Source organism: Dipodomys spectabilis, unplaced genomic scaffold (assembly GCF_019054845.1).
Source record: "Dipodomys spectabilis isolate Male_0828 unplaced genomic scaffold, ASM1905484v1 ptg000102l, whole genome shotgun sequence".
Taxonomy (NCBI): Eukaryota; Metazoa; Chordata; class Mammalia; order Rodentia; family Heteromyidae; genus Dipodomys; species Dipodomys spectabilis.
Window position 1 is genome coordinate 3359005 of NW_024870779.1, and position 258496 is coordinate 3617500.

The window sequence follows — 258496 nt, forward strand, 5'->3', positions numbered from 1 at the left end:
GGGGGCGGGAGGGTCGACCCAGCCTGCGGTTCGGTGAAGGAGATGGGCGGCCCCGCCCTCTCGCCCGCCCCGCGGCTCCGAATTCGGAAGGATTCCTGGATGAAAGCAAACCGCGGGGACCGGGGAAGCCGCGCGCGCGCGCCCGCCCCGCCCAGCCCGCGCCGAGCCCGCCGCGGCCCTTGGCACGGACCCCGGCCGCGGCCGGCGCCCCTCTCCCCTTCCCTCCTCCGTCCCCGCCCCCGACGGGGCCGCCGCGCGAGGACGGCGCTCGCCACCTCACGCCGCAGGAATGCTCGAAGTATGCACACGTTCCCCACAGCAGAGCTGCTCACCGCCGGGGCGCATACATCACCCCGTGGCACCCGTCCACCTTCCCAGGCGTTTCGTAACCCAGTAAACTGAGCGCCGGGAACGGCCCTCCGTTAAGTAGCCCGTGGCGCGGAGTCTCATCCCACTCGGCGAAGGCAGCCGCCCCGGACGCGTCTGGCCGCGCTCCGGTGCTCCTGGCGCGGCGCTCCTCCTCCCGCGGCGGCTCGGCCTCCGCCCGCGATCCTCCGCCTCCCGGGCCTCCGCCGCCTCCTGGCTCCTAGTCGCCGTCGGCGCCCGCGCCCGCCTGGAGCAACCCCCATCCTCGCCCCCGGAGCGCACGGGGTCCCGCCGATCTTGCTCGAGCGATCGCGGGCTCCGGACGGACCTCCATCGCCTGTCGTCTCAGGTCAGTCCTCAGGGTCCCCGACTCCCCCTCAAAGACGAGGAGAGACACTTAGCTTCTAAGCACCTCCACGGGGCAGGTCCTGGGAGGGGACACGTGTGAGGTCTGCGGGGATGTGCGCGCGCGTGTGCGTGATCGCGCCGGGCTCGTGGGGATCCGCGGGCGAAGGACCGGTGGCTCTTCTTCAACAGTGGATGCCCGGGGCTGGGGGCGCGCGGGCCCGTGATGGCCACCGCGCATGGAGGACTTGCATCCACAGATGCTGCATGGGGAGAAGAGAACGAGCGATGCTCCCCGCACGGTGCTCGGTCCCCCAGCCGCGCGGGGCGAGCTGGGACGCAGGGGGAGGGTGCCAGGACCCCGCAGGGCAAGCGGGGCGCGGGCGGCTCCGCATCCCGCCTTCGCGGCGGCGTCTGGAGACAGGGACTGGGGTCTTTCGGTGTGTGCGCGCGTGTGCCTATGGACGTGTGCATGAGTGCACGCGCGTGTGCGCGCGCGTGGGTCGGGTCCCGCTCCCCCTTGCCCCGGGCGCGTCTGGGTGGGGCTGGCCGGCTCTTTCTGGAGAAAGCCCCATCCCCAACCTGAGGGGCTGGACCCGGCTTTCAGAGCCTTGCCTGTGACTCCTGTAATCCCGGGGACACAGCGGGCGGGGAGCGCGCCCGGGCTGAGGTCAAGGTCGTGGTGCGCGGAGCAATTCGGCGGAGCGTAGATCTGCAGGGATCCCGCGCCTGTGTGCGCGCGCGCGCGCGGCCCGGACCGCAGCTCGGCGGCTAGGCGCCCGGGCTCCCCCGCGCCCCCCGCGCGCCGGTGGCGGCCGCCTGGTCATTCATGAGGCCGAGCGGAGGGAAATCCGCGCTGCCACGTAGGGCGGCCGCCCCCGGCCGCGGGCCGCGAAGGCTCAATGGAGCGTTGCTAAGCATTCGGATAAATGTTTTGGCTCCAAAGGACTTCTTTTCTTAAACATATACGGGTGGAATGCCCGGCCGGCGGGTCACCCCGACGCCAGGACGCGCGCGGTGCCGGCCCGGCCGCCGCCGACAGGGGGCGCCCGAGACCGGAGTGAACGCGTCGGTGCTGTAGGCTTCTGCGGAGCGTTTGTTCTTTAATTTGCTCGCCGCATTTTGGGGGGTGTCAGCTCTTAAGTCTTCGTGAGCACAACGGCCAAGTGAGTTGGAAATTATTATAGCAAAGTTAAGGCCAGAACAATGGCCTAGTCTCACCTCTTGCCTTTTTACTCATGGAGGAGAAATGTCAAACAGTTGTTAATTAGGAAGAAAAAAAATTGATTAAAAAAAAAAAAGAACAGCTCTTGGATTCCCAGAGGAGTGCCAAAAATTTTAATCTTGGCTTCATAAAAATAGGAGCTCGGGGCAATTTGGCAAGCCTGTTCATCAGACATTTAAAATATAATTTATACTCCGTGTGTGTGTGTGTGTGTGTGTGTGTGTGTGTGTGTGTGTGTAGCTTTCCTAATGCATTGTGCCAATAATTGGACAAAGATTGTTGGAGATTGTCAGGTTCTTTTCTCCGGGGGGAGGGGGGACTCAACCTTTGGCTTGGTTTTTGGATTTCCAAGACCTTGTCCTTTTCTCCACTCCATTTTTCACGAGGCCTAGACTGTTGCCTTAGAATAATCTTTGTTATCATGGAATCCACTCTCTCTTTAGCTTTTGCCATTGGCAGCTTTCCAGATCATTTCCCTGCTGGTAGCGTTTGTCTCCAGATTGGACCCTAGAATTCTTTAGGCAGTTCCAGTCTGCTCATTCAACACCTACTGTGTGTTGGCAAACTAGAAGAGATTAATAATAATAAAGTCTTTAAGGAATGAATTTTGTAGTTACAGAATCAGTAGCAATTGAAATAGAACACACTCTTCTTGAAAGCCTATGAAGGTAGTCTGGCAGAAGAAACCAAAAGTTAAATGCAGAGATTACTTGTTATGCTTGCTTTTTTTTTTTTTTTGTTTATTAAACAGTTTTGGAAAACAGTCAAGAAGTGGTCTGTCTTTCCTGCTTTGTCTCTTTTTAACGGGTGCTTTCTCCTGTGGGGTAAAAGATGGATCAGATGTGAGATGACATTGCAAGCATTCACCGGGCCTTACATATTTCCATATAATCCAGTTCAGACCTTAAAGAGCTTGCTATTTGTAGGCAGACCTTAATGAGGGAAAAGAAAGGGAGTAAAGGAGGTTTATTATACTTTTCCAAATTACCCCGAGACCACTGAAGTTCAGTTCCTTGAAGAGTTTAGCAGCTAGGAAAAGCCAAATGACATCTCCAGCTGGAAGAGACATTGAGTTGAGTCAGGAATACAATGACCTCGGAATTGGCCATCACCCGGTCTGGATGAAGTCATGTGTTTTTTTTTGGGGGGGGGGTGAAGAACCGAAGGCCTTCCCCGGATGCAGGACCAGCCCCCCATCCCCCACCCCCGAAAAACAGGACCCTCTTTAAACTTGAGCTCCCTCCTCGTGGCTGGATTAAACTTGGGTAGATGACCTTGCTGTTAGGCTTCCACAATGGCCCCATTGTGGGCTGGGCCCCGGGGTCCTGAAGGCTGCTCTGGCTGAGGCCCCGGGCCGCGGCCAGTTCCACATCTAAGCCGGTCCCCGGTTTGTCCGGACCCAGGGGGCTCTGACTCCGTCCCTGCCCGCGCCCCGCAGGTCCTTGGATGAGGCTGTGAGCTCCGAGGCCCGCCGAGCATGGGGACCACGCTGCCCGCCGCGCTAGCTGCCCTGGGCGCTGCCCTGCTCCTGTCTTCCATCCAGGCAGAAGGTAAAGATTTGCTCTTGCTCCCTTCTCCAGGGGTTCGGCGTAATTCCAGCCAGGACAACCCCCTCCTCCCTTCCCCCTGTCCTGCGTCTGTGGCTTGCTGTGTGTGCTCTGATCTCTTGCTCTTCCTCGGGGAGAACCGCTCCCTCCTCCAGCTCTCAGGTCCAGCTCCTTTGTGTTCTGCTTAATCCGTTCCCTGTGTGTGGTTTCCCTGGCCTTTTTGTCTATGCGGTGTGCTGTCCACACTGCCACCCTCCTGCCCGGCCCCCCGCGCCGGCCTCCGGGAGAGGCGATCGCCACCCCAGCGCCAGTGCCACCGGCCCGCCCCGAGGAGTGGACGCGGGGACACGGCTGCGCCTGCCGCCTGGGACCACTGGGGACCACCGGGGACCACGTGGAATAAAAGACTCCAACAGCGCGAGCTCCGCCTCCGTCTGCTTTGTGGGGAGCCCTGGGGCTGGGCCAAGGAGCCGGGGGCCAGCAGAGGGCAGCCCCGGGGCAATCAAAATACACCAAGAGGTGTGTGTGTGTGTGTGTGTGTGTGTGTGTGTGTGTGCACGTGTGTGCACATGTGCATGTGTGTTGCCACTGGGCCTTAAACTCAGGGCCAGGGCACCCTCCTAATTTCTTTTTCCACACAAGGGGCTCTCTACCACTTGAGCCACAGCTCCACTTCTGGCTTTTTGGTGGTTCATGGGAGATAAGAGTCTCCTAGATTTCCCTGCCCCTGATGGCTTTGCAATTGAGATCTTCAAATCTCAACCTAGGAAGCAGCTTAGAATTTCAAGCATTTGTCACAGAGGCCCAGCTGAAAACATACATAAAAAACAAACAAACAACCTTTAACCCAACTTTTGGTTGAATCTTGTGTGAGCGTTTGATGTTTTAATTTCCCCATTTTAAATGGAATCATCCATTTTAATATATTGATTAATTTCATGGAGAGGTTGGCAATTATCATTGGAGAATGATACAGTAGTCTGATTCTACAAGATCAATGAGGTCATTCTATAAAAGACATTATCTATCTATCTATCTATCTATCTATCTATCTATCTATCTATCTATCTATCTATCTATCATATCTGCCTGCCTATATGTATGTATGTATGTATGTATCTGTCTGTCTCATCTGTGTATCTATGTATCTCTATCTATCATATCTGTCTCTTATCTCCATCTGTCCTATATCTATCTATCTATCGATCTATCTGTTTTTCACTTTTTTTTGTTTTTTTTTGGGGGGGGGTCCGGTCGTAGGGCCTGGGCGCTGTCCCTCAGCAATTCAGCTCAGGGCTAGCACTCTACCACTTGAGCCACAACGCCACTTCCGGCTTTTTTCTTTTTTCTTATGTGGTGCTGAGGAATCGAACCCAGGGCCTCATGCATGCAAGGCAAGCGCTCTACCACTGAGCCACCTTCCCAGCCCCTATTTGTTTTTCATTTAAAAGTGAAGTTAAATGAGAACTTCCTCAGGTGATTTACCAGTGCAAGGGTAGGTTGTGCTTTTTTGAGGGACATGAGAAGGTAGAGGTATCTCATGATAATGCAGTTTTTTTGTTTGTTTGTTTTGGTCCTTATAGCCCGGCTTGAACTCAGGGCCTTTAGCTTCCTGTGTGGCTTTTTTGCTCAAGGCTGTCCCTCTACAGTTTAAATCACTTCTATTGTGTCTGGGGTGGCACTGAACCATGATCCCCAGATCTTAGCCTTCTAAGTAGCCAGGGTTACAGGTCCCAGCAACACTGAAAATTTCAAATACTTTGGAGCTACAGGTATAGAAAGTTAAGATTGGGAAAATCAGTCTCCAAAATGTGTGGTATGTTTAGAAAAGTGTTATTAATTTTCTGCGAATGTCGAGGCTTTTCTGAGTGGTGTGGGTGAAGTGTTATTGAGACAAGAAAGCGTTTCAGTGTCGTTGTTAGGAAGGAATTTTATTTGAGGAACTTCTGGAAGGGCTACTAGAGATATTTTTAGCTAATTCATTGAAGTGGTTCATTTATTGCTCATTAAGAAAATAGTTACTTGATTTGAGAATTCTTAGGAAAAGAATTAGGTTGGAAATGATTGAAGTGGAAAAAATTGTGGATTGGATAATGGCTACTTAGCTACTTTGCTATCTACATTATTTATTAAATTTGTAATAATTTACATATGGATAGTTCTTTCTTTGACTTTCTCAATCTGTTTCTTCTCTTGTCTTTCATTTCCTTAGGTCAGGATGTTTTAATAGGCTTCATTTTTTTTTGGGTGGGGGTAGGGCTTTATTTTCTAGTTTGGCCACCAAGCAGAAATATGAGCCACATATATAACTTGGATTTTCTTTTTTCCTTTTTCTGGTGCCAGTACTGAAGCTCAGACTCAGGTCCTTGAGCTTTCTTTTCTCTCTCTTTCTTTCTTTCTCTCTCTTTCTCCCTCCCTCCCTCCTTTCCTTCCTTCCTTCCTCCTTCTTCGCCAGTCCTGGAGCTTGAACTCAGGGCCTGGGCACTGTCTCTGAGCTTCTTTTGCTCAAGGCTAGCACTCTATCACTTGAGCCACAGTGCCACTTCTGGCTTTTTCTGTTTATGTGGTACTGAGGAATCAAACCTAGGGATTCATGCATACTAGGCAAGCACTCTACCACTAAGCCACACTCTGAGCCCATCCTTGAGCATTCCTTTGGCATTTTCCTCTCAAGGCTGGTGTTCTGCCACTTGTACCACTCCTCTACTTCCTGCTTTTTGCTGGTTAATTGGAGATAAGAGTCTCAAGGACTTTCTGCCCAGACTGGCTTCAAATCTGAATCCTCCTGTGGAGCTAGGATTTATAGATATGAGCCAGCAGGGCCCGGCAGAAATTTTCTTATTGTCACACTAAATAAGCAAAAAGGAAGAGAGGAAAATAAAATTTGTAATATATTTTATTTAACTAAATATTATTTCAATATGAAAGGAATCTAAAAATGATTAGTGGAGATATTTTGCATTTTTTTTGTGCTAGCATTTTTGAAACGGGGTGTGGATTTTATACTTGCAACACATTTTATTTTGGACTAGCTACAGTTCAAGTGTCCACATGTGTCTGGCTGCTTTCTTGCTGAACAGCACAGCTCTGGTGTTAACTACCAGTTAAGTGGCCAGGAACTTGGGAAGGATGAAGAAAATTTGTGGCCAAAACCTTTCTGGGGACAATGGACTGGTAAGAATTTTCCTGAAATCTTTCTGGTGGGGACACTTGAAAATTGAAACTTGGGTCTCTGTTTGGTACTATGCCAGTTAGACCTTAGTCCTCAAGTACAAATAATTACTTTTTCTTTTCCATGAGTCATACGTCACTCTTAAATTCATACCATCTCACTACTTCCTATTTGTTATTATATTTTATATACTGACAACTCAATACTTTTTGTTTTGGTATTCATTGAAAGGTTTTGGCATTCCCTCTTTTCTTTAAAAAGATAGTGATAGCTTTTTGTTCTATCTTTAAAAAAAATGATTATTATAAAGGTGATGTACAGAGGGGCTACAGTTTCATAAGTCAGGTAATAATAAGTATAGTTCTTTTTGGACAATGTCACCCTTGTGTTCTGTCATTTTTTCTTCTGTCTACTTACATGAAAAATTATATTTTTCATAGTATTGTACCTTGTGTTATGGAGATAAAGTTGAATTCTTTTGTCTTTGTTTTTCTAGCCATAAAATACACTTTACCAAGCTTTTAACCTAGCTAATACTCTTTATGGCCTGCATTATATATATTCTTTTGAGTTCATATATCACGTTAACTATTTCTGAGAAAACTTGATACTTCGCATTGAAATTCTCTGAGAATTGGACATCTTTCTAATTAATCTAGAATTTGAGGGATATAGATTTTTTTAAAAGACACTTTTAATTTTATCTTATCTTCCTTCCTTCCTTCCTTCCTTCCTTCCTTCCTTCCTTCCTTCCTTCCTTCCTTCCTTCCTTTCTTCCTTTCTTCCTTCCTTCCTTCCTTCCTTCCTTCCTTCCTTCCTTCCTCTCTTCCTTCCTCCCCCTCTCTCTTTCTTTCTTTCCTTCTTTCTTTGTTGATCCTGGAGCTCAAACTCTGGGCCTGGGCACTGTCTCTCAGCTCTTCAGCTCAAGACTAGCACCCTACCACTTGAGCCACAGCGCTATTTCCCATTTTCTGGTGGTTAATTGGAGATAAGAATCTCAAAGCCCAGGCTGGCTTAGAACTGAGTTCCTCAAATCTCAACCTCCTGAGTAGATAGGATTACAGGCAAAAGCCACCAGACACCCAGCTTATCTTTCTTAAAATGTCCTAAATCCTGCCAATTCCTGTAATGAAACATCTTATCAGAACAAAATATTCATAGCACAGTGTTTTTTTTTTTCCTTAAATTTCATTTTATTGTAAAGATGCTGTACCGAGGGGTTACAGTTACATGAGTAAGGTAATGAGTACATTTCTTGACAAGAAATGTAAGCGTAGTGTTTTGCTAACAAAATACATTATTCATAATATAAAACTACTGGCTACACATACTTAAATTTTTATCTCTTCACTATTAACATTCGAGTTGTATGATGATAGATTAGTTTGTTCTTCCTAATATTAGTTCTGTTTCTCTTGGTTCACACCCACATTCTATGAAAGTATGGCTGCTTGCAAATAGGATCCACCTGAAGTTAATTTACAGATGAAATACCCTTCTATTAGCATTTTTAAAGCATTGTGTCTAGACTGAAAGTGCAGTGGTGGTTGTAAATTACTTTAATGTAAAAGATTTTCAAAGTCAATAAAATACATTTTTGCAGTGATTGAAGTTGATATGCGTCACACACACTTGCCTACTTTGGTGCTATTTATTTTTTTCATGGAGCAAACATCACCTGTTCAAATTGACTGACAGTTCGGAAAGGTTAGAACATAGGTTAGAACAAGCAGACAGCAGAGCTCAATGAACTGCTGGTTTTAGACATGCCTGTCGGCCATTTTTCTCTACTGTTGAATCCTGAGTACCACAGCTGAGTCTCTGTGACTACCTTAGAATCCTCTGGAATGTTCAAGACTTCTCCCCACAGTGAACTTTTCAGTTTATCTGGAATCCCGGTCATTTGGAATCAGCAAGGTGGGCTGCTGTTGACCTTCAGCAGTTTTAACCTAATGTCCGCTGCTTCAGGTCATATCCTTCCAAGGTTGGTGGTACTGTTTTTTCCATGTACTGAATTTTTTTTTTTAAAGCATGCTCAGGCCAGTTGTGTCTGCCTTTGCATTAAATTTGTCCTGAGCCATTACTATTGGAGCAATATTTTATAATGATATTCTTAAAAACCTATTTCTATTAACATCTCCTGCATGTTTATTCTATTAAGTGATGACTTCAGCTAAGCCTGGTAATAGGATGACAGACAGGAAAAATGTTGAGTAAGTCAACGGTGCATGTAGATTAATAGTTTAGTCTCACTGCCTGTGTATGGATAGTCAGGAAGTAATAGTGTCTTGTAATAGTGTACCCAATAAAAAGCAAAGCCATCTGCTACAGTTGGAAGTAGCAGTTCATTAAAACACATGTTGGCTTATTTTCAGCAAAACATGCTATTAATACTATATAAATATCTAATGCCAGTTGGATCCTGATTCATGTCTTAGAGCCTGACTTTTATAGATACCTAAAAGAGACAGAGGCAAAATGCTAACTCCCAAAGAATTCCTTCAGACTAAATCATTTAAAGAAGACATGGCTGAAAATTGTCTTCCTTTTAGGACTTGCTGCAGGGGAGATCATTTTGATTGCATTGACCATGCACTGACAGTGAGTCAGTCCAAAGCTGCATGATGAGGCATGAACATTGCCAAGAGAATATCATTATAAAATATTTTGGAGATGTCTTTGTGTAATGACTATTGTACATGGAGGCTTTTGTGGATTGTGGGAGACTAAATACAAGCCAACATTTCATTGACACATGCATGGTGCTGTACAGTTCTGTATGTAAACTATTCCTTTCTGTACTTTCCAATTTTTCCTGTCATTGACCGCTCAAGTTTGGATGTGCAGTTATGTCTTCCGGTGACTGAAACTCCTGCACTGTTTCCTTTAAGTTCTGTAAACAAATGTCCATTAAATACACATTGATGTTGTCTTTTCATAATTAACCAGTGTTCTGTAGGGGACCATACTGGCATTTTTAATTTAAAATGCCACCTCTAGTATGGAGTATGCTTGCTGTAAGGGAAATTACAATTTGTGTTTACACCTTGAGAGCACACAGCAAGTTGGTGTAAACTGTCAGAATCTTAAGTTTTATAAGCATCCCTATTTCACTCTTCCCACACTTACCAATTATCAACATCCCTTATTATCACTTTTGAGTATTCATTTTTCTGGATATGAATATACATTTTTTTTCCAGTCCTGGGGCTTGAACTCAGGGCCTGGGCACTGTCCCTGAGCTGCTTTTGCTTAAGGCTAGCACTCTACCACTTGAGTCACAGCACCACTTTCTGCTTTTTCTGTTTGTGGTAGTGAGGAATCGAACCCAGGGTTTTACGCATGCTAGGCAAGCATTCTACCACTAGGCCACATTCCCAGCTCTGAATATACATTTAAATGTATATTCCCCCATGGGAAACATACGCAGTTTCCTACATTTTTCCTTCCCATTCATATACATTTTTTAATTTTTGTCACAGAGATTCATCCAGCATCAATTAATAACAAGGCACCAATGTGGAGAAGGAACTCCAAATTCTTTTCCACATTATGGGGGAAAAGTATTATGTTAATGTCCAAAATTAACTTCTATGGTTGTAAGCAGGTAGTGATTTGGCATGCTTATTCGAAATGCACTCAGCATGTATTGAAATTCCTTTAATTGTTACGTGAATTGTTTGCATATGTGGTTATTATATGTGATTTCATTGTACTTGTATGTACTTGTATCCAAACATGTTTGTATTAGGCTTGATTTTGCTGGCCATTCTTGAATGACCGAGCAATTCAAGAATCAGAAGTGTTTTGTGCTTGTCGTCTGTAATATGTATACTCTCTGATGTTTTCTCACCCTTTGTCAGCTTTTAATTTTATCCTCATCCAACAAGATATCTTTTATATATTTGTTGGAAACAAATTTATGCAAAGACAACTTTAGTAAGCTTTGCTCAACATAAATTATTATATTGGCCGTTTGGTAACACTGGACAATGTAACTGATATCACATCTCTCTTTTGCAGTTGACCCACCTTCAGACTTGAATTTTAAAATTATAGATGAAAATACTGTTCACATGTCATGGGCCAGGCCAGTGGATCGCATCAAGGGTTACAGAATAACAGTGGACCCCACAACAGGTAGGTTGCAGGATACGGAGGAAAGAGACATCAAAGATGCTTTAATGTAGTGTCCTCTTCTTCTCCTATTCCATCACAAAGAATAAGCCTAGTGATTGTGCTTAATGTCACCAGATCCTTTGTAGATCTGCCCTTCTCCAGCTCAGGACCCACAGTTGTATTTTTGTGAAGTTGAGCTTTATTGATACAGTTTTTTGTGTTGACCTACTATTGTTAATAACAGACATTTGCAGGGCACTGGTGGCTCACACATATAACCCTGGCTACTCAGAAGGCTGAGTTCTGAAGGCTGCAGTTTGAAGCCAGCCCAGGCACGAAAGTTAGGAGAACTTTTATCTCCAATTCAACAGCAAGAAATGGAGATGTGGTTCACGTGATAGAGTGCCAGACTTGAGTGAAAAAGCTAGAGGACAGGACCCAGGCCCTGAGTTCAAGCTCTGGCATTGGCACAAAAAATGGACTTTTAATTATTTTTTAAAAATGAAACAAAGCAAAACAAAGGCTGTTTCAGTTTTCTCCATTGTTATCTTTAGTGTTAGTGATGTCTCCCAAATATGGAGAGCAAATGTCTTTTGATTAAACTTTTAGTTCTAAAATAAAGGTGGGAGAATCACCATTTCCAGTGGCCAAGTGGTAAAAAGTCTTCACTGGTGATAGTAGAGAAGGAGGTCAATACAGCTTCTCTCCAGAGCTGTGTTTAGTTATCTTTTGTTCTTAAGAATGCCAATGAATAGGGATACAGGTGGACCCATTGCAACAATGAGACGTACAAGTTGTTATGTTGAAAATGAACTTTACAACTTTGGTGGGGGGGGGGGAAGGCTGGGTGGGGGGGGGTGTGGGGGAGGATGGGATGAGAAGAGGAAACAAAGGAGGAGGCTACAATGCTTGATAAGAAATGTACTCATTATCTTGCCCATGTAATTGTAACCCCTCTGTACAGTATTTTCACAATAAAAAGAAAAGAAAAAAAAAGAATACCAAAGAATTAAAGTGTTCATTTATTGGGGAAATTTTTTTAAAAAAGAATTAAGATGAGAGCCAAAAAAATGGTGAATAATTTATTTTTCCTCTACACCTTTTCTACTTTTGTTTCTTTTTTTTATTGTGAAAATACTGTACAGAGGGGTTACAATTACATGGGCAAGATAATGAGTACATTTCTTATCAAGCATTGTAGCCTCCTCCTTTGTTTCTCCTTCCCATCCCTTCCCATCCTCCCCGCCCCCCCAATCCTCCCTGCCCCCCCCACCTTTTCTACTTTTTAAATATGTTTTCAGTTAAGTAAACTTTTAAAATTTGAAAGCAGAAGAACAGCTCAAATAGGGTCCATCCAGTTTCTACATACTGGAAATTTCTGACTCCTAACAGTATAAATATGGTCTTGGGACCCCCAATCCAGCAGCAGGTCCCCAGTATCTTTTTTTTTTTTGGGTCCGGTCATGGGGCCTGAACTCTGGGCCTGGGCGCTGTCCCTCAGCTCTTCAGCTCAAGGCTAGCACTCTACCACTTGAGCCATAGTGCCACTTCCGGCTTTTATTTTCTTTTTTGCTTTTGTGGTGCTGAGGAATCGAACCCAGGGCCTCATGTATGCAAGGCAAGCGCTCTACCACTGAGCCACCTTCCCAGCCCCATGTCTCCAATATCTTAATGTCCCTTGGGGTACTGGTTGGTACTGTACATTTTATGTAGGAACCAAGAATACTTCTCAGGCTCTATTGCACATACTACCTTTCCTAATTAAGTTTTGATGAAAATTTAATGTACTTACAATATTAATAGGTGCTTAGTCTTTACAAACTACCATAATTATTGATTAACCTGGGACTCAACAGAATCTAAAAGGAAATACCTTGTTATTATTTAAATAAATACTCCTATGCTGTACCTTGCACTATTTCTACCTAATGAAGCAATTTAGAATACCCATTAAGGTATAGATCCATTGGAGCATGGACAATATATTTTTTCACTTGAGGGGTTAATTTAATAAAAAACCCAAGAGGTTTATTTTCCTTCAACTTGGTTCCATCCCTTGTTTCACTATACCTGCTCTCTTCCAATGTGTGCTTTAAATTAAAAAATTTGCTTTAGAACTTATTTATAAAAATTTGGTTATCTATTGTTAGTCTTCAAAGGTGCTGAGGGATTGTGGGTATGATATTCTGGTATACCTTTAATCTAGAAGAGTCTGGAACCTTCAAAAGTATTGAATATGATGATAACAAGTAAAGGCCATGCTAATGCTTACTTAAAATTTTAAGATTCATGAGAGATGAGAATATGTATTGTACTCATAAAATGACATGTTGAATGAAAACTCTTTTATACAATTACTTAAAGATAATAAAAAGAAATGAAATAGTATTAGAAACACATTATGAATAGTTTGAGGAGCCATGCATTGGTGGCTCATGCTTTTAATCCTAACTACTCAGGAGGCTGAGATCTGAGGATCATGATTCAAAGCCAGCCCAGGCAGGCAGAAAAGTCCATGAGACTCTTATCGCCAATAAACTAGTCAGAAAAGACCAGGAGTGGCACTCTGGCTCAAATGGTAAAGCGCTAGCCTTTAGCAAAAGAAGATTAAGAACAGTGCCCAAGACCTGAGCTCCATGACCGGGGGCAGGCGGTGGGGGTGGGGGAGGGGGGGGAAGTTGAATAGTTTGAAGGCAAAATCGGTTTCAAAGATTGGTGATCGAAGTGGCAGAGTCTGGCTTGAGAAGAGAAAAAAAAAAAGAAATGGGAAAAAACCCACTCAAGTTCTTGGTTTGGGAAGGCAATTAAGAAGTAATGTTTAGATATCCTGAAAAGTGCATGTATTAAAAATGTTCAGATTTTTGGGAATTGCAGTTATGTTATACTTGAAACTATTTAACTCCATTCCTATCTTTTCTTTCTCTCATTCCAGATGGGCCCACTAAAGAGTTCACCCTTTCAGCCAGTACCGTTGAAACTTTGTTATCAAACCTTATACCTGAAATAGAGTACATAGTGACAATTACTTCATATAATGAAGTAGAAGAAAGTGTGCCAGTTATAGGCCAACTAACAAGTAAGCGGACATAAAAATTCATGCACTTTTGTATATTTTGTTTCATGAAGCATTTTTCCAAGTTGAGATGTAACCTTTTATTGGGAGGAGTTAATTGATATCAGCACTAACCAACCTTTCTAGGATGTGAGTTATTACAGAGTATGAATAATTCATTCCTGACTTAGAACTTTGGTATTTGGAAGTAGCAGAAATGCTGTAAATGAAAGTTATGTAACTCATTCTACTTCTTCCCAGGCAATAATGTATCTCCAAAATCTCACTAAACTAATTTTATTTGCAAGGAACTGCTTATTTAGCAGGTTGACCAGCTAGCCATGATCATATATTTAAAATAAAATGTCAAAGAACAGTATTTTCTCTCTCCTCTCTCACGTGTTCTTTCCTTTTGCAATAATGAAGTTTTCCTCAGTTCAAACAGGTGGTCCGACAAAGCCAGGAGAAAAGAAACCTGGAAAAGCAGAGATACAAAGTAAGTATTTTTGCTTGGCTTTCTAATCTAAATAAATCTGAACATAGACTGGTTATAAACATAAACATAGCATAAATATAAACAAAGGCTGATCTCATTCCTGTAGTAATTTCTATATGCATTCAAAGAGCCTATAGTAAATATAGAGAAATATATAATTATGTAGTTGTAATGCTGAATTTTGACTTTCTAGCCAATTTTCCACTCTAAGACAAATAGATAGACATTGATAATGCAGGTGGCTCATACCTATAATCTTAGCTCCTATGGAGGCTGAGATCTGGAGGGTCATTATTTGAAGCTAGCCAGGGCAGAAAAGTCCAAGAGAATTCATCTCCATTTAACCAGCAGAAAGTGTGACTTAAGTAGTAGAGCACCAGTACCCTGAGTTCAAGCCCCAGAATCAACAAAATGAAATTGATGGACATAAAACAAATATGAGGCTGAAGCAATGCCCTCACTTAGCTGTTCAACTGTCTTGAAAATATATTTCTACGTCTAGCTGGGTGTTGGACTCATCTCTATGATACTGGCATCCTTAGCTGATGACAGTATTCGAAACCTTTTCCAGAATCTCTGTAAGATTTCTCTAAGAAATTGGTGCATTTGTTGACTTGGATGTAGCTAAGTGGTAAAGCTCTTGCCCGGCAAGGGTAATGTCCTGAGTTTGATCCCTAGTTACCCACCCCTCACCCCTGAGAAGAAGAGAAGAAATTGATGCATTCATAATCAGATGAAAGTAATTTTATTCAATCTAAGTTTTGTGGTCAATAGCCTCTTTTTCTTTCTTATACTGCTTTGTTTGTTTTACCAACACAGACGCTTGGAGGTTTCTTGGTCTTCTAATTTTGCCACTTTGTAAAAGTTGCATTTGTGATCCAGAATGACAGTAATAAGATTCTGAGCACAAAGGTCTCCTTATCTGGAAATCTTCCTTCCAGATGACTGTTGATCTTCCTTTCAAATGCCTAATAATGTGAAATGAAGTTTACACTATACACTTACAATACTAAACTTTTCTCCAAACCATCAACAGTTATTCCAAACCAATGCATTATACTAAATATAGGCATTGTAAATAGACATAGGCTGGTCTACTAAATAGTTTGAAAAAATTATTTAAGCATGCAACTTTGGCTTGCACATTTTTCCAGGACCTTTTCCTTCTCGTAGCCAAAATATTTCTTTTATTATCTACCAACTGACTTGGAAGGACAAAAACATCTTCAGAGAATTCACTCAGTGCTGTCATATAAATACAGATTTTCATGAAAACCAGCCTGGGCTCTTTACTATAGAAAAAGAAAGGTGACATACGCACTTATGAAAACTGATAATTGCATTTTGGGACTTTTAAGAACGGACATTGTTTTAAATTTTTTAGTTAAAATGATCATTTCTCTTTCTCTTTCTTTTCTTTTCTTTTTTTTTTTTGGTCCAGTCGTGAGGCCTGAACTCTTGGCCTGGGCGCTGTCCCTCAGCTCTTCAGCTCAAGGCTAGCGCTCTACCACTTGAGCCACAGAGCCACTTCCTGCTTTTTTTTTCTTTTTGCTTATGTGGTGCTGAGGAATCGAACCCAGGGTCTCAGGCATGCAAGGCAAGCGCTCTACCACTGAGCCACCTTCCCAGCCCTCATTTCTCTTTCTTTAGTGAAGTAGCCATAGTTGTCAAAACTGAGAACATTGATAATAAAGACAAAACATTTTAGTCACTCTGTATAATTTTAGGCTTTATTAGACTCAATCTTCTCGATTACTTGTTTTTGTGTCGTTTGTGGGGCTTGAACTCTGGGCCTGGGCACTGTCCCTGAATTCTTCAGCTCAAGGCAAGCACTCTACTACTTGAGCTACAGCGCCACTTCCGGTTTTCAGATGGTTAATTGGAGATAAGAGTCTCACTGATATTCCAGCCTGGGCTGGCTTTGAACCCTGATCCTCATATCTTAGCCTCCTGAGGTGTTAGGATTACAGGCGTGAGCCACCGGCACCCGGATTACTTTTTTTTCTTTTTTCAAACTTTAAATAGCTATATTGAAAAAATGTGGCAGGATATGTTTAAAACATTGTTTTTCCTCAACTCAATTTGTTTGAACACCAAGCACTGATTTTTATATTTGTTGATAAATACCAAAGGATAAAAGTATCACTCATATTTCTTGTATATGTCATCCAGATGCATTGTACAATTTTTGCTTGAAGGAAAGAGAGAGGATGTGGTTAAGAAAAATAAGTAAGCTGGTATTGAAATATTTGAACTGTGTATCTCATGGGGGATATGTCATAGACTCGAGTTACCTCTTCTTGTGTTTCTCTTGTGTTATTCTCCAAACGCCGTCTTGACGCTTACCAAAAAGGCTTCTATTTGTCTTTGTTTTTGTTTTTTGAGGGGGTCTGGTGGTGGGGCCTGAACTCTGGGCCTGGGCGCTGTCCCTCAGCTCTTCAGCTCAAGGCTAGCACTCTACCACTTGAGCCACAGCGTCACTTCCGGCTTTTTTCTTTTTGCTTATGTGGTGCTGAGGAATCGAACCCAAAGCTTCTATTTGTGTCCATAAAACTTTATATTCTTTTGTGAATGTGAATGAAGAAAAATAGATGCATCCTAGTGAATAGAATGATTTAGAAAGACAGTTTTATGGTGTTGACTTGTGTGTATTAATGATGGATCTATTTGATAATGTATCACTTAAAAATCTATATCCAATGTATTTCAGAATGCTCTGTCAGTGCCTGGACTGATTTAGTTTTCCTTGTGGATGGATCGTGGAGTGTGGGAAGAAATAATTTCAAGTACATTTTGGACTTCATTGCTGCCCTTGTGTCTGCGTTTGACATTGGAGAGGAGAAGACACGGGTTGGCGTTGTTCAGTACAGTTCTGATACCAGGACTGAATTTAACCTAAACCAGTATTACCAAAGAGATGAGCTGCTCGCTGCAATAAAAAAAATCCCATACAAAGGAGGCAATACAATGACAGGTATTTTCCACAGACTTCACGATTGCTTCCAATTAGTGCCTGTCTGTTTTGGGAAAAAGTGAAGAATCCATCGATTATCATACATGAAACCCTTTTGGGATAAACCGATAATATTTGACTCGGGCAATATGGGATGGTGGAGAGTGAATGCATGCGTTTCCTTTTCTCTTTAGGGGATGCTATTGATTATTTGGTGAAGAACACTTTCACGGAATCTTCTGGAGCAAGAGTTGGCTTTCCTAAAGTGGCAATTATTATTACGGATGGCAAATCCCAGGATGAAGTGGAAATTCCAGCACGAGAGCTTCAGAATATTGGAGTTGAAGTGTTTTCTTTGGGTGAGTGAGATCTAGCTAGTTTTTTCACAGAGATCTACGTGGTGGCTGGGGAGAGGAAGGTTGGATTTCTCCAGGAACCAGGGAAGAGGCTATTACAAGTGTTTACCGCATTTTATAGTGTACTATGAAGCCAAATTGTCTTTGAGCAACCTTCTGCTTATCTTTTCCCCTCCTATAACTCCTTTTGCATATGCATTCAGTGAGGTGAAAATCACATTCTTTGCCAGCTCTCTACTTTTCAAAAAATACTGGGCCAAGGATTCTAATAAAGATCCTTCTTGTATTATCATTAAGCAGCTTTTATGTGCTTTCTGTATTACGTAATCCTCAAAGAATTCAGAGGGCTCAGCTCATTCAGGACTTTGGAAGAAGAAAGTATTATCTTTACAGATGGCAGAGACAAATGATGGCATGGTTAAGATCAGAGCTCACTCTGTTTTACTAACCATTTGCTTTCCTCTTTGGCTGGTCACTTTATGGGAAATATAAAATGTCTCTGTCATCTGAAACAGTTTGCACATTTGTTATAGAGCAGAGTAATTCTGGCTTTTGACTTCAGAAGAATTTGAAAATAGTTTCATCTTTGTTTTTTTTTTTTTTTGGTGGCAGTCTTGGGGTTTGAACTCAGGGCCTGAGTTTCTGCTCAAGGCTAGTGCTCTACCACTTGAGCCACAGCTCCACTTCTGGCTTTTAGTGATTATTGGAGGTATGAGTCTCACAGACTTTCCTGCCCATGCTGGCTCTGAACCACGATTCTCAGATATCAGCCTCCTGAGTAGCTGGGATTTCATGTGTGGCCCACTTGTATCCGGCTGGTTTGAGTTTTGAATGATTGAGAAAACCAAGAACTTCTTCAACTCATCCCCTTTTCCAGTTCAATATGCCCTTGACATTGGTGTTTTTTTTTTTTTTTAAGGTATTAAAGCTGCAGATGCCAAAGAACTGAAGCAAATTGCATCTACCCCTTCACTGAACCACGTTTTCAATGTGGCCAACTTCGATGCCATTGTGGATATTCAGAATGAGATAATCTCTCAGGTGTGCTCTGGGGTGGATGAACAGCTAGGTGAGCTGGTTAGTGGAGAAGAAGGTGAGTACAATAGTGTGACCAACTTCCTTGGGTTGGGCATTTTCTGTCTGGTGACATTGATCACTTTACAGGTGTTCTACCAGTGGATGTATTTAGTCAACATACCCTCATTATTATCTAATTTTAAACATCATTCATTTCTCATTATGGACCTTGTTAATGCCATCTGCATTGTCCCACCCCCTCCAGCGGAAGGCTCGATAAAATATTTGTATCACTGTAAAATTCCTAGAACTTTTTTTTTTTTTTTTTTGCGGGGGGAGAAGTTCTGATGTTCTCTTCTCTTTAAGACACTTTTGGCATATTTTCTATGTACAGTCAGGCTCTCCTGTGTGTGTGTGTGTGTGTGTGTGTGTGTGTGTGTGTGTGTGTGTGTGCTGGGGCTTGAACTCTGGGCTTCTCAGTCTTACCTGACATTTTCACTCAAGGCTAGTACTTTACTAGTTGAATCACACTTCCACATCTCACCTTTTGTTGATTGATTGGAGAAAAAAAATGTCTCATAAATTTGTCTGCCTAGCCTGGCTTAGAATCGTGATCCTCAGATCTCAGCCACCTGGGTAGCTAGCATCATAGGAGTAAATAAATTACTGCCTTTAGCAAGGTGTGGTAGATGAATTTGTGACTTTGTGTATTCATGTCCTGCATGCTGATTGAAGAAAAAAACAACAACTTCTGGGAAGTTGTCCTGAAGGCTACTTGATTAAAAAAAAGGAAAGTTCTGGAAAGTTGATTCCAGTGGCAAATATAGCATTTTGGAGATCTGTCTGAAATTTGTTAAACTATTTTGTTAATTGTTAAATGCATGACCAAGTGCTACAGGAAAGACCAAAATCATTCAGATTATTGATATATACATATCAATATACATGTTATACACCATTATGTTACTTCTACTTGGTGGCATTTGGAATGTAGTTGAACTTTATTTTCATTTTGAATTAAGTGGGATTAAAATTAGTTAAAAACTTAATCTCTTATGTAAGAACTAAGAATTGCTTTCTCTTTCTTTGTATGTTATGAAGTATTTTCTTAACAATCATAGTTAGGATATAATGACACTATAGTATTTTCTTATGACATTATTAAAAGAGGAAAGCATGCTGACATTGAGTGAATTATCAATTTAACACATTTTTTTGAGTATCTCTGAGACTTGAAGATATAGATAATAGGTAATATGTTAAAACTAGGATGAAAATTCTGTTTAGTGCATTAGAAGTTAGATATTCTAATATCATTAGTTTTTCTTAAAGTCTTTTCTTTTTTTTTCTGTCTACTTGGGCTTGAACCATGCCTCTAGTCCAGCATTTTTGTTGGCAGATAGGAGATAAGTTCTTCTGGTCTTTCTGACCAGGATGACATTGAAATGTGACCCTCAGACCTCAGCCTCCAGAGTAGCTAGGATGGCAGGAGTGTGCGTCTCCGGTGCTGGCTCAAATGCTTCCCTTGGGCCACACTTTTCAGCAACCAGGTCCTAGTCACTATTCGTTCAATCCACGTGGACCTGGGGGAGGGCGGGAGCAGACGAGTCCTTTCTGACATGTCCACTATTACAGTTGTATAAGCAGAATTAGCACTGAAGTCCAGACCTCAAGACGTCATTAGCAGATTTGCATCCCATTGCTGTTGATCACGGTGTCTCCTTGTTAACGTTTTAGTTGTTGAGCCTCCTTCAAACCTGGTCGCCTTGGAAGTGTCATCCAAGTACGTCAAGCTGCGCTGGGATCCGTCTCCCAGCGCCGTGACCGGCTACAAAGTGCTGCTTACACCCCTGGCCCCGGGCAGCCGCCAGCATGCACTCAGCGTGGGACCCCAGACCACCTCGCTCAACGTCCGTGACCTGTCTGCAGACACAGAGTACCAGATCAGCGTGTCTGCCATGAAGGGCCTCACGTCCAGCGAGCCCGTGTCCATTCTGGAGAAGACGCAGCCCATGAAAGTGCAAGTGGGTGGGTCGCATCATTACGTCTGCAATACTGGAAAGGGCCATTGGACAGGATGCCAGGCCATGTGGGACTTCCTTTCCCAGTATTATTAGCTTTAAGTGTTGGTGCAAAGGGATGAGAGGACAAGGTTTCGTGTCCACGTCCACTTCCATCCTCCTCTCCCCATCTCCCCCAGGGCCACCCGTCCCCCTCAAGGGCCTGGTTCTGTTTTCACACGTGAACATTGAATAGTATGACTGTATTCTCCATCCTTCCCATTTCCATTCGTCTACCCACCCCTTGATCTCTCCCCCAACACCTTAATTCCAGCTTCCTGGTATTCATTCTGTCAGAATCCTGGAATTCATTCTGTATTCATTCTGTAAGTTAGTTGTTCAAAGGATTCACACCAGGAGAATCTGCTCCTGCATATACAAACTCCAGCACTGAAATATATCTGTATATATATATTATATGAATATATATATGCACATCTATATAGTCAGGAATGTGTACCTGTATATGCCATATACAGGTATATATGCATATGTCTCTAATTTTTACACATACATTTATAAATTAAATCTAACTTCCACATATGGAACAAAAAACCTCACATGTCCTTTGTTTCTCTGGGCCTGACTTACTTCACTTAACATAAATTTTTCCAGGTCCATCTATTTCTCTGCAAATGACACGATATCATCCTTCCTGGTCAATGAGTAAAGTTCCATTGTGTATGTACACCCATTTTCAGGCTTCATTTAAAAAAAATTCCCCATAGTTCTTTGGGCGAACCATGCTTACTAAGAGAGGCAGAGGTGTGGGTTGGAAGCAGATTTGTGAAAGCTTAAGGAATTTAATTTTTCTTCACAGAGTGCTCTCGTGGTGTGGATATAAAAGCAGATATTGTGTTTTTGGTTGACGGTTCCTACAGCATTGGGATTGCAAACTTTGTGAAAGTGAGGGCGTTCTTGGAAGTTCTTGCAAAAAGTTTTGAGATTTCACCAAACAGAGTCCAGATCAGCCTTGTCCAATACAGCAGGGATCCTCATACGGAATTCACGTTGAAAGAATATAACAGAGTTGAAGACATCATTAAAGCCATCAACACCTTTCCCTACCGAGGGGGCTCCACTAACACTGGCAAAGCAATGACGTATGTCAGAGAGAAAATATTTGTGCCGAACAAGGGTTCAAGAAGCAATGTGCCGAAGGTCATGATTCTTATCACTGATGGCAAATCATCGGATGCGTTCAGAGATCCTGCTATCAAGCTCAGGAACTCGGATGTTGAAATCTTTGCAGTTGGTGTGAAGGATGCTGTGCGCTCGGAATTGGAAGCCATTGCCTCTCCTCCTGCGGAGACCCACGTGTTCACGGTAGAAGACTTCGATGCCTTTCAGAGGATATCTTTTGAACTCACACAGTCTATCTGTCTTAGAATTGAGCAGGAATTGGCAGCTATAAAGAAGAAAGGTTAGTAGACTTTATGAGGTTAAAGTTATTTCTTCGCCACAGTCTTCTTGCTCTAACATTATAGAATGTACTTTGTCATTATTTTATTTTTAGCTTAATCTTTAAGTAGTTGTACAAAGGGGTTCCAATTCAATAGCCACCTTTTCCATCATTTCCTCCCTTATGTCTGTCTTGATCTCATTCCCATTTCTTCTTCCTTTGATCTTCTTCCTTCTTCTTCCTCCTCCTCCTCTTCCTCCTCCTCCTCTGCTGCTTCTTCTTCTCCTCCTCCTCCTTCCTTCTCCTCCTCCTCCTCCTCCTTCTCTTTCTTTTTCTTCCCCCCTCCTCCTCTTCCTTCTCCTCATCCCTAGTCTTCTCCTCCTCCTCTTCCTCCTCTTCTTCCTTCTCCTCCTTTTCCTCCCTGGTCTTTTCCTCCTCCTTGCTCTCCTCCTCCTCCTCCCCCACCCCAGTCTCCTCCTCCTCCTTTCTCCTGCTGTTGTACTGGGTCTTGAACTCAAGGCCTTGCACTTTTGTTTGTCATCTTTGCTCAAGGTTGGCACTCCACCACTTGAGCCACACATCCACTTCTGGCATGTTTTTGCTGGTTACTTGGAGATAAGAGTCTTATAGACTTATCTGTCCAGGCTGGCTTAGAACTGCAATTCTCAGGTCTCAGCCTCTTGAGTAGCTAGGATTATAGACATGAGTCACTAGCACCTAGCTACTTCTTTTTCATTTGCAGGAAAAGGTAGCATTCATATGTTGTTGAACACTATCAAACTTAGCTTATTTAACTGTTATGACTTCTTCACTGCTGAAAAGTTGTTTAGCCACAAGTGTCATGAGATATTTCTCTTCTTAGATCCTCAGCAAGTGTAGTAATTTATTTGTCATAGAGAACTAAATGGGTATCTTCTTGTGTTGGATACTGAGTTTGGCCCTTTGAACAAGAGGTGTCCAGAACATAGTCCCGGATCTTTGATTAATTCAATATATTCCTCTTCCAGAGATCGTTTTTGGCATGATTTATCACATCTGGAGTTTCCTATTTTCCTTTCTCCCTGTGTTTAAATTCTGTTTACCAATGTGCAGTGAGCCACACCCTCGCTCTCCTGGCACCTTCTCTGACGGATGTAGTCCCATGACAGCCCGCACAGTCACTTTTACTCATCTAGCATTCTAACATCTAGAATGCTAGATGTTATTGGATAAATAACTTTGCACTCTCCTATCTCTTCTGTTTCATTGTGTGTACCCTGAGGACAACGTGCCTTAAAACACTGTGATTTCCAGTGACTGAATTAATGAATATTCATTTTTGTGTGTGTCTTAGCGTGCCTTAAAACACTGTCATTTCCAGTGACTGAATTAATGAATATTCATTTTTGTGTGTGTCTAGGAGGTACTAGAACTTGAACTTGGGTCCTCATGTTGTTGCTGGCCTTTTCTGACTTTTTGGTGCTCTACTACTTGAGCCGTACCTCTACTTCTCAAGTTTTAGTGGTTAATTGGAGATGAGAGTCTCACAGACTTTCCTGCTTTAAGCTGGCTTTGAACCTTCGTCCTCAGATCTCAGCTTCCCGAGTAACTAGGATTATAGGCAAAAATCATCATTGCCTGGCTGTTAATGAATATTCCTTCTGATAGGGAAAATATTCTTAATTTTAGTTTGAAACATCTACCTATCTGCCAGCAAACTTTAATAGTTAAGTGTGAGAGATTAGCAAGAACATTTTGATGGTTCTTGTAAATGTGCTACTGTGGCTATTTTGTTTGAATAAGTTCTGAATTCAAATTCAATTTTACTATTGTTTTGGTAATATTGGGATTTGAATTTAGGGTCTGGTACTTGCTAGGCAGGCACTCTACCACTTGAGCCATGCTTCCAGTCCTTAAATCCTTGTAATTGGACACTTCTATAGTATACCTTAGTAGTGCCTGGTGGAGGCAGGTGATGAGGACCTTCTAGTAAGGCTATGAGAGGCCTTTTTCCAATGGTCCCGGAAGTCACAAGGTTTACTTTCAGTGACCACTCTTCCAAATGAGTGGATGCCATCACAGCAATCAGTAGTCATGAGATCAATTTTTACTTTGTTAGCTAAAGAAACTTAAATGATTGCCTCTTTTTTCTCTTCCATAGCTTATGTGCCTCCAAGAGATCTTCGCTTTTCTGACGTGACTTCTTCCAGTATCAAAGCAGATTGGTCCCCTGCTGGAGACAATGTGTTTTCCTATCACATCACATACAAAGAAGCCAGCGGGGACGATGAGGCCACTGTAGTAGAGCCGGCCTCGAGTACCAGCGTTGTTCTCAGCAACCTCAAGCCAGAGACCCTGTACTTGGTGAACGTGACCGCCGAGTACGAAGATGGCTTCAGCACACCCCTAACCGGGGAGGAGACCACAGGAGAAGGTAAGATGGCTTCTTACCATGGAGTTTCACAGCTAGTGTTTTATTATACAACCAAGGCCCACCTGCTTCGTAGTCCATATTACGTCTTACGTATCTATTAACATTTGACATCTTTGTATAGCATAAACAGTGGTGTAAATCCTCTCGTTAAAAGAGAAAGAGCAGGAGTGCTAGACTGTGGGAGAGGGAGAGAGAGAGGGAGAGGATGCGGCTGGATTCTGATGTCTAGAATCCTAGCTACTCAGGAGGCAGAGATCTGAGGATTGGGGTTCAAAGCAAGTTTGGTCAGGAAAGTTCATGAGACTTTCATCTCCAATAAACTATCCCAAAATTCAGAAATGGAGCTGCTTAAAAAAATCATTTTGCTGACTGTAATTAGTTGTATTTTTGCCCTTTTTATATGCTGAGGAATTTTACCTTGATTACAAATATATTGACATTATCTTACTTTAAGCCACCGAGCCCTATTTCCCCCTTTTGTTCTTTAAACCCTCCCTAAACTATGAACAGCTTTTTAGCAAGCATCTCCCTTATATTTGGCATTCATTTAGCCAGAGATAAAATAATTTCTGAAACAGTCCTACAACCATTTTTTAATCTGGATGTAGAGATTAATTGGACCGTATATTGGAGACTGACTTCCTTCTTCCCTTCCTTCCTCCCCTCCCTTCCTCCCTCCTTCCTTCCTTCCTTCCTTCCTTCCTCCCTTCCTTCCTTCTTTCTCCCTCCCTCCCTCCCTCCCTCCCTTCCTCTCTTCCCTTCCCTTCTGTTCCCTTCCCTTTCCTCCTCACCCCCTCCTCCTCCCTCCTCTTCTTCCTCCCCCCCCTCCTTCCCCTTCCTTTCCCTGCCCTTCTTCAATGCTGGGGCTTGAACTCTGGCTTAAGTGCTGTCTGTGAGTGTTTTTTGTTTGTTTTCTTCTTAAAACTAGTGTTCTACCCCTTGAGCCACACCTCCACCTCTGACTTTTGGGTGATTGATTGAAGATAGGAGTCTCATAGACTTTCCTGCCGGGGCTGGACTTAAAAACCACAATCCTCAGCTCTCAGCCTCCTGAGTAGCTAGGATTACAGGTGTGAGCCACTGGAGCCTAACTGTATATACAATATATTTCATCACAATATTTTTTTATAAAAAATAAAATTATGGAGCTGGGAAGGTGGCTCAGTGGTAGAGTGCTTGCCTCCCATGCTTGAGGCCCTGGATTCAATTCCTCAGCACCACATAAGCAGAAAAAAGCCAGAAGTGGTGCTGCGACTCAATCGGTAGGGCCCTAGCCTTAAGCTGAAAAGCAGAGGGGCAGCGCCTAGGCCCAGAGTTCAGCCTTCATGACTGACCAAAAAAAAAAATTATGGAAAGAAATACATTAAAATCACCCTCCCCTCCTGCCCCCTCCCCCCCTCCTCCAGGGAAGAAAGGGCAAAGGCCACTAATCTCACATAAGCTTTAGTTTTGGGTCATCATACCTCTGTGGTATAATTTGGTAATGTCTTTCCAATCTATTCTTTGTAGTGAAATCTGAGATTTCAACTGTCTTTGTCAATAAGGACATTTCTGATTCAAGCCCTTTATTAGGTTAAGAAATTTTTAGCTTCCCCCTGTTTGTCAGATGCTGTGCTAAATGTTCTCAATGGATTATCTCATTCAACCATGATGTCATAATAATCATGTTTTAATAGTGAGCAATCCAAAACTCAAAATCACATACCTGTTAAGTTTTAGAGCCAGGATTCCAACCCATCAGTCTATCCACCTCATTTATTCGGACTGATTTAGTCTTTTTTCTACACACTTGAATCATGGCCACGAGTCTGCCAACTTCCATTTTTTTTTCTTGAGAGATGCATCTTTCCATCCACCTTGGAGTAATGTATTGCTGCACTGAATTGACAAACAAACTTAAAAATTGTCGAGTACACATACAGGCATGTTGTACTCTGGTTTCAACCCAGTGCATTGAGAACTCATGATCTTTCCTGAGTGAGTCGTTAATGTAGACAGCTTGCCCTCTGAACAAGTGGATGATGGAAACACGGTTACTAAACACAAAGCCGAATGTATTTTTTTTGCCAGTCCTGAGGCTTGAACTCTGGGACTGGAAGCTGTCCCTGAGGCTCTTTAGCTCAAGGCTAGTGCTCTACCATTTGAGCCACAGCTCTGCTTTTGGCTTTTTGTGGTTAATTGGAGGTAAGAGTCTCCTGCCTGCCAAGGCTGGCTTTGGACTATGATCCTCAGAGCTCAACCTCCTAGCTAGCTAGGACTACAGCAGAGATCCATCAGCTGCCTTCCTCATCAATCTTAATGAAAATTTCATAGTTGACTGTGAGTCTGTATTACTCATACTGTAATTTAACTTCAAAATTCACATCTAACTAGGGTTCATTAAATATGCATCACATGCTTCCTGTCCAACTAATATGGTCCAACTAATCTCCACATCCAGATAAAAAACTGGTGAGATGATTGTTTCAGAAGTTAACCTCTGGCTAAATGAATGCCAAATGTAATGGAGATGCTTGCCAAGAAGCTATTCATAGCTTAGTTAAAGAAATGTTATAATTTAGCATCCAAAAGCTAGTTCTTATATTTTTCACATAAAGTCAAGTAAAAATTTCAAATTCATATTCGTTTTATTTTTTTTTATTGTCATCAAATAATATGAGGGCTCTAGAAAGGGGTTTCAACTTAACATGTCCATTTATGTGTACAATCTTAGCCAGCCACTCCTTCCATAATTCTTCCCAACACTTGTCCCCACCCCATTCATCTCAGCAAATTTCCTACTTCCATTTTTATATGTGTGCATTGAATATTGTGACTGTAGTGGCCTATCATTTCTTGTTCTATTCATCTACCCTCCCTTTATAAACCCTGACTCTATTCAAGACAAGTTTCAGCTTCCTTATATTCACTTCGTTAAACTATTATTATTTAAAGGGGTTATAGCATAAAGTTTCACTCCTATGTGTACTGTACAGTTAATCAGCTTAATCACACACATATGAATATGGCCTTGCTTGTATTTATGAATTTTCATAGTTATTTGTATTTTTTTATTTCAGTAAAAGGTGCACCTCGAAACCTAAAAGTGACAGACGAGACTACAGATAGTTTTAAAATTACCTGGACTCAAGCTCCAGGGAGAGTTTTAAGGTATCGGATTAAATACAGACCAGTTACAGGAGGAGAAAGCAAGGAAGTCACCACCCCAGCCAACCAGAGAAGGAGAACGCTGGACCACTTGATGCCAGACACAAAATACGAAATATCTGTAATTCCTGAGTACTCCTCGGGACCTGGCTCTCCCCTGACCGGAAACGCAGCCACTGAAGAAGGTAGAGGAAATACGCCAGTCATAGTAAAGTTACCCAAATGTTACACTAAAACTCTCCAGAAAACATGAATCGCAACACACAGGTCTCAGTGTTCTGTGGCTCTTAGTCTATGGTAGATTTAGGTTAAAGCTATCCAATTGTTTTACTTACATATAACATCATTTATTTGTGTCAGTAGAACTTGACAGGATATGGTCCAGAGATAGTCTTTTATGAATACAATTAAAGCAAATATTTTAGTACAAATTAAAGGATGACTAGGGATTACAAAATCCAACTACTTGACAGCATTGGAATTGATTCGATTTTATTTTTTAGGAAGATCTTTTCTGTTTGTTTTTGTTGGTCGTGGGGCTTGAACTCAGAGCCTGAGAGCTGTCCCTGAGCTTTTTTCCTCAAGGCTAGTGCTCTACCACTTTGGGTCACAGCTCCACTTCCGGTTTTCTGGTGGTTAATTGGAGATAAGAGTTTCACGGACTTTCCTGCCAGGGCTGGCTTTGAACCTGGATCCTCAGATTTCAACCTACTGAGAAGCTAGGATTACAGGCATGAGCCACTGGTGCCTGTCTGGAGGATCTTAAATATTAATTTGTAGTTATTTCAATGGAGTGCTTAGGCTTGCAGGACTGATTCTGATAACTTGAAAATCATTAATAAGTGTTTAATATGTTATTTCATTAAGAAAGTTACATAATAAATATTTTCATTTTATTCCTTATCTTTTGTGTATGTGGTACTAGGCTTGGAACTCAGGGCTTTGCACTTACTGTGCTGGTTCTCTGTTGCCTGAGCCACACCTTCGACCGTGCTTTTTTGCTGGTTATTTTGGAGATGAAGCCTAGTAAACTTTTCTGTCTTCCCTGGTCTTGAATTACAAGTTCAAGTTCAAGTTCAATCTCCAGTTCTCAGGCTATTGACATCTAGGGTTATAGCAATAAATCATTAGCATCTGGCTCAAGGCATTTTTTAATAGTAATGAAAATGGCCAACACATACTACAATAATGGATTGATCGTCTATTTCCATCTTTTCTGCAGAAGGCTCTTTGCATATTATCCCATCAGCCCTCATTTCCAAATAGAGACTGTGAACTTGTTATTATTGTCATCCCCTGTTTATGAGGAAAATTGAGACAAAGGAAATTCAATCACAGCTCTAAGCCATGGACCTAAAAAGCTGTGAATCTGGGTTTGTGCACTTCACTGCTCACCCTCAGCTATTCTCAAGGACTGTTTAGTGCAGGGCCTACCTCTGTAGCTCAGCAACTTGGTCTTTCCTGCGGCAGCCCTCCTCCCACTCACCTTTCTCCTCCTTCTTCTCTTCCTCCTTCTCTTCTTGCATTGGGAAGTTAATACTTGAACTTGTCTTTTCCTATCTGAGAATCTAACCTTTTTGTGTTGCACACCATAAAATAACCCAGTTCTTTGTGATTTTAGTTTGCCTGAAGTTAGCCTGGCTGGGGGGTTCTGTGCCAGTGGGGTTCTGTGCCTGGGACCCCCCCAGTGACCACGTGACCCAGCCACAGGGGAATCATACCTACCAGATAGCATGTTGTGAGGATGTGGGGTGCCTCTTACATGTGTGTCCACTCTTGGTCTCACTTAGCTTTTTTCTTTTCTTTTCCCTTCATTTTTTCCTTCCTAGGGGCAGCACCATTTAAAAAAAATTTCCATTTATCTTTTTTTCCCCTTTCAGCATAATTTCTTGATGGTTATGTTTACATGTTTACAGTATGACACTGGTAAATTGTCTTTACCAAGATTTCTAAGGGGAGTTATTTTTCCTCCACTTTTAGAAAAACTTTAGAAAAAGTAGGATACATGTAAGATTTTACTCAAAAGGTTTTCTCACTTGTGAACATAGAAAGAGAATTGGATGTCTTTTGCTTTGCATCTGCTCGCAGGTAGGGTCTGGTTTAGAGATACTTAAATGTGGCTGGTTAACTCAGGAGTCAGTGGCTCATACTTGTAATTCCAGCTACTCAGGAAGCTGAGTTATCCTAAACAGGAAAGTCCCTGAGAGTCTTTTTTTTTTTTTTGGGTCTGGTCATGGGGCCTGAACTCTGAGCCTGGGCGCTATCCCTCAGCTCTTCAGCTCAAGGCTAGCGCTCTACCACTTGAACCACAGCACCACTTCCGGCTTTTTTCTTTTTGCTTGTATGGTGCTGAGGAATCGAACCCAGGGCCTCAGGCATGCAAGGCAAGCGCTCTACCACTGAGCCACCTTCCCAGCCCCCTGAGAGTCTTATCTCCACTAAAAACTACCAAAAAGCCAGAAGTGGAGCTGTGGCTCAAGTGGGTAGAGTAGAAACATTCAAGGACAGTGTTCAGGACCGGAGTTCAAGCCCCAGGACTGGTACCAGAAAAAAAAAATCGTTGGCTAGTTAACAGTTTCAGTTATCATTAAATTAATTAATGATTTCACCTTAAATTAATTAACTAATTTGCTTATGATAAAAACTTGGTAGAATTGAAGAGACTGAGACAGGAACATTGAGAGTTCAAAGCCAGGCTAGCCTACCTAGTATAATACTGTCTCAAATTAAAAACAAAAAAATTGCAAAATATTTTCCTGATACATTTTGAAGGATTAGCACAAATGTAATTTCTAACATAAAGTAATTCTGAAGCCAGGCGCTGGTGGTTCATGCTTGTAATCCTAGCTGTTAGGGAAGCTAAGATCTAAGCATTGAAGTCCAAAGCCACCCAGAGCAGGAAAGTCCATGAAACTCTTACCTACAATTAACCACCAGAAAACCAGACATACAGCTGCAGTTCAAAGTGGAGGAAAAATGCTTAGGACAGTGTCCAGGTCCTTAGTTCAAGCCCCAGGACCACTACCAACAACAACAACAACAAAAAGAGTAACTTTGACCAAGGTTTTACAGTTAATTGGTTTAATACTAATGTTAATAAGGCTATTAGAATATTCTCTTCATCTCAATTCATAATTGAATCTGATCACTTTAAAAAGTCTGTAAGAACCATCACTGGAAAGCATACTGGAAAGATTAATAGACCAGTCAGAATGAATATTTGGGAATTATGTGGCTATAATGAATTGTTTAGTACAGCAGGTGTACTTTTCTTTCTTCTAGATTGCTCATTTCTTGTTCCTCAGACTACATAGAGCAAAGTTTGGTGAAATATTTATTGACCTGTCTGAGTTACTGGCCTATTTGCCTCTAACTCTGGGATATATGAAGCAAAGGTAGCTCATCACTGTGTGGTTTGTTAGATCTTAATGCTGTAGTTGCTCGGCCTTCTTCCCACCTTTCAGCATTGTTAATCTTTAAAAAATAAAATAAAATAAATTATATATATAAAAAAAACTTGGTAGAATCCAACTCATTTATGTCAAGGAACAAAGTGTTTTCAAAGTCATTTTATTAAATAATCAGTTTTGATGTTGTTTCCTTTCTTTATGAAGTTCGAGGGAATCCGAGAGACCTGAGAGTTTCTGACCCCACCACATCAAGTCTGAAATTATCGTGGAGTGGAGCCCCAGGGAAAGTTAAACAATATTTGGTCACCTATACCCCGGCGGCAGGAGGGGCCACGGAAGAGGCCACGGTGAGGGGCGACACCACAACCACCGTGCTGAGGAGCCTGAAGGAGGGGACACAATACACCTTATCTGTGACGGCCTTGTATGCGTCTGGGGCTGGAGATGCCCTTTATGGAGAAGGGACAACACTTGAAGGTAATGTGCTGTCATGCTAATGGAAATATTTAAGCTTGTCTGCGATTCTGAAATTAGGAAGCCTAAAATGTGATCCTTTTTCTTACAAGAAAAGTGAATAAGATTGCCTGTTATTCAGAGATGTATAATATAAGCTATTGAAAAGAAAAGATGAATTTGAGTAGACTAGCACAGTGGCTCATGCCTATAATGCCAGCTACTAGGGAGACTGAGGTTGGGAGGATTTTCGTTTTGAGGCTACCCTGGACAAAAAGTTGTGAGACTTTATTTCAACCAATCAAAAGCTGTCACATGGCACATGTCATGCTAGCTATGTGGGAAATGAAAATAGGAGGATTGTAGTCCTGGCTGGCCCAGGCAAAAGGTAAGACCCTATTAAAAATAAAAAAAATCCCAGGAGCACTAAAGGACTGGGGTCATGCGTCTAGTGGTAGAGAGCCTGCATAGCAGGAAGAGGCACCAAGTTTAAACCATAACAAAACCAAAAATAAACAAATAAACCAAACCAAAAAATACTTAATTAGGAAGAAGCATCTCGGGGGAGTGGAAAGAACAGGAAGGCTGTAGAAATGGTTTGTGGTGCCTGGATTGCTTTAATGGAGACCAATGCGAGCAACGTTCAGAGAGAAGGATTCTTGTTAAATATCTATGGATGAAGAGCATTTTTGTTGTTGTTCATTTGTTTATTTCAGTACTGGGGCTTGAACTTAGGCCTGGACTGTCCCTTAGCTTGCTCATTCAAGGCTAGTGCTCTACCTTTTGAATCACTTCCAGTTCTTTTGGTGTTAATTGGAACTAAGAGTCTCATGAAGTTTTCTGCCCAGGTTGGCTATGATAGTCAAATCTCAGCCTCCCGTGTAGCTAGGACTTGAGGCGTGAGTCATTGGAACCTGGCTGGATGCAGAGTTTGGACTCCCAAAGTCATGGGTCTGTTAACCAAGTAGAGGTAGAAGAGACTGTACATATGTGTTCAGGACCAGATATGAAGTATTTTCTGAGTTTTAGGGATGTGTACTTGTCATTTGCTTTGCGTAAAAGTAATGCTTGGAAAATAGGAGAGAGCCTCGGAGCCCAAGTTTCTCCTATTTTTTGAAGTGACTTTTAAAATTTTGTTCCGCATTATAAGTTCAAAGTTAATGTTATATGTAGTTAAGTCTTAACAGTAGGACTGCCCTGTCTTCTTGGTTCTTTAGAGTTAATTGTCAGAAGAGACATGTTCAATGCTAATAGTCAATGAATTCTCTTCTTGGAAGAGGATTTAAGTACATATATGTATGTGTTTGTATGTGGAAAATACTGATACAAAGAGTCTTGGTTGTGCTGTTTAGCTGTGTGGCCTTGAAATAAACCCTTTGCTCTTGAGTATCAGTCTACCCATCTCTGAAGGATGTCTCCTTCCTCCCAGGGGATGTATAGAAATCAAATGAAAGAATATAGATGGAACTCTTTGGAAACAGAAAAATACTATATGTACATAGAATCATCAAGAAGGAATAGCTTATTAGCTTCAGTAAGAAGTTCAGAGATACTAATTGCCTATGGAAATTTGCCCGTATGAGACAGAAATGGGCCTTGTCTGTGTACAGACCTGATCCAAGTGAGAAAACACATGATCTTAGGATCTGGAGCAAAAAAATTGGAGAAGTTTAACCTTTTTTTTTTTTTTTGACAACCCTGGAACTTGAACTCAGGACATGGGAGCTATCCCTGAGCTTTTTCAATCAAGGATAGCACTTTACCACTTTATAGATCCAAATTCAGCTTTTTTGGTGGTTAATTGGAGATAAGAGTCTCATAGTCTTTCCTGCCTGGGCTGGCTTTAAACTGTGATCCTCAGATCTCAGCCTCCTGAGTAGCTAGGTTTACAGGTGTAAGCCATTCTCACCCAGCTATTCTTTTCTTTTTTTCTTTTATATTGGGTCCGGTTGTGGGGTCTGAACTCTGGGCCTGGGCGCTGTCCCTCAGCTCTTCTGCTCAAGGCTAGCACTCTACTACTTGAGCCACAGCGCCACTTCCAGCTTTTTTTTTTCCTGCTTATGTGGTGCTGAGGAATCGAACCCAGGGCCTCATGCATGCAAGGCAAGTGCTCTACTGTTGAGCCACCTTCCCAGCCCCTATTCTTTTCTTTTCATGTTTAGAAGAACTTATTTAAAATTTTTGTATGTTTTCATCGTTTTCAGCATAATTTGTTCATAGGATTGTTTTAAGGCTAAACTGTTGAACTTTTACATTTGTGTAGAGATTATTTATATTTGTATTTCAGCTCAAAAATATTTTTATTACCCTTAAGTAGTTATACAAAGGGTTTGACATTCAACAAAGCAATTTATGAATACATTGCATCTTGATCAGTCACCTGAGCATTTTACCTTATTGGAAATGTCCTGCAAGTAATGTATTAGTATTTGTTTTGGTTGTAACATTTACCTTCTGATATTCACTTGCCTTATATATACATATATATGTGTGTGTGTGTGAATATATATATATATATGTATGTATATATATCCTCATGGGCTGGAGGCATTGGTCAAGTAGTAGAACACATGCCTAGAAAGCAGGAGGTCCTGAGTTCAAACTCCAGAACCTCAAAAACTTTCTATCTATCTATCTATCTATCTATCTATCTATCTATCTATCTATCTATCTCTCTATCATCTCACATGACAGATTCATAGTTAGCATATTCTTTTGGTCAGTGGTTTCTCTAGCCAGATAAATGATTAAATTATTTGTATGTTTATGGCTCTATACAAATGGTATGGAAAAGTCTCCTACCTTGTATGCATGTGTGAATATATGTATATATTCACTTATATATGTATATATAAGTACGTATGCATGCTTGATTTGCATGCATAAGAGAGAGATACACAACAGGTAAATTAAAATTTTAAGGCTACAATTTTTTATTTCTTCAGAAGGAAGAAAGCTAAATGGTCAGGCAGTTTGCTTAAAAAAAGTTAGTTTGAAACTAAATTGTCATCTTACACTTTCTACAGCGAAGATTACCAAGAAATGCTGCCAGCCTATGGTTTTATTAACATATTTATCCCATTGCGTTATGGGTGGTAAACTTGACAAATATGGGAAAGCATAGTTGTGACTAAATTAAAATAATAGATTTCTGCCCCTGGTTATCCCATTTCATTTTATTATATTAGCCGGCCAAATTCACATACCGTATACAGGAGTAGGATATGATTGTAAACGCAGGGAGTGGAAAGCCCGGAGACAGCGCCAGGCAACTGCTTTTGAGGGCTGCTGTTTTTCTAATCTGTTCTCCTCCCGGCAGAGGAGGTGGTAAGAGCAGACCTTAAAAGAATGTTCCTTCTATCCAGAGGCAGGAAGTCAACCTGCAGATCCTGCAGGCTGACAATTTTATACATTACCTAAAGAGTAGCAGGGTGTTCAATTCAAGGAGCAAACATTTTTTTCTTTCTTTCCTTTTTTTTTTTTTTTCAATACTTAGCATGGTCCACATTTATCCTTAAGTTGAATTTGTTTCCTAGTACTTTTTTTTTTCTTTGAAATGCAGCCGGTGATCAGAAAATTCCCCAGTCTCTGGAAGAGAGATTTATTAGCGCTGGCACAGGGGAGAAGCTCATGGCTGGCTGTTGTCTGTATGCAGCAGAATCACAAAGACAGAGTTTATTACTATTTCAGACTCAAACTTCAGTGGAATCTCAGCTCACACTATTAGTTTGATTACATTGTTGTTGTTTTTTAACCCCCGGTGTTGTTTTTAAAGTAGACAGACTCAAAGTGATTAGCAAAACCTACAACCCGTGAATGTCATTTGCCCCCCCCCCCCTCCCCACCTCCCTCCCCTTAAGACATACAGGAAAACCAGTTTTTGCAGACTTCTAAATGATAATGCTCATTTCGATTTGGAGATGAATCACAAATGAATGAAATAATAGTTTGAGAACAATATGGTTCTTTCTAAATTTTTTTTTTGAAGTATTGTTTCTGGGCTATGGAAAGTATGACTTTTCAGAATTTCCTTTGTTCCAGTTGCCATAGCAACTTGCCATTGTCCCAGCCATGAATGACTTTCTACACATCCCATCAAGCTAATGCAATTGACATTTTGCTCCAGTGAAGTTTTTAGCATATCACAGGAATTCTGCATTACATTGGGTGACATGGGGTTTCTCCAAGATGGGCAGAACAAGGCCGCTATGTCTTTGGAGCCTTAATGCTGTCTCTTAATTTGAAAATTCATGCACTCTGGATAGAAATCTCTTGAGTTGCCTGGAAACGTTAGTGTCTCTGTTGACCAGTAATTCATAGTTCCTTGCTCTGTGAGTTAATTGTTCAATCAAAGAAGAGTCAAAAATCAAATTGAAGGGTAATAATTATGGAAGACTTTTTAATTTTTTTTTTGTGTGTGTGCAGGATCCAAAGTTGAGCTGTAATTTAATTATGAAGGGGCTGTTAAGAGTTTCAGGACTACTTAAAGTAATTGAATTAACTTATCAATGGTGAACTTTGTCCTTTGCAAGCATAGCTCTATTCATTGGTTGGAAATTGAGTAGATTTCCACAGAAGCAGGTCTTCTGTTGTCTACTGGAGAAAGTTGGATGTTTTTGAGGCTGAGCTCTTACGGAAAAGACAAATTGACTTAGGAGAGAGTTTACATTACATTTTCAATTTAACTTCTATTTTTGAAAGTGGTATGTGAAAGTCAGTGAAAGCTGGCTGGAACAATCCATAAGATGAAATTCAGTTTCATTTCACAATGATTAATTTTTCAGTTATCATCCTTGGCTAATTTGTATTATAATGATATTTGAATTGGACGGCCATTTGCTTTTCAGAGGGCAAATGGAAACGGGCTAAGGGAACATAGGAAAGTTACTTAAATGAGGCGTTATTAGTTCTTTGGCCTAGGATGTGGAAAAAAAAGGGGGATATAAATCAACCTCTTGCGGATGTTCAGATTATGAGAAACACACCTGGCTGAATGAATCCCAAGGCAGCAGGAGAGATACATGCAAGGAGTCACGAGGAAACATGGTCTTGCCTACATCATATCTGATGTATGGACAGAAACTCAAGACTACAAGCCTTGATAGCATTCTGTCTCTTTAACTGGATGACAGACACACGTTGCTATGTGTTGTTCTTTGTCTTTGTACTGGTGTTGTATTAGGATGAAATAGAGTATAGAGGAAAGCTTAGGACTAAAAAGCTTTGACTAAAAATGATACATATTGTTGTCATACAACATTACTTATTTGAAACAAATGCCAGAAATTCTATTACCCAGGGTAAATGATTACATTAATATTACTAATATACGAAGTGCAGACATGTCCAGCAATCAAGAACTATGAGATTAAATATTGAGAAAAGATGTCATTTAAAACATCTGAACAAACAAACCTTTGAAAAATTAGGGAGGGAAAGAGGGAGAGGATACTCTAGGCTCAGAGCAAGAATGTCACAAAGGGCACACTAGCCTGGGTTGGTTCACTGGTATAGTTTATTTATTTATTTTTTTTTTGGTAGAGGTCCTAGGACTTGAATTCAGGGCTTGGATGCTGTCCTTGAGCTTTTCTTACTCAAGGCTAGCACTCTGCCAGTTGTGCCACAATTCCACTCTGCCTTTTTTCTTTTTTTTTGGAGTTACTTGGAGATTAACTACCAAATGGACTTTCCTGCCTGGGCTGGCTTTGAACTGTGATCCTCAAATCTCAGACTCTTGAGTAGCTGGTAATACAGGTGTGAACTGTAGGCTTCCAGCTCACTGCCATAGTTTTATGCCTCAACTTTGAAGAACAGTAATGTTTGGATAGAAGCCAGGCATGAGACTTTGACTGCTTTTCCTTCTATATTCTAAGAGAAATGATGCTTGTCCAGATCCAGCCTGGCCAAACTAAACTAAAACAAGACAAATCATCTCCACTGTAAATACTGGGGATGTCTGGCATTCTTGAGGTTGAGGACAACAATGATAATGTGGTAAAACAAGCAAATGCCTGGCTTGGACCAAACCTTATTCATCTGAAAATGTAATCAATTATTCAATAACAAGAATATGCTCAGAGACATTTCCTTTCTAGACACAGCACAGGGGAGAAGAAGGGGAGAACTGGCTAGGTGTTATGTAGGATGTTATAAGGAGCTTGACTTGACTTTGCAGTCAGCCTTGAGATTTTTAATTTTATTTTTGTCTGTCCCGGAGCTTGAACTCAGGGCCTGCATGTTGTCCCTGAGCCTCTTTGTGCTCAAGGCTAGTGCTCTACCATTTAAGCCATGGTGCCACTTTGGCTAAAAATTTTCCGAGTAGTTTATGGGAGATAAGAGTCTCACAGACTTCTGCTCGGACTGGCTTTGAACTGTGATCCTCAGATCTCAGCTTCCTGGGTAGCTAGTATTACAGACATGAGCCACCAGAGCTGGACTTAGCCTTGAGATCTTACCGCACCTTCAGGGTGATTTGTTGTGTGTGATAATGTAGCCACATTGTAGAGGAGCCATTGAGCAGTGCCACACAACGTCACCACAACAAACGTTTTGATCTATTTGGGTCTCTTCATTATTTTTTTGTTTAGGTAATTGGAATTGAATTTGGGGCCTTGTAGCAAGTGTTCCATCACTTGAACATCCAAGAATTAAGGTTTTAGTTTGCTTTGTCAGCTAGAGACTCTCGCTTGTGCCAGGACTGGCCTTCAGACAGGATTCCCTGACTTTTATTTCCCCAAGTAGATGGGATTATAGGCACGTACCACCATGCCTGGCAACCTATCCACTTTGATGGAGTCCTGTTTCTAGATAAAAGCAAGTGGGAGGTTTTTTCCCTTCTCATCCTGACAAAACTTACTTTCCAAATAAGTGTTTTACTAGGGCTTCAGGGGAGAGGAGCAAAAAGAATTAAGGGGTGGGGGAGCCAAGGGAAAGAATGAGGAACTGCAGAGGAATTATGTACATGTAAAGTTTTTAGAAGGCCTAACATCAGTTAGACTGACCCAACTGATTTTTAGGCAGGACTGTTTTTGGCTTTCCAGGCAATTCTCTGGTCTGGTCAGGTCTGATACAGTTTTCTGCTGCCTAGGAAGTGGCCCGGCTAGCTCCTGGCCTGCTTCAGCTGGTTGTATACCTGGCCTCAGCCCAGCCACCTGCTCAGCCACCTGCTGGGTGTGTCACACAATGTGTCAGAGTTGCTTCATTTTTTGGTAATCTAATGTTTGGCTAAAGCAGGATCTTATTTTTAAAAACTTCAGGGGCTGGCCAGGTGCTGGTAGCTCATGCCTGTAATCCAAGCTGCCTAGGAGGCAGAGATCTAAGGATTGTGGTTTGAAGACAGCCAGGAAAGAAAAGTCCCTGAGATTCTTATCTCCAATAAACCAACCAAAAGTTGGAAGTGGAACTGTTGCTCAAGTGGTAGAGCCCCAGCCTTGAACAGAAAAAGAGAGTGCTTTGGCCTTGAGTTCAATCTCCAGGACTGGCACACAGGCATAAAATAATTACACTAGTATTTTGTTTTAGATTTATAGCTCTTCTTAAAATAGTTGGTTAAAATCCATGGGGACCCATGCGTGTCTGGTGAGCTGGTATCTTTTTGTGTTAAGCTCAGAAATGTCTTTGTGGATGTATTTTTTTTGCTTCAACCACAATTCTCTTCCGGTTATTTTTCTCCTAGTGAAATCATTAGCTTGTGTTTGTGAGATTGATGTCTGTTGTCATGGGAATAAACAATATTACTAATTCAGTTTTGCGTGAAGTAAAGAGAAAAAGAAGGAGAAGCACAACTTTCAGGGAAAGTAGAAGCTGGAATGACTGCCAATTCTCTGACGTTAATTTGGAAGACAGTTCCCACCTTCTAGCGAATGATGTCTCATATGGTTTTGGAATGTCATTTTTCAGTGTTTAGTTCATTTCAATTCTGTGTCACTTGCAAAGTAGAGTTCTTCCACATAAGCCCTTTCTGATGACAGTTTAGAATATGCAGAAGAAGGGCACATATGGAAACATACTGATCCAGCAAAGGGAAATATTTACTGCACTTTGACAACTTAGAGATTAGTGGCTGGATATCCATGATCACAATGAATAAAAATACAAAGAAAATCCCATTAATCAAAACAAACCAAAGAAAAGAAGCAACTTGGAATTTCACTTTATAGTCTTACAAGTAAAACAAAAAAAATCATGTAAGTAGCAAATACAGCTTTAAAGAAGACTTTCAGATGAGAATTAGCTTTCCTTTGGGGAAGGAAAGTCAATATGTTCTTGGTTGTAATAAAATCTGTTATTTCCTCCCGGAGATGAGATGTCCTGTCAGCATTTAGAGTTATTTATAATGGAGTTAGAATTTTCCATTTGGACTTAGGGTCTGGTAGACTGTCCAGCTCCTATTTAAATTATTTATTTTTCTCTCTAAATTCGACCATACACAATAGGGTTTTATGTACTAATCTTCCTTTCAGTAATTTCTGTCTTTACATTGTACTGAAATGTGATTGTCTAATTATGAGTTGTGTTAAGACACTCATTTTCAATCTCAAAGTAAAAATAATAGTTGTCAAGACACTTGTAAGAGAGTTGTGCATCATTTGCATGAATGTACAACATTGTTGGCAAGATGCATGCTGAGAGTGGACAGTTTTGTACTTATGTCACATTATGGCATACAGCCTTGTCAAAGTAGCCAATTTAAAGTGACCTGTATATTTATCTTGCACTTAAAATATGGAAAGTGAGCATTTTATTGGAAGACATCTGTGACTCCTATTAACTTGAGGTTTCCATATTTTTCCATTTGGGTTGCAATTTTGTTTTTTTCTTGAATGAAAAGCCAAAATTTAGTAGCAGACGTTTTTGATCAGCTAGAACAAGTGGTGTGTTTTATTTTGATGACTAATCAATTTTAAGTTTTCCAGAAGAAATGGTAGTTTTTAGTTTCATTAGAGTCAAGCTGTATTGAAAGGTTGCCCTTCTAGTTTTTTCTTTCCTTTTATTTTTATTTTTTTAACGGCGCTACTGGGGCTTGAACTCAGGGCCTGGATGTTGTCTCTGAGTTTTTGTTCAGTCAAGGATGGTACTCTACCACTTGAGCCTCAGTTCTACTTCTGGGTTTTTGATGCTTGATTGGAGAGAAGAGTCTCATAGACTTTCTTGCCAGGGTTGGCTTTGAACCTCGATCCTCAGATCTCAGCTCCTTGAGTAATTAGGATTATAGGCGTGAGCATCTGGTGCCTGATTCCTTCTACTTTTTATTTTTTCTAACCATACAATAAAAGTTTCTCCAGAGAATGATTGTTGGAAATCAAGTTTGCAAATGATAAGGGTTCATTGTGGTTATTGTAAATCACACATTGAAAACGGACTGCTTTAAATGATTATTTTAAAAGAATTTTCTTCAAGTTGTAGGGTTGTACAAAGGGGTTTCATTCAACATGCCAGTTTATGAGTACAATGCATCTTGATCGATGTCACCCCTCCATCGTTCTCCACTCTCCATCTGTTATAACCCTACCCATTCCCTCAAATTACCTGGAACTTATTTATATCAGACCAGCGATGAGGAGATCTGGTAAAGACATAGACCTTTGTAAGCCATTAGTTATGTCATAAAGCAAATTGAAGCAGGATAAAAATTTGGGGATTTAGGCATATTTTTCTCTTTGGAAAAACTTTTAAGTCTATTTCTTTAACTTTGGCTATCAATCTTAGCCTGGAGACCTTACTCCCTGGGTGTGTGGGAGCCTGAAGGATAAATAGGAATAGAATAGAATTCTCAAGTTTATTCCATCAGCTTGTTCTGTTGGAAGAACAGGACAAAAGAGCTCAGAAAGAATGAGTAAGGCAGGGGGTGAAGAATACAGATATAATAGTGAATGCATGTCCTGTGAAACTAGAGAAATTGAGGGGAAGGAGGAGAATGGGGAAAGGGCTGATGGCCATCGAGATGCACTTTACTCATAAACAGGTACACTGAATGATAACCCCCTTGGTAACTGCTTAAAGATTAAAAAAAGAATGGGCCAATATAGACCAGTTGAGTTAGAATACATATTTAGTAGGCATTAAAAAAGGATTTGCCTCTCATTTCTACCCTAGAACGTGGTTCACCTCAAGATTTAGTGACCAAGGACATCACGGACACCTCCATCGGGGCCTACTGGACGTCTGCTCCTGGGATGGTTCGGGGGTACCGGGTTTCCTGGAAATCGCTGTATGATGATGTGGAGACTGGAGAGAAGATTCTTCCTGGGGATGCCATCCACACCATGATAGAGAACCTGCAGCCAGAGACCAAATACAGAATTTCTGTGTTTGCAACGTACAACAGTGGAGAAGGAGACCCGTTGACGGGAGATGCCACCACCGAATGTGGGTACCAGCCCGTGTGTGTGTGTGTGTGTGTGTGTGTGTGTGTGTGTGTGTCCATGCTTCTCTCCCATGGCAGGCACTTGAGCCATGTGCCTCTTCAGATGAGAAATGAGGCTGAACCATTACCATCGATCTTTAAAGAACATGATTTAAGCTCGGAGATTACTATTGAAAAAAAAGTCACACTTTAAAGGATTGTATCTGCCTGTATGTATCTTCCTTTTACCTTTTTTAGTCTTTTTAAAAGATGGATACCCAATTAATGAAAAGGTCAGCTGTCATAGATAAAGAGAATTTAAGGCATCTTTATGGATGGATGATCTTGGTCAAGTGATTTAACCTTCTTTGAGTCTTAGTTTCCCAAACTGTAGAATCAAAGCCATAAAGCTCTTCTCTTAGAGCTGTCTTGAAGATTAATTGAAACAATGCTGAAATCACCCAGTACAGTGTCTGTCACTTACATCAATGAAAGATGAGTGGCTATTGAGTTTATGATTTTCCTTCAACAAGAGTAATCCTAGATTCTTTACTTTCTATTTTACTTGCTAAGAGTGAGTCACAAGCTCATTCAGTTTGCTGGTGGCACAGATTTACTCCTCTCTCATCACTCTTCTTTCTTAGGAATACTTGTGAATGATCTGTCATCATGTATATTGCCTGGCTTGGGAAAGAGGTGTCCAGATTTTTCTCTCCTACCTTTCCTTCTCCTTCACCTTTTTTCTCCCTCCCTCCCTCTTTCTCCTTCCCTCCATTCCTTTCCCCTTTCTTCCCCCCTCCTTTCTACTTTCCCCTCTGTCCTTCCCTATCTTTCTTTTATTCGTTCTTTTTGCCTTTTCTTTCTCTGTTTTAAGATTTTGTATTCGAGTGATCGTAATATGTCAATGTAATTTCAATAATCATAGCACTAACTTTTACCATCAAATCATCTTGGTGGGTAATGTGGGCAATGTAGGAGGCTGTGTATATGTGGGAGGCACGAAGCAATACCTGAGAAATTTCTGTATTTATTGCTTAATTTTGTGAGCAACCCGAAACTCTTCTAAAGTAGTCAAGCCTATGCATTTTATTCATAAAATGCTTTATTAAATGGCAACTCAATGTTACAACTACTTGAAGATCAAAAAGAAACCAAACCAAACCAAACCAAACCAAACTAAGCTAAAGTAGTTGGGCACTCATGGCTCATGCCTGTAATCCTAGCTATGTAAGAGGCTAAGATCTGAGGATTGTGGTTCTAAGCCAGCCCAGGCAGAAAAGTCCCTAAAATTCTTATCTCCAGTTAACCACTGGAAAGACAGAAGTGGAGCTGTGGCTCAAGTGGCAGACTGCTAGCTTTGAGCCAAAAAGTTCAGGGACTGTGTCCAGGCCCTGATTTTAAGTCCCAGTAGTGGCACGAAAACAAAACCTTTTAAAATCTTTTGGTCTGAGTTGTCTGACCAATTGATCTTTTTATCACTGGTAAGCACAGTTGGGATACATCTATAAGTTTAAATTTGTCTAAATGGACCATCATTCAAAAAGAATCATACTCCTTACCAGAAATACAAATATGTCAAAAGGACTGTTTCTCAGATTGCCATATAATTAGTTAATAGTAAATGAAATCTCGTGTCTGGAATATATTGGCTAGTTATGTGAAAGAACTTGGCAGAAATAAATTTCTGGTGGAAATGTATTTGTTGTACAAAATTCATATTGTAAGCTTGGGCAAGTATAGGCCCTATATTGCTATGCTTATTTATAGAAATAGAACTAAAATTTGTATGGATGAAAGATTATAAAAGTATGTGTAGATGATGTGCTTAAAAAGTTTTTCCATTTCCAAAATTTCTAAAATTGTCAGAGACCAAATCTCTACAAGGGACATATTTTAGCTAAAAGTAGGTCTGTTGCAGAAACTATAAATAAACTCCGGTGTCTCAGAAGATGGGGCTCTAAGAACTTTTTAGTATTTCTTGGCTCCCTGATTGGCTTAAAGGTTAGTTAGAGGCAAAAAAGCCTCTTGTGAACTAGAAGTAGACTTGGAAGGAATGAGACGCCCATTTTTTTTTTTAGACTTTATGGAAGTTGCTTATATGTCTAAATAAATAAGCAAGAACACAGGAACTTTGCTTTGTTCTACTTTCATTTGTTTGGGCTTCTCTTTGCTCTCTTTGGGGCAAGTCAAGCAGTTTAGGGCACTTTTGGACATGAGAATGAGATTTGGTATTTAGGTGGGGCCTGAGACCCAAGGTGAAGGTTAAGGTCACCAACTCCTTTTCATCAGGTTTTCCAATGGGCATCTTAGCAATGTTTAGCTTTGCTTTCACAGGAAAATCAAGGGGGCTGTCCATCGCTGGTTGGTATCATGAAATCCATGAACTGGTATTAGAGGCCAGCAGAGGGTGTAGCTCTCTACCACCTCTCCCTACAGCTGACTCAGCTGTAGCATAGGGGTGTCTGAAAGAATCTTTTTCCTGGTATGAAGGTTGAACTCAGCATTTTGCAAAGCTCTTCTTGCTAGCTTGGCTGGTGCTCTACCACTTGAATTGGACCTCCAGCCCTGCTTTTTGCTGATTATTTTGGAGATAGACCATCACAGATATTTCTGCCCAAGTTGGCTTCAAATTATGATCCTCTAGACCACAACCTCTTGAGTATCTAGGATTTCATGAGCCATTGGTGCTGGGGATGGAACCTGGTGCTAGGTAAACACTCTACCAAAATCTGTCTCCCAAAAAGGAGCTTGTAAGAGTTACTAACACTTGACTTCAGCATTTCATAGTACGTGACATGCCTATCAATGGCTGAAAACTTAGATGAGATGTGATATATTTTATTTCAATTCTGTTATGGGAAGGCAGGAACTTTCATGGAGACTCAAGAAGCATATCATGGTACCAAGTACACCATTTGCCTGCTATTAGCATATTTAAATTTGGAAATGCTTTAGAGTTTGGAATTTCCTTCTTTTGGAAACATAGGCCAATATTGTAAGCTTTAAATTTCTATTTCACTCAATGATGAGTTGTGTGAAATTGATTTGCATACTTTGTGTAAGAGAGAAATGTCTTGCTCCACTGAATAAAAATTTAAGACATGGAAATAAGAGGTTGCAAAACATATTTTTGCACCTTTTAGAAGATTGTTAAACACATAGAAACTCTTTTAATATTGTGAACATTAGTAATGATAATAATTCAACCAGATTATTTTTCTATATACTATTATTTTCCATAATTCTAGGTACTCTTCACAGTTTTGTTTGGGAATTTATATATTTCTTTTTAGTAGTTCATGCGTTCAGAGAATAGTAATAGGAAAATGAGGCTTGAACTCAACAATTAAAAAAATATTTATTTATTTAGTGCTGGTACTGGGGCTTGGACTCAGGGCCTGGGTGCTGTCCCCTAGCTTTTTCAAACTCAAAGCTGGCACTCTACCACTTGAGTTACAGCTTTACTTCATTTTATTTTGCAGGTTAATCAGAGCTAAGAGTCTCATGGACTTCTCTGCCTGGGCTGGCTTCAACCTGTGATTCTTAGCTCTCAGCTTTCTGAGTAGCTAGAATTACAGGTATGAGCCAGCAGTACTAGTCTCTTTCTTTCTCTTCCTTCCCTTCCTTCCCTTCCTTCCTTCCTTCCTTCCTTCCTTCCTTCCTTCCTTCTTTCCTCCCTCTCTCCCTCTCTCCCTCCCTTCCTCCCTTTCTTTCTTTCTTTCTTTCTTTCTTTCTTTCTTTCTTTCTTTCTTTCTTTCTTTCTTTCTTTCTTTCTTTCTTTCTTTCTTTCTTTCTTTCTTTCTTTCTTTCTTTCTTTCTTTCTTTTCTCTCTCTCTTTCTTCCTTTCTTTCTGATAGGGTTTTACCAGTTGACTGGCAACTGGCAATTCTCCTGCCTCAGTTTCTCAAATTCTGAGATTACAAGTACATACTACCACTCTTGGCTTAATCTTGATAAATTATAGTATTTTTCAGAAAGCAATGGATTTGTCTGGAGTTCTCTTTCATTTGCTTAAACTCTAAAATAAAGATTTTGGTCAATTTACTCTTAGCTAAAACATATACTTTTGTATCTCTCAGAAATCTAACTCATATCGTATAATTAATTAATTTCCACATCATAATTCTTATCCTTTTTCTTTATATGCATTATATCTTTTTAAAAACTCTGGCTTCTTGTCAAGATTTGCTTTTTTTGTCATTGATCTTAAGCAATCTGATTCTGTTGTGTCTTGAGTGCTTCTCTTCATGTTCCCAGCACTTGGGGCTTGTTTAGTTTCTTGGATCTGTGAGTTTATAGTTTCTAGAACTTAAATACATATACAAGTATTTCTTTAATATTTACATAGTATACTCCTAATTTCCAACACAACTTACTGAATTGTTCTTTCTGAATTTTTTCTTTCCTTGTGTTTTGTTAAAGTATTTCTTTTTTCTTTTTTAAAATTCTTCTTCTTTTTTATTTTTTGCTTGTCCTGGGACTTGAACTCTGGGCTTGGGTACTGTCCCTAGCCTCCTTGTGCTCAAGGCTAACACTCTAGCACTTGAGCTACAGCACCATTTCTTGCTTTTTCTGTGATTCATTGGACTTTTCTGCTTGGCTGACTTCGATCCTCGATCCTCAGATCTCTCTTGAGTAGCTAGGATTACAGGCATGAGCCACCAGCACCCAGCTGTTCTAATGCTATATCACCAAGCTTATTAATTATTTTTTCCTAATTTTAAATATGCATTTCATCTTAGCCATTGTATGATTATCTTTAGAAGTTTGATTGAGTGTATCATTTATCTGTATCTATCTGCCTATGTATCATCTTGATAGGTGATATCATCTACCTATCACCTATCTATCTGCCTATTTATCATCTGTCTATCACCTATCTGTCTATCATCTATCTGTCTATGACATGTCTTATCATCTATCTATTTTTCTATGTAACATACTTCATCTTTAGTGCAGGGTTGAAAGCTGAAGGAGAATCTTCTGCATATTTTTGGACCATTTTCCTTGTAGTGTATTTCTTTCTATCTCTTCTATTATATTTTCTTCTAACTCATCTATTCTGGGAATTCTAGTTGTCTTGGACTTCCGCGTTTTTAGGGGAGATGACTGGGCTTCCTCGGGGCTCTGTCTGGTTCTGACCTTCCTATACTGTGCTGGGAAATACTCTCTCGCAATCAGTTGGTGATTTCACAGCCTGTGCTCACCTGCTCTCCTCAGTCAGGGATATTGTCAGGGCTGACTGATGTCATTGGTTAATCCTTATTATTTTAAAGACTTATTTCTCTAGGTTTAAAAAAAATTGTAGCCTCTGGTTCCTGCCCATTTGAACATGGACATTTCTCTTATAATCAGGAAAGACTGTTTGCTGGATTTTAAGTGCCCTTCAACTTAATATCTTCCTAAGAAGATGTTTAAGATATATTTCTTGATACTGTTATTGAACCAAATTAAGCAATCTTGTGTGTAAACTCATTATGTATAAGGAAAAGGATGTTATTGGTAGTTTGTGGATGCTTGGTGATTTGTGTCTGATATTAATAATAGTGAACTATTACTAAAAGTTTAATATGTAATATTAGTTACACATTATAAAAATACTATTAACATAGAATACTCCTAAAACACATGTACCACCTCATCTTTGGTGTGGTCCTGAGGTTTGGACTCAGGGCTTCTTGCTCTTGCTTTGCTTGCTTAGCTGGCACTCTACCATTTGAGCCACACCTACAGCCTAGCATTTTGCTGGTTATTTTGGAAACAGAGTCTTGGTGACTTTTCTAACTAGAATGGCTTTGATCCACAGCCCTTCAAGTCTTAACCTCCTGTGTTGCCAGTCCAGGGACTTGAACTCAGGGCCTGCACAGTGTCCCTGCACTTCTTTTGCTCAAGGCTAGCACTTTACCACTTGGGCCACAGCACCACTTCCAGATTTTTCTGTGTATGTGGTACTGAGGAATCGAACTCAGGGCTTCATGCATGCTAGGCAAGCACTCTACCGCTAAGCTAATTTCCAGACCCTCTTTGAGACATTTTTATTGGCTAGTTTTTTATTCTTTAGTGTTCATAGTCTTGCAATCACAAGAGTAGTGGTAACTGTAATAATTCTAGCTAGCATTTACAGATTGAAACTTTTTCTGAAAAAGCCTACATTCCTAACCTTGTATTTTAAGTTTTTTTTTTTTTTTAAAAGTATTTCCTGTGGTCTTATTACTGGAGAAATTCTCTATAGATACTAACAGTAAAAATTTAAAACCTTTTCTCTGGAAATGAATGTTTTCTTTGCTAAAATCCCTAGAATGCAAACAGGAAATCCTTTCAATATGAGCTTTCAGTTTTTAATATTAGTTGGATAGAGAAAAAACATCATACTGAGGTTAGGTCCCCAGGCCATGACAGAGCATGAGAGGTTTACAAGAGAACGGTGCTACATATTTTTTTCACATAAATGGGGAGATGAGAAATATATATGACATATCATATATGATACAATAAATATGTACATGTAATAATATATAATATATAATGTATATTTTTTCTTTCAACACGATGTACATTTTAATTTCCCTTTTATCTCCCAGTGTCCCGGGATGCCAAAACTTTAAAAGTGGATGAGGAGACAGGGCACACAATGAGAGTTACTTGGAAACCAGCACCAGGGAGAGTCATCAACTACCGTGTGGTTTATCGCCCCCACGGGGGAGGGAGACAAATGGTGGCTAAAGTGCCACCCACAGTCTCTTCAACAGTGCTAAAGCGACTGCAGCCACAGACCACCTACGACATCACCGTTCTGCCCATGTATAAGACCGGAGAAGGGAAGGTCAGGCAAGGCTCAGGAACAACAGGTATGAAATCACACACACATGCACGCACGCACGCACACAGGGTGCTAATGCTAGACTTGGACTCAGAGTCTCCCTATCTTGCTTGGCTTTTCTCGCTCAGAGTTAGTGCTCTACCACTTGAGCCACAGCTCCCCTTCTAGCTTCTTGGTGGTTAACACGAGATAATTTCCTGCCTCAGCTGACTTCTGACCACAATCCTCAGACCTCAGTCTGCTGAATAGCTAGGATGATGGGACACTAGTTCCTGGCCTTGACATAATAAGTTTTTGTTGGCGAAGCATGGGATGTTTTAAAAGAGGACTCTCTTCTGTATGTTTTAGTTATAAAAGTTTTTAATGGAAGCTGGGCTTGAAGATGTAGCCAGTGGTAGAGTGCTTGCTCAGCATGCACAAGACCGTGGCTTTGATCCCCAGACACATTCACACAAAATTGAATCTGCAATACATGGAACTCTTAGATGGAATGCCTAATTACCATCCCATCTATAATCGATAGATTATATATAACCAATCTAGTTCCTGTCAGCTTGATGTTACCTACTAATGTATTAATGCTAATCTAACTTAAACTAACTTGGATTGTGGGGATTATTTATAATGCTTGGGTAGCACTCTGTTATGATAGAGGTTTATTAGATGTGTGTGTGTGTGTGTGTACTGATCCTGGAGTTTGAACTCAGGGCCTTACACTCTTCTTTGCCCTCTTCCCTAAAAAGCTGGTGCTCTACCATTTGAGTTATACCTATACTTCCATTTTGTTTTTGCTGGTTAATTAGAGATAAGAGTCTCCCAGACTGTCCTGCTCAGTCTGGCTTCAAACTGAGATCCTTATATCTCAGCCTGCTGAGTAGCTGGGATTACAGGTGTGAGCCACCTGCACCTGGCTTTCCTGGCTCTGATATCTCATGTCACTAGACTTAATCCTTCTTAGGAATGTCTGTAGAGAGCACAAATCCAAGTCCTATTGATAACCTGTTAACAAAAAACACCCATAACCCTTTTTTTTTTTTTTTTATCATTACAGCTTCTCGATTTAAGTCACCTAGAAACCTCAAAACATCTGACCCGACTATGTCAAGCTTCCGAGTGACATGGGAGCCTGCCCCTGGCGAGGTGAAAGGTTATAAAATCACCTTCCACCCCACGGGCGATGACCGGAGACTTGGGGAGCTGGTTGTTGGGCCCTATGACAACACAGTTGTTCTAGAAGAACTAAGGTAGGGATTAACTGTGTTTGTGTTAATAGGTTGAATCAGTTTGTGCAAAAATGTTGAGGAACTTGTGTAAATCAGTAGTCATTGCACTTTAATCACTGGCATGTCATTTTTGCTAGTAGAAGGTTTATATCTTTTTTGTTAGTAGAAGGTTTACAATCAACTACATCTGATTTCTTATGTTTCATGATGGCTGCATTAGAATTCAGAAGTTAGCAACAGAATTTAGCCTAAACAAAATGTAATTGTGTGTGTGTGTGTGTGTGTGTGTGTGTGTGTGTGCTTGCACTCAGGGCCAGAGCACTGTCCTTAACTTTTCTACCCAAGGCTGGTTTTGTACCACACTTGAACCATAGCTCCATTTCTGGCTTTTTGGTGATTAATTGGAGATGAGTCTCACAGACTTTCCTGCTCAACTTGGCTTTTAGTTGTGACCCTCGGATCTCAGCCTCCTGAGTAGCTAGGATTACGGGTAGCTGGCTTTATTTATTTATTTCAAACTATAACAATTTTTTGTTATTAAGTGATTTGAAATGGTTATTAAGCACCATGTTTACAAATATTTATAACATATACTTTGGGCTCTGCATGCCTTCTCAAATGGCCCAAGTAACTCACACCATGATCCTGAGTGTGAAATCTCCAGTCGGGCGGGCACACAGGAGCCAGAAGCAGAACTCTACACTTGGTGCCAGCTGGCAAGGCAGTCTTGGGCTGATTAAAGTTCTGGTTTTAGCCTGAGTAGTAGAAAACAAGGGAGTTTGACTTTGAACAGCACCCTACATTCATGACTGTGGAAAGAATGAACTACTGTGCATGGTCTCTTGGCGAGTTCGTTCAATGGTTCATTCAATAATGTTGAAAATGGGACAGATGGGGAAGAAGGATGGAAGGAGCGACAATGGTCAAGATGCATTGTACTTATAAACTGACATGCTGAATTGAAATTGCTTTGTAGAAATAACTTAAAATAATAAAAATGAAAACAACAACAACAAAAGAAATAACATGGAAAACAGCATATAAATGTGTATTATTTACTTTTACTAGTGTGAGGAGGATGAAGTTTATTGAGCTTTTTATTTTGCTGCCATGGTATCGGGTGCCTTTAGTTACTAGGCAAAGAATGTCATTTTGGATGCTATTTTTTCATATTAGCTGGATAAAGAGGAAACATCAGTGACTTTCTGAAAAGCTACTGCTTAGGAGCAGCAAGAACAAGGCGTCTGCTCATTCTCTGGCTTGTCTCCTCTGACAGAAGGACAAGCCAGAGGGTTGACTCCTAGAGGGTTTTTTTTTTTTTTGGTGCTGGTCCTGGGCTTGAACTCAGGGCCTGAGTGCTGGGCCTGAGCTGTTTTTGCTCAAAGCTAGTGCTCTACCACTTGAACCACAGCTCCACTTCCAGCCTTTTGGTGATTAATTAACATTAAGAGTCTCATGAACTTTCCTGCCTTGGCTGGCTTTGAACCATGATCCTCAGCTCTCAGATGCCTGAGTAGCTAGAATTCTAAGTAGGAGCCACTGGCACCCGGCTCCTCTAGGTCTCTAGGATGGCTGGTAGCCGATTTCCCTGGGTCCCTCAGAGGGCAAATGTAAGCTTGAATATGATGGGAAGTGTTTTCTTTCCCTTACAATGCTGAGCACTGTAAATTCTTCCGCAAGAACGTTTGTTCATCAAGATGGCTGTCTTTAAGCAAAAACTTAAGCCAATGGTCCAGACTTCCTGTGTCCTTTGTCATTTCAGGGCAGGTACCACCTATAAAGTAAATGTTTTTGGAATGTTTGATGGAGGAGAAAGTTTGCCACTTGTTGGACAGGAGATGACGACCCTTTCTGACACAACTGTAATGCCAGTCTTATCTTCTGGTAAGAAATTGAGCTAAACTCCCCTAGGAAAACTTAGCATTAGGAAATTAGTTCAAGTGGGAAGAATTAGGTTATTATACAATGAGAAGTATCTATAAAAATTTTATGAAAACTTATTTAAACATTAGTATACTTTTTTTTGATGCTTGGATAAAACTGCTTCAAGACATCCAATTAAGGTCTGATGAGGTGGCTCACCTGCCTGACAAGAGCAAGGCCCTGAGTTCAAATCCTAGTACTTCCAAAACAAATAAATAAGCCATGCAGTCAAGCATACTTTTGCATATATATTATAATTATAACATCATACAATTGTATAATTATATAATAATTACATTTATATATAATTTCTTTGGAATTTTGTTTGGCTAAAGGCATGATAGATCTATACTTCAATGATTTAATAATCTGGGCAAGCAGAGTTTTCCTTCTTAGAAAAGATGGGAAGCCATGATTTGGAAGCAAGAAAATGACAACATAAGCTGTTTAGATTTTCTGCCCCCACCAGAATGATTACAGCCTCGATGTAAAGGAAGCTAGCCAAGATGGAAGTACTGAGTTGTTGCGCACACATGCACGCATGCACATACTCTTGTGCATGCATGTGCATACACACTTATGCACATTTTGTGCCAGTACTTGGGCTTGAACTTGGGCTTCCCACTCTTGCTTTTTGTTGTTGTTGTTCAAGGCTGGCACTCTAATTTGAGCCACACCTCCAGTTCCTATTCATTTTTTTCTTTTATTCAGTTACTAAAAAATGATAAGCTCTGAGTAGAGCAGCCTTACCAATGTTTAGATGATTGATATGGTATTTGGGACTCTTCCATCCCAAGTTGTTTAATACATGAACAACACTTTTGTATTTGATAGTGTGATGAACTTACAGTTTTTTTCCCCAAGAAACATTTAAGAGATGTCAAGAGCAAATACTAATGTTTTAAGAACTTGGAAGTTTTATAATGGCAACATCGGTTTCAAGAAAATAAAGCATTCACAAAGTTAGACGTAGAGAAAATAAGTGGAAGAGTCGTCTTGCTGTTTTGCATGAGTATTTTGTTGTTTCTCTTATGATGATATTAACTGGCTTGTATTTTTATTTTGTAGCCGTGCACTGAGGAAGTTTGGACTATTTTCTTTCCAAAGCATGCTAGCTTTGTATAAGTGTTTGTGCTCCATGACTGTCTAGCTTTCAATTTGTGTATCTGTTCTGCAACTGTTTCTAAATTCTCTTCCCTTTTCCCTTTTTCTTTACATGTGCAAACGTTACCATTTGAATTCAATAACATTAAATAATTAATAACTACATAATGTAAGCATGTATGGGTTTTAGAAAAATGTAGCATAGAGTTCAAAATATAAGAGTCAGGTTTCTCATATTTCCTATCATTTGTAATAGTTACCTTAGAATGCAATTATTTTAATAGGTATTTTTGGTTCACCAAACCCACTGGGAGTTTACCCAATGAATCAGTCCATCTCACATGTGTTTTCCAATGACGGTTAGATGTTGCAGTAAGAAGCAACACCTGTAGATCCCGTTAACATTCGATTAAAACCATTAGCATTGTGTTGTTAGCTAGTTATGCATGTTCCACTTGAGTGTATGAGCTTTTCAAATGGACAGCAGTGGTCTGATTCTAGTCTCCAGGGCTTATGTCATCATAGCAAGGACAGAACTGTACTCCATGATCTTTGGAGGAACTGATTCTTCCAGATGATGTTTGTGATGAATAATTCAAAGATACCCTCCGAATCATTAAGTTGAGCTGCACCACTCAAGCAAGCAATACTAACAAGAGGATGGCTAGGATGTTTAACTCACTGACAGTGTGTTCCCTAATTGTTCATCTCACAATTGTGTGTCAGGGATGGAGTGTCTGACCAGAGCTGAAGCAGACATTGTGTTGCTGGTGGATGGATCCTGGAGTATCGGACGAGCAAATTTTAGAACTGTGAGGAGTTTCATTTCTCGCATTGTGGAAGTCTTTGAGATTGGCCCCAAAAGAGTACAAATTGGTAGGTCCTGCCACTACAGAAGATGTTTGACATTTTCTTTTCATTAGTTTGTTTTATTATTATGTTTTCCCTTTAACAAAACCATCTTGATGTAGTTGTACAAAGAGATTTCAATTCCATAAGTCGGTTTCTGGGGACAGTGCATCTTGCTCAGTATCAACCCTTCCACCCTTCTCCCGTAATACTTTGGTATTATTTTAGCCCTTGCTCAGTACAGTGGAGACCCCAGAACAGAGTGGCATTTAAATGCTCACAGAGATAAGAAGAGCTTGCTGCAGGCCGTGGCGAACTTACCCTATAAAGGAGGCAACACCCTCACAGGTGAGTGAGGACTCTGGGCTGGTTTAGCTTGGGTGATTGATCAAGCCTGTGGCTGGAAAGGATGTGACTGGCTCTTTTTTTTTTTTAAACCCTGCACCCACCCCCTAGGCATGGCTTTGAATTTCATTCGCCAGCAGAGCTTCAAGACCCAAGCTGGCATGAGGCCCCGCGCTCGAAAAATTGGTGTTCTCATAACTGATGGGAAATCACAAGACGACGTGGAGGCTCCATCCAAGAAACTCAAGGATGAAGGCGTGGAGCTTTTTGCTATTGGTAAATACTGACAGGGAGAACTATGTCAAAGGGTCGAGAATGTGCTAAGGACATTCTTTTTTTTTTTGGTACGTAGAAAAATATTATCAGAAGCAGGAGAGAAAGAGATTTCCCATCACACAATTTATCAAATGATAGGCCAGGAAGTGAATGCATCATTTTCTTTTCTTCTTGGGGTAAGACCCAACTATGTGGCTTTTTCCTTTTCCTTTTCTTTTTTTTTCTGTTAAAAAGAAAGTAATAGATTCAAAGGAAGACTGTTCTATGAATGAGATTTGGGAGAATTCCTGTTTGGCTTTCCAGAGAATCATGCCTACTTTTAAATTTTACTTTTAATGTTTGGCTAGTTCTAGAGCGTGAACTCAGTGCCTTAAGCATCATAGCCCTAGTTATAGCTAGTTATTTTGGAGATACAATTTTCTCAGGCTTTTTGAACTGGTGATCCTCAGATCTCAGCCTCCTCAGCCTCCTGAGTAGCTAGGATTACAGGTGTGAGCCACAGGTGTCTGGACCATACACATGTGCACACACACACACATTATTTGTACACACATGTACTACTACTGTGACTTGAACTTGGGGCATTGAGCTCTTGCTTGGCTTTTTTACCCAAAGCTGGTGCTCTACCAGTTCAGCCACACCTTCACTTCCAGAGTTTTGCTAGTTAATTGGAAATAAGAGCCTCACAAGCTTTTTTTGCCCAGGCTGGTTTTGAACTACAATCCTCAGATCTCAGCCTTCTGAGTAGCTAGGATGACAGGCATGAGCCATCAGTGCCTGGCTCTGCATTTATTTTGATATCTATTATTTTTGCTATTTAATTTATTGATATCTATTATTTTACTTTACTTATTGATAAAACATTGATCCTAGAAGCATTTAGAGGAAAACAATTCAGAATATCTTTTAGATTACACTACTCTTTATTTCCATATTATACCTACTGTTAATCATTCTATTCCTGAAGGGAAATTATAATTTTTTATACATACATGCATATATATCTCCTAGTTAATAAGTTATTAATCCTTCATAGTTTGCCTAAAGCAGCCATCAATCAAAAAAGCTCTAAAACATTTGCCTCATTCCGTATTATTTTCAGAAAGACTCTTTTAATGTGTCCATTCTGTTTTGCAAGGTATTAAGAATGCTGATGAAGTTGAATTAAAGATGATTGCCACGGACCCAGATGATATCCATGCATACAACGTGGCTGATTTTGGGTCGCTCTCCAGCATCGTGGATGACCTCACCATTAACCTGTGTAACAGTGTCAAAGGGCCTGGTGAGTGCACCCTCCCCAGCTTCTCATCCTCCGCACGGCTCATCATTATTTTCTGGATAGGGAAGACGGTTGTTTTGTGCATGGTAAAATGTTTAGAAATACCTGACTCTCTGATATCAGCAGTATTACCATGAGATGGGACCATCCCAGATACCTTTATGATTGCGACCACTCAAATGGAAGGTTTTTGGAAAATGGATGATAAAATAATGAACCTTATTATATAAAAAGTTCTTTTTTTTTTTTTTTTGGTTGATCGGGAGGGTTGAACTCAGGGCCTGGGCCTTGTCCCTGAGCTCAAGGCTAGCACTCTCCCACTTTGAGCCACAGACCACTTTCAGTTTTCTGGTGTTTTTTGGAAATGAGAGTCTCACAGACTTTCCTGCTCGGGTTGGCTTTGAACCATGATCTTCAGATCTCAGCCTCTTGAGTAGTTAGGATTATAGGTGTGAGCTCCTGCACCTGGCTGAGGAAGTTCTTTTTCATGACATGGAGATTATGCAGTTATGTGGGTTTTGGACAAGTTAGAAGGAGTTCAACAGGTATTTTGGTAAGGAAAGTTCACACACTGAGGATAAAGGATATATATTTTGGAATGTTCCTTCTTGAATTTCTTTCTCTAACGTTGTTGCTGATTTTTTAATTTGGCTTTGCTAACTGTCTGCTAAGGGCAAGATTCTCCCAGTGGAGAATTACTGCATTTATCTTCATTTTTTGAGGGGGGGGTACCTCTAGCTCTTACTTGTCTTTTTCTCTCAAAGTTGGTCCTGTACACATGAGTCACACTTCCACTTCCAGCTTTTTGCTAGTTAATTGGAGTTGTTGATAGACTTTATTTTCTAAAGTGTGGTATCTGTTTCCAAATTCCTAATTTAAATAGAATTTGAAGAAAGGTATTGTTGGGTGCCTGTGGCTCATGCCTGTAATCCTAGCTACTCAGGAGGCTGAAATCTGAGGATCTTGCCAGCCCAGGCAAGAAAGTTCGTGAAACTCTATCTCCAATGAACCACCAGAAAACCAGAAGTAGTGTTAAGGCTCAAGTGGTAGAGCATTAGCCTTGAGCTCAAGAGCTGAGGGACAGTGCCCAGGCCCAGAGTTCAAGACCCATGACTGTCTGATTTGCTTGGCTTCACTATAGTCAAATCCAGATTTGACTTTACATTTGTCACCTGAAAGAGGAAGGAGAGTTACAGTTTTAGAATTTGCACTTTTAGAAATTATGTCATCTTTCTTCACTGGCAGAGAACCTGAGATTTAGAGAAATTATGTGACTTAGGATCAAATGGTGAGTGATGTTTTTAATGGGTCTTTGAAAAAGTACTCATGGATAAGCCATCTTTATAATTTATAATATATTTATAAGAACATTATAGACTTGAACTTGCCATGACAGAAATAATACAGAATGGTTAATGTTTGTATAAATCATAGGAAAAATATACTGAGCACCAATATAGAAGGATTTTGGAAAATTAACCATAAACATCATGGTGTTTATTATATTAGAAAATTTCTCTTAACTCCCAGTAGATTATGGTAAAACCATCCTTCCTGAATTTGTTACAGCTTTGGAAAAGTTGGGATGTGTTTAGAGAATTATGTGGCAGAAGCATATATTTTTGTGTCTTCTTGAGTTTCTCTCTCCAAACTTTTGCAAATTTTCTCTTTTGGATCTTGAACAACAGACTGACCTTTTCCCTGGAGAAATAGACCAGCTGGGCAGCCAAAATTTGTACGTTCTTGGCTCTGGAATAGCTGAGAGAGTTGTAGCTTTATTCAGTTGGAGAGAATTTTGAGTGAGGATGAAACCATCTTTTATCTATTTTCCTTTCTTTTTTTTAAAAAAATCAACTATGTAATAGTTGCATTTGTTCTAGTTTCCCAGACAGTAAAGCTGCTTGATAATTTTGCAAGCTTGTCTATGACTCAAAGTACAATAAAAGTTAGAAAATTAGGAATGAATCTGCCCCTCCCCCCACCCCAGTTCTGGTTTCTAAAGGAAGGAGAAGGAGTTTGTATGAAAATAATTTGCCACATTCATGGAGACAATGGCTCACTTTTTTTCTTTTTAAATGATTATTTAGAACATCTTCCTTCTGGTAATATTAAGTGTAAATATCTCATTGTTTTTATTATTTTTCTAGATATTGTTTTGTAGCTGTCACTCCTATCTACCCATAGAGCACAATCTTAGGCAGTGGGGTGTCTACATAATTTACAATACTTGTTTGTTTTCCTCCTCTCTTCCCCTCCCTTCCCATTTACTTTTTGTGCCAGTACTGAGGCTTGATCTAATGATCTTGAGCTCTCATTCAGCTTGTATGCTTCTGACTGGTACTGTACCATTTGAGCCACACTTTCAGTCCTCCTTTGTACTCTTTCTTGAGTGGAAAGCATTAGCTTGTCTATTACAGAATAAATAGGCAGTAAAAAACCACCCAACTCTATAAGGCTCCTAAACATGACTAAGACACCAATTTTAGAATGAATTCGTTGTGCTCATTCCCAAGTTGGGAATTACAGTTTGGGGCCAGCCTGGCAAAATTAGCTAGTCTCCCGTCTTAGCCAATAAGACAGATGCTGTAGTGTATGTCTTTCATCTGAGTTATTCATGAAGTGTAAATAGGAGGAATGTGGTATAGGCTGCCACCAGCATAAATGAAAGATCCTATCTGAAATGTAACTAAAGCAACAGAACTAGAGCATCTGCACAGCAAGAGCAAGGCCCTGAGTTCAAACCTCAGCCCAGTACTACAAAAGAGAAAAAAAAAGCAATGTTATCCTCACAAGACATCACTTTTGCCTATGGTATTTAAACATTAAAAAATATAATTTTATCCTATGTATAATAAAAATGGCAGCGAGGCCAATGGATTTGAGTGGTATCTCCATTTGACTGAGACAATGGAGAAACTCAGCTGTTGGGACCAGATTGATTGATTACCTGTATGATTGTAGAGAGGAAGTACTCGAGGATGACTCGGAGGTTTTGGGTTGGAGCAATTGTTTAACTGGTGGTGTCTCAAAGACGAAATGGACAGGTTGAAAGAAAGATGATGAACTCAGGTTTGAATCTTCTGGAGCTAAGCACCTGAGCTCTCATTATGCCTTCTGAGGGTCAGATGGGCAGTGGGCCTCCCTACCGACTTTGTGTTTACTGCATAAAAAGAAGCATGTAGCTGGGCACTGGTGGCTCACGCCTGTAATCAGGAGGCTGAGATCTGAGGGTCACGGTTCAAAGCCAGCCCAGGTAGGAAAGTCCATTAGACTCTTATCTCCAATTAACCACAAAGAAACCTGGAAGTAGTGCTGTGGCTCAAAGTGGTAGAGTGCTAAGCTTTGAGTGAAAGAGCTCAGAACCCAGGTCCTGAATTCAAGCCCCATGACTGACAAAAACTCCCCCTAGGGGCTGGGAAGGTGGCTCAGTGGTAGAGTGCTTGCCTTGCACGCATGAGGCCCTGGGTTCGATTCCTCAGCACCACATAAGCAAAAAGGAAAAAGCCGGAAGTGGCGTTGTGGCTCAAGTGGTAGAGCGCTAGCCCTGAGCTGAAGAGCTGAGGGACAACGCCCAGGCCCAGAGTTCAGGCCCCACGACCGGACCCCCCAAAAAAAAACTCTCCCTAATCCCCCAAAACAAAAAACCTACCCCAAACCCCAAACAACAAAAAACAAAGGATATAAAAACTTCCACTATGGAGATCATCCCTGTTTTATTCTAACTTGAAACAGCATCAGTTATTGATGAATAACGATTACCACGACCCTGGGTTAATGAGAATATTTCTGCGCTTTGTTTCACATGTAGGTGACTTGGAAGCACCTTCTAACTTAATTATTTCTGAGAGAACTCATCGTTCTTTTAGAGTGAGCTGGACTCCTCCTTCTGACAGCGTGGACAGATACAAGGTGGAATACTACCCTGTTTCTGGAGGGAAACGTCAAGAAGTAAGTAGACAGCCCTCTATCATTGGTCACTCATGGAGATTGGGCCCTGGAGGTGCAGGTTTGCAGGGGAGAGGCACAGACTGCGGAAAGAGGAGGGGACATGTTTCTCCTCCTTGGGAGGCAGCCACTTCTGTTTGGACATGGGAATAGAACTTGGCTTAAATCCTTACAAGTTCTCCAGAATTATACAGCATCCATGTGATTTTTATTATTTATTTATTTATTTATTATTTTTGTCTGTCAAGGGGCTTGAACTCAGGGCCTGGGTGCTGTCCCTGAACATTTTCACTCAAGTCTAGCACTCTACCACTTTCAGCCACAACGGACTTTCCTACCCAGGTTGGCTTTGAACTGAAATCCTCAGCCTCCTGAGTAGCTAGGATTACAGGCGGGAGCCACCAGCGCCCAACCATCTACCTGATGTTTAAAATTACAATTAGTTTTAAGATATTGATTTATTCATGAGTTTATACTAGAACTACCGAGTTGACAAGGAATATGAAAGATGATCTAGTTTTACTCACTTGTTTTGCAAGGAAGGACACAACAGGTGGGAGTATAAATTATGTTACTTACCTATGATTGCACTGTGAGCTAGTAGTTTTCCAAAAATGAGAGAGACAAAAAGAGACCTTCCTGCAGAGCAACTTCTGGACTCTGTGCAGGTGAACTGCCTTGCAAACATAGTAGAAGGAAGGGATCTGACTGTATCACATGTATTTTTAACATTTAACTTTCTCCCCCTAGTTTTATGTGAGTCGACTGGACACCAGCACTGTATTGAAAGACCTAAAGCCTGAGACTGAATATGTTGTTAATGTGTATTCTGTGGTGGAAGATGAATACAGTGAGCCTCTGAAGGGCACAGAGAAAACCTGTAAGTCAGATTGAGAGAGAGAGAGAGAGCAAGAGAGCGAGAGAGCGAGAGAGCGAGCGAGAGAGTGAGAGAGAGAGATTGATTTTCTCAGCATTCTATTTTTAGAGCTGATGGTCCATCTCAGATATTTGCCAGCCTTTAAAATCATTCTTTTATTCAATACATGTTCAACAGATATTTCTCAAGTGTTCTTTATTTCATGCAGATGTTCAACAAATACAATCTCCCCCCCCGCCCCCCCCCCCCCCACATTTTCTGGTTGCTCCTGTTGATACAACATCACATGGTGGAATTGGGAGGCCATGGCTGTAATAATTTAGAGGGAAAATAGCTTTAACATGGGTATTCATGGGCTTTTCTGTTCTCAAGAAAATGTCTTAAAATGCAATTTGATCTTTCAAGAGGATAATCCTTTAACCCTTACTCTAATAGTGACATTTTACTAAGTGATTAAGTTCTTCCAGGTTAAGGTATTGCAAGGCATCATGGGAGTAATGGACTTTAGCCTAGGAAGAGTTGCTTGCAGAGATGACTTGTTTTACCTCCTCGGAGGGTCACACATGCCTATTATCAATGAAATATTCCTATTTTTTTTTCTTCTGGCCTCTGGCTTTTATTAGTGAAGGTGTGATAGCTTTGACTTTGAGCAGAGCTTTCAGGGATGGTTTTTTTTGCTCCTGTTCCTGGCAAGGTTTCCAAGGTAATATGGAACTAGATTTTTCTTTCTTGGCTAGACATCAGGGGGCAGAAAGGAAGCCATTTGTAAGAGGAAGGAGAGAACACGGGTCCTTGTTAAGATCTCTTCTTTCAGGATCCTTTTTCATTAGTCCTCAAGAGATGGAAAAGATGTACTTTACAATGGGAAGACTTTGTTTTTAATTTAAGTTTTGTATCATTATTAGGAAGGTGATATACAAAGGCCTTAAAAGTTTTATATCAATCTTTGAACAAAAATATTGAAACCTACATGGGTGTTAAGTGAAGAAAAGATTGTAGACTTTTTATTGAACTCGTAAGCTTGAATTAAAATGTTTATAAGTCCTTTCTTCTCTATTTTTTAATGTGGGATACCCTCTAGCTATTTATATATTGTGCCAGTATGGGGGCTTGAACTCAGGGCCTCATACTCTTGCTTGACTTCTTCGCTCAAGGCTGGTGATCTTCTATTTCAGCCATACCTCCACTTCTAGCTTTTGTTTGTTAATTGGAGATAAGAGGCTCTCAGCTATCTCTGCTCCGGCTGCCTTTGAACTGAGATTCTCAGATCTCAGCCTCCTGAGTAGCTGGGATTAAGATATAAGCCACCAACACTTGGCTATATCCTTTTACTTATTTTTTCAAGAAATTGAAAATAAAGTACAGCACTTGGTATTTGTGTGTGAAATCCTGACAGAAGAACAAAAATGGTCCAGTTAAGGAAGTACCACCGAATAAAGTGTCAGGAAGCTAGGGTTTATTTTAGCTTGTGTGTGTGTGTGTGTGTGTGTGTGTGTGTGTGTGTGTACGTACACTGGTACACTGGTACTGGGACTTAAATTCAGAACCTTGCTCTCTTGCTCAGCTTTTTCACTCACAGCTGTCACTCTACCACCTGAGCCACTTCTCCAGTTGCTGTAATGTCATTTGCAACTTGAACTTTAACATGTCTTCCTCTGTGTAATGGTTGCAACATGCAAGGACCAGTGAGATTGGATTTGTATAAGGAGGATGGAGGAAGGGTTACCTCAAGTTTTTGAGCCACTCATTCTCGAGTTAGTATATGTAAATATCATCAAAGTGAGAAACAATGGGTCAAAACCAAGTGGATGGAAGGAACGAGACTGATGGCAGCTTCCATGTTTCTGTAGTGCCGGTTCCTGTCGTTAGCCTGAATATTTATGACGTTGGTCCCACCACCATGCACGTACAGTGGCAGCCTGTGGGAGGCGCCACTGGCTACACCGTGACACACCACCCTGTGAAGGCCCCGGAACCTACCAAACCCAAAGAGGTGAGCCATGTCTGTTTCTGCACCCATGGGCTTTCTGAAGAGTTTTCAGCTTTATAGCTCCCATTACATGGCAGTCATTTCTGATCTAATTTGTAATGTTACATACAGCAAAACAAAAACAAAATAAAAAAAAGTTAAGTTCATGATCTGCAACCGAGTTTACAAAATGTTGGCATGAAACAAAGAAATGGAATTCTTTCTTTCTTTTTATAATAGTACTGGGGTTTGAATTCAGGGTCAAGTACTTGCTATACAAGTACCGTGCCACTGAAGCACCCCTCCAGCCCTATTTCGTGCTGGCTGCTTTTGAGATAGGGTTTGCTTTCTGCTGGGGAGTCTGCAGTCCACCTATTTTTAGCCTCCCTGGGGTTGCTGAGATGATAGGCAAGATGCCATGGGGTACAGGTTCTCTCCGTGAAGATGGAACCTCACACACTTTTCTGTCCCCAGTGACCTGGAATTTGTTCCATCTCAGCCTCCCAACTAGCTAGGATTACAGGTGTGAGCCACCAGTGCCACAAGAAACGTAAATCTTACAAATGAAAAGTAGAAGATATGTTGTAATCTCGTGTGGACAAATAGACTTTAACTGGCTCTGGTAAGTGGACACACTTGACCTGAGTGTCTCCCCTTTGCATTTTCACACACAGATTCGAGTGGGGCCAACAGTGAATGATGTGGAGCTCACTGACCTCCTTCCCAACACTGAGTATGAGGTCTCCGTCCAGGCTGTCTTGCATGACCTCACTAGTGAACCTGCCACGGCTCGGGAAGTCACCTGTAAGATGCAGCTAAATGTTCATTAGAATCTTTTTTTTACATAATAATAGTGACAGTTTGATAATTCACATATAAATTATAGTTATTGCTTTGCCAAATCATATTTGAGAACAAATACCTTGATCCCAGATTTTATGGTAGAATCTTCACATAAATTGGTTCTAGGATTCACATTGGTTTTCCACATGGAGCACAGGGGATTCTGGGATGTCTGCTCAATGGTATCTTACCATTGGCTGGCAAGGTGCTAACGAAGGTACAGAATGAGAATTAATGGTGCAGCTTACAACTAATCTTGTTTTAGACCCAGGAAATACAGTACATATATAGGATGGATGAGAACAGGAGAATTGAATGTAGTTTTGGAGGAAGATATCTGAAGTTCAGATAAAAGATGTTCTGAGTTCTTGTTGAAGAAGAAACTATGAGAACAGAAATGTCTTTTTCACTTATATCAATTGATCAATTTACCCAGTCCCAAAACCTATTGATCTCCTATCATATGCCAGTATGTACACTTTGGGAATACACCACTAAATAATACAAAGCAATCTCTATGTGTGTATTCTTCCAGGGTTGGCAGTCTGTATTTCTAGTTTGTTTTACTGAGTATTAAGGTTGACTTTTTTTTAAGAAGTCGTAAAAGAAAGCTATTTGCTTTCCTAGTTTGGTTTCATTCTTAGAAAAGTGAACATCCTAGGACAGGTATTTGGCTTTGAAGTTTGACGAGTCCTATGCCCACATTTCTAAGGAAATGAAGAAATTCAGAGAAGCTTCAAGGGGATAAAAGCAGCTGAAGGTAGAGCAGCGAGGAGAAAGAGGTAGTACAGTCAGAATTCATGGATACAAGGACATACTTATTCATTATCTTTAAGATGTGAGACACCGCCAGGGCTGGTGGTCTCTGGCGGTCTGTGGAAGTTTGCTAGTGTCAGATGGAAAGTTGGGACCCAGCTCAGATTAGAAGTCTGTGATCCAAGAGTATTGAGAGGAAATGCTGAAGGCTCATACTAGGATGAAAGATATATGGGACCTCAGATTCCGGTAGAGCTGGACCGCAATAGTGGAGGAAAAGAGGGTGGAGAAAAAGGCAGACAGACACTGATGAGATTGGAGGTGCAGAAGGGTGGATGCATGCATAGTGACCCAGGAGGTCGGATGTGCAGAGTTGAATTGAGAGACGAGAAATAGTCAAGTGGGCTCTAAGGAGGAATGCCTCATAAACATTGTACTTGTCTAAGGCAAAATTTTGTTAGACTTGTTAGAATTTTGTGAGTTGGATTTTCTTCTACTCAGTTATGCATCGATAGCTTTCCTACAAACTTATTGGAACTAACTTCACACTCATAGTCAATTGTTTTGCTATCATATTCTTAAGGATAAGTAACTCATCTGGTTGGCCTGCCTGCCTGCCTGCCTTCCTTCCTTCCTTTGTTCCTTCCTTCCTTCCTTCCTTCCTTCCTTCCTTCCCTCCCTCCCTCCCTCCCTCCTTCCTTCCTTCCTTCCTTCGTTCCTTCCTTGGTTCCTTCGTTCCTTCCTTCCTTCCTTCACTTCCTTCCTCCCCCTCCTTTCTTTCTGTCCTTCCTTCTGTCCTCCCTCCTACCCTCCCTCCCTCCCACCCTCCCTCTCCTCTCCTCCTCTCTTCTTCACCCTCTCTTCCCCTCCCTTTCTCTCTTGTTTTCCTCCCCTCTCCCCCACTTTCCCTCCCATCTCTTCTCCTCTTACCACTCTCTCTCTTCTTTGACAGTAATTAGAGTTTGAATGCAGGGCCTAATGATAGAATCTTCTTATTTGAAGAAATGTGATTTGTACATTGATGGTAAATTCTCATCTACTATGGCTTAACAGAAAATTATTTACATAGAGTGGGAGACACTCACTCTATAAACAAGATGCTGTGTGATAAAATATATATCTGTGTGATATACAGCTAGGTGATAAAATTCACATCCTGTTTTCACTGGATTCATAAGAAGAATCCACCTCTTTTTGGTGGATTATGGATCAGAGCACTATTGTCATGAGAATCATTTCCAAGTGTTTCACTGAGTATCTTTAAGTTTTCTCCACGAGACTTCTTGAAAGCTTGTGTGGATGCTTCAGAGATTTGTGGTTGAGAACCACATCTGGATGTAATGTCTTGCCTTCTCCAGTGCCTTTACCCCAACCTCAGGATCTGAGACTGAGAGACGTGACTCACAGCAGCATGAACGTGGTCTGGGAGCCCGTGCTCGGGAAAGTGCGCAAGTACCTTGTTCGCTACAAGACTCCAGAAGAGGACTTCAAACAGGTAGGTTGAAGATGAGAAAGGGTTATTTGTTTTCTTAAAAAGCTTAACACAAGCCGTGTGCCGGTGGCTCACACCTGTAATCCTAGCTACTCAGGAGGCTGAGATCTGTGGATCACAGTTCAAAACCAGTCTGGGCAGGAAAGTCCGTGAGACTCTTATCTCCAATAAACCACTAGAAAACTGGAAGTGGTGCTATGGCTCAAGTGGTAGAGGGCTAGCCTTGAGCTGAAGAGCACAGGGACTGTGCCCAAGCCCAGAGTTCAAGCCCCAGGATCAACAGAAGAAAATAAAAAAGCTTAACACAATAACTCTACCAAGTATAGACAATAATATATGAATACTTCTTATGGTATATTATTTCTTTTTCTATGCCAGTACTGGGGCTTGAACTCAGGGTCTGGGTGCTATCCCTGAACTTTTGTGTTCAAGGCTCGTGCTCTACCACTTGAGCCACATATCCATTTTCAGCTTTTTTTGGTAGTTCATTGTATATAACTGTCTCACAGACTTTTCTGCCGGGCTGGCTTTGAATTTTGATTCTTAGATCTCAGCTCAATGAATACTAGCTAGGATTACAGAAATGAGCCACCCCATTGAATACTTGTTATATTATTAATGTAGAGTTGAAAACTTACAATGTTATTGAAGCACTTTTTGAAAATCAGCAATATATTGAACTGCATTGGATTTAGTTTAAAAATGATCTGCTGTGTAATGGTAATCTCAAAACTATCATTTTGTTATTGTTTTTGTGCTGGTGCTTGGACTTGAACTCAGGGCCTTGAACTTTGGCTTGGCTTTTTCACTCGAGGCTGGTACTCTAGCATTTGAACCCTCTCCTCCTAGCTTTTTTGCTGATTAATTGGAGATAAGAGTTTTACTGACTTTTCTGCCTGGGCTGGCTTTGAACTGTGATTCTTAGACCTCAGCCTCCTGAGACACTAGGATGACGGGCATAAGGCATTAGCGCCCTGCTTCCACATCATTTGTTACTGGATCAATGGTATTTTCTTTTCATCCAGATACCTTATATGGTACTCTACTTTCTATGAATGTCTACAAAATGTCATGATGTTTCTAAAAATAAAAAGCATCTCAGAAAAAAGAGGGGGAAGATTGTCAGATAATTGAAAAAGACAGGACAGTTGAGTAGGTAAGGAGAAAGGACACAGAGTTAGAAGAGTGGCCCTTTGGGAGATGATGATTGGGTAGAGCTGTTTGAATGACAGCTGATTCAAAGGAGGGACAAACTGAGGGAACTTCCCAAGCAAATGCATTTACAACTTGGGTAGACTGAATGAATATTAATGTGAGACTCTCACAGGCATTTTTGGAACATAGAAATGGTTTTTCCAACCAGTCAATTATTTAGACATGCAGTTCATTTGTGGATTTTACAAAACCTAATTTATACTTACGAGCCCATTCCTTCCATTCTGATTTTCCATTTCCAAAGGGGTATAAAGGCGTTGGGGCCTCAGAAAGATCTTATGGGCAGCAAATTGAAAGAAACAAGGTACTGACTTAAAGAGATAAGAGGTTATTTGAATTCATATCCAGTCATCATTTGCCAAGCAATTGGGTTAGATACGTTTCCACTTTGGAAACAGTTGAATGGTGTCCAGTTTATAGAATCTTTTTTAAATTATATTTTTTATTGTTATTATTAAAGAGTTGCACAAAGGGATTATAATGCTTTAAGTCAGATAATGAGTACAATGTTTCCTTTGCTCTTCTCCTCCTCCTCATCCCCCCCCCCCATAAGTTGCATAGGTCATTTGTTGCAGAGTGTATATTGAATACTACGACTGCATTTGTTCACCCTTCCTTCCTCCATCATCAAAACACCATGTTTTCATTTCCTGGAATTCTGTTTTGATAAGTAGTATTTTAGATATTCAGAAGCCTTTGGGTTTCTCCGCTAAGTGTATTCTCCTTCAGTCCAGTTGGATTCTTAAGCACATTGAAAATGTCTGCTTTTCTTTGGTGTTGTAACCTAGCGCTCCTGTTGTTATGCTGAGAGGGACAGGCAGCACTGGGGAGAAGTCAAACCAGGCCCAGGGTCTAACGAAGTCTTTCCCCTGCTCTGTGGCCGTTCCAGGTGGAGGTGGATAGATCGCGAGCCAGCACCACACTCAAAGACCTCTTCTCCCAAACCCAGTACACAGTCAGCGTGTCTGCCGTGTACGACGAGGGTGAATCCCCGCCAGCGACCGAGCAGGAGACCACCCGTGAGTCCTGTCCGTGCTTCATTGGAGCCATATTTTGTATTCATATGTAACTCCACTGGCTTGGCTTTCTTATTTTTTTTTTTTTGTTCAAGGCTGGCACTCTACCACTGGAGCCACACCTCCAGTTTTGGCTTTTTGGTGGTTCACTGGAGATAAGAGTCTCATGGACCTTCCTTCCCAGGCTGCTTGCAACTACAATCCTCAGATCTCTGCCTCCTGAGTAGCTAAGATTACAGATGTGAGCCACCAGTGCCCAGCTGTGGTCCTGTAAAGAGTTGTTTTTTTTTCTCCCTTCAGAAAGCAGAGATATTTATTTTTCCACAGATTGTTTCTCCAGTGCAGAGTCTGGCACATAACAGTTTAATCCAGTGCTCAGAATGTAATTATGAAATAAGTGTTCAATAATAACCTAATCCAAATAATGATAAAAAAATGAAGCCTAGAGCCAACAGTGTTCACAAAGCATACTGAGAACTGTATATAAAATTAAATATTTCTAATCTTTCCATTAAAAGATAAAAAGCGACAGGAGGAATGGTTTTTAATCATTATTACTAGTTTTGTGTGTTACTGAGGATTGAACTCAAGATCTGGTGTTGGCTAAGTAAGTGCTCTACTATTGGAGTCATGCCTCCAGCCCTTTTTGGCTCTGGTTATTTCTGAGATATGGTCCCAATTTAGCTGAGGTCAGTCTGGCCCATGATCCTTCTGTTTATGCTACTTACCATAGCTGGGATGATAAGTGTGTACCACTTAGCTGAGCTAGCTATTGGTTGAGATGGGACTATGGAAACTTGTTGACTAGACTGGGTTTCAAATCATTATCCTCTAGCCCTCAGCTTCCTAAGTAGCTAGAATTACTGACTCAGCTTGTTTGTCAGGCAGGGTCTACTTACTTTTGCCTGTACTGTGTTCCTCTTGTCTCAATCTCCTGAGTAGCTGGGGTTATTTTTCAAAGGAACTGAATTGGTAAAATATTGGCTCCAAATGCATTCATTCAATGTTCTCCATGCCCACTGAAAATAAAAACAAAGCTGTTCTAGTATATTAGATTACATTTGTAGTTCAAAGTTAAAAACTAAGGCCTGCTTTTTCTGCAATAGGACCTGTTCCAGCTCCAACCAATCTAAGGCTAACCGAGGTCACCCCAGAGAGCTTCAGAGGGACCTGGGAGCATGGCGCTTCAGACGTCTCTCTCTACAGAATAACCTGGGCGCCAACTGGCAGCTCAGATAAAATGGAGGTAGTGCTGTCTCTATCTCTGTTTCTGTTTCTCTCTGTGTACATTGAATTTTAGGAAAGCCTGAGTGAAATAGATTGTACTTTATTAGCCAGATAATTATGTTTTCCTAATAGTGATACACACACACACATATACACATATATATTTTGGTGGCATTGGGGTTTGAACTCAGAGCCTTGCATTTGCTAGGCAGATGCTCTACCACTTGAACTGTGTCCCTAGTTTCCTACTAGAGATTGTTAGGCTCATGTAAGCATAAGAATGCAGGATCATCTCTTCCAAATGATGCCAACAAATGCCACTGAATATGTATAATATTAATTCTTTTTTTCTGTTCTTTTTTTGTAATATGAATTTTTTTCTGTTTTTTTGGGGGGGTTCTAGTTCTGGGGCTTAAACATAGGGCCTGGGTTCTGTCCTTGAACTTTTTTTTTCATGGTTAGTGCTCTACTGCTTGAGCCACAGCTCCACTTCTGGCTTTTTTTTGGTGGGGGCGATTATTGGAGATAAAAGTGCTATGGACTTTCCTGCCCAGGCTGGCACTGAACTGTGAGCCTCAGATCCCAGTAGCTAAGATTATAAGTGTGAGTCACCGGCTCCTGGCTCATAAAAGGATTCTTGATTTTTTTGGCGGGGGGGTCTGGTTGTGGGGCTTGAACTCTGGGCCTGGGCGCTGTCCCTCAGCTCTTCAGCTCAAGGCTAGCGCTCTACCACTCAAGACACAGCGCCACTTCCGGCTTTTTTCTTTTTGCTTATGTGGTGCTGAGGACTTGAACCCAGGGCCTCATGCATGCAAGGCAAGCGCTCTATCACTGAGCCACCTTCCCAGCCCAGAATTCTTGATTTTTGTGTGCATATTCTTTTGTCCTCTCTCTCCTAGACCATCTTAAATGGAGATGAAAATACCTTGGTGTTTGAAAACTTGAACCCCAATACTCTCTATGACGTTTCCATTACTGCCATCTACCCTGACGAGTCAGAGAGTGATGACCTGACTGGCAGTGAGCGCACACGTAGGTGTTCAGCATTCAGGTTGTCTGTTAATAGTTTAAAGTGAAGTTTTGCAAAACAGACCCACAGATGTATTAATACTGTTTCCCCTATTCTGTTTTCTTCTAGTGCGCCTGATACCCTTAACCACCCAAGGTACGAATTTAGGTTGCTGAATTGCTTGCACAAAAAGTAACAAGTGCACAAGTAATACCCTGGAATACATCATGAGCAGGCTGCTGATTAGTGTTGGGCAGGGCCTCTTTGTTTTGGAATTTTTTAAAATTATCTTTAAGTAGTTATACAAAGGAGTTGCCAGTCACTAAAGTAGTTTATGACTACAGGGTATCTTGATCAACCCCTTTCAACATTCTCACCCACCCCTCTTAGCTGCCCCCTTCCCTTAATTACCTGAATTTCAGGTTATGTATTGAATTATTTTTTGCCATTGACCAAAGCAGTTATATATACAATGCATTTTGATCTGTGTCATCACATCTTCACCTTCCTCACCCTTGGACCGACTCCTTCCCTTATATTTCTTAATTCTGCAACATATACAATGAGTTATTACCTGCCTTCTTCCCCCTTCTACCCTTCATCAGGGCCTCTTTTAAGCAGGCTTGACCCCTGAACTAGTATTACTTGCATTGGTTGAAGAAGGTATCAGTTAGTGTGTTCTGCTATAACAAACGTCAGGCTAGATGACTTCAACAAGCAAAGTTTATGTTCTTGTTAATTATGGAGAAGGGGATGTTCAAGATGAAGATCTCAGCCTCTTCTGTTCCTGGTCATGAGAGCTTTGTTCCCAGCTTGTACAGCTGCCTTCTCCCTGTACTATCCCATGACTGGGAGAGATGAGCTATCAAGTCACCTCTTCTAGAAGCCAGTCCCCTTCTGAGATCCCTCCATCATCTACTCTCACAATCACCGTTGGAAGACCCTATTGTCTTAAGTCTGGAGCTTTAACTATATGGGTGGGTTCATACATTCAGTCTGCATCAGCCTGTCATTGAAGAGTCGATGGCCGTCTTCATTAGAAGCTCACATTTAATTGTTGAGCTCAATTCTTTTGGTTTCCTTGGGAGCCATACATACTTCGGGGTGTGCAGTGGGGAGACGTTGTCCTGTGTGCTCACTCTGTTGTCCGCAATCTTCTTTCAGCTCCCAAAAGTGGCCCACGAAATCTTCAGGTCTACAATGCAACATCAAACAGCTTGACGGTTAAATGGGACCCTGCTAGTGGCCGTGTGCAGAAGTACAGGATCACTTACCAGCCTTCCACAGGGGAAGGAAATGAGCAAACGGTAATTCGTTTTGTAAAACCCTTTCACTTGGAGAGATTCTACTTGTTTCTCTCCAAATCTCTTTCTCCCTCAGTGTTTAGTCATAGTTATTTTTCGAGGAATGCATGAGTCCCCGTGTTGAATGGGCTCCTGGGACTACCGCTGGTGCTCAGCCAGCACAGTTGGCATGGAAACCTAGTGATGCTTTTCAGAGTGGCCTCATAGTTTCAGGCATTCACTTCAAAGCACCTACCTGTCTCTCACAAATGATTAGCACTCGATTATTCATGTCTGGATAGTTTTTGAGTCCATGTAGATCTCATCTATCTAACTTAACAAAGAACTGAAAGCTTGCTAAACCTACTTAGAAGGTTTATTTTCTTTCACTTATCCCAATCATTCTGCATTTGCATGTTATAGGGTATCTTTTTTGTTATGTTCTTTTAAAAGAATCTGGAGATTTTAGTCATCAGTGTTTTGTTTCTGACTAAGATACAAATCATTGGAAACACTGAAAATTCTTTCCTTAAAATTTTGTAAGCTTGAGCTGGGTACCTGTGGCTCACCCTTATAATCCTGATAACTCAACAGTGGCCAGGTTCTGAGTTCAAACCTCAGGACTCTCATTTTTTTAAAAAAAATCATAAACGTACTGTGTCATTAGAGTGAAAAGAGCAAATATCTGTGTTAACATACATTAATTATACAAGGAACTTCATGTGATATTTCCACACCTGCAGATGATGGATTTTAATCAATTTCCTTATAGAGTATCTTCTAGATCTAGTATTTTTAGGCCTGGAAATTCATCTGACAATATTTATCATTTTTATATTATTCAAATAGAAGCACCCCCAGGAAGATGATGAGACTATAATCTCAACTGTCATCTTTTTTATCTTCCCATTCTTCCCTCCTAGGTAGAGCCTTTGTCCATTCACCTCACTAACTTCAGCTGTGTGTCTGAGTTTTACCATCTTTGTCTTTTGTAAGGTGCATGACTAGACATACCTAGATTTCTTATGTGCAGAAACTATATGATATCTATACAGATATGGTAATACTTTCAGATTTACTTCAAATATCTCTTTTAGTAATGTCAAGAACTTTACTGATATGTATGTATGTATATATGCATGTGTGTATGTCATGAATGTGTATGTGTGTGTGGGTGCGTGCTTGTATGAAGGGATAACATCTCCTGAGTATACATATGAGTTTTTTATTTTCAATCATCAAACTTCCCGAGCTTTAGAACATAAATCTCCTCTTTTCCTGGTTCAGAGATGCTCCCAGGGGTTGAGTTGTGAGAGCAAAGGTCGCTATTTGTTCCTGCATTTAGCAGGGACAAATAGCTGGATCAGAAACTCTTCTACTCCATTTTAATGCTGCTTTATGAATAAACTAAAAGTAATAAATCATTAATACCAGATTTATTTTGGAGAGTGAATGGGAGAAGTTAGTAGACACCCTTTGGCTTACTTTGTAAGACTGGTTGTCCTCAATAGATCATTCCTCATTCGTTATAAATCAAAGCTTTCTAAAGATGGCTTGTACTAACATGGACACTTCTTTCCTTTTATAATGTCAGACATTCATTACTTTTGAAATTGGCTGCTGTAGTCCCCCTTGTTCATATCGAGCATGACTGTAATGTTTCCCTGAGCTTGCCTCTGCAGCTGGAAGCACGTGGGTGGATGGGTGTAATCGGAAAACATCTGGTTGGTACCAGTGCATCTCCTGATGCTCTCCTTGTGGGCAACATGCCATTTTCATGTGCTTTTAATTAATATGGCACGAATGTCTGAATTCAGTAGACTGTTAACAAATTGTACAATTTTCCTTTCATCAAGGAAGCTAGATGGCCCCAAGCAACGAGTACGGAAGCCTTCAAACTCCATAACTGGAGGGAACTGAAGAGCTTTGTACCTCAAGTGTGGTACCAGGCAGTGCATGCCAGTGCACGATTGGCAAAGGGTCTGCCCACCTCGCTACACAGTGAATACTGTGAGAATGGCAGTGTTCTGAGGAAACACTAAAAGCTATGGATCTTTGACCAAATCACTTCAGTGTGTTTCTAGAGCAAGTAAAGAACATCTGTAAGAATAATACAGAACGGTGTGGAGCCTTTCAAATCATGCAGCTCTTGGCTCTTGGATGTCTTACGTCATTTTGTAGCTCACTTGTGATTAAATTTTTTTTTTTTGGGGGGGGAGAAGTGTTCTGAAAAAATGTGTTTTGGATGAGACTTTGCAGTACTGGCAGCTTCCAGGTTGAAATATCTTTTTAAGGTCACCAATTTATTTAATTTTACATACAGTTTTATTTTATTTCAATTGAAGTATGCACATGTATATTTATTTAATTTCATTCAGAGCAACTTTACTTGTAATAGCCAAAAGCTGTAAACAATCCATATACCCTCTAATGGGATAAAGGATAAGGAAATAAATAATTTCTTTTTCTATGTAATCATTTACCACTCAGTGAAAGAATGAAAGAAGCGTCAACTTGGGTGAATGTGAAAGACATAATCCTTCGTGGGTAACTTCTAGTTTCAAAGTATTCCATGCTGTTGGGTTCCATTTATTTTGATGTTCTCAAAGAAACAGGTGGTTCTGATGATGGAGAAGGTCACCAATATACATCTTGGAATTCTTTCTTTATTCTAAGGTATATATGTTATATTTACAATGATACCATAAGATACGAAAGATAGTAAGCTTTCCATGGGGACATCCCCGCAGGACTTGGCACAGGGTTCACCCAATTATTCTGTAGCAGGAGTAATGAGAGATGGAGAGAACATGATGAGCTAATACTTATCAAACCTGTTCTTCCCTAGACCACTATAGGTGGACGGCAGAGCAGCGTGGTCTTGCAGAGGCTGAAGCCAGACACTCCTTACACCATCACTGTGTCCTCCCTGTATCCTGATGGGGAGGGCGGCAGGATGACTGGAAGAGGCAAGACAAGTAAGTTAGACCACACTCCTTCCAGCGTTTATTATTTTTGTACCAGTCGTGGCGTTTGAACTCAGAGTCTCGGCACTGTCCCTGAGCTCTCTTGCTCAAGGTTAGCAATCTACTTCCAGCTCCAGTTTTTTGGTGCCTCATGGTCTTCCCTGCCCTGGCTGGCTTGGAACCACACATCTCAGCCTCCTGAGAAGTTAGGATGACAGATGCGAGCCACCAGCACCTGGTCTCTGCTAAGTGATTTCTGTGCATTTCAGAGCCTTTGAACACTGTGAGGAACCTGAGAGTGTACGACCCTTCTACAAGCACCCTGAGCGTGCGCTGGGATCACGCGGAGGGAAACCCTCGACAGTACAAGCTCTTCTATGCACCAACAGCTGGAGGACCCGAGGAATTGGTACATATTTACTGTGGTGAAAAATGGTAGTTTGTTTAAACCACAGCCAAATGACTTGAAGGAGTTCATCCATTTGCTTTAGAACTGAAGAAGTTCTTATGAACACAGTAGTACTCCACGAAGGGCCAATATGTGATGTCTTAGAGTACGGGGAGAGGGAAGATGGTGGGATTGGTGGTGGCGAGAAGAATATTCATTCTGGAAAGTAACAAAGAGGAAGTAAGGGTTATAAATCAGTCATTATTTTGTGTAACAGTTCACTTGAAAGCAACTACTATGATACGGTTGGAAGTGTTCTTTCCTTTCCACGTTTTTCCAAATCAAGTGCTCTGTGTTTTATTCAAATCTCTAGGTGCCAATCCCTGGGAATACCAATTATGCCATTCTTAGGAATCTTCAGCCAGATACCCCATACACCATCACCGTGGTTCCTGTTTACACCGAGGGCGATGGGGGCCGCACCTCCGACACAGGAAGGACGTGTAAGTAAGAGAGCAAGACAATGAACTTTCTATTGGAGAGGCATCCAAATGGGAAAATTAAAACCATAAAATAATAATAATAATAATCCATATAAACCTCTCAGACACTACTGATGGTGGTTAACTTTTTGGTGAATGAACTCATATGTTTTGATTTTTAAATGACAACTATGGATTCATTAAAGGTGTATATATTTACTAGTGCACAATTTTAGTTATTGTTTTTCATTAAAAATTTGATCTGGGCATTCACACCTATAATCCTAGCTACCCAAGGTGAGATTTTTTTTTTGGTCGGTTGTGGGGCTTGAACTCTGGGCTTGGGTGCTGTCCCTGTGCTCTTCAGCTCAAGGCAATTGCTGTACTGCTTGAGCCACAGTGCCACTTCCGATTTTCTAGTGGTTTACTGGAAATAAGAATCTCACGGACTTTCCTGCCCAGGCTGTCTTTGAACCGTGATCCTCAGATCTCAGCCTCCTGAGTAGGTAGGATTACAGGTGTGAGTTACCAGCACCAGGGCCCAGGCTGAGATGTGAGGATAGCAGTTTGACACCAGCCTGGGCAGACATATCTGAGAGATTCATCTTTAGTTAAGCAGCAAAAAACCAGAAGTAGGGGTATTGCTCAAGTAGTAAAGTGCCAGCTTTAAGGAAAAATAAAGTTAAGGGAACATTAGTCCCTGGGGTTAAGCACTCAGCACTCAGAGAGTTTTATTTTTCAAATTTTTAAATTGAGTTTTGCTCTGTCTAATAAATTTGTGTGAGACCCCATTTCACAATAGGTTTCACAGTCTAAGTTTTTGAGATCTATCCATTATATTACTTGATTATGCATTTCTCTAGTTTGCTGGTAAAGTGCTTTTTGGAGTTAAAGAAATTTCTTGAAAAATTAGCCTAAAAGTTTTTGTTACTTGCTTTAAGTCCTGTTTAAAGCTTTTGTCCATACTTGCAATTAGGTCTTTGCATTTTAAGTATATAGGTGGCTTTGTTTGGTGGAAGATTAGTGGTCTAGAAAGATGATATTATTGGCTAAACTGGGGTTTGGTGCTCGTATGGATTTAATGTATGAACTTCTCTAAGTCTTTGTTGAAGGAAGTTGAGAAATGAATGTGTCTTATTTCTGTTTCTGTGTGCCTTTTTTCTTAATCACAGAAGTGATTCTGTGGCTATTTTGTTGAATCCAGCAAGAATGACTGAAGTTAGCTGATTGAATTTTATATATAAGTTCCCATAGTTAGAAGGCAGGCCCTATAAAATCCTTCTGCTTTGCATTTTCTGTGGAAACTGAAGCTTCTTTTCCTTTTCCTTTTCTCTTTCCTTTTTTTTTTTTTGGTTCGGTCGTGGGGCCTGAACTCTGGGCCTGGGCGCTGTCCTCAGCTCTTCAGCTCAAGACTAGCACTCTACCACTTGAGCCACAGCACCACTTCCAACTTTTTTCTTTTTGCTTATGTGGTGCTGAGGAATTGAACCCAGGGCCTCATGCATGCAAAGCAAGCGCTCTACTACTGAGCCACCTTCCCAGCCTCTCTCTTTCCTTTATCCTACGTACCTTTCTGGCCAGTCCAATTCTTCTACTCTACCTGACTTGTTTTGCTTGCTTCCATCTTAATCGACACACACCACAGTTGGCTGATTTTGACTGACTGGATTTGGAGCATTTCAATGTGCTTTTGTGTGTAGATAGAAGTTTAAAGCGGAGAGGTATTTTCTCCTATGATGGTGTTAATTGTGGGAAAGTGTTGAAAAGCTCGGAATCAGACTTAAGACACAGGCATTGGCTTTTATTTCCTCAGTGGTGAGAGGTCTAGCAAGAAATGTGCAAGTGTATAATCCCACACCCAATAGCCTGGACGTCCGCTGGGACCCTGCACCCGGGCCTGTGCAGCAGTATCGCATTGTGTATACTCCTGTGGCTGGCACAAGACCCTCGGAATCTGTAAGTAATTCTGCCACTGTAAGGACTTTGTACATTCTGCTTTGGCCTCCGCTGGCTGCGAGCAGTGAGCCAGTTATTGGTGTATCATTGCTTGTCATAGAAACTGCATTTCCCAGTGAATGTCAGCACATGCATGAGTCATGTTGGATAGCGTGTGAGAAGACAAACCACAAACACACCAGTGTAGAATTCCTAAGTGATTATTTTTGATGAATGAAAACAGGTATGTCAATTACAAGGTTACTCAAGACAAAGAACTTTAGGAGTAGGCAAATTAGTTCTGAGTTGAAAACTTCAGTAATAGATGCAAATCATTGCTAAGCTTTGTCAATATGGGCTTTGTTAGAAGGTACAAATGCCCTTGTTAGGAAAATATGCCAAAGTGTGCCTTTATTAGCTCTTAGAAATTGCAGTCTCTCTTCAAGTCATAATTCAATTCACTTTTGTCATTAGAATGATAATTTACAAATCAGAAATTATAAGGTGACTAGAAAGAGTATTTGAATAACTTAAGAGGAGAAAAATCAATGTATAGGCTAATTTAACTTACAAGTTTTTGCAAAGATAAATAGTGAGCAAGCAAAGATTAACAAATGAGCCTGGTGTGGTAGCTCTCACCTGTAATCTTAGTTACATAGAAGGGTGGAATCTGAGGATCCTAGTTCAAAGCCAGGTTGGGCATGAAAGTATGTGAGACTCTTATCTCCAATTAACCAATAAGAAGTCAGAAGTAACACTGTGGCTCAAGTGATAGAACACCAGCCTGAGCAAAAAAGCCAAGTGAGAGAAAGAGGCCCTGAGTTCAAGCCCTAGTACTGGCACATGTGTACGTGTGTGTGTGTGTGTATGTGTGTGCGCGCACATGCATAATTAGTAAATGGTAATGAGCAACATGTGTTTTCAGTAAAAGTATTAATCTCCTTGTCCATGTGTTACTTGGACAGATTTAGACAAGTTACCCTTATCTACCCTAAGGAATTGCTTCTATCTTAATGGAAAGTCAGCCTCTGGCTCAGGTAGGGAAGTCCCTTCTCCCATGAGAACATTCAGGATGTTTTTGGGGTAAATATTGTTACCCCTAGAAGTTGTACTGGTGAAGTTTCCTCATACACATCCACGAGAGAAAATGGAAGCAACTAAGAGTTAAGGACTTCTTTGGAAAGGGAGTTCTGAGGGTAGAGGGCACATAGTAGCGCGGCCTGGGCAGGTCACAGGGGAAAAGACACGGGGGTTCTGACATGTCTAGGCTCAGCCTTTCATTGTCAATATCATTATGCTGACTAACCAAAGACTCAGGAAGCATTTGGTTCACGGCCAGGTAGAATTGAACATTCTCTCCTCTGCAGATGGTGGTGCCGGGAAATACCCGCACAGTGCACCTGGAGAGGCTGACTCCTGACACTCCCTACTCTGTGGATATTGTGGCTCTCTACTCGGATGGAGAGGGGAACCCCAGCCCCAGTCAGGGGCGAACACGTGAGGCGAAAATCCTTCTGCACCCCTACTTGCTTGTAGTTAGATTAGCATGCTTCTTGCCATGAGTGAGGAGTTGATGTTGGGTGGAGAGAGAGAGTTTTCCTCTGGGCAGTTCATGTGATGTCAGCCTGCGTCCCATCCCAGTGGAATCTACAGTCCATGGCAAACTTCTGTGTTGAATGAAGCTGGTTACTTGGTATTTTTTTTGTTTTTTTAAATTTTGGTCAGTTGTGGGGCTTGAACTCTGGGCCTGGGCACTGTCCCTGAGCTTTTCAGCTCAAGGCTAGCGCTCTATCACTTGAGTCATAGCGCCACTTCCAGTTTTCTGAGTGGTTAATTGGAAATAAGAGACTCATGGACTTTCCTGCCCCAGCTGGCTTTGAACCGTGATCCTCAAATCTCAGCCTCCTTAGTAGCTAGGATTCCAGGTGTGAGCCATTGGACAAGTGTTCACTCTATCCCCAGTGGGGCATTCTGGGTGGGTGAGGAGTGGAAGGGGTTTTTCTGCTCTGCCCTGCAGTGGATCTTCTCCTCACCAAGTGAGCACTTTTGCCTCCAGCTTTCATTAAACATTAAACTAGCTGAGCTGGTCATGCTGTCAGGAAAGCCACAAGTACTCCTGTGTTATGGCTGGGTGCTGGTGGCTCCCACCTCTAATCTGTCTGAAGATTGAGGTTTGAAGCCAAACCTCCATTAGAAAAAGTCCATGAGACTCCTGTCTCCACCTAACCACCAAAAATGCAGATCTGCGGCTCTAATGGTAGAGTGCTAGCCTTGAGAGAAAAAGCTAAAAGATAGTACCCAGACCCTGAGTTCAAGACCCAATACTGACACCCTCCTTTCCCCCCCACTCCCCGCAATTCTGTGCTTTCTTTAGTTCCTCGAAGTGGACCAAGGAACTTGAGGGTCTTTGATGAGACCACGAACAGCCTCTCCGTAGCCTGGGATCATGCAGATGGGCCGGTTCAGCAGTACAGGATCATTTACTCTCCCACTGTTGGCGATCCGATCGATGAATATGTACGTGTGATGATGCTCATTTATTCACGTACTTCATAATGTTAGGCAGCTGGAGTGTGAAATTAAACTTCTTTTCTAGAAATGTGTGGTGACTGGAGTGGAGTCTTTGACCTTCATGGAGCAGTCACATTTTACACAGCTTTTGCCAGGATGACCGGATGCTCCTGCAATGTTTTGGGGGGCTCATTTCTATTTGAAAGATTGATTGACAAGTGGTCTTAGTTATGATCAATCACTTGAACATTTCTAACTACCTAGTTGTGTCATAGGAGGAATGAAGTCTAGTGAAATACTATATCAGCTAATCTGGAATGACTGTTCATATCCTATGATGTGATTATTTAAATCTGACTCTCTCTTCAGATCTAAGTCCTCTACAAGTTCTGCCTTCAATACTCCAGGGCTAATTGATCTCTCCTTTCTCTAGACACTTTGCTCAGAACTTTTTTGTTGTTGTTGGTGGTGGTTGTGAAGTTTGAACTCAAGGCCTCAGAGCTGTCCTTGAACTCTTTTGCTCAAGGCTAGCATTCTACCACTTTAAGCCACAGCTCTACTTCTGGTTTTCTGATAGTTAATTGGACATAAGAGTCTCACGGACTTTCCTGCTTGGGCTGACTTTGAACCACAATCCTCAGAATCTCAGCCTTCTGAGTAGGTAGGATTACAGGTGTGAGCCACCAGCGCTCAGCTGCTGTTCAACACTTTTGAGTTAGTTCCTTTTGTTTTGTGTGCTTGGTGCTCTATCATATGAGCCACACTTCCACTTTTGGCTTTTTGTGGCCAATTGGAGATAAGAGTCTCATAAACTTTACTTCTTCAGGCTGACTTTGAGCCACCACCCTTAGATCTTGATGAGTAGCTCCTGAGTAGCCAGGATTACAGGCATGGTTTGCCTGTGCCTAGATAATCTTTTCTTAATTATTAATTTGAAGTGCTAGGGATTGAATCAGGTCCTTGGGTCATGCTAAAAAATTCTCTATATTTTGTGAGTGTCATATTTTATCTCTCCAGACCTAGCTTCCTCATAGCTGTCCCTATGTATGTAGTTAGGTTGTGGATAGAAAACGACTTCCATTGAAGTTTAGTGATTAGATGCTAGAATATGCTCACAGAGCCCACAGTGGTTATTGAAGTTGGGTCTGGAGTTTACAATCCATTTAGATCATGATTCTCCATGCATACCACTGAGGAAGTATTTCATCAAGTGGCCAAGGGTGACTCACACCTGTAATTCTAGCTTCTCAAGAGACTGAGATCGGAGGATTGTGGTTCAAAGCCTGCCCCAGCAGAACAGTTTGTGAGACTCTAATCTCCAATGTCAGAATTGGAGCTGTAGCTTAAATGAGAGAGTATTGAGGGAAAAACCTGAGGGACAGCATCCAGGCCTTGAGTTCAAGCCTCAGTACTCTCTCTGTCTCTCTCTTTCTCTCTCACATGCTTATATACTCAAACTTGGTATAAGTAAGCTTTAATTGAATGTCACCTTATTATTAATAATAAACATCTGCAATTGCCATTTACATTTTTTTTATCAAATTGAGATATTCATATTATTTCATTCTTACTGCAGTTAGTTTGCCAAAGTTTTTTTTTTTTAGCCTTCAATGTCCACGTGTTGTGGACAAATATGCAACCTTTCTTTCCTATCTGAAAACATGGAACACATTTCTCTTGCCAATGTACTGTTTTTAGTTACAGGATCACTGGCCTAACTAATCCATAGCATTTGTAAAAGCAACTACAGGTTAAAGAGAAACTGAGAGTGATGATTTGCTTCCTCTTTGAGGAGCTAGTTGAATGGATTTTCCATGTCTTCCTTCTGTCTTTTTTTCCTAACTGGTGTTACCTAGAGGACAGAAATTGTGTCCACTTTTATACCCTGTGGATTCTTAGCAGCTAATTTCCAATGGGTATTTGGTATATAGTTTTGAAGTACTAGGTAAAAACCAGAATGTGCAACAATGGAACATTTTTTTTTGGTCAGTCATGGGACTTGAACTCTGGGCCTAAGCGCTGTCCCTCAGCTCTTCAGCTCAAGGCAAGCGCTCTACCACTTGAGCTACAGTGCCACTTCCAAGAATGTGCAACAATGAAACATGCCAAACTTACTATGGCAATGCTGGAATACTCGGTAAAATGGCTGGAGGCATTCTATACCTTACTGCCCTTCATCTCATAGTCTCCTTCAAAGATGCTAAGTCACATGGTTTCTTAGTAGCTGATCTGTCTCTTGAACCCAGAACTGTCAATCTGAAAGTGTTGCGTAGAGACAGGGTAGACAATGTATCTTGCAATGCACATTTTAAAACCTAAAAGAAAATGCAAAGAAACCATCACTGTTTAAAGAAAAAAAAAATGATTGACTTCTGATGTGGAAGTGTTCTAACTGGCAGTGAATGTATGATTTTACTTCCCCTACAGACCACAGTCCCAGGAAGAAGAAACAATGTAATACTACAGCCTCTGCTGCCTGACACTCCTTATAAAATTACTGTTATTGCCATTTATGAAGATGGAGATGGTGGTCACCTAACTGGAAATGGAAGAACTGGTGAGTGTCTCATGCCTTCCTCTTTACATTTTATTTGTATACTTTTTATCTTGAAGTGGTTGTACAAAGGGGTTTCAACTACGCATGTCAGTTTGAGTACAATGCATCTTATCAGTGTTGCCTCTCCCATCATTCCCCCCTTTGTATCATTATTTTTGCTTTGAACTTGTCACATTTTAAATGTTGCTCCTTGTATCCTTTATAACTTTTAAATATGCTCTTTCTGCATCCGAAATACTGCATTCATATTGCACTAATGTTTTTATTAGACACTGAAGTTTGCCAAAGGTATGTCATGGAAAGACTGGGGAATGGGCCAAAGGGTAGTATGCATGGCTGGCAAATGTGAGGTCCTGAGTTCAAAACCCAGTACTGCTAAAAAAATACACTGCACCTTATAATTTACAGAGAATCACCAATATCTAGCAATTTCTTTCTTTTTTTTTTTTTTTTGGGTCCAGTCGTGGGGCCTGTACTCTGGGCTTGGGCACTGTCCCTCAGCTCTTCAGCTCAAGGCTAGCGCTCTACCACTTGAGTCACAGCGTCACTTCCGGCTTTTTTCTTTTTGCTTATGTGGTGCTGAGGAATCGAACTCAGGGCTTCAGGCATGCAAGGCAAGCACTCTACCACTGAGCCACCTTCCCAGCCCAGCAATTTCTTATTTTTAAAGATTCCCTAATCTGGTTAGAGACCCTTTGGAAACACATCCATTAGAATCATCTGAGGAGATTGAGGAAGATGTTTAGGTCTGAGAGCTTTCCCAGAAATACTGCTGCAGCTGCTTTGAGATGTGTCTTGAAAATGCCACAATGCCCAGCCAAGACTGGGAGCCAAGAGCTCAGCAAAATGGCAGACTGGCCCCTAGGTCTTTCAGTGTGGCCCTTCTTCCTACTTCATCCAGCAAAGGTCTCCTTAAGCCTATGGGATTTCAGGCATCCTGTGTCCCTCACATGCCTGAACTCTTCTTGTGCTTAGATGTTCTTAACAACACTACAAAAGTTGTGACAAATGACATTTAACAGCTTCTAAGAGAAAAACAGGACTAGAGTCAGTTCTCAGTCTCTCAATGTCAATCTGTGAAAGTCAGCTGCCTGTGTATTCATTTAGTACACTGAGACTCCAGGGACAGGGCCACTGATTTAAGACCATTTTTAAATTTTATTTTATTTTCTGAACTTAAAATGTTTGCACAGGTGGGTTACATTAAGAAGATTTTTGACTTAACAACTTCACTTTTTGAGTTTTCTGTGAGACTTAAAAGTATATCTTAATACATCCCTGGGAGAAAATGCCCTATTTCAGAATTTGGAGCTTATCAAAATGTAACCTATGATCTTTACTGCATTTTGAATTGTCCAGGAAGGAAGATGTCTAGTTCCTCCTGTGTGTGTGTGTGGGGGGGGAAGTTTTTCAAGTTGAATTAATTATTTGTTGTCATGCTGTGAATAATAACTTGGCCACCCCTCACAATTCCAGCCTAATAGCGTTGATTCTGCAAGTTTGGGGGTTGTTGTAGGTTTGGGGGTGGTAGGGATAGGAGATTATACCCTGGATTACTCTGGTGGAGGAAGAGAAAGTTGTTTAGGTCACTAGCTAAATGTGTGATCTTAGGAAAGCCATTTCTTATTTATGGGATGAAGTGATCTGACCAGACCATTCTAAATTGCCTCCTGGTTCTAGCATTCCATGATCTAGAATATTCTAAAATGGATCTGAATCTCTTTTAAAATTCTGAGCCATATCACATACTTGCTCTGGGTCTTGCAGTTGATGAAGCTTTCTCTGCATCTAACCTACTGTTGATGAGGCTCTGATTAAAAAAAAATCACCAGGTCCTGAATCCATGTGAATTGCTGTTAGAATGTGGGAAACAACTAAGCTTTTGGTGAATATTCTATGGCTTTTTAGCTGTTCTCTGGCAAGGAAATTATGAAATATTAAGAATTAAACTGCAGCTGGAGGCCAGTGGTTCATGCCTATAATCCTAGCTACTCAGCAGGATGAGATGTGAGGATCGTGGTTGGAAGCCAGTCCCAGCAGGAAAGGCTGTAAAACTCCAATTCACCACCAAAAAGTTGGAAGTGGAGCTGTGGCTTATGTGGTGGAGCCCTAGCCTGAGCAAAAAATCTCAAGCCCCATGACTGACCCCAAAAGAAAAATTCAAATGCCCTCATGGGTTGCTGTAGTGATGTTTGTAGACTTCCATCTACCAGTGGAAGGTCAGTAACGTGCAGCGATGTTTGCTTTCAGTGGGACTTCTCCCTCCGCAGAACATACACATCTCTGATGAATGGTACACGAGATTCCGCGTGTCCTGGGACCCTTCACCTTCTCCAGTTCTTGGATATAAAATTGTGTATAAGCCAGTGGGTAAGGAAGCACATTTATTCTAGTAAAAATGCATAGCAAGTGCTTAGTATACAATGGTATTCTGTAGTGCATCCTCTAATGTAATGGATTCTACTATCACCATATCAAGTTCCTTCCCACTAAAAATAATGTTTCTGAAAACACCACCTTCAGTCAATAGCCTGAAGGATGCAGGTGAAGCTCTAATTAAATTTCATGATCACAAAGTGTGACCTGGACTATAAAATTGCACAAAGTGAAGCTAGTTGTGTGCATACTTGCTGTATCTGAGTACGATCATGAAATACTTTAATCAATATCAGGCCTCATAGTTTCCCCATGATAGCCATTTGTTATTCCATTGTGGGCACAGATGTTATGCATTTTAGTCTATTCCTAAGAGGTTTGCCTCCGACTTTTTACTGGTAGTTTCTTCTGAGTCAATGAACGTCACATGCATGAGGTGATTTTCTGTTTTTGTGTGCCCCATTTATGTGCTTATCAAAACCGGGAGAGACCTACTCTGGACCAGATTTTCTGGAGCATCATTTATGCACCCAGAAAGTGTGTGGACTAAATAAAAACATAGGAGAGAAACTAAAAGAAAGAAAATGTATAAGAAGTAAAGAACTAAAAAGGAAGAGAAGAGACCTTTAGAAACTGAGATGTATGGAATGGGGGTCTAAGATGGAAGTACTTAGATTGTCAATGAAGCAAAATAATTTTAACAGGGAACTTCTTCAATGTAGAGCTCTATGCTGGCCAAGTAGGGCTTAGAAGAGAGGCAAGTGAATGTTCATTAACTCTTTCGTGATTACAAATGTAACTGGATTCTCTTTACTGTGTTATGCTTTGAGGTTAAGAATGAAAGCCTGGTGCTTGTGGCTCATGCCTGTAATCCTAGCTACTAGGGAGACTGAATGGGAGAATCTTGGTTAGAGGTCAGCCTTGAAAGCAAAAACTCCTTTTCTGCCCATAGCTGGCACAGTCATTCTAAGAGAAATGGGAGGCCGAGATTGGGAGGATCATATTTCCAGGGCAGCCTGGGAAGCAATGTCTATGATCTTTCCTGTCAGTGGAGGGATGGAAGTTGGATATGGTGAAGCATGTCTGGTATCTGAGTGAATATGGGAAGTCTACAATAGGCAGATCACAGGCCAAGCCTATGCCTGGTGGGATGGAGGACCTCTCTCAAAGAAACCCAAACCCAAACCAGGGCTGGAGGAAGCAAAAGATAGAGGTCTGCTCTATTTGAAAGCCCAAACCAGGGCTGAAGTCATCAACCCAATTATGGAGCTAGAACAGATGTCGCATTGATCAGTGCCATGAAACTGGAGACTTGATTTGTATTTTCATCGGTAGAGTGTCTACCTAGCAAGCACAAGGCCCTGGGTTCAAATTGCAGTATTGCAAAAAAAAAAAAATAGAGTGGAGAAATCAGCCTTTGCTTAGTTTCATATTCGCTACAGAATGGGGCCTGTGCCGCAGTGAATGACTGAATGGGAGATTGTGGGGAGTAATGGCGTCCATCCTGCCGTTGGACTTCATGATCTGGAATTCATGAGGAGAGCAAGGGTCTGTGTCCTGTGTGGTTGTCATTTAAGGTTCCAATGAACCCATGGAAGCCTTTGTTGGAGAAGTGACCTCATACACCCTGCACAACCTCAACCCCAGCACCACCTATGATGTGAGTGTTTTCGCTCAGTACGACTCTGGACTCAGCGTTCCCCTGACGGATCAAGGCACTACATGTGAGTCATGCATCTGTGTGTGTGTGTGTGTGTGTGTGTGTGTGTGTGTGTGTGTGTGCGCGCGCGTGTGTGGTCTTCAGAAAATATCTAGTAAGAATCACTGTCTGTTTTAACTTTACTTTTTCTTCAGGAATGCATGTTTTCTCCAGTATTACTTAGGTCATTTTATGTCCAGTGAAACAAAATCCCTATTTAAATCCACAAGTAATGTCTGAATGGGACTGGTAGTGGTACAAGAAGACTGGCTTTCCCCAGATCCCAGTCCTGTGCCTTTACTTCCTCCCTGTGGGCTTGTCTTGCTTCCCATCCTACAGTCCACAAAGGCTGGTCCTCAGAGCTCCTCTGGAGCGAACCAGCCTGAGCAGGTTCTTCCCTGGGAAAGCTTGGTCTAAGGATTTGATAGCAATTAGTTAGGTGCATGGGTCTTCTGAAAGGAAATGTTTACAGAAGTTGAATGCATAAAAATGTACATAATGAAAAAAATGTACATAATGAAGAAGGGATGTCTATTTGGATCTTAAAAGATAAACCAACAGGGTGTTCATGGCTCATACCTGTAATCCTAGCGACTCAGGAAGCTGAGACCTGAATATCATGGTTTGAAGGCAGCCCAGGCAGAAAAGTCTGAGACTCTTTTTTTCCCCAATACAATTTTTTTTATTGTAAAGGTGATATACAGAGGGTTATAGTCACATAAGTAAGGTAATGACTACATTTATTTTTGAACAGTGTCACCCCTCCCGTGCTTTCTCCCACTTCCCCCCACTAGCACCCCAGCTCCCTTTCTCCCCAGGTTGTAAAGTTCATTTCCAATGCAGTGTCTGATGAGCATTGCTGTTGCATCGGTTTACTCTTTGCCCTGCTACTTCTGGGGTTCCCCTTCCCTTCTCCAAGTCAGATAAACTTATAAACTTTACCTCCAATGAGCCACCAAAAAGCTCCAAAAGTGGAGCTATGGCTCAAGTGGTAGAGCGCTTGCCTTGAGCAATAAAGCTCAAGGACAGTGCCCAGACCCTGAGTTCAAGCTCCAGGCCACACACACACACACACACACACACACACACACTCTTAATCTCTCTCTTTCACACACACACACACACACACACACACACACACACACACACACACACACAAGAAAACTTTTTTTTTTTTTTTTTTTTACAGAATTTGTCATTTTACCCATGAATGATCTATGCCATTAGTATTGTGGTACCACTTAGTTTTCTAATGATGTTCAAATATATACTTACCTAAGTTTATGGGTGGAATTTGAATTATTGAATCATTGATTTGGTCTAAAGATACATTTATTGTTGTTACTAAGTGTTTTGATAAGTATTTGAGGATGTAAAAGACATAGACTTTCAGAAAAAGAAGTTTCTTGTTATTTGCCATATGAGATGTTTGATATTCATTGATTTGAGGGATGGTGAAGATTTCCTTTCAGTGATGAAGAGAGTGGTCAGTTTTGACATGACTTATATATTTGACTTAGGTTTCAGATTTGTTTTCCAGCTTACAATAAAAGCTTGAAAATTGTCTTCTGATTCACAGTATGCCCTTTTGCCTTTATTCACCAAGTGAATCTCTTTCTTTCTTTCTCTTGTAGTATATTTAAATGTGACAGACCTGAAAACATACCAGGTTGGGTGGGACACGTTCTGTGTGAAATGGTCACCTCACCGGGCAGCTACCTCTTATAGGCTAAAACTAAGTCCTGCAGATGGTATGTATATACAAGAGAGTAAACGAAACTTCAGTAAATAGGACTTTATTTTGTTTATAAAAGACCTCTCAGCCGGGTGGCTCACACCTGTAATCCTAGCTACTCAAGAGGCTGAGATCTGAGGATTGCGGTTCACAGCCAACCCGGGCAGGAAAGTCTGTGAGACTCTTATCTCCAGTAAGTGGTGCTGTGGCTCAAGCAGTAGAACACTCACCTTGAGCTGAAGAGCTGAGGGATAGCACCCAAGCCCAGAGTTCAAGCTCCACAACTATCTTAAAAAAAAAAAAAACCCTCTCAAATGTCTTAAATTATAACAGATGTGAATGTGTGTGCTTTTTTCCTTTGCTATCATACCCAGGAACCAGAGGACAAGAAATCACCGTGCGTGGATCAGAAACGAGCCACTGCTTCACAGGCCTTTCACCAGAGGCGGAGTATGGCGTCACTGTGTTTGTGCAGACACCAAACCTGGAGGGGCCAGGCGTTCCTGTCAAAGAACATACCAGTATGTTTTGGAGTGATCAGGAAAGTCTCCATTCTCTTCTGAGGAGAATGTTCCATATATAGGAGGATGCTCTGTATATAGGAGGATGCTCTGTGTATAGGAGGATGCTCCATGTATAGGAGGATGGTCTGTGTATAGGAGGATGCTCCATGTATAGGAGGATGGTCTGTGTATAGGAGGATGTTCTATGTATAGGAGGATGGTCTGTGTATAGGAGCATGTATAGGAGGATGGTCTGTGTATAGGAGGATGTTCTGTGTATAGGAGGATGTTCTGTGTACAGGAGTATGTTCTGTGTATAGGAGGATGTTTTGTGTATAGGAGGATGTTTTGTGTATAGGCGCATGCTTCATGTATAGGAGGAGGATGTTCTGTGTATAGGAGAATGTTCTGTGTATAGGAGGATGCTCTGTGTATAGGAGGATGCTCTGTATATAGGAAGATGCTTCGTGTATAGGAGGATGCTCTGTATATAGGAAGATGCTTCGTGTATAGGAGGATGCTTCGTGTATAGGAGGAAGTTCCGTGTATAGGAGGATCCTCCATGTATAGGAGGATGGTCCGCGTATAGGAGGATGGTCCGCGTATAGGAGGATGGTCCGCGTATAGGAGGATGGTCCGTGTATAGGAGGATGGTCCGCGTATAGGAGGAAGTTCCGTGTATAGGAGGATGGGCCGTGTATAGGAGGATGGGCTGTGTATAGGAGGATGTTCCGTGTATGGGAGGATGTTCTGTGTATAGGAGGATGCTCTGTGTATAGGAGGATGTTCTGTGTATAGAAGGTTGTTTTGTGTATAGGAGGATGCTTCGTGTATAGGAGGATGTTCTGTGTATAGGAGGATGTTCCATGTATAGAAGGTTGTTTTGTGTATAGGAGGAAGCTTCATGTATAGGAGGATGGTCTGTGTATAGGAGGATGCTCTGTGTGTAGGAGGATGTTCTGTGTATAGGAGGATGGTCTGTGTATAGGAGGATTCTCTGTGTATAGGAGGATGCTCTGTGTATAGGAGGATGCTTTGTGTATAGGAGGATGCTCTGTGTATGGGAGGATGTTCTGTGTATAGGAGGATGTTCTGTGTATAGAAGGTTGTTTTGTGTATAGGAGGATGTTCTGTGTATAGGAGGATGTTCCGTGTATAGAAGGTTGTTTTGTGTATAGGAGGAAGCTTCATGTATAGGAGGATGGTCTGTGTATAGGAGGATGTTCTGTGTATAGGAGGATGCTCTGTGTGTAGGAGGATGTTCTGTGTATAGGAGGATGTTCTGTGTATAGGAGGATTCTCTGTGTATAGGAGGATGTTCTGTGTATAGGAGGATTCTCTGTGTATAGGAGGATGTTCTGTGTATAGGAGCATGTTCTGTGTGTAGGAGGATGCTTCATGTATAGGAGCATGTTCTGTGTATAGGAGGATGCTTCGTGTATAGGAGGGTGCTCCACATGTAGGAACACTCTATCTTATAGGTACAGGAAGTGCCTGTCCGGGTATTTCCCTTCAGTGGCAGCAATAATGATGATCCTGTGGCAGTTCTTGAAAGTGGAGCCTACAGCTGGTTTCAGGGTTTCAGGATCTTTTTTCTGCAGTCATTCCAGGCTGTCCTTGCTACAGAGCTGGTGCTCCTTTAAGAAAAGGGCTAACGGAGGAAGAGAGAGCTGTCGCTGACCATGAGAAGGTGAACCTCAGTTCACCTCAGTGACTTTTATTCATCTGCTCTCTCAAGGCTTTGCTTTCTCCTTTTGAATCTTTGCTTTTTGCAGCAGTAGAGGATATGAAAACCTACCAGTTCCAGATAGGGTTGACCCTGCTCTTTTGGTCAGTGCTATGGGTCTGGAGATTTTTCCTAAGACTTCATTTGTTATTGAGGACTTAAACTGTTCTTCAATTCAATTTCTGGGTTATGGAATGTGCTTCTGTTGTATTTTACTAATTATTCTTTTAACATTCTAGCTGTAAAGCCAACTGAAGCTCCCACGGAGCCACCCACACCACCTCCTCCTCCCACGATCCCACCAGCCCGAGATGGTAAGTGACCATGAAATCAATCCAATTGAGTTTTAAGCTTTTAGACTTAGCTGTGCTACACATGCGATCCTTTACAACCCTTTTGATTTATTTTTCCTGCTGCAGAGCATTTAGGTTGAAAGAAGACCAGAAACGTAGTCCGCTTTCCTAGGCGTTCTAATGTGAATAAGATCAGTTTATAAAGAACATCCCAAGTTCTATTTCTTCCACTTTTTACATTAAGATCTAGTGTATGTTCTATAGACACGGGGAGGCTATTTCTTTTTTTTTTTATTGTGAAAATACTGTACAGAGGGGTTACAATTACATGGGCAAGATAATGAGTACATTTCTTATCAAGCATTGTAGCCTCCTCCTTTGTTTCCCCTTCCCATCCCTTCCCATCCTCCCCCCACTTCCCACCCAAACCTCCTCCCCCCCCAAAGTTGTAAAGTTCGTTTTCGACATAACGACTTGTACATCTCATAGTTGTAATGGGTCCACCTGTATCCCTATTTAAACAATTTGTTGGGGAGGCTATTTCTTTATGCTGGCTACTGGAATCAGACTTTACATCTTTTGGGTTGTATTCGCAACCAAGTCCCTGAGGCCTTTAGCTTTGGACTTCCTGACTTGTGATCTGAGATGGCCTCTGGATTACATAAAACTAAAAAGAAAATTTCCATTTACTTAATTTTGAGATGGAATCATCAGTATAGTAAATAAGTGAAATGGTATGTTTTAAAACCAGTCTCTCTGTAACTAACTGAGGGCAATTTTTTAGTGTTCTATCAAATTATGTTTACAAAAAAACCCCAAAACTACTAGATCCCTCTACACAAACACTCTGTGTTTCAGATAGCATTTCAGAGTTTAGAGTCTAGAATCTAGACTCATTAAACCTGTTATATAAGTACATTAAAAAGTGTGCAACGTAATAGACTACAGTGTAAAACAATAATGACTTATTTTAGACTCTGAAAGAACTTCAGAATTCTTGGGTTAAAACCATATAATTTTTATTATAACATGTTAATCCTATTAAAAATAGGCTTTATTGAGCCAGGCACTGGCGGCTCATGCCTACTCAGGAGTCTGAGATCTGAGGATTACGGTTCAAATCCAATCTTGTCAGCAAAGTCCTTGAAACTAGTCTCTCCAACTAACCAGCAAAAGTCTGGAAGCGAAGCTGGGGTTTAAGTAGTAACATGGCAGCTTTGATCACAAAAGTTAAGGGACAGCATCTAGACCTTGAGTTTAAGCCCCAGTATTGGCACAAAGAAAATAGCCTTTACTTTCTAGAGCAGTCTGCAGCAATTGAGCAGAAAGGGTAGCAAGTTCCCATCTACCTGGGTCCCCATACCAGCTCCCTGAACACCCCAGATCAGACTGGTACCTTTGTAATAATGGAAGCATGTACATCGACACCTCATTACCACTTATGGTCTAGAGTATACATTAGGCTATCTTCTTAGAGTTATATATTTTGTATATTACGTTTTCATAAATGGAAGGTGTGTGTGTGTGTGTGTGTGTGTGTGTGTGTGTGTGTGTGTGTGTGTGTGTGTGTGTGTGTGCCAGTGCTAGGGCTTGAATTTAGGGCTTTGATCTCTTGCTTAGATTTTTCTCTCAAAGCCAGTTCTCGACCACTTGAGTCACATCTCCATGTCTGGCTTCATACTGATTAATTAGAGGAATTGTCTGCTTGGGCTGGCTTCCAGCTGTGATCCTCAGATTTCAGTCTCTAGAGCAGTGAGCCACTACTGCCAAATTAAAATTTTGTTAGCCTTAATTTTTCTTTGTAGCTTCTAATTCTAAAACAGTTAAAGGTATTTCTTTGGTTTATTACTCTATTTTCTTCTTTCCTTCCTCACATATGATGCTAGTGGCATGCATATATACATATATATGTGTATGTATGCACCAAGTCTTTGATAATTTTATTTAAAATAACAAATCCACTGATGATCCTCCTTCAGTTCAGAACATCTTTACTTTTTTTTTTCATTTGCATTGGCCTCATATATTGATTGAAGCAACTTGAAGCATTACATACGGGAAGAACCTGTTTTTGCATAGTGAATCTAAACAGAGTAATTCCAGAGTACGGATCAGGGATGGAATAAACCAGGGCTGTTCAAATTTCTTGTGTATTTGCATCATCTGTGCACCATTATTGCTGATTCTAACTTGGGAAGCTTGGGATCGGGCCTGAGACCCCAAGAGTGTCTGAGATCCTCTGGTCACAGGGCCACACTTTGAGCAATGAGGTGTTAACTGTATTTTTCAACGAGGCGATGTCATTTGAGTTGAAAGCATGCAGGAGATTTGAGAATGCTCCTGTTTTTGGTTTTTCCCAGTATGCAAAGGGGCCAAGGCTGATATTGTGTTCTTGACGGATGCCTCCTGGAGCATCGGGGATGACAATTTTAACAAAGTTGTCAAGTTCATCTTCAACACGGTGGGAGCCTTTGATGAAATCAGCCCTGCCGGAATTCAGGTGAGTGTCATTTGTCACACCAGTTGTGGCTCATTTGTAGTGATCTAGTATTTCCTTCTAACTTTGTTTTGAAATGTTTAGTGGGAAGTCATTTTTGTTATAAATCATGTTTTGACCTCCCAGTTTGTAAATTTATACATGAATTTTTTGAGGGCGGGGGGAGGGGGAAAGAATAGAGTGTGAATGATAAGTAGAAAATAAATACTCCTTTAGCTTTCCTGTTTGGTTAGATGAAAGTCCTGCTGGAGTATTTAGAGGATTCGAACTCCAGCTTCTTGAGTTAAACTTCCAACTATGGTGAATTTCCATGAAGAGTCATCCAAAGTTCCACGTATTAAATTATGATTGACATGCCTTGTAATGTGAGAAGAATAGAGTGACTGTGGGGGAGAATCTGCGGTTCACTCTGGTATTATATTGTACATATTATCCCAGCCAGAAGTGACCCAAAGGGTATGCCATTTGTTTATCTTAAATGATAGCTAGCAGTGACACTGCTGTAGAATCATTGCCAGTGAGCTGGTTTTCAGGAATTGGTCATTTCACCCTCACTTGCCTGTAAAGCTCAGGGTCCCGTTCTCCATTCCCCACATACCCAGAGTGCATGAGTGTTCACACCCAGTACCATTGAACTATTTTGGAAAGTCTCCCCAGACTCCTTTGAGAATTGGACTCAAGCTATTATTAGCTTTTTCGGGAGGCATTTCTGTAGCTTTCAAACCTACTAAAATTCTCACCCCTTCTGGAAAGGCTCCCTGCTGGCTTTAGGCTCCCGAATGAAGTGTTTTGTGTATGCCGTGGTTAGAGCAAATTCTATTTTGCATTATTGTTTCATAATGCCTTTATTCTGTCTAAATCACTGGCTAAATTTAAAAGTGAGAAATCTTCTTCTTCTTCTTTTTCTTCTTCCTCCTCCTCCTCCTCTTCTTCCTCCTCTTCTTCCTTTCCTTCTTCCTCTCCTCCTCCCCCCTCCTCCCCCTTCTCCTCCTCCCCTCCCCCTCCTCTTCCTTCTCTTCTTTCTCCACCACCTCCTCCTTCTCTTCCTTCTCCACCACCTCTTTATTCTCATCCTTCTCCTCTTTCTTCTTCTTCCTTCTCCTCTTCCGCTTTCTTCTCCTTTTCCTTCTCTTTCTCCTTCTCCTTCTTCCTCCTCTTTCTTCTTCTCCTGCTCTTTCATTCTCCTCCTCTTTCCCCTTCTCTTTCTCCTTCTTCTTCATCCTCTTTCTCCTCCTCCCCCTCCTTTTTTCCTCCTTCTCCTTCTCCTTCTTTTCTTCTGTCCTGAGGTGCACTGTCCTTAAGATTTTTTTGTTCAAGACTGGCTTTTTACTACTTGAGCCACAGCTCCATTTTTGCCTTTTGGTGATTAAAAAGATAAGACTTTCCCTGACTCTACTGCCCAGGCTGGCTTCAAGCCATGATTGGTTTGGCATGTTCTTTAAAAACCCTATTTTTTCTTCTCTGTCCATTTTACAGAATTTTCTTTATTTTGGCAATTTGTATTGTGGCATCTTAGAGACATTGTTAAAAATGAAAAGATTTTGAAATAGATGCATTTCATAATCAACCACATCTGTCTATGACATTGTATTCTGTGGAATACTGTAAGTTTAAAATTCCTCAATAATTATGTGGATATTATTTTAGTCCAAGAAGAGTGAAAAAGTCTGGTTTAATAGCATAAATTTGATGTGTCAACACTTAAGCTGTTTTTTCTATCCTTCTTAGACATTAGGGTTTCTAATAAAAATAGTTATTGTCCTTGAATAACTTCAGTGACTTTGTATTCATGATTTTTAGTCTTTGACACATCCTTAGAAGGTAAACGTAATTATCTCAACTTCACTGGTAAGGAAACTACAGCCCAGAGAAGCAGGAAATTAACCTAGTGGCACATAGCTAGCTATTTGTTCAGAAAGAATGGATTGGAGGCCAATCAGTCATAACTACAGAACCTTCTCTCGCTCCACTGTCACATTGTCACTAAGTTTGTCAAGAGTTTAGATTATTATTATACAAGCAACTTTTTATGGTGCTGGTATTGGGGCTTGAATTCTGGGCCGTTTGTTCTGTTTTTGCTTTTATACTCCAGGCTGATACTTTGTTACTTGAGCCATACTCCAGTCTAGCTTTTTGCTGGTCAATTATGAGTTTCATGTACTTTTCTGCCTAGGCTAGATTTGAGCCAAGATCCTTAGATCTCAGTTTATTGAGCAGCCAGGAGAACAGCTGTGAACCACTGTTGCCAGGCTGCAACATTTTTATCTATGGAAGCTGAATATTATCAATGGGAAGGAGAAGTTGGCGGAGAACCAATGGTCCAACAAAATTCACAATGATGTGGTTTCATTTCTAATGCTGTGATTTACTCATCTCTTCCTACCCCTTAGAGAAAGGCACAGAGGGATATAGCCTATGCAAACTGGAAAATGCTTCTACCACAGTATCATTGGTAGCTGTCATTTAAGACAAACAAATGAAATCCCCTTTGGATCACTAATGGACATTCTTCTGGTTGGACTGCTTGGGAATTAGAGAGTTTAATGAGGCCTCCATGGTCAGTGGGAGGGTCACATTATAAAGAGCATATCCCATCCAGTCATCTCCATTCCTATCTACAGTAGAGGAACAACTCACCTCCATTTCCTTTCAGGTGTCATTTGTGCAGTACAGTGATGAGGTGAAGTCCGAGTTCAAGCTGAACACCTACAATGACAAGGCCCTAGCTCTCGGGGCCCTGCAGAATATTAGATACAGAGGAGGAAACACAAGGACAGGTATGGCTCCTCCGTGTCCAGAGCAGTCGGGGTGGTAGAATGCAGCACCGTCACTTGGGCGTGGTTGATGGCACTCGGGCAGTTTTCCTTGATGTGTTTCTTGGCACTCCATAGGCAAGGCTCTCACATTTATTAAGGAGAAAGTCTTGACGTGGGAGAGCGGCATGAGGAAGAATGTCCCCAAGGTGCTTGTCGTGGTTACCGATGGCCGCTCACAGGATGAGGTCAAGAAGGCGGCCTTCATCATTCAGCAGTCAGGTAAGCTCAGCCTGGGATACACTGCATTCGGGATGCTGAGTTTCACAGAACAAAGCAAAACAAGCCCCAAACCCAAACTGTGGGTTTAACAAGCATTATTTCTCTTTCACTGTGTACTCTAGAATCCCATCATGTGAGTTTGTGTTTAATGAAGGAAGAGTTGGCTACATTCCTCAAAAAATGACTCAGTGTATTCTTTGTAGAAGATAAATTCAAGGACTTGCAAGAGTAAAGTGAATTTCCCCATAGTGGCTAGACAGCTATAGATATTTGCCAACGTCAAGGAGGAATCTTAGATTGGGCTTCCATCAGACAGGAAATGAATCCAGGCATGGGTTCCTGTGCAGGGAAATATGAATGATGCCTCCGGGGCTCTAGCTCATCCATTCACATGTAGGCCTAATGCAGCGTGCCAAAGAGTACTCTGCAAACAATGAGTCTCTGGTCCCAGAGAGAGGTCTCTGGAATAGAACCTGCCAATCAAGCATCCCGAGAGCCCCTTAGTAACACTGCTATTTGGATTTGTTATTTAAGATTATTGGAAATAAAACTGTCTGGTCAGTAGGTGCATGAACATCTTCCCTCCTCTGCTTGTCCAAAACATGTTGCGTAAAGAATGCTGGGATAGAAATGATTTGATATAATAAATTCTAGGGTGCTTAGTTACATGAAAATTGTTATCTGCATATATGTATATGTATATGTATGTTATCTGCATACATATATACATATATTTTTTCCTTTGGCTGAAATTACTAGTCATAATTTCTGCTAGTTCAGGCAGTCTTCTCTAAGTGGAGCTTATTCTTGTCTCCAATCAACTAACAAAAAGCCAGAAGTGGAGCTGTGGCTCCAAGTGGTGGAGCACTAGCCTTGAGTACAAACACTACGGGACAGTGTCTAGACTTAAAGTTCAAGCCCCAGAACTGACACAAAAAAAGAAAAGAAAAGGAAAAAAAAGGCCCATTTTTATTAGATTGTGCACTGTGAGCAGATTTCTGTATATTTGTATATTTTGGACCCTTAACTTAAACTTGTGGTTATGAATGCTTTCTTTCATACACATACATAATTACAAATCATATCTCTAGCCTTACATAGACTCTGCTAACTTAAGCTTTTGGTATAAAAATTTTCAGAGCAAAATTTATATTAAGCTAAATAGAGGACTGTTTAATGCCAGTGGAAGTTATAGTTTCCATTCTGATGGTGATCAAAGTCCTGGCCTTGAGTCTGAGTTTGATGAGAAAAACCAATTTGGAAAGTTCACATTCAAGCTGGGCACTGGTGGCTTACACCTGGCATCCTAGCTACTCAGGAGCCTGAGGCTCATGGTTCAAAGCCAGCCCTCTCAGAAAAGTTCATGACACTTTTTTTTGTTGGTCATGGGGCTTGAACTCAAGGTGAGCGGTCTACCACTTGAGCCATAGCACCACTTCCGGTTTTCTAGTGGCTTTTTGGAAACTCTCACAGACTTTCCTGACCAGGCTGGCTTTGAACTGCGATCCTCAGATCTCAGCTTTCTGAAGTAGCAAGGATTACAGGCATGAGCCACTGGCTCCCAGCAATGACACTTTTATCTCTGATTAATCAGGGGAAAAAAAGCTAGAAGTGGAGATGTGGCTCAAGAGATAGTCAGCTTGACTGAAAAAGCAGAAGGATAGCACCCAGAACCTGAGCTCAAGCCTCAGGACTGGCCTGAATAAACAAACAAACAAACAAATGAATAAATACAATTCAAAACAGCTCATTCTTTGTTTTGGACTCTCGTAAGCTTAAGCTTTGTTTGTCATCTGAGAGAGCTGCTCAGCTGTGTATTAAGATTGTGGATTTATGGAAAACAGTATGTATCAATCACAGTCTTTGTGCTATAAAATGCTTCATCTTTTAATTATTAGAACTTTATTTTAGTATATCCAGTGCATTTAATTTTATAAACTAGAAAATTGGATGACTGGGTGAAAAGGACATATTCACTAAAAAGTACATTTTTATTCACTAAAGGTAATTCAGGCAGAATAAAAAGATGGGCGTACACAAGCAGAGAAAATAGAGCATTACTTCTGATTAGATTTTATTTGGGGTTGGGTGTGGTGGCCCACACCTGTTATCTTAGCTACCCGGGAGGCTGAGTTCCAAAGGAACGTAGTTGGAGGCCAATGCTGGCAAAAAAAAAAATATGTGCAAGACTCCATCTCAATCAATAAAAAGCTGGGGTAGAACTAGAGTATGGCTCAAGTGGTGGAGCACCAGCTGTGAGTGACAAAAGGCAACAAAAGCAAGAGTTCTTGAATTCAAGCCCTAGCAATGGCTAAATAAATGAAAAAGAAAGCTAGGTTAGGTAGTACATGCTTTTCATTCCAGCCACTCTGAAGTCTAAAATAAATAAGACCACAGCCCATGCCATCCTGGGTAAAAAGCAAGGCCCTATTGAAAAAAAAATATTGGATGCCAAAAAGGGCTGGGTGCCTGGCTCATACAGTAGAGCACCTCCCTGGAAAGTGTGAGGCCCTGAAGTCAAAGCCTAACGCCGCCAGCAAAAGTAATAATTTACTTTGACTTGTTGAATCAATAAAGGGCAGGAGAAGGACATGTGACTCACAGTGTAAACAACCACTTTGCAGGGTTCAGTGTCTTTGTGGTCGGTGTGGCCGACGTGGATTACAACGAACTTGCCAACATTGCCAGCAAGCCAAGTGAACGACACGTGTTCATTGTGGATGACTTTGAGTCTTTTGAAAAGATTGAAGATAACCTTATTACGTTTGTTTGTGAGACTGCCACTTCAAGTAAGTCCTGGCCATCGACCCATAGTCTCTCTGGCCTTGAAAACTGACAATGTATAGACAATTATTTGTTCTACAGGGGATCAAATCTGGTGTATAAATAGGTCTTGAGAAAGCACATGAAAATATTGATGGATCATGCTTGTCATAAGTCTACTACTTTTTTCCTTGTGTGGAAATAAAAGCATTTTAATCCATTCCTTTGTTAACAATCCCAGTGCCTGTGACACTTGGGTAAACCATTCTTCAGCTCAGAATATGGAAAACAGCTCAGTATATGGAAACAGTTCCTATTAATAATCTATTGGTATTTATTCCATTAACATTCCTGTTTCATGAGAGCCATGGAAACGCTGCTAGGTGCATGTATCTCCAATAGAAATTCAGTGGATTCTCATTGGCTAGTGCGGGCTTAGAATCTTCTTATGCCAAGACTTCAAGTTCGTATTTTAATCTTCAGTGAGGATGAGCTCAAGATAGTCTGACAAGTTATCTCCTTCCTCATCTGTTGATGACAATAACTTTGGGGTGTTAACTAATGGACACAGCGAAGAGTGTGTATGCTCCTAATCCTAGGCAGGGCTATGTTTCATAAGTATGGTGTTTCCACTGATTAACCATTATATTAAAAATTCAGCCAGCCAGTGATGGCTCACACCTGTAACCCTAGCTATTCAGGAGGTTGAGATCTGATGATCTTGGTTCAAAGACAGCCCGGGCAGCAAAACCCTGGTGACCTGCATAATTTCTCCCCCCTACCTTAAAGCCTACCAGAAATAACTGAGAACAGATTCAGTCAGTTAAGACAATTTAATGTTTCATGAGTTGAGATACAGCATGTCTATCACTTCACTACTTCCCGTTCTGACGTGTTTGCATATCGAATTGGCGAAGCCTTCTTACAGTCCACTCTCGGTTGCAGGTTGCCCTCTCATTTATTTGGATGGCTACACTTCACCAGGTAAGCATTTGGATCCTTGAGCTCCTTTATTTTTAGACGTCAAGAATCAAAGAATTCCCATGTAGTCAGGTGAACTATTTTCTTCTCTGATCTAAAGGTTTTAAGATGCTTGAAGCATACAATCTGACTGAAAAGAATTTTGCTTCGGTGCAAGGAGTCTCTTTAGAATCAGGATCATTTCCCAGTCACTCAGCTTACAGGCTGCAGAAGAATGCCTTCATCAGTCAGCCGACTGCGTAAGTGTGAACACTTCCTGCCTCACACTGCTCCTTCCCTTCCCTGTTCACACCGTTGTTTGTTATAATGGGCAAGAGATCCTAAGGAGTTTGCTGGTTGCCTGGACTCAGGGAACTCTGCAATGGTCAGTCGATGCCTTATGGGCAAGCTAGTTAGATTTCCTTAAGTACAGTCACACTCATGACCCTCTTCTGGTTATGTGGCCTTCGCTATGCAGGAAACTAGGCTCCAAGCTTTGGTATTTGCAGAGTGCGGGACCTCAGCCTGTTACTGCAGTAGGGTGCATGGATTCTAGACCCTTCTGAATGGCAGGCTGGGGGGGGGTGTGTCATTGTGCTTTTCCCAAGGGAGCTTGTTCAAACAGAAAGGCAGCTTCTTATTTTGAAAATGTTCTGCTGTGGAACAGAAAGCCTGGATGGGAGGAAGGGAATGAGGGGAGCAGGTATACTCTTGTGCGTTTCTGACATGAAGGAAGCAAAGGGCTTCCACGGTGTTGCTTATTTGTGGCCAGGCTGTGGTTAGATGTTACTGGCTTGATCCTCCGGCATTCTATTGGGGAAGCTCTTGATGTTGTTATTTGACTGCAGGAAAGTTTGCACCTGGGTACGGTAACAGAAGTATGTATTTCTTATTCATTGAAATGAAAACTATTATGGTGGAAAAACATGTGTTTGGCAACTTAGGCAGAGAAAAGAACTAGAAGAAATCAACTTAGGACAGGGTCAGAAAATAATGTTTGAAATTTGAAGTGCGCCAGAAAAGTGAATGGAAAATTCAGACAGAAACCAAAGCTAATCTGTTTTAAGGAGGTACAGATTGGATTGGACTCTGACCACATTGTATGTTTCTCCCTCTTTTTTGCTTAGCCATGGTGGTTCAGCGTGCTGGATCTTTCTGGGTACCTCAATACGCAGTACTTAGCTGTTTCAACTACCTCAGGATATGATTCTTACATTTTAAATTATGAAAGATTATTATCGACACAAGAAGCATAAATTTGGGCTGGGCTTTTGCCTCACGCCTATAATCCTAGCTACCCGGGAGGCTGAGGTTGGGAGGATCGAGATTTGAGGCCAGCCTGGGTGAAAACTCCTTGAAGATTCTCAGCCAGTAATAAGCTATGTGTGGTGGTGTGAGCCTGTCTTTACAGCTGCATTGGATCATGGTCCAGGTTGATCTGGCCAAAAAACAAGACCCTATTCAAAGAGTACCTGCAGTAAAAAGGGCTGAGGGTATGACTCAGAAACTAGAATGCTTGCCCAGCAAGTGAAAGGCCTGAGTTATAAAAACCTCAGAACTGCCAAAAGAAAAAAATAATAGGGCCTCATACAAAAATAAATCAGAACTTCAGCCGGTAGGAAAGAAGCTTAAATATAATTGAATTATTATTATTATTTTACAAGCTTCAGTTAATTGGGGAAAAAGTCAAAATGGGCTAGGTAGGAGATGAGATCATATGGAGAAAATATTTTTAATATGGGGCATTATAAAGATAGTTCTTGAATACCCAGAGCATATGGGTGAAGAAGGAAGGCTGCATTCCGTCCAAACAGTCCTAGAGGTGTGGTACTGGGGCCTCCAGATGCAGGAGGACTGTGCCAGGGTTCAGAGAAATAGCTTTGTTTCTGTCCAAGAGTTGACTATGCCCTTTTCCTCCTTTCAGGAAGGAAGTGCCATCTGGTCTCTAATAGAGAAACAATCATTCTGCTTTAAAGATGCTTCCCAGAACAACGACTAGTTCTATTTTCCTATGTGTACATTGAATATTGTGACTGTATTCTCTCACCCATCCTCTTTTCATTTTGAAATTGGTTCTTTTTGGGGGACTATGTCATATTCTTGAGGCAATTTATTTGATTTCTAAGGGAGGACTTAAAACCTATCTGTGGTAAGGAGAAAGATCAAAACTTCACATCATGGGAAATGAAATATATCCAGTAAGCTTCATTTTCTTCTCACAATATCTACAGTTGTAATGTTGACAGCCACCATTATTTTATAATTCTCTGTATACCCATAAGAACTTAATTATTAACAGCAAAAAAACTGTTTGGTAATCTCCCAGGCATTTGTGGATTTATCAAATTACAAGTAATCAATTACTACTGATATAACAGGCCTTAGTGTTTGTTCTTTTTTGTTGTTGTTGTCAATACTGGGGCTTGTGAGAGGGCTTTGCACTCTCACTTGTTTTTCTTGCTTAAGGATGGGACTCTACCACTTGAGCCATACCTTCTCTTCAGGCTTTTTGGTGGTTAATTGGAGATAAGATGCACTTTACTACTTGGACTGGCTTTGAACCACTATTCTTAGGTCTCAGGCTCCTGAGTAGCTAGGATTACAGGTATGAGCCATCAGTGCCTCACTAATGTTCGTTCTTTTGATGTGTTCCTAAATTATTTTCTTTCTGCTATAGAGCAGAAGATGATAAATAACATTACTACTAACCACATTGACATCTGTTCTAAAGATGTAAAATGCTCTCTGTTTCTCATGAATGATCTTATGTATTTATTTGGTTTTATCCAACAGAGAATTACATCCAAATGGCCTCCCACCTTCATACACGATTATACTGTTGTTCAGACTTCTTCCAGAAACTCCAAATGACCCTTTTGCAATTTGGCAAATTACAGACAGAGACTACAAACCACAAGTCGGAGTGATTGCAGATCGTAAGGATTTTGATCCTATTTTAAAGCCTATGCATCCATAATTTTCATTCTCTTTCTCTTTAAGAACCTTATGATTGTATGCATATAAATGTATATATAAAACTTTAAACTTAAGTTCTAGTAAGCTATGTTACTTGTATACAAAGCAGCATGTTTATAAACATGAAAAGCATTCATGTTTATCATAGATGTGACAAACTGATACATATACATATATTCATGCATATGCATACATGTATGTATACATATATATGGGTATATGTATACATATATACACATATATGCATATGTACACACACATATATGTGTCTATTTACATAGTAGATGCTTTGATGTCTGAACTTTTTCAATTGTAAATACTCAGGTTACATTTTAGCACAACTAAAATTACTGACTTTTTAAGAACTCTTTCCAACAAAAGTGATTGTTAATACTTTCAATAAGATATATACCAGGATGTGACTTAATAATTATGCTTTTATGTTATTGCAGCTTCTAGCAAGACTTTGTCATTCTTTAATAAAGATACAAGAGGTGAAGTGCAAACAGTTACATTTGACACCGATGAAGTAAAGACATTGTTTTATGGAAGCTTTCATAAGGTAAAAACCTAAGATTATGTGAGTCTTATTTCTAGAAGAGAGAATAGGACTTGAAACCTAAGACTGACTTTTTTATTATTTATTAAAATGTCATGTTACATAGAAGACTAGCTATGTTAATTAAAAATAATATCTTAGATGATTTGATAACTTCCAAGATGAATATTTAAAATAAAACTGATTATTTTTTACTATCAGGAGATAACTTCTATTAACATTTTGGTGTATTTTAATAATTATATCTTGGTTATCTTAACTTTTTGTATGTTAACACCCAGTGGAGAGCAGAAAATTTCAGGTTTTTAAAGGATTATCAGTTAACTGACAATGAAAATACTGAATTCTGAAGTATTGGAAAAAATAGACTTTGAAACAATATTTCTCCATGTACTGGAATATGTTAACATGAGTAATTGTATACATCTTATAAAACTTCTCCAAGTATGATACTCAGAAATATTGGCTTCCATATTTAACAAAAAATATTTACAGTTTGATGTAATTCTCAAGTAAAAATTTAAGAATTGTCCTCTATTGAGTAGGTTCAGCAAATATTTCCTTATTTCCTTCCTCCTTCCCTCCTTTCCTTCCCTCCCTCCCTTCCCTCCTTCCCTGTCTTCCTTCCTTCCTTCCTTCCTTCCTTTCCTCCTTCCTTCCCTCCCTTCTTCCCTCCCTTCTTTCCTTCCTTCCTTCCTTCCTTCCTTCCTTCCTTCCTTCCTTCCTTCCTTCCTTCCTTCCTTCCTTCCTTCCTTCCTTCCTTCCTTCTTTCCTTCCTTCCTTCCTTCCTTCCCTCCTTCCTTCCCTTCTTCTCTTCACCCCTCCTCCCTTCCTCTGCTTCTCCTCTTCTTCCATTTTCATACTAGGGTTTCATCTCAGGACTCTGCTTGATAGGCAGGCACTCTTCTACTGAGCCTCATATCCAGACCTTTCTTTGTACTGATTATTTTGAGACAAAGTCTTGGTGTTTTTTTTCTTCACTTGGGCAATGCCTGGACCCTGATCCTCCTATTTGATGCTTCCCATTGTAGTTGGGATGATAGACACGTGCTACCACAGTCAATGTTTTCTGCTGAGATTCAGTCTCCTGATATTTTTGCCCAGGCAGGCCTGAAACCATAACCCTCCCTATCTTAATCTCCTTTGTAGCTGGTATTATAGGCACATGCCATCACATCTAGCTATTGTTTTAGAAGAGAATGTGAAAATCTTTTGCCCAGTTTGGCCTCACATGATGATCCTTCCCATCTCAGCCTCCCAAGTAAGACTCTAGGCATGAGCCACTGAGTCCAGCTATCTAGAATGTTTTTTCTAGTCATGAATCAGAGTCTTCACATGGGTGCTAAAAGACTCTCCTCATACATGTAGCTCAGAGAAGCTTCAGTTTGTATATGGGAGGTAACTAAAAATGAGACAACAACAATAAAAAGAAAAGAAAACAATAAAGCTAACAATAAAGACAACTCTAAAATCTTAAGTACTATCATGAACCTACTTAAAAATTTTACAGATTTTATAAAATAGGTTTCTCTTTGGTAAAGCAAATTATGGCCTGGAGAATGTTATTGTTCTTATCCAATAACAAATATTGATTCTGGCCAAGTTTTCATTGATTTTTTTTTTTTTTTGGTGTTAGGGGGTCCCGTTGATTTACATGTACTGAACATGTTCATGAAGCATGCTAAGAAAGACTCATACTGAAAATACTGAAAATCTAACCTGCTGCAGACCAATAATAACCAGTAGTAGTTATTTAGAAAATTTTAATTTCCAGTTATTTGGAAATTTCTAAATGCTTCACGCATTACCAGTTGCTGTTAGCTCGTGTCTACAATTGTAGCTACTTGGGAGACTGAGGCTCTTATTTCTACTTGAGCAGCCGAAAACTAGAAGTACAGGTATAGATCACTAAACCTTGAACAGAAAAAGCCAAGAGAGTGCAAGGCTCTGAATTTAGGCTTTACACACACACACATGCCCACTCTCACGTGCACACATACAGTATGCATATGTAGATTTTTCAGAAATCTGTAGTGCTATCACTAATTATTGCAAATCAGGATTTTTTTTTGTCAGTCATGGGGCTTGAACTCTGGGCCTGGCACTATCCCTGCACTCTTCAGCTCAAGGCGAGCACTCTACCACTTGAGCCATGGTGCCACTTCTGTTTTTTTAGTGGATTATTGGAGATAAGAGTCTCATGGACTTTCTTGCCTGGGCTGGCTTTGAACCGTGATCCTCAGATCTCAGCTTCCTGAGTAGCTAGGATTACAGGCGTGAGCTACCAGCTCCCGGCTCAAATCAGGAATTTTTTTACATTACCTTCTTTGTGTGGTTTGTCTTCTTTGGATTTTACATAATGCCCTTTTTCCTTCTCATTAACTCCGCCTTGGCTCTCCCAATCTCTACTTTCTCCTTTCAGGAGATACTTTCTTTTTTTCTTTTTTCTTTTTTGGGTCTGGTTGTGGGGTCTGAACTCTTGGCCTGGCACTGTCCCTCAGCTCTTCAGCTCAAGGCTAGCACTCTACCACTTGAGCCACAGCGCCACTTCTGGCTTTTTTTCTTTTTGCTTATGTGGTGCTGAGGAATCGAACCCAGGGCCTCAGGCATGCAAGGCAAGCACTCTACCACTGAGCTATTTTCCCAGCCCCGGGAGATACTTTCTATGGTTAGCAATGAATCGTAAGTGCAGTTGGAAGAGTTGTCATACAAATTTATATGGTTTTTATTTTGAAATAACTTTTTGTGGATATTGTGGCTTTTTATATACTTTGTGTATATTTGTGTCTATGGGTGTTTACACATGAATTGATAGAAAAATTCTAATTCTTCTTAAGGCAATAAACATCCTGTGAATGCTTATATGATATACTTTTTGAGTTCAATATTATTTGATTACCTTGGGGGCACTTAAACTTCAGCTATGTGCCACTTGTAATTGCTTTTATAAGCAATTACAATTCATGTTTATTGCAGATGTGATAAAAAGATACTTCTGTGATAAACTAGTATTTCCATGTAGGAAAATACTTAGTTTACAAATAAAAATTTCAAAATTTGTTTTTATGCTCCTTGACTCAGAGCTCTTAGGAACACTTTTGTTCTTTTTAACTTTCAGCCAAACTTGAAAGTAATTATCAAGAGCTTATTGCAGTAGTTGTACAGTGCTAGTAGCATAAAACAATTACCCACTTCTTTACAATGCCAAAATACGAACACTTTATTAACAATCTGTGTTAATAGGTTTGGTAGTATCAATTTTATTAATTTTTCAGAGTTGAATCTCTGGTGAAGACATGATAGATGTAAACTATTTTATGCTTTTATGTGTTGTGTAGGTGAGTTTTGGCTACAATTGAGAATAATAAACTATAATTTGAAATTAGCAAACTCAGTTTGAGGCATCTGAATCTCTTGTTTACTGAGTATGATCTATTACTGCTACTTGGATAGCTTACAGTGATTTTATCTCCTTCATTCTCTCTGGTAATCTCAGAGAGTCAACGGGGTGGGAAAATGAGACAGTGTGTACTGACAGGTAATGGATGGTGAAGCATAGAGCCTGGTGTGGCTTGTAGATGTTCACATTGGTAATAAATGACAGCAGTGACATTGTCACCTGAGTCTTAGTTTGTTGGTCTGGGATGAGAATGTCTTATGAAACGAATTTTAAAAACTCTTGTGATCTGAGCACTGGTGGCTCATGCTTGTCAACCTGTAATGCTAGCTACTCAGGGGGCTGAGCTCTGAAAATAGAGGTTCAGAGTCAGCCTTGGCAAACAAATCTGAGGGTCTCCTCTCTCCAATTAACGAGCAACAAGCGGGAAGGAGAGGTGTGGCTCAAGTAGTAGGGCACTGGTCTTGAGGGGTAAAAGCCAAGCATGAGTATGAGGCCTCAAGTTAAAGCACAAAACCAAAAACCCAAATCCAAAACCAACTGTGATCTGAAGTGGGCAGAAGTCAGTTCAGTGTCTCTGATAGAAATTTTAAAATGCAAACAAATTTATCGTTTTAGGTTCACATTGTAGTGACTTCAAAAAGTGTTAAGATTTACATCGACTGCTATGAAATTGTAGAAAAAGACATCAAGGAAGCTGGAAATATCACAACAGATGGTCATGAAATTCTTGGAAAACTTCTTAAAGGGGAAAGGAAATCCGCCACAGTATGTAATGCATTTTTATATGTCTTGATACTTTGTGCTAAGACTGCTAGGCAATTTTCTAGGTAGCCCAGTGAGTTTTGATTCTTTTATTTTAAATGGGCTTCCTTATTCTATTTTCATACATGTATTTAAATTTCTTCAATCATATTCACCTGTTTCACTCTCTCAACAACCACTGCTTCTCAGTGTTTTGTTTTTCTTAAAAAAATAAAAAACAAAAAGCACAACTGTTAAATGCCAGACTATGTGCTACTAGAAACAAAATAAAATGTCTACGGCAGCAGTTTGTTAGGTGGAGTCACAGTAGAGCAGCAAATATGTAAATTGGAATGTAGCCTGTGGTGGGCTAATTAAGTTAATATTAAATGTCAGTTGATAAAACATTGTCTTATTTATTTGTTTGTTTATTTATTTATTTATTATCGGTGTTGGTCCTAGGGCTTATGCTCAGGGCCTGGATGCTGTCCCTGAGCATTTTTGCTCAAGGTTGGTGCTGTACCACTTGAGTCACAACTTTACTTCCACATATTTGCTGGTTAATTAGAGAAAAGAGAAAAGAAGCCCAAGCTGGCTTCAAATCATGACTCTCAGATCTTAGTCTCCTGAGTAGCTAAGATTACAGGTATACGCCACTGGTACTGAGCATCAAGTTTTTTTTTTTTAAATTTTTGAAGAATAACCATGTATTGGTCATAAGAGTCCTTCTAAACTATAGAAAGATATAAGATATATGTTCCATTGACCTAATTGCGTTGAAACCATTAGAAAAGGTTTTAGTTAACTCCTACATAGCAGTATCTAAAATGCAAAACAATTGTACAGAGTACCACATACTTTCTTTTCTTTTCTTTCTTTTTTCTTTTTCTTTTTTTGGGGGTCAGTTTTGGGGCTTGAACTCCATGCTTGGGCGCTGTCCTTCAGCTCTTTAGCTCAAGGCTAGTACTCTACCAGTTGATCCACTGTACTACTTCCAGTTTTCTGAGTGGTTAATTGGAGATAAGAGTCTCACAAACTTTCCTGCCCAGGCTGGCTTTGAACTTAGGATCCTTAGATCTTGGCCTCCTGAGTAGCTAGGATGACAGGTCTCTGAGCCACCAGCGCCTGGCTAAACATACTTTTCTAACGTTACTTTCCTATAAGAGTAGATTTTTTTTTGTGGTTTGAAAATATTTTTTGTGTACACATTTGTGTGTAAAATAGATGAACCCTCATGATTCCTACAGTGCACCCAAGACACAGTACACAATGTTCCCTGTCACAGGGAGCCGGTGGGGCTGGGGAGCAGGCTCTGTGCTGGGCAGGGACAGAGACCATGACAGAAGACAGGCCGGGAGAGTCTGCTCAACCCTCTAACTGCAGTGACACAGTCCAGGCCTCTTCCTGGACAGGAGGTGAGCAGTAAGAGGCTGACAGCTGCCTGGCAAGCATAGCTATGCCCTAAAATCACAGCCTTCCTGCTGTTGTCATCCCTGTTCCCAGTTGCAGCCCTTAGGGAGGGGACGTAAAGAGGAGATTCTTAAAAATTGATTGAAAGCCCGGCAGTGGTGGCTTACGCCTGTCAACCCAGGTGGTTTGAAGCCTGCCCAGGCAGGAAGGTCTGTGAGACTCTTAGCTCCAGTTAGGCACCAAAAAGCCAGAAGTGGAGTTGTGGTTCAAGTTGTAGAGCACCAACCTTGAGTATTAAAGCTAAGGGACAGAACTCAGATCCTGAGTTGGAGCTCTGGTACTAGCACACACACACACACACACACACACACACACACTGCATATAAATGAGTAGAGTGTTCAAATTCATTTCAGGATGGAAATTGATATTCTCATAGAAAGCTCTCAATCAATCACACATTTCATTTTAACCAAGGAAGTGAACTCGGAATGGGAACTTCACACATGCCTCTCACTTTCTCCATCTCTCTCAGTCACCCGTGTTCTGTTGTTTCTTTATGAAATCAGAAGCACATTGCTCTCCAGGACTTGTTCCCTTAAAAGAGTCCAAGAAAGTTTCAGCAGTTAAAATATAGAAATGTAAATATGAAGTATTTCTTATGCATTGCTTTCCCCCCTCCCTCCCCCCCAGTTCCAAATCCAGAATTTTGACATTGTCTGCAGCCCAGTATGGACCAGTAGAGACAGATGTTGTGACATCCCTTCCAGGGTAAGTAAGAATGGATTCAGTCCAGGGGTTTACTAACCCCCCTCCCCCCCCCCGGAAGCAACCCCAGAGGTACAGATGTCCTGGGAGCAGAGGAAGTGGCATGCAGTGGTGGCATTTCTGATTGGAGTCAAGGAACAGGCAATGCTGGGAGACCATCAGCTCAGCTCTGGCCCAGGCTTGGTGACCCTTCCCTCACTAGCTGGGAATTCTCAAGACCGTATCTGGAAGTTCTGTCTGGCAGAAAAGTCGTGCTGAGTCAGCACGTTTGATAAAATTCCTTAGTGCAGAAATCTTTCTGGGGCTAATAAAATATCAGCATGTCCTATAGACAGAATCATCCCCTTTCTGATGTCTAAGAGTTTGTTTAGATGCTAGAAATAATCATAGTTCTTTTTGAAAGGCTGGGTTGTCCCCCTGCCCCTCCCCCACTCCATTTGTGAAGTTGGTAATACTTACAAAGTTGAATGCCATAAATAGAGTTGAGCCTTTTGGCAAGAAAAATGCTGCATGCAGTCAAAGGATAAGTGTACATTATTTAGTCAGCAAGTATTTATTATAAGCATTTATTATGTGTGTGAGGGGTATAGTGTTAAAAACATGACCGTCTTAGTGACCGATAGAGAGGAAACCTTATCAAATACATTACAGCTGGCTTTTTCCAGTGGTGTGTTTTTCCTTTGTAGATTTAACCAATTTCACATTAACCAATGTGATTTTGTGTGCCAAAACTGAGGCTTGAACTCAGAATTGCTTGTTCTTGCTTAGCTTTTTATGCTCAAGGTTGGAGCTCTACCACTTGAACCACACCTTCACTTCTGGCCTTTTGCTAGTTAATTGTGTATGAGAGGCTCTCAGATTTGTCTACATCGACTGACTGGCTTTGCACTGAGATCCTCAAATCTCAGCCTCCTGAGTAGCTAGGATTATAGACATAAGCCACAGGTGCCCAGCTCAGTTTGAAAATATTTTGAAAAGTGCATCTGTACTGAGCTAGGACAGACATTCTTCTTGTTATTATTTTCTAAATGGTACAGTTTAGTAGCAACTCCTCATAGCTTTACTACTATACTGGGGATTATTTGTAATCTGGAGATGACTTCAGGTAAACAGGAGGATATGAGTAGATTCTATGCAAATGTGGAAAGTTTGTATAAAAGGGACTGGGACATTCTTCCTTTACAATATTTGCAGGAACCTGGAAAGTACCCCCCAAACCGCCCCCCCTCCCCCCGCCCCAGATTGTGAGGGATGAGTGTACTGTGCTGTAGGCATTAGCCTTAGGAGGAAAAACAAGCTGGGGCTGAGAAAAGGGAGGGAGGACAGGCACCATCAGCCCTCAGAGATAAAGGTTAGATTGAAGCAGGGACCTGAGTAAGTAAGAGAGCAAGCTGTGTGAAGAGTAGAGGAAGATCTTTCTAGCTGGAAGGAATTATAAATGTCCCTAACGCCACAGAGTATTCTAAACATCTGAGAAGCATAAAGGCCATTACCGGGGCTAGAGTAGAATGAAAGCAAGTACATGTGTGTGTGTGTGTGTGTGTGTGTGTGTGTGTGTGTGTGTGTGTGTGTGTGTATAGGGTGTCAGGGACTGATAGGCAGAGATGGGCTCACTGGGTGCTAGTTTTTAAAACATGTATGGTCTTGTTGGGCATGAGAATGGTTTTGGCTTTTTTTCCCCCTGAATAAAATGAGAGTTACTGTTTAAGATATTGAGTTAAGCATTAAATTTAATATCAACAGCGTGAGTGTTGAGTTAGGCCTGGTGGTGCACACCTGTAATCCTAACACTGGGGAGGCTGAGATAAGAAAGTGGCAAGTTCAAAGCTAGCCTGTGAATTCTGGGCTAGCCTGAGGTATACAGCAAAACCTTGTCTCCAGAAAGAAAAAGGAAACGATAACAACAGCAAAGATACATGGGCATTTGTCTCCCATTGGATTAAGGAAAATTGGATTAAATTGCCAGTGGTTCTGGAAATCTTATAAACTATTTTTTTTTTTTGGTAGTGTGTGGTTTCCTAAAGTAAAGCAAGCAATAAAGACCCAAAGGAGCAAAGCCAGTTTTAATGTAAGACTGTTTATAAGTTGCGATAACTACAATTCATGTCTTTTCCAGTTGAAAGACAGATTTCCTGGTGCAGTGAATGGGGGTGGGGGAATAGGAGGCACACCTCTGTTATGCATGTGTAAATATTCTTCAAATTTCAGAGAGATGAAGCCAAATGCCCTGCACTTCCAAACGCTTGCACGTGTACTCAGGACAGCGTTGGACCTCCGGGACCTCCCGGCCCTGCAGTAAGAAAACCGAAATCAATCTATCTTTGGAGTAATGATCTGCTTGCCAGTATGGAGGCGATAAAATACTGCCATCCATCTGTCTTTTCTAGAATAGAGAAAGCTAAACTACAGACTGTTTCTGTAGCACTGAAATGGAGATCTGTAGATCTGAAATGGAGAAAAGCACAGAGAAAATTTGATCCTTGTATTTGACACCTGTAAGGTGTCAGCGAGAATGCTATTATTGTATTCTTCCTTTGGAATGATATTGACTAATCTTCAAAGAAGTTTTCTCTTAAGAAGACAAATCTGGCTTTGAAACTGTGAGGATTTCAAAAAGCCACCTTGGCTTCTTTGAAGAAAATAGGTGATTAACACAGGACCAGCTCCAGATTCTCTCAGATTTTACTATACTTGGGTTGTTGTTTGAAGACAAATTGAGTTTGGGCTAATAAGAAAGTAGCTTCTCATATACAGAGTCAAAATGCATTGCCTTTTGCATTCAGTTTTATAAAGTAACAGTGACTTACCTGATTTGTATTTAGAATCATAAAGTTGAATCTTGGGACAGATTGTTTAAAGGAAGTTTTCCTGTAGTTGAGAGGTAACATTATTAGATATAATTACATATTAATTTTATCTTTGCTCAGGGATCTCTGGATTCCTGAATCCATCCATCCTTCCTTCCTTCCTTCCTTCCTTCCTTCCTTCCTTCCTTCCTTCCTTCCTTCCTTCCTTCCTTCCTTCCTTCCTTCCTTCCTTCCTTGTGCCAGCCCTAGGACTTGAACTCAGTCTTAGGCACGGTCTCTGAGATTTTCAGTTCAATTCTACCCCTCTATTACTTTAGCCACAGCTTGACTTCCAGCTTTTCAGTGGTTAATTGGGGATACAGAGTCTCACTGACTCCTTTCCTGGGCTGGCTTTGAACTGTGACCCCCAGATCTCAGCCTCATGAGTAGCTCAGATAAGCCACCATCAGATTCTGATTTCTTAAATACATGTTTTGAGATTCAAAGAGATTTGAAATACTCTTTCTTTTTAGATATCATTTTCTTTTTAAAAATTACCTTTCAGTAGCTGTACAGAGGGGTTTCATGTCAACATTTCAGTATAGGAGGACAATGTCTTTTACTCATTGGCACCCCTCTCCAGCCTTCTCCCACATCTCCCCATCCCTTCAAGGTGCCTGCCTCCATTTTCACATTTTCACACATTGAGTACTATGACTGTATTCACCCACCCTTCCTCTCTCCACTTACTTTCCCCTTCCCTTAAACCTATGTAACTTCCCAGTCAGAATATATTTCAGCTTCCTAGTATTCATTTCGCTAAATTGTCTGTTACTTGTTTGAAGGAGTTATACCATGGGAATCCGCCATATGCAATTGTATTGTGTATCTGCGCATATGACTTTGTATGAATTTACATATAGGTTTTTTGTTTTAGAGCTCTTTAAAGAATATAGTTCAGATTATCTCAAAGCACATTTTACTATCTTTAAGTAATTGTATAAGAAGGGTTTCCATTCAGCATGTCAGATTGTGAGTATAACCCCTTCCACTGGTCTCCCCATCTTCTCCCAACCCCTCAAGTTTTCTGTTTCCACTTTCACATATGTACATTGAATAATATGACCATGTTTGCGTACCCTTTCTCTCTGCTCATCTGCCACCACTTGAACTTCTCCCTGCTCCTGAAAACACGTGCTTCAGCTCCCTAGTATTCATTTTCTTCAAATAACTTTTATATATCAGATTTCTTTCTTTTTTTCCTATGTGCCTGCTAAAAATGCTTCTATTGTGTTTTAGGGAGGACCTGGTGCAAAGGGTCCCAGAGGTGAAAGAGGCATCAATGGAGCCATTGTAAGTATATTTTAGAGTTCATTTACGTGCTGTTTAAATTTCTGCTGAGGGGACGTGTGGCTTTGAAACAGGGGCTTCAGTGTCAGTGTGCCTCAGGGGCTGTCCTTAGTTTCAGCCACCAAGTGGAGGCCTGCAGTCACCTCTCCTGAGGACAGAGGGCCTGCTCTAAATCAGTCTCAGGGAATCTGAGTTTTATATACATGTGAATCAATCCACTTAAATATACGTACATAAAAATCTGCTTCTAACGGGACTTTTTAATGTGAGTCAAAGCATTACTTGTGAATTTACTGTACTTGCCAGTTTTTTACTGTACTTGCCAGTTTTTCAATGAGTCAAAGGAGGAAAGAATGACATTAGCAGACACTTTTATAGATGTATAGATTCTAAAATGTTTACACAGATTCAACAATTGATAGCTTGGAGTTACAATGATCATTAGTATCGGGTGGTATGCTGTTACTTGTGGTCTTCTTCCTCCTTTGCTTTCTCTCTTTCTTTCTGTCTTTCTTTCTTTCTCTCTCTCTCTCTCTCTCTCTCTCTCTCTCTCTCTCTCTCTCTCTCTCTCTTTCTTTCTCTTTCTTTTTTTGTTGGTCATGGGGCTTGAACTCGGCTTGGGCATTGTCCCTGTTCTTTTCAGCTCAAGGCAAGCGCTCTACCGCTTGAGCCACAGCGCCACTTCTGGTTTTTTTTCTAGTGATTTATTGGAGATAAGAGTCTCACCCACTTTCCTGCCTGGGCTGGTTTTGAACCACGATCCTCAAATCTCAGCCTCCTGAGTAGCTAGGCTTATAGGCGTGAGCCACTGGTGCCCCGCTGCTTTCTTTTTTTAATTAACTAATTAATTAATTACTTTTTTGTGTTGGTCATGGGGCTTGAACTCAGGGCCTGAGTACTGTCATTGAATGTTTGTGCTCAAGGCTAGAGCTCTAGCATTTGAGCCACAACTCCACTTCCAGCTTTTTTGGGTGGTTAGTTGGCGCAAAGGGTCTCATAGACTTTCCTGCCTAGGTTGGCTTCGAACTGTGATCCTCAGATCTTAGCTTCCTCTTTTGTATTTTAGGGGCCCCCGGGTCCTCGTGGAGATACTGGTCCTCCCGGCCCTCAGGGGCCCCCAGGTCCCCAGGGACCCAATGGACTTTCTATTCCAGGAGAACAAGTAAGTGCGATTTTGTCTACTAAGTGAGCTTAGCTGGAACTTTCTTCTCTATGGCTTGCCAAACTCAAATGTTTCCTCAGTGCATTCAACAAGATGTGTCATTTAGATCATATCCTGGGATGAATATTATTTTAGATGTGTAAATGGTATACATCATCATAGATGCCTTTGTAGGAAAAAAATACTGTTCCTCTTCATTTGAGCTTCAGGAAAAATGATTTCTTGGAAATAATGCATAGACCACTTTGGTGGAAGTATGTTTATTCAAAGTTAGGTGTATTTACCCACAGATATAAAATTACCTCATAAAGCACTGTAAGTGGAAATTACAGCATCTGTAGTTTAAAATGAGCATTAATTGAAAAAAAAAGAAAAGAAGGCTTATTCATCTCCCTTCAAAAACACTGTGCGTGCTGACCTCTGCCCTACCACTGGCTTTATGAAGAGAAGATGTTGTAAGTGACTCCTAGCTCCCCACTTCCCTTTACCCCTGCGCCATGCCTGAGAACCATTACTCCATTTTTCACTCCAGGGGCGCCAGGGAATGAAAGGTGATGCTGGAGAGCCAGGTCTTCCAGGCCGGTCGGTGAGTTGTTGTTGAAGATGCCTTTTCTTACCTGCCCTGCACTCTTTGAGGGCTTTTCTTTTGGGGCTCCAAAAGGTGAGCCAGGGTTTAGCAGCAGAGTGTTAAGTCTGCATCTGGGCTTCCTCTGATTCCCGGGCCATCTTCTGGGTCTGGCCTTCAAGTTCATGTTCTTCCATTCAGATATCTGCTTTGTCCACTGAACATCTGAAGGGTGTTTGTCTGTTGATTACTGTTTCGTGCTCTTTTGAAAGAAAGAGCATTGTGGAGATGAACAGAATCCCTTTCCACACGGGAATTCTGTGTCTTACTCATTTGTTTCCTTCACTGTAGGGAACCCCAGGATTACCCGGGCCCCCAGGACCAACTGGACCTCCAGGAGATCGAGTAAGTTTTCTTGAGCAAGAGGTAACAATATTAGAAATGAGATCACACTGTTGCCCTCTCCCATCCTGTCTGCATTGGTGGCCAGCACACATGTGCCATGTGGTGATCCAGGTCTTCTGGGGGCGGGGCAAGAAAACTGGAAAAGATGATTGGCCTTATCTTCTTTCACAGCCTTAAGGCCATAGGTTTTGGGTTTGGGGCAACTCTAGCCTCCCTAGATTCTTATTAAAATATTCAAAGTCCTATGATTCCAAATGTTTTCATAACCCGAATGGACAAAGCACAGGTGTATATTGAGCCTCACATTTACCTGTCCTGGCCTTGTGTACTTACCTACTGAAAATTGATGAGCAGATGAGGGGACATAAACAGTTTGGGGAACCTAGGGAGACATTGATATTAGCATCTTTGCTAAGAAACAGGAAAGTTGGTCGAGAGGCAGAGCTCATGCCTGTAATCCTAACTACTCAGAAGGCTGATACCTGAGAACCTAGTTGGGGACCAACCCAGGCAGACAAATCCAAGAGATTTTTCTTCTTCAATTAACCAGCAAAAGATCAGAAGTAGAGATGTGGCTCACGTGGTTGAATTCCAGGTGGGAATACAGAAAACTAAGCAAGAGTATGAGGCCCGGCGTTCAAGCCCCAGTGCACCCACAATAGAGACAAGAAACTTGAACTCAGAAAATAAAAATGAGACAAAAAGCCCAGGACCATGGTGAACAAAGAAGGCCTGCTGTCAGCATTCTCTTCAGAGACAGTTTCAAAACTAGGATCAACAGAAGCACAGTGGCAGGTCAATGTGCATGTCTGTGTGAGAACCATCATTGTTCTCCTCAATCGCTAGTATGTGGGAGGACATAGTGTTAGTTGCTTTGGCTTGGCAATAAAAAAGTGAAAAATAAAATTGATTCCCAACAGCCTGTAGTTGGTTTAGTGAGTAATTCTTAAGAGGAGATCAAAATATAATCCTCCACATCCCAACTTAGATCTGTCTCTGTGAAAGAAAATAGCTACCAGGTGCTACCAAATGCCTGTAATCTTAGGAGATTGAGACCTGAGGATCCAGGTTCAAAGCTTAGTCCAGACATAAAAATTCAAGAGATTCCAGTTCCAATTTGGCAAAATGCCAAACTGGTATTGGTAGAGCATCAATAGTGAGCAAGAAATTCTGAGGCTCTGAGTTCAAGTGCACACACCCAAAAAGGAAATAGTTAATCAGGAAGTTGCCAGAGCGACCAAAGGAAGATAATAAAAAATATGATACTTATCTAGAAATGAAAGAGTGTTCAAGGTAGCAGCTGGAGAAATTTCAATAGAAAAATGCCATTCAAACTGTGCAATCAATACTACTGGAATATTTTCACTTAAGTGGCTCTGAGAAGTCGTGTTGTTATTATATCAGACTGACTTGGGATCTGTTTTCTGTTAAGCAGGCCCAGGTCTTTCAGAAAACACGCTGACATTTTATCCCTATAAGTTTTTGAAAACATTTCTTTTAAAGGAAGGGAGGAAGACTATTTCAAACAAGTTTAAAAAAAATAAGCTTCTGCTGTTGTAAAATCAATCGACTAAAAAGAAGGGTGGATACTTATATAGGCAGCCATCCAAATAATGCAGATTTCACTGGAATCCAAGAAGATGGGTGAATGCTCATCCTTATGCGTGCTAGAAACTAGGACAAAAATCTCTTCTGACAGAGGAATGCAACAACCATAAACAACAACCTGACTCAGAAATCCTTGGCTGGATTTCAGAGACCTGCTGCTGGGAACAAATGCTAACTAGGTAGCAATGTGACTCATTCCATACAAAGGTCACTTGGCATGGAAGGCAGAAAAAAGAAAAAACTCATCAATGTGGGGCAGAAGCCAAGGAGGGAGCCAAGGAGGGAGCCCCGGAGGGGAGGCTCTGTGGGCCTCCTGCTGGATCTATCAGCATCTATGCCTGTGCAGTTCTGGTTCCTGGGTGAGAAGACAGAGAGAGAGAGAGAGAGAGAGAGAGAGAGAGAGAGAGAGAGAGAGAGAGAGAGAGAGAGGGAGGGAGGAGACAGACCAACTGCTTGTGATGAGGACAAAGCCTTCTTCTCTTCTAGGTGAGGGGCAGTTACAACAGCTTAGCATATTTTCTCCAGGAGTAAAGACACCTGCTCCAGGAGTGGAGATAAACTGTCCTCCTTCAGCACACTGACAATTTGCAGATCTTTCTAATTGAGCAGTGAGCCTTACAATACCATTGGCTTCTCTCAGCAACCTTCCTTTCATTCTACTCACTGGGCCAATTTGTGGAAATTGATTTCTTTTTCTTTTTTGGTAGAAAGGGTCAGGTTTTTTGCTTGGGAAGTGGGGAGGGGATGATCTGGGGTTCAAGGTCAGCCCAGGTGAAAAGGTTAGGGAGACTGTGTCTCAGGAAGCAAGCCTGGTGTGGTACACCTCTGGTAATTCCAGTTATGTGGGAGGCAGATGGGGAGGATTGCAGTCTAAGGCCAGTCCAGGCAAAAGTCTAAGACACTCTCTACAAACTAAAGCATACCTGGGGTGGGGCATGTCTCAGATGGCTAGGCAAGTGTGAGATCCTGAGTTCAAACCAAGTACCACCCCTAATGGACAAAAACTAAGGGCTATTCTTTGTTAGCTTTTCTACACTCTTAGAAAAGCAAAAGCTGGTAAATGATTTTGTTTATAATGATTGAAATGAATGAGTACAGAAATTAGCATAATTAGTTAAGCATAGGGTACACTGGAATTGTTTTTAAGGTAATGTGTCTTTATATTGAAAGTTTAGTTGCTAAATACTGTATCAAGCTAAACCCTTCTCATGACACTTTACGCTCAACAATCTATTCAGTGTCTTTTTTAAAAAAATCTGTTCACTTCTTTCCTATTCTGAAATTAATTTCCTTTTCATCGTAGGGATTTACTGGAAAAGATGGTGCAATGGGACCCAGGGGTCCACCAGGGCCTCCGGTAAGAACTGAATGGGTTGCTGTCTCTTCTTTTCCCCTTACCCTCTATGTTCATTCTGCCAGAGAGAATCAGGTCTCTTGACTTTGAGGCATATTGCACTTTTGCTGTGAGTATATTGTTGAGTATTTATTTTCACTTTTCCTAAATCAAAAACTAATATGCTAGGGAAAACCTATGTGCCAAAATATAGTCTTAACTGGGTACTGGTGGTACATACTTGTAACCCTAGCTACTCAGGAGGCTGAGATCTGAGGATTGCCATTCAAAGCCAGCCTGCGGGGACAAATCTGAGAGACTCTTATCCCTAGCTAGTCAGCAGAAAGCTGAAGTGAAAGTGTGCTTAAGTGGTTATGCACTCACCCTGAGTGGAAAGGCCAAATGAGAGCATGAGGCCCTGAGTCCAAGCCTCACTATCAGCACAGAATCAATCAATCCATCCATTCATCTCAGACTCATCTGGTCACTAGCTGGTTAGTGCCTCACTTTCTTCATTCTCAGGTTGAATGGATGGCTTTAATAACTTGAGAAGCTTAAAAACCTGAGGACTATGGCATTCAAATGTGAAGGACATGATTACTGAGGAACTATCCATCATTGTGAGGAAGTAAATTTATGCACAAGTTAAGCATATGGCCTTCTACTTAAGATGACGCGAGAAAGCTGGCGCTGGTCATTGTGCAAATGATCTGGTTCTAACAGAATGGGGGTAATGGGTGAGATGATGGATGGGTATGAAGAATTGAGAACATGTTAATAATTGTGTTATTTATATTAAATGAATGCTTTCAGAAAAGGGAGGTTTGAATGCATAGTATACTTTATTAAATATTTATTACAGAGCTTAAAATTTGTATAGTTGATGGAATAAAAAATTGTTTTACAAAATCTGATGATTCAATTTTCAACTATGCTTTAGGCTTTAGAATATGATGTGTTAATTATTATATATTATAAACAATTCTACTACATATATAAATAGGCACTAAGTAATTAATAAAGAAGTGATAATAAGCAGTTCCACTAAATATGTAACAATATATGGTTAAAATGTCTGGAGGTTATGTTAAAAGTAATATGGAAAAATTATGCTTTCAGTGCAAAGGAGACAGAAGTCACTAGAAGTCTCAAAGATGTGTCTAAGCAAAAATTAATTTCTAGTCTAAAATAAAAAATCAGCCACTTTCTCAATTCCCTCTCTAGTCCAAGTTTTCAATCTCTGTCTCTTGGAATGTATTCTGCTTTGGTGGTAGAAATAAAGTAAAACAGTGGGGGAGGGGCGAGAATTGCTTTCTGTGAATCGATTTTTAACATATTTACTGGGCCCATAGTGTGTCAATTGTGCAAATCATCATATATGTGCACATACCTTCAAGATATATTTTAAAACTGCGTAGTTCACCAAAAAAAACTCCCAAAAACCTGAGCTGGAATGTTCAGGATTTCCCTCTCTCCTTCCTCTTACATTAAAATTTGACTTTCCTCTCCATGCTGTTTCTCTGTCAAGCTTTGAAGCGTGGCTGTAATCTGTTGGTTGACGGTGGCTGGGATTTTCTTGGTGTTCTAATATTCCTTTTCTTGGTCTGTGTGCTTTAGGGAAGTCCAGGTTCTCCGGGAGTCACAGGGCCAAGTGGAAAACCAGGAAAACCTGGAGACCATGGCAGACCGGTAAGTGGGCATTTCACCTGTTTTCTTCCCTTCAGTCTCCCATAGGTACCAATAATGAGAGTGCTAGTGTTTGGACAGGGTTAGGTTACCTCAGCTGTGAATATGTTTAAGATTGGTTGCAACTGTGCTAAACCCATGGTTTTGACATGATCCTAGTTTGAAAGTTTAGTTCACTGAATTGTTGTAATATTTTGTGATGAAAATTGTGATGATTGGGTCTTTTTAAAAGGAGAGATGGATGAGGCACCAAGGCACATATTTCTGTGCTGTATAAACACCCAGAACCTTGGAGCTGGGTCAGCAAAATCATTCTGTTTACTGAGAAATGGTATGCTGGGTAAGCCAGAAAAATACATCCCCATGGTGAATGGCGACCTTCATCCTTAGTTTGTGGATGTTAACCCTTTGACAACCAGACATGGCATGTGTTTTATCTTTTTTGTTAAGGATGCTAAAACATTAGTTTATCTCTGACTTGAAAGCATTTGCTAGGCTGGAGGCATGGCTCACTATACCAGTGGCAAAGTACTTGCCTAGTGTGTATAAGACCCTAGATTCAACTCCTAGAACTAATAAGCAGGCTTGTGTGTATGCGTGTCTTGAGGTTTGAACTCAGGGCCTGAGTGCTATCTCTGAGCTTTCACTCAAGGCTAGTGCTCTACCACTTGAGCCATAGCTCTACTTCAAGCTTTTTTGCTGGTTAATTGGAGATAAGAGTCTTACAGACTTTCCTGCCCGGGCCGGCTTTGAACTGCAATCCTGAGATCTCAGTCTCTTGAGAAACTAGTATTACAGTCATGAACCACCAATACCTGGATTTCCTAGAACTATTGAATGCATACATAGGTAATTACATAATATATACATACATAATTGTGTCAACTTTAATTGTTTATTGTGCTTTTCTTTTATACTACCATTTCATAATTACATATAACTTAACTTTCATTATTTGGATGTTTTGTTTGAAAGTATTTTAAAAGTATCTACCACGATTTGTACTAACTGCTGATCTCTCCATAGCCTTACATGGTCTGTCTTCCTCATCTCATTCTAAGAGTATTTCAGACATAAATCAGTCAGCTATAAGCCTGAAGAAAGCTATGTAAAATGTTTTCACTTAAATTGTGATCTCTGAACATTGGAAATGAAAATGGCTTCTGCAAATCATGTACAATAAGACAATTTCAGGGTAACAATAAGTCAAAAATACACATTGGAAGGATGGACACTGGTGGTAATGCCTATAATCCTAACTGAGATCGGAGGATTGTGGTTAAAAGCCAGCTGGAACAGAAAAGTCCCTGAGACTCTTATGTCCAATTCACCAGCAAAAAGTCAGAAATGAAGCTGTAGCTCAAGTGGTAAAGTGCTATCCTTGAGTGATAAAGCTCAGGGAGAATGCTCAGGTCCTGAGTTCAAGCCCCATTTCTGTCACAACACAAAGAAAATGTACACATTAGAATAATCTAAAATTACCATCAAGTGTATAAAAAAAACCCCACTGCAACTTACAGAAAACCTTACAAATTAACTGTTATTGATATTTCCATTTTGGTGAAATGATAACCAAACCCAAGCCTTTCTTAAAATAGTTACTATTTGGTATGCATTTAATTGGAGATGACTGTCTTCATCTCTCCTCTTTTTCAATTTTTTTGTTTTTGTTTTTGATTTTGCTTTTTGGTTGCCTGTGGGGCTTGAACTCAGGGCCTGGACATTGTCCATGAGCCTGTTTGTGCTCAAGGATAGTGCTCTACCATTAGAGCTACAGCCGCTTCCAGTTTTTGAGTGGTTAATTGAAGATAAGTCTTTTGGGCTGGCTTCTGCTATCCTCAGATCTCAGCCTCCTGAGCAGCTAGGATTACTGGCATGTAATACCAACACCCAGATCCTTTTCTAAGATAGCAGATCACCTGTTCTTTTCTTCCTTTTCATCTTCCTCTAAAACCAAAACTACTATATGAATGTATATCTATATCTATATATCTATCTATCTATATATTTTTTGTTAGTTATGGGGGCTGAACTCTGGGCCTGGGCACTGTCCCTTAGCTCAAGGCTAGCCCTCTAGCACTTGACCAATAGTGCCACTTCTGGGGTTTTTCTGCTTATGTGGTGCTGAAGAGTCAAACCCAGGGCCTCATGCATGCAAGGCAAGCACTCTACCACTGTATGTATTATATGGATCTTAGAGAACACCTGAACCAACCACTATTAGTTTATGTCATTAGCTATTATAGCCAGTTAATGACTTCTTGTTAGTTTAAAACCTGATGTGGTGTGGTGCATGTTTCCAGCCACAGGTTGATGGAATAGTTATTCATTTAATAAACATATGCAATGAACTATCCAGTGTTTCAAGATCAGGAGTTGTAACAATAAATGAGATTGAGTGATTGCCTGTGTCATGATTCTAGAGGGGACATGGAGGAACATCACATAAAAAGTACCATAGCTGCCGTAAGGATGTAGGATATGAAGGCTCAAGAAACACAGCCAAGGGTAGGAAGGGGTTGGATGGGAACAGGCAGCTGTTTTAGACACAGCTGTCCAGGAACCTTCTGAGGAGGTGACACTGGAGTAAAGTGTGGGAAAAGCTGTGTGGGAAGGGGGTCTCAGACAGAAGGAACAGCAAGAATGAAAGTCTCAAAGGAGGCATCAGTCTGGCATATGAAAACAGTGTTCAATAGGTCTTCACCAGGAGTGGAAGGAGTGAGGGTGTGTGTGGGAATAAATGATGAAGGAAGAAAGATGCTGGTCGAGTGACCAAGTGGACATCCAGTAAGATAGGAATTTTTATGTTATTCTCAGTGCTGGACAGAGATCTGAGGGGCAAAGAAGTGATTCCTTTGCTTTCCTTTTTCCCTTTCCCCTTCTGTTTCCTTTCATTTTGTGCCAATCTTGGGCTTGAACTCAGGGCCTGGGTGCTGTTCCTGAGCTCTTTTGTTCAAGGCTAGTACTCTTATTACTTGAGCCACAGCTTTCTCTCTGTATTTTTTTGGGTAGTTAATTGCAAGAAAAGTCTCACAGACTTACCTGCCTACCCCGGTTTCTGTAATACTACTACTCAGAAGGCTGAGATACAAGGATTGAGGTTTGAAGCCAGCCTAGTCAGACACATTCCTGAGACTCTTATCTCCAACTAGCCTGCAATTAGCTGGAAATGGAGCTGGGGATCAAGTGGTAGAGTGCCAACGTGGAGTGAAAAAGCTAAGAGACCATGGCCAGGCTCTGAGTTGAAGTTCTAATACTGTCACATGTACATGCAAACACATACGCGCACACACACACATACACACACCCCACTCTGGAATTGGTGTGGAAAATAAGACTATCTAGGGAACAAAATGGGAAGCAGAGAGACCAGTTAGGAAAACAATGGAATTGCTCAGGTGAAAATCTTGTCTGGGTGCAGTGTTTTCCATGCAAATGGTAAGGATGAGTTTGGTTTGGAATACTATCTGAATATCAGATTCATTTCTTCTTATTCTATTTTTGAATTGGTGAACATTTGTAATGCAGGGGGAAGGTCTCACTGTGATAGTTCTCTGTATGATTTCACTGGACCTGGGCATGGTCAGCCACTCCAATGTAAATATCAAAGTTGTTTAAAGTTTGGATCTTCCTTCAATAATAGCAATTGGCAGCTTGCAAATCTATGACTAAAGCACAAAAACTTTTTGCACTCTAAGGAACATTTTCCAAGATCTCTTATGGCCAGTGAAAGAAGCCAAAGCTTCTTTCCTTGTGTTGGACGTGAGACTGTTTGAGTTATTCAGTAAGAGAGATACTGGGTTCTCTCCCTACCCAATATATGAAGACTCACTGAAGGAATTTTAGAGGTGTGTATTTTAGCGACGGGGTGGCCAGGGGCCCACTAATGCTCAGGGGAGCCGAGTGGAACCTCACCTCCTCTTCCTGGATACTCCACCATAACCAGCCCAGCTAACCAACTGCAATAGAATTGCATGGTCTATGTGCAATCGTCATGTACATTGCAGTTCAAGTTCAAAAAGTGTGTGTGGCACATCTTTTATAATTGTGGCCATAATATTTATATGTAAGCACTGTTTTTGAAGGCATGTGTTTTTGAGATGAAGCAGGGAGAGACAGAGAGAGAGGGCAGAGAGAGAGAGACAGGGTAATAGAGAAAGTGAAAAATAGAGAGAGAGAAAGGCACGAAGAAAGTCATTGAGACAGAGGAAGAGACAGAGAGACACAGAAAGACAAAGAGACATGAGAAAAATAGAGAGATAAAAAGAGAAAAAGAGACAGAAAGTGAGAGATGAGATTATTTTTTGACAGAAAAGCCAACTATGAGTTATAGATAAGAATGTGATGCATCATTTTGCTAATTCATTAGACAACAGTCTTGTCTATTCATGCATCATTGTAGACCAGTTGTCAGTTTTTTAATGTATGAAATTTCTGTTTCAGGGTCAATCTGGGTTGAAAGGAGAGAAAGGCGATAGGGTATGTATTTCTTAAAATTCTACTCCCACTTCTTTCATCTGTTAAGCATTGACATCTGATGCCATAGGACTAAAAGAATCACACACTCAAAGTTCTCCTTGTTTTAATGAACAGGGAGATATTGCTTCCCAGAACATGATGCGAGCAGTAGCAAGACAAGTCTGCGAGCAACTGATAAGTGGTAACACTGACTTCCTTTTTATTATAGGAAAATGATTTTTAAATTAATAGCAGAAAAATGGCAGGGTTTGAGTCATAGAGCATGTAAGAACTATGTTTCCATTTTATATTTGATGAGCTCTTGCTTTTGTACACTGCTGGTTTTGGAGATGATTAGATAAAGCCAATAATATTTTATAGATTGTCACTAAGGTAAAATAATAGCCCCAGGCAATATTTCTAGATTCAGCTGGTTGCAGAATCACATTTTAAAAGGGCTTTTCTGTTTCCATGTTAGACTTGTTAATGAACTTCCTCAGGGTATAATATGAAGTACCAAACTTGCCAAGTACTTACGCACTGAATCCTTTAAGCTCCAGCGTTTTAGCTTTATCATTGAATGAAAGAGGCTTATCAAGATTAATCAGAAAATGTCCCCCTTCCTTTTTTTCTTTTCTAGCCAATACTGAGTCTTGAACTCAGGGCCCATGCACCACTTGGCTTAGCCCCTTCTTACTTGGTGAAGTCTATTAGTTCTACTGCAGAATGAGTGCAAGTACACCTTCAATTCAGAGCTCCCCGCCCCTTGTAAGAAGTTTCAAAACCAACATTTCTCAAAATGTGTTCTTGATGTACACTTGCTTGCCTGAAAATCACTTACGTTGTTTCTTAGAAAATTCCCAGATCGTGCCCCACATAGTGAATTATCGTCTTCGGAAAAATGGCCCAGAGATGTGTATTTTTCAATTTGCTCTAAAACCTGGTTATTGGTGCCTTAGGTCCATACAAGAATAGCATGATTTGTTCATTTAAAATAGGTTCAATGTTGAATGACGTTGCCTGGCAGGCCTATTTCAGAGCCATATTAAGTTTTAACCACTCTATCTTCTTAGTAATGCCCAGGGCTTACAGAATGGCATTTTATGGAAATGACCATTTATCAGAGATCATTTTGTACTGGATGGCAAGAGTGACTGTCTTATTTTTATTTTTAGATTCTTAATTACAATGTTTTTTATAAAGAAAAAACACTGGAGATGGGTTTCTTTAAATGCTAAGAGAATGCAGCTAGCTCCACTCTTTCTCCTCTCCATTATTGCTTTTATTTTATTTAATTAATTAGTTAATTTTATTACCAACCCTTCTTTCTCATTACAGGTCAGATGAGCAGATTCAATCAGATGCTGAACCAGATTCCAAATGATTACCACTCTAATCGGAACCAGCCAGGCCCCCCGGGACCCCCAGGACCTCCTGGCAGTGCTGGGACCAGAGGAGAACCAGGGCCTGGGGGCAGACCGGGCTTTCCTGGCACCCCGGGCATGCAGGGACCTCCTGGTGAACGAGGTAGGCTTTCCCTGATGCTGCTGCATAGAGATAAAGAGATGAACTAGGTTGGATTGGAGGCCTGTGGAGAATGGAACTGAGCAAATTAGTCTTATTGGATAGTCTCAGAAGAGATGTGTATGAGTAAATCCCCCCCCCCCCCCCCCAGCAGTTTACAGACCTTAGAGATCTGTATCTTAGTATACAAGTTGCTTTGGTCCGAAGATCTCAGTAGAGATAATGCTATCTTCTGATTTTTGTGGTTGTTGTAATGGGAAACTTTGTGTCTTGGCAAAAGGAAATCAGGCTCCAAAATCTTGCTAATTGCTGTGGCTGTTCCAAAAATGGAGCAGTGACTGAGTGCACTTAAGCAGCTCCGTAGTTTCGGATGCCAGTGTTCTGTGTTCCTCCATCCAACGTCTGGCGCTAGGCTTCCATGGTGGTTTGACTTGAATTTCATGGTAAGTAAGTGCAATTGAAGGAAAAGAATAAGGGGAAAAATAGAATGTTCTGATTCCAGATGTTTCAGGACAATGGTTTCAGGACACTAGTTTGTATTCAAGAGAAAACTTAGGTATTTCTCCAAATCTCATGGTCTGGATGCCAGCTACTAACGATAAGATTTCTTTGAGAGGTTTTTAAACAGCAACTTATTTATTCAAGAGTTCCGCTCTTGACAACAATTTAAAAATACATTAGACATGTTTGTTTCCTTCAAATATTTTTTCCCCCTTGACTTTCCGCCAGATTTGTTTCTTGGCCCTAAATTTGGAATTACACCAATGTCTAGAAAGAATCTGGCTGAAGGAGTGAACTTCTGTGAAAAATTAGACGCTGCTTTCACTAAGGAAATGAATTTCTTGAAACCAAGTATGATCATTTAAGATAAAATGTGTGTTCCAGGGAAATGTCACTTGGTGCTTTGTTATTCTGGCTTTCCTTAGGTTTGCCTGGAGAGAAAGGTGAAAGGGGCATTGGATCTCCAGGATCACGAGGGCCGCCTGGGCCTCCAGGTAGGTTGGCTCATACCTCAGACAGGTAAAGCTACAAATCAGAGAGGGCACAGCATTACCCGAGAGACTCACAGCTTCATCTGGTTAGCTCTGGCATTCATACCGTCATATATATCTTTCAGTGAAGAGTTCAACTTGCATGACCACCTCAATGTTATGTTTCTTTTGTTAAAAAAATGCATCCTACTATTCATTTACTGTGATTCAAGTACACAAAGATGTGTGCTTTTAGTGACACAAATGGTAGGCATTTTCTTTTTTTTGTTGTTGTTTTTTTCCGGTCGTGGGGCTTGAACTCTGGGCCTGAGCGCTGTCCCTCAGCCCTTCAGCTCTACCACTTGAGCTACAGCGACACTTCCAGTTTTCTGGTGGTTTATTTGAGATAAGAGTTTCATAGACTTTCCTACCCAGGCTGGCTTTGAACTGCAATCCTCAGATCTCAGCCTCCTGAGTAGCTAAGATTACAGGGGTGAGCCACTGGTGCCTGGTGGGCATTTTCTTTTTATAGCAAATTTCTACTTGTCTTGTTTGATTCCATATCCTGTAAGGATATTTGCATTTACCTTTTTAAAACATGCTTAATATGGGGCTGTTGGACTGAGAAAAATATAACTAAAAGACTTGATAGATTACAAAATTTCATTTACAGCTTCTCCAATATTCTGAAAAGAAGTAGCAGTCATCCATTTGTTTTATGCATATTATCTGCTAGGTTGCAGATTTTTTTCTTCCTTATGAGGGCTGTGAGATCCTTGCAACCAAGATTAGCCATATGCTTTAATCATTTATTTATGTGTTTATTTGTTTGTTTATATTTGGTGCTGTACTGGGGCTTGAACTTAGGGCCTCATGCTCTCCGCTGGCTATTTTGCTCAAAGCTGTTACTCTACCATTTGAGCCACAGCTCCACTTCTGGCTTTTTTTGCTGGTTAACTGGAGATAAGAGTCATAAAGAGTCATAAAGACCAGCCAAGGCTGGTTACAAACCATGATCCTCAGATCTCAGCCACCCACGGTCTGGATCCTATGGTTAAATCTTGATGATTCTATTAGCCATAAATGAGCATCTCTTTGTCCAGACATAACCTTGCCTGCTTCACGTAGTCTGCAGGTGTGGAGCAGACAGTCACATGTTTGCATGGTAGTCAGTGTGGCTGTCTAATATGTAGAGCCCTTTCCTTCAGGAGCTCTTATCTCTGTGGCCTGGGAACAAAACTGAGGACTTACTGATAACCTTTAGCTTGGCTGAATTCCTGCTAATTTCCTTTAATAAGATTGTTAAAGTAGTAGATTTCTGGCATTAACTCTTGAAGAGTCACTGATAAGATGGTTCCCATTGGGATTCCTTCCTTCCTTCCCTCCGACCCTCCCTCCCTCCCTTCCTTTTTCCTCCCTTCCTTTTTCCTCCCTTCCTTCCCTCCCTCCCTCCTTCCTTCTTTTCTTCCTTCCCTTCTCTTTCCCTTTTCCTTTTCCTTTCCCTTCTCTTTCCCTTTTCCTTTTCCTTTCTTCTTGTCATGGGGCTTGAATTCAAGGCCTGAGTGCTGTCCCTGAGTTCTTTTGCTCAAGGCTAGCACTCTACCATGTTGAGCCACAGCGCCACTTCTGGTTTTCAGGTGGTTCATTGGAGATAATAGTCTCATGGAGTTTCCAGCTGAGGCTGGCTTTAAACCATGATCCTAGTATCTCAGCTTCCTGAGGAGCTAGTATTACAGGTGTGAACCACCAGTGCCCGGCCCATTGGGGATTTCTTAGGGAGCTAATTCTTACCATACACTCGGAGCTGGCATGCCTCTTAAAATATTGCTGGCTCCCTCAGGAAGTGTATTTAACACCAGGGAAAATGTATTTGCTTGACTTTTGCATAGGACCGCAAGGAGAATCCAGGACGGGTCCACCAGGGTCCACAGGCTCAAGAGGTCCTCCTGGTCCTCCCGGTCGTCCTGGAAACTCGGGTATCCGAGGACCCCCTGGGCCCCCCGGATACTGTGACTCATCCCAGTGTGCCAGCATCCCATACAACGGGCAAGGCTATCCAGGTATGTTGTTAGCATTGTAGGAACACAGACTCATGTGAAGTAAAGAATCTCTAGGACTTGAAGGAAGTTTAATTGGAGGACAGAAAATGTGAACATTTAAGTCATTACTTTCTCTTTCTATATTTCTGCATTTACCAAATCACAATGACAAAAAATTAACTTCCTTATCCTCCTTGGAAGTTCCAAGAACTTTGCCAATTGACTTCTTTTTTTTTTTAAACCAATACACTAGTAAAATGCCAAGGGAAAGAGATGTGTAAAATATATAGGTTAACATATTTGATAATACCATAGGCAGCTGAAAGCAATTCAGTGTCTCATAGTGACCATGAAATGAATGCTTATTTAATCTGGGACTTAATCTTTTGGAAGTTTGTTGATGGTTTCATCAACAAGTGTAGAAGGTGAAAGTTTCTGGGGACTGACTGGAGGATGTGAGGTTTGAGGAGTTTAGATATCAGCCTATCACACTGAGATATCTAGATATCAGCTTATCACACTGAGATCTACACTGACTTTTTAAATAGTGCATCCTCAAGCATCTTGCAAATTTAAAAAGGATACTACTGTTTGATATGGTTGCTATGGCAAACTATGCATGAGTAGTTGAATATCTACATATCTATATATTTATGTGCCTGGTCACCTAGGACCCAAAGTAATAGTGAATCTTAATGTATATCTCATATAACTTATTCATAAAATTGCAGTAAATTATGAAATAAATTTAACTCACCACTGCTTAATTGCACGTGGGAATAACTGAAAACATATGGATATATAGATATGTGTGTATACTTTAACCATTGCATACTTAGATGGATGTGTATTATGTATATATATTTTGCATCGTAATTCAACTTTTAAAAACTATCATCTTTGACCTGTTTCAGGTTCCGGCTAACACATTTTCTAAGTCGCCAGTGCTGCTTACAGTTTGAATACATGAAAAATCCTGTTTCTGAGATGTTTGCGCACGCGCTTATTAGGAAATGAGTCTGGAAATCTCACCACAGATCTGGTTAACAGCCGGGGCGGACATCATAAAGGAGGGTGGAGACTGGATACTAACTTGAATGATACAAAAGCAGTAGAAGCCTGATGCATTTCAGTCATAATATAGAAAAGTATTTTTTTAATAAAAGTTCAAACACACAGTCACGAGGAGCTGCATTTGTGAACGAAGTGCATTACAAAATTACTAACCAGCAGAGATTATGCCGTTTTAAGAAAACAAACAAAACAATTAACCTGGTTCAAGAGAAACGTCTTTTGTAAATAATAAACTAATGGTGGCTTGTAAACAGTTTTGTATATGACCCTGTCCGCTAAAACCTCTTAACAAGTCTATAATCAGCTTGTGCACCGATGCTTGCTGGCTGCTCTCTGTCTCTTGGAATAACATCGAATGGAATCTTTCCATCTCTTGCTTGTAAGCTGACTGATTTGGGGCATGGAACTTCTTAATATTTCTTTTGTATGTGTATTATCCTTTGGCTTTTGGAATTGCAATTTTCAGACCAAAGCTTAAGATCACTTTTTAATTTTCCTGTTTTGCTGTTGTCATGGTGTATCTCTTCCACTGGCTGTCGGTCAGTCAGTTGTGGGGAAAGACACAGGACATGCCATGTACTGTATTCTACCTGTTGGTAGATACTTTTCACCTCCAGAGTTCAATTGCTAGGAGCCAATAAAATTTCTCCTCACCTTCTCATCTTTCCAAGTTTTTTCCCCCCTTCTCCGGTGCCGATACTGGGGCTTGAACTCAGGGCCTTGTGCTCTCACTTGGCTTTTTGATTCGAGACTCCTGCACTATCCTTTGAGCCAAATCTCCACTTCCTGTATTTTGCTGGTTAACTGGAGATAAGAGCTTCACAGCCCAGGCTGGTTTTGAATGGCGATCCTCAAATCTCAGCCTCCTGAGTAGCTAGGATTACAGGTGTGAGCCACCAGACTCTGGCCTTTTCAAATTCTTTGACTTGTTCGGGGATTTGGGAAAATCCCCCATAGGTAACAGCGTTTACAATTCTTTGGCCTGGTCTCTGATCCTTTCTAGGTATTTGTGCAATGATTGTACTTACTGCTGGATCTTTGGAGGTTTTCTTGTCCTTTTCTTCCTTCTTTCTTCTTTTTAAATGCCATTTCATGATTGGGTCACCGTATTCTCTCTGCAAATGGCAATGATCAGGACGATGTAACTTATCTATTCGTGTGATTCTGAGCGCGGTGATGACTTGCTTCTGCCGTGTGCGTGTGTGCATGTGCGCGTGCGCGTGTGCGTGTGCCTTCCGTACCATGCTGTAACTGTGATGTTGACTCGGACAGAGCCCTACGTGCCCCAGGGCGGGGCCTACCTGCCCGAGCGCGAGCCCTTCATCGTGCCCGTGGAGCCAGAGAGGACCGAATACGACGACTACGGCGCGGACGACCCCGCCGACCCCGCCCAGCAGCAGCCTCACCGCTGGCGGCGCGCGCTGCGCGGAGGCCCCGGGCTTCGAACCTGAGACCGCCACGCGCGTCCTGCGGCGGCCGGGCGGGCGGGCGGGCGGGCGCGTCGGGATGTTCACTTGCGGGTCACGTAGAGCCGTGCGCATCTCGGCGGGGCTGGGTTTTCGGGCATGGCTCCATCCGCAGTTTCCCCCTCCCGACCCTAGCCAGCCCGGTTCTCCAGGAAGCCCGGCGCTCCGCATTCACCCGTGCCTTTGCTCTGCAAACAAAACCTTGCCAGAAAATAAAACACTTTGTTCACACACACAAACACACAGAAAGCGGCTAGCGGAGGATGCGCGTCAGCACTGCGCTTAGATAGACAATGAGTCCCGGGACATTCAGAACCAAGGCGTCTTTCCAGAGGGCTGTTTATCTGTCCCAATACTTACCTGTAAGTCCAAGAATTCCCTTCCTACGATCAAGGAGGAGGGGATCCTCGACCCCACTGCCACCTCTGATCCGCCTTTTTCTATCCGCCTGGTACAGTAGGGCACCGATGCTCCTAGACATCGCCTTTACCATCCACACAACTTCAGCCACATAGCTCCAAGTTAGCGTCTCCCCCCGGGGACAAGTTCCATAGTGCCTTAAACTTCCTTGTGTTAGACACCTTCACAGGTAGGCCAAAAGTTGCAGGTGGGTCTGCGGAGATGGAAATTGCATGTTTGTGTTGTATATTAGTATGAACTTTTTTATTTTTCCTTCTCAAGAGCATAATGTTTCTTAGTTATCAAAAGCAGTTGGAAGAAAAATGTTTGCAAGACTATGGACATAGAATTGCTGCTTTTTATATTTTAACTGCAGATTGTGAATTTCACCGCCTTTATATTATTTATTTCTGAAACAAAAGAGGCATTTTTCAATAAAACTACTGAAAATCTCACATGGTGTGTTGTTTCTCTGAATGGTGTGCTCTGAATGGCTTTTTGGACTGCTCAGGCCGTTGTTACAACAAATAAATTCATATCCCTGGATACGGTTACAGATCTTGCTAATACTATTAAATTATGCTAAATAACTTTAGATTTTTAATGATATGGTGAAGTCATAGAAGAGTGGTGACAGCCTTAAAAAGCACAGCAGATTCCCAAGGCTTTATTAGGAATGTAGGGGATGTGTGGGTTGATGGAAAAACAACCAGGTTGCCTTGGAAACACTAAACAACCAAATAATCTAACTATCCACATGATTTTGTGTGCATTTAATTACTTTCCTATACCGCTGGCTGCCCAACAGCAAGTTATATTGCAAAAAAGATTCCTTAATGGAAAAAAAATGTTTTCCGTAGAAGACATGTTAATAGAAATCATTCCGAATGTCAAAGAAAACAATGAAAAATGTTTCTCAGAAGGTATTTCAGCATCAACTGAAGAGAGGAGGGGAGGGGAGTGGGAGAAGGTTTTCAGAGAGCCAAAGCATGAATGAAATATTTTTGGGAGACTGGATGATCCATTGGTGGCATTAGAGGATGTGAAGAGGTTGCAAGCTGAGAGTGTTCACAAGTTTCTCGACATGCACACTGTAAAGTTTGAAGACATCACTGAGGCTGCTCTACCTCTGGCATATGTAGGAAGAAACAAACTCTCCCAAGGAGTGTCAGAGCAGGACTGATCTATCTCCCTTGCATCTGAACTGTTTACCAACAGATACGTCCTTTCCCCATCTCAAAACACTTAAGGTTCTGGGCACTGAGTTTCCAAACTTCCAAGATCTTCCAGTGTCCTTCATTTTTTATTGTCTTTTTGTATGTCCATACTGGGGCTTGAACTCATGGCCTGAGTGCTATCCTTTTGTTTTTTCCCCTCAAGGTTGGGGCTCTACCACTGGGCCACACTTCCACTTCCGGCTTTTGGTGGTTAATTGGCAATATTAGTCTCACGTACTTTCTTGCCTGGGCTAGCTTTGAACCGTGATCCTCATATTTCAACGTCCCGAGTAGCTAGTATTACAGAGCTGTTGGCTTTCGGTTCAAGTTATTTTCAGTAGTGTCTGATACATTTAGGTTTCTGATGGCTGTTGGTGGAAAGCTCTGGGGTGAGGAGCCTGCAGATGGGGCCTCAAGCCTTCGAGCTCCCAGAGCCACATGCATGTGAAGCGCACAGGGATGCCTGGCAAGATGTGAGCTTCATTCTCCATGTTGGCCATGAACGGGGTCATTATCTTTTAGTGTAGGGATGTGGAATTGTGGCCATGGTGTTCCTAACCAAGGCAAGGCAGAAAGTGAATTCCTAGGTATGGTACATTTCCATCATCATTGTTTGCTGAAATGTTCTGTTCAAATTGTTTTCGAGATACTTAATGGCGGACCCATTCATTGAACTATGGAGAGAGGAGGCTGCATGGTCTGGGTACCCAGATGCATGGTAAAATCCCATAAACTCAAATATGTAGGCACTGGTTCTGTTATTCAGAGTTTCTTTGATGAGAATGAAATTCAACTTGAAACTTCTTTTCTAGTTGTTTTTTTGTTGTTGTTGTTGTTGTCTTTTCCCACTATGGAAACATTTACAGAAATTCATTAGGTATAAGGTATATTGGAAGCTAAACTCTTAATTTTAAGAAACTAGCCTGAAATTAGTATGGAAAGAAGTTGTAGCTTCTGATGAGGTCTAGAGTGAGAAAAATGTCAAGATTTGCAAAGAACATTTTCACAAATCCTAATATCAGTATTTTTATAGAATTATTTTGTATAACAGAACTAACAATTTAGCAAGTTTGACAAGAGGTTGCATGCATACTTTGGCAAATATGCAAACATCCATTTTAGGATCTACAAAGAATTATGCTGCTTTTGTAGTGACATAAACTTATATTTTATTTTCTGTACAAATAGGTCAACATATAGTTTTTTTTTTTTTAATTATGTGTTGACATTGGAGCTGAACGCAGGGCCTCATGCTCTCACGTGGCTTTTCCACTGAAAGCTGATGCTCTACTACTTGAGCAACACCTTCACTTCTGGTGTTTTCTTGGTTAAGTGGAGATAAGAGTCTCAATTTGTCTGCCCAGGCTGGTTTCGAACCATGATCTTCGGATCTCAGCTTCCTGAGTGATGAGGATTATGATTTTCTCCAAATGTTTACTCTTTGTTCATTAAATCCTGAAGGAGCTCTGTCTATGTTTAATTTCCCAAATGATCCCTCCCAAACCCACTCAGCTTTTGTGCCCATGAAGCATTCTTCACAGCTGTGTCAGAGCCTTTCTCTACCTTGTCAGGTCCCATTCACGTCTGTATTTAATGCATAGGCATACATGTTAGGTTAGCAAGGGTTAACTGCCCATCTTGTAGGTGTGCTCCAACTAATGAGAGTAATTATCTTAGAGCCTACAATGGCGATTGCCTGCTTACTCCCGTGGATTCTTCTTGATGTTCCCAACTTTTGGAGACGAAGGCTACTTGGAAGTGATGGAGTGACAGTTTTGGGCGACAGAGCGAATTCTCCCAATGCCTATGACGCTTGTGGGAATGTGCTTTGTGGCTTTCTTTAGAGTGTGGGTGGTCAATACTTACAGCCATGTGCCCAATTTTGAGCCAAGAGGAAAGGTTTCATATAAGATCTTGTTATCCAGAGAAGTCATACTCCCTTGCTCCGTTATCTTTGTCACGCTAGGTAACAAATCCATACCACCATACCTATGCACCCCATTCCTAGCTCCAGATTCTCCCTTCTTCTTTCTATCTTCATGATGGTACCCAGAAACTGAGCGCATTGGGAGAAATGATCTTTTGGGGGCCACATGTTATGTCTAAACCCATGATAACCAGTCTCTTCCTACCTGCCAGCACTGTGCAGTCATCTGACCGCTCCACTTGTCAACTAGGTCCAAACGTCTCTCACTCTGACCCTGGAGATAATTCTGATCAGGAGATGGCACTGGAAGCTAAATTGGAGTTTTACATTCTGTAATCAGGCTAAAAATTCCAGGTGCTTCTGTACCCATCCTTGAATTGCTGTGCATCCCTTCATTTGGCAAGGAAAATTTCAGCTCTACTGTGCATGAGGCACCCTTCAAGTTGAAAACTACACAATCAAGGCAAAGGTCCCACTCTTCAAGGCCTTGAGCAGTCCTGCATAAGTAGCCCTAGACATCACACACGGTGGCTGCCAGCAGTGTCCTGTGGACCCCTGAGCATCCCATTATGACCCTTTGCCTCAGAAGGCTTGCATGCAAGCCTTCTGATGGGTTCCCAGTGTCTGTGCAGGAATTGGACACCCAATCAGCGGGCTAAAAGATGCACGGAGAGCTCTTCCATGCTGTGTGGAGCCTCTGATTTGGTCTGGAACCGCTGTGGCCTTCAGGCTATCCACTAACCTTGAGGGTTAGGTAGCTCTCTCCTAAAGACATCTGAACCCCTTCACTATGCACTCCAGGCAGACCCCTCCTGTCCAGGGAGCTCTGTCTTTTTGCTTCTTCAACAAATCTTTGGTGTAGACCTATTTTTCAAGACTACAGAGATAGAGGACTTGGTGCCTCATGCCTGTAATCCTAGCTACTCAGGAGGCTGAGATTTGAGGATCGTGGTCCAAAGCCAGCCTGGACAAAAAGTCCATGAGACTTTTCTAATACTGTAAACTACTCAGAAAAAGCCAATATTAGTGTTGTAGCGCAAGTGGTAGAGTGCAAAGAAGCTCAGGAACAGCTCCCAAACCCCGAGTTCAAGCCTCAGGACTAACAAAAAAAAATAGTAGATGGGGTTCTATAGTAAGTATTAGATCACAGTCAAAGTCTCATCTTAATCACATTTTGTGGATGGGAGAGTCAAGAAGCAAAGAAGAAAATCAAGCAGAGCAGAAGAATAATGAGTAGTGGGTATTGTCTCTGGGACAGTCCATGGAAAGTTCTTTTTTTTTTTCTTTTTACCAGTCTTGGAGGCCTGAACTCAGGGCCTGGGTGCTGTCCAGGAGCCTCTTTGTGCTCAAAGCTAGCAGTCTACCACTTGAGCCACAGTGCCATTTTTGGCTTTTGCTGAATAGTTTTATTGGAGATAAGCATCTCATGAATTTTCTTGCCCAGGCTGGCTTCAAACTGGGATTCTCAGATCTCAGTCTCAAGAGAAGCTAGGATTACACGCTTGAGCCACCAGTGCCTGGATTGTGGAATGATCTTTGCGTAAAGATGAGTGAAAGGTTGTTGAAAGCATGGGGTTTGAATTTGTGCAGTTATTAAAATGTGTGTGCTTTTCAACTACATCACTACTAGTTCTGTCTCTAGAATGGTAGATTTCAACATTGCCTTAATGCTGAAATCACTCAGAAAACATTAAAAAGTTAAACTCTGAATCTCACTCTCATAAATTCCAGCTAGACTAGGCTGAGGACTGATAAGGGAAAATGTTTAGGTAGTTATAAAGAACAGTTCAAGAGTCACCCCACTGTCTAGAGAGTCTCATTCAGTATGTTTGACAAGAAGGCTCAAGAAGACACATAATTTAAATTGATTCTTTTGGTGAATAATCTGTCAACCAGAATGGAAAACTTCTTCCTTTGGCACTGGGTACCATTTTTGTGTTGACAAATGCTGAGCTCCTTTCAGCCCAGTATTTCCTTTGAAATATAAAGCATGCATACTCATCTGTATTGGTGTATCTTGTGCTGAAAAGCTAACAGGAATTTCAGAGTGACATCCTTATCTCCCTTTCTACACTAACTTTCCTACGAGTGTTTCTTGTCTTAGTGAGTGACACAAACATACTCTTAATCCCTTATTCCGGAATCTGAGATTAATGTAACTTTTCTCCATTCCTCTCCTTCCATATGCCATGAAACACTGATGTTTGTTGATCCTATCTCTTAAACATCTTTTCACTGCTCACCTCTCTGTTCACAGCCATTCTCTTCCTCTAGCCTTCATGTTCTTGTCTGCAATATTAAAAAAGATGTCTATCTGATCTCTTTCATCTGTTCTTAACTCTTTTTGGTCCATTTTTTCCTATTATGACACAGAAGCCAATGACATTTTGAATGCAAAAGTGATTTATCATCACATTTCTTAAAAATCTTATAATGGTGTCTAATCCAGAAACCTTGTTGAGACTCATGGCATCAAGATTAAAATGAAGATTTTGATATTGTATCTTACTTATTTCCTCGATTGATTGTCTCCAATTACAGCTCACTCTTAGCTCTAACTTTTCTTAACTCTAAACTTTCATAGGTTTGCTTCTTTTACCAGGATTACTCTACAGCTTGATTTGATCAGCTCTACTCCGCCTTTAATTTGCTGTGATCATTTTCCCTTCTTACGAAACACTTTTCGTGTTGTTTGCCAAATTCAAGATCCTCAATATAGTAACAGTACTTACTCCTTTGATATCCTTAAAAATCATATGACTATAAAGCTCTAGTAACCAAAAAAAGCCCAGTTTTGGCTTATGGATGAGTGTATAGAATGATACAGTAGAGCTGAAAGCTCATAAATTAATGCTTAAGGTTTATTGAATTGATTTTTGACAATGGTGCCCAGACAATTTAATTTAACGAGAGAAGAATCTCTCTCTCTCTCTCTCTCTCTCTCTCTCTCTCTCTCTCTCTCTCTCTCTCTCTCTCTCTCTCTCTCTCTCAGTCCTGGGGCTTGAACTCAGGGTCTGGGCACTGTCCCTGAGCTTCTTTTGCTCAAGGCTAGCACTCTACCACTTGAGCCACAATGCCACTTCTGGCTTTTTCTGCTTATGTGGTACTGTGGAATTGAACCCAGGGCATACTAGGCAAGCACTCTACCACTAAGCCATTTCCCCAGCCCTTACTGAGTAGTATTGGGCTTCTTGTGTCTCTGCAGGCATAACCTTCCTCATCTATGCCTCAATAATATCAATTCATTATAAATAGCAATTCAGAATAGCTTATAAAGCCAAATGTCACAGCAAAACATTATACTTCTTAGAAATAAATCTAGCAGTCAATCTTTTTTTTTTTTTTAATTTTATTTGTGAACATACTGTACAGAGGGGTTACAATTACATGGGCAAGATAATGCATACATTTCTTACCAAGCATTGCAGCCTCCTCCTTTGTTTACCCTTCACCTCCCTTCCCAGCCTCCCCCCTCTCCCCCCAATCCTTCCCCCCCCGCTCCCCCCCCACCAACATTGTAAAGCTCCTTTTTGACATGACAATTTGTACTTCTCATTGTTGCAACAGGTCCACCTGAATCCTTAAATGACTTGTTTTTCCCCATCTCCTCCATAAGTTATACTGACATCAAATATACTGAAAGCGGGGGTTATACTGTGGGGGAGGGACATACAAAGCAACAAAGAAATAAAGTTATAAATGCGTTAGAAACACATGCATGAAAGAAAAAAAACATTAAAATACCTATCTAAGGATTCATTTTCCTAGCATCACATTATCTGACTTTTTCCGCTTGACTCATACATATACTAGATATTGCAAATAAGGGAAACCATGGGACCTGTGTTTCTTTGTGCCTGGCTTACTTCACTTAATATAATTTTTTCCAAGCCTTTCCATTTCCTAACAAATGGGGCAATGTCATTCTTTCTGATGGAGGCATAGAATTCCATTGTGTATATATACCACATTTTCTTGATCCATTCATCTACTGAAGGGCATCTGGGTTGGTTCCATATCTTAGCTATGGTAAATAATGCTGCAATAAACATAGCTGTGCTGGTAGCTTTAGTGTGGTCTTGTTTGTAAACATTTGGGTAAATGCCCAAAAGTGGGATTGCTGGGTCATAGGGGAGCTCTATGTGGAGTCTTTTGAGGAACCTCCATACCTCTTTCCAAAGTGGTTGAACAAGTTTACATTCCCACCAACAATGAAGTAAGGTTCCCTTCTGTCCACATCCCCTCCAGCATCTGTTGTTGTTAGAGTTCTTGATTTTTGCCATTCTAACTGGGGTGAGGTGATATCTCAATGTTGTTTTGATTTGCATTTCTTTTATGGCTAGGGAGGTTGAGCATTTCTTCATGTGTCTATTGGCCATCCTTCTTTCCTCTTCAGAGAAGTTTCTCTTTAAGTCTTTAGCCCACTTATTTATTGGGCAGTTGTTTCTTTGCGGATTTGTTGTTGGGGGATTTAATTTTTTGAGTTCCAAGTATATTTTAGATATGAGACCCTTGTCTGTTGTATGGCTAGTAAAGATCTTCTCCCAATCTGTGGGCTTTCTATTGATCTTGCTAGCTATGTCTTTTGCCATGCAGAAGCTCTGCAACTTTATGCAATCCCATTTGTCCAACCTTTCTTTGATTTGTTGTGTTTCCGGGTCTCTATTCAGAAAATTTCAGCCTGAGCCAAGGAGACCTAGGGTTTCTCCTATTCCATCCTGTAATGTTTTCAGAGTGTCTAGCAGTCAATCTTTTGAACCTTGGTTTAATTAAAGTTTCATTTGATATGAACACAAGACAAATTAAAAAAGCAGATAACTCGAAGTTTATAAACTTCAAATGTTTTTGCACTTCAAAGGGTATTCTTAAAACAAGTAAAGATACAATCCACATAGTTGAAGAAAAAATTATTAATCATATATCTGATAAGAAATTTATATCTAAATTATCTAAGAGCACTTACAATTTGATAATAAAAAGATAATAACCCAATTAAAACCAAGCATAGGATTTCAGTATTTCTTTAAAAAAGATACAAAAATGGTGTCAATAAGTACACAGAATGATATCCAACATCACTACCTCAGGGGAAATGCAAGTTAAACCATCATGTGATATTCAATTTACCCTAGTGACGGGAATATAGTAATAAAAAGAGAGTAAGTAGTGTAAGCATGGAGAAAATCAGGACCATCATAGACTACTTATGGTGAGAATGTAAAATAGTGTAACTTTTGGACATTAAATAACTTGCTGCACCATACATGACAGTCCCAAGTATTGTTCTATTTGGTAACTATAGTAAAATACAATTTATTTGTATTCTTGAAGTGGGTGAATTTTATCTCAATAAAACTGCTGTGTCAATGGAATTCTACTTATCCATCACAAAGAATGCTATTGAACCATTCATAAGGAAATGGAAAGACTTGGAAAAAGTTATATTAAGAGAAGAAAGCTAGACCCAGGTAAACATAGGTTTCATGGTTTCCCTCATTTGTGGTAACTAGAATGTGCCTATAAGTCTACAAGTAAATATACTGGATGGTAAGAAAAAAATACACTGGGACATGATCAATCACACAGGACTCTAGGCATTCATTCAAACACAGTGAAACCAAAGGAGGATAGTCTTAGGAGAGGAAGACAAAGGCCGAATACCTGTGTGTATATGATCGTATAAAATAATATTGATCAAAATGAGCTCCAGAAAATGGAAATGAGATTTTTTTCTTTGTTGCTGTTTTTGTTTTATTTTACTTTTTCTTGTTTATTTGTCTATCTGTCTTTAGAAAGGTAAAGGGGGACATAGAAATGGAGGGACAAAGGGTGAACACAAATGCAGCAGTGGTACTCATTAGACACTATGTTGAAAATGAGCTATATAACTTGTGGGTGAGGACAGGGGTGGGCTGAGGGGGTAGAAACTGGGAAAGTGCAAGGGAAAAGAGTGACGTGATTAAAAAAGAAGTGTACTCTTAATCTGACATATAACTGTTACCCCTCTGTACATCACCTTTTACAATAACAATAAAAATGCATAAAAATTAAAACTGCTATGTTTTTAAAGGCTAGTTAGAGTTCTGGTCAAGGAGCAGAGGCTCTATGAGGGGAGAATGAATGAACGTAGGGTCTTGATAAGCAGAGGTCAGAAGGTTGGGATTTATGTCCATTGCTTTCAGTGTTGAAGACCAGTCTCAGCTTCCAGAAATCGTAGATTTGCTCCTTGATCATCTGATCTTCCTTTTGGTGGGAGTTGGGCTGGTGACACAATAGCTTGTCATGAGTGAGCTCTATTCTATTGGTGAATGATCTTTGGGAAAAGAGATGTGCTGAGGGAAATGCAAAAACAATCTACAAAAGTACCAAATATGGAAAGGAGGAGATGAGGGAGCTATGAGGGTCCATGAAAAAGAATGTTAGAGGAAGCAGTCTACATTATGATTTACAGTTGGCCTTGAGGTATGGATGGGTGGTCACAGCTTTGTAGACTTGAGTTCTACAAAGGCGTCACAGCATATGGGTGAGCCTGGCCAAAAATGTCATTGCCAGGTTTTTATGACAAGTCTTGTAAGAGTGCCAGTTATGTAGGCGTGACAGACTCCATCTAGGTGAAAAATCAAGAAAAGTGAGGTGAAACTCCTTCAGTGGAATACTGGGAATCCATGCAGGAGACTATTGGGGGATAAGCACAGAATCTAGACAACTTTATTCTGAACGCTTTCCACCTGGGTGGTCTGAAGATTGTAGCTTGTGATTTATCTTACTAGGGAGAGCATGTTTTCCTGGGGAAAGAGTGAAGATTTCATTAGAACTTGAGAAATGGCAATGTGTGGATATTTGAAATGGTAAGTTCCATAAACTCATTCTGCCAATAACACCGGTGACAGACATGGGAGCTTGATAGTTATTTTGCTTCATAAAAATATGCAGCAGAGAGAGTAAGGAACTTAGTTGGGGACACGGGACAACAAATACAGCTCAATAATTCAGTAGAACAGAGGGATCCAAAGAGATCTGAAAAGGAAGGGTGTTCCTCCTTAATGAGACACAGGATCCTTTGAGTGTTTGGAGTACAGGAGCAAGAACTTCACAGGACTCCCCGACTATGAGTTCAGACAGTGTTAGCAGTTGGAAGGCCTTGTGTTGATTATATATTTGGGTCTCTCTCCAGTTTTTTCCCTTGAAGTCTCTCAAGAAAAAGGGCTTGAAAAATCCTCACACAGTTTCCATAATTTATCACAGAGAAGCGCATCTAGTACTTGAGAAAGGATGTGGTGAGGTTCTGGAGGCTCAGTGATTGGTTGGCCAGAAAAACAGTTTTAGGAATGCTTGAAAGTTATTTGTTCTTTTATAAGATTGCACAAGAGTGAAATTTAAGCTAAGTATTAATGGGGCTCATTTAAACTAGAAACACTCATACCTCTAGAGGAATGAACAATATCTTCAAAATGAAAATAATTAATTCATAACTAAAGCATGCTGGTAATTTCTTCCTTCCTTCCTTCCTTCCTTCCTTCCTTCCTTCCTTCCTTCCTTCCTTCCTTCCTTCCTTCCTTCCTTCCTTTTTCTCTCTTTCTTTCTCTCTTTCTTTCTCTCTTTCTTTCTCTCTTTCTTTCTCTCTTTCTTTCTTTCCCCTCCTTCTGGCCTGTTTCCCCAGATCTACTCTCCAATCTCAGACTCTGGAAACTGATTCCTTTGGAATAATTTGCCTGGGATCTTTTACAGCTGGTTGGGTTAAAGCAAAGGGAATCATGAGCAGGAGACCAGGGGGAGGAGGGACAGCAATTGCTTGATCTCTCAGCTCCTTCTGCAAATACCTCCTGCTGAGTGTCCTCCTCCTTCAGCTCCAACTCCTGGAGTTCCTCAGGGATGTTTTCTCTTTTCACTGCTGGGCTGGTGATGTAAGTTCCTGTTTAAGTTTCTGGATGCTTCCCCATGCTTTGTTTATTTTCATAGCTTGCTCAGACCTCTGTAAATCATCTCTACGGTAAAAATCTTATCATTCCCAGCCTCAGGGTGGAATTTCTTTTCTTCTTGTAGTCTGGATGGCACTTAAGGGGACACAGTTTAAGAAAGGAATACTGGCTTGAAATTAAAAGATTCCCACGTGGAGAAGAGAGGAGAGGAGAGAGGAGGAGAGGAGAGGAGAGGAGGGGAGAGAAGAGGAGAGGAGGGGAAAGGAAGGGAGGGAGGGGAGGGGAGGAGAGGGGAGAGGAGTACTGGGGCTTGAACTTGGCATGGGCTTTGTCCTTTAGTTTTTTTGCTCAAGGCTGATGCTCTACCACTTTAGCCACTGGTCCACCTCCAGCATTTTGGTGGCTAATTGGAGATAAGAGTCTCATGGACTCTGCTGCCTGGGGTGGCTTCTAACTGCAATTACATCTAGCCTCTTGAGTAGTTAGGATTACAGATGAGAGCCACTGATGTCTGGCAAGACTATTGCTTAGAAACAACTACCATTCTGTGTTTCACTGACTAAGCAGATATATTTTCAATATAATCAGATTCATTCGGTGGCCTTACATAGGTCGGCTACTCTGGAAGGTTTTATTGGGTCATTAAGACTTTCCAGAAGGCAATGGTGAGCATGGTAATGAATAAGAAGCTGTGTAAAGTAAGCAGAGAAAATAAATGAAGAAGAATATATTGAATGAGAGAGAAAGGGAAAGGGAAAAGAGGGAGAGGAAAGAGAGATTCTAGTCAACAATAGGAAGAAGAGTAATAGCATCATGTTATATTGACAAAATATACAAGATAGATAAACAATCTTCGTGATGTTTAAAATTTTTTTAATCATTTAGTTTTTTTGTGTGTTGTTATTGAGACTTGAACTGCTGCTGTCTGCGACTGGAGTGGCTTCTCTCTTCATAAGAATCCCTTTGCTTCCATTCAAAGAGCTCTGTCTAAGGCTTTGTGAAGTTCTTCCAGGGTTCATTGGTTGTATCTGATTCCATTTGGATCATTTCTTTCCCATGGGCAGCAGCTGCACGTTACGGATCCCCATTTCGAGAGCAGCTTGAATCAGTCCAGCCTTGGAACATTGGAAGGAGAAGCAGATGTCTCACTAGTAACACGTCATCATTGGGCATGTGCAGTTGTCCCGTGGTGTCCAAGGAGGACTGGTACAGGACCTGCTATGGTCACCAATTGCGGCTGCTCAAGTCTTACACAAAAATGGCATCATATTTACATTGGGCACACACACCTCCTCCAGTGTCCCTTATGAGTCCAGCCTCAGCTCAATGAGTATTTGGCTTTGCTCTATCTATCTATCTATCTATCTATCTATCTATCTATCTATCTATCTATCTATCTATCTATCTATCTATCTATCAATCTATCTATCTATCTATCCACCAATCCATTCTTTAATATATCTATCGTCTATCAACTTATATATTCATCTTTCATCCATCCATCCATTCATCTATCATCTATCACCTTCCCCCAACCCCGACTCTGGGCCCACTTTTCTAAGTTTACTCAGTGCTGGGGATTAAAGCCAAAGCTGCATGCATGCTAGACAAGCACTCCACCACTGAATTGCTTTCCCATATAAATCATCTCTGGATTACTTAAAATACTTAACACAACATTAGTGCTACACCAATAGTTATACCATATTGTTTAGGGAATTATTACCAGGTAGTCTGCACACATTCAATACAGGTATTATTTTACTCCTCCTCCCCATGCAGTCTGTTGTTGGTTGAATTCACAGATGTGGGATCCAAAGGCATGCTATCACTCAGGGGACTTTGGTCAGTTGACATGTCCCTTTCTTTCTGGCTTCATCTATAGCTCATTTGCCCTTTCTTTAAAAATATCAAGAATTTTTCTTAGGCAAAAAGAGGAAAAGTGAGAGAGGAAAGAGACATTCTTGTCAACAATGGGAAAAATGATAATGGCATTGTGTTATATGGAAAAAATATACAGGAAAGATAAACAATCTTAGTGATGTTTAATTTTTTAATTATTTATTTTTCATAAACATGTATATTTAAAATGTTTAACAAATTTTAATTATTTGATATATATATTCACCATCCAGTATATTTGCTTATAGATTTATAGACATATTGTAGCTATCACAAATGAGGGAAACCATGCAATCTATGTTTTTTTGGGTCTGGCTTTCTTCACTTAATACATTTTTTCCTACTCTTTCCATGTCCTTATGAATGTGCAATAGCATTATTTTTAATGGATAAGTAGAATTCCATTGTGTGTATGTACCACATTTTCTTGATTCATTGGTCCGTTCAGGGCCATCTGGGCTGAACAATGCTGCAATGAACATGGTTGTGCTGGTAGCTTTAGTGTGGCCTTGCTTGGACTCTATTGGATAAATGCTTATAGGATTCTAATAATACTAATCAAAGTACATTTCCAAAAATGCAATTTAGGGTTACATAAAATGATTGAAAGAAAAGTTTTCCAAGGAAATGTAGGTAATTTTGTAGATTGCAAGAAATACCAATGAGGTGTGGTATGGCAATACCTTTGAAGATTTACTATCATCTAGAATTAGTATACTGCAATATAAGTATGGGAATCTAGTTTTCCTTTTCCTTAAAATTTTATTTGTATTATCTTTCTGTTGTTGTACAACGGAGTTACCATTCAACAAGTCAGTTTATAGATACAATGTGTCTTGATCAGGGTCAACCCTTTTATCGTTCTCTCCCATCCCTCCCAACCCAACCCTCAAGTTTCATTTTTTTAAATTTAATTTAATTTAATTTTTTTATTGTGAAAATACTGTACAGAGGAGTTACAATTACATGGGCAAGATAATGAGTACATTTCTTATCAAGCATTGTAGCCTCCTCCTTTGTTTCCCCTTCCCATCCCTTCCCATCCTCCCTCCCCCAATCCTCCCCGTGTCCCCCCCACACACGAAAGTTGTAAAGTCTCATTGTTGCAATGGGTCCACCTGTATCCCCTTCCCCTCCACAAATTATACCAACATCAAATACAGTGAAAGCAGAGGTTATACTGTGGGGGAGGGACATACAAAGCAACAAAGACCCCTCAAGTTTCTTAATTTCATATGGCACACACTGAATATCATGGCAGCATTCTCTCCCCACTTCGTCTCCTCATTCATCTACCCCCACCCTTTCCTTAACAACTCCCTCAAGCACCTGTTTCATGGTGCTCATTTTGTTGGACTGTGAGCTAGTTTTTCTAGGAAACTGCACCGCTGGGAGAATTTAGTTTTCTTGAAGGAAGAAGATGCTGGCAGCTGGAACCATTTGTAAAAATGTGTACAAGGAACATTTCACGGGAGAGCAGAGGAAACTTGAGTAGGTGGCTCGGTGGGGTGGGGGAGGGAAATGAGAGCTGGATGGCAGAGGAAGGGTCTTGCTGAGAAGTGTTTACTTTGAGGATGAGTTTGAAAGTGATGGGAAGAAAGTTAGAAATTGTGACCCCATTTGACCTAGGCTGAGGCGTGGTTTTCCCTGCCATGCTGGAATTTCACCCTCCAGCTATTGGCGGGGACATAAAGACAGCAGTGATGGGGAGGGAATGAGACTGTCTCGGAGTTCCAGGTTACAGAGTTCTTTTCTTGTTTAGGGAATGAATGATGACTGCCTGCTTGAGTTCAAAGGGAAAACTACACTTGTTTTAGCTGAAGTTTCTGTTAGCTGACCGTTGGCATATGTTTTATGGAGAATCAGTAGATGTGAGCAGTAGTTCTGCACTGTGCATCTGGGCTGGTCTCTTGTGCAGCAGGCTAGGCCACATTCTACTCTGACCAAATGGAAAGTCAAGCTGGACAAATCCCAGTAGAGGTGTTGTATTGGTAGTAGAGCTTCTTCTTTCTTCTGTGTTCTTCACTGTCAATTTTTACTAGGATTATGCAGATGGAGACTCACAAGCCTCTCTTGCACAGCTTTGTTCACAGTTCAGATTGGCAATGACTCTTCTATTCCAATCTTACCCAGGAGCAAGTATAACAAAACAGAAGACATGAGAGAGATTCAGTTCCTGCCTCAGGCACAGCAGGTTCTTATTTGGGAATGAATCAACATTCCAAACTGGATTATTGTCTCAGTTATTGGTAGCTTTAGATCTTATTGAAAAAAAAATCAGAGGAGTTTATCTAAAAATCAACATCTCTATCCACACTGACAGAACCTGTATGATAGACATGTATTATCGTTGAAACACACAGTATTTGAAGACTTATTAAATAAATGATTAAACAAGTATTTTCTTGAGAATTGAATGACTCACTTTGTATATATATGATGTTCCAGCAGAAAGAATAAACTACTTGAACATGTGTGTGTGTGTGTGTGTGTGTGTGTGTGTGTATGTATGTGTGTGTGTGTAGGGGATTTTCACAGCTTTGTTTACAATGACTATTTTCACAGGTTCCTGTTCTCTTGATAATAAAAATTGAAATCTGAAGGATTTTCAAGTACGCCTTGCCAATTTTGAACCCTTCATTTCCATAGAATATGCTTAAAGTATGCTCTGTATTATTAACAAATTTATTCTGAGGTGCCGTGCTGACCATTTTTGATAAAGTGATGAGTAAGACGCTTCCTGCCTTTTACAGGTTCTTAGTTTAGAGTATAAGATCCTTTCTCTAAAAATAGGAAAAGAACATCATTTGGAGCACAGCCTGTGAACTGTCTAGACTCTTTAATTGAATAGCTTTTAGAGAGTTCTTAAAGGTGACATAATTTGCTAACTCCTTCTCATATGTGCATAAACATATCAGATTTTTCCACTTTAAAAAATGATGCCGTTACCCCCTTTATCTTCTTTATAGTCTTTATCTGTTGTTTCCATCTGTTCTCCAACAACTTACGACAGGATTCCAAGAAATATAATGCAGAAATATAACTCTACGCTTGCGTCTTCCTGTGAGGTCAGATTGATATACACTTAGGTGTTCTCTTTTCTCCTGTATATTTTCCTCAATGGCTGCTGCCTAAAACACATTGAGCTTTCTCTTTGCAATTCCTTTCCCTTGTTCTCTATGATCTTGGCATGGTGCAGTTCTATTTCCTGCTCTTCCTGACCTTTCTGGATGGTTCTCTTGCTCTTTGTTTCCTCAACATGTGGCTTTTGACTGAATTATCTTGCTTCAGTGTTTTCCCAATGAGAACCAGTTTCACTCTCTGCTTGGTAGTCCTGGAGTACTGACCCAGTTCTCGATGTCAAGGTGCAGTACCTGCCCCTGGCCTGAATAACCAGCATATTCCACCCCATTCCTCCTGTCTCGCTTGCCTTCATAGTGATCAGCTGAGGAATGCCTATGTAACCTAAACTGAGTCAATACATGCCAGTCCTGGAATATTTGCTAGAGCTAGCAGGAGATGATTTTGTGTGTGGCAATATTGACCTCTTGAGACTTATGTCCAGAGCTTGAGGTAACAGTGTTACCTGCACAAATGGCACCCCTCCAGGAGAAAGGGAGACAGGATGAGCTATGGGGAATGAGGACATCTGTGCAGTTATGCTGCTGCAGCTGTGAGCAACATGTGTGGTGGAGTCAGGCCAAGAGAGGGCTAGCTCAGCCCTCAGCGGCCTGTACTTGGGTGTTCAAGCTCAAACTAGAGCTTTGTTTTTTTTTTTTTTTTTTATCTAATTCATTCAACTGCCCTTCACATATTTAAAAAATAGATTTGACAATTGACAAGAGCAAATGCGTGCTTTTTGTTTGAATATACATTGATGTTTCTTGGTTGAATTGATTGATATATTGACATTCTAACAAATGGTAATTTATGTAATACATTGTTCCTTCTACTATTCTTAGTGAGCATTCCCTCCTAAGAGCAACTTTCTGGTCTGTTTATGTGTATTGTATTGCTTGTTTATGGGCTCATTGTTTAGCTTGAGCTAAACAACAGTGATATCTACTTCTATTGATTGAATTAAAATCCATCATTATCACTATTACTTTTATTTGGGCAGTACTGAACTCAAGGCCCCATACTTGCTTGGTAGGCACTCTACCACTTGAGTGCTGCCTCCAGCACTTTTGGCTTCCATTTTTTTGACCCCTTCTCTCCCTCTTTGCCTCCCTCCCTGCTTCCTTCCCTCCTCTCTTACCCCTCTGTCCTTCTCCTCCCATCTGGCCCTCCTTCCTTCCCTCTCCTCCTTACCCTTCTCTTCCCCTTTCTAATCAAATCACTCTCTCTCTCCCTTCCCTCCTTCTACCATCTTCCTCCCTTTCTCCTTCCCTCCCTCCTCCTCTCTCTTCCTTTTTCTGGTACTGGCATTTGAACTCAAGGCCTTTCAGTCACAGTCCTTCCCAGACACATGGACTGTTCATGGATCTAAATGGAGATCACTGAGTTCTTTCATCCGCATGTAGTTCTAGGATGTGCTCAACCTGATGGTTAAAAGTAATGTTTACACTAGAAAACTGGAAGTGTCGCTGTGGCTCAAGCGGTAGAGCACTCGCCTTGAGCTGGAGAGTGCAGGGACAGTGCCCAGGCCCAGAGTTGAAGGCCCATGCCCTACCAACAGAGAGAGACAGAGAGAGAGAGAGAGAGAGAGAACACTGCAACTTTGGCTCAAGTGGTAGAGCACAGAGTGCTAGCCTTGAGCAAAGAAAGAAAGCTCAGGGAGAGTGACCATCCCTATGTTCAAGCCTCAGGACCAGCACTGACACACACACACACACACACACACACACACACACACACACACACACAAAATCTGCAGGTTGAAGCAGTATAAATTATTATACAATACTAGGATAATTGGATGATGGAATGGTATATCTTAATTTTTTTTAATGCTCTTTAGTGCTAAGTGCTGGTGGCTCACGCCTTAAATACTAGCTACTCAGAAGGATGAGATCTGAGGAGCTTAGTTTAAAGCCAGCCTAGGCAGACAGATCTTAGCCTCTTGAGTAGCTAGGATTACAGGGGAGTCACCAGCACCGACACAGCAATCAGGGACTCTAAAAGAATCTACTCCTAAATGCTAGGATGGCCTTCCAAGGTATTTTTGGCCAGGAATGCCATACACAAGGGCTAACTAACCCTGCCCATACCAGACTCACCAGGAGGCACAGCCTCTCTCGGCACCGCTGCCATTGTTCACTGTAGGATGGTCACCCATCTCCATGTTCAGGGCACATACAAGTCTTTGGTATAAGTGGTTGTGCTGTGGGGTCCTTTCTCTGAGATACCTATTTTGGGGTTTGTTTGTATATTTGTTTTTAAGATAGAGTCTCACTATATAAGCCAGATTGTTCTTGAACTCATGATTCTCCTACCTCAGCCTTCCAAAGTGCTGGGATTACAGGCATGCATCATCATGCTCAGCTATGGGCTCCTTTGACTCTTCTTTGCACATGTTGAGAGACAGGACAGATTTTTGCCAGGAGAAAAATGTGCTTGCATAATCATTTAACCTCTCGGATCCTTGGTTTTCTTACCTATGAGGACTTGATACATAACCAACTCAGCCCCCACATCAGGACATCGCTGAACTATCGTGGAGTTGAAGACTTGTTAGAGCTTGACTTCTAGAGAGTTTACTTAGTTTTCTTCTTATAATAGTTCTCTGGTTTGACTTAATGGACTTACTGGTTAAAAAAATGGCTCTATGTAAGAAAAATAAAACCAAATGAGGTAATGGAAATAAAAAAAAAAACAAACAAACAAAAAAAACAAGTAATGTTTAAAACTCATACAGACAGCCTGTAATGACAATGGTCCATCATTTGCCATGCCTTCTGACCCTTCCTAGTTAATTCTGTTTATGTCAGATGACATCACAGAAGCGCTGAGGAAATGGGGTTACAGGCTTATCCTGACCTGGACATGTGCATGTTTGAAGTCTGCTAGACTCTTACAAAAAAGATTAGGGGAAGCAAAGATTAATATTAATGGTCTTTTAGTTCTTGGGAGGATAGATACATTCCCAGGCACTGAATGAATTCCTGTCCTTTGACCTTACTACCAAAGGCATGCTTGTGCCTCTCAGTTTGTGTTACGAATGAGCTATATGTTCGGGGGACTAACCTAAAAGACACTATGTATTTCTTCAGAGGGTGTGCGTTAGTACTGGGGCTTGATATCAGAGCCTCTGGCTTTCACTTGGCTATTGCTTACGGCTGGTGCTCTACCACTTGAGCCACACCTCTACTTCCAGCTATTTGCTGCTTAATTGGAGCTAAGAGTCTCATAGAATTTTTCTGCCCAAACTAGCAACCCTGAGTAGCCAGGATCACAGATATGAACCACAAGTATCTGTGTATTTCCTCAGCTTGACTCCATCAGCTTACATAGCTACATTCACTTCATTGTAAGACAGGCGCCGTTGTGGGTGCTTTACTTTTATGTCTTTTAGAGCCACGTTTCCTCCTCCAACACTGCTCCATGCCAGGCAGTTTTGAAGAATTCCATCTGTTAGTCTCTCTTGGTCCCTCTTTATGAGTTGGGTTTAGCCAACAGAATGGCATCAACATGGACAGAAAGAGCCCCAGGCCCAGCTTGAGGGTTCTCCACTGGCACACTATGTTATTTTTTTCCAGTGTAGAGCCACAGCTCCTTTATAAAACAGCCTTCTCCACTCAGCCTTCACTATATGTCGTATGTATGATTTAGTACATATACGTAGATATATGGACACCATATCTATTCTGGCTTGAGGACTTGGGGTATGATGAGTAGAGTCTTGGTCTGTGTCTTAAGTCTGAGATCCAGGAGCCTCACCAATGTGTGGGCTCTTTTGTCAGTCGTGGGGCCTGAACTCTGGGCCTGGGCACTGTCCCTCAGCTCTTCAGCTCAAGGCGAGCATGCTACCACTTGAGCCATAGCACCACTTCTGGCTTTTCCTGCTTATGTGGTGCTGAGGAATCGAACACAGGGCCTCATGCATGCAAAGCAAGCTCTCTACCGCTGAGCCACCTTCCCAGCTCCAATGAACTTACTTCCTCTCCATATTTTGTTGTGCATAGGTCCTCAAGGGCTTAGCTGACAGCCACCCACATTAGTGAGTAATGATTCTGTTGTTCTTAACTCAGTGCTGATTGACATGCTAATCTCTTCCAGAAACATCTTCATAGACACAAAACCAGAAATAATATTTTCACCAGCTGTCTGGAAATTAGCCCAGCAAACGACATTCAAACGTCATAAACTAGTGAAGATTTGTTTGTTTGTTGGTGATACTGGAGTTTTGCACTTGCTAAGCAAGTACCCTACCACTTGAACCATACACCCAGCCTTTGTAAAAAAAGGGTTCCTTGTTTTTTGCCATTTCTGGCCTTGAAGGGATTACAGTATGATACTGGGATTACATCTATGATACTGCTGTTTGAGATGAAGTCTTGCTAACTGTCTCATGCCTGTAATCCTAGCTATTTATGACGTTGAGATCTGAAGACTGGAGTTGAAAGCTAGACTGGACAGAAAAGTCCACAAGACTCTTATCTCTAATTTACCAGCTAAAATCCATACGTGGAGTTGTGGCTCAAGTGGTAGAGCACCAGCCTTGAGTGAAAAAGGTGAGAGCAGGCTCTGAGTTCAACTAGCCAGGACCAGTAACCCCTCATCAGATGGCAAACCCCATGTCCTTCTGTCTGTTCTTCCCAAGTAGCCAGATTACAAGAGTGAGCTACTGTGCTGGCTCATAAGAAGTTTGAGATAGAACAAAAGTTATCAGTGAAAAACATAATAATGTAGTAAAGTAATAATGCATCAAATCCAATATTAGCTTTCTTCTTTCTCATTCCACTCTTCAGCATCCATCACCTTACTCTTTGAAATTAGTGTTAACCATTTACTAGATACCATTCCATATTTTTTCTACTTCTGCTTCGCTTCATATGCTGGCCAAATATACCCACATGAATATCTACATATAGGGAACATTTATTGTTTTGTTTGTTCTTCCAGTGCTAGGGATTGAACCCAGGGCACTGAGCATGTTAGGCAAGTACTCCAAGCTATAGTGCTAACCCACATAGAGAACTTTTTAACAAATATTTGGTAACTTTCTGTTCTTCAGAGTAAATAATGAATATCTTTCATGATGTTTCATATTGATTCTGGGATAATTATTCAACTCCTTGAATGGTGGCTGCAGGTTACTCACTTCTGCTGCTTCAATGCTGTAGAAATCACTCCTCCTAAGGGACTGGTCATCCGACCTCTATGGATGAGAATTTAGACATGAAATGGAGAAATCAGAGGTTGTGCCCCATTGTAATTTCAACCATCTGCCAAGTTACTTTCTAACACTGTATCCATATCCACTCACCAGCTGTAGGAGAGACTGCTGTCAATAATACTCTGGAGTTTTCTCCATCTGGCAAAAAAGATGGTCTCTCACGCTTGCCATTTCTTTGATTTTTTTTTCTTTCCATTTTTCCAGGCTATTAATGCTGTTAATCATTCAAATTTCCTCTTAGGGATACTGCCTTTATCCTATCCTCATGTTTAATTGAACATGTTGAATGACCTTTTTGTATATAGGAATTTATTAAAAGTTGGTTATAAGGGTTAAAAATATTTTCCTCGGAGGAAAAAAAAGTGCAACTATTACCACAGAAACTGTTGACATTTAAATGAAGCCACATTTGCTAATCTCTTTTGAGAACCATAGAGCTTTGCTTTTCTGAAAATCCCCACACATGGATTAAAAAATGAGAGTGTGAGAGAGAATTTTAGCCAGGGGCAATGGCTCATGCCTGTGGTTCTTGTGACTCCGGAGATAGAGGAAGGAGAATTGTGAGTTCCAGGTCAGCTTTGGCCATGTAGACAACAGAGCAAGACCCTGTCTAAAACCAAACACCAAAAATGGAACCAAACCAAAAAAGGTTTTAACCCATCTGAAATTTATTTCTGTAAATGGTATTACTCTGTGGTGCCAATATCATTAATTCATCCACTAAAAATGAGGATTCAAATTGGAGTTTCCTTACATTTTTTTTCTTTTGAGATAAAAGTATCTTTTTTCAATGTGGTATTTTTTATTTTGGTCCGACATGGGACTTGAACTCAGGGCCTGGGTTCTGTCCCTGAGCTTTTTTGCTCAAAGCTAACACTGTTCCACTTTGAGCCACAATTCCACTTCCAAAAGTATCCTTTTAATGACAGTGAACTTTCCTATTTACAAATATAGCATGTTACTCTCTTGTTCAAAAGAAATTCAAGCAGTTCCTGTGAACTGTGAACTTTAGCACACTGATATAACCTGAAAATGTACCTAGAAAGTTCCTCATCTTGTTGTTGTTAGTTAGGCATTGCAGGAAGGGAAGATGGAGAATTCATGACTGTAAACCTAGATGCTCAGGAGACTGAGATCTGAGGATCACAGCTGGAAGCCAGCCTAGGCAGAAAAGTCCACAAGACTCTTAACTCCCATTAACCAGCAAAAAGCCAGAAGTGGAGGTGTGGCTCAAGTGGGAGAGCACCAGTCTCGAGTAAGAAAGCTAAACAAAAGCTCAAGGTCTTGAGTGTAAGCCCTAGTACCAGCACAAAACAAAATAAAACAAATTGTATGCGCTGGTTCTATGCTTCTAGACCTTCACGGCTTGGAAGCTGGAGGTTGATGACATGTCTGTAAAGGCCATGTACTTAGCTAGGTTTTAGATCTCCTCAAAGTCACAGACCAGAAGTGGAATTCACTGATCTGGAAAAATGCTTGCATCTCTGATGGCTAATGGAATGCCAGTTTTGCCTGAGGATTGTAGGATGCCAACTTTTGATGTGTGTTTGTTGGAAGAAGAATGAATTTCTTCCACATAATTTCCTTTCAGTGGGAATTTTTTTCCTGTCTGGTTGAAATAAGTTTTGGGTACATTTATTAAAATGCAACATGTTTTATTTATTTACCAGTTGATATTACTTGGATACAAAGTTTTTTTTTTCTGTAACTTATATAATTTTTGAAAGGTTGGATTCAAAAATTAAAAGGATGTAAATGGATGTAACTTTGATATGTATGATTATATTCATTTCCTTATTAGATTTGTAGTAAGTAACAGTGACTTTGATATACAAAGGTGACAAAAGTTTTATAGACAGGAAATACAAGTCTCCCTGTAAAAATCATCATTGTGTATAGATTGTTCTTCCTTTTGACTTTGAACAGATGTAAAATGAGGGGAGACTTTTTAGTGCTTAGATTTGCAGAGTGACTTCCAGGCTTTGTGTGTGTGTGTGTGTGTGTGTGTGTGTGTGCATGCGTGCACGCGCGCGTGCGCGTGTGCTTGAACTTGGGGCCTGGGTGTTGTCCCTGCGCTCTTTCTGCTCAAAGCTAATGCTCTACCACTTTGAGCTACTGTGACACTTCTGGTATTTCTTGTAGTTAATTGGAGATCAGAGTTTCAGGGACTCTCCTGGCAGACCTGGCTTTGAACTGTGATCCTCAGATCTCAGCCTCTTGAGTAGCTAGGATTACAGGCATGAGTCACTGGCACCTGGCCAGGATGTTTCTTTTTATTTCAAACTATGAATCTTAAATTATGCATGTCTCAGGTGGCTACACAACATTCTGAAATAAATCTTTACTGGCAAGACACATATGGATGTGCATTGCTTTTTGCAGTAACATTTTTTTTTTTTGAGAATGTGTGGAACAAACTGCATATGTCAAATTTTGTAGGTTAATTTAAACACTCGAGGGAAGTGCCAGACCTTCCTCATTATAGGACCTCATTTATTATAATTGCAGGAATAACCACCACTTTCCTTGAAAACTCATTTTCTGTTCTCTCCCTCCACTCATGAGTTTGTCAGCATCTTTATTAATGCCATTTTAATGCCTTTTTCTTAAAGTCTTAAATAATTGAGAACTGGGATTGGTGGAGAATCTCTGTATTTAATTAAAATAGTTGTTTTATGAGATGGGGAACTTAAAGCTAAGCCTTTGTCTGGAATCCTTAAACAGATTCTTTGCAGATTCATGCAAGGCAAAAGTCAGTTCAATACATTTGTGTTTTTTTCCCTTGGAAAAAGAGCATTATTTTTTTTTCTTGGGAAAGAGTATTACTTGGTCATTGTAAAATTAATGATATCCTTGAAGTGGAACACTAAAGTCTTTTCTTATTTTGTGGATAAACACCTTTGTGAAAAGCATTTATTATATTTGCATGGTTTCTAAAACATTGCTTTAGAGATGATTGGATTAATTATGCCAAAACACTCAGATTTCAAAGGTGTTAGTCACCAACAATCAGCAAACGACTAGGATTAGAGGTGTTAAAAATCACTAAAGTGAGTTAGAAAGCTGGTACCAGTTTACTTAAGTGTATGTGTGTGTGTGTGTGTGTGTGTGTGTGTGTGTATAAATTTTTGTGTTAGTACTGGGGCTTGAATTCAGAATTTTACTCTTGTGCTTAGCTTTTTTTTTCTGCTCAAGGCTGCTGCTCTACCACTTAAGCCACAACTGGCATTTCATCTTTTTTATTGTAAAAATACAGTACAGAAGGGTTACAGTTACATGAGTAAGGTAATGAGTACATTTCCTATCGAGTATTGTTACCTCCTCCTTTGTTTTTCCTTACCATCCCTTCCCTCCCCACCTCCCCAAGTTCCGCCCTGCCCACCCCACAAACACTCCCCACCCCTCCCAGCCCCCTGGGCATTTCATCTTTCTGCTGGTTAATTGCAGTAAGAGTCTCAAGCACTTTCTTATCCAGGATGACTTAAAGAAACTTTTTTCTTTAAGTAATTGTACAAAGGAGGTGCTATGCAGCAAAGCAGTTTATGAATACAATGCCTTTTGATCAGTGTCACACCTTTCAATATTCTCACCCTCCTTTGACCCACTCATTCCCTTACTTTTCCTAATTTTGTGGCATATAAATGAATTCTTGACTGCATTCTCTCCTCCTCCCCTCATTCATCCGTACCTCTCTCCCCGTGGTCCCATACTCCCTCTTGGATATACCCATTTCCTGGTGTTGATTTAGTTGGGTTTTTGCCTCATCTTTATAGAAGATTACACTATTTGAGCTCCCCATAGAGTCTGTTATGCTAAACTACTATAATTCATTGGTAACCACTTGCATAAGGCTCATCCTAATGTGTTTACTTACAGATTTATAGTGTTGTATATAGCACAAATGAAGGAAACAATGCAACCCCTGTTTCTCTGGCTCTGAAGTACTTCACTCCTATTCCATCCAATAGAACACAAACAGGTTACAGTAAAGCCATCAACACAACTGTGTTCATTGCAGTGCTGTTTACCATAGTCAAGATATGGAATCAGCCCAAATGCCCCTCAAAGGACAAATGAGTCAAGAAAATATGGTATATATACACACAGAATTTACTCATCTATTAAAAGCAATGATATTGTACTATTCTTTTTTGGGGGGGGGGTCTGGTCGTGGGGCCTGAACTCTGGGCCTGGGTGCTGTCCCTCAGCTCTTCAGCTCAAGGCTAGCGCTCTACCACTTGAGCCACAGCGCCACTTCCTGCTTTTTTCTTTTTGCTTATGTGATGCTGAGGAATCGAACCCAGGGCCTCAGGCATGCAAGGCAAGCGCTCTACCACTGAGCCACCTTCCCAGCCCCTATTGTACTATTCTTAAGGAAATGGAAAAACCTGGAAAAAATATATTAAGTGAAGTAAGCTGACTTTGAACCTTGATCCTCAGATCTCAGCCTCCCGAGTACGTAGGATTACAGATGTGCACCAGCACCACCTAACTACTTAAGTCTTTATCACCACTCATTTAATTGATGAAATATTAGTGGTCTCAATCTAGCAAGTAGGGACAGGATTCCTAATAGGAATCAAAGCCCTTTGAGCTAAGGTCTACTCATCCTTCACAGGAACTTAGAAAACCATAAATTTGGCCACTTCACCAAGAGTCGAGAGTGTTCATTTCGTACAGCTTTCAGGTATAGCCAACTTTTCTTTTACCACCAAGTAATATATGGCATAAGGTTATTTCACAAGATGATTGGTTTGTTTTATTATCTAGACTTAAACCCTTCATAAACCCTCTGAGATACCAACTGGCTCAGAATAACATGAACTAAATACATAGAATTAATTCCTTATCTTGAATATGATGGAAGAACAGACAATTCTTATTTGTAGGAAAATCTTGTGGTGTTAAAAATATCTAACTAGGGGCTGGGAAGGTGGCTCAGTGGTAGAGCGCTTGCCTTGAATGCTCGAGGCCCTGGGTTCCATTCCTCAGCACCACATAAGCAAAAAGAAAAAAGCCGGAAGTGGCGCTGTGGCTCAAGTGGTAAGCGCTAGCCTTGAGCTGAAGAGCTGAGGGACAGAGCCCAGGCCCAGAGTTCAGGCCCCATGACCGGACCCCCCAAAAAAAATCTAACTAAAAAACAGTTTAAAAGAGACCTACTTATTTGTGGCTGGTAGGTATGTATGTTAGTCTTTTCTGAATGGCTGTATGCCAGAGCCCGAGAGTCAGATGACTGGCTGGTTGATCTCCATCACGGGTTTGGGAAGACTTATGGAGCTAGTTCTACAGTCTTCAAGTATCCAAATGACTCGGGCAAATGTAAAATGAATCTTCAAGCACTGGCACTTGAATAGAGTGGTCTCTGAGAAGAACTATAAAAACTTCTGAGTTAATGCTGTGTTTAGCTACAAAATGAGAGAAAGGGAGAGAGATTGAGGAAAGAATTGATTGGTAACATCAATGCCTTTTTGAATTCTAATTCTTGAAATCCACCCATTTTGTCTCTTTGGATTAGACTAATGATTTAGTTTTTGTGAGTTATAGATAATTGAGAGAGGAAACTGAAGGTATGAAAATAATGGAGACCCAAGAGTAGAGGCTCCTAGATTGAAGATCCAAGAGGCCTTGTCAATTGGGAATTTGGTATCTGAAGCACATGGTTAAATGACAGTTCTTTTTTTTTTTTGCTTATGTGGTGCTGAGGAATCGAACCCAGGGCCTCAGGCATGCAAGGCAAGCACTCTACCACTGAGCCACCTTCCCAGCCCCTAAATGACAGTTCTTATATGTTTCAATTTCTCTGGGATTTGGAAGTTTCTACTCTTCAGTGGCAAATAGTAAAATTGAATAGAGAGTTGGTAAAGCTGGAATAATGTAGAGATCTTCTTGATTATCTCTGACTCAAATGGCCTTGTGAGTATAGACTGGGAAGTAAGGACTCTTACATGGAAGCTGGAAGGTTCTATTATGTAATCTTTCCACAATCACCCAAATCATATGCATGTATATAGGAATATGTGTGTCTATGCATATACATATCCATAAATGCATATATGGTTCACAACAATAGGTTGTTGAAATATGTGTAACTTGTCAATAAAGAACATGTGTTATAGAAACGCAGAGGAATGTACTATTTAACATTAAAAAATCTCATTTTCCATGAGATATTTCATGGGTGAGGATAGGTGCTGGTCTCATAAAGTCGAACAAAATTAAGAGGGAGATGGAGCAGTAGCAAGATTTTTTCCCTTTTGTCCTTCCATCCTCTCTTCTCCTTGTTTCCTTACCTTTGTTATTGAATGAGTCCTGCCTCTTTTGGCTCCTCTCTGTACAGTAGTGGCAAGGTCTTGAGTGATAGGGATAAAAATAGCTTCCAAAGAAAGTTCTGCTCTGTACCTTAAGACCTATAAAACTATTCATGTTACATTGCAGAAGAGACTTTGAAGCTGTGATTAAGGGTGCAGGCCCTCAAAAAGGAACCCAAGTACACTGTTTGTGGGAATGTAAGCTTGTTCATCCATGCTGGAAAGCAGTATGGAGGTTCCTCAAAAACTAAACATAGAACTACCTTAGGACCCAGAAATTCCACTGCTCATCATTTACCCAAAAGATGATGAATTAGGATACAGTGAAGCAACCTGCACACCCATGTTCATTGCAGTGCTATTCACCATACCCAAGGTATGTAATCAGCTCAGATGTCCTTCAGTGGATGAATGGATCAAGAAAATATGGTATATATACACACAAAGATTTTGCAAAGAAATGTAAAGACCCGGGAAAAATTATGTTAAGAAAAGTTAAGTCAGAAATAAGGATACAGGTTGACCCATTGTAGGAATGTACAAAGTAGGATGTACAAGATACTATGTTAAAAACGAACTTTACAACTTTGGGGGGTGGGAGAGGGAGGAGTTGAGGAGGTGGGGAAGGAAGGGATGGTAGGGGAAAAACAAAGGAGAGGGTAACAATACTTGATAGGAAATGTACTCATTATCTTACTCATGTAACTGTAACCCCTATGTACAGTATCTTTACAATAAAATATGTTTAAAAATAAATAAATAAATAAATAGAACATTAAAAAAAAGAAAAGTAAGTCAGGCCCAAAGAGACAAAGGTTGAATGTTTTCTCCATATGTGGGAGATAGAATTAATTAAAATATAAGTTAACGGGCTGGGAAGGTGGCTCAGTGGTAGAGTGCTTGCCTTGCATGCATGAGGCCCTGGGTTTGATTCCTCAGCACCACATAAGCAAAAAGAAAAAAGCCGGAAGTGGCGCTGTGGCTCAAGTGGTAGAGCACTAGCCTTGAGCTGAAGAGCTGAGGGACAGCGCCCAGGCCCAGAGTTCAGGCCCCACAACCGGACCCCCCCCAAAAAAATAAATAAAAATAAAAATAAAATATAAGTTAACACCTCAGGGTGGTATTAACTGAAGTACAGTAGATTCAGAGAAGGACACAAGCAATGTAATTCCTTAGAGAGGGGAAATCATAGTTCAACAAAATAAGCACTAAGAATGGGTATTTGAAAGGGCTGTGGTGAGGCTAAGGGAAGGGGTAAACAAAGAAGGAGATATAAAATGCTGTAAAAAATTCAATGCACCCTCCCCCATGGTATAACCCCTGCTTTCACTGTATTTGATGTTGGTATAATTTGTGATGTCAGGAAAATGAACCCTTAGATGTGTATTTTAATGTTTTTTTCTTTCATGCATGTGTTTCTAACACATTTATAAGATTATCTCTTTGTTGCTTTGTATGTCCCTCCCCCACAGTATAACCCTTGCTTTCACTATATTTGATGTCAGTATAACTTGTGGAGGAGATGGGGAAAAACCAGTTGTTTAAGGATACAGGTGGACCTGTTGCAACAATGAGAAGTACAAGTTGTCATGTCCAAAACGAACTTTATAATGTTGGTGGGGGGGGGGGGGGCTGGGGGGAGGGAGGAAGGAGAAGGATTGGGATTAGGGGGGAAGGGGGGAGGCTGGGAAGGGATGTGAAGGATAAACAAAGGAGGAGGCTGCAATGCTTGGTAAGAAATGTACACATTATCCTGCCCATGTAACTGTAACTCCTCTGTACAGTATGTTCACAAATAAAATTAAATTAAATTAAAAAAAAAAAAAATTCAATGCACCCTCCCCCATGGTATAACCCCTGCTTTCACTGTATTTGATGTTGGTATAATTTGTGGAGGGGAAGGGGAAAAACAAATCATTTAACTAGGGATACAGGTGGACCCATTGCAACAATGAGATATACAAGTCATTATGTCAAAAATCAAACTTTACAACTTTGGTGGGGGGGGGGGGGAAGGGGGCCCATTGGGTGGGGGGAGGGGGGAGAGTATGGGAAGGGATGGGAAGGGGAAACAAAGAGGAGGCAACAATGCTTGATAAGAAATGTACTTGTTATCTTGCCCATGTAATTGTAACTCCTCTGTATGGTATTCTCACAATAAAAAATAAATAAATAAATTCAATGCATATGCTACAAAATTAAGAAAGTGAGAGGAGGAGTGGGTTGGGAGGGGGGTAGGTGAAAATGTTGCAAGGTATGATGTTGATCAAGATGCTTTGTATTTGTAACCTTTGTTGAATGGCAATGTCTTCATTTAACCACTTAAAGATAATAAAATATATATAATAAAAGGAATAAATGTGTGTGTGTGTGTGTGTGTTGTGTGTGTGTGTGTGCATACACACTGAAATTGTCCTGGTTGATGCAGATAAGTACAATCTAATCATGAGAATCCTCAAAAACAGAGAATTTTTCTTTTGTCTTTTTTTTTTAATTGTGAAAATACTGTACAGAGGGTTACAATTACATGGGCAAGATAATGAGTACATTTCTTATCAAACATTGTTGCCTCCTCATTTGTTTCCCCTTCCCATCCCTTCCCATACTCCCCCTCAGCCCTTCTCCCTCCTTCCTCCCCTCCTTCCCCAAAGTTGTAAAGTTCATTTTCGACATAACATCTTGTACATCTCATTGTTGCAATGGGTCCACCTGTATCCCTATTTAAACAATTTGTTTTTTCCCTTCCCCTCCACAAATTATACCAACATCAAATACAGTGAAAACAGGGGTTACACCATGGGGGAGGGACCTACAAAGCAACAAAGAAATCATCTTATAAATATGTTAGAAACAATCACAAGAAAGAAAAAACACTTGAATCTTTATCTTGGGGTTCATTTCGCCTAACAACAACTTATCTGACTGTTTCTGCTTGTCTCAGACATATATTAGTTATTGCAAATAAGGGAAACCATGGGACCTATGTTTCTTTGGGCCTGGCTTATTTCTCTTAATATAATTTTTTCCAAGTCTTTCCATTTCCTAACAAATGGGGCAATGTCATTCTTGATGATGGAGGCATAGAATTCCATTGTGTATATACACCACATTTTCTTGATCCATTCATCTACTGAGGGGCATCTGGGTTTGTTCCATATTTTAGCTATTGTAAATAATGCTGCAATAAATATAGTTGTGCTGGTAGCTTTAGTATGGTCTTGTTTGTGATCATTTGGGTAAATGCCCAAAAGTGGGATTGCTGGGTCATAGGGGAGCTCTATGTGGAGTCTTTTGAGGAATCTCCATACTACTTTCCAAAGTGATTGAGCAAGTTTACACTCCCACCAACAGTACTATAAGGTTCTGTCCACATCCCCGCCAGCATCTGTTGTTATTAGAGTTCTTTTTTTGGGGAGAGGAGGTTCAGTCATGGGGCCTGAACTCTGGGCCTGGGTGCTGCCTCTCAGCTCTTCAGCTCAAGGCTAGCGCTCTACCACTTGAGCCACAGCACCACTTCTAGCTTTTTTTTCTGCTTATGTGATGCTGAGGAATCAAACCCAGGGCCTCATGCATGCAAGGCAAGCGCTTTACCACTGAGCCACCTTCCCAGACCTAGAGTTCTTGATTATAGCCATTCTAACTGGGGTGAGGTGGCATCTCAATGTTGCTTTGATTTGCATTTCTTTTATTGCTAGAGAGGTTGAGCATTTCTTCTTGTGCCTATTGGCCATCCTTTTTTCCTCTTCAGAGAAGTTTCTCTGTAAGTCTTTAGCCCACTTATTTATTGGGCAGTTGTTTCTTTGAGGATTTGTTGTTGGGGGATTTAATATTTTGAGTTCCAGGTATATTTTAGATATGAGACCCCTGTCTGTTCTATGGCTAGTGAAAATCTTCTCCCAATCTGTGGGCTTTCTATTGATCTTGCTAGCTATGCCCTTTGCCATGCAGAAGCTCTGCAATTTCATGCAACCCCATTTGTCCAACCTTTTTTTGATTTGTTGTGTTTCTGGGTCTCTATTAAGAAAATATCGGCCTGTGCCAAGGAGACCTAGGGTTTCTCCTATTCTATCCTGTAATGTTTTCAGAGTGAAAAAACAGAGAATTTTTCTATACTGCAGTTCAAAGAAGAGGTAGATTCAGCTATGGAAAAATGGTGACAGATTTGTAGTGCTGACATAATTGAAAATGAAGGAAGGCAACCATGAGCCAAGGAGTGCAGGCAATCTCTAGGTGCTGAAACAGGCCAGGAAGTAGATTCTCAACTGGAACCTCCAAAAAGCAATAGAGCCCTTCAATACCTTGAATTTACCATCAAGACTGGTGTTAGACTTCACACTTGTAGACTTATAAGACAAGATATTTATTTGTATTGCTATAAACCTCAATGTTTGTGACTTACCTTTCTTTCCTTCCTTCCTTCCTTCCTTCCTTCCTTCCTTCCTTTCTTCTTTCCTTCCCTCCCTCCTTCCTTCCTTCCTTTTTTCCCTCCTTCCTTCTTTCCTTCCTTTCCCTCTCTCCCTCACTTCCTCCTTTCCTTTCTTTTTCTTTTTTTTGTTGGTTGTGGGGACTGAACTTAGGGCCTGAGTGCTGTCACTCAGCTCTTCAGCTCAAGGTGAGCACTTTACTACTTGAGCCACAGTGCCACTTCCGGTTTTCTAGTGGTTTATTGGAGATAAGAGTCTCATGGACTTTCTTGCCTGGGCTGGCTTTGAACCTCTGTCTTCAGGTCTCAGCCTCTCTTTCTTTTGTTCATCCCTCTCTCCCTCCTTTCATCTCTCCTTCTCTTCTTTCTTTCTCTTCCTTCTCTTCCTCTCTCTTTATATTTTTCTTTATATATATATATATATTATTGTCAAAGTGATGTACAGAGGGGTTACAATTATATAAGAAAGGTAACAATACATTTCTTGTTAAACTTGTTACCTCTTTGCATTTTTCTTCTTTCTCTCTTCCTTCATTTCCTCCTGCCTTTCTCTTCTTTCCTTCCCTCCTTCCATTTGTCTCTCTTTTTCTTTTTGTGGCAATGTCTTACAGAGGTAATAGAGAACAAAGAGCCTGTGTGGCTGTGAGGACTGCTGTGTCCACCTTTTCTCTAGAATTAAGTCTTCATTCCTGGCAATCACCGTAACCAGAGTAACCATTCCTGATTTGCTGTCTGGAACTTTTTCCACTAAACCCACATTCAAGATGACCCCAATTACAATGGCCATTATCAAGAAAACTAACAATAACAGATGCTGGTGGGGATGTGACCAAAAGGGAATGGTACCACACTGTTGGTGGGAATGTAAACTTGTTCAACCATTCTGGAAAGCAGTATGGAGGTTTCTTTTTTCGTTTGTTTGTTTTTTTGGTGGAGGTTTCTTAAAAGACTAAACATAGAGCTTCCCCATGACCCAGCAATCCCACCCCTGGACATTTATCCGATAGACCACAAACCAGGCTACACTAAAGCCACCAGCATAACCATGTTCACTGCAGCATTGTTTACCATAGCCAAGATATAGAATCAAACTAGATGTCCCTTAGTGGATGAATGGATGAAGAAAATGTAGTATATATACACAGAGGAATTCTGTGCTTCTATCAGAAAGAATGATATTGTCTCATTCATAAGGAAATGGAAAGACTTGGAAAAAATTATATTAAGTGAAGTAAGTGAAGTAAGCCAGACCCAAAGAAGCATAGACTCCATGGTTTCCCTCATTTGTGATAAGTAGAATGTGCCTATATCTACAAGTAAACCCAATGGATAGTAAAAGACAAATAATTACAGTTGGACATGATTAATTAAACACCAATCAACATTCACACAGTGAGAACAAAGGAGGATACTTTTAGGAGGAGATCACAAGGGGCCAACAGCTATGTGCATAAGATCATATAAAATTATACTTATTGAACTGAACTCCAAGAAATGGAAGAGGCTTTTTTTATTCTTTTTTTTACTCTTTATGGTTCTTTTTATCTTTTCTTCTTTCCTTTCTCCTTTGTTTTATTCCTTTCTGTTGTTGTTTTTGATTTCTATAACTTTTGTCTTGTATATAATTTTATCTGATTTGGGGAGGGGAAGGCAAAGCAAAGAAATGGTGGGACAAAGGGTGAACCAATTTAGCAGTGAAACCCACTAAACATTATGTTGGAAATGCACTATATAAGTTTCGGGGGGAGGGCAGAAGGGAGGGGAAAAACTGAGAGAGGTGAGGGAGGAGGTGACACTGTTCAAAAGAAAATGTGATCATTACCTGACTGATGAAAATGTAACCTCTCCCCTCTGTATATCACCTCGACAATTAAAAAAAAGATCAGGGTGGGAAGGGGGAAGGTCAAAGGTGGAGAAACATGCCAAGCTGGGGTTCTGCCACTCTGTAGTTGTGCAACATGCTACTCAAAACCCCACTGGGCCGCCTTCCTAATGGGACAATGAGAAGTTCCGATAACATAGTCTGCAATCTTTTTTGTTTGCTTGTTTATGTGCCAGTCCTGTGGCTTGCACTGAAAGCCCGGATGCTGTCGCTGAGCTTGTGTGTGGTGTATGCGTGCGCGTGTACACACGTGCATGCTTAACTGGATATAAGGTTCTCCTAGACTTTCTTGCCTGGGCCAGCTTCAAACTGTGATCCTCAGATTTTATCTTTCCAAGTAGCTAGGATTACAAGCATGAGCCACCAGTGGCTTCCTCAGTCTGGGAATCAGTGTGAAGAAGGAAGGTTCTGTTCAACAAGTATTTTGAGGAAAGTTTTTTTTTTATGTCATATGACATATGAACACAATTTTTCCCTTCAAGCAAAGTGTATTATAAATACTGTTTAACATTTTATTCTATTTTTATGATCTTTTTTGGGGGGGGTCTGGTCGTGGGGCCTGAACTCTGGGCCTGGGCGCTGTCTCTCAGCTCTTCAGCTCAACGCGAGCACTGTACTACTTGAGCCACAGCGCCACTTTCGGCTTTTTTCTTTTTGCTTATGTGGTGCTGGTGAATCGAACCCAGGGCCTCAGGCATGCAAGGCAAGCGCTCTACCACTGAGCCACCTTCCCAGCCCCTATTTTTATGATCCTTTTGCTTGTGCAAAAGTGTTTCAATTTAGCAGGTCAATTTATGAGCACAGAGCATCTTGATGAGTCTCATCCCTTCCACTGTCCCTGCCCCCCTCCATTCCTTTCCTACCCATATATTTCCCCCTCCTGGTCCTGGGGCTTGAACTGAGGGCTTGAGCACTGTCTCTGAGCCTCTTTGTGCTCAAGGCTATCCATCTACCACTTGGGCCACCGAGCCACTTCTGGCTTTTTCTGAGTAGTTTATTGGAGATAAGAGTCTCAGGGACTTGGCTGCCCCAGTTGGCTTCAAAACCATGATCCTCAGATCTCAGCCTCCTAAATTGCTAGGATTACAGGATTGTCCCATCAGGAGCTTTGCTTTCTTTGTTTCAACAGTAATTTTTTTCAACTTGGAACATTATTATGTCTTTGTGACAATATTAATTTTATTCTGAGACAACATATTGATTTTATTCTGCACTAATATATTTATTTGCATTTTTTACATATCTGATTACTTACATTAACATTTATTATATCATGGATTGTTTTTAAACCTATCAACAAAACCCAAGCTCTCCATAAGCATTTTTTCTTTTAGTTATCTTCCCAATAATAAAATCTTCTAGTTTGTGGGGCTGAGGAGGTGGTTCAGTGGTAGAGTGCTTGCCTTGCATGCATGAGGCCCTGGGTTCAATTCCCCAGCACCACATAAGCAAAAAGAAAAAAGCCGGAAGTGGCGCTGTGGCTCAAGTGGTAGAGTGCTAGCCTCGAGCTAAAAGAGCTGAGGGACAGTGCCCAAGCCCAGAGTTCAGGCCCCACGACCAGACTGCCCTCCCCCAAAAAAACTTCTAGTTTGTTTATTATATATTGGATAGCTTTTTTATTGAAGTAGAGAAAATAACTGTTTTAGTTTTGAAATCATTTGGCAAGGTCAATTATAAATCCTTTACATTGGAAATTCTGACTCTTTTATTGTCAGGCATGTGAACATCAGGGAACTTAACACATTTGAGAAAAACCTCATCTTAACCATTTTTTCTAACTGAATGACAGAAATTTGTATGAAATACATAAAACAGTTTAAAGTCATGCTAAGATTAATGTGAACCCTTATCATGTATTCAAAATACATAATTATAGAATGTCCATGATGTAAGAAGCACTAAGTTATTATTATTATTATTATTATTTGACCTTGGTAGGAACATTTAATGTGTGAGCTACCCTCACAACAAAATTGTAAGTGTTGCCAGATTCTGGTGGCTCATGCCTGTAATCTTGGCTACTCAGAAGTCTGAGATTAAACAAAGGAGGAGGCAACAATGCTTCATAAGAAATGTACTCATTACCTTGCCCATGTAATTGTAATCCCTCTATATGGTATTTTCACATTAAAAAAAAGTCTGAGATTAAGAATCATGGTTTGAAGACAGCCTGGTCAGGGAAGTCCATGAGCCTCTTATTTCCATTTAACCCCACAAAGCTGAAAGTGGGGGTGTGGTTCAAATGGTAGAGCAATAGCCTTGAGCACAAAAGCTAAAAGACAGTGCCCAGGCCTACAGTTCAAGCCCTAGAACTGGTGCACATGTGTGAGCACACACACAAACAACAACCAAAAAACCCATAGTGTTGTTAATTTTATGAACAATGTCTTATAGCAGATCCTAAAAAAATTATTCATTGCTAGCTGGGGAAGGAACTCAGTTGTACGGCACTTGCACAGTTTCCCATAAAATAAGCAAGCAAAACATTTTCATCTTACATAATTGAAACTTTATATTCCTTGATTAGCAATTTCCCTTTCCTTTCTACTTCCTGGTAACCACCATTGTAATCTCTGATTCCACAAGTTTGACTAATTTTTTTTAATTCTTTTTTTTTCTGTTGGTAGTAGGGCCTGAACTCTGGGCCTGGGCACTGTCCCTCAGCTCTTCAGCTCAAGGCTAGCATTCTACCACTTGAGCCACAGCGCCACTTCTGGCTTTTTCTGGTTATGTGATGCTGAGGAGTCGAACCCAGGGCCTTATGCATGCAAGGCAAGCACTCTACCACTGAGCCACTTTCCCAGCCTGACTAATTTTTTTAAACGACTATTTTTTTTGGGGGGATGCGGTAGTGGGGCCTGAACTCTGGGCCTGGGTGCTGTCCCTCAGCTCTTCAGCTCAAGGCTAGTGCTCTACCACATGAGCCACAGCGCCAATTCTGGCTTTTTTCTTTATGTGGTGCTGGGGAATCGAACCCAGGGCCTCAGGCATGCAAGGCAAGCGCTCTACCACTGAGCCACCTTCCCAGCCCCTTAAATGACTATTTTTGAGACTTCATAAAAGCAGACTCCCAGGATAGCTATCTTTCTGTGACTAGTTTAGTCTAATATTCTCAGGGCTCATCTGTACTGCCACATATTTATTGTAGGGTTTCCTTATTTTTAGAGGTTGAAAAATATCCCATTTTATATTATACTTGCTTTTCCCATCTATACTGGCACATGTTTGGTAGAATTCACTCCTGAAGTTGTATAGTCTTGGGCTTTATTTATGGAGAGATTTGTGATTGCTGATTGAATTTTCTTATTAGTTATAGATGTATTAGTCTTTCTTCATAATTAAGTAAATTATGTACTTCTAAAATTTTACCCATTTTTTCAGTGTTATCCATTTTCTTGGTGTGTAATTCATAGCAGTCTCAAAATCTTTTCAAAATGTGTCATCAGTTGCAATATGTTCTGTTTCTTTTCTGATTGCATTTGATTCTTATTTTTACTTTCTTAGTCAAGCAAAAGGTTATTTTTTCTTTTCCATTTTTTTTGTATTTTAGAAGTTTCAGCTATTAGTTGTATTTTTTTATTGTCAGTTTCAGCTCCACTCTTTAGCATATTCTTCCTTTGGACATAGGTTTTTCTTTTTCCATTTCTTTAAAATGTAGAGTTAGGTTGCTATTATAGATTTTTTTTCTTTCCCTTTTTAACAATCATTCATCACTACAAATTACACCCTCGTTTTTTGTTTGTTTGTCTTTTACACAGTTCTGTAAAAATTTTTTTCCAATCATGGGACCTGAACTCTGGGCCTGGGTACTGTCCCTCAGCTCTTCAGCTCAAGGCTAGCACTCTACTACTTGAGCCACAGCACCACTTCTAGCTTTTTCTGTTTATGTGGTGCTGAGGAATTGAACCCAGGACCTCATGCATGCGAGGCAAGCACTCTACCACTGAGGCACCTTCCCAGATCCTAATTTTTTCTTTTTTATTTGGGTCTAGATATGTTTAATTTCCCTTTTGATCTTTTCTTTAATCTAGTAGTTGTTCAAGAATCTGGGGTTCTGAATTTCCAATTTCTCCTCTGCTGCTGATTTCTAGTTTTCTTTCCCTGTGGGCAGAGAAGGTACTTCACAGAATTTCACTATCTGAAGACTTATTGGGGCATTAACCTGTGCTTTATCCAGAGAACATTCTCTGCATGTTTGAGAATACTCTGCATTCTGCTCACATTGGGTGGAATGTTCTATAAACTTTTGTTAATATAGCTTTTCCTATTTTGGTTGTGGGGCTTGAACTGTGAGCCTGTGTGCTATCCCTGCGCTCTTCAGCTCAAGGCAAGGGTTCCATCACTTAAGCTACAGCACCACTTCCAGTTTTCTGGTGGTTAATTGAAGGTAGGAGTCTCAGGGATTTTCCTTCCCAGGGTGGCTTTGAACCGTGATTCTCAGAGATCTCAGCCTCCTGAGTAACTAGGATTACAGGTGTGAGCCACTGGCACCCAGCTCATAAACTTTTTTTTTTTTTTTTTGTCGGTCGTGGGGCTTGAACTCTGGGTCTGGGCGCTGTCCCTCAGCTCTTCAGCTCAAGGCGAGCGCTCTACCACTTGAGCTACAGCGCCACTTCTGGTTTTCTGGTGGTTTATTGGAGATAGGAGTCTCACGGTCTCTCCTGCCCGGGCTGGCTTTGAACCGCGATCCTCAGATCTCAGCCTCCTGCATAGCTAGGTGTGAGCCACCAGCGCCCGGCTGCTCATAAACTTTTTTTTTTTTTATGTTAGTTGTATGCCTAGGTATCTGGGATAGGTGCTATATGTACTGAATGCTTATTGTCCCACACCCAATATGTTGATGTCTAAATCCAAAATGTAACTATATTTGGAGGTGAGGCCTTTATGGAGATAATTATGATTCAATGAGGTGAGTCTCTGATCTGATAGCATTAATGTTCACACAATAAGAGATGATAGCCTTTCCTCTGCAGCCGCCCTTACCAGAAACAAATTCTGCTGGACCTTGATCCAGAGGAGGCTGGACTTCCCGCCTCCAGAGCTGCTGTTCTGGAGAAAATAGATTCTGCTGTTTAAGCCACCCAGTCTGATATTTTGTTAGGGCAGACACAGAATAGTGCAATTGTCTTTAGGAAAAGATGAAAATAGAAAAGAAGCAAAACTATGATCATGGTTGATCAGCATTTGTTTTAGGGGGGAAAAATACCTCAAGAGGCTTCCTCTTTGAGATCTTCCTAGCTAAGACTAAAACCAAGCTCTGTACTGTGGCAATCTGAGTGACAAAATGATTGTTTTTGGACGTGTGAAGTCATTCTGCATATTTTTTTTTTTGTATTCATCTAAATTCCCTTAGAAAAGGGAAGCTGTCTTTATTTATTTATTTATTTTATTGTAAAGCTACTATACAGAGGGTTACAGTTACATGAGTGAGGTACTGAGTACACTTCCTCTTGAACATTGTTACCCCCTCCATTGTTTTCCCCCTACCATCCCCTCCCTCCCTCCCTTCCCCGAGGTTCTTTTTTTTTTTATTTTTTTTATTTTTTTGATTGTGATTAAATGATTACATAATTTCAAAGTCACAAGTTCATTCTAACTTCCCTGGAGCAAATTGTCTACCACAGTCTGTAATATATAACAGTGTTCACATGTTATATACCATATTTGTGATCAGCAGCATGGGGATATTTAGTAGTGGTTCAAACAGATGAGCGGGAGTTCTTTGTTTCTTAAGTCCTGTTAGTTTTGTCGTATCACCTAACCTTTTGGATTTAGCATCCACTTATCAGGGAGACCATGTACCGTTTGTCTCTTCGTTCTTGGCTTACCTCGCTCAACATGATTCCTTCTAGCTCCATCCATTTCCCTGCAAATGCCATTATTTTGTCATTTCTAATGGCTGCATAATATTCCATTGTGTATAGATACCACAATTTTTGGATCCATTCATCTGTGGTGGGGCACCTAGGTTGTTTCCATATCCTAGCTATTGCGAACAGTGCTGCAATAAACATGGAGGTGCACGTGTCCTTGTATATTGGTTCCTGTTGTTCAGGGTAGATGCCTAGAAGTGGTATGACTGGGTCGTAAGGGAGGTCAATCTTTAGCTTTCTAAGGACCCTCAAGACTGCTTTCCAAAGTGGTTGTATAAGTGTACATTCCCACCAGCAGTGTAATAGGGTTCCTCTTTCTCCACATCCCCTCCAGCATTTGTCGTTGGCTGATTTGTGGATGTGGGCCATTCTGACTGGGGTAAGGTGGTATCTCAGGGTTGTCTTTATTTGCATTTCCTTCACCACCAGGGATGATGAACATTTCCTCATGTGTTTCTTTGCCATTTTTATTTCTTCATTTGAGAAGTCCCTCTTTAGTTCCCCTGCCCATTTAGTAATTGGTTTGTTAGGTTTGGGAGGGATTAGTTTCTTGAGTTCCCTGTATATACAGGATGTTAACCCCTTGTCTGATATATTGCTGGTAAATATTTTTTCCCAATTAGTTGGTTGTCTTTCTAGCTTAGTTGCGATAGATTTAGCTGTGCATAAGCTTTTTATTTTAAGGTAGTCCCATTTGTCGAGTCTCTCTCCAACTTGTTGTGACCCTGGGACTCTGTTCAGGAAGTTCCTTCCTGTGCCTATTAGTTCAAGTGTCTCTCCTACTCTGTCCTGTAGTAGTTTCAGAGATTCAGGTTTAATGTTAAGGTCTTTAATCCATTTTGAGTTGATGTTGGTGCATGGTGATAGGCTGGGGTCCACTTTTAGTTTTCTGCATGTGGCTGCCCAGTTTTCCCAGCACCAGCGGTTGAAGAGGCTGTGTTTCTTCCATTGTATGTCTTTGGCTCCTTTGTCGAATATCAGCTGGCTGTAGGCCTGTGGATTTATATCTGGATCTTCTATTCTGTTCCATTGGTCTTCGGGTCTGTTTTTGTGCCAGTACCATGCTGTCTTTGTGATTATAGCTCTGTAGTAGAGTTTGAAGTTCGGCATGGATAGCCCTCCCATATTGTCTTTATCCCCTAGAATTGTTTTGGCTATTCTAGGTCTTTTGTTGTTCCATATAAATTTTTGGACTGTTTTCTGTATTTCAGTGATGTACGTCATTGGGATTTTAATAGGAATTGCATTGAATTTGTATATTAGTTTTGGAAGTATCACCATCTTTACTATATTAAGTCGGCCTATCCAGGAGCATGGGAGGTCTTTCCATTTCCTAGTGTCTTCTGCAATTTCTTTCTTTAACTTTTTATAGTTCTCATTAAATAGTTCTTTTACATCTTTGGTTAGGTTAATTCCTAAATATTTTATTTTTTGGGAGGTTATTGTGAATGGGGTTGCTCCCTTTATTTCCCTCTCTTCCTGTGCGTTATCAGTGTATAGGAAGGCAACTGATTTTTGTGGGTTTATTTTGTATCCTGCTATTTTGCCGAAGTGACTTATGATTTCTAAAAGTTTGGGGATGGAGTTTTTGGGATCGTGGAGGTATAGTATCATGTCGTCTGCAAAAAGGGATAGTTTCACTTCTTCTTTCCCTATGCGGATCCCTTTAATGTCTTTTTCTTGCCTTATTGCCCTGGCTAAGGGTTCTAGGACTATGTTGAAGAGGAGTGGAGACAGTGGACATCCTTGCCTTGTTCCTGTTTTTAGGAGGATTGGTTGTAGCTTTTCCCCATTAAGTATAATATTGGCTATTGGTCTGTCATAAATGGCTTTTATTGTTTTTAGAAATGTTCCTTCTATTCCTATTTTCTCCAGAGCTTTTAGCATGAATGAATGTTGAATTTTATCAAAGGCCTTTTCTGCATCTGTGGCGATAATCATGTGATTCTTGACCTTGGCTCTGTTGATATGCTGGATTACATTTATTGACTTACGTATGTTAAACCATCCCTGTGTCTCTGGGATGAAGCCTATCTGATCATAGTGTATTATTTTTTTAATGTGTTTCTGGATTCTGTTAGCTAGAATCTTGTTAAGGATCTTTGCATCTGTGTTCATCAAGGAGATTGGCCTGTAATTCTCCTTTTTGGTTGGGTCTTTGCCTGGTTTGGGGATGAGTGTGATATTGGCTTCGTAGAATGAGTTTGGGATAGCTCCCTCCTTCTCTGTTTCTCTGAAGAGCTTGAGGAGTATGGGTATTAGTTCTTCTTTAAAGGTCTTATAGAATTCTGCTGTGAATCCATCTGGTCCTGGGCTTTTTTTTGTTGGAAGACTTTTGATAGCTTCCTGTATCTCATTATAGGATATTGGCTTATTTAATTGGTTAACTTCTTCTTTGCTCAGTTTGGGTAACTTGTATTTCTCTAAAAATGCATCCATTTCCGCCAGATTTTCTTCCTTTAGAGAGTATAGCTTTTGAAAGTAGTCTGTTAGAATTGTTTGGATATCTTGGGTACGTGTTGTGATGTTTCCCGTGGCATCCCTAATCCTATTAATATGGGTTTCCTCTCTTCTTTTTTTAATTAATCTTGCCAATGGGCCATCAATTTTGTTTATTTTTTCAAAGAACCAGCTTTTTGTTTGGTTTATTTTGGTTATGGTTTTCTGATTTTCTAATTGGTTAATCTCTGCTCTCAATTTGGTTATCTGGCTTCGTCTAGTAGCTTTAGGTCCCATTTTTTCTTGTTTTTCTAGCTGTTTTAGTTGCAACATGAGATTATTTACTTGGTCTGTCTCCATTCTCTTGATGTGGGCACTGAGGGCAATAAATTTGCCCCTCAGGACTGCTTTTGCTGTGTCCCACAAGTTTCTTTGTGAGGTGTTTTCATTTTCATTGAGTTGTAGGAAATGCTTTATTTCTTCTCTGATCTCTTCTGTTACCCAGGCCTTGTTAAGGAGTGTGCTGTTCAATTTCCATGTATTAGAGAAATTTCTGCAGTATGCTTTGTTATTGAGAGCTAGCTTGATTCCACTGTGGTCAGATAGGATACAGGGGATTATGTCGATCCCTTTGTATTTGCTTAAGTTCCTTGCATGAACTATGATATGGTCTATTTTGGAGAAAGTTCCATGAGCTGCTGAGAAGAATGTGTACTGTGTTGTTTTAGGGTGAAATACTTGGTAGATGTCAGTTAATTCCGCTTGAAGTATGGCCTCACTTAATTCGGTAGCTTCTTTGCCAATCCTCTGGTTGGTAGACCTGTCCTTTGGTGAGAGTGGCGTGTTAAAGTCTCCTAGTATTATCATATTGGGATCTATTTTATTCTGTAAGTTTGAGAGCATTTGTTTAACATATCTGGGTGCACCGATATTTGGGGCATATAAGTTGATGATGGTTATATCCTCCTCTTGGATTGTTCCCTTTATTAATATGTAGTGTCCGTCCTTGTCTTTCTGTACTGATTTTAATGAAAAGTTTATTTTGTCAGATATCAGGATAGCTACACCTGCTTTCTTATTGGGGGAATTTGATTGGTAGATCCTTTTCCACTCCTTCACTGAGTTTGTTTGTATGTTTGGCTGAGAGGTGGGTCTCCTGAAGGCAACAGATGGATGGGTCTTGTTTTCTGATCCAGTCCTCAGTTCGTTTTCTTTTAATTGGCGAATTCAGCCCATTTATATTAAGAGAAAGTATAGAGAGATGCATTGTTGTCCCTGCCATTCTGTTTTCCTAAGTTTTTCTTCTTTCCTTTCCTCCTGTGCTTGCTCAGTTAGACTTTGAGTAATGCCTGTTTGGGGCAGGTCCCAGTTCCTGGTTGCTTTCTTCAGGTTGTGTCCCCCCTCTTAGAATTCTTTGTAATGCTGGCTTAATGTTTATGTATTCATTTAGTTTTTCTTTGCTATTAAAAGTTTTCAGTTCTCCATCGAATGTGAATGCTAGCTTTGCCGGGTATATCAGTCTGGGTTGGCAGTTATTGGCTCTCAGGGCTCGTATGGTGCTTTCCCAGGCTTTTCTTGCATTCATTGTTTGTGTGGAGAGATCTGCAGTGATTCTAATTTTTTTCCCGTTGTAGTATAGCTCCTTCTTCATTTTTGCTGCATGCAGGATTGTTTCCTTATTATTCAGATCCATCATTTTTACTATAATGTGCCTAGAAGTGTTTCTCCTGGGATCTTGGTTGTTGGATGTTCGATAAGCTTTTGTGATGTAGTTAAGAAGGTCGTTTTTGAGGTGGGGAAAATTTTCATTGACTATCTTGTTAAATAGGTGTTGCATTCCCTTGCTCTGGAATTCCTCACCTTCGTCCACTCCGATTATGCGAAGGTTAAATTTTTTTAGCATTATCTGCTTGCTCTTGAATTTCCCTTTGGTTTAATTTGAGTGATTTTTCCATATCTGTCACTTTTTGGTCCAGTTGGTGTATTCTGTCTTCTGTATCTGACACTCTACCTTCCATTTCATTCACTCTGTTGACCGTGGCTTCTATTGTGGTTTGCATGGTGGAAATGGATCCCTTTATGGATTCAATGTTGGTTCTCAGAGTACTGATCTCACCTCTCAATGAGGTGAGATCAGTATGCATTACCTCTAATTTGGCGTTTATCTCACTTCTTACTGAGGTTTGTGCAGCTTCTATTTTTGCATCCAACTTTTTGTTTGATGTCCTGTATATCTTTTGATAGTTCATCCTTGTGCTCTTTCAATTTCTGATCCATTTCTCGCTTTATTTCTTGAGTCATTGCCTCCAGCAACCCTTGGATGTAGTTTTTGTCTTCCATTCCTGCTTTGCTCCCACTGGGGCTCTCCCCTGCGTGGCTGCTGGCTTTTGAGGTGAGCTTGCTGTCCTGGATAGTGGTAAACCTTGTGATTTTTCTCTGTGATTTTCGCATGGGGGTTCAGGAGACTGCTCTTCAATCTTGTTTTGGTGTGTCTGTCTTTGCTTGGTTGCTGATTCCTGTAGGTCGTCAGTTGTTGTTGCAATCCGAGTTCAGTTGGGGTGGTTGCGGGCTGGGTTGGGCGGCCCCCCGCCGGGTAGTTGCGATCGCGATTGGGCGGGTGGTCTGCCGACAGGTCCCTTTGTCGCGCTGCTGGTGCCGGGCGGCTTTGGCGGGATCTGCTCATAAACTTTTGTTAAGTCAATTTGATCTTTTCCATTGTTAACTCTATCATTTCCATGTTGATTTTTTTGCCTACTATTCATTAAATATAGTAAGATAATTAGAGTAAAAAGCAAAACTCTCAACTATAAAATAATCCTGGAGTAGGTAACTTGTAGCCTGCTAATAATAACAACTATAAGAGAGTTATATTTAATTTATAGTTCTTTCTGAATGGAAAAAATTTTGTGGCTTGAACATTATTGGGGACCTTAAACTCAGGGCTCTGTGCTCTGACTTGGCTTTTTTGCTAAATATTAGTGCTCTACCACTTGGGCCACAACTTTGCTTCCAGCTTTTGTTGGTTAATTAGAGATAAGTGTCTCATGGACTTTTCTTCCTGGGGTAGCTTCGAACCAATATCCTCAGATCTCAGCCTCCTGAATAGATAGGATTACAGGTGTGAGCCTTCAGCAAGTGGGAAAATTTAGAATTCTCTAAGTCCAGAGAAAGCTACACACACACACACACACACACACACACACACACACACACACACACACACACACACACACACATACCATGGAAAGAATACTGGCATTGGATTTGAAAACTATAGCACAGGCCCTGAGTGGTGGGTAACTTTTCCTAAATGTCCAGTTGCGACTAAATTCTTCTAGTTCTGTGGTTGCAAGTTTTCTCATATTCTAAATAAGAATATTGAATGATCCTTAACAGAAAGAACAGTGCAGGAGGAATATCAATACCAAAGTTCAAACTTGACTACAAAGCCATAGTAATCAAAATAGCTTGATACTGGCACAAGAACAGACTTCAGGACCAATGGAATAGAATTGAAAACCCAGAAATGAACCCACAGACCTATAGCCATCTAATCTTCGATAAGGGAGCTAAAAAAATAGAATGGAAGAAAGACAGCCTCTTCAGTAAATGGTGCTGGCAAAATTGATTAACTACTTGTAGAAAACAAAGCTAGATCCTTATATATCACCCTGCACCAGAATCAACTCCAAATGGATCAAAGACCTCGGAGTCAAAGCAGACACTCTGAAAACATTACAGGATGGAATAGGAGAAACCCTAGGTCTCCTTGGCACAGGCTGAAATTTTCTTAAAAGAGACTCAGAAACACAACAAATCAAAGAAAGGTTGACAAATGGGGTCTCATGAAATTGCAGAGCTTCTGCATGGCAAAGGACATAGCTAGCAAGATCAATAGAAAGCCCACAGATTGGGAGAAGATCTTCACTAGCCATACAATGGACAAGGGTCTCATATCTAAAATATACATGGAACTCAAAAAATTAAATCCCCCAACAACAAATCCTCAAAGAAACAACTGCCCAATAAATAAGTGGGCTAAAGACTTACAGAGAAACTTCTCTGAAGAGGAAAGAAGGATGGCCAATAGGCACAAGAAGAAATGCTCAACCTCCCTAGTCATAAAAGAAATGCAAATCAAAACAACATTGAGATATCACCTCACCCCAGAACTCTAATAACAACAGATGCTGGAGGGAATGTGGACAGAAGGGAACCTTACTGTATTCTTGGTGGGAGTGTAAACTTGCTCAACCACTTTGGAAAGTAGTATGGAGGTTCCTCAAAAGACTCCACATAGAGCTCCCTTATGACCCAGCAATCCCACTTTTGGGCATTTACCCAAATGATCACAAGCAAGACCATACTAAAGCAACTATGTTTATTGCAGCATTATTTACCGTAGCTAAGATCTGGAACCAACCCAGATACCCCTCAGTAGATTAATGGATCAAGAAAATGTGGTGTATATATATAACTCCTCCATGAGAAAGAATGACATTGCCTCATTTGTTAGGAAATGGAAAGACTTGGAAAAAATTATATTAAGTGAAGTAAGCCAGGCCCAAAGAAACATAGGTCCCATGGTTTCCCTTATTTGCAATAACTATTAGATGTCTGAGACAAGCAGAAATGGCCAGATAAATTCATGTTAGGTGAAATGAACCCCAAGATAAGGACTCAAATGTTTTTTCTTTCTTGTGATTGTTTCTAATGTTTATAAGATGATTTCTTTGTTGCTTTGTATGTCCCTCCCCCACAGTGTAACCCCTGTTTTCACTGTATTTGATGTTGGTATAATTTGTGGAGGGGAAGGGAAAAAACAAATTGTTTAAATAGGGGTATAAGTGGACCCATTGCAGCAATGAGATGTATGAGTCGTTATGTAGAAAAGTGAACTTAACAACTTTGGCGTGGGAGAGGGGGGATGGGGGAGAAATGGGAAGCGATGGTAAGGGGAAACAAATGAGGAGGCAACAATGCTTGATAAGAAATGTACTCATTACCTTGCTCATGTTATTGTAACCCCTCTATATGGTATTTTCACAACAGAAAAAGAAAAAAAGAATATTGATAAGTAGCTTAGAGCCAATCAGTAATGAATGATTCAGAGAAAAGTACCCAGAATTTGGAAAGCATTCTGTTTTGGGAAATCATCCATTTGTTTCTTAAAGGTGATGTATCTACAGCCCTCTTCAAATAAAGTCGGCGGATTGTTTGTGGCACACACTATATTCTGTGAGGTCTGATACTTTTGGTCCCAGAATGACATACTTGTGAGAGTTTGAATTTGTGTAGTACATTACACCTTCATGGCAGGGACAGTACTAATAGGGGAGTAAAACAAAACTGTCATAGATGTGAATCTCCTGTTTTGTTTGCTACAAAGCTTAGTTTTACAGTTGTGGTCCCTGGCATCAAAAGCATAAGAATTTGTGACATAAAATTTTGTACATGTTACAATTCTGAGTCTATTATTTACTTTTTTCTTATTTATCTCAATGATATATTTGTATTTTATAAAACTTTGTAGATCGCTATCACTCCATTATAAAGTGGAATGCTAACAAATACGCATATGTGTTTGTGAATATACATCAGATAATATTATTCTTCTATGGAATTATACACAATCAAGGAAAAAAGGAGGTAAGTTCTGGAATCCTACCTTGTTCTTACCTAGCATCCCTCAGATTACTCTGACTGTTGGATTTGTTTTTATGATGAAGAATTCAGTTTGTGCACTATATTGAAAAAATTTTCTCCTTGGAAAACAATGCATGCCTAATTTATGAAAGATTGAACCCAATCCACCAAAATATGTCCATGTACATTTATAACAAAGTGTTTGAAACACACTGTGCTTTAGCTTAAGCCAATTCGCATTTAATGGTCTCAGTGGCTCCTTGCTCCTTTGCATCTGGGATGTATTGCCACAGGGAATATGGAGAGCTCTCCAGGCTCTGGCTTTCTTCAAGGCCACTATTTCAGGAGGTCTGATGTGCTGGCAAACAATACTTGAATTTTGGCATTGTATGGAATCATTTCATGTTTGGGCCCATGATAATCTTCAGATGTCTATGAGACTAAAGGCTTTATTCAGAGTGGCTTTTCCTGACCTTCTTTCCTAAATATACTCACTTTGTGACAGTATGATGTTAGCAGAGATTGTTTTCTTAAGTTAGATTTGTTTTGAGAGCTTTAGGACTTGTGCTATAGTATAACCTTGCTTCTTAGAAATAAAATAAGCTTTGACTAAACAGACCAGAGCAATTGAAGTGCAAGTTCAATGATCTATATCAAGTCATTTTATGTAAGCTATTGTCAGATAGCTTGCATATTCTGTTTATTTAAAGATAATCTCATGTGGTCAATGGTTTATAAAAGTCAGTTTAATTATTTACTTTTCCATGTATGAAATATATTTAGGATTTTTGAAGAATACCAAATCACTCAAACAATATCTGGTAGAGAGAGAAAATATAGAAACATTCTTTACTTGAATTTAAGTATTAGTTTGTTTTCCTAGATAGCCGTAACAAGCTAAAATATCTAGGAGAATAAATATTAGTATGCAGTAGAGAATAAGTAAAATAAGTAAAAGAGGACAATATAAATCTTTTCCATTGAATATAAATAATTATATCATAGAATTGCTTTATCACTTCTGTAGGAAGCAAATGCTTGGTTTCTACATAGCAACATGATGGGGAAGAAGATAAACCTGAACCTTTATTTTATAGCAAATGTAAATTCCAAATTTACAAATGTAAATTCCAGATGACTAACTGAGAAATGAAGATGAAAATGAAAACTTGCGAGAATCTCATGGAGGGTGAATGTACCATCTGGAAAGAGAGGACTTTCTCAGAAAGAACTAAAAACTAAGAAAACATAAAGAATAGAGATGTTTGGCCATATGAAAATTAAGACTTCCTCTGAAATGAAGGCCCTGTTCTTCATCCATTTCTGAATTTATTCCAGGGTCCACTGACTGCATTTCTTGGGAGAATACAATGCAGCAGAGCAAAATTGGTCACTAAAAATGCCCGAAATAATAACATGCCATGAGGATACTTTTCAATTGTTTTTGCTGGGCCAATCAAAATGTAATGTCTCGGTGATAATGAGGTCTGAAGGCCCCATCTATGCAAGGAAGCCATGAATGTGTAAGAAGGTGGGAGTGGGTGGCTCACTTCTGTAATCCTGGCTACTCGGGAAGTTGAGATCTGAGAAAGCCAGCTGGGGCAAGAGAGTTTGTAAGATTTGCCTTCAATAGGCCACTGAAAATCCAGATGTGGAGCTGTGATTCAAGAAGTAGAGCACTAGCAGATGTCCCTCAGTAGATGAATGGATCAATAAAATTTGATATATGTCACATTTTATTTATATATACCACATTTTATTGATCCATTCATCTACTTGTATATATGAATTATATATACATATATGTGTGTATATATATATGTATGAATTCTATGCCTCTGTCAGAAAGAATGACATTGCCCCATTTGTTAGGAAATGGAAAGGCTTGGAAAAAATTACACTAAGTAAAGTAAGCCAGGCCCAAAGATACATAGTTCCCATGGTTTTTCTTATTTGCAATAAGTAGTACATGTGTGGGACAAGCGAAAAAAGGTCAAAAACTATGTATATATGACCATATAAAATGACGTTAAGTGAAATGAACCCCAAGTCAGGAACAGAAGTGTTTTTTTGCACTATGTGATTCTCTTTTCTCTTGTGTCTTTTGAATGTTCTTCCCCCATGGTATAACCCCTGTTTTCACTGTATCTGATTCTGGTGTCCCGCATCTTGTATATACATTTTTATAATTTGGGGAGGGGTAGGGATATAACAAAATGCTTAAATAAGGATATAGGTTGACCCATTGAAACAATGACATGTACAAGACACGATGTTGAAAACAAACCACAATTTTGGGGGTGGGAAGGGAAGAGTTGGGGAGGTGGAGAGAAGGGATGGTAGGGGAAAAACAAAGGAGGAGGTAACAATGCTCTATAGGAAATATACTCATTACCCTACTTATATAACTGTAACACCTCTGTACAGTATTTTTACAATAAAAAATATATGAAAAAAAAGCCCAGGGACAGTGCCCTAAGTTCAAGCCCTAGAATTGGCACAAAACAAATCACAAATGCATTAGTGACTAGGCAAGCAATTTCTTTCGTTTGCCCATTTTATTGACTTTTCCACACACCACTCCAATTGTCTATAATGTATTAGTCCATATCACCCTCCACCCTGTGTATAGGGGCTCACATATATGAGTATATTTCTATGTAAGAAATCCATTACGGATTTAAAATACAAATGTGATCATCTTAACATCTATGACTATATGCCCTGGGTTTCTATTTAATAGTATGTCTTTTAAGACTTCTGATGTGAACAGGTAGAATCAGATGTAGCTTGTTATTCTCAAGGATTACCAGGAATACCAGCCAGATATTCCTTGCAGGTGTGGGGAGTGAACAGAGTCTAGACTCAGTGACTCTAACAACAGAGATTTGTTTACAAACCCTATGATACTCCATTGATCTTCTCTGTTCTTTCTAAAAAGTATTGACACTGAGACAATGGGTTTGGGAAAAGGAGGACTTAATGCTTTATTTTCAAGTGCAATTTGAGAATTGACTCCCCCTCACCCCACAACTGATTCATTCTATCTTAGGAAAAAACCTTCGAATTTACCCATGTATTAGACAACTATATTTCTATTATCTGTAAGTAGTTTTACAGAGGGGTTAACAGTTTTTGAGTACACTGCATCTTGATCAATGTCACCCCTTTCACCGTTCTCTTCCATCCTCCCAACCCCACCATCCCCTCAGTTTCCCTAATTTCCTATGACATGCATTGAATTTTAGGACCCCATTCTCCCTCACTTCCTCTCTGCCTTCTTTCCTTAATCCCAGCCCCGCCCACATCTCAAGCACCAGCTTCCTAGTATTCATTTTGTTAGACTGTGAGTTGGTTGTTCTCACAAGTTACACCATTGAAATTCTCCTCAAACTGGATACCTACCATGTATTTTTTGAAGATGACTATTTTAGATGAAACTTATACTTCGGTTGTATGCTTCTTGCTAAATCTACTTGGTAAATTTCCAGTAAATCATTGTCCCCGTTTAAGAAAGTGTTGAATCAAACAATGTGTTCATTCTGTAGCTATTACTCTTGGTAAAAGTTTTCTTTTGGTGCATTTTAAAAATAGGTAGTGAAATTATTTGCACAGAAAAACATATTTTATTTTCTTTCTAATATTGAATCTGCTATTTTTTACTTCAAGGGCTAGAATCTTCTTCATGCTGTTGAACTTTGGGATAATAATATAATGATTGCTACACATTACATAACAATATCAAATACTTTAACATTGTGGATGGTTACTATATAAATAACTGATTTTATAAAGATTTAGTGGGTATTTCCCATGCTGCTACTTGGCCCCACTGAATTCTTCAAAAGAGGAGATCCTTGCTTATTTCCTTTGTTTATATGTATGTGCCAGTCCTGGGGCTTGAACTCAGGGCCTCATGCTCAAGACTGACACATTTTACTTAAGCTATACCTCTATTTTCGGCTTTCTGTTGGTTAACTACAAGTTCAAGTCTCAGGACTTTTCTGCCCAGGCTGGCTTTGAAAACCTCAGATCTCAACCTCCTAAGTGGTTAGGATTTCAGGTATGAGCCCAGTTCTTGGGTATATCTTATTTCTTATATGGATAGATCTGGTAGTTTTAATTTTATGCTTTCATAATGCATTATCTACTTAACTAGTATGTTTAATAACATTGAAATAAATGCATGGATATATTTTCATTTTCTTACATGATAAAAGTTTTTTTTTTTTTTGCCAGTCCTGGGCTTGAACTCTGGGCCTAGGCACTGCCCCTGAGCTCTTCAGCTTAAGGCAAGCACTCTACCACTTGAGCCACAGTGCCACTTCTGGATTTTTCTGCTTATATGGTGCTGAGGAATTGAACCCAGGACCTCATGCATGCAAGGCAAGCGCTCTACCACTGAGCCACCTTCCCAGCCCCATGATAAAAGTTTTTGCCCTTCTAAATTTTTATTTAACGGAGTATATTGTTTTTACTCTTATTCTCACACACAGACACACGTTATTTTTTAATTATTATTTTCTCAAAGTCTCTTGACTTTGGAAACCATTTATCTTTTCTTTCTTTTTAATTTATTTTTAGAGATTGATTATTGCCTAGTCTTATTAAAAATTTCAAATTGGTCATGCTATATTATAAAACACAAATATCCCCAAGTTCATACCCTATGGTTGATTAAATTAAAGACATAGATCTACAAAAAGTTTTCTGAGTATTGCTTTCATGTTAATAGTTTTGAGTGCTAATGTATTTCTTTGTGGGTAATCTTCCTTTTTCTCTGAGCACTTTCCAGTATTTTCTTCTTGTCATCATTGGTCTTAAGCTATTGTCTCTACAGTATGTATGGTGGAAGAATGTGTTCTTTGATTACGCTTTGGAAGGTCTTTCAATCTGAGGAATCATGTCTTTTTTAATTAGAAAACTGTCTACTAGCACTCTACTATTTCATCTAATTGAGAAGAAAAAAATGTAGACCTTATTTTTTTGTCCAAATAACTATTCTTTGATTCCAGATTATTTCTGCCTTTAGCATTGTTACACCGATATCTTCATCTCCAGTCTCCGGCTTCTATCTTCTCCTGAGTTGCCTGAGCTTGCTAGTTTCAGTTCCTATCCATGGCTCTGCTTTGGAGATTTCATTTTCCTATCTGGCTCTGTTGTGGCCCTGGTCCTTCTGTGTTTGTAGAGGAGAGATATCCTTTCAACTTCTTCTTGACTAGAAAGTTCTTTCCATCCTTCCTCTTTGTACCAAGTCACTTCGGAGTTTTTTCCTTCTTTGGAGGAAACCAGTAAAGTAAAAATAAATGCTCACATGCATGCTTTATGAATGTTTCCTTGAAGTAAGCATAGCTGTCTCAGAGATTTCGAAATGTTTTCATCATAAGCAGTATAATGGAAAATGCATGGGTTTCCAACTTAGAAGGTCATGCCATGCGGTTGGAAATCTTGTTTGGTTGCTCGTGGCATTTTAACAGTTGTTTTGTGTTTTGGAAACACCATTGTTTTATCTTCAAAGGAGAAATACAACTACATCCCCACCCAGTGGCTGGGAGGGTTGAAGTTAAGGTAGATGAAACAGATTTGCTGGGTAGTGTATATTCTAACCAATAGCTCCAATGTTCATTTCTGACTGAGAAGGAAAAAGCTGGTAGGTTGTTACAACTTCCTGTGGCCTCAAAACTTGTGTCACTTCATAAGGTAATGGAAGAAGGCACAGTAAGGATTAATGCTATATTTTTTGGATCCAAAAATATTTGAGCAAACGGTGCCTTCAAGGAAGCCCAGATTTATGGTGTCACCCCGAATACTGGGCAGCTTTCTGCTGTGAGCTGTACTGAGCATGGCATAACAGTAGCTTTGTGAGAATGATAGAACAGATTCAAAGTTCAGCCTTAAGGATTTATCATCCCACGCCCCGGGCCTTCATTCTTTTCCATGGAAGTCCTTCACTTTCCTTAAGAGCAACTTTTCATTAAAACAACATGGGTTCAGATTCATCTCCTTCCAGCTGGGGCATCTCTTTCTGGAGGTAGGCAATGAAAGGAGGGCTCTCATACACCAAAGATCTGTAAGAGAACTGCCACTACCCCCAGAACAGCTAACTGCTAACTTACGAGCGAACACCTGCTTGATACACAGCCTGGCCAGTCCCATCCAGAAACAGCCTCCTTGACCCCAAGACTAATTCAACCTTGGTCACTCACCAACCAGAGCTCACCTGCTATCCCAGAGTACCAAGAGGGCAGGCACACTCTATATCTTTTGTCTTCTCTCAGATAAACCCCAACCTTCTCTTTGTTGTTTGGATATAGCAGGAACCACCTGCCAGCCCTGAGTGCAATCCTATAATTCACTGTTTGCCAGGGAAAAAAGACCCTGTTTGCAAGAAAATGTTCCTTTCCATATTATGTTTGACTTTGACAACACACACACACACACACACACACACACACACACACACACACACACACAGAGTACTTAAGCATGAATGCATACAGTGAAATTTAAATTACTTTTAAATTTCACAAGAGATATTTTGTGAAAATTACATGACAAGTGAGAAGATTTTTTTTTTGTTTACTTTTCCTTGGAAACAAAACCATGTAGCAAAGGAACGGAGCAAATATGCTCTCATGTTTCATAAATGCGCATCTTATTTATTGTAGCTTATAAAAATATGTGCAAATGTATGTGCATTCAAAAACTACCACTTTCATTTTTCGTTCATTTTCTTCCTACCTGTGCTGCCATTGATTACATGTTAATTAACTGGAGACTGCCTTTGGACAACAAACATTGGATATTTATGGGATTCTCAGGCTTTGTTTTTGTGGTGGAATTAGGGTCTGAACTCAGTGCTTTGTATTCCCTAGCTGGGCACTCTCTCACTTGAGTCATACCTCCAACCCTTTTTGCTTTAGGTTTTTATTTCTGGATAAATTTCCATGTTTTTTGCCCAGGCTCTCTCAGATTGCAATCTTATCTATATTTCCTGCATAGCTTGGATTAGATCTGTATGCCACCATTCCTGGCTTATTTGTTGGGGCAAGGATCATGCTAATTTTTGGCCTAGACAGGCATCTAGGCCACTTCAGATTTACATTTTTTATGGGAAGTGGAAGTCTGGCTATATTGCCCAAGTTGACCTTGAACTTGACATCCACCTGCCTCAGCCTCACAAGAATCTGAAACTATAGGCATATGCCACCATGCCCAGTTAAGCAACATTGGTTGTTCTTTTTTTAAAAAAATTTTATTTATTTATTTTTTATTGTGAAAATACTGTACAGAGGGGTTACAATCACATGAGCAAGGTAATGAGTATGTTTCTTATCAAGCATTGTTACCTCCTCCTTTGTTTCTCCTTCCCATCCCTTCCCAGCTCTCCCCCCTCCCCCCTCTAAAATGTTTTTTCTTTCTTGTTATTGTTTCTAACACATTTATAAGATGATTTCTTTGTTACTTTGTATGTCCCTCCCCCACGGTATAACCCCTGTTTTCACTGTATTTGATGTTGGTATAATTTGTGGAGGGGAAGGGAAAAAACAAATTGTTTAAATAGGGATACAGGTGGACCCATTGCAACAATGAGATGTACAAGCCATTATGTTGAAAAATGAACTTTACAACATTGGTTGTTCTTAAAGAGATATTTAAGAATAGGAGCATATTTTCACTGTACCACCTTGTCTATTAGATATAAAACTCAATATGTAAGACTTTAGCCTTTTTTAACTTCTTGATATGGATAATTAAATGTGTTTGCCATTTATAATGTCTGAAAACCCTTCTCTTCCCCTAACTACAACATATGTCTCAAAAATTAAAATATTAAAATACATGTACTAACACCCAGTAAAAATCTTGGGACATCTTAGGAGATACTGGAAGTCCTTTGGGATGCATACATTAAAAGGTTAACTAAATTGAATTTGTAGCTTTATAATTTATAATTCCAATTGTATATGAAATGACATTTTGAGAAACCAATATCTTCATATACTTTCAAATATTATTGTTCTATTCTTAAGGAATTGGAAAGACTTGGAAAAATTATATTAAACGAAGTAAACCAAACCCAGAGAAACACAGATTGCATAGTTTCCCTCATTTGCAGTAGCTAGAGTGTGCTGATAAATCTACAAGTAAACACACTGGGTGATAAAAACAAAACAAAACACTGGGACATGATAAATTATACTGGGTTATAGGCATTCACACACAGTGAGACCAAAGGATGCTATTCTTAGGAGCAGAACACAAAGGTGCAATAGGTATGTGCATCTGATCAAACAAAATAATATTTATCAACATGATAAATGGTAAATTTCCAGGAAATGGAAACAAGAGGCCTTTTCTTAATTGCTGTTTTTGTTTTCCCCCCTTTTTTTCTTGTTTATTTATCTGTCTTTGGAGGGGGACAGAAATGGTGGGACAAAGAGGGAACAAATGCAGCAATGGTACGTACTAGATATATGTTGAGAATGAACTATACAACTTGTGGGTGGGAATGGGAGGGAAAAAAAAACTGAGACAGGGAAGTGGCACTGTGGCTCAAGTGGTAGAGCGCTAGCCTTGAGCTGAAAAGCTGAGGGACAGTGCCCAGGCCCAGAGTTCAAGCCCCACAAGCAACAGCAACAAAAAATAACTAGGACAGAGTGAGGGAAGGGGTGACATTGTTCAGAAAGAAATATACTCCTTATCTGATTTATAAAACTAGAATCCCCCTGTATATCATCTTTATAATAACAATAACAAATGCATGAAGAAAAGAAAACCTAAACTTAAAAAAATGTTTTTAGAATATTAGGAATGACAAGCAAGGAACATTTCCATGGAAACAGAAATAATGCAATAATTGTAATAGTATTAATAGTAATAATAAAGAGAAGAAGGGGCAATGCAGTCATAAAATTCAATGCATATTCTATGAAATTAAGGAAATTGAAGGAAGGGAGTGGGATTGGGAGGGAGGGGGGAATGCTGAAAGGTTGACATGGACCAAGGCACATCGTATTCATAAATAGTTTTCTGAATGGCAATTCCTTTGTACAACTACTTGAAGGTTAAAAAATAATTAAAATAAAATGAGATACTCTAAAAGTAATAGGAATTCTGATATAGTGAGAGTTTACTATTTGAAAATCATTGCTCTTAGGATGTTGAAGGTCATACTTCATTTTGTTTCTACCATGTCCCTCTGGAATTATATGTTTGATTATCTCTATTTTATTAATGAAAAACATACCATGCCGTGTCACTAAATTCAAACCAAAGAAGATGTAGGGTCAAAAATGTGTCTAGATTCTCTAATGATGGGATAATCCTGGAAACCAGGTCTCAGTTTTGTCTTCAGTGAAACAGAAATGATAGAGTCCACGCTACTGTGTTTCTGTAAAGATCAAGTAAAATAAACTATGTAACAGGAAAATCGCAAACTTCTAGAATAAAGTAGATGGCAAGCAGATGCCAGATGCTTCTTTTCCTATGGCATTGGACTTAAGAAATACGTTTTGCAAGTTCAAGTCTCTCTGTGTGGCCTTTACAAAATGCTGTTGAGATTATTTAATAAGAGAGGGTCGATTTACCACACCATGTCAGATTATTTTAAAGCATAATGGAATTAGGCACCTGTGAATGTAGAAAATGACCTAACTTTTCATTTTTCTGCTTCACTTTCTCTTTGCTTTTGTCTGTTCAGGGCCAATGGTTTCATAAAAGGATGACCTGGCTTGAGAGCTGGGAAATAGCTGGAGAGCTGAGGAAGAAACACTGCATTTGTGGCCTTTTTTTCCAGAATTTTCATCGTTAAGATGAAATGCTACTTTGAAGAAGAATGCTACTCTGATTGCATTTTGCTTGAATTCTTAAAAAGGATCTTTGTTTGCGGATGCATGAAGGAGTTCTGTCATCTGAAGTTCTGTAATATGAATTTAAAAGCACTGCAAGAGGAGAACCATGCTTAAAGGCTTTTGTGGCGGCGCTCCAGGTAACGTCGCCAGATCCCTTTCTTAGCCATCACCCTGGTCAGCTCCTGCAGCAAGAGCCAGGTTGTTTAATGAAATGAAAAGCTCAGAGAGCCTGGATCTTTAAATCGGAGGGCTGTGAGCACAGCACAACCAACTCCGCAAACGTCAAGCCACAGCTCTCCACCTGCGAGTCCAGGCCAATGGTGACAGGGACAAACAGCAGGTGGGTGGTGCGCGTGCGCCCCTTCCCTGCATTGGTTATTTTATTGTTAAGATGCTGTACAGAGGGTTACAGTTACATGAGTAAGGCAATGAGTACGTTGCTTGTCCATCATTGTTACCCTTTCCCTTGTTGTCCCACTATCCCTTCCCTTCCCCACCTCCCCCATCCCCCCCTACACACCCCGCCCGAAGTTGTAAAGTTCGTTCCTGTGGGTATCGTTGTTGCAATGGGTCATCCTGTGTCCTTGTTTCAGCCTTTTGTTATTCCTCTCCCCTTCCCCAGATTAGACAAATGTATATACATGATGCAAGCTATCATAATCAAGTTACAGTGACAACAGGAAATATGCCATGAGGGAAAGAACATACAAAGAAAACAACAACAACAACAAAATAAAATCACATGGTACATCTAAAACAATAACAATAAAGACAGACGTCTTGTGTCCACATCTTGGGGTTCATTTCACTTAGCATGGTCTTATATGGTTTCTGAGCTTTTCAGCTCATCTGATAAGATTATCCTATATGTAGACTAATTAGTGCAAATAAGGGAAACAGAAGAGCTCAATGGAACACCTTCCCGGTGCTGTGAGCTTCGTCTGCCGCTGGACCGACACAGGCAGGGCGCCGGGTGATCTGTGGTCTCCGCTTGTGGGCTTGGCAGGGCTCGTCCGTGGGTTCCCAGGCCACTTGGACCCATGTGAGGAATGGTAATCGAGCCCCCTTTCCATCTCCCGCCCATACACACGTCTGCAGACGAAAAAGACTAAACAAAATATTCTTTTTTTATCCTACAGGAAAACAAACAGAACGAGTGGAACAAGGTCTTGGTCAAATTTACAGTAAATGTCTCCAAAGAGATGCACCACAATAAGTGTGAAATCTCTTTTCTCTGAGTTTTTCCGCTTACCCTTTAAACTCCTCTCTGTTCAATGGAGTTCTTGCTAACACTTACCTTTTTTTTCTTTTCTTCCTTTGCCGGTCCTGGGGCTGGAAGCTTGGGATCTGGGCACTGTGCCTGAGCTCCTTTTTGCTCAAGGCTAGTGCTCTACCACTGGAGTCACTGGGCCACTTCTGGCCTTTTCTGTGGTTAATTATAGATAAGAGGCTCAGGGGCTTTCCTGCCTGGGTTGGCTGTGAACTTCTTTCCTCAGATCTCAGCCTCCTGAGTAGCCAGGATTACAGGCGTGAGCCACCAGCACCTGGCTACCTATGTCCATCTTGCTGCCCTAGGTGCTTTGGCTTCTGGGTCAGGCTTTTGGCCTATCCTCAAAGAGCTTATCATGTTCAATTATTTTATTTCAAATGTCCTATTTGTCTTATACATAAACAGAATGCAAGGGACTCAATTGTTTAAATCTGTTCCTTTTCAAACCCCACCAAAATAAAGATAAGAGAAAAGGGACAGACACACAGAAGCAGGAAGTAACAGCAGAAAAGACTCAGCAAAGGTTATTGGAAGGCAGATGTTGGGGGTGGAGGAACTGATTTAAAAGGAAGATGTAGCCAAGGTCCTTCACTGGAGGTACAGCAATGGAGAGCCAGTGGAGTTTTCCCTGCAGATCTCAGCAAAAGCAAAGGTTATGGAAATTCCTAGTACTGCAGAAATCATGGGTAAAATTCCATTGTGTATATATACCATATTTTTATAAAGAAATGGAAAGACCAGGAAAATTATCCTAAGGAAATCAATCAGGCCTAGGGAAACTAAGGATCCATGTTTTTTTTTTAGTATATAGAAGCTAGATGTAGTTTATAAACTCATAAGTAAATATGTTGGGTGGTGCACAATATATACAAATTTATTAACTGAAATACAATAGACTCCAGGGAGAACTCAAATAGTGTAATTCCTTACAAAGCCCAAACCAAAGTTCAGCAAAATAAAATACCAGGAAGTGGGTCCTCAAAAGGGGTGAGGTGGAGTAAAGGGGAGAGAGGTTCATAAATGAAGGGGAGATGAAGGGGGAAGTATACACAAGAATCCAATGTATATCCTACAAAAGAAGAGTGAAGGAAGGGGTAGATAGTAGAGGGAGGAGTGAGAATGTTGAAAGGGGTGACATTGATCAAGATGAATTGTATTCATACACTGCTTTATTCAATGGTAGCTCCTCTGTACAATTACTTAGAGATAACAACAACAATAATAAGAGAAAGAAGAGTAAGAGAAAGAAAAAGAAGAGGAAGGAGAAGAAGACGAAGGAGGAAGAGGAGGAGGAGGAGGAGGAGGAGGAGGAGGAGGAGGAGGAGGAGAAGAGGAAGAAGAGGAAGAAGAGGAAGAAGAGGAAGAAGAGGAAGAAGAAGAAGAAGAAGAAGAAGAAGAAGAAGAAGAAGAAGAAGAAGAAGAAGAAGAAGAAGAAGAAGAAGAAGAAGAAGAAGAAGAAGAAGAAGAAGAAGAAGGAGAAGAAGAAGAAGAAGAAGAAGAAGAAGAAGAAGAAGAAGAAGGTAAAACTAGGAAGATTAGTTGAAAAATTTTGGAGAATCTACCAGCCCAGGCTTTAATGCTTCTTTGAGTATTGGTAAGCACTCTTTCTTGACTAATGCACAAAGCACTAGTCTAGAGATTTATTTCTTTGGACTGATGATGCCAATTGGTTCTTGGTTTAGGAAGAGAGGGAGGAGTGAGCAGTTAGGTTGGAGAAAGGGATCTATTGCTGAATGATGAGCCACCTTGTTCTCATGCCTACCAGAGTGCTGGAGCTTGGTATACACTTCAGGCAGGAGGCTGGAGGATCCTTGTTTGGAGAAATGGAAGGGACCCAGACAATTTGATTCTTGGGAAAACCTCAGTAAGAGGAAGAACTCAGTCTTGTCATCTAGTCACCTTGTAGTGAAGTCTTCCAATTGATAAGTCCCTTCCTCCCTCCCTCCCTCCCTCCCTCCCTCCCTCCCTTCCTTGTTCCTTCCTTCCTTCCTTCCTTCCTTCCCTTCTTCCCTTCTTCCCTCCTTCCTTATTTTTATGCCACTACTAGTGCTTGAACTCAAGGCCTTGAGCTCTCACTTGGATTTTTCACTTAAAGCTGGTACTCTACAGTTGAACCACAGCTCCACTTCAGGCTTTTTTTCTAGTTAATTGGAGATTTGAGTCTCCTGGATTTTTCTGCCCAAGCTGCTTTGAACCTTGATCCTGAGATCCCAACCTCTTGAGTAGCTAGGATTACAAGGTATGGGCCACTCTAGTCTGGCCTATTTTCTCTTGTTTGTTTCCACCCCACCCGGAGTGTGGAGAGCATTGAAACACTGCCTAAAAATTATCTTTAAGTAGTTGTACAAGGAGTTGTCATTTAGTGAAACTATTCTTAAACAGTGAAACAAACCTTGTAAATCTCATTTTTTCCCAGGAATTGACATCTAAGGGTTACCAAGAAATATTCAGTAAAAGAAGGAGAAAGCATGGGCTCAGATAACTTAAGAGGCTAAGGATTCTCAGAGTGGCCACTAAAGGAAGTTTGAGTGTGACCGTTACTTCTTAGAAAAATTCCTTAGTTCCTCATGAGAATGTCTTTTTGGGTAATTACTTTAACTAAAGCTTTGATAGAATTTAATCAAGAGGATGGGAGAAGGTAAAATAAGGTCATTATTACTGGTGACACAAGAGTCCGGATTTACCATAATAGCATGCAATATTTAACATGAACCAATGAAGTGACAGTAATGAAAGCTCATTTTTTAGTGTTGCAGAGTTGAATGCCCTAAAATTTGCTAAAAGCAAATTACTTGCTTCTGCAGAATAGAGCTGGTTTTGGTAATAGTGAGGGAAGCTTTTAATTTATGTTAGCTTTTCGCACTATTAGAATCCTTGTGAAATATTTTTGAATATTTTTTTTTGTCTTTTAAGTAGTTGTACAAAGGAGTTGCCATGAATAGAGTGCCTGGTGATCACTGTCTCCCTTTCAATATTCTCCCCCACGCTCCCATCCCACCCCTTCCCTTACTTACCCTAATTTAAGGTTAGGTACTGCATTAATTCTTTTGCTATTTAACAAAGCAGCTTATGTATATAATGCATCTTGATCAGAGTCAGCACTTCAACAATGTTACCCTCTCTTTGACTCACTTGTATTTCCTACGCTTGTATTTCTCAATTCTGTGATATATACAATGAATTCTTGCCTTCCCCTTCCCTCCTTCATTTTTCTATTGAGCAATCCTACTCTCTTGCAAACACCCATTTTCTGGTACTCACTTTGTTGGGCTTTGACTTAGTCTTTTTAAAAATTGTAATTTTTTATTTTTATTTTTTTAATTTAATTTTATTGTCAAGGTGATAGAGGGATTTCAGTTACATAGTAAGGCAATGAATACATTTCTTGTTGAATTTATTACCCCCTCCCTCATTTTTCTCCTACTTTCTCTCCCCACCAATTCCCTCCCCCTCCCAAAGTTGTACAGATCATTTCCAACATGTTATCTTGTGAGTATGGCTGTTGCATTGGTTCACCATTTGTCCTTTGTATCACCATTTTGTGATTTCCCCTTCCCTTACCTAATTCAGATTAACGGATATACAATATCTAGAGTACCAAAATCAAATATAGTGACAACAGGGGATAAACCATAGAGGGAAAAACACAAAAGAAAAAAGAAATCACATAGTACATTGAAAACAACAACAACAAAGAAAAACCTCTTGTTTCCATTTCTTGGAGTTCATTTCACTTAGCATCATCTTATATGGTCATATGTACATAGTTATTGAGCTATTCTGTTCATTTGCTAGGACTATCCTAGACATATACTAATCATTACAAATGAGGGAAACCATGGGCTCTATGTTTCTTTGGGTCTGGCTTATTTCATTTAGTGTGATATTTTCCAAGTCTTTCTATTACCTTAGGAATGGGGCACTCTTCCTGGAGTCGATTATACTTCAGCTAACACATTTGTAACCCCTTGCTTACCACCCAGTGTGTTTACTTGTAGATTTATAGGCACAGTCTAGCTACCACAAATGATGGAAGCCATGTAACCTGGGCTTCTCTAGGTCTGGTTTACTTTATTAATATAAATTTTTTCCAAGTGAAAGACTTGGAAAAGGAAACTTTTCCTTATGAATGGTACAATAGCATTCTTTCTGATGGATGAGTAGAATTCTATTGTGTATATATTCCGCATTTTCTTGACCATTCATCCACTGAGGGGTATCTGGATTAATTCCATTTCTTGGGTATGGTAAATAATGCTGCAATGAACATGGCTGTGCTGGTAGCTTTAATTTGGTCTTGTTTTGCTCAACTGGAAAAATGCCCAGGAGTAGGATTGCTGGGTCATAGGGAAGCTCTGTGTTCAGGTATTTGATTTTTTTTTTTGGTCAGTTGCTGGGCTTAAACTCTGGGCTTGGACACTGTCCCTCAGCTCTTCTGCTCAAGGCTAGTGTTCTACCACTTGAGCCACAACGTCACTTCTGGTTTTCTGACTGTTTTATTGGAGATTAACCACGGACTTTTACCGCCTGGGTTGACTTTGAACCATGATCCTCAGATCTCAGTCTCCTGAGTAGCTAGGATTAGATTACAGGCATGAGCCACTGGCCACCTGACTTACGTTCAATATTTTTGAGGAACCTTCATACTGCTTTCCAGAGTGGTTGAACAAGCTTATGATGTGCATGCATAAAATAAAAAATATTTAAAACATTTTATGTCATTTGCATTATATATTAGGATAAGCTAGAATAAAGCACAGTAATATTTCTCAAATTTTGATAGCAATGCAAAAATATTTCCTTTCCTATATTCATCATGTCCTAGCATATATCAGAGCAAGTCTTTGATTTCTGTCCTTTTGCCATCACCCAGAAACCCAGAGATGGAATCCTGGTGTCATCTCCTCCTCCAGTAGCTTTTCAGCAGTGGGAAGGAACCTCTGGGGGGCTGGTCACTGGTTAAGTGCTGTAGTCTATAAGGGCCACACATTACTTGTGCGTTCAGCTGATGGGTCAAAACTAGTCCTAAGCACTGTCCAGCCATAAGGATTCCAGGAAGTTCAGTGACCTGGTTATTGTGAAGCAGAATGATAACTGAGCACTAGTGACTCACACCTAAAACCCTCAGGAAGCTGAGATCAGAGGACTGTGGTTTGAAGCCAACCAGGGCAGCAAAAGTACCTAAGACGCTTATCTTCAATAAGAGTGGGTGGCTTGAGTTGTAGAGTCCAAGCCTTGAGCAAAAAAGCTAAGGGAAAGTGCCCTAGTCCTGAGTTCAAACCCCAGCACTACACACACACACACACACACACACACACACACACACACGAATGAACATTATGTTTGTTTTTTCATTTGCCCTAATCTTTTTTATTCATATCTCTCTCCAATGGGTTTTCTACCCACCCCAGTCTTGAGGAACTGAATTTACTCTCACGACTGGATAAGTATTCTCCAAGTAAGCATATATGTATGTTATGTACTAGTTAGTATTTAATACAGCATGGCTATAGTATGATTTATTTAATCAGCCTTATCCAGCGAGACACTTGGATATTTCTGGAGTTTTATCCTGACACATAAGCATTCTTATACTAGCATGTTTCCATGTTAGAATCACATTCCTCTAAGGTGATTCACCACTTTTAGGATTATCACATTAAAGGATGAGTGCCTTGAAATGTTCATATTTAGCCTCGAACTACTAAACTAGATTTTACCAGCAAAAATCAGATTATCCACTTCGGGGCATCCTCATTAGCTCTTTATAACCTTTTAATTTTTCTTTCTAAACAGACTGAGTATCATTTTAATTAAAAAAGCATGATGTATACATTTGGAATGACTGGTGACAAAAATAATAGATAAACAAAAGAAAAATTAAATGGTAAGCAAAGAAAAAAATTTCAAGGGGAAGGCAGAGTTGGAACTAAAGCTGCTTTTGAAAATCCTTGAAAAAGAATCTCCCAGAAGACAAGAGCAACTAGAACACTCTCTCTCCCACCCACCCCCTGGAGACATGGATACTTCTACCAAATTTCCTAAACAGCAAGAAACACTTGGAGACCAGAGGAGAAAGTAACACTGGACTGATGAAGTGGGAACAAACTGTGTTGATCATTCTGTTCAGGAAGAGAAATTTATACCTGAAATGAAAGAGCCTAGAATGACCAGATGCTATAAAGTTCCCACAAGAAGGACATTTTGGCCAAAGACTCCAAGTAGATTGGGTGGAAAGAGCTAGCAGTGGTTGTAGTAGTACTGACCTAAACAGGGTGTTAAATGTCCCAACCAAATTTTCTTGCCCTTACCATGTGTGATTTTGCTGAAAGAATGTAGAATGGAAGATCTACTGTGGTTGTTGTTTTAGGATCCTTGGCGACTTATTATCAGAATGCCCCAAACAAAAAGCACTAAGGTTAGGAAAATAAAACCTACAAGTAGAGGGAAAGGAATAGATAAGGCTAAGTGGAACAGGAGGTTCTGAATTAAGAAGAAAGAAACTTAGGCTAGCAAAAGACAACAAATAATTTGGCAAGGACATCTTCTGTATAAACACAGCTGTCAGAGAACATGGTAGTTCAAAGCAAAGCCTTCTGTCATGAGTAATTCTAGGTGGAAATACAACATAAAGAACACTATCATGGGGGTTTAACATTTGAAGTATTTTTGGCCCATAACTTGTTCATATATTTTGGCACATGATTTGTTCACAATTTGCCTATCATTTTGGCCCATCATTTGTTCGTAATTTCAATTGTTTAGATTTTTTTTTTTTTAAAAACAGCATCTCTGCTGTATTCTGGATTTAGGCCAATTGGCAATGCTAATTTTAGAATGGGGAAAATAATATCTGAATAATATCTGACCACCATGAACTAATGGGAGAAATTAGAAAGGCAAATTTTCCCTAGAATTTGTTTATTGAAATGTACTTTACATGTGAAGGCACACAAACCCTTCCCATGCCAAGAGAGATGCCAAGTCACTCAAAGACCATTTTTTTTAAAGCTAAGCAAGCTGGGAATTGGTGGCTTCTCAGGAGGCTGAGATCTGAGGATCACAGTTCAAAGCTAGGCTGGGCAGGAAAGTGTGTGAAACTATTATCTCTAATAAACCACCAGAAAACCAGAAGTGGCACTGTGGCTCATGTTGTAGAGTGCTCGCCTTGAGCTGAAGAGCTGAAGGACAGCGCCCAGGCCCAGAGTTCAAGCCCTACAACTGACAAAATAAAAAGCTAAACAAATTTAGAAACTAAACAAAGAGGAGAAAAATGGGTTTCAGATTTTGATATAAAAGTAATCTACCTAATGATCTTCCAAATTTTATTTCAGTCCTTTCCATCTCTTTCTGCAACAAGAACAAAGGAACCAGTTGGCTTTCCATAGTTTAGTCTTGAGTGGCAAGGGAATGTCAGAAGTTATGCACTGAAACCAAGTTCTCAAAATTTCCCAAAGTGAACAATTGGTTTTGGTATGTAGTTCCTTGACTATTTTATGACACTTATTTTTTTCTCCTAGGAAAAGGTAGTGGAATATTCCCTTTGGCTATTTCTGGCTTTTCCATTCTCTAGATTGGTTTTTATCCACCTGCTTATACACACACACACACACACACACACACACACACACACACACACACACACTTGCTTTTATACAGATTGTTGGATATTAGCTATGGGTATATACTGTAGCATTTTTTTCCTTTCCCTCACCCTTGGTAGCCTATGAATCATACCTTCCTTTGATACGCAACACTCAACCTCTTGCTCTGTCTATCTTCTAGGTCAGTAAAAGCTACTAACGGCTCAGTGAACATCGTGGTGGCTCAGGCTGTCTGTCATTTACTCACAACCCCATCCTCACAAAGGCATCCTGTGGAAAGTCATAATTCCTCCTTGGTACTATCATGGAAAAGTTAGCAATTTAACCTCTGAAATGTGTTTCTCAAAATGTTTTGGCTTTTAACATCACCCCTTGAAACTAGGATGTTTGTGGCTTGGTTTACACTCTACAGGTGTACTGCTTAGCTGCAAAAAGAAGGAGGACAATACCTTAACTTCTTTTCACATCCTATTTCCTGCTCAGTATTTTAGAGTACATAATGCTTTGTTGTTGGTGGTGGTAGTGGTGGGATTTTTTGGTGCTGGTCCTAGGGCTTCAACTCAGGACCTGGATGATGTTTCTGGGCTTTTTTGCTCAAGGCTAACGCTCTACTGCTTGAGCCATAGCTCTACTTGTGGCTTTTTTGGTGGTTAACTGGACTTTACTGCCTGGGCTGGCTGCAAATTGAGATAATCTGATCTCAGCCTCCTGAGAAGCAGGGATTATTGGTGTGAACCAATGGTGCTTGACTAACAATATGTTTTTAAAACATAGTTAATCTCAGATACAAACTCAGGCATTTCATTTGCTCACACTGTCGCCATATACTCTCAGGAGTGTGGAACTGGCATGCACAGTTAGGCATGATTATCTTATATTTCATATGACAGAATTTCCCAAGATGCTGCATAGGAAATTAATTGTACTCCCCACAGAAAAAGTTCTCCATAGCCTAACAAGTTTGGGAAACTGTGATTCACAAAACACATGATTATATCAAAGTCTCTGGGAAATCATGAAAAAAAAATCCTGTGTTAGTAATTCCTTCCTAAAGTTATCATTCACACACTGTTTTTCAGAAAAGCATAACAAAAAAGACAACACACAGCCAGGCACTGGTGGGTCATGCTTGCAATCCTAGCCATTCAGATGGCTGAGATCTGAGGATTGCAGTTTGAAGCCAGTCTAGGCAGAAAAATCTGTGAGACTCTTTTTTGTTTCTTATTTGGTATATAATTTGCCTAAGCATTTTTCTTTCTTTTAAAAACATTTAAATGTTATTCTAAAGTTGATGCAGAGCGGTTACAGCTACATAAGTAAGGTAATGAGTACATTTCTTTTTTAATACATTTGAATACATTCTTTTTGAGTACATTTCTTATCCTCTCCCTCATTTTCTCCCACTTTTCCCCTCCTGACCCCTGCAACTCCAAGTTATAAAGTTAATTTCCAGCATTTGCACAATAAGAACAAAGGAGGAAATTCTTAGGAGAGGATCATAATGGCTCAATAGCTATGTGCATAGGACCATATAAAATGATGCTTATTGAAATGCACTCCAAGAAATGGGAACAAGAGTTGTTTTTTATTATACTGTTTGCAGTTATTTCTTTTTTCTTTCTCTTTTTCCTTTGTCTTATTCCTTGTTGTCACTGTATTTGATTTTTGTACCCTTTGTTGTGTATATAAGTTTATCTGATTTGGGGAAGGGAAGGGGAATCACAGAAACAGTGAGACAAAGGATGAACCAATTCAATCGTCAGACTCTCATCTCCAATAAACTACTCAGAAAAAGCCCAAAGGGGCTCTGTGGCTCAAGTGATAAAGCGCTAGCCTTGAGCACAGAGAGGCTCAGGGACAGTGCCTAGGCCCTGAGTTCAAGCCCCAGTACCAGCATAACAGTAAAAATAAAATAAAGACAATACACAAAACCATGATTATTATATCCTACTTAGGTATTAGTAGATCCTAATACACTAGTGAATCATTTAACATTCACAGGTTCTCTGTGGAGTAGGACCCTTTGGTATCCCAATTTTCCAAAGGAGGCTGAGTCAAGGTCACCAATTTGGAGGTTGAAGGCTTGGATTCAGAGCCACTCATTTAATCTTTGGTGGTCACATACTTGACCATTTTGTTGGTGCCACAGCTCATGTGTGTCTCTCTTTCTGATCTAGGGAAGAACTTCCAGGGAAGATGCTTTAAGACAGGCTAATTCCAGAAAAGTTGGGTCAGGTGCTTTTTATACAGTGGTTGTTGTCATATAATTTCCTTTCATTATATTCTGCCCGTCGTTCTTTTCTTTTATCCTTCTCAAATGTCTGTATTTGAATCCCTTGATCAAACATTCTCCTCATTGTTTTCCTGATAATTCTGGCCAGGGTGGTCTTTCTCCGAATTCCTAGATCTTTAGCTTTTGTATCACTGAACTCATACTTTATTATTCAGCAGAACGTCTGAATTCTGGATAGGTCATTAACACGAATATTATCATTTTCACTACAAAAATAAAAACACAGCAGTGCAAACTATTCTAAAATACAGAAGGTGGAAACATTCAGCACAAGTCATTCTGCAAATGAGAAGAATTAGGATAAATTGGGAAATCCAGTTTGTAAATTGTTTTGAATTTGTACAAATGGTCCTGGATGAAATGTATGCACACCAAAATTTTTAGCTGTGATTCTAACTTTCAAGATGCTACATTAGGAGGCCAGTGGGAAGATGAAATTTGATTGTGAGGTGGAGTCCTTGTGGATAGGATTTCCAAGAAGGGGGTATGAGGGGGAGGAGGAGAAGGAAGAAAAGGAGGAAGAGGAGGAGGAGGTACAGGAGGAGGGGGAGGAGGAAGAGGAGGAGAAGAAGGAAGAAGAGGAAGAGGAAGCAGTGGTAGCAGCAGCAACAGCAGGACAGGGCTTGCCCTCTCCTCAACTCCACCTCTCAGGAAACTGACTTCTACAAACCACACAAACTACCATGCACAATGCACACACATGCATATACATGCACATGCATACACATGCACACACACACATACACACACAGAGGCAGCCATGGGTTATTTGGAGGAAATGTATTTTGAGAAATGAGTCTTTATTTTTGTCAGTCATGGGGCTTGAACTCTGGGCCTGTGCACTCAGCTCTTCAGCTCAAGGCGAGAGCTCTACCTCTTGAGCCACAGCGCCACTTCTGGTTTTCTAGTGGTTTATTGGAGATAAGAGTCTCACAGACTTTTCTGCTCCGGCTGGCTTTGAACCATGATCCTCAGATCTCAGCCTCCTGAGTAGCTAGGATTATAGGCGTGAGCCACAGGTGCCCAGCTATTAGACAATTTCCTCATTGTGCAAGCATCACAGAACATGCTTACACAAGCCTATTTACAGGGCTAGGTTTATGTGTGTGTTTGTGTGTGTGTGTGTGTGTGTGCGTATGTGTGTGCTGTGCTGGTCCTGGGGTTTGAACTCAAGGCCTGGGCTCTGTTTCTGAGCTTTATTTTGCTCTACCACTAGAGCCACAGCTCCACTTTTGGATTTTTGGTACTAAACTGAAGATAAGAGTCTAATGAACTTTCTTGCTCAGGCTAGCCTTGAACATCACTTGTCAGATCAGCCTCCTGAGTATCTAGGATTACAGGCATGAACCACCAGCACCCAGCTCTCCATGGCATTGTGATGCCACATTTAGCACAAAATGTGTAAGGTGTCTAGGTAGTATGTCACACTGCTTTATACTGAACGTTTTTATAAGTGGATTACTTCAATCTAAAATAATGATAAATACATAGTATGCATAAATCAGTAATGTATCTGTTTATGATTGTTATCAAATATTAGATATTGTACATAAGTATTGTATATACTTGTAGACACTTGATAGACCTGATTGTTTACATAAGCACCCCAACAAGCAGGTGGTGAACCAATTGTTCTATGATGTTAAGAAATGTCACTAAGCTAAAGAAAATTTTAATCTTCATTATAATCTTAGGCCAATATCATTGAATATATGATTCGCTATTGATCCAAATTTTATCATATATTATAGGACTAAACGCTTGAGAGCTGGAGTAGGTAAATCACATTTTGATAAGTTAAAAGGATAATATATTTACAAAGCATTATGAGGTATTTAGCTTTTGAAATGTGAAGACCACTGTCCATTTGCATCTTCAGTAAATCTAGGGTTTTTAGTCTATCAGTTATAACCTATGGATGGTTGATATACTCTTGAAAGAGAGTACAAGATATTAGGACCAAATTAAGGTCCTATAACTTTCAGAAAAAAAAGAATCAAAGTGCTTTTTTGTAACTGACGCTGTCAATATAACATCAATCACTGTCACCGTATTGTGGAAAATTTTGCTCAGATGTTATTCATAGAGATTCAATTTACTTAAGATCTAAGTATGTAAATTCCCATGGAAGGATTTATTAAATAGAAGGACAGTGAACTATTTTTGTCATCAAGATTGGACAAGAATGTCAAGAATTAATAGGTAGAAGAATTTGATTTCTTCAGACACTAACTCTTGGCATATCCCAGTTAAGGCTTTGATTGAATCCAAATTTCCTCTCTTTTAAGGTTTCCAGCACTTCTAGTGGTGATTGTGTGATGCCAAGGTAAACTCATGCAAGGCTGGAGAAAGAAATGAGTGGTGTGAATGCCTTTAAATCCGCCTGAAAGCTAGCTAAAACTGAGGCATAATTAGCCTGTGTATTTATTCTACCTTTTCACAAAGCAGTAGCTGGAAGCCTGTAGGTACAAATGGAACTATTTCTTGCAAATCCATCTGGAGATCGTTAAATACAACTTACCGACGTCTCATACAAACATTTCTTGTTCTGCTTCCTTGGAAATAGAAATGCTCTGGGCATGCTCATGGATATTCTGCCCACTAGCCAGTGGATGTTCTAGGTTGTACTGTACCAAATTCTCACAAATTTAAGAAATTGGGAAGAGAAATTAACATCACACACTTGCTAGCTATAAAGCCTGATTTTAAAAGAAGAAAGCCAAAACCAAACAAAAACAAAATTTCTGTGCTACATGGGAAGGAAAAAAAAATCAAAAGTAGTTGTATATGTATGTGTGGTGGGGGTACTGGGCTTAAATTTGGAATGCTTGTTTAGCTGTTTTCTCTGAAGGTTGGTTTTCTAGCCCTTGAATATAATTGGAGATAAGACCTGTGCGTTTGCTTGTCCCAGATGGCACTCAACTGAGATCCTCAGATCTACTGAAAAAAAAGACTGAATATGGAGAAAAATGTTTTATAAGCACACCGATACTGGTAATATGGCATATATATTAATATATAATGTATTATGTAATATATGACATAATAATATATAGCACATACACATATAATATATAAATAATTATATAATATAAAGCTATATAAATAATTATATAATATATAATAATATTTAATATAACATAATATAATAAATATATAATATAATTATAATGTATATAAAATGGTGCTAGTCTGGGGTTTGAACTTAGGGCCTGGGTGTTTGCTGTCCCTGAACTTTTTTGCTTAAGGCTGGTGCTCTACCACTTGAGCCACAGCTCCACTTCTGGCTTTTTCCTTTTTTAGTAGTTAATTATAAATAGGAATCTCATGGACTTCTTTCATAGGCTGTCTTCTAACTACAATCCTCAGATCTCAGTAACCAGGATTGAAGGCATGAACCACTGGAGCGTGGCTATAATAAGGTATCTTCAAAAAAGCAATTTTATTTTTGTTTTATTTTGCTAAAGTTTATTCCCTGAGTATGTGGGAGCTAGGATTTTTTCTCTGTGGGAACATTTCAAGTTGCAGAGTCAGCTCTTTGATAGAAACATGAGTATTCTCACTTCCTATATAAATTTGTAGCTGTTACTTAAGCAATCTATCTTATCTAAATGGTCTGATTTATTGGTCTGAAGTCATTCATAGTGTTGATACTTAAAAATTTTTCCCTACACTTTTTTAAAAAAAGATTTTATTAGCATCTATTAGTATACAAAGTGTATAAATGTATACCAAATATACCCACTCCATTTCTTTCCCTCATCCTCCTTCAGAACAACATTCGCTGTTATTTTCATCCAAATATACAGAATGCCTGGACCATACTCGCTCTTTTTTACCCTCTCCATTCCTGTTCCCTCCTCCTCCTCATGGCAGCTCCCCCCACCCCAATGAACCCTGTTTGACTTTCCTGTCATTCACTTGTTCAATTATTCATGTGTATTAAGTGTACAGAACAGTTTCACCAGGGAAATTCACATGGCACATATCCTAACTTAGTTTAATTAACCACTTCTATTGTTCTTCCTTTCCCTTTCCCTGTCCCTCCTATACCCTGCTATTTAATTTAGTTTCAGTAAGTTTCCTTATGGTCACTTCATATGGCAACACAATGTATTTTGATATTTTTCACTTTCCATTATTCTTATTTCTTATCTTCCTCCTCAGCCCTCAAACATCTCATAATTACAACCATGTTATATGTATGTATGTATGTATATATATGTATGTATGTATGTATATGTATGTATGAATGAATGTATTATGTGTATGTTGTTTATATCTATCTTTTATCTACCATTTATCATCTATCAATTTATTGATATTGAAACCTTGCACAACATGATGATCTCCAGTTCCATCTATTTTCCTATAAGTAACATTTTTCATTTTGCATATGGCTGAGTAATATTCCATATATATTCTAGTCTATATATTTATTCTCTCTATATAACTATAGTTTCCTTACCTATTCATTGGTTGTTGTGTATCTTGGCTGGTTTCAGTCTGGTTTCTGTGAACAGAGCTTTAATAAACATGGGAATACATGATCCTTTTTTTTTTTTTTGGTCGGTTGTGGGGCTTGAACTCTGGGCCTGGGTGCTATCCTTGCACTCTTTAGCTCAAGGCGAGCACTCTACCGCTGAGCCACAGTGCCATTTCCAGTTTTCTAGTGCTTTATTGGAGATAAGAGTCTCACGGTCTTTCCTGCCTGGGCTGGTTTTGAACCATGATCCTCAAATCTCAGTCTCCTGAGTAGCTAGCATTACAGGCATGAGTCACCGGTGCCCGGCTTTACATGATCCATTTTTAATAGATTTTTGTATAAGACATGATATAAGGGTCTAGTTCAAGTTTCTTATGTGTTTTTAGAACTCTTCTATTAGTAATGTATCAGTTTTAGAAGTCTAGAGAGGACCCACTCTTTGTTGTCATGGAAACCTTGCTAATCATATGTTACTATCCATTTTATTAATTCCTACCCATATTTTAGTATTATTGCTATTGTTATCACCCATCTAGTTTCTTTTTTTAAATAAGTTTTTTATTGTAAAAATACTGTACAGAGGGGTTACAGTTACATGAGCAAGGTAATGAGTACATTTCCTATCAAGCATTGTTGCCTCCTCCTTTGTTTTTCCCCTACCATTCCTTCCCTCCCACCTCCACAACTACACTCCCACGCCCACTCATCTACTTTCTTTGGGTTTACTTTTTGTTCATGTTTAAAAGACTTTTTGAGATGAGTAGTAACAAATAGAAAACAAGCCCTTTGCCATTTTTACTACAACTTTATTTTGGGCCATTTTTTTAAAATACTGTATTACTCTGTCTTTTTGTTTTTAACCAGTTGCAGGGATTAAACCCAGGTGTCTCATGCTCTTTCTTGGCTTGCTTGTGTTCATGGTTGGCTCTCCACCACTTGAGCCATACTGCCAGTCCTGCTTTTTGCTGATTCATTGGAGATGAAGTCTGTCAGACTTTTCTGCCTAGGCTGGGTTTGAACCACAATCCTCCACATCACAGGCTCCTGAGTAGCTAGGATTATGCAAGAATTTAAGTTCATTTTAAGCTTAAAAATTTTAGCCTTTTAGTTATACAGTCAGTCCTTTCTTCTCTCCCTCCTTCCTTCCTTCCTTCCTTCCTTCCCTCTCTCCCTCCCTCCTGCCCTCCCTTCTTCCTTCCTTCCTTCCTTCCTTCTCTCTCTCCCTCCCTCCCTCCCTCTCTCCCTTCTTCCTTCCTCCCTTCCTTCCTTCCTTCCTTCCTTCCTTCCTTCCTTCCTTCCTTCCTTCCTTCCTTCCCTCTCTCCCTCCCTCCCTCCCTCTCTCCCTTCTTCTTTCCTCCCTTCCTTCCTTCCTTCCTTTCTTACTTCCTTCCTTCCTTCCCTCCTTCCTTCCTTCCTTCTGCTAAGGGTTGAACCCAGGGCCTTGTGCATGCTAGGCAACTACTCTACCACTTCAGCTTCACCCACAGACCTTTTATTTGTATTTTGTTTTTGAGAAAGGAGCTCCCTGCTACATTTGCCTGAGCTGACCTTAAACTCATGATCTCCTGCTTTCCTCTCTGTAGTAGCTACTGTTACAGTCATGAATCACTATGTCTGGCTTTCTTTTGGTTATTAATTGAGTGTTGCAACATGTTTCTTTTAATGGCAAAATGTAATATGAAGCTTCTTAATCAGATTCTGTAGGCTGTTAAAATCTTTCAGCTCCCTTCAGCAGCACATGTACTACAACGGGCATGCTATAGAGAAGATTAGTGTGGACCCAACTCCACTTCTAGTTACTGTTCATTCATTGTCTATTTTAACTTTACAAAAGATCTTAAATGCCACACAAAACTGTCATACTGATTTAGACTCATATCTTTCTTTATTGCCTTTTTTGTACGTATGCTAGTATTGGGTTTTGAACTCAAGGCCTTGAACATAGCTTAGCTTTTACCACTCAAGGTTAGCACTCTACCATTTGAACTACATCTCAACTTCTGACTTTTTGCTAATTAACTGCAGGTAAGAGTCTCTTGGATTGTGTGCTTTGTATGGCTTAGCCACCTAAGTACCTAGAACTACAAGCATGGACCACCAGTGTCTTGCTTATTGCCATATTTTGCTGGCAATTACTTCTTCATCTTTCCTCACCTATTTTATTCTTGTTTTGTTTTGTCATGGTTTCTGAAAAGCACATTTTGGCAACTATTTTCTTTCATTCCTTGAATGTTGTGATTCCAATACTTCCTGGTTTTATTATTTTTAAAAAATATTGGTTACTTAAAGGCAATGAGATTTTTTTCCTGTGTGTTGAAATTTTTTTTGTTCTTTGATGTCTGATTTTAAGATGATTATTCTCTTCTAGACTTCTATTTGGATAAACATTTATTTTCTTTGTATTCTATTTTGAGTAATTGGAGTTTTTCAAATTGTTTCTTCAAGACTCATCAGTTTTGGAAAATTAGCTAGTGTATCTTCAGATATTTTTGTGGTTCTGTTCATTCCTTTCCTTCTAAACTTCCATTAACATGTATGTTGCATTCTTCCACCATGTATTCTTCCACTCTGTACGTGCTCATTTGTATAGTTTCTGTTGAATTGATCTATACTTCATTTCTCTTTAGCTCAATTTGTTGTGTTTGAATTTATTAATTGTATTGATTTTTACTACTTCATTGAATTGGGTAATTTTCTACATTAGATTTGTTTGGTATTTCTAATTTTATGTCAAAATTCCCTATCTTGTAATATTCTCTCTCTCTCTCTCTCTCTCTCTCTCTCTCTCTCTCTCTCTCTCTCTCTCTCTCTCTCTCTCCTTTCCTGGTACCAGAGCTTAAATTCAGGGCCTCAAATTTCCTTTGCTTGTTGCTATCACTTGAGCCACACCCCCAGCCTAGCCCTTCTGCTGGTTATTTTGGAGATTCTATCTCACTGATTTTTCAGCCTGGACTGGCTTTGAATCATAATTCTACAGATCTCAGCCTCCTGTGTATCTAGGCTGAGAGACATGAGCTTCCAGAGTGCCTGGATTCAGTTCCTTTAAAGTCTCTGTCTGATCATCTATTATTCATTTTTTATTTTATTTCTGTTGTTCCTTTTTCTCACTTGGCACCATTTTTTATGCGCTTCTGATAATGGTTGAATTTAGTATCTTAAATGTGAGCGTATAACAATTTGTAGAAAGTCTAGAAATGATTGCCTTGTTCTTAAAAGGATTAATTCAGCTTCCTGCCACATAGAAAGACTGACAATCATTTTTTTTTGGGGGGGGGGGGGTCCGGTCGTGGGTCCTGAACTCTGGGCCTGGACGCTGTCCCTCAGCTCTTCAGCTCAAGGCTAGCGCTCTACCACTTGAACTACAGCACCACTTCCAGCTTTTTTCTTTTTGCTTATGTGGTGCTGAGGAATCGAACCCAGGGCCTCATGCATGCAAGGCAAGCGCTCTACCACTGAGCCACCTTCCCAGCCCTGACAATCATTTTTGTACATAAGTGAAGGCAAAGCAAAGCTGAGTTTAATCATCTAGGAGATAGCATCTACTTACATTTAAGGTGTAGTGTTAAGAAATACCTTTACAATGTTTTCATTTTATTTTATTTATGTGTGTGTGTGCATGTGTGTGCCATACCGGGGCCTGAACTCAGGGCCTAGTAGTGTGCCTTAGCTTTTTTTGCATAAAGCTGGTGTTCTACCACTTGAGCTATACCATTGTTTCCAGCTTTTTCTTGGTGAATTGGAAATAAGAGCTTCTAGATTTTTCTGGTCTGGCTGGCTCAAACCATGATCTTTAGATCTCAGGCTCCTAAATAGCTAGCATTAAATGTGTGAGTGACAGGTTCTTGGCTCCCAAGTTTTCATAGAGATGCTAGACTTGGTCAGGATCTATACACTATTTGGAAATTCACATGTGCTGCTAGACAAGAGGAGGTATGGTAGGTCAAGCACTGTTATTCGTATCTCTTTGGAAGTTTTGAACTTAAGCTCTTCTGTCTTGGCAGCTTTAAATTCCGATGTTTGGCTCTTTAGCATTTTGAGACTGCAAGAATTGTTTTCCAGCTCAGATCTTTTCGGTAGTTTTACTTAACAGAAAGTAATTTCTGGCCACAGAAGGCTAGAATTTTAGAGTTACCTCAATATATTACCCATTTATCTAGGATTTTGTGTGTGTGTGTGTATGTTTGTGTGTGTGCACGCGTGCGTGCATGCATGCATGCGTGTGTGGTGTGTGTGTGTGTGTGTACTGGCACTTGAACTCATGCCTAGTTTTCTTGCTTGGCTGTTTTGCTCAAGGCTGGTGCTCTACCAACTGAGCCAGAGCACCATTTCCTTTTTAGAATTTGGATCCTTCAAGTCCTAGAGGCTTTAGTGTCTCTTGATGACTCCAACTATGTAAATATTTACACTTATATATCGGCTCTGGTTGGTTTGATTGAGTAGGCCAGTGGGCTGCAGCAAATCTATCACAGACAGAGTTCTTCTCTGAAACTGACTTAAAGTGAGATCTTCCCATGATGCTCCTGTTGCCTCAATCCCAGGGGGCACAATGCTTTCCTACCCTGTTTCTCATCATCTCCCTCCGCTGGCTAACCACCAGCAAACTGGTTGAGAGCACAGAGACAATGTCTGTGTAAGTTCTTACACTATTGTGAGTGGAGTCAGATGCTTTTATTTAAGGTCGATTCTTTTTCTTGTAGGCATTTCAATAGACTCTTCTGAGAAGCCACTGACTTCTTTCGGTTTTTGTCAACGTATTTTTCCTGACTACTGTCTCTCACCTTGGCTTGTCTGGCGATCTTTTGGATGGTCTTTTTCTCTGAAGAGACCTTTGTGTGTCCAGCATTCATCTTTGGATGATCTCAGAGGTGCTGTGGGCTGTCTCAGATCTTTTCCTGAGATCTACTCAGAGACTCCTTGCCTTTCACGCCTGTCAATGAAAATGTACCTGGCTTTTGACATACTCCACCTTTCCTGACTGACTGCCTTAGGCTGACAATTGTACCCTTTCACCTATAGATTCCTTAAGAGCTTTTCATATTTGTGTAAATGTGTGTTTGCAATCCATTGTGATTCACTGGACTCCAGGGAGCGTGGGCCAAGCTTCTGACTAGCCTCTGCTACCAGACTTGCTGTGGTAAAAGTGATGTCCCACCTCTCTTGCTGACTGTTGGTACACAGGCAGCATCCTTTAAGGAAAGCTCTATCTCAAAACACAAAGGAAAAAAACTTTAAAAAAGAGAAACACCTTGTAAGCTCCATCTATAATACTTTTTTGTTGGGGAGAGGGGTTCCCGTCCTGGGCTTAAACTCAGGGCTTGGGTGCTGTCCCTGAGCTATTTTTGCCCAAGAGCTCTGCTACTTGAGCCATAGCTCCACTTCTGGATTTTTGGCTGTTAATTGGAGCTAAGAGTCTCAAGGACTTTCCTTCCCTGACTAGCTTTAAACTGTAATCCTCAGATCTCAGCCTCTTGAGTAGCTAGGATTATTTATAGGCATGAACCACCAGTGGCTTATTTTTTTTTAAATTTTATTTTTATTTTTTTTGTGAACATACTGTACATAGGGGTTACAATTACATGGGCAAGATAATGAGTACATTTCTTATCAAGCATTGCAGCCTCCTCCTTTGTTTACCCTTCACATCCCTTCCCAGCCTCCCCCCGTCCCCCTACCCAATCCCCCCACCCCCACCAAAGTACCAAAGTTGTAAAGTTCGTTTTTGACATGACAACTTGTACTTCTCATAGTTGCATCGGGTCCACCTGTATCCTTAAACGACTTGTTTTTCCCCACAAATTATACCGACATCAAATATAGTGAAAGCAGGGGTTATACTGTGGGGGAGGGACATACAAAGCTACAAAGAAATAATCTTATAAATGAGTTAGAAACAAATGCATGAAAGAAAAAAACATTTAAATACATATCTAAGGGTTCATTTTCCTAACATCACATTATCTGACCTTTCAGTGGCTCATTTTTAATACATGTTACGTTTTCTCTGGTTTCTTAGAGGTACTTTAACAAAGCACAACTGGATGCCTTAAAGCAAAGAAGTTTATTTTCTCTGTTATGGAGAGTGGAAGTTCAAAATCAAGGAATTTGCAAAGTCACACTCTCTACCAGATCTTCAGAGGAGCTTTTCCCTGTACCTTCTCAGTATCTGATTTTGTGCTGACGTGTGTGTGTGTGTGTGTGTGTGTGCGCGCGCGCGCGTGTGCACGCACGCTTATCCTAGGGCTTGAACTCAGGGACTGGGCACTGTCCCAGAGTTCTTTTGCTTAAGGCTAATGCTCTACCACTTTGAGCCATAGCTCCACTTCCTGCTTCTTGATGGTTAATTGGAGATAAGAGTCCCACAGACTTTCCTGCCTAGGCTGGCTTCAAACCATGATCCTTATATCTCAGCCTCCTGAGTAGCTGGGTTTACAGATGGGAGCCACTAGCACCCAGCTATTAGCATTCTTCTTGGCATTCTGTTATTTTCTGCCTTCTCAGGATGGTCTGTCTGTCTATCTGTCTGTGTGACTTCAGGTGGAAATCTTAGAAAAAGACCCAGCCATTATGAATTAGTGGTTCATTTTACTCCTGTATGGCGTCAACTAGTCTAATTATGTATCTAATTACCCTATTTCCAAGTGAGACCATATTCGAGGTAAGACTTGATATATTGATTTTGGAGGAGAAACAATTCAACTCATAAAACTTGGAGATATATCTGTTATTTATTTAACTGATATGTAAGTGCCTATTTGAATTCCTCCAAGATAGTTTGGCTTATAACTTATTTTGATATCTGAGGTTTATTGACTTTGGGTCTCATTTGAAACATGTATGTGAGTGCTCTGTTTGGTTGAATATGCAACGTGTTATGTGTTATAAGAACACTACTTGTTAACAATATTGGTTAATATGAGTTTAGACTGACTATGCATGATTTAAAACAGCTGTAAAAATTTAGACTTTTTTAAAGGTAACTTTATGTTGAAACCATTGTGGTAAGACACTATTTAGCTTTCTGATGTTGTCTGAATTAGTAATTGTAAGGAAAATATGACCTCAAGTTGAGTCAACCCCTGAAATTTGAGTTGGTTAGAATTGGTACAAAACAAAACAGCAGCAGCAGCAACAACAACAACAACAACAAAAACAAAGCTTGGGAACACAATGTAAAACTAAGGCCCTAATTATAGTCAGATTCCTATAGCACTAACATTTTATACCTTAGCTCAGTCTTGCTAGTGATGCATTAGGGATCATTGTAATCATAAAATTTCTACCATGGAACTTCAAATATGATAATTGTCACACAGAAAAACATCTCATCAGAAGCTTCTAAAAGACTAGAAAATATATCTGAGCAAAAATGTTCAAAAACATCAAGGAAAAGTTTCTGAAATTTTTTTCTTAAATACTGTGATTTTTTTATTTCTTTCAGAAATATCTTTCTTTTTTCTCTTTTTTAAATATATATTTTTATTGTAAAGATATTGGACAGAGGGTTTACAGTTACATTAGTAAGGTAATGAGTACATTTCCTTAAGTTCTGAAATTTAAAATTAGATTGTTATGGTCAGTGAGAAAGGTAAGACTAGTCAGTCTATAATTAGCAAGAGTTGGAAAGGAAATTAATCATTAATCATTAACCACATGGTTCATGACCAGTATGAAGGGAACACAATTAACTATGTGATCCTTTGCAGAAGAGTTTAGAAACTAGAATCGAGTACTCAAAGATAATTTAAATGAAGGCAAGAGTGGGTAGGGGAGGAATGGCTGAGAATGTTGAGAGGGGTTGACACTAATCCAGATGCATTGTATTCATCAGCTGCTTTGTTAAATGGAAGCTCCTTTGTACAATTACTTAAAGATAATATTAACAAGTTGTTTTTTAAAAAAATAAAAATAAACTGATTAGCTGGGTCAAAAAATAGACAATTTAAAGATGTAAATAGTGTTTGAAGATGCCTAAGCAATTTTCTTTCCCTCCATCCTATTTCAAGTGCACAATTGTTTTAATTGTCTCCATTCTTCCAGCCAAGCACTGGTGGCTCCCACCTATAATCCTAACTACTCGGGAGAGTGAGATCTGCGGATCACTGTTTGAAGCCAGCCTTGCCAGAAGAACCTGTGAAACTCTTTATTTCCAATTAACCAGCAAAAATCTTGAACTGGAGGGCTGGCTCAAGTGGTGGGTGCCAGCTGTAAATTGAAAAATCTAAGCAAGACAAGAGAAACCCCGAATTTAAGCCCAAGAAGAAGAAAGGAAGGAGAAAACAAACAAACAAATAACATCTATAATTCTAGTTGGCAGTGCATTTATAGAGCTTTTTCCAGACTTAGCATTTCAGACATTGTCTACTGACTCCCTGTTATGGTGAAAGATATAATTTGTTGTTCCTCATTTTTATCGGCATAGTTCTATGACAAATTTTGATCAAGAATTTTCATTATTACAATGATAGTACATTTTATTCCCTCATTAGTCACTTTATGTACACGATTATATTCTTTTTCTCTGGCTGCTAACTGCACTTAACTAACTGGACTTAATAATTGTCCCAGTTATTTCAGTCATTCAGTTTTCTTAGAAACCTGAATTAAGTCTTATAAATTACTGCCTTTCACAGCTTACTATTTGATAAAATTGGTGAAGTAACCTGTAATTTACATTCATTTTTCTTTCTGGAGACTTCTCTTTTGGTGCTTTCTGTATTCTTGCTTTGATCTGTATGGTGTGTGTGTGTGTGTGTGTGTGTGTGTGTGTGTGTGTGTGTGTGTGTGTGTGTGTGTGTATGCATGTGTGTTGGTACTAGGGCTTGAACTCAGGGACTGGGGTTCTCAATCAGCTTGTTTACTCACAGCTGGTGCTCTACCACATGAGCCATGCTTCAGCATATGTTGGTTAATAGAAAATAAGAATCTAACAGACTTTCTTCCCAGGGCTGGCTTCAACCCATAATTTTCTGATCTTAGCCTCTAGAGTAGCTAGGATTACTGATGTGAGCCTGGCGTTGGGCTCCAATCTTTATTTTCTGTGTGAAATGCTTTGTTGAAGTTCCAAGAGTTCCCAGATTTTTTCCATCTGCTCTGAAATCCTAATAGATTTTGACATCCTGGATTCTTTAATGCTATTATTTTCTTGCTTTTTGTATATTTTACTTTGGGGGAATATTTTATTTTATTTGAACATCATCAACTCTCATTTCTTATTCTTACTCTCTCTGTCTCTGTGTCTCTGTCTCTGTCTCTCTCTCTCGTCCTTATTTAGGAAAAGTATATTTTTCCACCAGCTACCTGACTCAGGGTATTGTAAATAATTAGAAATCATGAATGTTGAAATTATCTCTATTTTACCCTGACACTTTCTATTTAAAATATTGATGAATAGATTGAATGATTGACACTTGAGACTGAAGCAAGGACCTTGTGCCTGCTAGGCAAGTGCTCTACCAAATGACTCATATTTCCAGTCATTTGTTTTGATTTTGTTTTTGAGACCAGGTCTTACTACCTTCGCCCTGGCTGGCCTGTGACTCCCGATCCTCCCTCCTGAGGATATCTTGCTAGCTGAGTGAGTCATAAACTTCTCAAGGAGAACATATTTTCCCCAAGGGTTTTGCAGGTGTCCCTCTTTTGTTTTCTGGCGGCCAATGTTACCATGGAGGTGCCAGTAGATTCTCCTGTTCTTCAGTCCTTGCTTGTGTCCTACTTAAACATTTTTTTTTTCCTAAAGGATTTGAGGCTTTTCCTCTAAAACATTCATGGTGAGGGATTTCAGAATGGCTATTTTATATCGATTTTCTCCTCAAATATTTTCAACTGGAAATATTGTACTTTTCAGTTTCGCAACAAGTTTTTTTTTGCATGTACTATTTCCCCTAATAAACCCAAATAAATTAAGCCCCAATAAACGAATAAGTAAGGGGCTTGACTGTAGTATTTCCATACATGTATATAATGTAGTTCGATCAAATGCACTCCCTCTCTTTATCATCCTCTCTTTCTTTCTTTTACAGCTTTTTCTGGGTTTCTTTGTACTATTTTCACATAGGTACTTGGATGATATTCACTGCCATTAGGACAAGGAACTTAATCTGTCCTCCTCAACTTTTCTTCTATGTGCAGAGCGGCAGAGCTGGGCTTGGCCCAGAGCAGTGAGGAGATGCTCAGGGTGCGGATTCCTTCTCTTGGTGCAAAGTTTATCAGCCTCTGTTTCCATCTGCACAGTGAAGGCCACGCGATGAAGATGAAGCGACCCCAGCCAAGAATGTTAAAGAGATTCAGCCAAGTGTTTGGCTATTCTCTGACACAGGAAGAAGAGATTTTTTTTCTCTTCAACTTAGTCTTCTGGAAAGAGTGTGAACTTGTTTTCTGCAGCCAAAACAAATAAGCTTGAAGACGATGATATGTACCATGCCCAACCACAAAAGGAAAGGGATTATCTGAGACAGAACAAATGGCTTTGGCAGGCTCCCTGGTTTCAGCCTGCGTACCACACCTGATTCACAATGAAGGTCGTCATCTTTATAAATGTAAACTACAGACTTCTTTTCGCTTTCTCTCCTTTGTTCCCCTGCTGGATGAACTGGGGTGTGTTCAAAGTGACTGCAATTAGAAGGCCCAGATAATGTGCTTGTCCTATGTGAGATTACAGGGGCTTGCACTTACATGCAAAGCCCTGGGTGCAAGGAACCACCCAGCCCATTGTAAGTAGAATGGAGATCCTGAAGGAAATTTATTAGCCAGTCCATGTGCAATTAATGTTAGTGATTCTCATCAACGTCCTGCTTGCTGCTGAAGACAATGCACAGAAGCACAGAGTACTGTTTCATCAGAAAAGGAATCCTTCTTGTCCCATGTAGAGGATGGACTCTAGATTAAGAGGAGTTTTCACTAACTAGATCAAGAAAATCATACTTTAGAATATAAATATATATGTATACGTACACACATTTTTAATTTATTGTTATTGTAAAGGTGATGTACAGTAAGGTTACAGTTACATAAGTCAGGTAATAAGTGCATTTCAGTTTGAACAATGTCACCCTTTCCCTTGCTCTCTCCCACTTTTTGCCTCCCATCCCTACCTACAAGTTGTACATAATTTTCAACATAGTGTCTAGTGAGTACCACTGCGGCACTCTCTCACCATTTGTCCCTCTATTTCTGGGTCCCCATCACCCTCCCAAAGTCAGATAAATTAACAAGGCAGAAAAGAAAACAAAAACAGCAACAAGAAAAACAATAACCTCGTTTCCATTTCATGGAGTTCATTTTGATTAATATTATTTTATATGGTCATATGCATAGTTACTGAGCCTTTGTGTTCCTTGTCTAAGAATATCCTCCTTTGGTCTCGTGCTATGAGTGCCTAAAGATCTATATAATTTATCATGTCCCAGTGTATATTTTTCTTTTACCATCCAGTGTGTCTACTGTACTTGTAGATTTCCAGGCACATTCTAGTTACCACAAAGACGAAGACCTTGAGCAGAGCTGACTCCTTCCCCAACCCTGTTTTGATTTTCAACAAGGTTCTTTCTTCTGTCTATTTGTTTTTTCCACGTGCCATTTCTGAAGAAAATATTACTTGGCTCTTACTCACTAAGAGGTATTTAAAGCAGAGGTCAATAGCGAATAGTTTCTTAGAGCCACTCACAAACATGAATTTCCAACAGGAAAAAAATGGGTTTTTCAAAGATTGTTGGGAACTTTCTATGTGTTTTATTTTTCATCATTTGTCTGTTTGTAATAGGTCATATATTGAAAATGAAATAGTATACTTATTGTTTCATATGTGATACTTTTTGTGCATGCAAGTCTGCATTTCTGAGAGCTTGAGGCTTTGAGTTCAAGCCCTTTCACTGACAAAAAGAAGTGTTTGCTTTGAGTATAACAGCATTTCATTTCCAGGATGATTGTGAGGACTAATTGTGGGATAAAAGAAAAATCCCACAAAATTAACATCTATCATATGCTTATGCTTATCTGTCAATAATTTTTGAAAATCATTTTTTTGGGGTCCGGTCGTGGGGCCTGAACTCTGGGCCTGGGTGCTGTCCCTCAGCTCTTCAGCTCAAGGCTAGCACTCTACCACTTGAGCCACAGCGCCACTTGCAGCTTTTTTCTTATGTGGTGCTGAGGAATCGAACCCAGGGCCTCATGCATGCAAGGCAAGCGCTCTACCACTGAGCCACCTTCCCAGCCCCTTGAAAATCATTTTTAACACAATCATCTCTTCCCCTTGGCCTGGTCCCTTGTTTCTGTGGGCTCCGTGGGTAGTTTCTGGCCTCTCATTGGTCAGTTTCTCTATGTATCTTACTCTAATTGATTATTTATTCAAAAGCTTACGACTGGTCACAGAATATCTTCTATGTGATTATTTAAATTAATTTAAATGCTACTGCATGTGACTACAGGGTATTAATTGTTAAATGAAAGTCACTACAAACAAACTTCAAATTACTACTGCTGATTTTCCAGATGTTTTGATCAGTGATCTAAGTGCTGAAATTGTGGGATGATTAGATTAAAGCATGAAGCATGGATCGGAAGAAGGGTAAAGATGGAGTAAAGAGCTTTTGTGAAAATTGGACCATGAGAGGGGCTTTTATGTTCAATAAGCTTATTTTTTAAAACAAAAATAAACAAGCAAATTTTGTTCCAGTTCTTTTGAAAATAAAATGAAAAGAAGCTCCTTGTGTTCAATTATAACCCATCATCCTTTGATACTTTATAAGATGCTATATTGTTTATTGGAGTATCTTCAAACAGAGAGCCAGAAACCTCCCAAACTAGACAAAATCTTGGCCTTCACCCGTCAGACACAAGATTATTTGGGAGATTAAGGAGTGATAATGTATTTACATGGAAACTAACTCATTAGAATATGGATTTCCATGATTTCCTAACAAGAAAACACTTTACTAAGCCTGTGGAGTAAAGTCACAGGACAGGTAGTCAATGTGTGTCTAGACTAGTTGATTTTAAGGAAAGAGAACACCTAAAGGTTCTGCACTAATTAATGTTGTAAAGCAAGTAATCTAGAAAGGTCTACACCTACAGTGTTCTGATACTTAGAAAAGCATTTGTGAGTACTATGTCATGGATATGAAATGAAGGTTTCCCTCATTTGTGGGAGCTTGAACGTGTCTATAAATCCATAAGTAAACACACTGGGTGGTATGTAAGCAGTTACAATTGAATCAACCAAAGCTCAAACAATATAGTTCTTTAGAAAGACTAAGTCAAAGCCCAACAAAACAAGCACTCAGGAAGTGGGTACTTGCAAGGGGCGGGCAAAGGAGAGGAATAGACTAAAAAATGGGGGAAGCAGGGAGAATAAAGTCAATAATCTTTTGTCTATTCCACAAAATTAAGGAAAATAAGGGAAAGAGTGTGGTAAGGGTTGAAAATATTGAAGAGGTGACACAGATCAAGATTCATTGTATACATAAACTTCTTTAAAAAGATCAATAAATATTCTACAAAATTAAGAAAAGTGAGGGGAGGGATGGGTTAGGAGCATTGAGAGAGAATGTTGGAAGGGGCGACACTGATAAGAAGCACTGTATTCATAAACTGTTTGTTGAATAGTAACGCCTTTGTAAAGCTACTAGAATACAATGAAATATTTTTTTTAAAAGAGATAAAGCCTTAACACAATCACTAGCCATATAAATTTTTTCTCCACTTCCTACTAACTGCTGGAAAGCAATATGGTGCTACTTTGGACCATGGACTTGAATATTCTCTATAAGGTTTGAGGATTCAATGTAGGTCCTGACATAGACTGTCTTTAGGGAAGTAAACTTAAAGGAGGTACATTTAAAATCATCAAATGACAGTAGTAGACACTAAAAACATCCTAGCTAGTCATCAAATTGTTATATTCTTAGCCTCAGAATTAATAAACAAATCTATAGAACAAAAAAATGAAAAAAATACATAAGAATAACTATATTACCCATCAAGGTGATCTCATAAACAAACAGTAAAAAGTATTATTGGGTTATAATTTAATAAAATTGTGCTAAGTCTAGGTAGACTCAATTAGTAAGTATATTTTAAGTGAAAAGTATGAGTTCATCTGACTTAAGTAGAGAATTCTCAGTACAATGCCACAAAAATGCTAAATATCTGACTTTTAAAAAATGCTAAATATTAACATTCTGATGCATAGGGTATAACTATAAAAAATAATGTTAACTCACAAAGTATGATCCAGATTAAAAGACAAATAAGTGTGGCAAAGGGGGTCATTTAAGAAAGACAAGGCTCCAGTAAATAATGCTCAAATAGCATAAGACAAGTATACATGGAATATGGAGGATGTTAAAAATGTACATTCACAAGAGAGAATACAAATAAAGACAAATTATATCTCTCCTATCACAATATAAAAGAGTTGAGAAATTCTGGCAACAGTGAGAGTGAGATTAGCCCCATTCACAATCAATGGTTACTAATTTCCAGTTCACGACAGAGCAATGCATTGATAAGAAACAGGTTATTAACATAGTTCTTCTTAGATCTCTTTCTTAAGAAATTATTGTATTTAGAGTAAAAAAAAAACCTGATAGACAAGAAGGTGTTTTGCAGCACTGCTTAATTTGTATATTTGCTTTTTGACAATACTGGGGATGAATTTCATGGCCTTTCACTTGTCAGGCAAGTGCTCTACCACTTTACTCACGCTTTTATCTTTTTGTTGTTAGTTTATTTTTTATATAAGGTCACACAAAGTTTTACTCAAGTTCGTCTCTAACCACACCCCTTCTTCATTCCCTGGTAGTTGGATTATAGGTGTGCACCACCATTCATTGCCGTGAGCATGATTTATAGTGACAAATCTGCAGAAAAACTTTCTGTGAATGTCCCAGAAATATGAAGTGAATTATATAATTATTATTCCATGTTTTTGAAGCATACGTAAACACATGGAAAAGTATATAATTTTTTCAGATTTGAGAACAATTTATTAATTTTATTGAAAACAGTAACATAAAGGGAAAAGAGTACATTTCTGATCATTAAAACATCAAACACAGAAATTATCCCCATGTGATTTATCCTTGAACCCTGGAATTTTGATCAATGATAAGAACAATTATCTTTGCATTGAACCCTTACAAAAGTCATTGAAAAGTTGCAAAAGTATGTATTTTTTGATGTGAGATGTTGGAAATGAATTTCAGGATCTGAGGTATCACTACAGAATGAGACACAAGACTTGGAAATCACTCAACAAGGCAAATTTTACTTCTGCAGAAGTATGCACTACCAAGAGTCAGGTTAGCAAACATGTTGGATGGGCAATCTGTCTAGGTTTCATCTCTATCACACAACTGCCCCTTGTTCTGACTGATCAGAATTTAGGTTCCCATTTGATTGGCTAGTTTGAAGCTGGGTCAACAGCTTACATGATCAATTATCCAGGAGCAGAGCTCAGAGCCAAAGCAGGAACTAGTTCAAAAAGCAACTCTTTCCTTACAACAGAATGTGGATGAATGTAAATAATTTTGTTTCAATAGGATTTCGTAAAATTCACCAAAAGAACACACACACACACAGTTTTTCTGAGAACCTTAGATTGCATAATAATTAAGGAGATGGCAGCTGATCCTACTATCTCAATGCTTATGTCAAGCAACCATTTGACAGAAAAGATCTTAATTCTTACAGAGAGAAGGTAGGATAAAAATGTTTATATATAAGAAGTTGTTCATTTTATAAAATTTGCATACATATATTTTTCTGTACATCCAGTATTTAGGATGCAACTGTTTGAGATTTGTTAATGTTTCAACGGTACTTTTCTGTGTATTCAGATTCTAGAAGTTTTAATATTTTCTTATATTTTATGATTTTTTTACATGAAGTTTGGTTTTTAGTTTTTAACTAGCAAGTAGCATCATTTAAATGTTAACTATTTATAGTTAACCTTAGTAATAAACTAAGTTTGCTTGGAATGTTTAATGTGTTTCAGTGAGGTATGTAAAATTGATGACCGTCTTGATGGAAATCTCTGACTGACCTATTCAGTGCTTTCCTCACAAGTGTTACCAAGTGGGCAACACTGCTTTCTTCTGTCTGACTCCTCACCTGTAGGATGTGGAAAGATTAGTGGAACAACAAGATTAGTGGAACAATGGATTACTTCAAGTAAATGGAACAATGCAAAAAAAAAAAAAAAAAAATCAGACATCCCCCAAAGGATACTGTCACCTTTTCCGAGCTCTTGGCAAGAAATGTGTGGTTAGCAGAGAAATCAGCCACAAGATGACAAGTGTTTATTTCCTTTGGTAGAGGCAACACTAATCACCTTGCAAAGGAAGATTGGCCAACAGTGGATTTCAGAAACAAATCCATGATCCTAATGGGCTCTCCTACTGCCATGGCATTTGCATGCAGCTCTGCACTATCATGGCTGCTGGGAGCTGGTCCTCATTCATGTTTCTGTTTTCTCTTCCTTTCCTTAGTCACCCCACCCCCACAGTGTGACCCTGTTCTTCCCAATTGTCCTCCTTCTCCTCCCCCTCCTCCTCCTCCTCCTCCCCTTCCTCCTCCTCCTCCTCTCTTTCTTCTTCTTCTCCTCCTCCTTCCTCTTTCTTCCTCCTCCTCCTTTTCCTTCTCCACCTCCTTCCTCTTCTCCTTCTCCCCATTTTTCCTCTTCTTTTGTGCTGGTCCTAAGGTTTGAACTCAGGACCTGGACTCTGTCCCTGAGCATTTTTACTCAATTTAGTGCTCTACAACTTGGGCCACAGCTTCACATGCTGCTTTTTGGTAGGTAATTGGAGATAAGAGACTTTCCTGCCTGGGCTGGCCTCACACCATGATCCTCAGATCTCGGCCTACTGATGGTAGGATTATAGGCATGAGCCACCAGTCTATAGCCACTCCACCCTCTGAGAGTGTTCCCAGAACCCAGATCACAATGGCATTGCCTTGATGCCTTGTCTCCCTGATATCACTCACATACGTGAGACCAATCACCTGGTGATTTTTGAACATTCTTGTTCCTGGTCTCTGAGACAGTATTGCATTCTCAGCGATTATGAATAATGTTCAGGATATTACTGGCTCCATTTAGTTCTGTCTCTCTTCTAGAAGTGAAAAAATAATCTAACATTCTTGCATTTTAGTTATTAAAGATTATTAGTTTATTAAGTTCTTCTGCAAATATCAATACAAATATCTCAAGTATGTACTTACTTGGGAACCAGATACCTATATTAATGATCATACTAAGGATGAGGAAGAAGAAGAAGAAGAAGAAGAAGAAGAAGAAGAAGAAGAAGAAGAAGAAGAAGAAGAAGAAGAAGAAGAAGAAGAAGAAGAAGAAGAAGAAGAAGAAGAAGAAGAAGAAGAAGAAGAAGAAGAAGAAGAAGAAGAAGAAAAAGAAGAAGAAGAAGAAGAAGAAGAAGAGGAGGAGGAGGAGGAGGAGGAGGAGGAGGAGGAGGAGGAGGAGCAGGAGGAGGAGGAGGAGGAGGAGAAGAAGGGATGCAAAGCTGGTTCAATATACGCAAATCAATTAATATTATTCATCACATCAACAGGAGCAAGAATAAGAACCACATGGTTATCTCAATAGAGGCAGAAAAAGCATTCGACAAGATCCAGCACCCCTTTATGATGAAGGTTTTGGAAAAATTAGGAATCCATGGAACATTCCTCAATACAATAAAGGCTGTATATGACAAACCTACAGCCAGCATTATACTCAATGGTGAAAAACTAAAGCCATTTCCTCTTAACTCAGGAACAAGACAAGGATGCCCACTCTCTCCACTTCTCTTCAATCTAGTATTAGAATGCCTAGCTACAGCAATAAGACAAGATGCAGACATAAAGGGGATCCAAATAGGGAAAGAAGAAATAAAACTCTCCCTCTTTGCAGATGACATGATCTTGTATTTAAAGAATCCCATAGACTCCACTCCCAAATTACTCAAGCTGATTCAAAACTTTGGCAAAGTAGCAGGTTATAAAATTAACCCCCAAAAATCAATGGCTTTTCTGTATGCCAACAATGAGAAAAGTGTGGCTGAAATTAGGAAAGCAACTCCATTTGTAATAGCCCCACAAAAAATAAAATACCTAGGAATTAACTTAACTAAAGAAGTGAAGGACCTCTATGATGAAAACTTTAAAATCTTGAAAAAGGAAATCAACACAGAACTTAAAAAATGGCAGAACCTCCCATGCTCCTGGATTGGAAAGATTAACATCGTGAAAATGGCAATACTTCCCAAGGCTATCTACAAATTCAACGCAATACCTATCAAAATGGAGCAGAATATTTTTTAAATGAACGCACAGGATCAAATTGGTATATGTTATAGCAGGAGTGGATTAAAAAACTATTGCTGGGTTGGTGGCTCATACTTGTAACCCAAACTACTCAAGAAGTGGAGATCAGGAGGGCCATGGCTGGAGCTGGAGAATGGCTCAGGCAACAAGTGAGTAAAGCACCAACTCCCAACAAAATAAACCGGTGTGGCCGTGTGCACCTGGCACCTGGACTCTGCGTAGGTAGGAGGATCATGGTCTGAGGCCAGCTCTGGGTGGAAATGTTAGAACTTATCTGAAAAATAACCTTAAAAGCAAAATAGAGCCAGGCATCAATAGCTCTACCTACTAAGGAGGCTGAGATCTGAGGATCGAGATTAGAAGCCAGCCTGGGCAGGAAAGTCTATAAGACTCTTCAATCAATCACCCAAAATCCAGAAGTAGAGCTGTGGCATAAGTAGTAGAATGATAGTTTTGAGAAAAAAAGAAAGCTCAGGGACAGTGCCGAGGTCCTGAGTTCAAACCCCAAGACAAGAAAGAAAGAAAGAGAGAAAGAAAGGAAGAAAGAGAGAAACAGAAACAGAGAAACAGAGAGAGAGAGAAAAGACTGTGAGAGAAAATACTCTCACTTACTAATGATAGAGATAGGACCAGAGGCCAAATACTGGTTTGAAATTCCTGAGTGGTTTTGTTATTCTTCAAGGCTTTCACTCTACTTGCCTCCCATCTCTCCATCTGTCTTCTCAGAGATGAACTTGTTTGTCCATTTTTTACTAACAGTGTTCATTTGGATGATCCACACACACCTCTCTTTCCAAGGACCAAAACGTGCTATAATGTGTTACACTGCTAGTTTTGTGACCGTGGACTAGTAAGTTTGTCTTTCTAACATTTCATCTAGCTGTCCATGAAATAAAGCTTATGATAGAATCCATTTGTTTGGTGTGTGATAACATCAAGTGAGATAATTCAGTTAAAAGCATGCATTGAATACCTTATAAGAAAGCAGGAAGTTACTTCTCACAGTTCTGGAATCGGGCAGCGTGGGATCCTACAGGATGCCTGCTTGAGCCAGCTCTGGAGAATGTCTCTCCTGAGCAACACGTGTCCTCACATGACAGAAAGGGGCGGAGACATCTCACTGGTGGCTCCTGTGGGAGGGCAATAATTGTGTGGATGAAGATCTCACCCTCCCGATGCATTCTTCCAAGGCTTCTCTTCCTAAAACCCTCCCATTGAAGGGGTCTCATTTCAACATCAATTTGAGGGAGAGGTGTAAACATCCTTTTCACACAGTTGCTAGAAGTTTCTTCATTGCTTAAAATGAATCACTCTGATGGGATTGTGGAAGTCTTTTATCAGACAAAACCTTACATAAACTCTGGAAAACCTAAAAGCAAGAAACATCTTTTAAAAATGAGGAAATCTAATGTCAGGTCAATGGATGAGCTTCCTTATAGATGAACAGAAAGCTGGTTTGCTTTAGTTTTAAGGGCCTTGCACATGCCAGGCAAGTGCTGAACCACTGGGCTAAAGCAGCACCCACCAGCTGGTGTGAATTTTATGGCACTGTTAGGAAGGAGGGAGTGGGGACAATGGTCTCAGGCAATGGAAGCTGCCTAGGCCCCTTTAGCATGTCACTTTGGCCATGAGGGATGAAGGTAACTTTTCCCATGAAAAGGGGTAGGAAGAGATTAAGTTTGCTTACTTTCAGAGGTTTCCCAGGGAAAGCCTGCTAGTTTATGATGTAGATAGCACAAGGGCACCCTGGCTTTACATATGCAGCCATCCCTTAGGGGACACTTCAGAAAGATGATAAATGTGAGCCATGACCAGGCATGTGAGACATGATCCATGCTGCAGAGTGTGTTGTAGTCAGCCTTCCAAACTAGACCAGACAAGTAGAAAACCTATCCCAGTGCTCTTAGAGAAAGGCTTCAAGACTCCAGAATTTATTGACACAATGATTCAGGTGCCAGGCCAGACTCCAACTGCACAAGGAGGGGGGGGCATTTTGGATGATTATTCAATCATGGCAGCATGAACTGGTCACATGCTACACTGCAGAGAACAGAAAAAAAGAGATCTTGTGTGTGTGTGTGTGTGTGTGTGTGTGTATGTGTGTGTGTGTGTGATGCAAAAGGTTTTGCCCATTATCATGACAGGTGTTTTTATTTCCCTTACAGACTTCTTTTGTAAAGATCTTGGAATGAACATGTTTTTGGCAAGAGAGTTTCACCTGAAGGAAGCTCCAAGTTGCAGAAAACCTTTTCTTGGGCTAATAAAATTCTTCCACCTCTTTCATTACCAGCCTCCTCCTTCTGCTTCCAGGAATTTCTTGAGGGTTCTCAAAGTAGCTCATGCCAACATCACACTGCAAGCTAGATGTTGTATTTCTGAGGATAAGATATCCACCCCCTTCCTACCTGTCCATAAAATTGTTGCCTTCATCTCAGATCGAGAGTCCTTCCTGCCTTGGCCAGCCTGCAGCCAGGCATGTGTGGATCGTAGACATTAATTGGATTTACACCAACCTTAATTGAGTTCTTTTGAAGGGTTTTGTTCAAGTGCTTGCCTCAGTTGTTTGATTCTTGCTCTTTCCCTGATCAGTTACTTTCTGAGTTTACTCCCTTTCTTTTCTCTCTCCACTATTATCACTCCTCCCGTGGGAAGTATTCTCACTTTGCTTTCAGTGTGATTTTTCCTGGTTCTACTCATGGGCAGGACAAATATGAGACAAGATCCTTCAGAGATGCATTCATGGCTGGAAGCAGCACAATCTTCACAGCAATGAGCATCCAGTGGGATTCACGGCTTCATCATGGAATGTCTCTGGCTGAAGGGAACTTTCTGAGAGCCAGCCTCTGCCTCAAGGCAGATTCTCATCTACTTTATCCCACGCTGTCTCTTTGCCAGTGGGAATTTTATAACCTCTCGAGTGCTCAATGATGCATCTGAGGAAGTTCTGTTTAAACATGCACTTCGATTATATGAACTGATAAGATGGCGACTCCTGTTGCCTCTTGATTTTAGAATAGAGTTTGAAAAATGAGGTAGACTAGGAATTCTAGACTCAGCTCCAGCTCAAATGGCAAGAACTGGATTTTAAAGAAGTTCTGAACAGTTTTGAACCTTAATTCCAAGGAGGCTGTACAACTGGTGGGCCCACAGAGATTTTCATGCTGATATACACAGACAGATTTAATGTGTGGAATTTGGCCTTAGAGCATTATCTCTAAAGCCCAGACTGAGTGATTTCTGGGGGTGGGGAAAATCAATTCTTTTCTATATTTAAGGAAAGGAGAATAGCTGGCCAATGCTATCCTTGGAATAGCATAGATACACATATTTGGTGGGATCGAATTATGAATATAATTGATAACTAACTCATAATACGAAGTGATAATCCTTTGCATGCAGGAATATAGGCAAATTGTTTGGTGACAAAATACGTCTTTCTTTTTTAATTTCCTACTCTGCATTTTCTCTTATCTTCGTTGTATTTTCTAGTACTATTTTCCATGCATTTCATTTCTAGTACGTTGTGTCTTCTGTCTATCTGTGTGTCTGTCTGTTATTTATTTATTTTCTGCTGGTACTGGGGCCTAAAAACTCAGAGTTTTGAGCTTTTGTCTGGCTTTTCCAATCACAGGTGATGCTCTACCACTTGAGACACAGCTCCACTGCTGGCTTTTTGCTGGTGAATTAGCACTAAGAGTCTCAGAGACTTTTCTGTCTGGCCTGGCTTCAAGCTTTAATCTTTGGAGCTCAGCTTCCTAAGTAGCTAGAATTATAGGTGTGAGCCACCAGTGGCTGGCAGATAGTTTACATTTCTAGTTCTTCCTGTATTTCACACCTAGTCAGCATGCATACATGTCCTCTCTACTTTCCCTTCCAAAGATCTGAACCCAGAAGGGATGAAATATTTCTCAGCATTATTTGGACTCCTTACATTGAATAAAATCATGACAAGATTTAATGTAGAATTTCAGTCTATACAGTGGATCCTGTTCCCTGGGCCTCACAACAGAGAGGAAGTTGGATGGCAGCTTTTGACCTAACACTAAATTATTTGGAATAGGTTTAAAAGGGGTGGAAAGTCAAGACGTTCGCTATAGAAGTTGCCCTGGAAAAATCAAGGAGCATGGTCATCTCACCCTGGGGAGAAAATTCATCATCTCTTCATAAATTCTGCTTTTACTGTATTAATTCTAAGTCTAAATGACCTTCTCATTTTTTATTAGCTTTTAGTTGAGGGCAGATCTCGACTATTAATATCAACTCTGGAAGTTGGGCAAACATAAGTTACATCATTGATGGGAAAAATAGCACTTTATTAAATATTCTTAGAAATCACTTTCACTTCAGTAATATTCATAATATAGGCCTTGTGTAAGTGGATTTCAGGATGTAATTACTAAATTTATTTGAAAATCATTTCCAACAAATACAAAAAGCACCAGTTCTCCATTTTTTTAAAAATAGGGCTTCCTGAACATGGAGATTCATGAGAAGGAAGAGATGTGAAGTCAGTATTTACTTCTAGCCTGGAACAAATTGCAACTTTTCTAAAGTGTTTATATAAGTGACCATTTACAAGCCTTTTTTTTAAGAGGATACATGATAAAAACAAGCCTGTGTTAAATGAAGCCTTTATAAAAGTCTAACTTTGAGGCAAGCAACTTTGATCTTAGTTTAAATAGTTGGTAGAAACATATTTTTAATACTTTCTTCCTAATGTTTAACTATGTACTATTTCTTTGTAGGAAAAAATATGTTCACAGTAAGGGTATCTATATAAATATCTATTCTGGTATGCTATCCTAGAGGGTGGGGAAGGAAAAGCTCTATGGCTTTCAGAACGCTGGGCCCAAGGTAGATCCGTAATACATAATAAGCAGAACAAAAAAGAAAGGAATGATTAATTTGAATGACAGGTCCAGATATCATAATTTGAAAGGAAGTACAAAATTGTGTGTGTGTGTGTGTGTGTGTGCGTGTGCGTGTGTGTGTGTGTGTGTGTGTGTGAAGGTACTGGGGCTTGAACTCAGGGCCTAGGTGCTGTCGTTTAGCTTTGTTAATCAAGGCTGGTGCCCTACCACTTAAGCTACTATTTCTACTTCCAGCTTTTTGCTGGTTAATTAGAGATAAAAGTCTCATGGACTTTTCTGACCAGGCTGGCTTTGAACTGTAATGCTCAGGTCTCAGTCTCCTTAGTAGTTAGGATTATAGGCATGTGCCATCAGTGCTGGAAAAATCTTAAGGTTTTAAGTAACATCTGTCTAAAAGTTCTGTATAGGATCTTTCAGTTTCTGATACAAAAGCTTAAAAAACACAGTTCGATGAAAGGGGTTCGATGATGAAAATGTACCATGTTTATAAATAAACTGATTTGTTGACTAGTAACTCTTTTGCACTTAAAGATAATTAAAAATATATATAATTAAAAATAGCCAGGTGTCTCACACCTCTAATTCTAGCTACTCAGGAGGCTGAGGTCTGAGGATCATGATTCAAAGGCAGCACAAGTAGGAAAGCCTATGAGATTCTTATCTCCAATTAACCATGGAAAAAAACAGAACTGGCACCGTGGAAGAGTGCTGACCTTGAGCAAAAGCAGCTCAGGGACAGCCCTAGGCCTGGAGTTCAAGCCCCATGACTGATTGACAAAAATAAAATAATATAATAAATTAGAATGTAAAAATTGAAAAAAAGGTACAGGTGATTCTTAGAGAAAACTTACTGCTGCATCATTGATATTCTTCAGAGAAAATAAGATTTGCAGGATTGATAACAAATCTTCAACTTTTTTGAAGAGTAAACATCTATGAGTCTAACTTAGCTGAGTTTTGCAACATAAAACTTTATCTTTCTCGTCCAATACATATTAGTTCCAAATGTTCTTACTGTTTTTGTTTTGTTTTGTTTTGATTCTCCAAGTCTAGGCACTGTTCCTTACTTAACTTTTTAATTCAAAGATGGTGTTTTACCATTTGAGTTACACCACTGCTTCTGGCTTTTTGCTGGTTAATTGGAGACAATTCTTATAGGCTTTCTTGCCCAGGTTGGCTTCAAACTGCAGTCCTCAAATCTCTGCCTTCTAAGTAGCTAAGATTACAAGCATGAGCCACCAGTGTCCAGTTTGTCCTCAATGTTTAAAGTAGAAGTCTACAAGGAATTCAGTTTATCTTTGGACGTATTTGTAGTCATTATATTTGATCTTTTGGGTTTATGATTTTATGAATATGTTGTAGCTGATGTAGTTACCACTTAGCTGCTCTGAAATTGAACCGAATCACATCCTGAGAAATGAGCTTCAATTCCAACATTGGAATGAGACAGTGAACTTTTTAATGGAACTTTTATAACTTGCGTGTATATATTATGTTCATCAATATTTTGTGTGTAGAGTTAATCAGATGTCTAAATAAGAGAACAGATGGAAGATTTATTAAAATTTAGGGAGAATGAAAACCACATGCTAAGCTCAATAAAGTAATTTAAATGTTTTCCAACTTAAAATAACATCAACAAAACTTTATTTTTCTGAAATAATGGGGGACAGCTACCCCCCTCACTGACCCTATTCAATTTAGGCCAAGAAAAGGAATCCCCTGGAACTTCAGGCAGGACAGGCTGGTATTTCTAAGGTGAAGTTTTCAAGAACTGAGCAATGTTCATGATGTATTAGTTTAGGATTGAGGACTCCAGTGTAATGAAGATATTGAATGAGTCTAATAAGTGAAGCTTTTTCCACAGAAGGCATTGGTGTAGATTTTGCAGGAAATGACTGCAGCAAACAGTGAAACCATGACTTTCTTTCCATCCCTACCTTTCTTTAACAAAGTCCTACAGAGGTAAGTGACATGGACCAAGGAGGCCTTACCTCTTCAATCTGCTATTGATGATCCCCGGATGCCAGGGGCTTCAACTCTCACAGGCTAGAAAGCATGAAGATGGAAAGTGATCACTGCAGCCAGGGGCATTTAAATAACTACTTAAAGATAATAATGCATAAAGAAAAATGAACAAGAGGTAGATGGGGAAGAAATAGGAAGAGTCCTAGCACAGTGGATACCGCAGGTTGTAAATATCCACAAAGTTATGTATTTCAGACACTTTGGGTGTGAAATTGGAAGATAATCTCAGCAAATCCTAATTCATTACATAGAGTCCTGGAAGGGCACTGATGTCAGGTTAGGAAGTGGACGTGTTAACCTGCTCTCAGCCACAGCCGCTGAACTCTGCTAGAGGCCAGCTGAAGAAAGCCTAGCACAATGACCAGCTTGTGGGAAATCCTGAGTCTTTATAAGGATTTCTTTATTTGAGGATATGTTCAAAGGACAAAACTGGAACACGACCAATAGAAACCATAGAACTGTGTAAAAAGAAGACCATGTGTAGAATCCATCATCCTGCTGAAATCTCATGTCACAGCAGAAGTCAGAGAATTCCTTTTCAAAATACTTCTTGGCATCCTTGGTAGAGTGCAGAATGACCTGACCACTATGAAGAAAAGAGCAGAAAATTATAGATAGTAAGAATCACAAATGAAAAGGAAAAAAAAAAAACCAGAAAATAAAAGCCAAGAAGATAAGAGAAAGGGAAGAGGAGAAAAAAATGGCTAAAATTCATAGCCTAAAAGCATATTTTTCTCTACAAGCCAACCTTGGTAAAGAGTAAATATCTTTGAATTGTATGATAAGACGTGGATTTTAGAAACAATTTTTATTTATGCATGATACAGCAGAGACTGTTTTCAACCTCAGAACCAATAAGCACGGTAAGTTTTTATGGTAGCGAGGGAAACAAGGAGACTTGGGAAGGAAAAATTGAGTAACAAAAATTATATTTTTTTGGTCAATAGTTTATAAATCACTAATATCACATGAGCTAGATTTATATATGTCATGATTTGTGGTGTGTGTGTGTGTGTGTGTGTGTGTGCACGCGCGTGTGTGCCGGCCAGTACTGGGCTTGAACTAGAGGCCTTAAGGTCTTGATTAGCTTCTTTCACTCATCGATGGTGCTTACCACTTGAGCCATACCTCCGTTTGTTTTTTTGCTGGTTAAAAGTCTCATGGATTTGCCTGCTGGGTGCTGGCTTTGAACCATATTCTTCACATCTCACCCTCCTCGATAGCTAGGATTACAGGCATGAGCCATGACACCTGGACTAGGAACAAAAATATTCTTTACCTCCTTCTTCTACTTCCCATTTGAAAAATGAAGTGAGTGGGAAGATGCACTTAAATATTTATGTTTTTCCCTCCAGGAATTCTGCTCTTTATATTTTAAATTATAAATTTGCTTCTTTTTTGTGAAAAAGCACAGTGGATAATGTTATTTCTTGGTGGAATAAATGTGGATTAAACAAGTTGAAATAATTTTGTTTTGTTCTTCAAGAATTATTCACAGATTTTACTATACTAATGCAACTGTAAAATTTCCAACAAGGCTATTTTAGAAACCAAATCTGGAGCCACTGGAAAAATAGAAGCCATGCTGGATTCTTTATAAAGCCTGTTTCACTGCAGCTCATACTTTATATGCTCAGGTCAGCAGGAAGAATATAACTTGATAGTTATATTCAATCTGCTCACAACCTGCCAGATTGCAATACAGCAGGAACATCAGATGCTAGGCACTCGGTGACTTTGTTCAATACAACCATTGCTACTTTGAATGTACATTTGCTCCTTCGTTCTACTATAGTAGAAGTTGCATTCTTCTGTGGGAAATGACTATCATATGTGGCCTGGATGTGAACTGGTCCTTAGCTTCTTTCCTTTAACACAGTCGTCAAGGGATGGGCGTTAGACTATTCCACTTCATCCTGACAACTCCAATCAGACGCTGAACACTGGGCTGTAGAGGACGTGATGAGAAAGAGAAATGGGCATGGCTAGAGTTTAGAGCATCTCACCAATATCACTTACTCCCGAATGTTTCTACCAAAGCTCATTGATTAGCAACTCCTATGTTAGACATTTGGAGCATACCAAGCGCGATTTTTTTGAGATTAGTGCTATTTACAGAGGTCAGCAATGCAATGGTGAAGGTTGTGTGCTTCCTGATGCCTCGTATGTAGAGGGTTGGTCAAGGGGAAGATAAATGAGCCAGCAGAATTCCTTTTAAAGGAGGAAAAGTTCAAGAATTACAAACTATATTAAAATACTGAGGAAGTGGCGCTGTGGCTCAAGTGGTAGAGCACTCGCCTTGAGCTGAAGAGCTGAGGGACAGCGCCCAGGCCCAGAGTTCAAGCCCCACGACCGACAAAAAATAAATAAATAAATAAAATACTGAATATCTTGTCAAGAACGTATTTAATGCAACAGACATTGTGCCAAGTTGGATATTCTATGCTAGTTACATTTTCAACAATAAAAGTGTTGTTCTATCTCCCTTTCTTCATCCCTTCCCTTCCTTTGTTCTTCTGTTCTTCTTTTGGAAATCTATTACCCCAGTTGATTTTCTAGATGAGATATGAGTCCACAGAGGATTGCTTGCTCAAAGCTCATCAAGACTAGGGCTGGGCATTGGCGGCTCATGTCTGTCATTTTAGCTATTTGGGAGGCTGAAATGTTTGAAGCCAGCTTAGGTGGGAAAGTACATGAGACTCATCTCCAGTTTTCCACCCCAAAAGCCAGAAGTGATCATAATGATCATAACAGATCATTATATCACTGAATTGTAGACACACATTGCTCAGCTTGAAGAAACTTCAGTTTGTACCAAGTTATAAGTGCCAATGCTCACAGTGGACCAAGAACACTGCAATAATTGCTCATTTAATTGTTTAAAAAGGCAGGCAAGCCTGGTATTGTTATTATTTTCAATTATCAAGGAAGAAACTCAGAGGCCAACAAGTTAAACCATGCACTCATGGTCACATGACTCAGAATGACTGGACGGCAATGTGCACCCAAGCAGTCTGCTCTAGAGCCAGCACCAACCACAAGAGAAAAAGCTAAGTTCATGCTCTGAGTTCAAACCCCAGTACTAGCATGAAAGAAAAAAAAACTAGCTAGTGAAACTCCAGGATTGAAACTCAGGTAGACTGATGCCTGATTTGGCTGTTCTGAAGAGGGCTGTCTTCAGTGTGTGCAGCAAAGATGCTAGGTGTGGCCATGGTGGGGATGATGAATCCTCTTCTGAGGAAACATGCAAATAAACACCATGGCACATCTCTGGGAATTCATATGCTGTCTGGGCTGTACCCTAATTTGACAAGCAAGGGCATCGACCTTAGGCACAGGAGGGCAGAGCGTGTTCTCTGACTTGAGACAGTCTTGCTGACTCTGATTATGGAAACAGCCCAGGCGCAGGCTGGAGCCCTAGGGTCACTGGCTCTAGAGCGGACTGCTTGGGTGCACGTTGCCATCCAGTCATTCTGAGTCATGTGATCATGAGTGCATGGTTTAACTTGTTGGCCTCTGAGTTTCTTCCTTGATAATTGAAAATAATAACAATACCAGGCTTGCCTGCCTTTTTAAACAATTAAATGAGCAATTATTGCAGTGTTCTTGGTCCACTGTGAGCATTGGCACTTATAACTTGGTACAAACTGAAGTTTCTTCAAGCTGAGCAATGTGTGTCTACAATTCAGTGCTATAATGATCTGTTCTGATCATAACTAAAATCTAAGAAAAAGTAACCTAGGGCAGTCAACTTACTTGTTTAAGGTCTCTTTTCTGAGTGCCCATTACAAGGGATCTGAGCAGGCTGGGCCAGAGTGTTCAAGAAAAACTGACTTAATATTGCTTTTACATTCAAGCCACTCATTGATTACCTTTATTTCCCTTATAAAAAGTATACCAAAAGGAGATGAAAATGAGATTTGTGTTCCTATAATCCCAACAGAAACACCAGGGAAATTAGAGTCAAGAGATGAGTCAGTGACTCCCAGAGAAATCTGAGGTTTCTCATAGGAAGTTTGAGGTTCTTATTATCCAGAATTACGAGAAAAGAGGGGGAGATGGGGAAGAGATGGGGAGATGGGGGTTAGGAATGGGGAGAGACGGGAGAGACAGGAGAGAGCAGAAGAGAGGGAGGAGAGAGGGAGAGAGAGACAGAGACAGAGAGAGAGACAGAGAGAGAGACAGAGAGACTGAGTTTCCCTGGTAAGGTGGTTAGGGGCAGATAAAGGAGGCAGGGACTAATGCCAAAATGACAGGAGCTAGGGCACAGTGTACAATGCTCCTCTTGCTTCCATTGTCCCCATGGGCCCAGGGCACCTGGCACATGCTGTGCACCACCCCTCAGTTCCGGGTTCATAGAGGTAACCCCTTCCATACTTTTGGTCCAAGGCAAGGAAACTAAAATACAGCTTCCAGTTTCCTACCTGGAGGGAAGAAACCAATTCTGAAATGGGTACATGGCCATCACTGGACCAATTAAACCAAAAATATGTCCCTAGGGAGGGATAAAGATGGGGGGGGTGTCTGTGTGTCAGACATCTGTGTATCAGATGAAGAGATTATAATTCCCACCCATTGGGCCCTTCTGAGAGTCAGCCTTACTGTCCTTCTTTCCCTCAAAAATCCACTTGCAGCCATAAAACCCAACAGAATGCATACTCAGAAATGAAGAGACTGGGGAGAGGGGTTGGGAGGGTGGGTGAGATGGTTGAAGGAGTCACATTGATAGAGATGTCGTGTAGTCATAAACTGCTTTGTTGAGCGGCAGTTCCTTTCTACAACTACTTAAAGATATTACAACATATTAAACATAAACTTGCTCTGTCTGCTTTAAGCACTTTCTTGCCTTTTAACTCTTCACTTAATTGGTGAAGAAAAAGAACCCAACTCTAAATGGTATCAACTCCTATGTGGGAAACATCTGAAACATGTGTGTGTGGCATTAAGAGAAGCCGTCATAAGGTATGACACGTAAATAACCAAACCTTGGATCAGAATTCCATTTCCTCTTCTGGGTTAGGAGTCAGTACACATGGAGAACAACATTTTCTCCATCTTGTTCTGGTCTCTGTTGTGAAGCTGGCTCCATCAGCTACCTTGATGGGAGTCAGTGTACCCACTGAAAACTCCATTCATCATGCCAGAAAGTCTGGGTGATTTGCCACCACGATTGCTGACAGTTTTGTGTTAGCATAATGGCTTCTGATTTACTGGAATTTTTCTGAAGTAGAGGCTGATTTTTTGTTGTTGTTTGCAATTTGAGCTCTAATATTTTCTTTGTTCAGAACCAATTATTCTCCAGTCAGTTCTTTTTTTTTTTTTTTTGAAGTGAACTTGAAAGACTTCGACACAACAGTTTGACGAAGCTTTGAGTCACAGCGCTGTGGTGCCTGCCACTCTCCACCAAGTTTTCCCTGCCCCCGAGGCCTTTGGCAGCCTCCCCTCTGATAGGAATACCATTTCTAGTTTGCCTACAGTTTTAATAAAACCTTTCTGCTGGGATCAGCAGTGCTCTTTCCAAGTTGTTGCTTGCCCAAGAAGGCAATGCCCATAAACGCCACCATATGAGAAAAGTTCTTGCAAAACTTGGGTCTATGGTTTTGTACATAGAGGCTGATGTGTTTCCCCAAGATCTCAGGTTCCTCAGGCTCAGCTGTAATTTCTTCCAAGCTGAAGCTTGAGATCTCTCTCTCTCTCTCTCTCTCTCTCTCTCTCTATCTCTCTTTCTCCTTGTGTGGGTGCCTGAACTCAGGGCCTTTGTGCTGTTCCTTAGCCTTTTCACTCAAGGCTGGTGCTCTACAACTTGCACCACAGTTTACTTCCAGCTTTTTGCTGTTAATTGGAGATGAGCATCTCACAGACTTTTCTGCCTCAGTTTGCTTCAAACCTTGATCCTCCGATCTCAGCCCCTTGAGTAGCTAGGATTACAGGTGTGAGTCACCTACCAACAACTAGCTCTTCTTGTCTTTTGAAAGTAAAACAGAAAATATTGTCCATTGAGACTTACTCTACATTGACACATTTCATATGGCTGAGATAACAAAACTCAAGCCTATTTTATACTCTTTTAATGGCAGCAATGTATAATGAACGTGTTTCATATTCATGAGGCGAGATCTAGGCTATTCTTACAGGTGGTGTTTACCAGTGAACCAGATTTTCTATTAGTGAGCATTAGGCTCAAAGCCAAAATAAAGAAGCACACATGGAATTCACAATATTTTCAAAAGTGATAACAAAATCAGTAAGCAAAGATGTGAAGACATTAGAGGCATGTACAAAGAGCAGAGGTGATACAGAAAGAAAACAGGAGTGGAATTATGTTCAATCTTGCATGCATGTTATGGATATAAGGATATATACTGCTTAATTTATTTGGTTGGTAAAGAATAAAGGTTTGAGAAAATGTGTATGTTTATCCTGGTAGTGAAAATTGTCTATGTCCATCAAAATTTCCAATAAACACAATCCTGGTGCGAGCAGATACACTTGAATTTTAGAGTGGAAACTACTACTTGTGTATGCAGGTACTAGGTTTTGAACTCAGGGCCTGGGGGCTATCCCTTGACTTTTTTGACCCACCATTTGAGCCATACCTTATTTTCAGATTTTGGTGGTTAACTGGAGATAAGAATTTCTTGGATTTGTCTGCTTGGAGTTGACTTTGAACTGTGATCCTCAGATCTCAGCATCCTGGAAAGAATTTTAGGTGTGTGCCTTTGACACTAGGCCCCTACCCCCCATTTAGTAAATGATTCTTACTGAATATTGTCCAAAAAGATATTACCTGGAAATTAAAATTTAAAGATAAATCAGAATAAATGTGACTTACTGAGTTCTCTCTGTGGCTCTATCACTTTCTAGACTTAGGGGAAAATTGAATCTCTGTTATCTACTTTTCCTCAAGAGATCTTGAGAGGCATATTTGGAGCAAGCCCAGTTCACAAATAAATTACTGGATTTCTCTCCAAACCTTTTGCATAACCAACAGTCATAATATGTTTGAAGAAAATCATGATTACAACCTCCAAATGAATCAAGCTTTTTCTAACCAGAATGTTTCCACGTTGAGCAGTGATTAAAAGCGAGTTTTTATTCCCGGGCATTGCTGGCATCACTTCCATACAACTGAAAATCCTTCTAATGAGTATCAGATAATGAAGGGCAGTCTCAAAAATCAACATGTTCTATTTTGAGACGACACACTGGCCATCTTTTTCTTCTTGCACATCATAACAGTTTTCATTTCCATTATGTGTCCCTATTTTAGTCCCTGAGTGGGAGCTTTCTTCAGAAGAAGAAGAAATTCTGTTGTAAACAGAGTAGATGGCTAGATAAATAACATAATCCCATTCAGCTCATTGTGGGAAAGGCCCAAGCACCCCAGTGTTCACCTCACAGAATGGATGTGCTTAGTACTTATTGACTATAATCACGAATGGACCTCATGAAAGGTGATGCTAATGAACTCAGAACTTTGATGGTAGGCTCTCAGTGGAAAGTCCGTTCATGACATCCACTTCACATGCAAGTGCTCTTTTCATAAAACCCTTGATATGAAAAATTTAGGAAACTGGGCATTAGTAGCTCATGCTTGTAACCATAGCTACTTAGAAGACTGAGATCTGAAGACCTAGGTTAGAAGCTAGCCAGGCCAGGAAATTCCATAAGACTCATATCCAATTGACCAGCAAAAAGCTGGAAGTGGAAGTATGGCTCACGTTGTAGAGTACCAGCATTGAGCAAAAAAGCCCAGACACTTAGTATACACACACACACACACACACACACACACACACACACTCTTTGTAGAGGGAGAGAGAGAGGAGAGAGAGATATTCTTGGTCCAATGGATACTAAATGGAAACTACAAGGATGTGTATGTGTACGCGCGAGAGAGAGATAGAGAGAGAGACAGAGAGACAGACGTTCTTGATCCAATGGATATACAGCTAAATGGAAACTACAAGGATGTGTGTATTTGAACTATGCTTCTGTCTACATTACACCAGATCATTAAAATGGAATATCAAGAAATGGGTGATTCAGTTGACATGAAAATAATCAAGGAATGGGGACAAATGGGGATGGAAACAGTATGTGAGAAGTGACTTAATTGTAGCTACTTTATTGGATTCAATCCTTCCTCCAATGCTGCAAGATTGTGGTTATTGTGCTTAGTTTATAGGCAAGGAAGTAAAATAAGTTGCTCAAGTCACTCCATTCATGCATCAAAACTCTGTAAATAAACCCCATGGTTCCTTTTTACAAAGAAGGACTTGTAAGCACAGTGAAGGGAGCTAGTCAGGGAATCACATCAGAATCACCAGTCTGATAAACTACAGCAATAGCTCTCCAACCTTCCTGTCTCAGAATCACCTGAGGGCCTGTTAAAACCAGCTTTCTGGGAGCACCTCCAAAGTCTCTGAGTCACCGGGGCTGGCCTGGGATCAGAAACTCTACATCTCTCCCTGGTCCCAGGTGGGGCTGTTATTGCCTGTCCAGGAACCACACCTTAAAGACCACTAGAGGACAGGGATTTCCTTCAGATTTTCTGTCTTGATTGTAAGACAGATTGTAGACTTTCCATTAACATTTTCCAGGATTAGCCATAATTAGCTAATTCATTAACTAAGCAAGTCATTGAGCAAATTATTGCCAACAAATAGGATAATGATGGAGATAGAACATGGAACTAGGTTTAAAGCCCATTTAAACCAATGACATGTGATTTAATAGGAATTAAACAAAAATAAGGATCAAAAGATCAATCCATTATTATAAAGACGATAATGACAATAATAACTTAAGGATGTTGGGGAGAATGCAGTCAAGAATCCAATGTATATCCTACAAAATTAAGATGAGTGAGGGAATGTAAACTTGTTCAACCACTCTGGAGAGCAGAGCTTCCCTAAGACCCAGCAATCCCACTCCTGAGTATCTATCCAATTGACCACAAGTCAGGCTACAATAAAGCCACCAGCATAACCACGTTCATTGTAGTACTGTTTTCCATAGCTGAGATATGGAATCAATCCAGATGCCCCTCTGTGGATGAATGGATCAAGAAAATTGGTATATATGCAAAATAGAATTCTATGCCTCCATCAGAAAAAAAATGACATTGCCCTATTTATAAGGAAATGGGAAGACTTGGAAAAATTATATTAAGCAAAGTAAGCCAGGCACAAAGAAACATAAGCTGCATGGTTTCCTGTATTTGTAATAATTAGAATATGCCTATAAATCTAAAGGTAAACCCAATGGATAGTAAAACACAGATAATTATTACAGTTAGTCATGATTAATTAAATAGGACCCTAAACAGTTACACACTGAGACCAAAGGAGGATATTCTTAGGAGAGGAGTCCAAGGGCTCAATAGCTATGTGCATAAGATCATATAAAACGATGCTTATTGAAATGAACTCCAAGAAATGAAACAAGAGGGTTTTTTTTGTTTGTTTTTGGGTTCTGATAGTGGGGCCTGAACCCTGGGCCTGGACGCTGTCCCTCAGCTCTTCAGCTCAAGGCTAGCACTCTACCACTTGAGCCACAGTGCCACTTCCGGCTTTTTTGTTTTTGCTTATATGGTGCTGAGGAATCGAACCCAGGCCTCATGCATGCAAAGCAAGCGCTCTACCACTGAGCCACCTTCCCAGCTTTGTAAGAGGTTTTTTTTTTTTATTGTACTGTTTGTGGTGCTTTTTGTTCTTTCCTTTTTTTTCGTTTTATTCCCTTCTGTTGCTGTTTTTGATTTCCATACCCTTTGTCTTGTATGTAAGTTTATCTGATGGGGACGGGAAGGGGAAGCACAGAAACAGTGGGACAAAGGATGAACCAACTCAGCAGTGATCCTCACTAGACACTATGTTGGAAATGAGCTATATAACTTCAGGAGGGTGGGTCGGGAAGGGGAAAAACTGGGAGAGAATGAGGGAGGAGGTGACATTGTTCAAAAGGAAACGTACTCATACCTGACTCATGTAACTGTAACCCTTTTGTATATCACCTTTACAATAAAAATTTAAAAATTTGTAGGTAATCTGTCCTTTTCAGACATCTCCCTTCTCTTCTCTGGGTATGTAAACCCAACCTAGTGTGGAACTGACTCCATGAGCATGTGTCAACTAGTTTTCATTTTATTTTGAAGCTGCAAGATCCCACTGGTCTTTAGAATAGATTCTAGGAGATCCAGTAGACAATAGGGCTGTCTTGAGAGGCTGAGAGCAGTCTTCATGACAAAAAGTTCCTGTGGGAAGTACTTTCTATATTATTTTACTCAGTTTCCAGTCTTCAGAACAGGTAATGTCCTAATTTTACAAGTAGGGCTGGAATCTAGAAGCTGTATGGATCAAGGTTAGAGTTTTGTATTTTTTCCCAAATTTCACATCTGGCTCTCCCACTTTGAGCTGTTTTGATGGTGACAAACTCTTTTGTTTTCCTTAACTCTTCTTTCCTCCTTCATAAATGAAGGCTTCAGTAATAGCCTTGTGAGAAGCAGAGAACATGTAAAGAGCCCTGTAACTGGTTAGTTAATGGAACTGTATTAGAAGCCAAGTCATTAAATTCATTTTCTTGACTCCAAAAAAAAATTTATAAAAAATTTAAAAAAGAGGGAGGGAAAGGGAGGGGAAAGATGGTGGGAATGTTGAAAGGGGTGACATTGATCAAGATATATGGTATTTATAAACTGCTTTGTTAAATGGCAACTCCTTTGTACAACTACTTAAAGATAATAAAAAAGAGGCTTAAAATCCTAAAGTTGGGCTGGGAAGGTGGCTCAGTGGTAGAGCACTTGCCTTGCATGCACGAGGCCCTGGGTTCGATTCCCCAGCACCAAATAAGCAAAAAGAAAAAAAGCCAGAGGTGGCGCTGAGGCTCAAGTGGTAGAGCGCTAGCCTTGAGCTGAAGAGCTGAGGGATAGCGCCCAGGCCCAGAGTTCAGGCCCCACGACCGGACCCCCCCAAAAAACATCCTAAAGTTGCCCCTGTTCAACATTATATTATGAGAAAATTCCCTTGTAGCCTGATTTAGTACTTTCATTTCTAGGTGGGTGCCAGTGGCTCACGCCTGTAATACTAACTACTCAGAAGATTGAGATCTGATGATCAGCCTTTGAAGCCAGCCCAGACTGAAACTCTTATCTTTCATTAACCAGCAAAAAGCTGGAAGTTGAACTGTGGCTCTAGTGCAAATAAGCTCAGGGTCAGAGCCCAGGCCCTGAGTTCAAGCCCAGGAGCAGTACTAAATAAACTAAATATGTTGGTTAATTAATTAATTAGATTCTACCTCAAAAAGTATAAGAGAACCCAGGGTAGTAGAAGAGACAGAATTTGTACCCAGTGTTTAGTAATTTAATGGTTCAAATTATTTAGGCAGCATCTCCTACATTCCTGAGGCACTGTGAGAAGTAAACTATCTGCTTTTAATCTAAGATGTAGTGTAAATTACAGAAGAAAGGTCCACGGAATGATTATGTTACAGCACAAGAATGTGTTTGTTATACTGATTTCAGGAGAAGACAGGAAGAACAGTTGTAGATAGGACCATAAGACCTACCTTGGATCCTGGTTTGCTATATTGAGGTAAAATAAAATCTCAGAAGATAGAATTTCCATGGATTCAGTTTAGTACCATTTAGGGGGTACTAAGACCTTGTCAAGGCTCCCCTATCCCCAGGGTGCTGATCACGTCCAGACATGGCACCAGCTGCTGGGTACAGGGTGGTGAACAGGAAAGAGAAATGGGGACATGCTTCAACTAGTTCACAGCCTAAGAGAGAAAGGTGCAGTGGAGTTGGAGAGAATTTTTTAAAAATATTATCTTTAAGTAGTTCGAATCAACATATCAAATGAGCAATCCAATGAGTCTCAATCAATGCCGTTCTTTCCACAGGCCCTCATTCTTCCAAGTAAACCCTTTCTAACGGTCTTCACTCCATCGACACGCGATATATTCACTTCAGTTTGTTGGAACTTCCTCCCTTCCAAGGTCACACAGTAAAGCTGGAGCTAACTAGGACCATGACAAAGCTCCTCTTCTCTGCTTTGTGATCAGATGCCATCAGCCTAGGCTGTTGGAGTCTATGGTGTTTCTCCATATAAATGCAGGAGTCTTGGCCTGAGCAGAGAGCTCTGGGGTCCACAGCTCACTCCGGATTGCCCCTCCCTCTCTTCCCTTCCCTTCCCTCTCCCCTCCCCTCCTCCTTTCTTGCCCTTCTTTTTGTCTTTTCTTTCTTTCTTTCATTCTTTTTTTCGTGTGCCAGTCCTAGGGCTTGAACTTAGGGCCTGGGTGCTGTTTCAAAGCTTTTGTTTGCTCTGAGCTAGTGCTCTACCACTTGAGCCACAGCTCCAAGAGTCTCATGGACTTTCCTGTCCAGCCTGGCTTGGAACTGCAATCCTCAGATTTCAGCTTCCTAAGTAGCTAGGATTACAGGTGTGAGCCACTGGTGTCCAGCACATGCACATTCTCACATTGTGAAATCTTTTGGCAGTAGTTGACACTTTCTAGGGACTACTCCCAATTCTCTTGAGATACTACAGATCTATTATCCCAACTTCTGGAGATCTCACTCACAAAACCATTTTCTCTCCCCTTTAGCATAAGTGAAGCAATTTTATTAGTACACACTTATAGAACAGATTAAAAAAAAAGACTTTTTAGCCCATGACCATGTTCAAGTTCTTGCTGCTTGGTTGGAATAGAAAAGATGATAAGGCAAGCTAGCTTCACATAGTGTGCTAGTGTGCTACAAGCTGTCTCAGAGTTTCCTGGCTCTGGAGATACAGAGACAGGGCCTGCTGCTCTGCTCTGCTTTCTGTGAGGGCTAAAGCGTCTGTGACATGTTCTTGGTGTTCCATTCCCATCAGCATTGTTGTGTGAGGCACCCCAGGAGTCAGGCAGACAGAATCTGAATGACAGCTCACAGGTGTGGCCGAAGGCTTGAGAATCAGAATATTCTGACAAACCTATGACTTCTAATTCACCAGCTTCATCTACCATTTCCTCATTCTCCTACTGCTCTCAACAGGTAGCATTTGCTCATTTCTCTATACCAGCTTTTCTTCTTTTATGAGCAGTTAATTACCTGCCTTTGTTCTTCTAATTTTCCATTCTATGTATGTATGTATGTATGTATGTATGTATGTATGTATGTATGTATGTATCTCTCTTTTTCTCTCTCTCTATCATCTATTAATCTTCCATCCTTCTATTCATCCATCTACTTACTCATCTACCCATTCATCCACCTATCTATTCATTTATCATCTCTCTACCCAACTGTCCATCTGTCTGTCTGTCTACCAATCCATCTATCATCCATCTACCTATCCATTTATCTATCCTCTCATCCATCTAGTCATCATCAATCCATCTACTCATCTGTCATCTCTCTACCTATCTTAGTACTGGACTTTGAATTCAGGGCTTGACTTCGCTAGATAATCCATTTGCTGCTTGAGATGTCCCTCCAGCCCTCCAATTTTCCTTTGAAAGAAATAGAATGTGAGCAATTTTCAACGGCAAATGACAACATTTTACCTCTATGTGTTTGAATGTCACACAACTGGCTTTACTTATTCATGTCGACATGTTGGGAAAAGAAAACGGGACAAAGACATGTGAATACTATATATTTGAGAGGGATGAATAAAATATGTAAACCCAGGGCTTCACTTGTGTTAGACAAGTGCTCTACTTCTTGAGCCTCAGCCCTTTGGTTTGGATCTTGCTTGTGAGATAGGACGTCACTCACTTTGCCTGGGTTGACCTTGAAGTCCAGATGTTCCTGTCTCCACCTCCTGAGTAGTACTGGTATTACAGATGTGGGCCACCCCACCCAACTTCAATAGCATGTTTACAGTCTTATAAACATTAAGAAGAATATGACAAATTAGTTTTTCTGGACAACATTTAGGAACATGTAGATGCCCACTCATTGCAAAATAGCTTCCTTGGTAATTGCCTCTCTGAGTAGGTATAATGTCAGTTCCATTAAGACACAAGAGCTTGCTGGTCACACGTTTCAATTCTTCCAGGTCTGAAACATCATTCCTAACGTGACCCTCATGCCAAAATTGTGTTCCAGACAAAAATTCCAAACAACGAACACAGAAGATCTATGAAATTCCTCATGCAATTTCATAATCGTTTGTTTATTGGTTATATTTTAAATAAAGGAAATATTATCTCAAATGAAACCATCCACATTAAATTCCAAATAAAGGAAATGGAATGATCAAAACTGAGTCAGTGACCAAAAAGTATTTATTTGAAGTCCTAGGATTTTCCTAATACTGTCTCAAGTGCCCAGGCATGCATGAAAGACACATTATTATTTTTATTATTATTCATTATTTAACATTATTTTATATTAGTATTAATTTATATATTATATATTGGTCATATTATTATATTTTATATTATTTATCATATTATTATTTAATTATTAATTATTATTATTATTTCTGTCCATAAAGATCTTTAAATCTAAAAGAAACAGTGTAAGAAATAACAAGTACCCCCACCTTTTTGTCAAGTAACGAGATTTGAACTCAGGACCTTACGTTTGCTCAGTTATGCTCTGCCATTTGAGCTAGGCATCCAGCCCTGCTTTTGGCTGGTTCCTTTGGAAATGAATTTTCTGACTTCAAACTGAAGTCCTCTGGATGTCATACTTATTTGTAGACAGGTGTTTCCCACCAGAACTGGGCAACAATTTCCTTTGATGTGCAAGTACAGTAAGCACAATCTGAAGTAAGCTTGTTCAGTTAGGACACCCAAGCCCTCATAGAGCAAACATTCAAAGAATGACTTTCCTGTTCAGTCTAGAGAGTCACCCGAAATCTTGCTGGGGACTGGAGCAAGATACACTGATTCTGAGTGGGCTTCATGAAATCACAGCCACACTCTGGCTCAGAGGTGTTTCATTTCCAACTCAGTCCAAATGCACAGGAAGGAAAACAGAATCTTGGCAGGAGAATGAGATCAAAGATGAAACAATAAGACTTTCCTCAGGTTTCACCAAAATCTGCATAAATTGAAGAAGCTAAGGGAACAACAAAGCAGATTTATGAAAGGACCAAAAGGAAAAGAGACTGTGTACTGGCTTGTTTCTGTGACTTACTCAGGAATGAATGAAACATCTGTCACCAGGCCCAGCTGGGAGCTGGTGGCTCATGCCTCCAAATGTAGTTTCCTGGGAGGCTGAGAGTAAGAGGATCATGTTTTAAGACCAGCCTGGGAAGAAAAACATATCAGACCTTTTCTCAACCCAGAGCTGGGCTAGTGGTAACTCCTGGTTTAATGGAAGGCTGAGATTGGGAGGATCATACTTCAAGGGTAGCCTGGGTAGAAAAATCTGTGAGGCTCCATTTTCACAGAAGGAAGTTGGATACAGAGTCATGCACCTGGAACATCCCATCAACAACGGGAAGCCTAAAGTAGGCTCAGGTGGCTGCCTGGACAGGAAGTGAGACTCAATCTCAAAAATGAGCAGCAAATAACAAGAATGGAAGCAGAACTCAATTGGGAGAGAGTGCCAGCCCCCAAAGCATGTGGGCAAACAGAAAAGTAACATACCAGGTCACTTCCGGTGTTCCTGTGCACAGCTCCTGGGGCAGGGCATTGCATGAAACTCTTCTAGGTAACAGAAGGGAATCAGAAGGAGAGACAGGAGATTCACACTCACTCAACAGTGCTGTAGGGCTAAGAGACAGGTGGTGGTGGCGATTCTGGAAAGCACACACAGGTTTGGAGAAGCCCGGGCTAACTGGCTTCTGCCAACTAGTGTCACAGGAAATGGGGGCGAACCTGGCCTTCCAGCATTTCAAGAGGAAGCAGAAATTCCAGTTATGCATAAAAAAGTATCTCATGCTTTATTTTTGTGTCAGTACTAGGGCTTAAACTCAGGGCCTGGGCTAATGCTTTACCACTTGAACTACAGTTATACTTTCAGCTTTTGGGTGTTTAATTGGACATAAGAGTCTTACAGACTTTCCCATCTGGGCTGGCTTGGAACTAAGATCCTCAAATCTCAGCCTCCTGAATAGCTAGAATTACAGGCGTGAGCCACCAGCACCTGACTCACTTCTGGCATTTTGGTAGTTAATTGGAGATAAGAATCTCACAGACTTTCCTGTCCAGGCTGATTTTGAACCTCAGACCTCAGATCTCAACTTCCTGAGTACCTAGGATTACAGGAATGAGCTGCTGGCACCTGGTTTCATTTTTTATTTTATTTTATTGTCAGTCGTGAAGCTTGAACTCTGGGCCTGGGCGCTATCCCTTAGCTCTTCAGCTCAAGGCTAGTGCTCTACTACTTGAGCCACAGCACCACTTCCAGTTTTCTAGTGGTTTATTGGAAAAGTCTCACAGACTTTCCTACCCAGATTGGCTTTGAGCCATGATCCTCAGATCTCAGCCTCCTGAGTAGCTAAGATTACAGGTGTGAGCCATCAGCACCTGGCTTGGTTTCATATTTTAAATATTGTCATTTAAGTCAAATTTGTCCTAAAGAATAGTAACTTTTTGATTCATTTTATTTTGGAAAACCATGACTTCCTTGGCCACATTTGTAAGTCAGACCCATGTGGACAATTGAGTTCCTTAAAATTATATTTCATTTTTTAATTTTATCAGTACAGGAGTTTGAACTCAGGATCTTGAGTTTCCTAGGCAAGTGCTTTACCACCTGAGCCACACTACAGCCATTTGACTAGAGTTCTTGTTTAGAGGGTGTCTCCCAGTTTTGACAAGGGCTAGCCTTGGAACCTGATCATCTCATTTCTTCCTCTCATGTAGCTGAGATTGCAGGTGTGTGCCACCATGCCCAAACCCTTAAAATTAGATTTGTAGTTAAGATAAACAATAACCTAGAAATGGAATTATTTATTCCATCTTACCCACAAAGTTTAGACTTGAATGTTTTTGCTATGAGAAGAATATCACAGTAGGACACTTTCTTAAGGTTCAAAACCTGACAAGGTTCAAGTTCATCGTTTTTAATCCTCACATGTGTGTATTATTTTTAAATGTCTTTTAAATTCAAACAAGTTTGAAATTATAAGCATCTGGGGAAAAGTTTTCTTGGCACTTTGTTAATTTCATGGTACTAACTATATTTTCAGAATATTTTACATTTCAAAACCAAATTAACTCTTATTTTAACGCAAAAAGAGCAGACTCAAATTTCCTTTTGGTGGAAAAATGCCAAGGCAGCTGTTTTCACAATAATCTAGCACAGTTCATTTCTAAGAGCGTAGAAAAAGGATTCAAGCAAACAATGTTTAAGCAGCAAGTCTTGATGAACAGCAGAGCTAATTCTTCTGGTTAGAAAGAGAATGCACACATTAGCATGATGATAACATCATAAATGATAATCTTCACTTCATTTTGAAGAAGGAAAGGATGCTATAAATTGAGGTGTCAGATCATAAACCCTGTATGAATTCAATGTCGGGTTTGCTTTCTGGATTAAGTCTACTGCCATGCTGACTATAGGAGGTCACTGAGCACTTGAAGCATGGCTACCAAATCGAAAATAAAGACAAAAATTCAACTTTACTTCATGTTAATGAATTTAAATTGAAAGAGCCATATATAGCTGGCGGCTGTAATAGTCTTCAAGTGCAACTTTAGGCCATAGAAACAAGAAGATTTTACATGCCGAAGAATTATTTTTTATTTTTGTATGGTGGGCATTTTTTTGTCAGTAGATTGCCATGTCCCTGAAATTAGTGTTGAGCTTTCAAATTTTTCCAGATGAAAAAGCTAATTTAGATCAGATTGTAAGGAGAAATTGTGGCATAGTAGTGGTATGCTCACTCACGCACTTAGCTGTCACGCTTCCTCAATAATACCATGGGAGCATCTGACCTTCCAAATGATCTGGTTCTCCAAGAGACACATTGGAGACCTGCAGTGAGAAGATGGTTCCCACATCTTTGACTGCAGTCCACTTTTGAGTGCCAGATAATGTTTCCCCAAGCTATACACTGGGTCAAAGAAGAGATGGATGAGCAAGGTTACAATCATATCTCATGTCCTGTCCTCAGATTATACAGATGGAAGTACTTTCTTACAAATGCAATTTCTATTACTGCTGACAAAGGGAGGTAAAAACCACAAAGGTAAAGGTAAAGGCTCTACTGAAGACAGACAGACTGAAATAATAGAAGCTTGAAGAGTCAACCAAATTCTTGAGTAACATATATGTGTCTAACCGGGTGCCTGTGGCTTGTGCTTATAATCTCTGCTGTAAAGGAGGCTGAGATCTGAGGATTGTGATTCAAAGCGAGCTGGGGCAGGAATGTTCATGAGACTCTTATCTCCAATTAATCACCAAAAAAGCCAGAAGTGGAGCCAGCATGCTACTTTTGAACAAAAATGCTCAGGGACAGTGCCCAAGCCCTGAGTTCAAGTCCCAGGATCAGAACCAAAAATAAAAGAAAAAAATAAAAAGTATGTACCAAAGCTAGATATTTGGTGCTTTGATTTACATTAGGAGAGATGTGAATAAGTAATTTGACCAGGCCATATAGCAATCAATAAGACTATTTTTGTGTAATGGACCTTAAAAAGAGCCATTTCAACACTTTAATATAAAACTTAGCTCAGGGTATAAATGACTTGTTTCAGATCAAGCATACATGATCAGGAGAGAACTCTTTTGTACACTCATAAATATTTTTTGACTTATCTTTATGTAGTTGTCCAAAGGGGTTTCAATTCAACCCATCAGGATATAAGCCTAGTGATCAAGGTTACCCTTAACTATTCTCTCCATCTTTCCCAACCCCAGTCATCCTCTTAATTTTCATAGAAAACTTTTCATATATGCAAAGTGAATATTATGACAGCTCTCATTTACCCTTTCTCTTTCCATTCATCTTGTATATGCTTGAGCCAACTGGTAGGCAGGTGTTTTATTGAGAGAAAGCTTTCTAGCTCTGTATAAAGAAACTCATGTACTAAACTGTTTCATGGGTGTACTTGAAGGACAGTTGAATGCCTGTTCTTTTTTCTCCATTTTCTCCCCAGAAAGGAAAAAAAAAATCCCCAAACATCCCCAAGTCTTCAAATGTGACTTTTCAGCTATCCATAACAACCTATAATTTCAAGTCTTTTAAGGTCATTCTGGGAGAGAGGTTTAAGATGAGAGAGTTCTTTTTTTCCTTTTGAAAAAAGAAACCTCTGGTTTTCCAAACATTTCACAAACCTCTGGAACTCTTTGGAGGGAGCCAGATGTGGAAAAAGTAACTGGAACTACTTGGGAAAAATTAGTAGTAGCTGTTGAAAGGGGCATTTATCAGTAATCCAGACGGCAAGGAAGTCTGGGCACTGCTGGACAGGCAGAATGTGAACAGAAATGGCCAGGCTTGGGCCCTGCTGGCCAGATGACCCATCTAGAAGGGGGCTGCACTAGACTTGTTTCTCAGCACCGCTGTAGCAAACCAGTTCACAATGGATGGTTTAAAACAGTGAAGATTTAGTCCTCGTGCTACAAGTCCTGAATCAAAGTGTTGGTCTCTGTGAAGCCCTGGGGGTCAGTCTGTTCCATGGCTTTCTCTTACCTTCTGGGAGCTGGTGAGCTTGCCTTCATATGTTTGTAGACACACACACATACACACACACACACACACACACACACACACACACACACCAGCATCTCATGGTGGCACGGAGCTGTTGTACACAGATGTACTCATACGCACAAAGTGATGTGCAGTAACTACCGATCCTTTTTAATTCCGAGGAAGGCAAGTCTATGTGTTCCCCAAGGATGTTGCTGATATTGTAGAGCTATCAACAAGGGATGAGGCTCAACTCTTAGCATCTGTAAACAGGACAGATTCTTAGTCAAGTTTGAACGTTTTTTCCTTGGGCTGGGAAGAGGGAGGCAGACATGAACCAAGATGGAATATGGGATGGAAACTGCCTTTGAGCCATATTTAAGATCTTCGTGAGTTCCAGCTTCAAGAATCTTCACATATTTCATGTGTGATGCTGACTTCATTCAGTGTGATTCCAAAATGGAGAAAACAGAGATGGGCACTACCCATGCTCCTCATCAATTTTTTCTTAGTTTTTCCCCGTGCACCCAACTGTCAGCCTTGTTTTGCACCTTTGAGGGAAGTCTTTGATTTATCCAGAGACAATGTATGTATTATATTTTCTCAAAGCTTCTGTAGACATAATTACAGATAGATAGAAGCTCCTTGATCTATTCAAATATGATTTTTGTTCAAATATTTATGAGGTGAATGAGGAAAACACATGACCAATATTAAACAGCAGATGACTAACACATCAAATAGAAATGTTTGTTTTCTGTGAATAGAACCATTGGGTCAAATTTCAGTGTCAAGTATATTTTCAGATTACTCATGAATTGTTTCTTTTTTGCATGAGTATTGGGGATTGAACTCAGGGCTTGAATTTCTTGCTTGGTTTTTTCACTCATGGCAGTGGAGCCATACCTCTACTTCTAACTATGTAAATCTTCTAGCAGGAAAGGAAATGAAGTTAGCTGCTTGTCCTTAGGACACATATTCTAGTGAAATGTATACCCACATTTGCATTTTCTTCCTGAAAACCTGGGAAAATTAACAATAGCATTAACCAACTAGTTTTAATATTACAGTTGTGTCAGTTTCATTGTACAAGAGCTTCTTTTGAACATATACCATATGTTCATATTTAATTACTTACTTACTTTATTGTTGGCATTGGGGTTTGAACTTAAGACCCAACTCTCTCACTTTGGCTTTTTTTTTTCTTTTTGCTCAAGGATGGTGCTCTACCACATGAAACACATCTATACTTTTAGAATTTTGGTGGTTAATTGGAGATAAGAATCTTAGTGGCTTTTTCTGCCCAGTCTGGCTTTGAACTGTGATCCTCAGATCTCAGTCTCTTGAGTATCTAGGATTACAGGTGTGAGCTACCAGAGCCTGGCAATGTCTTATTTAAAAAATTACATAGACCATTACTCTCCCTCTCCTTCTTAAATTCTTCAAGATAGAACTCCTGTTGGGCTGGCAACTCAACAATAAAATACTGATCTAAAATACTGTCAGCTCCTAAATAAAGTCCAGCATGGCATGGCAGATATATTTCAGAGCGACATTGAGTTCCATTGTGTGGAGCATAGTACTAGCTGAGCAAAAGCTACCTGGAACCTGCTGGCCCACTCAGAAGTGTGGGAGGCTTCCTTGTGTCCTTTCTTAGTCCTCTCTGAAATAGGGTAAAGCCAAACTGCTCTGCTGGGGCGCTGGCACCTTGGGTAATACTCAACATTTTATTCCCAGGAATTTGGTCCTCTTCTCTGAAATGTTGGTAAGAGGCAATGAAACACATAAAGAAAAGGAGAAAGAGAGAGGAAGATAGATTTAAATATTACTTAAGAAATTAGAGAGTGAGAACTATTCATAGATTGCTATTGGCTGCTGAAATGTGAGTAAAAGAAATAGACAAAATCCAGCACTCTGGTTTTCCCTCAGTCTTCCTAAGCCCACACCCAGGGCTGTCCATCACCAGGAGTCCCATACAAGACAGGCTGCACAAAACTCACAAGTTGCCAGATGCTGGAAGCTATGACTTAGCTACTCAGGAGGCTGAGATCTGAGGATTGTGGTTCAAATCCAGCCCTGGTGGGAAAATCCATGAGACTTTTATCCCCAGAAGTAAGGCTATGTCTCAAATGGTAGAGCCTTCAAGTTGAGCAACAAGGCTCTGAGTTCAGGCCCCAGGACCTGAACACACACACACACACAGACACACACACACAATCATATGTCTCCAGAGCAAATTACTATTTTGTGGATGTAGAAACAGATGCATACTGGGACTCTTATAATTGGGTTCATGTGGCAAATGGCCAACAACTGCTCACATCCTCTTCAATATAGCTTTGCTACATTTCTTGTAGAAATGGATAGAGAAGAAATCTACCTCCTGGTCCTGTGGATCTAGGAGTGTCAGCACAGAGTCTTTAGTCAATGAAATCACACCAAAAAATGAAGCAAATAGGTGACTTTGAGACCAGTGGAAATGCTGGTCTCAAAGATTACAGAGCTAACTGCAGAGATCCACAGAGCCATACAAGATCAGGAGGATCCCTTAGAGGACACACAGAATTGAGAGAAATAGTACTTTGTTTTTTAAATTTTGGAGAGAGTAGTTTGTTACACAGCAAAAGCTAACACGTACACACACATTTTCTTTTTTATTTTAGTAGCAATTGTACTTTAGAAACTCATTGCCACATTTCCCCTTCTTCGTTTCCCATAGCGGTATGAGCCTTGCTTGGCCCGTTCAGGCTTAGCTGGCTAGCTTCAGTGATGAATCCCACTGCTCCCCTATGCATGTTTCAAGATGGACTCAATACCAGGGAACAGCAGAGGGGGAAGTAGATAGCTAATGATTAAGCATTCTGCCATCTTTGAATGCCTTCTCATTTTTAGTAGGGAAGACATTAATATTAACACATGTTTTTGGTGGGACTAGGGTTGAACTCAGGGCCTTGCACCAGCTAGGCAAGTGCTCTACTGCTTGAGCCACTCTGTCAGCCTTTTGGGGTTGGGTTTTTGAGATAGGGTCTCAATTTATGTCTGGCAGGCCTAGCGTGTGATTGTCCTATGATCGTCCTATTTGTATTTTCTTATAGGTGGAATAATAGATGTGTAACAATGCTCCATTAGTCAAGATAGAGTTTCATGAATGCAATTTGCTGACCTTGAGCCATGATACCTACCTACTAAGTAGTTAGGATTACAGGCTTGAGTTGCTACACCCAGCTAATAATTTCCTATTCTTTCTACCTGCAAAAATCATTTATATTTTTAGGCAGCCATTCACCCTATGTCTATAAATTTGGATGCCATGGAATTACTTGTATTATTAAAATTCCAGGCCGAGTGCTGGTGACTCATGCCTGTAATCCTAGCTACTCAGGAAGCTGAGATCTGAGGACCACAATTCAAGGCCAGTCTGGGCAGGAAAATCTGTGAGACACCTATCTCCAATTTACCACTATAAATCTGGAAGTAGAGCTGTGGCTCCAAGTGGTAGAGAGTGTTCAGGCCCTGAGTTCAAGCCCCATGACGGCCCAAAGGGTGGGGGGAATTCATTATAAACTAACTTGTATAAAATGTAAGCTAATTAACTCAGTCTAAATATAAAAATTTTATTCATACTAAAAAATGAAGAGCAAAATGATATTGATGCTCTGAGGCATTCCCTTGGTCTTAGACAAAGAAGAGAGTTTTAAGGCTGCTAATTTAGATACTATCTATTCCACTGTATGTTTTCATTGAAAGAGATTTTCTGGAAGGGTTCAAACACCGGTATAATAAAGTTGATATAATAAAGTCACTTTGGACAAGGCAATCCATCCATGGATTAATGGGAGAGTACAATACTGAGTCGATACTTGCTGAAATATAATGAAAAATACATGTGCTGTGGCAGGAAGTTAATGTAAAATCAGAATTAATAAAGCACTTGTGAGTGTCTAGAATCCAAAGTGGAATGGATCAATGCCAAAAAAGAATTCTCTGATTCCCTCTGTGCTCACATCTCCCATCATTATGGTCTCAATCTCTTCTTCCTCTCCTGTCACTCTTCCCAACTTTTTTCTTCACCTTAGCTTTGGAACGCTCCCTGTTTACAGACATGCAGGAATTAACCGATGATGTCCCCAACCTGTCATTTTATAGGATGGCGACACCCAGTCAATTCCAAATGTTCGTCCTCTGTCTGATCTCCTGCAGCACCTCCCTCCCTTGCCACGGTCCTGGTGGACTGGACACTAAAGGTAATACTTCTACTCCAGGACTCTACAATGGGAGAGCCAAGTGATAAGACTACCTGCTAACATTGCTCTCCTACCAGTCTTCTTATAACTTTTGTACAAACTCTGTTTTTGTTCTTCTTCCTTCATTTTTTTCTAGAACTTTACCTATTGTATCTATTTTGCTAATTGGGTATCTCCTTATTCAAAATACAGAATTTGTGCACAAAGGATTTTTACAATCTCCTTTTTAAAAATTCACTACCACACATCAAATAGGTTTTTGGAGAAATTATTTAGAGAAATAATTATGATAATCTATGCCATGTAGATTTTAAGCACATCCTGCTGTTGTTAGTAGGAGCAGAATTCAGAACTCATTGTGCTACTGTGAACGTGGAGACAGAATTCCATAAGCAGGATAATGCAGTTACAGCATCTTTCTGAAATCTGACTTAGGGTCGATAGTAGTAGCTTCTCATTTACTTCATATTCTTGCCAGTTTGTTAAGTTAGAAATGATGATAATGTCAGTACTAACAGCCAGAACCAAACATACCTGGTGCATTTTATTATTTTGTTTTATATTTTATGTTATCTTATTATTTTGTTGGGACTAAGGATGAACTCAGGGCCTTGTCTTTGATAGGTAAGCACTCAATTGCTTGAGCCAGGCCCAAGTTCTATTTGCTTTTTTATTCTGGTTTTCAGATAGGGTCTCATGCATTGGCTCCGGCTGTCTGTGGACCTTGCTCTTCTTGCTTCTGCTTTTAGACTAACTAGGATGACAAGTATCTCCCACCATTTCTGGCCACGCATGATATTCTTTTCATTTGGGGCTTAAAGTTTTTATCATTTCTTTGTGCATTAGCATCACAAATGCAGGTAAGCATAGATTCTTCTCTGTACTTTTATATTACATACACAGACTTGTGTTCATAATTGGCAAGAAAGTAAAAGTCTAAACACAAAGTTCACTTCTGAGGTGAAAGAGAGCAGAACACTTTCTGTCACGGCATCTCATTATTGTTGGGTCTTGAAATCAGGACCTTGACACTGAGCTGTTTTGCTCAAGGACAGTACTCTACCACCTGAACAATAGCTCCACCCTGTTTTTTGGTAGTTAATTGCAGATAAGAATTCATGGACTATCCTTCCTGAGCTGGCTTCGAACTACGATCCTCAGGTCTCAGCCTCCTGATTGTATTCTTTAAATGGAAGGGAAATGGATTTCCATGATTAAAACCCAGTTTGACTTGAGTATTCCTGCCAGTTCTTTTTAATTCCTCACTTCTGAAGCCCAAGAGAATCACCTGTTCTGATTTATTAGCAACAGTATGGACTGACTGCTGTTCCAGAATATCAAATTGCCTTTTTCCTTCTCACCAGGTTTCCTTTGTTTAAGTCTGCTTCTTCTGTGGCTAATCCTCAAATATCTGATGTCTGAGGATAACATTTTTAATAATGAAGAAAACAAATGCTTTGCTAAGGAGCTAACGTTCTCTGGTCTGCTCTACTGTAATCCTAACTAAATGCTGTGAGCTGATTAAAACAGGTGATTACATAATGAATGCACATCTCGGAACCAAATGTGGACTTAACCTGTACAATTGTTCACCCCTTGAGAAGACAACAGAGCCTGAGCAAAGCATCAAGCTGCACTGCACTGTCTCTTCCCAGTGCCCAGGAGGACTGAGAAGGGGGTTGTTTCGGTGGTATAGGGTCTAGGCATGCTAATGACTTTCCCAGTCTTTATTTAACCCCTCTCTTGCCTTCTTATAATAGCATCTTATGAATTTCTCCCTTAATGTAGTTTTTTTCTTTGGGATGACTCCCGTGTTAGAGGGGTATAGTTGAAAAATGCAGTATTGTGCTGGATGCCCATTGCTCATGTCTGCAATCCTAGCTACTCAAAGGCCAAAGATCTTAGGATGGCAGTTCCAAGTCAGCCTAGGCAGGAAAGTCCATGAGACTCTTATCTCCAGTAAACTACTCAGAAAAAGCTGGAAGAGAAGTTGTGGCTCAAGTGGTAGAGCATTGGCTTTGATCAAAAAGAAGCTCAGGGTCAGAGCTCAGGCTCTGAGTTCAAGTCCCAGGATGGACACATACACACAAAATGTGGTATTATGTTGGTATGCCTCTCCTTACCCCAGTTCTTCATTTGTACCACAACAACTAGGCTGATTCAAGCCTTCACCTAGATGGGAATCAGTGTACTGGCTACTAAGAATACAAATTATTAAAATATAAATATAAATAGAGTATGGCATTTATTATTTGTATTATTATATTATTATTTTTAATATAATAATCCTCAAATAAGCCTTAAATATCTGATGTCTGAAACATTTTTAATAATGAAGAAAACAAATGCTTTGCTAAGGAGCTAATTATATATATTATTATATAATAAATAATAATAATTTTACCAGTCCTGGGACTTGAACTCAGAGACTGGGCACTGTCCTTCATCTTTGGAGCTTAAGGCTAGTGCTTTGCCACTTGAGCCACAGCTCCACTTCCAGCTATTTTGGTAGTTAATTGGAGATAAGCATCTCACTGACTTTCCTATCTGAGTTGGCTTCCAACCATGATCCTCAGATCTCAGGCTCCTGAGTAGCTAGGATTACAGGTGTGAGCCACTGATGCCTGGCTGAAGCACATTTTTAAAATTAAAACCAACATTTGGAGTTGAAATTAGATGGATAAAGCCCCAAATGGGCGATGAGTTATGGCTTGACGCTTGAGTGACACGTCCTGTCACATAACACATACAGTGCTCTGAGACGGTGGGTGATCTGCACAGCATCTACCAGGTGGGGGCTCATTTCAGTCTGCTTTCTGGGTTGATGATCACCTTGTCTTTCATCCTCCTGGGTTTACTGACTTCTCAGCTCCGGGCTCAGAAGGGGACCTGCATTGCATTAGACCTGGCTTCTTCCCCAGCATCGCCCTGTTACAGTTTGCCCGGTGTTTTATGAGGTGGGTTTGGCATGACATTCTGTCTAATTAGGGGCAACAGCTAATTAATTAAGGCCGGAGCATAAGGAGATCACGTGGAGACTGAGAAGGAGCTGAGTCAATACAAAGGAGGGGTGTTTGTGGCCGTTGGGAATAGTGCAGTTCTGGTTCACTCAGGTGCCACCAGTTGAAGTGAACTCGGGGCAGTGTGTCTGTGTGTAGGGGGGTGTCTCAGCCCAGACAGTATGACTATAACACAACCCCACATGTCAGCCACCATAACAGTCCAGTCCTGAGGGCCAGAGGGCCTGAATGCTGTGTGATGGTGTCATCACCTTTGGTGAGAAAGGCCATATTCCCTGACTTGGCCTAAAATATCAACCAGCCAAAACCAATGGCTACTGAGGAATTACTATTAAAACAGAGAGAGAGAAAGAGAGAGAGAGAGAGAGAGAGAGAGATCAGGTTGTGCAAACTATCAGGATGCTCATTATTTCTCTCCAAATCCCTCTCTTTGTTTTTGGGAGACATCTGCCTTCATCTGAATTAAAACAACGTCCTGATTTATGCCAGCATATTAATATAAAAATGAATCATGATTGTAGGTTCAAAACCTCATTTTCAGTCTTGAACAATTACATGAGAAAGTTCTTTTTGAATTGAGAGCAGATAGCAGAAAATCTTGAGAGCTTGAAAGAGGGTCTC

At 40.3% G+C, this 258496-nt stretch overlaps 1 protein-coding gene and 1 non-coding gene across 2 annotated transcripts; both read left to right on the plus strand.

Annotated features, from left to right (window-relative positions):
• Window positions 1-3413: 3413 nt before the first annotated feature.
• Col12a1 (collagen type XII alpha 1 chain) lies at window positions 3414-132064 on the plus strand. Its single transcript, XM_042687119.1, has 65 exons — window positions 3414-3486; window positions 10679-10795; window positions 13707-13850; window positions 14263-14322; window positions 17033-17296; window positions 17470-17634; window positions 18551-18724; window positions 20386-20676; window positions 21529-22131; window positions 24251-24523; window positions 27583-27855; window positions 31285-31557; window positions 41629-41901; window positions 48460-48726; window positions 49750-49942; window positions 51684-51805; window positions 53675-53824; window positions 54026-54145; window positions 54254-54418; window positions 55557-55703; window positions 59509-59648; window positions 60396-60525; window positions 62373-62515; window positions 63166-63295; window positions 65449-65585; window positions 67687-67816; window positions 68920-69059; window positions 69940-70072; window positions 70179-70205; window positions 71214-71356; window positions 74181-74310; window positions 74568-74707; window positions 75060-75189; window positions 76982-77124; window positions 78471-78600; window positions 79478-79620; window positions 82042-82171; window positions 84422-84541; window positions 86125-86271; window positions 87881-87997; window positions 88356-88502; window positions 90450-90524; window positions 92864-93003; window positions 95654-95777; window positions 95892-96035; window positions 98660-98824; window positions 99744-99782; window positions 99880-100018; window positions 102552-102694; window positions 103187-103296; window positions 107309-107458; window positions 109536-109613; window positions 111819-111905; window positions 113696-113749; window positions 114813-114908; window positions 115441-115494; window positions 115825-115878; window positions 118790-118843; window positions 120437-120508; window positions 124949-124984; window positions 125099-125165; window positions 126302-126490; window positions 127414-127482; window positions 129348-129518; window positions 131844-132064. Exons 1-65 carry the CDS (start codon window positions 3414-3416, stop codon window positions 132020-132022), a joined length of 9366 nt encoding a protein of 3121 aa, XP_042543053.1. The 3' UTR covers window positions 132023-132064.
• A 109747-nt stretch (window positions 132065-241811) lies between these two features.
• Window positions 241812-241876, plus strand: Trnaa-ugc. Its single transcript has one exon. It is a non-coding gene; the product is annotated as a tRNA-Ala (tRNA).
• Window positions 241877-258496: the final 16620 nt, after the last annotated feature.

Bases quoted from the DNA above. Each gene is read 5' to 3' on its own strand.
- Col12a1 (XM_042687119.1), top strand. From the start codon at position 3,414: ATGGGGACCACGCTGCCCGCCGCGCTAGCTGCCCTGGGCGCTGCCCTG. The intron at 17,297-17,469 runs GTATTTTCCACA...TTTTCTCTTTAG, and splicing joins AGGAGGCAATACAATGACAG to GGGATGCTATTGATTATTTG. The intron at 115,495-115,824 runs GTGAGTTGTTGT...CCTTCACTGTAG, and splicing joins CAGGTCTTCCAGGCCGGTCG to GGAACCCCAGGATTACCCGG.